We start from the raw sequence: 230467 nt of genomic DNA, 5'->3' as shown, positions 1-230467 counted from the left end.
GTGATCCATTTGCTCAGATTGACCCCAAAGGTCGGGACTTTGAATCTGTAGGAAAATATGAAACTGCAAACTTCTCAATAAAGGCTGCTTCTCCCATGTTGGGCAAGAGAATTAGGTTAAAGGGTCTGACACCTCTGAAGCTGTCGCTAGGAGGTGGGAGGAAAGGACAGCGGCTGAATTTGCCCTCCTTTTACCGAGGATGGGCACGCATACCTTCTAGAGTATGCTGGAAACGTATGTCCTGAGCCAGATGTGGCATCTTGTAGGTAGCCGGCCAGTCAACAAGTAAAGATTCCTAACTTTGAGGAATCGATGGACCTTAAAGAAACTGGCTAAAACAGCAGCAAGGGCTTAGTCTGAGACCTGAACTTAGTCCCTAGTTTAGTCTCTTACTAGAGTAGGAACTGGAGAGGAAAGATAAAAATTTAATGACTCTCACTGATTTTTTTGAGGCCAAAATATACCCATAAACTATAGGCAAAAGTGTGGGAGGAAACTTTGCAATCTTGGGGAGAGATGAAGAATCAGACTAAGTTGATGTATTTGGGAAAGACTACAGCAAAAAATGATTATTTACCACATCTTACATTGTTTTCAGAGTACTTTCAAGAAATCATATTTAATCATGCATGAGAACTGAGTGTTCAGCATTTTCTATGATAGCTGATCTTCCTTATCTAGTAAAACTGAAAATTTCTCGAGTCATTTTTTCATAATCATTTCATACTCAAATGTAAATTGAAAGAATTTTAAGCCTTCAATCCCCTTATTTTTGTAAATGAAATTGGGGCCCTGAGTGGTAAAATAACTTGCCTAATGTGACAAGTCTGTGGCACGGGAATTTGTGCCAGTTTGTGGATGCATATATAGTGAGAGACACTGGTTCATCTTTATTTAATATACCTGCAATTATTTCTGAAATCATTCTTCTACCTTCCCTTGGCATCACCTAATAAAGCAGAACTCCCCAAACCTGGGAACTGTATTGAGATCTAATTTTGTGGCTTTCGGTCTTATGTGCTGACATCACAGAAGTGTGAGGAAACTTAAATGAGATTGGAAAGTTAGTAACCTCATTAGTATATTAAGTTATTGTACTCCCCCTTCTCTTTATCCTCCTCCCTCATCCACTCAAAAATAAGACAACCTGAATCCCATGACATGACCCTTTCTTTCCAGATTTTCATTATTTGTCCAGACCACTTCCTCCAAACTTCAAAAATTTTTATTTTGAAAGAATGAGAGAAATAAGACAGAGAGGTATCAATCAACAAGAACAATGATATCGAAGAAAATACAATAATTTGTACTCCCCCCACACACAACACTCCCACCCCTTTTCCCATCCCTGGCACAATAATATTAAAACCATCAAAGCACATCTAACAAGGAGAAGCAGCAGTACGTAATGAAGAAAGCAAATTTTCATACTGCTCAATCCAACTAGCCTATATCAAATGTCCTTCCCCCAGCTAAACTCCACTCACTGGAATGATAAAGAGGTGTAGAGGAGACAGCTGTGGGGGTAACTTGGATCTCTGCTTACACTAGCAAAGCTCAATGAAAATTCAATAGGAATAGTGAATCTGTTTGGCAGCAAAACACTGGATACGGCTCCTCTGTCAAATTTCAGATGATTTAAAAGAACAGCTAGTTTGAGATTCACAGACTTCTAACGGGACTAATCCTCGCTCCCTCAACCGCAACAGTGGAGCAGCTGCCAAATCCTGGTTAGCTGCTGAGAATAGTGGAAGTGAGGCAGCTTTTGGCTTAAGAAAATCCAAAAAAGATGTCCGATATAAAGTTTACTGTTTCAGTTTCCAAGTGTGAGTAAAGGAGCTTAGTAGGTTGGGCTCCGACAAAGGCAAGGTGAAACTTCCAATTTTATCACTTGAAGAATTAGATTATCTATTGACTGCACATTTCCCTTATTTTAATTAAACTCAGTATGGAGTATTTACAATGTAAACAACTGTTAAAGTAGAAGTTAATTCATTTTACGTGTAACTCAGTGTCTCAAATTGAAGGAAATTTTTCCTAAAGTGGTAGGTTTAAGTTTTCAGCTTAATCTAGTGAGGGATTCCCCCATCCCGTGGGAATACATAGTTTGTTTTATACCAAGAAGTAAGTAGGATTCTCTTTATAGGAGATTTATTTTATTCTGCCTTCACCAGAATCAGTCTATGAAGGGAAGGATATCTATGCAGGATTAGTTCAAGATCAGAGCCTTCTCCTTCGCACGTGTGTGCAAACACGCAAACACACACACACAGTAAGATTTTCCCACACTTAATCTCACAGTCACATGCTTGCTGGAGTCCATCTCACAAATACACTTCAATAGTTAGCCATATACATGTACATGCAGCAAGATGTGAGAGTTGCCCCAGAGTGATTAAAGGTGGTGCACATACATCTATGTGGGGAGGTCATTTTAGGGTATAGGTGTACACAAGCCAATAGGGCCATTAACTTGCAGGTTATATTTGTCCCTTTTCCCCCAAGATAAATAAATCAAATGAAAAACACACACTGACATCTTCCTGGGTGTCATGGAGGCAACTGCCTGGAAGGTCCACTTTCTTGCACTTCCGCTTTCCTACGACAATTTCATTTTGCCCTGAGGGGCCTTCTCATATAAGGACGGCTGCTCCTCGGTATTTCCCGCATTGCCGGTACTCCCCGCATTCCCTGGCAGCGAGGATTTCTTCTCAGAGGACCGGTCTTCGGGCTTTCGGGCAATCAGTAGGCGGCAGGTAAGCAGGATGCCGAACACCAGGGCATGGGCGTAGCGTTTGAGAGGATCACCGACTAGCTGGTGGAAGAAGAGCACAGCCAACACCAGCAAGAGTAGGAAGAAGTTGGCCACATCTTTGGGACGCCCAGGCACAAGGGTCATGACAATGCCACAGGCCACCTCAAGAGCACCAATGCTTTTGCGGAGGAGAATGGAATTGATCCCCATTTTCTTCAGCAGAGGGAGGGCTCGGACATAGCTCTTGTAAGCACGTTTCTAGAGTGGAATACCATAAGGAAATCGCTGCATTAACCATGATTTTAACAGAATGAAGAAAACACAAGCAAGGTCCTTCTTCCCCACCATTCCCTTTCCACACCAGACAAGGGTGTCATATTCTTTTTTACTGTGCCCCCTAAATAAAAGCCTTGTAATTAAGGAAAAAAGCAAGCAATCTGCTGAGATCCCTGTGATTTAAACCTTAGTAACAGCACCAAAGGTAAGAGAATTTGGCTTTATAGTTTAAAAAAAAAATTTGGGGGGGGGGGTGGGCACGCCATGTGGGTGGGATGCGGGATCTTAGTTCCCCCCGATCAGGGATCAAACCCATGGCCCCTGCAGTGGAAGCACCTTTTATTAAAAAATTTTTTTTCTGATTATAAATCATAAACAACATTAAGAATTTAAAAGAAAATTCACTGGGCCCATAAAAACTCGTACTGATTAGCCATATCCACATTTTCTAGTGCCTACATTGTCCAAACCCAGATGCATATGAATACCAACAAAAATGAGACAAGGCGGTAAAGCCTCACTAATTTGGACTTCCCTAATTTGGAATCTGTGTTAATTCAAAAAAGAGCTGAGTTGGAGTTTACATTTGTGGTATCTGTAAAAATAAAAAAAGTGTGTGCTAAGCAAACAGAAAAATTTAAATGTATGCAAATGTTAGCCCCTTATATATCTTTAAAATATAGTAAGACAAAAATCGTTCTTATGGTCACTGAGATAAATCCCTAGGATTTTACAAGACACTACTTTGATTAGCCTAGTTCAGGTTCATTAATTTTAATTCAATAAACATTTACTGAATACCTATTATGGATTATGTGATGGAGATATAGAGATGAATATGATAGGATCAAGAAGCTCTCAGTGTAGTGGGGGGAAACAGATGCATAAACAACATTATAAAGCAGCATGGTTAGTGGTATATAAGAGAGTACTGTATAAGATCTAATTGTAGCCCAAAGGCAGATATCATGGAACAGAGAAGGGAGGCAGTGGATATACTACAAAGTAATAGAATTATACTGACCTTAGAGTAATAGATAATCATATTTTTCACTATTTAGATTGACCCAATCCTCCTTTTGTAGTAAAGTGATGAGATTTTATCAAGTGTCTTTCTGGTTTTGCCCACTACTTTGTTTTCATGAAGTATCCATTAATTCATTCAATATTTATTAAGTGCCTCCTGTGCTAGGCATTGTACTCAGTACTCCAGATACAGACATCAATCATTCAAAAGCCCTGCCTTCCTGAAGTTTGAGTTTATGAGAAGAAAAGTTATGGAAGTACATAAGTGCAATAAAGTGTTATGGGTGCTGAAATAAACTATGTAGTAGGTACAGTGGAGGCACACCAGAGTGGTCAAATCTCCCTAGATGGGGACTGAGAAAAGCTAGAGTAGAATCTTAAAAGAAGAGCAGATGTTTGCAAGATCAATAAGGGAAGGGCATCGAGGGCAGAGGAAGCTGGATGAGCAAAGGCCCTGAAGCACAAAATAGACTGGCGTGTTTCGAACACTGCCCCAGCTCGGCATAGGCTGGGGGAGGAAGGGGGAAAGGGTGAGACATGAGACAGAGAAGACAGATATGAATCAGATCATGGAGTGTTACGTTGTGGAGCTGGACTTTATCCTATAAGCCAGGGGAGCAACATAATCTGCTTTTAAGGAAGGTCCCTCTGGAAGTAGCATGGAGGATGGATTGGAAGGGGTATGCCTGGAAGCGAGGAGATCAGGTGAGAGAACTGGGCTAGAGTAATGACAGTAAGGATAGAGGGAAGGGGAGAGACTCAAGGATACTTTGAATGCACAATCAACAGGAATTGATGTCTCGTTGGATGTGGACACTGAGGGAAATGGAGAAGTCAAGAATGCATCCAGGAGAAGAGGGGGATGGGGCAGGAAGGAATGAGGAACTCAATTTGGAGTTTTTTAGTTGAAGTATCTCTAAGACACCTAAGTGGAGATGTCTGGTAGGCAGCTCAATAATAGAGGTCTGGGGTAAAGATACAGAATTGACAGTTATCAGTATGCCCAGGTAGAATGTATACAGTGGGAAAATGTGTGACAGACATTTAAAAAATGGGAGGAGGAAGAGAATCCACAAAATAGACAGAAGCAAGTGTGGTCAGAAAAGTAGGAGGAAAACCAGGAGAGATGGGGTCATAGGGGCCAACAATTTTAAGAAGAGAATAGTCAAAAGCACCAGATGCAAGACAAGTATTACAAGAATCAGGCAGAAAGCCAACTTGACCTGTCAGGAGCATCTGGTGCTTAGAATAGTGTTCACACACTCTAGTTTGGAACAAATGTTAAGTCATTTCTCTAGTGAATGCACCTTTATTTCATGGATTAATTATCATGAGTAGCACAAGATAGTCCTTTATGAGTACTGTTTCAAGACCACTGGTTTAGTAAAAACAAACAAACAAACAAAAAAAAGAATGGATTTGGATTCAAACAGGATTGGCTTCAAATCCCATCTCTGTCATTTTCTAGTTGGTGTCCCTGGGCAAATTATTTGCCCTCTCTGAGCCTCATTTTCCTGAGCAGGGCTGGGACTAAGATGAAGTAAGCCTATGTCCCCTGAGTGCAAAATTTAAGAAGGCACCAAAACACTCATTGATTAAGGTAAATAATATCCACAACAAATAAAATATCACAACTTTAAATAGAGGCAGGATCTGATTCTGCACTTGCACAACACTGCCTCACACCTCTTCCTAATCCTAGCCCTGTCAGATCCTGTCTTTATTTACCTTTATTCACCTCTAGTCCCTAATCTGTTCCTGAGCATATAGTGAAACACAAAGTATCAGTCGTTCTTCCTCCCTCTTCCCATTTTAGGTTAAATCAGGGATTTTCAGAGAAAAATTAGGAGAGAGGTTGACCAGTAGGCAGAGTAAAACCCTGGGCTGAACTGAGCTAGACCCATGTGGAGCAGAGCTGAGCCGAGGATTAGGGCATCTGGTAGTTTCCTCTCACTATTAACCTAGATGCCACCTGCCCACTCTCTCTCCCTCAACACTCTGGTGATGGTAGCAGGGGGACATAAGGGAAAGAAATCTAGACCCAAGAGTTTTCCTTAACACTTTCAAGCTAGGACCTTTTTAAATTAGCAACACAAAGCTCCCCAAGAGGCAGTTCCTAAATCCTAAGTGTAACCTTCTGACATAATGAACACAGGAAGCAGGATGAGTTCCTTACAGTCAGTGCAGAGCCAAGATTTCCAGATGCTGACTGAATGCCTTCTGGAAACATTCCTTTTTTGCCTAGGGCTAACCACCCATCATTTAGGAATAGATTTTTATCTATACTATAGTGAAATCTGTAGGCCAAATTCCAGGGCTTTAAATCAAGTTCCTATGACTTCAGTGATCATTGTTCTCTCCATTTGCTCTAACTCCATATTACTTTTTCAGTTGTTTATCTAACCTCTTAAACTGCAGCTGTAGATATTTTTATGCAGCAGTTGCTTCTTTCTTTCCTTCTTTTCTCAAGAGGAAACTGCATGTGGATAAGCCATTTCATCAAATCTTTAGTTCAAAGCTGAGTAGGTACAGATAGCATCTATTCTCCACGGACTCCTGATAGGGAAGTCATGTTTAACTTAGAGATGGGACTAAGCTTGGATGTGGTTTTGACAGTCTAGGAAGCCCTTTATTCTTTCTCCTGTGGAGTAGGATAGAGACATCAAAAGTATTCTGCTATTGCCAGCAGCAACAATACTTGGTCTGGGCCACCTCAATTCCAACAATAGAAGGGCCACCTGTCTTAAGTCTATAGTAATTAGATCTCTAACGACTTTAATTGTTCTGACAGTAAGAATAAAAGGAGTTGACTGAGTCACTCTCCCAAAAGGCTCTGGAAGTTCACTTTGTTATGTCTGTTTCTTTTTCATTGCCATGACCCAGACCCTGAAACCATAGTTTCCTTATAGGGGAAGGAAGCAGGAGACAGAAGGGTTTAGTCAAATGTTTCAAATCCCTTTAATCAAAGGCAGTCATCTAGCAATACCCTTGGGCTAAGATAAGCTAAATTCCAATTTTAGTTTTGCCCCTAAATTGCTTGCAGAAAATTACTAAGTATTTTATTACCTCAGTTTCCCCTTTTGTAAATTAAATGAGCATTTTGGAGATTTGGTCAAAGAATCATAACGTCATAGCATCAACCAAGGGCCACACACACATATTTTATCATTAATGAACCACACAATTAGAAATACATATGTTTGCAAGCCACAGTAATTATTTAAATGATAATAGCAATGATTCAAGCAGGTCCGTTTTTATCGTATGAGACGATATGATTCAGACATGAGTCAAAATCATATGGAGCCTTTCTTTAGTTATACCTTTTTTCTTTTTATCATTTATTCTTCACAACACCCCAGGGGCCATGATCTCATATTAATTACATTAAACTTGAGCAGCTCACAACTGGTTTACTTTAGTTCACTTAGGCTAGTTAGGTAAAAGAAAAAAATTTTTGGCTAATATACTGTATAATTCCATTTATATAAAGTTCAAAAACAGATGAAACTAACTTATATTGTTGGAGTTGGGATTTACCCTTGGAGAGGTAGTAATCAGAAGGGGCCAGGAGGGAGGTGTCTAGGATGCTGGTCATGTTCTGCTTCTTGATATGGGTGCTGGTTACGCAGGGGGATTCTGAAAATTCCTCAAGCTGTATACACTTAGGCGCACATTTCAGTATGTATGTTATACTTCAATACAATTTACAGGGAAAAAACTATATGAAAGCAAAAGAGGGCACTGACAAAAATATATTTTGGCTAAAAATCTCAGCCTGGTTGATATCTTAGATCATAAAGGCTACATAAGTGCTGCAAAAGTTACTGTTTCAAGTATGATTTTCCTGAATCTCTGTAGGAAAAATAGCCATATGTGAATCATAGATCATTTCTTAAATGCAATAATAAACCATCACATGTTTAATTGCCAAATATCCATGTGAATGAAAAACACCTTTTAAGCAGTTCTACCTTCCACTGTCATAAAATGCCCACCTAAAAAGGAAGCTGGCAAACCTGGTCCTACTAACCAAAGTGGATCCCTCCCAGATTGCATCTAAGGGGAGAAGGGTCTGACTTCCACTGTCAGTCAAAAGTCGCTCTGAAACAAGCACAGCTGTTGGCCATTGAGAGGCTATAAGCTCCCTGGCATAAATTTCAATGTAGTTTAGCTTAGGATGGCTAGCTGTGTGAACTAAGCAAAGTCATTTCACATCTCAGGGTCAGTTGCCTCTCTGAAGGAATAAACGTACTGTACCACCTCAGAGAACAGTCTAAGCACCAGTAAATTACTATCTTATTATTATTATCTTAGTATTATTACCTTATCATTCCAACTATTATGTAGTTGGAAAGCAATTAATAGTGTGATTGGAAGTATAAAAGATCACCTATGGACATTAAATAAACTGCCCAAACCTATCTGGAGTATTTTCCTAGGGCTACACAAACCCTGGGGAAATACTGGAGGGCATTTCACTATAAATAAGCAAATCATCCAAATCAACAACAAACCTTCCCTATAAGGGGATGCAAAGAAGTGGCAGAGACCTGCCCTGTCAGAGACTTTGCCCTCTCTTCCTCAGGGTCAAAATCCTTTGGCTTCAATGTGACAGGATTTGTGGTGTTTTCTTACTATTCCATTTGTGGCCCTTTGTGCTTATAGGATAGAACCACTGTTACAAAGAGCTGAACACCAAATTTAGAGCAAGTCAACCATTCATATGTTAAACTGCTTAGCAGCATTTGTAAGTGCTGTCTCACAATTTCAAGTGAATTAATGAAGGCATTTAGTCAGGGGAGTGGTCAGTCGTGTTGAATTCACGTGGGATTTAGAGTACTCTATAATGACACTTGCTAAATTGGGAGGAGGTATGGAGTGACACATACCAAACAGGCTATTCAAGAGAGGCATCCGGAAATTCTGCATGGGATCCACTGTGTATTACCCAGCAGCAAGTGTGGAGTTTTCTATATTAGCTGACTGCATAGAGGTCTGTTCACCACGGCATAAGGAAATAGCATCTTGCTCTTTTACATGCCTGATTTCAATCCCTTAAACTGGCCAAATTAGTCAGGAAACCATTGCATAAAATAGAATCAATTATCATCACCTCAACCCAGAGCATTTCTTGAACACCTACCATATTCATACACTGTACTAGATGCTTCCATATGTAATCTCAGTTAATATTTACAACAACTTCCTGTGGTAGGTTGTTATCCTCATTTTACAGATGAGGAAACTGAGACAGACACTAAGAGTGTCAGGTCTTGAACCCAAACCTACATGACTCAAAGTCTGTACTCCTTCCACTAACCTTTCCTGGCTTCCCCAGGAGAGACAGGAAAGAAGTTCATAGTCATTTGTCTGTCTGGTTTTTAGCAGTGATTTTCCACGGAGGGGATAACACCTAAGCATAACACTAATGGCTTTAGAACAAGAAAAAATAGTTGACAGAAAAGCAAAAAAAAAAAAAAAAAAAAAAAACTCTAAATTTGAAAAATTGGTTTCGAAGTAAAATGAAACCCCAAAATATGGGATTGGGGCAGTTAAACTGGTACCAAAAAAGGAGAAAAAATGTGCCAGATATTTTCAAGAATCGGTTGTAAGTTCTGACATCCAAAAAAGCAGTTGTAACCATTAATGACTCCTCTACTGGGAATATTGAGTCACAGACTTGGTTTCTAATCTCTGCTCCAACAGCAGCTTACCCTAGGATCTTGGATAAGTCATTAAATTTGCTCTGTTTCAGTTTATCCATCAGTAAAATAAGCATAACTTTAAAAAATGAATCTACCTCACAGAGATGTTTTAAAGAACAAATAAACAACAAGAGCAACAACAACACCTTGAGATTTTATACAAAAAGCCACTGCAGTCAATACATGACTAACTCCATCAATGCAGAGGAATCACTCCTAAATGCAAAACAGAAAATCCCAGATAATCATCCCAGCTGATCTCTGGTTGGGCAAGAAATGGCTTCTGAGCTGCATCATCAAGAGCCAACCAGAGAAATCTGAAGGGTGGTGACAAGCTAAGACAATGCTACAATGACTCATTCATTCACCCAGCCACTCAACAAATATAAACTGAGCAACTTCTTTGTACTAGAACTGAATTGTCCCCACTCCCTATGGATTCAACAATAAAGTTGGGCCGGCCCAGGCACTATGCAGTGGGCCCTATGCCAGAAAGCCATCTCTAGCCTGGGGTCCAATTCTCAATGCAGGAGGGGACCCTGGAAAACGGCGGTCTGAAAATCCTCCTCAAGCTTCATGCTACTGTGAAGTTTACCTCCCAGCTAGATATAGTTCTTCCATTGCCTCCAGATGCCCCTGAGCACAGAAGCACGGAACTGTGCGTACACGTACACACACACACACACACACACACACACACACACACACACACACACACACACACACAATGGTTCTGTACTGCTGTATTAGATTATACCTATTTAAATATGTTCCTTTGTATGATATGGAATCTTCATATATTTCTTCTGCCTTTCATTAAACTGTAATAGCTCCACACCCTAGGAAGAAACCTACTGCAAACCCATTTGTGGCTGGTCCTCCTCATGAGCTCCTGCCAAGCTGATAGGAAGCTTCCCGGTGACTCCATCTTAGTTGGATTGCCTGCAAAACCTAACACTGTACTTAGGGTGCAGCTTGGGCGGCCTCTAAAGCAGCTGAGCAGGATATAGGGAGACAGGGAGTATACTGAAGAAGGGTACTATGTCCCTAAGGCAAGGGAAAGCTTAAATATACCCAAGGCACACACACACAAACATATAAATGTATGCATATATGAAAAGGAAAGAAAAGCAAGAGCATATGCATTTATTTATAATCTAACGCCAAACTACTGCTGCCAAGAAAAAAATATAGTGGCAATTCCCCTCCACCCTTTCCCTCTGCCTTTGGTGGCTTCTGCTACCCCACTTCCCCTCCCCTCCCCAATGCAGGCTGCCTTGGATACTCATTTTGACCTGATTTCAATTCCATCTGGTCAAATGTTCTGGGAGGAGGGAAAGGGGGAAGGAGAAACACATTAGGATTTGCAACTGGGGCTAGACCTTGGCCCCTGAGTCCCAGCCACCCTCCCCGACCCCAAGGTGATCCTGTGGTGAGAGAGACATGGGACACACCAGCTCAAACCCTGAGACAGAAGCCAGAGCTGCCTGCAAACATTTCTGAGCATCTACAATTTGCCAGACTCCATCCACTTGCAGCTCACGTTGAGGGGCTCTGGAAGGCTCTGCAGTGAGCTCCAGGAGAGCTATTTATTCCTGTCAACTGTCAACGTGTGGGGGCTATTCCTCCTTGCCTTAGCCCTAATGGGGAATCCCTCTTGCCTTTCTTCTCTCTCCCTCCTTTTCCTCCCCTAAGCTCTTTTCCTTCTTGACCTTGAGAACCCATTAATGGGCTCCCTCCCATTACTGGCAGCCTGGCAAAAGCAGAGAGAAGCAGGTTCTCTTCAGCTGGGGCGGGGAAATGAAGAGGCAAAGTGACAGGGGGAGAAGCGAGAGCGGAAGTGCTGGAAACATCCCCTGCCATCACCTCGTACTCCACAGCAATAGGAACAAGTCCTCTTCACACCCAACTGTGGAGAGCAGCCCAGCCCCCAGGTTGCAGAGGAGATGTTTTGGCCATTCACCTTCAGGTGATTCTAACTCTGCGGAGGGGAAAACCTGCAGAGGGCCTGGCCCTGGGCATCCACAGGAGACAAGGTGGGGATTAAGGACTATTTTGCAGGAGAGGAAAAGCAGACTTTGCAGATTTTGCAGATTAGCCCATATGCAAAACAAAATAAAACAAAACATCCAGCTCTCCCTTGAGAGAAGGGGAAGAAGCAGGCTCTCCGTGACCTTTATTTGGGCCAAGACGGCTTTGTCTCGAGGATATAGACACACGCCCAGGCGGCTAGGGGAACACCATCGGCTCTCCGCCAGGGATGAGGAATACCTTCCCCGCCCCTAAAAACTGCTTGTTTCAGTAGCCCATTCGCCCTCAGCTATTTCCTCCTTGCCTTTTGTTCTTCCCCAAGATAAATAAACTCTCCAGCTTGCTAAACTCTTAGCTCCAAGGGAAGGAATCAGACTTGCAGACTGGCTGCCGGGACTTTGGGTGTGCTGGAAGGAGGGAAGGGCTCCTGCCAATGACAGGTGTTACGCAGGTCTCAGCCCTCCGGTTTACTTGGGGGTGGGGGTACTCACTGGGCAACCCCTCCCCCAACTGGCATTCAGTGGCTCCAAAACAGTTGCTCCCGGCATAGCCCGCAAATGAAATCGCTCTCGTCCAGCTGCTCCTTCCCAGCTGCAAAGTTGTTGGGGAGAAGGGAGGGTCCGGGGTGGGGGTAGGGGTGAAAGGGCTGGGACCGTGGACCGGGAAGGAAAGAAGGGGAGAGGTACTCGCCATCCCTTGGGGGTGCGCTCCTCATCACCCGTTTGCTTCACTTACCATCTCACTGTAGGCATCCTTGCTGAGCCTGGGGGTCAACTTGATAGTCCCCATGAAAACAAAGAAGAGTCCCAGGGCCACTGAGAGTGCCACGACGGTTACGGTTCTAGGGGATGCCATGGGGTCACCAAGGCAGGTCCCGACTAATACTGCTGCTCTGCGCACCCTGTCTAAGGCGCAGGCACTTAGCACAGAGAGAGCTAGAGGGACGCTGCGGAGGCAGCAGGCAGCTAGAATGACAAAGGGAGAGGAGGGAGCTCGAGGGAAAAATTGAGAGACCGAGATTCAACCTCTCTCACTACAACAATCGCTGGGTCCTAATGCCCTACGCTCTCTCCGCACTGGCCAAAAGCACAGTCTCGATGTTAAAGGAAGTCCTAAACTGAGGTGGAAACTTCAAGTCTTAAATGGGGGAAAAGGTAGGTTATGCTTCGAGTTCAGTCCCTGGGCTGCCTCTGCAATGAGGAATTAAGGAAGACCGTTCTATCACTTCGCACCAGGAGTGCTTTTTATCTGTATAGTCCTTTAATTATTCACTCCCCTTTTCCAACCTCTCCCCTTCTCTCCCCTTTTCCTTTCCCTCAGTCAAAACATTAGTCCTCAGAGTTGGTGGTTTCTGCAGTTGGTAACACTTGAGGATAAATCTGCAAAGTTGTCCAGCTTGATTGCTGCCAAAGAAGGCTTTATCTTTCTCTTCCTCCAAAACCTTTCATGGCTCCCATTGCCCAGTGTTTAACTCCAGAATTTTAAATTTGGCATTTAAGGGCCTCCACATTTTGACCTCTGCCTCTCTTTGGAGGTTTATCTTCCAGTAATTCCCACTGCCACCCCTCATCTCCTGTCCACTCATGGTCCCATCCAACCTGAGATTTCCTACCTCCCCTACATTCCCTTTCCCTGCTCTATCACTCTTCATTAGCATTCAGCCTTTTCTTCAATGTCACCTCCTTTGCCTTCCCTGATCCACTGCCAGCTGGATATGATTTCTCCCTCCTCTGATTTCCTGTGATAGTAACCAATATTTATTGACCATTTACTAAGTGCTAGACACTGCCCTTGACTTGTGTTAACTAAATTCATCTTAACAGCAACACTGTGAGCTAGATATGAGTTCCTATTTTATGGATGGGACACTGAGGCACAGGGAAGTTAAGTAACTTGTCCAAGAGTATATGCTAGTATATGGAGAGACAGAATTCAAACCTGGGCAGTCATTTCCAGAGCCCAGGTTCTTATCCATTGCTCTACTGCCTCTCTGTATAATATTTTGTATCGTAAATATGACACTTACCTGATACTGCTGAGCATTGTAATTACACAGTGCTCACAATTACACAGTGTGCGCGTGCACGTGCATGCACACACACACACACACACACACACACACCTTTTTGAGAGGCAGTGTTCATTAAGAGAGAGAGAACAGTCTGGCGTCAGACCCTGAAGGTCCAGGGTTTCAATCCCAGCTCTACCACTAACTCTGTGAACTTGGATAAGTCATTTATCTGAGCCTCCATTTCCACATTTATAAAATGTGAATGAAAATTCTGCCTCAAAGGTTTGTTGTAAGAATTCCATGTTAGTAAATTGCCTAGCATAGTGTCTAACACAATGATACCTCAATGGATGTGGTTCTCTTTTTGCTTCTTCTGCCTTCCTAATCCACTCCACTAGTTTAGATTATAAGCATTTAAAAGGGAGGAACAACTTCTGTATATCCCCTACAGTACCTAGAACAACCCCTGTTGTGCACCAGATCCTAATATATCTTGACTGGGAAAAATTTGATGAATTAAATGCAAATATCCTGGGGAGTGGTAACACTTTAAGATTTAGCAATCATTTATATCTTATAGTGGAAGCATTTCAGACTCTTTTCTTATTATGATTCGACCTATAAATTAGTGAGTGACTACAACGTGCATACAAGTGAATTAGGCACTGTAGGAATACACAGATAAATGAGGCATAGACCCTGCTCCCAACGGGCTTGTTGCATAGTAGAGAGTAGGATTTGTTAGAGAGGAGAAAATTTCTTCATACATAAAAGAAAGACTGGAAAGAATAAACCAAAATGAAATGTTTGTCTTTATAATTTGTTTTCCAGATGTCCTACATTGAATATGTCAGTAAAATGAGTACTTAGGGAAGCGCATTCACATACTTAAGCAAATGATCAGAATATATATATGCTATTTTCCTTTCAAATTACATGATAATGGGAATAACACTATTAATTATAAAAATGTATAAAATACTGAATAATAAATATTACAAGGAAAAAATAACTCATGATCCCAGTGTGCAGAGATAAACATTCTTAATATTTTGATGGGTTAATATTTTAATTGACCTTTTTCTTAAATACCTATGTACAAAATATATATAAATTATTTTTCGAAATTTAATCCTACTATAGAGTCAGTTTTATGCCCTGCTTTTTTTTCAGTTGTTAGCAATTTTTCTGTATCATTAGACTGTCTTCAAAAACACAATCTTTTAAAAATGATTGTATAATGCTCCAGCATCATCTGAATATACTATAATTCATTTAACTATTCTCCTATTGCTAGATATTGATGTTGTTTCCATGGTTTTTCCTTCTGCATATCCTTGTATATCAGCCTTTTCTGAATTCCTGAATTTTTCCTTAAGATAAATTCCTAGAAGGTGAATAGGTCAAAATTATGAATTTTTCATATATACGTATGCATATGTATACAAATTTAATAACAGCTAACATTTACTCATCACTTAGAGGATGCCAGGTACTATGCTAAGTGACTTGCATGTATTGTGAGATTAGTACTATTAATTCTCTCCATTTCGTGAATGAGGAAACTGAGCCAGCAGGGAGGCAGCTCCCCAAGTCCAGAGCAGGGCTGCCACCTGTTGGGGTACTCAACTTAAACCTGCGTTGTTCCTCAGTTTCCTGCTTCTGCTCCTTTAATTCATTTAGAAGATATGAATATTTAAAAGGCTCGATACGTATTACTAAAGAGCTTTCCAGGAAAAAAAATTTACCCTCTGATCAGCAGCAGAGAAATATATATGCATCACCACATCAGATCTGCATTGAGAGTATCAGTGCGTTTTTCATCTTCACTAATTTCATTATTTAGAATTTTGTATTTTGTGGATTATTTGTGTGTTAGAACATTTTTTCATATATTTATTAGTCGTATGTATATCTTCTGTTTATGTCCTTTGCCATTTCTGAGTGTTAGTGGTTTTTGATTGATTCGTAAGAGATCTGTATGACATCGATCATGTTTTAAATATTTTTCCAGTTTGTGTTTGTCAATAAATTTGATGGAGTCAAATCTAACAATACTTTTATGATTTTTTTCATTGCTTTTATGCTTAGAAAATTCTTCCCAATCTGAAGATTAAACATTTGCCTATATTTTCTTAAAGCAGTTCTATTCTTTCATCTTTTTTTACATTTAATATTGTTGACTAACTCTATCCTCATTGGTCTGTGATGCTTCTTTTATTGTATATCAGGTTCTTGTCTTTTTCTAGGTGAGTCTCAAGGCTTTCTGTTCAGTCCTACTGATTTGTTTGTTGATTCTTGTGACAGTACTACGTTTTAAATATTATAACTTATGTATACATGTTAATATCTTATAAGCCAAGTCTCCCATCACTGTTATTCTTTTTCTAAAATTTCTTTGCCATTCTCCCCTATTTATTGTTTTAGGCGAACTTTAGAATCACTTTATCAAGGTAAAATAACTTCGAATTTTGACTGGATTGAATTAAACATGTAATTAATTTAAAAAGTTGATATCTTACAAAATTTAGCCTTCCCATCCAGAAATATGGCATCAGTTTCCATTTATTCAAATCCCAGTTGCTGAGAGATGTACAAATATCCTTGTTTTCTTTGTGTAGAGCCTATACATTTTTTTAAAAGTTATTCCTATGGATTTTATGCTATTTTTTTGTCATCATGAATGGATTTTTTTTCTCCATTGTATCTTCTAACTGGTTGTTGCTGACTTACAGGAAAACTATTGATTGGTATTCAACCACTCTGCTGAACTCTTTTCTGAACTCTCTTGTTAAATCTATGAGTGTTTCAATTGATTCCCTTGGGTGTTCTCTGGATAGACAACTGGATCAGCTGCAAATGATGATGATTGTTGTCTCCCTTCCAATACTTATGCCTCCTTTCTTTTTCACATCTTACTGTGTTAGCTACAGGCCAGCTTCTAACATTTGCCTGGCCCGGGGCAAGAGTACAAATGGAGGCCCACTTACCACATGTCAAGGAACCATAATTTGGAGCACAAAAAGAAACATGAAAGCCAATGCTTGTTACTACTGGGAAACAATCATTGTTATGAAAGAATCTATTGCTATTGAGAGAGGAAGGACTTGACAAGTTAATTTGTCTTTTCTCTTACTAAGCACTTCTGCTGCTCAAATTTTCCCTGTACACCAAAGCAGTGTCTGACATCAGCGGCAGCGTAACTCACATCATGGCATTTGGTTGTATTTGCCTTTTGTTTCAAGTTAGTAGAGAGCTATCATTTACTGAGGGCTTACCACATGTCAAATGACATTCTAGGTGTTTTACATACATAATCTCATTCATTCCTTATAGCAACCCTAAAAAGTAGGAACTATCATTGTTAGGCTTCGATTGAGTAACTTACTCAAAGTCACATGCCTGTATGTCCCTGGGCTGGCATTTAAAACCCAGGTAGGAGGACTTCCCTGGTGGTCCAGTGGTTAAGACTCTGCTTTCCTAATGCAGGGGGTGCAGGTTCGATCTCTGGTTGTGAGCTAAGATCCCACATGCCTCGCAGCCAAAATATCAAAAGATAAAACAGAAGCGGTACTGTAACAAATTCAATAAAGACTTTAAATATGGTCCACTTAAAAAAAAATCTTTAAAAGAATAAAATAAAACCCAGGTAGGTCTGAAACCAACCTTTGGTTTCATTTTGTTAACAACTACATTATACTAACTTCTATTTTATCATTTATCATGATGTTGGCTATTGGTTGACATGGATATTCTTTATCTGGCTCTGGAGGCTAAATAGAATACTAGATTTTTCAACTTGAACTTGAAACTGAGCTGAGACCCTATACCTGGTTCCTACAAAGAGGTAGCCCTCTTTGTTGTCTCTTAGGGCCTGAGGAATTCTGTTCTTGATCCATCTCATTCCTTACATCCTACCACTTAAATATCTGTAGGTTTTTGCTTCAACTGTAGAGGTCTCTGGATGGTGACTGCCCAAGGGTTCACAAACTCACATGCCTGCAGAGAGTGAAGAGTTAACATAAATGTGTAAATTAGTGAGACACTAGGCAACAGAACTGGGGTGTTTTTTTTGTACTGTGACCCCTGAATGCTCTGGAAATTCTGGGGTAACTGCTAATGAGGTGACCAGTTATAGCACAGATCGTCCCGCATTCTTTTGGTGGTTCTCGAAGTATGGTCTGAGAACCCCAAGTGGTCTATTATTCCCTTGAAGTATTTTGTGGGCTGCTCTCTTAGACTATTAATGTTACTTTGTTTCTGGTTTGCATTTACTTGTGTCTTATTCAAATAAGCATCATTTCCTCAGTTTGTTATGGGAGAGGTTTGCTGTGATGTACAGTAGATGTTCTGCAGAGTCATTTGCCTTGTAATAGCAGTCCTGATTGAAAGACTGTGAGATCCACCCAGGAGTGGGTACAACACCCACATCTCCCATAGGGTCACAATCTGAGGACTTGCTCTGTAGACTGAAGTGGGATGTCTTAATTTTATTACTGGCTACCATCTAGAGAGAGATCGCTCTGTGCTAGGCACTGTATCATTATAGTGCATTACATACACCAGCCCATTTAATCCTCCAGACAGCCCTATGAAACAAGTCCAATGGGTTCAATTATTATGCAAGTTTTTACAGACAGAAGAAATCGAGGCTCAGAGAGGTTAGGCCATCTTTTCCTAAGTGGCAGAGCTAGAAATGGAGCCTGCCCCATAGCAGAGCCTATATTTTTGGATCATTATTGGTCCTTAAACTTGGCTAGCATTAGAATCACCTGGAAATGTGTTTTTAATGCAAATTAGTGGGGCCCATCTGCAGAGACTCTGATTTAATTGGTCTGGGGTGGGGTCCCCAGCACTGGTATTTTTACAAAGCTGTCCAAGCGATTCTAGTGTGCAGCTACACTAATGAACACCTCACTCTGCTGCCTTGAAACTCAGCGGCCTCAGCTGTATCTCAGGAAACTACAAGGCACATGGTGGAAAAAGTGAAAAGAGAAATAATGTTATGGTGGGGTAAGTGTTATGTTCAACATGTGCCTCTCTCTGCCTACTGTAGGCAACATGTGTTCTTCATAAGGTAGGTGTGAACAACCAGCTCTGAGGAGAGTTTGCAAGGTAATGGCTCTTTCCTCAGCTTCACAAGTGGTGCTAATCGAGCCCCTCCGCAGCCTCAGACTGAATGTGTGAGTTATATCAAAATCCCAACTGACAGGTAGCTATACTCAGCAAATACTGAGCTTCAATTTTAACACTTCAGGTTACTTCCAAAGGAGAACCAAGATCACATGGTACATGCAGCAGGTTTTTATAGCTGTCAGGACTAAGTTAGAAACTGAGCCTAACTCAGGATATGTCCAGCTCTTTCCAGAAATATTGTATTCTATGAAGGCAGCCTATGCACTGTGTACTCCCCCAGGGTGGAGTCTCTAGTCAGTTGTCTGGTCTTCCTGGAGAGGCAGAGGTAGTGACTGAAACCTGCAGATCAGGACATCCCCAGGATCCCTGAGCACTGAGCCATGAGGAGAGCACAAGCCCCCTGTGCTTCATTTCAGCTGTAGGCTCTTCTGCTCTTGACCGGAGGCAGTAGAGTACAGAGTGCAGGTCCTATGCTCCAGCAGCATCAGCATCAGCATCACTTGGGCACTTGTTAGAAATGCAAATTATCAGGCCCTGCCCCAGACCTACTGAATCAGAACCTCTGGAGATGGGACCCAGCAATCTGTGTTTTAAGGAGCCCTCCAGGGAATTTTGATGCATGCTGGCATCAAAATTTGAGAACCACTGGCCGAAAGTTAAAAGATTAAGAGTGGAGATGTGGCACCAGATAGTTTAAGTTCTGGTTCCATCACTTACTGTGTGACCTAGGTCAAGTTATTGATCCTTCTCTAAGTCTCAGTCATCGCATCTATAAAATACAGCTGCCAATTTTCTTATCTGTAAAATAGGTACTTACATGGAATAATGCACATAGAACACGGAGCACAGTGGGAGGCACAAAGTAAGGATTCAATAAATGTTGGATACTCATTATCTTTTTAAATTAATTAATTAATTAACTTTTGGTTGCGTTGGGTCTTCGTTGCTGCGAGCGGGCTTTCTCTAGTTGTGGCGAGTGGGGGCTACTCTTCGTTGCGGTGCGCAGGCTTCTCATTGCGGTGGCTTCTCTTATTGCGGAGCATGGGCTCTAGGCGCATGGACTTCAGTAGTTGTGACACGTGGGCTCAGTAGTTGTGGCTCGCGGGCTCTAGGGCGCAGGCTCAGTAGTTGTGGCGTGCGGGCTTAGTTGCTCTGAGGCATGTGGGATCTCCCCGGATCAGGGCTCGAACCCGTGTTCCCTGCATTGGCAGGCGGATTCTTAACCACTGCACCACCAGGGAAGCCCTGGATACTCATTATTATTATTATATTGGCTGTTCTGGATAATCAACTTTCATTTCCAATGTGATTGGGTTCCTCTGGAAAAGATCCTAATTATAAGATCAGAAACCAAATAGTGTATCTTAAACAACTCAATGGGAATGGGGCAGAAAGTATTTCATCTACCAGTTTCTTCACAGAATCATGGAACATAAAAGTGGGGGCATGCCTAAAAGCAGTCTAGTTCTACCATTCCATTCAGCCTAATAATGGCTCTTAAAAGAAATCCAGGTGCATAGCATCAGGAAAGAAAGTAGAGATGAGTCTCTTTATTATTGAGTATTTGCTGAGGATGGTGATTTGGAAAGGACTGAAATTTTAGCCTCTAAGTAATTTGTAGAATTTGTGCCCTCGGTGCTGAGTCCCAAGCATGAAGCCAAGGTTCATGTACTGATGGCATTACAGTGTAGAGCAGGACATGGGATAGGTGTCCCCATGTTATTTCTCTACATCTAGATCTAAGGGATGACTGTCAGTGCTGGGATGCTACTGACATTGAATTGCAAATTTCAACACTATGAAAAGCAAAGGGTTGAGACCTTATTAAGTCAGAAAATGAACATTAGCACCAGCCATGTAAATGTGAGGTAGTAAATATCTGCGTTACCCTAGAAACCAGAACATAAAGGTAGCTAGGTAGTTTGGTGACAGTTTCCAGGGTAATTCCTCCCACCTCCAACATAAGAGCTTTCCTATTATGTTAACTCTTTCTCTACATGGCCACTGGACCTTCACTCGATGTTGCACTATCATCTCCCTCTCCCAAAAGATTCCCTGATTTCCCTAAGTAAGTGCCAGTGCCCTTCTCCTAAGTACTATTGTCAAAAACCCTTAACGTTTAATCAGGGAACTGAAGGGCCCCAAAAGTAATGTGTATCTCCAAACCTAAGAGGTAGAGTGTAGAAAAAATTAGACACATAAATCAGAAAATGATAGACTCTTCAATTGAAAATTTAAAAAAAAATAAAAGCTCACAGTGGATGAATCTAGCCATCTGTGACTCTTCCCCGAAGTGGCTTCTTGTAAATATAATTTGTAGATATACTGCAGATGAGATTAAGATGCTTCCCAATATCTCACCTGGGAGCTACCAACCTGGAATGTAATTCATGTAAGACGAGCTGTTACCTTGGCAACTGTGACATGTAATGAGGCTAGGAGGCAGTTAATATTGTAATGACAGAAGATTCTGGCAACTAGTTAGAGATGGTGGAAAAAGAACATTGGAGCGTCAGTGTTTATCCAGCATTGTTCAAGTAACAGGAACACTGATCTGGTAAAATGTGTTACAAATAACCCAGCCAAAGAGCTCCCTCAAAACCATTCAGCTCCATATATTCAAATTACAAATGATCGTTAGTTTGGTTTCTCAGGTACATTAATAGTTGGTAGGTATAACCTTTTACAGGAGATAAGAATATGTCAGTCACTAGATACTGTATTCCTCACTGGCATTTGGCTTGTAAGCCAGTCTCCTATTAATCTGCTTAGTGTAAGGTAGTCCCTCAGAGTCTAAATCACTTCCACGGGAACTGATGAAATCTAGTTCTCAGTTCCACATACTGGACTATGGGAGCTTCACCAAGATTCATCAAGTCACTTTTTTTCTCTGATATTTTAGGTGTTTTTCTCTCCCCCCTAATTTTCAATGTAATGACTGTCTATTGTATAAAAAATTAGAAAGTACAGAAATGGAAAAAAAATTTTGCAAATGATCACCCCAAGCCCACTCTGTAGAAACAACCACTGTAAACAGCTGGCATATTGCCTTCCAATGCATTTTTTCCTTTACAAATTTAAAATCATACTGAATGCACAATTCTTTATCCTGCCCTTTTCACTTAAGGTTGCCTTCTACACATATTTCTATGTCATTATAAACTTTTCAAAGACACAATTTTAAGTTAAAAAAATTTTTTAATTAATTAATTATTTTTTAAATTTTTGGCTGCGTTGTATCTTTGTTGCTGCGCGCAGGCTTTTCTTTAGTTGCAGTGAGCGGGGGCTACTCTTAGTTGCAGTGCGTGGGCTTCTCATTGGGTGGCTTCTCTTGTTGCAGAGCACAGGCTCTAGGTGCGTGGGCTTCAGTAGCTGTGGCACTCGGGCTCAGTAGTTGTGGCTTGCGGGCTCTAGAGTGCAGGCTCAGTAGTTGCGGAGCACGGGCTTAGTTGCTCTGCTGCATGTGGGATCTTCTGGAGCAGGGCTTGAACTCGTGTCCCCTGCATTGGCAGGCGGATTCTTAACCACTGCGCCACCAGGGAAGCCCTAAGCTAAATTTTTTATTGAAGTATAACACATACAGAAAAGCACACATATGAAGAGTATAACAATGAATTTTCACAAAGTGAATGCATCTTTATAACCAGCACCCAGATGAAGAAATAGAATACTACCAGCACCTCAGAAGCCTCCTCATACCCCCTGCCAGCCACTCCCTGCACCAGAAAGGTAATGCCATCCTGACTTCTAACACCATACTATGAGCATAATTTTTAGTGTCTCTCTAGTAGTCTATGGACAGACCATATTTTACATAACCATTCCCTATTTTTCTAATGTTGGACCTTGACGATGGTTTCTTATTTTTAACTTTGAGAGCCTCTGGGCATATATCTTTGTTCACATCTCTATTTCTTTAGAATAGATGCCTAGAGGTGGAATTTCTGGGGCAAATAGTATAAAATTTTTAAAGGCTCTGGATTCTAATTGCTTTCCAGGAAGTTTGTATCAATTTACAATCCCACCAGCAATGCATGAGAGCATCTGCCTCACTGTCCATGGTCTACTTTGAGGAATATCAGTTCTTTTTTAAATCTTCATCAATTTTATAGATAAAATAGTATTATCTACTTGGTATATAGTTTGCATGTTCTGTCATTATTAGTGAGGTAGAACAAAGCATTTTTTGACCAGTTATATTTCTTTTCCTGTGAATTACCTCTCCATGCCTTTGCCAAGGTCTCTATTGTGGCCATCGGGTTTTTCTTATCAGTTTATATAGCTCTTTATACAATAAAGAAAATGACCTTTTGCCATAGTCGTACATATTTTTCTGTTTGTTTATGATTGAATTTAATTATATTTTTATCATATAGAAGTTTTTCAGATTTATGTAGTAAAATCTACGTATGTGGTGGTTTTTTCCCACTGCTAAAGTTCTCCTGCCTCCAAATTTCAGATGTATAATCATCTATATTTTATTTTAGGGCTTTTATGATTTGATTTTTTTTTGACCTTCAACTAATTCATCTGGAATTTGAGTTGATGCCTGGTAGTAGGGCTCAAATTTTCACAGGCATCACTGGGGTGCTTGTTAAAAACCCAGATATTCTTGGTCCCTACCCCCCTCGGATTTTGATTCTGTAAGTGTGGGGTGGGGCTCAGGAACCTGCATGTGTTACAATCACCCCAGATGATTACGTTGCACACGGGCCCCTGTGCACATTTTGAGAAACTCTTGCAAAGTGCAGTGTAGCCTGCCTTAGTACAGAGACTCAGCACCTCCCATCTGGATGACTATAGCAGTCTCCCTCAGCTTCCAAGTCACTACACCCTAAAATCCATCCTACACACAGCTGCTAAAGTTCACTTCCAGAAACATTTCATGAAAAACTCTTCACTAGCTGCCTGTTGTTAAGGGAACTAGATCAAACCCCTCATCCCAGCACTACAACTCCAGGCCCTTCTTTTTTTTTTTTCTATTTAATAAAAATGTTTAATGCTGCCAAAAAGTATAAAAATACAGTAGGAATGACTCCAGGCCCTTTATCTTCCTGGACCTATTGATCTCCACTCACTTCGGCACCACAGTCCCTTCCAGCCGGACCTGCCTCCTCCTGGGCCTCGGACATATATTTTGCTCATTCCTCTTTTCATGCTGCAGCCCCCACCTCCTCTCAGGTGATTAAAATTCTATGCATTAATTCAATTCTCATTCTCTTCCTTCCTTGACTACCAAGAAGATCCTCTGCTTTTCTAGAATTACCAAAGCCCATGGTTATGTATTCTGACTTTGTGAGCCTTGTCTTTCCATCAGGTCACATACTCTCGAGGGCGCGGGCTATGTCTATCCCTCATGGCCTCTAACACAGGCCTAAAGGCCTGGGAAGCACACCTGAAGAACATGGCTAATGGAACCAAATCAGCCCTAACTGCCAAGTGATTTTATTTGTTTATTTATTTTTCCAAGTGATTTTAATACATGTTATTTCTGAGAGCTAATGCTGTAGCCTCTCAGAAATCCTTTCTTTGGTCCGAAATGAGAATATTTGACAAATTTCTAGAGATTTCACTTTGTGGTGATTTGGTTTGCTGGTAACAAAGTTAAGCAAAGGTTATCTTGGTTTTGGCTCTTATTTAATTCAACAATATTTCTTATCACCTATGACATGTTCACTTATTGACTTTCCTGTTGAAGAGTCTAACCTTTTCTATAATATGGGATATTTTTCCCCTCTTACAAATGTAATGATTTCACTTGTAGAGAAGAACATGGTTTATCAGATTAAACATATATAGAAGTGTTAAGCCTAAATAATTACATTATAGCTTCCTTAATCTCTTTTCTCTCGTCACCCCTCAGGGTCTGCCTTCTCAAATGACAGACCTGCTTTAAGTGAGTTCGCTTGGATGCTCAGAGCAGGTGAGGGTGGGGGTGAGAGAAGATATGCCCTTTTCCTTTCAGTAGACAAGGTGGGATTCAATTCAATTCATCAAATATTTATCGAGCTCCTGTTGGGCACCTGGCTCTGGGCTAGGCACAACAAAAGATGCCAAGATGAGAAATGATAAAGGAGCAGAAGGGCATGGGAAGGAGAAGAAAGGGGAAGAGGAGGTGAGGAAAGGAGTAGAGCAGGCTTTCTGAATAAGAGGGGATTAAGAGGAGAGAAAGGGAGAAGAGACCCAAAAGCACACTCTCTGGCCTGGTTTCACTTGCTAGCCCAGTGCAGGCCTAGAAACCTGAAGCAGTGGTTTGCACTCCAATTTTGCTCAAGAGCCATTAGAGCAGTTAGGAAGGCCACAATTTGAGTCAAGCACTTACCTGCTCAAGTCTTTAGAATGGGAAGCAAAGATCTCTCTTCTTTTCTTTTTTTTAGTGGATTAAAAAAATTTTTTTTCATTAGGGTATAGTTGATGTATAATACTCTATTAGTTTCAGGTGTACAACATAGTGATTCAAAACGCTTATAGATTATACTCCATTTAAAGTTATTATAAAATATTGGGTGTATTCCCTGTGTTGTACAATATATCCTTGTAGCTTATTTATTTTACACATGGTATAAAGATCTCTTTTTTAAAAAAAGGTATATATGCACGTGTGTGTATATACACACACAGTATAAACAATTATTTTTGAATGATAATAGCTAACATTTATTGAGTGTGTGCTTACTCTGTTCTAAGCACTTTGCATGCATTAACTTCTTTAATCTTTATCAAAACCCAGTGAGGTAGGTACAATTGTTATGGACATTTTTTCAGATGAGAAAAATGAGGCACTGAGCAATTAAGTAACTGGCCCAAATTCACACAGCTTATAAGTGGCAGATCTGTGCTTTGAACCTTGGTCAGGCTGACAATGTTTGCTGTTATGTGAGTTACTGGTCCTTGTTTAACTTACTGCTGTACTCACTAGGGTTAATGCATTGCCTTGCACATAATAGGCATATTATGCTTTGAATAAATAACTGAAATATTGACTGTAAAGTGCTTTCCATTTAAGCCCAATTACTATTAAGCATACAAATCGAGCGTCATAAAATGTAGATTCACTTTGCTGTAAATTTTATTCTGTTAAAGTAAGTTTTTTACAGCACATACGTGTGCATCTTTCAACACTGCGATTTGAGGAAGCCACCCCGCTCTTCATCTCCCAATCTTCCAATCCATTATGGATCTGATGCCTGCAATTCTACCATTAGAAAACTATTCTTTTTTTTTTTTTTTGTAACATCTTTATTGGAGTATAATTGCTTTACAATGGTGTGTTAGTTTCTGCTTTATAACGAAGTAAATCAGTTATACATATACATATGTTCCCATATCTCTTCCCTCTTGCATCTCCCTCCCTCCCACCCTCCCTATCCCACCCCTCTAGGGTGACCACCCAGAAAACTATTCTTTTGGTTGTAGGCTACCCCTATAGAGGTAGCGCTGTTTACGATACAGTATTGAGAATTTCTAAGTGATTTAGGAGATTTATCCAGATCCACCAATGGGAGGGTGAGGAGAGCAGGCAGGGGGCGGGGTCACGCGGAGGGGTCGCGGGGGTGGGGAAGGCGCCGGGCCTTAGCGCAACGAGTGCTTTGGCTGAAGATTTCTAGAGAAGCGCCCGGACAAAGTCGGGGGAAGGGCTCCCGAGACCAGCTGCCCGGTGTCGGGCCAGCCGGCGCCCGGGGGGAGCCCAGCGTCCCGCCGCGTCTGTCCCGGGAGTAGAGGCGCTGGACGCACCAGTAAGTGACTCTCCCCAGAGGCTGCGATGAGGACCCTTAGCTGATTTTTTCGTTAACCGCCTCCGGTTTGTAAGAAGATTTATAGGTTACGAAGGTAAGAGGGGTACGTGGAGTGTCCGAAAACCCGATTTATCCCCTGCAGTAGAGAAGACTGCTTACTGCGCCAAGCTGCCCCCTGGGCGGGGAGTTGGGAAGGCAGGCGAGGTGGGAGGGGACGATCGGACGCTGGCTGCACGTGGTCGCATCCAGCTCTGCGTCCGCCTGTGTTCTGACCTCCCCCTGCTTCCCCTTGCCGGCTCTTCTGGCCCTGCAGTCCGCCCAAGTTCAGTGGTAGCCTTTCCTAGTGTCTCTTCCTCGTTACCCTTCTTACAGACACGGTGGGCAGAACTTGCACAAAGAAGAGAGGGATGGAAGGGCTGGTGAAGGGGGTCTGGTGGAGGAAGGAAGGACCTGACTGCACGTGGGCTGCAGTCAGGACGCAGCAGTACCCATCTGTCCGTCTGGTTTAGCCAGGAACCATATCTGGGGCCAGGCTAGCTGCAAGAAGGGTAAACGGAGAGTGTAAGCAGGATCCTTTTCCGTGGGTGAACATTTGCTCCAAGGAGATCCTTGGCTCTGTGAGGATTAAACCTACTACATAGTCTCTGCTTTGAACCTCTCTGAGCATTTCAGGCTGGTTAGCTATTCAGCCCTAGAGAGTTAGTATAGCTTCCTCTCTGGCAGCTCTGGACCTTGGGTGTCTTTCTGATCAATTCCTGAGGCAGAAATAGAGCAGTTGTCACATTCTTTTTTTTTTTTAAACCCAAGCATTTATTTAAAACAGGAAACACTATAAAAACAAAATAACTCACTTTGACTGGTATTACTGTACTGCCTTGAAAACTATATTTCACTTGAGAAATTACTAAGTATGATGAGAGGCTCTTTACCAGGAGAGATGTCTGGTTGGCACCCTGAAATAGTAGAGTCCTATTGTAGACTATATCTGCCCATTTGGAGAAACGTAGAAGGACAAGGGGTACAGGGCAAGTGGAGCACAGTCATGGTGGCAGTCACCAGGGAGAGGGCCCACACTCACAAAAAGTCTAAATGTCATGGGATAGAGATAGCTGTCCTCAAACTCCTCAGCTCCCCTGTCCCTCTGCCAACCCCCAGTGGGCCTGCAGTTTCCTTCTTCCTTCCCTGCCAGCTGGAGGGACAGGGCCCCTTTCCTGGAAGAGTACCACTCTCTCCCCCTGTAGTGTGGGCCTCCTCAGTGCCCCTCTCCATACCATTCTTTATTCTTTGTCTCCTGCCCCTTCGCTCACTTCCTTTCTCTGGTTTTGCTTTTCCTTATATCAAATATATACATTTGTCTCACCTTGGAAAAAGGTCTACCACAGGTCACACATTTGGTAGTATTAACAGGTGGTCCTGAGTGGGCCTTAAGTTCACCACACTCCAGCAGGCACTGAGGTTAGGAGAGATTGCGTGTGTGTGTTGTTTGTTTTAAGTTTCCACATAATTGTTCTTACCCTCACAGCACTCGCATGCATTATTATATCTCACCAGGTTTACAGGTTGGACACATTGAGGCGCAAAGAAGTCAAGTGACACACTTCAAATCAGAGCCTGAGGCAGGGCAGTGAAACATGTTGAACAGCTGCTGTGTTAGGCACAGACCTGAGTGCTTCCTGTATATGAGCTCATTTAATTCTTACCACAACCCTGAAAGGTAGGTGTTACCAGTCCTATTTTTATAGATGGTGACACTGAGATTCATAACACTTAGGTAACTTGCCCAGAGTCACAGAGCTAGTGAGAAGAAGAGCTGGGATTAGAACGTGGCCCCAGAGCCCACGTTCTTAATGACTTGTCCCTTCCTGGGAGCTGGGTGGACTGTGTTATTGTTAACACCTGAACTCTGGGCCAGCTTAAATTTATTCTGTTAGAAATTTGAAATCCTCAAAACGCTTCCAAGCTATGACAGTTACTTTCTTTAGTACTTTGTAAACATACAAAATACTGTATGGGCTAAATATTGCAGCACCCATGTCAGCGTCCTCTAAATTAGGTAGTGATCACGCAAACTAATTTCACAGTAATAGAGGGAGCCATGGAAGAATCTTTTTAATTTTTAAATTTTTTTAATTTTTAAAATAAATTTATTTATTTATTTTTGGTTGCATTGAGTCCATGGAAGAATCTTTTTTTTTTAATAAATTTATTTATTTTTATTTTTGGCTGTGTTGGGTCTTCGTTTCTGGGCTAGGGTTTTCTCTAGTTGCGGCGAGCGGGGGCCACTCTTCATTGCGATGCGCGGGCCTCTCACTGTCGTGGCCTCTCTTGTGGAGCACAGGCTCCAGACGCGCAGGCTCAGTAGTTGTGGCTCACGGGCCCAGCCGCTCCTCGGCATGTGGGATCTTCCCAGACCAGGGCTCGAACCAGTGTCCCCTGCACTGGCAGGCAGATTCTCAACCACTGCGCCACCAGGGAATCCCCCATGGAAGAATCTTTGTTAATAAACCTATTCCATACATTGGACTTGAAATGTATTTCATTCTGAATTAAGGTATGACTTAACATTGGGATGAAATCCAAGGTAGAGGGCAAGGGCAAAAAGGTAATTTCATGGCAGATCGGTGAGGTGTCTGGCCAAGTCCATTCATGTGTCCTTGGTACTCAAAATAGTTAAACATCAATGATCAGGCACCATTAGGTAAATAGGCGACAACAGAGAGTCCTGTGTTGGAGGAAGAGGGGTTCCTTCCTCTTTCCAAAGTGAGGCCCTTCACCTGTTCTAACTCTTCCAGCTTTTGACTCATAGTTACTCCCACTATTCCTTCCCCCTGCTCCCTTCCTTTAATATTGCCACCCCCACTCAGTCCCATACTGTCTTTAAACATCATGACAGTTGTAATTAACACGTACTGAGTTTTTCCCAGGCATTGGACACTGCTCAGAGCTTTACAAACATCATGTCTATTTAATCTTCTGCTAAGTGCTTTTTTTTTAACATCTTTATTGGAGTATAATTGCTTCACAATGTTGTGTTAGTTTCTGCTTTATAACAAAGTGAATCAGCTATACATGTACATATATCCCCATTTCTCCTCCCTCTTTCGTCTCCCTCCCACCCTCCCTATCCCACCCCTCTAGGTGGTCACAAAGCACCCAGCTGATCTCCCTGTGCTATGCGGCTGCTTCCCACTAGCTATCTATTTTACCTTTGGTAGTGTATATATGTCCATGCCACTCTCTCACTTTATCGCAGCTTACCCTTCCCCCTCCCCGTATCCTTAAGTCAATTCTCTAGTAGGTCTGCATCTTTATTCCCATCTTGCCCCTAGGTTTTTCTGACCATTTTTTTTTCTTTTTCTTTAGATTCCATATATATGTGTTAGCATACGGTATTTGTTTTTCTCTTTCTGATTTACTTCACTCTGTATGACAGACTCTAACTCCATCCACCTCAGTACAAATAACTCAGTTTCGTTCCTTTTTATGGCTGATTAATATTCCATTGTATATATGTGCCACATCTTCTTTATCCATTCATCTGTTGATGGACACTTAGGTGGCTTCCATATCCTGGCTATTGTAAATAGAGCTGCAATGAACATTTTGGTACATGACTCTTTTTGAATTATGGTTTTCTCAGGGTATATGCCCAGTAGTGGGATTGCTGGGTCATATGGTAGTTCTATTTGTAGTTTTTTAAGGAACCTCCATACTGTTCTCCAGAGTGGCTGTATCAATTTACATTCCCACCAACAGTGCCGGAGGGTTCCCTTTTCTCCACACCCTCTCCAGCATTTATTATTTCTAGATTTTTTGATGATGGCCATTCTGACTGGTGTGAGGTGATACCTCATTGTAGTTTTGATTTGCGTTTCTCTAAGGATTAGTGCTGTTGAGCATTCTTTCATGTGTTTGTTGGCAATCTGTATATCTTCTTTGGAGAAATGTCTGTTTAGGTCTTCTGCCCATTTTTGGATTGGGTTGTTTGTTTTTTTGATATTGAGCTGCATGAGCTGATTGTATATTTTGGAGATTAATCCTCTTGTCAGTTGCTTCGTTTGCAAATATTTTCTCCCATTCTGAGGGTTGTCTTTTCATCTTGTTTATGGTTTCCTTTGCTGTGCAAAAGCTTTGAAGTTTCATTAGGTAGCATTTGTTTATTTTTATTTTTTGTTTTTTATTTCCATTTCTCTAGGAGGTGGGTCAAAAGGGATCTTGCTGTGATTTATGTCATAGAGTGTTCTGCCTATGTTTTCCTCTAAGAGTTTTAGTGTCTGGCCTTACATTTAAGTCTTTAATCCATTTTGAGTTTATTTTTGTGTATGGTGTTAGGGAGTGTTCTAATTTCATTCTTTTACATGTAGCTGTCCAGTTTTCCCAGCACCATGCTAAGTGCTTTTTTATTATTCTTTATTTAACTCTTGCAACCACTCTATAAGGTAGATGCTATTATTATTTGCTCCCCTGGCGTGCCAGAAAGCCTCCAGGTTGGTCACAACTCTTTTTGGGCTCAGCATGTAAGGGAAACTTCACCCACATGATAGCCAAGAAGTGTCAAAGAAGACAGAAAAGTCAGAAGAAACCAAGACATCTTGGACCACTAGATGATTCCTGGCAGGAAAGGTAAGGCCCTGGGTGATATCCCTTCCCCTTAACAAATCTGAATCTCTGGGCCTACTGAAATTCTGTATGCCTGACGTACAATGTGGCATATGCAGGGATTCAGGGGGGCCCCTCAGGTAGGATACCCAGGGCAAACTTAAGACATCTAAGGAATGTTGGTGGAAATGCTTTGTGATTGCAGAAAATGTTCTCCTTGCCTTTATGTGTGTTTTTGGCAGAAAGAGAATATTAAACTGGGACCTTGTGTCTCAAAAGGTCCAGGACAGGTATACTGAAAGCCAGGGACTTAGAGATGAGATGAATTAGAAATGAATAGTCCCACAGCAACCATGCAAACACAAATATACCTCATTTTATGCAACAACTGTATTTTCTAAATCAAATTATATTTTAAAAGTGTTAGGGAGGTGAGCTATTTAAAGGAACCCAACAGTGAAGCCTTTTTGTAATATGATTAATTACCTCCTGATAAATCTGGATTTTTCTTATATTAGGTTTGCCCATCTGTTCGGCTTTGTTAAGTAGACAGCGCCAGAATGGGCTCTTCTCCCAGACTGCATCTCCTCAGGGGCCTGAGAGTTAGGTCTTCTGAATGATAAGTAAAATGCCAGAGCAAATGGTGGCAGGAAGTACTTATGCGTAGTAGGTGCTCAGTACATATTTAGATAATGAATGAGGTGCCTGACTTATTTTATTCAAGGCTGGCTGATGTTGTGACGCCACTCTGGAGGCTGAGCTATGAAGAACAGCTCAAGGTAGGTACCCAGCTTAAGTCTTCACTCCTCCATTCTATCAGGTGGTAGACTTGTAGGAAGCTTGGCTGGACAGGTTTACCCAGATGCCCCAACGTGTCCTTAAACTCAATATGCTAATGACTCTGAAATTTTCACTTTAGGCCAGTTGTGTCTTCCAAACTCTAGAGCCTTATATCCGAATGCCTGTTTCCTTTCTTCCTTGCTTTTTTTTTGGGTTATTCTTATAGCTCTGTGTGTGTGAGTAGCAAGTGCTCTTGCTGCTTCATATATAGCTGCACTTTCCAACACGGTAGCCACTAGCTACATGTGGCTATTTAAATTTAAATACAGCCAATTCTGCTCTAATGCTTGTTTTGAAAATGAAAATTTGTTCCAACAGATTGATGTATTAGGGAACAATTTGAACAAAATGCAGATTTCATATTTGCTTAGGAGTGATTTTGTCCACAAGAAACATGAGATGAAAGGGGATCTGTACCCGGCCGAACTGAGCTGGATAAGAATTTGTAAAATGAACACCCACACACACCTCACACATCTCCCAGCTCCCTCAGATCACTGAGTGTGGTATGAGCCACACCCATTCACATCTGTTGTGAGAACTTTCTGTTCCACCCTCATAACCCTCCTTTCACCACCTCACGATAACTCATAAGTGGACAGCCACTTCCACAAGCAAGTTTCAGGTCTTTGTCGGGGTAATGAGCCATCCTTATTGTAGTGTTTATACATTGCTTAGCCATTTAACATGTGCAAAACTTTGCTATTTTTATTAATTTCCTACCTTTTTTGTGTGTGTTACTGATAAATTTTTGGAATGTGTGTGCCCAACCCCATTGTCCCATGAGCCCTGTGGTTTCTTTTGAGTAATTTTGCATAGTATGGTGTAGGAATGCTTGTGTCACGTGATAGCAGACCTGACTGTTAATTAAAATGAAATAAAATTAAAAATTCGTTTCCTCAGTCACAAGTCACATTTCAAGTGCTCAGTAACCACCTGTAGCTAGTGTAGGCTGCCTTATTACACAGAACATAACACCAATAGAGAACATTTCCATTATCACAGCAAGTTCTACTGGACAGCACTAACATGTAGCTGGAATGTTCAGTCTGAAAGGTCAGATGAAATGGTGAGCTTACATAAGAGCTCACTTGACCTTTTCCAGGTACCTCATTAGGTCTGTTGCTGTTCCATCATTCTGAGTTCCTTATCTGCTGAGACCGTGACCCAAGAATCCGTGGGACAACCTTCTCTTATCCTGTTTGTTTTCTATACTTTGAGGTGATACTGCAGAAGTCTTTTGTTTCACTGCTTATATTCTTTTGCAGGTGAAATTTGAAGCTCAGAAGAAAATTTTACAGAGACTAGAATCTTACCTACAGATGCTCAATGGAGTCAATGTGACAACAGCTGCACCCAGATCTGAGGGGCTCTGTTGTTTCCTCCATCCTATTATACCTTCTGTAAGCCCCTACTTCCCTATCCTTTATCTACCAAGTCTCCTTAATAGCTAATACTATCAGCCAATACTTAACCAGGCACTTGCTGGGGACCAGGCCCTATGCTAAGCGAGTAACATGTGTCATTGTCTTGTTTACTATTTACAGTCACACTGAGGGATAGACAGTGTCATTTTACAGGTGAATACTTGAGGCTCAGAGAGATTAAGTGATTCGACCAAGGACACACATCTAGAAAGTGCCAGAGCTAAGGTTTACACTCAAGTTGATCTGATGCAGAGCCCACTTTCTCAACCAGTACACTACTGCCTCCTTAGAAAGATTCCAGACTTTGGAAAACTTCTAATGAGGCCTCAGAAAGGCAGAATTTAATTTGTGGCAGAGGTTGGCAAACTATGGCCCTGAGGCCACATCTGCTCTGCTGCTCGACTTTGTAAATAAAGTTTTATTGGCACACAGCTGAGCTCACTTGTTTATGGATTGTCTATGGCTACTTTTGCACTACAGTGGCAGAGTTGAATAGTTGTGACAGGGACCGTATGGCCTGCAAAGCCTAAAATGATTTACTGTCTGGCCCTTTATTGAAAAAGTTTTCTGACTCCTGCTTTATGGCAAGATTGGAACTCCTTTCTCCTATGGAGTGTCTATGGAGTGTCTTGATCTTCTCAGTCATGGAATTTCACCTATGCCATACCTTCCAAGCAAGCATCATTTATTTTTTCTCATCCAGAGAACATTCTTTCATTCTTTGTATTGTTGTCCTCCTTGGTTTTATTTGACCTGTTGTCCCTCTCCTATCCTTCTGCCTTCTCCAGCCTGTCATCAATGGCTACCGAAATTAGTCCACCTTCTCTGTGAACCGAGGTCCAGATGGCAATCCAAAGACTGTGGGATACTACCTGGGAACTTGGAGAGGTCAGTTGAAGGCTGTGACTAGTAGAAATAACAAACCAAAAACTGAGAGGAAAGGGGAGGGTGCAGAGAACAGTGTCTGTGGGAGTGGAGAGGAGTGGGAAATATGGTGGCTTTAAAGGAGAAAGTTGAATTGGAAGCCTTTGATGCAGAGCATGATCACAAGGTTAATTGGAGATGTGGTATATATATACACAATGGAATATTACTCAGCTACAAAAAATGAAATAATGCCATTTGCAGCAATGTGGACCTAGGGATTATCATATTAAGTGAGGTAAGCCAGACAGAGAAAAACAAATATCATATCGTTTATATGTGGAATCAAAAAAAATGATACAAATGAACTTACTTGCAAACCAGAAATAGACCCACAGACAAAGAAAACAAACTTATGGTTACCAAAGGGGGAAGTGGGGGAGGGATAAATTAGGAGTTTGGGATTAACGTATACACACTACTATATATAAAATAGATGACCAACAAGGGCCTACTGTATAGCACAGGGAACTATACTCAATATTTTGTAATAACCTATAAAGGAAAAGAATCTAAGAAAGAATATATAGATATAGATATGTATATATGGATATGTATAACTGAATCACTATGCTGTACACCTGAAAGTAACACAACATTGTAAATCAACTATACTTCAATTTAAAAAAAGGCATTAAAAAAATAAGGCTAGTTGGGGATACTTTTTGGTGAGTAGTCATTGTATTATAGGGCTAGGAATCAACCTCCCCGTCCCCCAGCTTTCTTCCTCTAAAAGCCATATGCCTGAGGCCTAGTAAGCACTTCATAAATATTGATGCTGGTGCTGCTGCTCTCTCATTATCATCATTGTTGTCAACATCGTCATCATCGTCGTTATCATTTTATGTTACTTTCTGTACTGGGAGCAGTCTCCTGCTTATTAGAGACATGCCCTTTCTATTTCACATCCCCATATCCCTGAAAATTCAGAGCTTTCTGTGATAAATCTGCCTTAAAAGAACTGGTAGGGGAGGTGAGTGCTGGTGAGAGAAATCACAGTGGCATATTTCTGAGACTTAATTCCAGTATCCATTCCCAGATTCCATTCCTGAACTTACCATTTGCCCATTTTCAATAAATCCACTTGAAACACCATCATTTTATATTAGTCACACTGTTTAATATCCATATGCCTTAAACTACAGTTCATTAGGGTAGGCACTTGGCTTTCTTTTTTTCCCCTGTGTGTTGAATTAAATGAGTATATGACGTCAGTGTTCTGTTATTCACTAACAGAAAAACAAAACCCATTACATTTTACTTCCCTCTTAAAATCTGAACAGAAAGCAGACATTATCATATCGCACATTTGTGGCATGAGAGAAAATATTGCGGACTAGCTCCATTAAGAATAAGCTTTTTAATGGCCAGACCAGGAAACAGGTTTTCTCTGAAAAATGGCCTTGAACATGAATTAGGTACTTTGCTTCTTCATATTTGCCTATGCCTCTTTGGATTAGGGGATTTGAGTTGCTAGACATTTTATTCTAAATAATCTTTTAGGAAGAAAACCATGTAAATCAAATTCTTTTTCTTTCCATAGACAGGAACATGGTCTGTGTGCGGTCTAACCATCTGAAAAATATCCCCAAGAAACACAGTCAAGTGGCACAGGTAATAAGGAACAAAGGCTGGTTGAAGATGACCCTGGGCATTGCAGTCTATAACGGCAGCATGCCTGACATTTTAATAATAGAGCTCTTCTAGTGCTACAGGGGAGGGGGGTTCTGTTCTGAAAGTGTACTTCTTAATGGTGGAGAGAACATTGCTAGTGTTTCATTTCAGAGAGGTTGGAGAGGAGGAGAGAGAACTGCATCCATTATTGCAAATGTCAAGCATCCAAGGAATTTAATACAAGGGAAATTTAGGACAGAGAGATACTGATGAGGGCAGGATAGCAAGTGGCAGGTGTCTGGATTTGGAAGGCTAGTGTTTTCAGCAGAACAAGGTTGAAACATATCATGAGAGATGTGGGAGTGGGCGTAAGGCATCTACATCATTAGATTGGCCTCTGAGACATTTTAGTATCCCTCTATTTCATGCACCCACTATTTATTGGGTACCTACTATGTGTCAGGCACTGGACTAGGTGCTGGGGATCCAGTGGTGACTCAGACAAACATGGTGCCTGCCCTCCTGGAACTTAAAAGAAAAAGGCAAAAGAAACAGGACTTCCAACTGACATACTTTTTCCCTGTTTATACTTACAGCACCCATCCTCCTAATGATTCAGCTTTCTGACACTTGGGTGGTGCCTTCTCATAGGACACATCTTGACCTCAAAGATTTCCTGGCTAGAACACAGCTCCCATCATAGGATCATTCTCCAGAAATCTTCCTACATGACCCTTGTCAGCTTCTTCTCCCGTTGTCTTCAGTGACTATTCTAAACTCTTACCTCTCCTCGAATTTCCTATCCCATCACCTTTACCCTTGCTCTTAACAGATGGCTGTGCCTGGTTCTTCACTGGAAAATTAAGGCCAACAGATGAGAATTCCCTTAGCTGCTTCCCCTACCATCTACCAATTTCGCTGAAATCTTACCCTTCCTTTCCCTCCTATCTCAGTGAAATGCTGTTAGTCTTCTACCTGTCCAAGGCTATTCTTCTTCCTTGAAACACCATCTTGGACTCATCTCCTCTCTCCCCAAGTCCCTTATTCCTTTGTTACATTCCCTCTTTCTCCCGTTTCTTTGCCTATTTTTCTCCACCTCTATTGGCTCTTTCAGTTCATAAACATATTCAATAAAAAAAATCTGATGGTTCTTGCTTCTGCCCCCAACAATCCTAGAAATTAACCTTGCCAAAGTCATCAGTGAGCTCCGTTTTGCCAAATTAAATGGAAACTTTCTGCCCCTAACTTACTCAACTTTTCTCTGCCTTTGGCACCGCTTATTATTCTTATTTTCCTCCTTGGGAACACTGTCTTTGGTTTCTGTGCTACCATTCTCTGATGGTTTTCCTCCTATTTCGCTGGCCACTTCTTAGTCGTTCTCATGGGATCTTTTTCTCCCTTTCTTTCCCACGATAAGTGTTGGTGTCCTACAGGACTCTGTCCTTGGCCTTCTTTTTGAATATATTCATGGGAGATTGCACACCACTATAGCTGATGATTGGAATGAGCACCTGTAAAGTGACAACTCCTAAACTTACATTTGCATACCAGCTCCATCTTGAGCTTCAGGAGGTGGGGTTCCAAAGGCTACTGAACATCCTCACCTAGTTTTCCTGTGGAGCTCTTCAAGTCAGCATTGGCCCAGATCCAGATTTCTCAACCTTCGCACTATGAACATTTTGGGTTGCATGATTATTGATTGTGTGGGGCTATTAGGTGCACTGGAGGATGTTTAGCAGCATCCGTGGCCTCTGCCCCTAGAGGCCATGAGTTGTGACAACCAAAAACGCCCCCAGATATCTCTTGTGGGGCACAGTCGCCTCCGGTTGAGAACCATTGCCCTAAGCTAAATTTACCCTCTTCCCTTTCCAAATGTGCCCTTTTTTTCTCACGTTAGTAAATGGTAGCAACATGTACTAGAAACATATGTCCTCTTAGACTCCTCTGTCTTAATCCTACCACTTCCTCCTCAGCCACATATAATTAATCTCCATGTCCTTTCAAGTTTTCCTTTCTTTTTTTTTGTTTTCTTATTTATTTTGTTTAGTTGTCCTTTCTAAAAATACTTTGACTCTACCCTCTTCTTTCTGTTTCCACCACCATCATCACCACTCCAGTCCAGGCAACTGGTCTCACTGATATTTAGCATCTGTATTGTTATGACTATAGATATTCACTCCTGAGCCAAGTAGATGTACTAAGATTTTGTTTCCTTTATTGTACTGGTTTTTTTCTTTCATTTTATGTTGTGGAAAATTACAAACGTTTAAAAGTATAGAATGGTATAACAAACCCCATGTACCCATTACCCAGCTTCAGTAACTATCAACACATGGCCCATCTTGCTATCACTGTACTCTCACCCACTTTCCACCAGCCCCTTTGGATTTATTTGAGGCAAATTCCAGACATTATATCATATAAGATATAAATACCACAGCATGAGTTTTAACAGAAAGGACTTCATTTTTTAACATAGTTTCATACCATTGTCACACCTGCAAATAAACATTTATCCCATAATATCATCAACTACCTAGTAGATGTTCAGATTTGGCACTGTTTTATCTCATAAAAAGCTTGATTGATATAGTTGGCTTGTTCAAATCAGGATTCAAACAAGGTATATACATTGCATTTGATTAACATGTCTCTTTAGCCTCTTAATTTGTAAGTACCCCTCCCTATTAATTTTTTTGTCCCTGCAATTTACTTTTTGAAGAAACTGGTTTGTTTTCCTCTGGAGAGTCTCCCATTCTGGATTTTGCTGATTGAATCCCCTTGATATCATTAAATGTTCTTCCTCTATCCCCTGTATTTCCTCTAAGCTGGTAGATCTAGAGTGTTGATCAGATTCAGGTTTGATTTTTGGCAAGAATGTTTTTATATGTAGATGTCTAATGGGCTCTCTTTTTTGGTGATGTTAACGTTGAACAGTGGATTCTGGTGTCATCAGTCTGATCCACTCATTGAAAAGCTCCCTCTCAGCTTTTCGCTTAGTGGTTTAGCTGTCATTAGTGGTCAGTGCCTAGATCTCTTATTTCAGAGGAGGGTTGCAATGCAGTTATGTTCTAAATCTATCATTTATTAGCTGGAATTCTTCTAGAAATAACTTTTCCCTATCAACCCTTTGGTTACTCTAAGGTACTCTTACAGGAAAGGCAGGATAAATCCTTGGTTCTTTCACCTTCCTCAAAAGATGATCAGTTAAATGTGTTTGTTTTGGTATCATTAGGAACTCATAGATTTTTAACATACTTGATATGTTTCAATCTACTGCAGATACTAGGGGTTTTTTGGTACTCCAATTGCTCCATTTCTGGCCAGTTGGAACCTCTTTAAGTTGGCTGTGAGACCTAGATGGCCGTGATAGTTCTGGAATGATAAGATATTTCTAGCACATCTAGTCCATTTTATGCCTGGGAGCTGGAATCAGCCGTTTCTTTAAGGAATCCTTGTCTCTTTTAGTGGGAAATGGCAGGGTGCTAGGTGAGTGCTTATTTATACTGAGTTAGTCATATTTCAAGGCCTTTTTAGTGGACAGAGCTAAGAAGTATTTTTAAAAGAAAATATGAGTTCACAGTAATATGTCCAAATCAAATTAAAAATTGGAGCGTTTTTACTTAAATCCTTTGATTTTATATTTTTATCTCTTGTCTCTTACAATGAAAACTTTAGTCCTGACAACATTAGCATACCTACAGTTGACCCTTGAACAAGGCCATGGTTAAGGGCGCCAACCCCCGTGCAGTCGAAAATCCACTTCGTATCTGTGGTTCCACATGTGTGGATTCAATCAGCCATGTGTCGTGTAGTACTGTAGTACACGTTTAGTGAAAAAAATCTTCATATAAGTGGACCTGTGCAGTTCAAACCCGTGTTGTTCAAGGGTCAGCTGTACTTATTTATTCTATCCTACTCTTTACATATAAGTTCAGAACAACAATACTAGTATTATTACTAACAAATGATTACTGAAAAGAGCTCAAGATTTCTGTCCAGTTCTTTTTGTCCAATTATTATGGCTCTGAAGGAATTCATCTCTTTGTAGTTACACCACCAACTTGACATGATACATGGATTCTTTTTTTTTCTTCATTCTTCTTGCTTTCAAATTTTAGGGATTGATTTTTTTCTTTTTCCTTTTGATTAAATTTTTGTTTTATAATTTTGTAAGATATTTACATGGTTTCAAAGTCATATCTACAAAATAAAGGTGTATTTTCTTTTTGTTTTGTTTTTTTGGCCGCGCCGCATGCAGGATCTTAGTTCCCTGACCAGGGATTGAACCCGCCCCCCCTGCAGTGGAAGTGCAGAGTCTTAACCACTGGACCTCCAAGGAAGTCCCATAAAGGTGTATTTAAAGAGGTCTAGCTTTCACTTCTGTCCCCTCTGCCCAGTTCTCTTCCTCCTTCTATGGGTAACATTTTTATTCACTTTTATTTATTTTAAAAAATGGAAACATATTTGTATCTCCCCTTTTCTTAGCTAAAAGGTAGCTTAATATGGACACAGTTCTGTACCTTTTTTTCCACATAATAATGTGCTTCATTTTTTTTTAATATTTACAATTGTTATATCTTCTTCTTGGATTGATCCCTTGATCATTTTTTTAACATCTTTATTGGAGTATAATTGCTTTACAATAGTGTGTTAGTTTCTGCTATATGCTTCATTTTTAATAAAATAACTGCTTAATCCTATGTAATATGATGGATTTTACAACTTTTAGTTTTCATTGGCTTGAATAATTACCTCATTTTCTCATTGGCTTAGTTTTCTATGAACCTATTGCTAATTTTTTTTCTGAGTGCTCTAAGAGCTCTGTCAAACATTCATCAATAGTCTCCATATGGTCAAAAACTTGAGTTTAGTATTTTCCCTGAAGACCTTTTTTCTGGAGTCTCCATCCTAGGCTCCTGAGGCCTTCTGCCTAGCTGTTATCTTGGGACTCCTTTTGCTGTTCTTCTGTCTTTCCCCCTGTTTCTCAGATCCCCTGTCTTCCTTTTTCTGGTTTACATCCTCATTTAGCTGGAATACAACCTCCATTAGCTTCCTGAGGAAGGGTGCCTAGGAGTAAACTTTGAGTCTTTGCATGTCTATAAATGTCGTAGTTCTTTCCTGACATATGACTGAGAGTATTTCTAGATTTCAAATTCTAGGTTTGAATCATTTGCCTTTATAAATTTGAAGACATGGTTTCATTGTCATCTGGCCACTAATATTGTGTAAGTCTGGATGCTACTTTAAGTCCTATTCCTTTGTAGATAATCTCTCCCCTCTTTTTTTCTCTAGAAGCTTTTAGGGAATCTCTGTCCGTGAAATTTCATGACCATGTGGCCCTTCTTTCATTCGTTGTGATGGGCACTTTCTAGTCCTTGTCAAGCTGGAAACTAACACTTTCAGACATGGGAAATTTTCCTGTATTATTATTTTATTTATTTATTTATTTATTTATTTATTTTTGGCTGTGTTGGGTCTTCGTTTCTGTGCGAGGGCTTTCTCTAGTTGTGACAAGCGGGGGCCACTCTTCATCGCGGTGCGCGGGCCTCTCACTATCGCGGCCTCTCTTGTTGCAGAGCACAGGCTCCAGAGGCGCAGGCTCAGTAGTTGTGGCTCACGGGCCTAGTTGCTCCGCGGCATGTGGGATCTTCCCAGACCAGGGCTCGAAGCCGTGTCCCCTGCATTGGCAGGCAGATTCTCAACCACTGCACCACCAGGGAAGCCCTTTATTTTTTATTTTTATATTTTTGGCCATGCCACGTGGCTTGTGGGATCTTAGTTCCCCAACCAGGGACTGAACCCAGACCCCTGCAGTGAAAGCGCCAAGTCCTTACCACTGGACCACCAGGGAATTCCCTATTTTTATTTCTTTTATTGAAGTATAGTTGATTTACAATGTTGTGTTAGTTTCAGGTGTACGACAAACTGATTCAGTTATATATATATATATTCTTTATCAGATTCTTTTCCATTATAGGTTATTATAAGATGTTGAATATACTTCCCAGTGTCATACAGTAGATCCTTGTTGTTTCTCTATTTTATATATAGTAGTGTGTATATGTTAATCCCCAAATCCTAATTTATCCCTCCCCTGCCCCTTCCCCTTTGGTAACCATAAGTTTGTTTCTATATCTGTGAGTCTGTTTCTGTTTTATTTATGTATGTATGTATGGCTGACTGCGTTGGGTCTTCTTTGCTGCGCGCGGGCTCTCTCTAGTTGCGGTGAGTGGGGGCTACTCTTTGTTGTGGTGTGCGGGCTTCTCATTGTCGTGGCTTCTCTTGTTGTGGAGCATGGGCTCTAGGCACGCAGGCTTCAGTAGTTGTGGCACATGGGCTCAGTAATTGTGGTTTGTGGGCTCTAGAGCTCAGGCACAGTAGTTGTGGTGCACGGGCTTAGTTGCTCCGCGGGATGTGGGATCTTCCCAGTCCAGGGCTCGAACCCATGTCCCTTGCATTGGCAGGCAGATTCTTAACCACTGCGCCACCAGGGAAGCCCTCTGTTTTGTAAATAAGTTCATTTGTATCATTTTTTTAGATTCCACATATAAGTGATATCATATGATATTTATCTTTCTCTGTCTGACTTACTTCACTTAGTATGATAATCTCTAGGCCCATCTATGGGTTACTGCAAATGGCATTATTTCATTCTTTTTATGGCTGAGTAATATTTCATTGTATATATGTACCACATCTTCTTTATCCATTCCTCTGTCGATGGACATTTAGGTTGCTTCCATGTCTTGGCTATTGTAAATAGTGCTCCTATGAATATTGGGGTGCATGTATCTTTTCGAATTAAGAGTTTTCTCCAGATATCTGCCCAGGAGTGGGATTGCTGGATCATATGGCAACTCTATTTTTAGTCTTTTAAGGAACCTCCATACTGTTCTCCATAGTGGCTGCACCAATTTACATTCCCACTGACACTGTAGGAGGGTTCCCTTTTCTCCACACCCTCTCTGCCATTTATTATTTGTAGACTTTTTTTAAAATTGGAGTATAGTTGCTTTACAACGTTGTATTAGTTTTTGCTATACAGCAAAGTGATTCAGTTACACATATATATATAGCCACTCTTTTTTAGATTTCCTTCCCGTTTAGGTCACCACAGAGCATTGAGTAAAGTTCCCTGTGCTATACAGTACATTCTCATTAGTTATCTATTTTATATATAGTATTTGTAGACTTTTTGATGATGGCCATTCTGACTGGTGTGATGTATTATTTCTTTAATTACTTCCTCTCATTTTCTATGTTCTCTCTATACCTCCTATTATTTGGATTTTGGACTTCATGAATTGATTCTGTAATCTGCTACTCATTCCTCTTCTATTTTCCATCTCTTTTCCCTTTTGTTCTTCTTTTTATGAAATTTTCTTGAAATAAATGCCAACATTTTTATTGACTTTTTTTCTACCACCTTTTAATTTTCAAAAGCTTTTGCTTGTTCTCTGATTGTTTCTTTTGTACAGCATCTTCTTTTTTTTAGTAATGTAATATATATATATATATATATATACACATATATATATATCTCATATATATATATTTTTAAATCTTGCTTTTGCCTTTTTTTTCCCTGTTTTTTGAATTATCTGCTTCCTTCAGGGATTTTTTTTTTCCTGTTTGTTTTGGGTATTGTCTTTTGCAATGAAGGCTTTAATCAAATAGCTGGTGGTAGTTGCCTGACTGTTCATGTTTAAGCATGAGGCTTTAAATTGATTGGCAATTTAGCTTGAGTGGTTTGTTGATTCTTGGCTTCACTGCTGGTGCTTGTGGGTGGGGGCCCATGTCTCTCTTTTGGGAGGTCATTACTCTGGGACTATTCGGTTTCTTGAGAGAATTTACATTGAATCTTCCTGTTTCCACCCCTCTGCCACCACTCCGCCTGGTATTACCTGGTATTTGTGTGTTCATTTTCTCCTAAGGGGAAAAAAAAATCCCCAACCTCCTGCTACAGAAGGATAGAGGTTTTTTGTAGGATGAGGTTGTTTACCAGTTTTATGTCCAGACTTTCAACCAAACCCTGTTTTTAGCCCTGTACCTTATCCCATCTCTGCCTCCTTGCACTTCAAGTTTGAGCCTTTCCAGGCTTGTGTGGAGCAGATAAGCCTTACCTCTCATCAGATCCCCCTTTGTAGGCAATCCGGATGTAGCTTCCTTCATCTTGCTAAGACAGTTGCCATTCCAGTCTTTTATCTGGTTTACTCTTGTTGTCTTCTCTCCCATTATCTCTGTTCTTTCTTTCATTTCTTCATTCAACAAGTACAATTGAGTACCTACAAGTGCCAGGCACTATTCTAGGTGCTTAGGATACAATAATGAAGAAAATATCCCTTCCCTTGTGGAACTTATATTTTAGTGGGGGGAGACAGATTTTTTAAAAAAACATAATAAAGTAAATTATATAACATGTTAGAAGGTGATAAGTGCAGTGCTGGTCCGAATGTTTCTGTCCCTCCAAATTTCATATGTTGAAATCCTAACCCCCAAGGTAATAGTATTAAGAGGTTGGGGCCTTTGGGCGGTGCTTAGGTCATGAGAGTGGAGCCCTCATGATTAGGATTAGTGCCCTTATAAAAGAGGCCCCAGAGAACTAGCTTGTCCATTCTTTTTATTTATTTGTTTGTTTGTTTTTTTTAATTTTTTTGGCTGTGTTGGGTCGTCGTTGCTGTGCGCGGGCTTTCTGTAGTTGTGGTGAGCAGGGGCTACTCTTCCTTGCAGTGCGTGGGCTTCTCATTGTGGTGGCTTCTCTTGTTGCAGAGCACGGGCTCTAGGCACACAGGCTTCAGTAGTTGTGGCATGTGGGCTCAGTAGTTGTGACTCATGGACTGTTGAGTGCAGGCTCAGTAGTTGTGGCGCACGGGCTTAGTTGCTCCACGGCATGTGGGATCTTCCCGGACTGGGGCTCAAACCCATCTCCCCTGCACTGGCAGGCAGATTCTTAACCACTGCACCACCGGGGAAGCCCCTAGCTTGTCCATTCTGCCGTGTGAGGTTCCAGTGAAAAGACAGCAGCTGTCATTGAGGAAGCTGTCACCAGACACTGAATCTGCCGGAACCTTGATTTTGGATTTCCCAGTCTCCGGAACTGAGGAATTTTTGTTGTTTATAAGTCACCCAGTTTATCGTATTTTTGTTTTCGCAGTGCAAACAGACTAAGACAAATGCCATGGGAAAAATGCAGCAGGATAAGGAGGATGAGAAGTCATAAGTTTGGGGGAAATGCGGGTTGTAATTTTAAATGGGATCAAGTTAGGCTTCATTGAGAAGGTGATATTTGAATAAAGCAGTAGTTCTCAACTGGGATTAGTTTTGCCCCACAGGGGACATTTAGCAATGTTGGAGACATTTTTGGTTGTTACCACTGGGGGATGGTTGGACGGTGCTACTGGTATCTGTCTAGTGAGTAGAGGCCAAGGATGCTGTTAAACATCCTGCAGTGCACAGGACAGCCCCCCACAACACAGAATTGACAATAGTGCCAAGGTTGAGAAACTTTAGAATTAAGACTTAAAGGAAATGAGGCTGTCAGCCATGTGGCGGTCTGAGGGAAGAGCATTCTAGGCAAAGAGAACAGCCATGGCAAAGGCCCTAAGGAAGGAGTATGGCATGCTTTCTGGAGGAACTGAAGGTAGACCCAGAAGAGTAATAGGAGAAGAGGTAGGATAGTTAATGGGGACCAGATCATGTAGTGCCTCAGAGGTCATTGTTGGGACTTTGGCTTTTATTCTGAGCTATTGGAGGTTTTGATTGGGGGGGGCATCTCATGATATGATTTAGGTTTTAAACAGGATCACTCTGGCTATTGTATTGTGTATGGATTGTTGTAGGGAAAGGTAGAAGCAGGGAGAGACTAGTTAGGAGGCTCATGTGATAATCCAGATGTGAGATGATATAGCCCAGTGGGAGCAGCAGTGGAGGTGGATATATCTTGAAGACAGAACCGCAGGATTTCTTGATTGATTGAGTGAAGGTATAAGAGAAAGAGAGGAGTGAAAAATGGCTCTAGGTTTTTGGGAGGAGAAAGTGGAACAATGGAGTTACTAACTACGGAAATGGAAAAAGCTGTGGCAGAGCAGATTTGAGCAGGGGGAGGTTAGTAGCTCAATTTTGGACATGTTGCATTGAGATACCTATTAGGCATCTGAGTGGGTATGTTAAATAGGTAGTTGGATCTATTAGGATGAGGTTCAAGAATTAGAAATCTTGGAGTTGTTAACATGTAGATGTTATTTAAAATCATGAGACTGGAAGAGATGACCAAGGGAGTGAGAGTAGATAGAAAGAGAACAGGAACATGGACTGAGCCCAGGGGCATTCCCATTTTAAGAGGTCTGGGAGGAGAAGAGGAACCAGTAAAGGTGACTGAGAAGGGGCAGCTAGTGAGGTCAGAGGAAACCGGGAGAGTGTGGGATCCTGAAAGCCTAGTGAAGACAGTGAACTGAGGAGGAGGGGCTCATCAGCTGTGCCAGTGCTGCTGGTAGGTCAAGTAAGATGAGGAGTGTGAATTGACCTTTGAACTGCATGACATGGAGGTCGTTGGTGACCATAATGGGAGCTGTTTAGGTGGAGTGGTGGGGACCTGATTTGAGTGGGTGAATAGAAGGAGAGGAATGGGAGGCAGTGAATATAGACAGTTCTTTTGAGGAGCTTTGCTACAAAGAGGAGCGGAGAAATGGAACAGTGGCTGGAGGGGAAAGTGGGTTCGAGAAGGTTACTTTTCTTTTTAAAGGTGGGAGAGTTAGAAGAACATGCTTGTGTATTGATGGGAATGATCCAGTAGTGAGGGAGGAAAATGATGCAAGAGAGAGAGAAGGGAGAATTGGTGGATCGATGAGTTTAAATATGTTTATGTCTTTTTTATTCCTTTATTTCATTTTAGTAGGATTTTTAAGAGGAATAGTCTGTTATTTTAACCAGAAGGCCCTTTTACTCTTTTTAAAAATTTTATTTTATTGAGGTATAATTGACATGCAACATTGTGTAAGTTTAGGGTGTACAGTGTGTTGATTTGATACATTTATACAGTTGACCCTTGAACAACACGGGGGTTGGGGCGCTGACCCTCTGCACAGTTGAAAATGCACCTATAACTCTGTAGCTGGCCCTCCATATCCTTGGTTTTCCCATATCTGCGGTTCCATGTCTCGAGTTCAACCAACCCCAGATTCAACCAACCGCAGATTGTGTAGTAATGTAGTACGTATTTATTGAAAAAAATCCGCATGTAAGTGGACCCACACAGTTCAAACCCATGTTGTTCAAGGGTCAACTTGAGTTTCAGGCTCTATTTTATAAATGAAGAAACCAAAGCCTTGGATCATACAGTGGAGAAGCTGTACTTCATATTTACTTACCCATTATCTTCCAGGTCAGACTCAGTTTTTCAGTTCCTATCCTTCTAGGACCTCAAAGACATTTGAACCTTCTTCCAGAAAACATTCCTTTCCAACCAGCAAGTAAACAACAGTTGAACCAGTCTTTCTTTAAATCACCAACTTCAAAATTTGGAAAAAAAATTTGGAAAAATATGTTCTTTATAGTTAAGCATCTTATGTTGCATTTATATGAAATTATAGCAGAAGTGGTCAAGTGCACCCTTAATTGATTTTTACCCTCTCAAGTGGCACTGTTTTTTGGTGTAACTCTCCCTTCCATGCACTATTTTGGGTTTGTGTGAAAATACAGTGGATCCAGAGCCCATGCATTGTGAAAACAAGAGAACCTAGTAAATCAGATAGTGTGTCCTGTTGTGGCAGCAACTGGCTTGTGTTTGAAGTTTGGCTGTAAGGATTTTTGATATCTCAACACTGAATCAGGATTGCTTTTGACCTGTATTTACCAGGGGAAGATGAAGGATCCAACTAAGCTAGTTGGCACCTGGTTATATGAAGAAATATAGAAACAATGGGCTTACATCAGGAAGTTATAAGTAAGAATGGAATTATAGCAGCTTAGTAGTATAGTAGGAATTGCTGCCAGGAGGAATTCACAGAAATGGATGATTATTGTATTCCACATTGTGTACACAATAAGCTGAGATTCTTCATACAGATACCTTTGCTGTTCTTTCATACCTTCTTTCAATAGTAATTATTGAGCACTGGTTATGTGCTAGACTCAGGATACAACTCTGAGCCTTCATGGAGCATACTTTTTGGGCTATCATGGATAGGATCCCTCAGTAAGGATGCAGGGCAGTGATCATGTTTCTTATATCACTGCATTAGTTTGCTAGGACTGCTATAACAAAATCCCACAGACTGGGTGGCTTAAACAACATAAACTTATTTTCTCACAGTCCCGGAGGCTGGAAGTCCAAGATCAGGGTGTCAGCAGGTTTAGTTTCTTTGGAGGCCTCTCTCCTTGGCTTGCAGATGGCTGCCTTTCTGCTGTGTCCTCATGTGGGCTTTCCTCTGTGCACGTGTGCATCCCTGATGTTTCTGTGTATCCAAATTTCCTCTTCGTATAAGCACAACAGTCAGATTGGATTAGAGCCCACCTTAACTGCCTCATTTTAACTAATCACCTATTTAAAGGCCCTATTTCCAAACACAGTCACATTTTGAGGTACTAGGGGTTAGGACTTCAATATATGAATCCTAGGGGGATGCAGTTCAGCCCATAACACTCTCCTCTGGACCCCCAAAATTCATGTTCTTCTAACATGCAAAATACATTCACCCCCATTCCAACAGCCCAAAATTCTTAACACATTCCAGCATCAACTCTAAGTCCTAAATCTCATCTAAATGAAGTGTGGATGAGAGGTATCAGTCAAGGTATAATTCATCCTAAGACAGAATTAGCTGTGAACCAGTGAAGCTGGACAAATTATCTGCTTCCCAAATACAGTCGTAGGACAGGCATAGGATAGACATTCCCATTCCAAAAGGAACAAATCAGAAAGAAGAAAGGGGTCATGGGTCCCAAGCAAATCTGAAACCTAGCAGGGCAAATTCCACTAAATTTTAAGGCTCGAGAATAATCCTCTATGGGTTGATACTGTCCTCCAGGCCCACTGGTGTGGTGGGCCCACTGGGGTGGCAGCCTGGCCGACTGAAACCACGGCATTCGGACCCACCCTAATGGCCTCATTTTAACTTAAACACATCTTTAAAGACCTCATCTCCGAATCTGGTCACATTCTGAGGTACTGAGGGTTCAACATATGAATTTGTGTGTGGGGGGGGGATACACTTCAGCCCATAACAGTCGCTCAGCATGAATAATGAGCTGTCAAACTTTGTTAGATTTGCATGTGTAATAGTACTGTTTTCTTCCTAGTACTACGAAGTATTCCTTCGACAGTCCCCATTGGAGCCCTGCCTTCTGTTTCCTGAAGGTGGGTACTGGCGTGAGCTCATAGCCCACACCAATAGCCAAGGGCACACAATGGCCATCATCACTTTCCATCCTCAGGAATTAAGGCAGGTGAGACTCAAAGGATGATAAGGAGCAGCTTCTATAGCAACCCTTACTATCAATATGCTGCAGTTGGTATTTGGAGGTTTCAGGGCAGATAGCAGAAGCAACGCATCCATGGAGTGTATGGGTTGGAAAGAAGGGTTGGGGATGATGAGGAGGAGATGGCAAGAATCCTGTTAACCATGCTGCTGGCATAATGAAACCAAAGAGACTGAGGCTAGGTTACCAAGTTAATTATCATGTGAGGACTCCTGAGGATTTTCACAAGAACTTTGCCCACGGAACTTATTAGGTGTTCTGCTGATTCCAGAAGCCAATTTAACAGAGACTAGATTATGGTCAGAATTTCATAATCCACATAATACTTTTACATTTGTAATACACTTAGAGCTTTCAAACATGCCTGTATCAAAATATCCTAATACTCACAGCTGAGCAAATGGAGGCATAGAGGTACCCAAGGTTAAAGAGCTAGTAAATAGCAAAGCTAGGGCTTGAACCCAGGTCATTGATTCCTGGCCTTTTAACTCTATAGCTCCAACATAGTTTATTGTCATATGTCCTTGTGTCAAGCTAATGGACAGGGCTCTCTGTAGTGACGTAAGAATTTTAAAACATTCAGAACTCGAAGAAAGGATTTAGTTACCATGCTCATTCTGTTCCGTGCCCTTTCTTTCCTTTCTCTTAGGACGCGTGTCTTCTGAGGTGGTATTTGGATGGGTGGATGGGATATTTGAAGTAGAGAAGTATGAAAGGAATTGAAAGGTTATTGCTTGTTCGTGATGGAACAAAAGCTTAGTTTAGCTCCTAGGTTACAACAAGAATAACTCTCACACTTTCTTTAGAGAACTATTAAAGAGGCTCAAACCAGAGAAAGTGCCATGTCTATTGTATAGCATTTGTCAAAAGCCAATAAGCAAAGCAGTGCTTCTGCTGAGATGTGAAAATAGCTTTCTTTTTGGTCCTACAGAACATTGCTTTAAGTGTTATCTATAATAGGATTTGAGTAATGTGCCTTCTTGTCTGACTACTGCAGGGCTGATTACCATAGAGCTTGGAGAGAAAATTTGTCAGAGATGGGTTTTTGCTTGACTCCTGATTTTGTGGTCTGGGCAGGAGGAGCTCTGTGTTGAGAAGGAGACTGTAAAGAAGTTTTTCACCAAAGGGTCAGGAGCAGTCTGTGACTTGACATCACTTTACTTCCAGGAAAGGTAAACCTGGGACAGCCCAACAGCAAGCCGGAGTCTGATGGCTTGCCATAGTCTGGGTTGTGGATTACTGAGGCAGCGCTGCTGATGGCCAAGTGTTTGCATGTATCTCCATCCCCTGAGAGGGGAACTCCTCCAGAGCTCTCAGGGCCATGCCATGGAGGCTTTGTCTCCTAGCTGAGATGCTGGGGCCTCCCTCTCCAACCAACCACTAGAGATAGGTTGGCCTGCCATTCCAAGGTGCTTTCTTCTTTTATTCTTTTCTAGCGCTATGACCCGTTGCAGCCATCAGCAGTCCCCCTACCAGCTCCTATTTGGGGAGCGCCACATCTTTGAAGATCTCCTGGGGTTGAAGATCCGCATCTCTCCAGATGCCTTTTTCCAGGTTAACACGGCTGGTGCAGAGATGCTGTATCGGACTGTGGGGGAGCTGAGTGGAGTGAACTCTGACACCATCCTCCTTGACATCTGCTGTGTAACTGGCAAGTGGCAGCCCAGGGCAGAATCAACATGCAGCTTATCTCCCCAACACCATCCACGCAGCACCCAGGGCCCTTGCAGCCGAGGTGGGGAGGTGGTGGTAGTGGTGCAGGCATAACCTCATTGGTAATACCCTAAAATACCCTCCTCTTATTCTCTCCTACTTCCCCAGGTGTGATCGGCCTCTCTCTGGCTCAGTATACCTCCCAGGTCCTTGGGATTGAGTTGATGGAGCAAGCAGTAGAGGATGCCAGGTGGACTGCAGCCTTCAATGGTACACTGCTCACATTCTGGGGAGAAATTAAGAGCTGTAGTTGTCCTGTACTGTGGGAACGGTTCTGTGGGAAAGGACATCTACTGTATCCACGACTGGGGAGGAAGGGAAGGTGTTCTGGAGTGCTCAGAGTTGGATCCTGATGACTTTCTAAAAGAGGTCCCCCCTTTTTTTTTTCTTTTTTTTTAAAAAAAATGAAGTATAGTTGATTTCAACGTTGTGTTAGTTTCAGGTATACAGCAAAGTGATTCAGTTATATGCATATATATATATGTATATGTACTTTTTCAAATTATTTTCCCTGGGCTCCCCTGGTGGCGCAGTGGTTGAGAATCCTCCTGCCAATGCAGGGGTCACGGGTTCAGGCCCTGGTCCAGGAGGATCCCACATGCCGCGGAGCAGCTGGGCCCATGCGCCACAACTGCTGAGCCTGCGCTCTAGAGCCCGCAAGCCACAACTACTGAAGCCTGTGCTCCACAATGGGAGAGGCCACAGCAATGAGAGGCCCGCGCACCGCGGCGAGGAGTGGCCCCCGCTCACCGCAGCTAGAGGGGGCCCGTGCACAGCAACAGGGACCCAACACAGCCAAAGATAAATAAATAAATTCATTAAAAAAATTATTTTCCCTTATAGGTTATTACAAAATATTGAGTAGAGTTCCCTGTGTTATACAGTAGGTCCTTGTTGGTTACCTATTTTATACATAGTAGTGTGTATATGTTAATCCCAAACTCCTAATTTATCCCTCCCTAATCTTTTTTTTTTCTATCTGGAAAAAGCCTAAGGGAAAGAATAAGCCTAGCTGATAGGAAGGGAACTTGGCAAAACTTTGAATAATATAGAAGAGCCTTCTTGACATTAGACTCATGAGGCATCATAACAATACAATAGGTTTCAAACTATTTTTAGCAAAAGGACCTTTTCTTTGAACAAAGTCTAAGGCCAAACTGCAACATAGAAAATAGATTTTCTTTCCTCTCTACCTCACCTCTAGACAGCTCCTGAGGCTCCATGTGAAAGCCTCCAATATAGCAGAAGGAGCACTTGAGTTATAGTCAAGGTTCTCTTCTTGGTATAGGTCCTTATGTGCTGTGTGAGTCACTAAGTTGTAAAATAACACATCTAGTCTCTCAAGCTGAAAGGCCTACAGAGATATTGCAAGGGAAAGCGCATTGGAAAAAATGAAGCAGGTCCAAAAGCATTTCTTTCATTGTTATGCAGAAGTATGTTAGATCCAAAGGGAAGATGGCAGAGCCCTCCCTGCTTTCTGTACGTTTCTATAAAGCTGAAGCTCCCCACCCCCAACTGCTTGGCTTGCATTTTGAGTTATGGCATGTGGGCCTCTCTTTTGCAGGCATCACCAACTGTGAATTCCACACCGGTCGAGCAGAGAAGATTTTGCCACAGCTACTAAAGTCAAAGGAAGATGGGCAGTTAATTGTTGCTGTAGTGAACCCAGCCCGGGCGGGACTGCGTAAGGATGACTAGCTTTCCTGCTACAGAGCTAGTTAGGTATTCCCATGATGTCCACCAGCTTTGGTCTCTCATTTCTACACCATGTTAAGGCTGCTCTCAGTGAGCTGGCTTTGAACCTGCTTCTCTATTCCTAACCAGTCCTATGTGCCAGCCAGTTGCAAGTTTGCGATAACCTGGACCATGATAGTTTAATTATATTAATAGCAATGTGTTTCTTCCTTTAGATTACCAGGTGGTTCAAGCCATTCGAAACTGCGGGGCCATCCGCCTACTAGTTTTTGTTTCCTGCAAGCCCCATGGTGAAACCACAAGGAACATCATTGAGTGAGTCTTGACTTTGTTTTTAAATTATGTTTTCCTGATGGTCAAAGTAATCCTTATTGTTATGCTTATTGTGCAGAATTTGGAAAGTGTACAAAGTGTCAAGAAAGAAAAAAGTCATTATACTGTCATCAAGAGTCAATTATAGGGCCAGGTCTTGGATGAGGCAAATAAAGCAACCCACATCAGGTACAAAATTTAAGAGGATGCCCCAAATCTTAGTAATCAAGATGCATTTTTAATGCAGTATTTTCAAAAATTAAATTGTCCAGAATATCTGTGAACAAAATATTAAGTTTTTTAAAAAAGTGAGATCCACTCCTGTACTTGCTAAGCCACGCCTCGGTCACCTTACTCTAGTCCTGGCCCTAGTTCCAATAAAACTGTATTTATAAAAGCAGGCAAAAAAAATAAAAAAAAATAAAAATAAAAAAAAAGCAGGCAGCCAGCCTGCCAACCATAATTTTGCAATTTGATTTTCCAAATTATTACATCAAGATATCATTTGTCTTGATTACTGAGTTTTTGGCACCCTCTTAAATTGTGCACCCATGGGGAATGCCTTCTGCTTCACTCCCAGTTCTAGCCCTGGTCAATTATTTTGATTTTTGAAATGTTTTCTTCTTGTAATCTCTCTCTGTTTTTTACATAAGTAACACAATTTCTTTGTAATATTCGAACAACATAGGTGGGTATAAAGTACAGATGAGGGAATTCCCTGGCGGTCCAGTGGTTAGGACTCTGCACTTTCACTGCCGAGGGCCTGGGTTCAAGCCCTGGTCCGGGAATTAAGATCCCACAAGCTGCGTGGCACAGCCAAAATAAATAAATTAATAAATAAAGTACAGATGAAATACCTAGATGAAACAAGTGAGAATTAGAAGGAAATAAATTGAGCTTTCAAGTCAGTGAGCTAGAAGAACAATAAAGCTCACGAAAACTGAAGGAAGAAATAAATAACATTTTAAAAATCCAGAAATTAATGAACTACAAAGGCAAGGCAGAAATAGAGACACAGAAATAGAGAACAAACGTATGGACACCAATGGGTGGAAGTGGGTGGGGGGATGAATTGGGAGATTGGGATTGACATATATACACTAATATGTATAAAATAGATAACTAATAAGAACCTGCTGTATAGCACAGGAAACTCCACTTTGCTGTACAGTAGAAACTAACATTGTAAAACAACTACACCCCAATAAAAAAAAAAAAAAAACAAACCAAAAAACCTATAGACTCAACAAATAAACCAGAAGGTGTTATTGGAAGAAGAAAATAAAATAGATAAGTAAACCTAATCAAGAATATAAAGTCTTAAATGAGAAAAAGGAGCATAACTATAGATATGAAGAAATTTTTAAAAATATAAGAAAGTACTTTGTATAACTCCTTCCTAACACGTTTGAAAACCTAGATGAAATGGGAGATTTCCCAGAAGAATGCAAATGGCTAATATTAACTCTAGAAGCTACAGTAAACCTAAACACACCAGTACCCATGGGAAAAAATTGAGAAAGTTGTCAAAGAGCTTCTTCTACCCAAAATAAAATCATGAGGCCCATATATTTTCACACTTACTTCCTTATCGTTTCCTGCATACTCTTCCAGTTGTCCTTTATTTTTATTTTCATTTTACAGTTTAAAAATGTTTTTGTATACATATTATGAAGGTGGCATCTCAAATCAATGGGGAACAAATGAACTATTTAATAGATGGTGGTGGACAACTGGGTAGCTAAGGCAAAAAAAAAAAAAAGGTTGGATCTATATCTCATGCTGCAGACCAGGATAAATTGCAGAAGAGTTAAGAGATTTAAGTGTAAACGGGGGAAATCATAAATGTACCCTAGGAAATCAGAGAATTTTTTTCATGATCTTGGAGTGCAGAAGCCCTTTCTAACTATGAAAATTCAGAAGACATATAATAAAAGGTTGTTAAATTTGGCTACATAAAACAAAACTTCCTTCGTTACACCATACACAGAAATGAATTCAAAATGGATCATAGAAGTAAATGTAAGAGCTTGAAACATGGGAGTAAATCTTTGTGAACTTGGGTTAGGCAAAGCCTTCTTACATATAACATCAAAGACCCAAGGAACAGCTACAAGAAAGTGTGTGTGTGTGTGTGTAATTGAACATCATCAAAGTTAAAAAAAACTTTTTGTGCTGCAAATGATACCATCAAGAAAGTGAAAAGATGAAAAGACAACCCACAGAATGGAAGAAAAGATTTGAAAATCATTTACCTGATAAGGGACTGGTATCCAGAAGCCAGACACAAAAGGCCACTTATTCCGTTTATAGGAAAATGTCCAGACTAGGCAAATCTCTAGAGACAGACAGTAGATTTATGGTTGTCTAGGGCTTAGGGTGGGGGGTTTCGGGAGAAATGGGGAGTGACTGCTAAGGAGTTAATGAAAATATTCCAAAATTGATTGTTGTGATAGATGCATAACCCTGTGAATATACTAAAAACCACTGAACTAAATAAGTGGTTGAGCTGTGTGAATGATATTGCAATAAAACAGTTTTTTTAAATTTATTTTTAATTTATGGCTATGTTGGGTCTTCGTTTCTGTGCGAGGGCTTTCACTAGTTGTGGCAAGTGGGGGCCACTCTTCATCGCGGTGCGCGGGCCTCTCACTATCGCGGCCTCTCTTGTTGCGGAGCACAGGCTCCAGACGCGCAGGCTCAGTAGTTGTGGCTCACGGGCCTAGTTGCTCCGCGGCATGTGGGATCTTCCCAGACCAGGGCTCGAACCCGTGTTCCCTGCATTAGCAGGCAGATTCTCAACCACTGCGCCACCAGGGAAGCCCAATAAAACAGTTTTAAAAATCAATAACTTGCATGATAAAAAGCACCAAAAGCAAAGAGAGGAAACAACGTACAAACTGGAAAAAAATTTGCAGTTCATATTACAAAGACTTTTTTCCTTAATTTATAACGAACTCCTGGAAATCAGTAAGAAAAACAACAACAGCCCAAAAGAAGAATGAATGCGAGATATAAAAAGAAAACATAAATGTGTTTATGAACCATGAAAGGATGCTCAGTCTCTTCCATTATAGTGGAAATGCAGATTAAAAGTACTCTGAGATACCACTTTTTGTATCTCAGATTGGCAAAAGTTCCAAAGTTTGATAATGCACTGTTGGCAATACTATGGGGAAACATGAATTCTAAAAAATTACTGGTCAGAGTGTAAATTGGCACTATCCCATGGAGGGAAATTTAGCAATATAGATTAAGATTATAAATGTATATATACCTTTTGACCCAGTAATTCCATTCCTGAGGCTTTATCCTACAAATATACTGACACACATGTAAAATGACATGCATTGATTGATTGATTGATTGATTGCAATATTGTAACAGCAAATGATGAGATATCCTAAAAGTCCATCAGTGAGGAACTAGTTAAATCAAATATGCTATATCCATACAATGGAATACCATGCTGCTATAAAACAGAATGAAGATGTTCTCTGTTTACTGATATGGAAAGATCTCTAAGGTACGTTATTTTCTGTTAACAACTTTATTGAGATATAACTCACATATCATAAAATTCAACCTTAATTAAAATGTACAATTCAAAGGTTTTTGGTACATTCTCAGACTTGTGCAGCCATCACTACTGTCTAATTGTGAACATTTTCATCACTCCAAAAGAAACCCTGCACCTCTCACCTGTCACTTCCCAGTTTTCCCCAACCCCCTGGCCCTAGGCAACCACTAATCTACTTTATGTCTGTATGGATTTGCCTATTCTGCACAATTCATACAAGTGAATTTCTTTGCAAATGTGGTCCTTCGCATCTGGCTTCTTTCTCTTAGCATGATGTTTGTAAGGTTCATCTGTGTTGTAGCATGTAGCAGTACTTCATTCCTTTTTTATGGCTGAATACTATTCCATTCTATGGATATATACCACATTGTATTCACTCATCAGTTGATGGACACTTAGGTCGTTTCCACCTTTTAGCTATTATGAATAATGTTGCTATGAACATTCATGTGCTAGTTTTTGTGGGGACATATGTTTTCATTTCTCTTGGGTATAGTGGGTTTTCCGTTTATAGGAAAAAAAAAACCCCACTATTCTGCACCATGCTTCTCTTGGGTAGATACCTAGTAGTGTAATTGCTGGGTCGTATGGTACCTATTTTAACCTTTTGATGAACTGCCAGACTATTTCCAAAGCAGCCTCCCATCTTACATTCCCACCAGCGGTATATGAGTGTTCCAATTTCTCTACGTCCTTGTTAACTCTACTGTCTGTCTTTTTTATTATACACATCCCAATGGGTGAGAAGTGGTACCTCCTTGTGGTTTTGATTGCATTTCCCCATGGTTAATGATGTTGAACATTTTTTCATATGTTTATTGGCCATTTATATATATATCTTCTTTGGAGACCTGTCTATTTAGATCTTTTGCCCATTTTTCAGTTGGGTCATCTTTTTATTATTGAGTTTTAAGAATTCTTTTAAAATTCTGGGTATAAGTTCCTTATCAGATATATGATTTGCAAAAATTTTCTGTTCTGTGGGTTGTCTGTTCACTTTCTTGACATTATCCTTTGAAGCACAAGATTATTTAATTGTGATGATGTCCAGTCTGTTTTTTCTTTTGTGGCTTGTGATTTTGGTTCTGAATGGAAATAGCAAGGTATGCAGAATTGTTGATATAATAATAACTATCTTTGTAAAAACGGACAAAAGGTGAAGAGAATATTGATTTGTATTTGCTGTATATGCATACAGAAACTGGTAAGTTTTATAAGAAACTGATTAATAGAAAAAAATTAAGAAAAAAAAAAGGATTTCCCTGGTGGTTCAGTGGTTAAGTCTCCGTGCTTCCACTGCAGAGGGCACCAGTTCTATTCCTGGTCGGGGAACTAAGATCCCACATACTGCGATGTGCAGCCCAAAAAAACAAAAACAAGAACAAAAAACTGATAATAGTAGTTATCTATGGTGGGGGAAAACTGCAGGGATGGGAGTCAGAGGTGTGGAGAAACTTCACTATATAGCTTTATATGTTTCACTTTTGAATAAAATGAAAATATTTATTTTGCAAAACAATAGATTAAAAAATGCAACGATTAAGAGTAAGCCTAGGATTCTGCTAACACTCATACTGAGTAAAACAATAAACATGGCCTCAGAAAGGCAAGAAAAATTTATTTTGAAAAGACAGTATGTGCATATGGTAGAAAAAAAAAAACAGTACATAAGAGTGCATGTGCATGCGGTGAGTAATGAGTCTTCTTCTTATTCCTGGCTCCTAATCCTTCAGATGTCACCACTCTTCCTAGTTTCTTGTGTAGCCTACCAGATATATTCTGTGTGTGTGTGTACATCGCTCTTTCTCTCTTTTTTAAACAGATAGAAACAGACTATAAACACTGTTCTGATGGACCTAGAGATTATCATATTAAGTGAAATAAGTCAGACAAAGACAAAAAAATCATATGATACCACTTATATGTGGAACCTAAAAAAGTGATATATAAACAACTTATTTACAAAACAGAAATAGACTCACAGACATAGAAAACAAACTTATGGTTACCAAAGAGGATAGCGGTGGTGGGGGGGGAGATAAATTAGGAGTTTGGGATTAACGTATACACACTACTGTGTATAAAATAGGTAAACAACAAGGACCTACTGAATAGCACAGGGAACTATACTCAGTATCTTGTAATAACCTATAATGGAAAAGAATTTTAAAAAGAATATATATATATGTATAACTAAATCACTTTGCTGTACACCTGAAACTAACACAACATTGTAAATGAACTATACTTCAATTTAAAAAATTTTTAAAAACCCACTATTCTGCACCATACTTGTCACTTAACAATAGATTTTGGAGATTGTTCTACAATGATGTAGAATCTGCATCAGTACTTAAAGGTCTACTTAATTTTTAAAATAGGCTGTATAGTTTTAACTTACATAAATATATCATTTAACTTGTCCCTTTGAAGGGATATTCATCCTAATGAATTTTGAGGTTGTTTCTACTCTATTGTTACCACAGTGTTGCAGTGAATGTCCTTGTACATATATCTTTGCATATTTGTGCAATGACTATGTATATGTGATGAATAAGTGTGTGTGATAGTATATTTATTAGATAAATCCCTGATGTGGAATTGCTGGGTTAAAGGATATATGCTCTTAATGTTTTCATGTATTTTCTAACAGAGCTCTAGAATCAACTTATCAAAAATATTCTTTTGGGCTTGTGATTGGAATTTATTGATTCCAATTAATTAATTTAAGGAAAATTGAAATCTTTACAGTATTTTTTCTATACAGATATGTGACCTATCTCTTCAATTACTCTAGGCTTATGGAATTCTCTAAAAATAAATATGAATTTTTTTCCCAATACAGGTCTTTTTTCTTAAGATTAATACAAGATATTGTAAAGTTTTTATTGCTTTTATGAAAGGGACCTTTTTCATGATATTTTCTAACTGGTTATTGCTGATTTTGTGTCAAGCTACCTATTCTTTTATTTGTTTTACAGGTTTTCCAGTTGATTCTCTTGCATTTTCTTGGTAGCTGGCCATATGATCACCATATAAAAGCAGTTTTGTCTCTCGCCTTCCAATACTTTTTTTTTTCTTATTACACTGGATAAGAAGATGTTCCAGTGTAGGAGTGATAGTGAATATCTTGTCTTGTTCCTTATTTTAATAAGACAGTGCTATCGAAATGACTGAGTGTTAGCCAGGGAAACAAGAACTCATCTGGTTTGTTGGTTTGAGTGTAAATTAGTAGAACCTTTTTAAACAAGGTTTAAAAAGGTTTAGTCGTACATATCTTAGGGCCTTAAAAGCATACAGGCCCTTCAACTCAGCAGTTCCGCTAAATAACTAAAAATGTAAGCAAAGATATAACTATAAGAATATTCATGAAGGGACTTTTTGAAATAGCAAAAGGTTAGAAACAACTTACATTTCCAATAGCAAGGAATTAGATAAATAAGCTACATTACATTTATTTAATGAGATACCATATAGCCAATAAAAGTGAGGTAACTACATATAGTGGACAGATGCTTATGATGCGTTATTATGTGAAGAAGCTGTTGTAAAACAGTGTGTATAGTATGTACAGTGTGACTCCACTTTAAGAAACCAATTTAAATGTACATATTTGGAAAGATATATCCTGAAAAGTTAGCAGCAGGTATTCTTCTCTGAATGGTGAGTTTATAGGTGAATTTTTGTTCTCATTTTTACTTGACTTCCTGTAATAAGGGAAAAAGTAATTTGCTTAGAAAGTTTTCAATAGAATAATTCAGTAATATATATATTAATTACCTATTGTGTGCAAATCATACAGAAAAGTGTATGACTCAGGCCCCTTGCTCCATTCACCATTGAACCCCTACTCTGTGTCACACACTGAGAACACAGAGATGAATAATAAGCAGTTTTTGCCTCGTTTCTAGCCTCAAAAAGATTATATACTCCCATGAGGAAGATGGTTTAAAAAACTCAGGTAGTTACATTAAATGTGATAAATGCTGTTATAGAGAGAAACACAGGGGGCTGTGGGAACACAGAGGAAGGGCTTAAAGTTTAAGGAATTGTGTTCCTGTAGTTTCTCCTTGGTTTATCAAACTGAATATTTTTTTTTCTTTGAATTTTTGAATTTTATTTTATTTATTTTTTTATACAGCAGGTTCTTATTAGTTATCATTTGCCTTATGTATTGAGGTGCTCCTATGTTGGGTGCATATATATTTATAATTGTTATACCTTCTTCTTGGATTGATCCCTTGATCATTATGTAGTGTCCTTCCTTGTCTCTTGTAACATTCTTTATTTTAAAGTCTATTTTATCTGATATGAGTATTGCTACTCCAGCTTTCTTTTGACTTCCATTTGCATGGAATATCTTTTTTCCATCCCCTCACTTTCAGTCTGTATGTGTCCCTAGGTCTGAAGTGGGTCTCTTGTAGACAGCATATATATGGGTCTTGTTTTTGTATCCATTCAGCCAATCTGTGCCTTTTGGTTGGAGCATTTAATCCATTTACATTTAAGGTAATTATCAATATGTATGTTCCTATGACCATTTTCTTAATTGTTTTGTGTTTGTTTTTGTAGGTCCTTTTCTTCTCTTGTGTTTCCCACCTAGGGCAGTTCCTTTAGCATTTGTTGTAGAGCTGGTTTGGTGGTGCTGAATTCTCTTAGTTTTTGCTTGTCTGTAAAGCTTTTGATTTCTCCATCAAATCTGAATGAGATCCTTGCCGGGTAGAGTAATCTTGGTTGTAGGTTCTTCCCTTTCATCACTTTAAATATGTCATACCACTCCCTTCTGACTTGTAGAGTTTCTGCTGAGAAATCAGCTGTTAACCTTATGGGAGTTCCCTTGTATGTTATTTGTCGTTTTTCCCTTGTTGCTTTCAATAATTTCTTTGTCTTTAATTTTTGCCACTTTGATTACTATGTGTCTCGGCGTGTTTCTCCTTGGGTTTATCCTGTATGGGACTCTCTGCGCTTCCTGGACTTGGGTGGCTATTTCCTTTCCCATGTTAGGGAAGTTTTTGACTATAATCTCTTCCAATATTTTCTCTGGTCCTTTCTCTCTCTCTTCTCCTTCTGGGACCTGTATAGTGCGAATGTTGTTGTGTTTAATGTTGTCCCAGAGGTCTCTTAGGCTGTCTTCATTTCTTTTCATGCTTTATTCTTTATTCTGTTCCACAGCAGTGAATTCCACCATTCTGTCTTCCAGGTCACTTATCCGTTCTTCTGCCTCAGTTATTCTGCTATTGATTCCTTCTAGTGTATTTTTCATTTCAGTTATTGTATTGTTCATCTCTGTTTAGGTGTTTGTTCTTTAATTCTTCTAGGTCTTTGTTAACATTTCTTGCATCTTCTCGATCTTTGCCTTCATTCTTTTTCCGAGGCCCTGGGTCATCTTCACTATCATTATTCTGAATTCTTTTTCTGGAAGGTTGCCTATCTCCACTTCATTTAGTTGTTTTTCTGGGGTTTTATCCTGTTCCTTCATCTGGTCCATAGCCCTCTGCCTTTTCATCTTGTCTATCTTTCTGTGAATGTGGTTTTTGTTCCACAGGCTGCAGGATTGTAGTTCTTCTTGCTTCTGCTGTCTGCCCTCTGGTGGATTAGGCTATCTCAAACTGATATTATGACTTGTTTCTACAGGTTGTGCTGTCCTCCAAACTCTGCTAAGAAGCTCCTTGGCGAGCGTTTCGTCCTAAGGCAAGCTGTGCCTGTGGATCTGTTCCCCCACACCCCACACTGTGAGCTGGTGCTTCTCTTCACTCGATAAGCAGCCTCCTACAAGCCTGCAGTTTCTTTGTTAAGGCTGAAGTGTCAGTAATTTCCAGGTCTGGCATATTGCTACATCGCTGACCCTGAGAGCATTACCAGGGAAACCAATCTTTGGATCCTGAGCAGGAAGAATATAGTGGACCTCCTACCTGAGGTAGATTTATAACCTTAGTTTTCACGTTTGCTGCCTCTCTTTCGTGTTTGCCTGGTTATGACCACTCCTTGGCCCTGGATCCAGACTGTTCCTTCTTTTTGCTGTCAGCCTATCATAGCTCCCTTGATCCTAGTTTACAGTTTGTCTCCTCTGTCTAGCTCTGCCTGTGGTGGGGTGACAACTGAGTTTTTCTCCGCATCTGGTCATAATTTCACATTGACTGGGGTTTCTGTATTTGCCTGGAGATTTTACTAGATGTGTTCTGCATTCATGAGGTAGCCAAGGATTAGAACTAGAAACAAGTCTAGCTTTTTTAAAAAGCAGAGTAAGCTATGAAATGATTGCAGAGTGACTGTGTGATCTCAGTAGAGATTCATTCCTTTGGGTTTTCTAGGCTTTGAGGCTTCCAGAACAGCTTTTAAAAATGTGGTTACCCTTAGGAGCAATACCACGAATTAGCTCTCACCTGTGGAGGGAGACGTGGTTGTAGTAGAGACCCTATGGGAAAGGAGAGCTTCAAAGAAGAAACTGAATACCTATAATTGGGCTGTGTAGTATGGGTATTGAAACTGACATTCTCTAGTCATGATTTCTTCAACTCTGGAATTGTTCTTGGATACGTGCCCAACAATTAAATTATGTTTTGAATCTTAACAGACTAAGGACGTGTAACTTAGTGAGCACTGTCTGATTTACAAACTGGTATCAGGTCAGCTAGTGTTTTTAATTTTTCTCAATCCTAAATACCTCTAGAGAAGCCACTTTCTCAGAAAAATATGGCTCTTAAAGCTACTATATAAATATCCATATAAAAATATTAGAAGGAAATAATCTAAAATGACAAAAAAATGTTGATTAATGGTAGTCAGATAAGTTTTATTCCCATTTCCCTATTTTTTCATTTTATGTAAATAATATTATATATTTGTATATTATATACATTATGTTTCCATTTCCCTATTTTTTATTTTATATAAATAATATTATATTGTTTTTATAACTGAAAAACCTTAATGTAAAGCATAAATGTAAAGCGACTTTTATGTTCTCCTCCTTTGTTGCCTATATCTGTAAATGGCAATCCCATCTATTAGTTATGTAAACCGGAAGCCGGAGTTATCTTTCTCATTCTCATATCCAACTGCCTACAAGGTGGATTCCACCTGGATATCTTCTAGGTACTCTGAACTCAACATATCTAATGTTGCATGCTTCACATCTTTCCCCCAAACCTGTTCTTGCTCCTGTATTTCCAATCTTGATGAATATACCCATCTACTTGGTCACTCAAGCCAGAAGCCTGGGAATTATATCTGAGTCCTTCTTTTCCTATACCGTCTGCCCACATGCAGTGTATCACCAAGTCTCCATCCCTACAGGTTACCATCATCTCTCACCAGATTATTACTGAAAGGGCCATGTTCTTAACTTGTGCTGCTGTCTTCATTCTTGCCCCCATCCATTCTGTTCTCTACAGCCAGAGTGAGTTTTCTAAAATGCCAGTCTCATTGTGTTTCTCTGGTGCTTGAAATCTGTCTGTTACGGGCTCCTTCTTCCTTTTAAAATTAAGTCTCAGATTCTTCATGAAGCCTCAAAGCCCCTTCATTATCTGGGTAGCCTCATTTTTCTATACACATTGAGTTCCTTTCCTTGAAAAAGATATTTTTTTTCCATTCTGGTCCTTTCTACATTCTGTTTCCTCAGCTGGGAATGTGCTTTTTTCTTTTGGCTAACTCAACTCATTTTTCTATCTTTAACTTAGCTATCCCCTAAGGAATATCTAATGAATAAATGTAGGATTAGCTGTAGGTAATCAGCTTCCTGGTAATTCTGTTAGTGTTACACCTTGTAAGTAAGATGATCTTAGAATTATGCTTTCGTCATTTTTATAATGAAAAGTTTTAAGCATACAAGAAAGTTGAAAGAATAATATAATGAACACCAGTATATCCACCGCCAGGATTCAACAAATGTTAACATTTTTCCATATTTGCTTTATCTGTGTGTGTATCTGTTCTTTGATAAACCATTTGAAAGTAAGTGGTAGACACCATGACACTTCACCTTTAAACGTCTCAGCATACATCTTCTAAGTGTAAGGACATTTTTCTACATAACCATAATACCGTAAGCCCAGCTAAAAAAGAAATTACCAGTACCTCACTGATCTTTACTAGTGTTATCCAGTATCTAGTACAGTGCTTCCCAATGTGTGGTCTGCAGACTGCTTGATGGTTCAGAGGGAGATAAGGAGCTTGTACCAGAGTGTGTATCAGTGCACCACATCCTTCATTGAGGAAGTTTTGTTACCAAAAATATGTCAGCCAGATTAAATAGTGTGCTTAATGACCTGGTTCATTTACATCTGTGGGCTGGCTGAGTAGTACTGCTCTATATTCAGATTTCCCCAGCTGTCCCCTGAAGTCTTTTATGGCCAGTTCACATGTTGCATTTGAGTGTGGTCTCTCTTTAGTGTCTTTTAATCTAGAACAGTCTCCCCACTTTTTGTTAATAGCACTGACTTTTAGAGACCAGGTCTGCCCCACTTATGAATCTTTCTGACTGTTGTGTGTGTGCCCAACCGTCCTAGTTTTCCTGGGACTCTCCTGGTTTAACACTGATCCTGCATCCTGGACAGTCCTCAGTCCTGGGCAAACCAGGATGGTTTGTTTTCTTATGATAGTGTTTAGCTTTCCCTTCCAGCACCTGAGTTTCCCGTAAACTGGAATTTGTTGGGTCTAGAGGCTTGATTAGATTCAGTTTTGATAAGAATGCTTCATAAATAATGCTGTGTACTTCATGTAGCATCCCATCCAGTGGTACATAATGGCAGTTGTCCACTCTTAGTAAAGGTGATGGTTAAGGTGGTGGCCCTCAGAACTCTCCATGTAATTTTAATTTCCTCTTCCTAATTAGCAAGAAATCTGGGGTGTTAACTTTGGTACCATGTGACTGTCCTGTTCCCCAATAACCTCTCACCTAAAATTTCAGCATCCATCAGTTCCTGTTTCCTCACTCAGTAATTTGTTTTTCTAATTTTAAAAATATATTTCCTGACTTTGTGATTTACTCAGGGGTTGCAAGATGGTGATTTCCTAATTCTGTCATCCAGTCTATGTTTCTTAGCTGGCATTCTTCCGTAAAGGTGAGCTTTTTCTCATCTATAGGATATGAACCAAAAAGATCATGTAAAGGCCTAATTCTTTCCCCTCGAATACCAATTTTCAAAGCAAGTTGATGTAATAGTTACTTCCAATAGTAGAGAAGTAGTTTTACTTATTGTTTTGAAAGTCACTTAATTCAATGATTTTTTAATGTAAATTCAGTGCTTTACATTCAGTTCAGCATTTTCTTTGTAATGCTCAAATTTTCTCCAGTTTGGCCAGTGGGAGTCCCTTTAGTCCTTTTGACACGCTTCCATGAGTCTTTGAGCACTTCCTTAGATTCTGACAGAAAATTCCTAGGCTCACTATACATTTCTCTGCCCTAGTCCTGGAATAAGCTATTTCCAAGGAGCCCTGGTTCCTTTTAGTGGAGGATGGATTCTGGATGTTAGAAGCAAAATCTAATAGTACTGTATTCCAATCTGTGAGCTGTAAAACATCACCACAGTGACCAACTTTCCCGATTTACTCTGAATCTGGAACTTTCGGTGCTAAAACCAGGAGCGTCCTAAGCAAACCAGGACAACAAGTTGGTCACCCTAAATTGGTCACATTGTTTTTTTAATTATTATTATTATTTTTAATTTTATTGAAGTATAGTTGATTTACAGTTCCCATTGTTAATACATAGTAATGATTAAGGAAGAATAGTGGAAATTGGGATTGGGACATGTGGACTAGTAGTAGCTAAAGTAGCTATAAATTCTTAGGAAATTTAAGGGTTTATACTAAATGATCTCTTCCAGCTGTAAAATATCTAGGTCTAGGGCAGTGGATCACAAGCCTCAGTGCACATTTGTATCACCTTTAAAAATGCTGATCCCTGGGCCTCAGACATTACAATTTAATTGGTTTAGGGAGGGGCTCAGACATCAGTATTTTTTAAATGCCCACCAGTGATTCTCATGTGCAGCCAAGGCTGAGAACCAGTGGTCCACGGGGGGCTCTGCCTTTCAAAGTGTGGTCCCTGGATGCATTGGCATCACCTAGGAGCTTGTTAGAAATGCAGACTTTCAGGTTCCACCCTAACTGGATCAGAACCTCTGAGGGTGAGGCCCAGCTATGTGTGTTTTATTTAATGTGCCCTCCAGGTGACTTCTGATGCACACTCAAGTTTGAGAACCACTGGTTTCGAGTGACAGTTCTCAGCCTTGGTTGTGTCAACTGAAATAAAAACACATAACGTGAGAGCTGTGAGTTCAGTTTTATTTGGGGACTTAACTGAGGACTAAAGCCCGGGAGACAGCCAATCAGAGAGCTCTGAGGAACTGCTCCAAAGAGGTAAAGGGGGAGGTCAACATGTATGTGATTTTGGCGAAGGGGTATGTGCAACCAAGCACACATCCTGGTAGAAGGTTGCTGCTAGTCACGAGGAACAGACATCTTAGCTAATGATTTTAGTGCTTTTCTATGTATGGGAAGATGCAAGAATCTGGGTTCATAAAAATTTTTCCTGAAAATATGTAACTGAGGGCCTGTTCTGCCTGTTTTCCCAGAGCAGAGTGCTTCATTCTTGATCTTCGCTCTGCATTCCTTTCAGGGTGTACTGTAGGTAGAACTGGATGGTGGGCAACATTCTTTGTTTTACAGTTGCAACATTAGAATCACCTGGGGACCTTTTTTTTTTTTTTTTTTAGCATTTTTAAGCGATTTTTATTTATTTATTTATTTATTTTAACAATTTCTTTTTTTTTTAAATTTTATTTATTTATTTATTTATTTATTTATTTATTTATTTATTTATGGCTGTGTTGGGTCTTCGTTTCTGTGCGAGGGCTTTCTCTAGCTGCGGCAAGTGGGGGCCACTCTTCATCGCGGTGCGCGGGCCTCTCACTATTGTGGCCTCTCTTGTTGCGGAGCACAGGCTCCAGACACGCAGGCTCAGTAATTGTGGCTCACGGGCCTAGTTGCTCTGCGGCATGTGGGATCTTCCCAGACCAGGGCTCGAACCCGTGTCCCCTGCATTGGCAGGCAGATTCTCAACCACTGCACCACCAGGGAAGCCCCACGATTTTTATTTTTAAAAGTATTTTTATTTAAGATATGTATTTTTTTTAATGTTTATTTTATATTGGAGTATAGTTGATTTACAGTGTTGTGTTAGTTTCAGGTGTACAGAAAAGTGACTTAGTTATACATATACATATATCCATTCTTTTTCAGATTCTTTTCCCATATAGGTTATTACAGAATATTGAGTAGAGTACCCTGTGCTATACAGTAGGTCCTTGTTGATTATCTAGTTTATATATAGTGGTGTGTATATGTTAATCCCAACCTCCTAGTTTATCCCTCTCCCTCACCTTTTCACCTGGGGACCTTTTAAAACAGAGATTCCTGGATGTCATCCCCTCAGAGATTCTGATTTAATTCACTTTGGGTGTGGCCCTAGCATCATTATTTTAAAAGCTCCCTAGATGAGTCTAATGTGTAGGTAAGGATGAGAATCATGGTCTAGGGCTTTTTTCCTCCAAGCCCAGAGTTTGGCTTGGTGAGTAAAAATGCACATGAAGTTGCAGGTAAAAACTAACTAGTTGGATAATACGTAGGTCAAATAGCTTGCTTTTCTGCTTCCTCCTTGTCTACATCCATGCAGGGTCTCTGAGCTGTGGTTTGCAGCCCTTTGCAAAGGTTTTCATCCCTTTAAAGTACTTTATTTCCCATTCTTTCTGCAGTTATTTTGGTGGGTGTGGTAGGGAGTGGGGCTTAGATACCATCAGTTACTAGTGATCCTAGACAAGCCTTAAAAGTTGACCCTCATACATGGCAAGAGAAAAGTGAGCTCATTTTAATATTAAAGTAGGACAGTTGTTCTAAGGGTTTGTCCTCAGCCTGCTTCCCACCTGGCTTCTAGAACTGGCTTCTTCACATTAGGCTCATCTTAGAGTTGCTGAACGTCTGAGTGCAAATTTTGCCATTGCCCTTATTGCAGGTGTGGGGTTGCACCTACGGCCGTGCTTCCCAGTCTTGGCTGCACATTGAACTCCTCTAGGAGTTCAAAAAATCCTGGTTTTTTGAAAAATCCTTTTCAAAAAATCCTGGTTCCTGGGACTTGAGCACTACCCCCACATCTTCTAACTTAATTGGTCTGGGATGTGGCCCAAGCATCTGGACTTTTAAAAGATGCCCCGAAGATGATTCTAACGTGCAGCCAGGGTTATGATCCTCCGATTAGGGCTGTGGTTCCCAAACTTGTCTGCACATTAAAATCCCATATGCAGCCAGCCTCGAAAACCACAGGGTTAGGGTATTTGATTGTTTGGAGGCTGGGAGAGAGAATGATTGTCATTTGCTGAGATTTAAGTCTTCCAGCCCGTCACTTTTAAAATCACGTTGCCAGTTTATAGTGTACAGGGTCATCGTCATTTTTCTAAGAAATATATTTCAAAATGGAATGCCATATAGTCATGAACCAGTTGAAGCTCCCTTAGAGCTCACCAATTAATGCAAGTGTGAAAAGACAGTTGAAATGGAATATAATTATTGTGTCCCAGACTTTAAAAATTTCCATCAGCTGATTTGATTTCATCATTATATGTGTCTGCACATTATAGTTCCCATTGTTTCTCATCAAAGGAGACTAAGTGGCGGGGGGTGGGGGGGCAATGCTGACATCTAGCCCAGAGCCACAAAATGGAGGAACATGTCAGTATCCTCAAGTCCATTCCTAACTGTTAGGGATCCTCAGGGTACACAGAGGGGAGAGGACTTTTCTCTGAGGACCTAAAAAAGGAATTTAAATATATAAAGGTGTTGGGATTCGCTGATTGCGTTTACTGATCACCTTTACTTGTAACCAATCCAAGGAATACCTAAGGAGAAGAGAGGGCTGTTACTTAGCTCTTTAATGGTCTCTCTCCTCCAACTAGACTGTAAGATTTGAGGGAATAAGGGCTGTTCAGTGTCGTATCTCTGTCTAGCACCCAGCGCAGTGACTGAAATGTAGCAGGTGCTCAGAGCGGCAATATAGCATACTGTCCAAGACAACCAGCTTTGGAATCAGGCTGACCCAGCCTTGAATTCTGGCTCCATCACTCTGTGCTGTGTGACTTTGGGTGAGTTACTTAACCTCTTAAATCCTCTGTTCCCTGCCCCTCTACCTGTAAAAGAAGGGTAATAATAGTACTTACTTCATGAGATTGTGGTGACCTATTCAACGAGACAGTATTTGTAAAGCACTTTGCAAATTGCCTGGCACATAGTTGGCATGGATTAAGGGGGGAGTTATTCTTGATTATCTGATTATTTGTTGAAGGAATAAATGGATGTTATAGCCTGCTTTCCCTTTCTTCTCAAGATTAACGAGTCAAAATAACCTAATCAATTTGGTTTTTGTAAGATTTCAATACTTAATTTCAGGCAAACAAAACCAAACACACATTGGAAAGAGTACCTTCCCTGTTGGTGTGGGTGTTTCTCAGCATTTATGTTACACTCAAATATTACAGCTTCTAGTAAAAAGTTTCAATACAGTTTGAAGAAAAATGACACATAGGAAACAGATAAGGCCATCCTGCTCATTTTGTCACCCTCATAATATTGGTTGCTAAAATAACCCACTTGTCAAATCCCTTTGTACTACTGTGAGAAGTGCTGATGTAAGACATGTTTTCTGAAAATAACCATGATGAGGTGTTCTGAATTAAGGGCTTTGGTACAGAAGTGATAGAGTTCCCTTATGGGTAGAATAGCTCAGGATCATAAATTGCCCAGACACCTACTGGCTTACCTGTTCCACCTCCTAAAAGGAAACTTGTTTCTAGGGGTGTTTTTTTTTTAACTAAACATTCTATATATAATCACTGCATGGGATCCTGGATTGGATCCTGCACAGAAGAAGGACATCAGTGGAAAAACTGGTGAAATCTGAATGAAGTCTGTAGTTTAGTAAATAGTATTGTGCTAACGTTAATGTCATAGTTTTGATCAATGTACCAGAGTTATATGAGGTGTTAACCTTAGGGGAAGCTGGGTGAAGGGTATATGGGAACTCTTTGTACTATATTTACAACTCTTCTGTAAATCTAAAATTATTTCAAAATACAAAGTTTAAAAAAAAAAACCTACACATAGTCTTTTAAAAACTAAACATACTGATTGGAAGCTAATTCTAGAAAAACCAAGTCTGGGCAGGTGTTGAAGCCAGGACCCCAGAAAGAGAATAGTGCTCACCCAGACACCCAAATATGTGCTAGATGTTTGGCTAACTGTAAGCACTACCAGTGACAAGGTGACAGGGGGTGGGGCTGGGGGAGAGAATTTAGCAATTCTTTTTCAATAAGGAATTTTCTGGCAGCCTATCAAAAAACAGTTCCTTTCTCTCCATATAAGCTAGCTAAGTTCAAAACACAGCAGTCCAACTTCAGAGAGGTCCAAATACATGTTTCCTTAAACTCCCATCTTAGAGTTTGGTGGGCTAGGTGTTTTGAAGGAATTTCTCATTGGAGTGCTAAACCTGAAATGATAACGTGCCCTGATCTTGAGAAGGGGAGTGGGAAGAGGAAGAATCCAGTCATTTTAAAGCATCAGCCCCCTTAGCATTCAGTTCTTCTTTATTCCCTGAATTAAATGATCTGCAGAGCTAACTCCTGTGTCACTTAAAAGGCAGGTGCCTCAGTAACCTAGCATGACCAGCACGACAGTTTTAGAAAAGTGTATTATAATAAAAGGTGTTGTGTGTGTGTGTGGGTGGGTGGAAACTCAAAGGACTGTGGTGCTCTTCATTCTCTTTGGTTCTTTAGGGATGAACTCTTCGATGTGTGTTTTCCGTAGTTCTGATCAGCATGTGTACCTATTTCCTATTTTGCTGTTTTCATGTAACATTATTTCACATTCTGGTTCCCACCTGCACAGTGTGCATAATTGATATCTTTAATGGCCGTATAACATTCCATTGTATCGAATAGCAGGATAGTTCTTAGGGCTGGGCTCATTTTTCTGAGCAGATATAAAAGGCCTGCTGTCTCTTAGCATCAGAGGTCTATTTTAGCTCCTGGAAGTGGCGACTGGCAGGAGCGTGGGATTGCGTGGGATTCTTGAGTCATCATCGAACAGCGCAGTTTGAGCGCTTTGTTAACATCGCTCTGCCCGACACCTGACAGCAGAGCCTCCCGGGCTCCCTGAACCTGAGCCGGGCACTTCAGGGGCACCGAAGTGGAAGTACAAGCCCCCCGACTCCCACGACCCTCAGCTGATACTATCTCCCTGCCAACAGCAGGAAGTTCCTGCTGCTTTCTCTCTTGCCTGGGATAACAACTCCACCTGTGTTTCCCACAGAACTTGATATGGAAGAAAAGGCAAGGAGGAGTGGGAGGATGGATTATTATAGCTAAAGGAATAAGGCACAGGTCAGGGGCGCCATGGCTGCAGTTCTTTTAGGCACACCTGTGAAAATAAAGTGGGATGGGGGGATGGTTTCAAGTTCTGGAAAGCTGGGCGATAGAGCTCCTGTTCTCTACACCCCTTCCTGTCAGAAATCTAAGTTTGGCCCATCCAATAAAGGGTTTACAGGGGTGAGTGACAAAGCAGTGAGTCCAGGCATGAGCCCTACTCCACCCATAGCCAATGGTGTTTTATAGTTAAGGATGCTAATTGGCAAAATTCTCCTGAGTGGTGTTGTGTTTGGTGTATTTGGTTAGGTCTTGCCAGTTGCAACTGCCTTGAAAACAAGTGATTTTTAATAGGATACTGGGAGGGAAGAGTGATATTATAAACACCACTGGGATGGCCCAAACACTCAAATCTCCATGGGATTTGTGACTAGGTTAGCTATTCTTGGTTTCCATCTCCAACCCTAAATTACCACAGTTCTTCCTTAACCCTTATGGTGTACTGAATCTCTGACCCATGTTCTGCAGATCATACTGGATACCAACCTTACTGATTGGGCAATACAGGGCAGGTAGAAACAGTATATGAAGAGTAGTAACAAGATTTCAGGAGTAAAAACCATTCAGAGCAGAGGGACCCCTCTACCTATACATATGGAATTCTCTAGTCCAAAAGCCCAGGCCTGTCTTGCAAGACAAAATGGACAAGTACCCGGAGCCACATGGGGCTTGTTGAATGATGGGCCAGGGTCATATGTTCAAAGTGTCTCTGACAGGAGCTAGACTTTAAAAATCCTGGAGGAGGGAGGCCAAGACCTTGACAATGAGAGAAACTCCAAGGCAACCACTTGCCTGAAAGAAAATTTACCCTCAAGGCTCAAGAAACTCTCGCTGATCTTGGTCCCTGGGCTGCCACGCTAAGACAGATTTGTAAGACCTTTTTGGCAGGTTTAGGATTCTCAAACCTGGGAATCATTGGTTGGCAGTGGCTATACTTACCCTAGCTCCCTATACTATTTGTATTTTAGAATCTAAGACATCTCCCTTTGGGTTGTTCTTTGCAGAAAAGAGGATACTTCTCCCAGAAAGGAGGTATAGCTATCTAATGATCTAAGATCCTCCCCTAATCATAATAATAGTAGCTAACATTTCATGAGCTACTTATTATGTGCCAGGCACTCTGCTAAGCATTTTGCTCTGGATTGTCCCCTTTGATTCTCCCAACAAGCCCGTGAGGTACGTACTCTTATTCCTGTCTTCACTGGGGGAAATTGCTCGGTCACCCAGCTTGATAAGGGGTTTGGAGTATGGTAACACCCTGCAGCAACAAAATTATTCACTCAAAAATAAATAAGAATACACTAATGATGAAAAATCTGAAAGAGAAATTAAAGAAACACTCCCATTTACCATTGCAACAAAAAGAATAAAATACCTAGGAATAGACCTACCTAAGGAGAGAAAAGACCTGTATGCAGAAAACTATAAGACACTGATGAAAGAAATTAAAGATGGTACAAACAGATGGAGAGATATACCATGTTCTTGGATTGGAAGAATCAACATTGGGAAAATGACTATAGATTCAATGCAATCCCTATCAAACCACCAATGGCATTTTTCACAGAACTAGAACAAAAAATTTCACAATTTGTATGGAAACACAGAAGACCCCGAATAGCCAAAGCAATCTTGAGAACGAAAAATGGAGCTGGGGGAATCAGGCTCCCTGACTTCAGACTATATTACAAAGCTTCAGTAATCAAGACAGTTTGGTACTGGCACAAAAACAGAAATATAGATCAACGGAACAGGATAGAAAGCCCAGAGATAAACCCACGCACATATGGTCACCTTATTTTTGATAAAGGAGGCAAGAATATATAGTGGAGAAAAGACAGCCTCTTCAATAAGTGATGCCGGGAAAACTGGACAGCTACAAGTAAAAGAATGAAATTAGAACACTCCCTAACACCATATACAAAAATAAACTCAAAATGGATTAAAGACCTAAATGTAAGGCTAGACACTATAAAACTCTCAGAGGAAAACCTAGGCAGAACACTCTGTGGCATAAATCACAGGAAGATCCTTTTGACCCACCTCCTAGAGAAATGGAAATAAAAACAAAAATAAACAAATGGGACCTAATGAAACTTAAAAGCTTTTGCACAGCAAAGGAAACCATAAACAAGACGAAAAGACAACCCTCAGAATGGGAGAATATATTTACAAATGAAGCAGCTGACAAGGGATTAATCTCCAAAATATATAAATAGCTCATGCAGCTCAATATCAAAAAAAACAACCCAATCCAAAAATGGGCTGAAGACCTAAATAGACATTTCTCCAAAGAAGATAGACAGATTACCAACAAACACATGAAAGGATGCTCAACATCACTAATCATTAGAGAAATGCAAATCAAAACTACAATCAGGTATCGCCTCACACCGGTCCGAATGGCCATCATCAAAAAATCTACAAACAGTAAATGCTGGAGAGGGTGTGGAGAAAGGGGAACCCTCTTGCACTGTTGGTGGGAATGTAAACTGATACAGCCACAATGGAGAACAGTATGGAGTTTCCTTAAAAAACTAAAAATAGAACTACCATATGACCCAGCCATCCCACTACTGGGCATATACCCTGAGAAACCACAATTCAAAAAGAGTCATGTACCACAGTGTTCATGCAGCACTGTTTACAGTAGCCAGGACATGGAAGCAACCTAAGTGTCCATCAACAGATAAATGAATAAAGGAGATGTGGCACATTGTACAGTGGAATATTACTCAGCCATAAAAAGAAACGAAATTGAGTTATTTGTAGTGAGGTGGATGGACCTAGAGTCTGTCATACAGAGTGAAGTAAGTCAGGAAGAGAAAAACAAATACTGTATGCTAACACATATATATGGAATCTAAGGGAAAAAAATGGTTCTGAAGAACCTAGGGGCAGAATAGGAATAAAGACACAGATGTAGAGAATGGACTTGAGGACATGGGAAGGGGGAAGGGTAAGCTGGGACGAAGTGAGAGAATAGCGTTGACATATATTCTCTACCAAATGTAAAATAGATAGCTAGTGGGAAGCAGCCACATAGCACAGGGAGGTCAGCTCGGTGCTTTGTGACCACCTAGAGGGGTGGGATAGGGAGGGTGGGAGGGAGACAGAAGAGGGAGGGGATATGGGGATATATGTATACATATAGCTGATTCACTTTGTTATACAGCAGCAACTAAACATTGTAAAGCAATTATACTTAAGTAAAGATGTTAAATAAGAGTATGCTGGCTGTATTGGGGGATATTCTTTAAATTTTTATTTATTATTCATTCATTTTATTATTTATTCATTTTATTATTATTGATTGATTGATTGATTGCTGCGTTGGGTCTTTGTTGCTCCCTGCGGGCTTTCTTTAGTTATGGCGAGCAGGGGCTACTCTTCGTTGAGGTGTGTGGGCTTCTCATTGCAGTGGCTTGTCTTGTTACAGAGCGTGGGCTGTAGGCGTGTGGGCTTCAGTAGTTGTGGCACGCAGGCTTAGTTGCTCCGCAGCATGTGGGATCTTCCCGGACCAGGGCTGGAACTTGTGTCCCCTACATTGGCAGGCGGATTCTTAACCACTCTGTCACCAGGGAAGCCCTCTTTAAATGTTTTTGGTTGATAGATTTTTATGTAGGAAAATTTGGTTGACACCCAGGAACACATATATTGTACAAAGGGAAGTATGCCGATATACTGAAATTCAGTTTTGTCAGAGGTCGTTGCAACCTAAATTCTCCACCCTGCCCATACTCATAGATAGCATTCTCACACCCTTTTAGCCATACTTTTCCTTCTCTCTTGGCTGAGAAAGTATGCCTGCCTCATAGACATACATGCCATAAAGAGAAATGTGGGTGGTCCAATTTTCTGAAGAACCTTGGTTTGTTGAATTATAGTCTCCTGCCTGATAAAACTGTTCTTCAGTAGAGATATTTGCTGCATCCCTGGGTGAGAATGATTGTCAGTAGAATTCTCCAGTGATATTTATTGGGCAATTTGGAGGAAAGTAGGTGGGTCAAGAGTGGCCAGAGAAGCCCCAGAGAGGGTGTAGTACATTGGGGCAGGGATGATAGCACACTGGCTTGGGCATGCAGGAGATCTGGATTTTAGGAGCATGTCTGTCAGTGATCAGCTCTACAGTCACGGGCAAGTCACTTAACCTTTCTGTACCAAATTCCTAATCTGTATAACAGCTGGGGTTGGACTAGAGGTTCTGTAAGGTTCCTTCCAGCTCCATGACTAATAAGCTGAGCCTTAGTCAGAATCCTGTCAAAGACCCACAAAGTGCCTGGGGTGATCCTCTTGGACATGAGGCCATATGCAATGCATAATAGCAAATGCTGCAGTCTTTGACAGTGTCAGGCCCTCCAGATGGTGTTGTGAGACTGATCCTTATGTGCCAGGTTTCTCTCTCTCAGAAACAATTATAGGCTGGTTGGTTTATACTGCCTGGTGAGATCATATAGGGTAGGAGTTAAGAGCATGAGTTATGGAGTTGGAGCTTAGTTTGAAAACCAGTTCTGCCATTTCCTAATGGGTGCCCTGGGACAAATGATTTGACCTCTCTGAACATCAGTTTCTGCCTCTGTAAGATGATGATAATAGAACCGACCTCATAGGCTTGTGACGATGCAAGGCAGTAATGTATGTAAACCACTTAGCCCAGCGTCCTGCAGAATGGAAGTGCTCATTCACCCGTGTCTGCCACAACCATGGGTGTGCTTATTGCTGTCAATGTAGTTCTCCTGACATGGGCGTGGTGAAGCTTCAGCATTTTTCCTGGGTATAGCTTTCTCTTTCTGGGTAGAGTGTGAGAAAAGCATAAGCAGATCTTTCTGGCCTAAAGTAGCTCTAGAGTCAGATCTGGATTTGGTTCCCTGCTCTGCATCTTACAGGCTGTGGGACCTTGAATAAGTTATTTAACTTCCCTACCCCTTAGTTTCTTCATCTGTAAAATGCAGGCAGGTATACTGCCTACCCCCAAGGTTTTTGTGAATAAGATAATGAACGTGAAGAGCTTAGTGCTGCATCTGACATCCAGAAGGCACTCAGTAAATGGGGGCTGTGGTATTGATGGTGAAAGTAACAGCTGAACTAATGGTGAAGAATGATTACCACCACTACCACTGCCCTCCTTGGGATGGAGAGTTGAATGTGTTTAAGCTCGTATGGTTTTTGCATACCTAACCTAAGTGTTAAGGAGAGACAGCAATTGCTATTCCTGAAGGGACAGCAAAAGAATTGTTGCCAGGCTTCTCAGACAGTGGTAGGGAATTTAAAACTGCGTTGTTTTCAGAGGCGTGATTGAAAATGATTCAGCAGAGCATAATTCTCAGCAGAACAGTTTTATTTATTTATGCCAGTCCCCTTCCACCCAAGAACATAGGGGGAAAATGTAATTCTAAACTGACCCTGTACTTCTAAGGCTCAACTGCAGTTGGTCACCCACAACATGTTGTTCACAAACTTCATCAGGAGCATCTGGGTACAAAGACGTCCAGGCTCTGATCTTCTTTGCCAACGTCGTCTTCACTCTCAAACGGATGCCCCCTAACTGTTCTTGAGCCTTTCGGTGGGGATAAGATTCATTTGATGGCTCGAATGTCGATGTACAGGCACAATGGGAGTTCTCAGGGATATTATGTTAGAGTAGGTGGAGTTGTAGGGGGACTGTAGAGGTACTAACAAACAGAAATTGAAAAACTGAATAATCCTAATGGTTCTGTAGATGAACCCATTTACTAAAGGAGGGATATGAGATGTTTCTTTTGACTTCCCTTCCTTTTCCTCTTCAGCGCTCTGTTAAAAGTCTAAAAAGAGAAAGAAAATAGGTAGTCATTGCAAGCAAAGCTAAGCACCAGACTTCCTGTCCATCCAGGTGAGGAGGGTGTTAGCTACTTTCCAAGGTCCCCGGTGTCTTCTCTCTTTTTTGCCCTTGGTTCTGAGGTTATAGAAATGAAAAATGGATTTCAATTTTGGACAGAGATTTAAGGGTAGATTCTGACATCTAGAAAGACACTTCCTCCGCTCTTCTGCCAGATTCCCTCCACTCACCTCTCATCCTCCTTCCCAGAGCAGTACCTCTCTCCTCCTCAATGTTCCTATCTAGGGCCCTCTGTGTAGGTGTAACAACCCAAGGCTCTGGGGTAGCCTGAAGGGCCAGATCCTTTGGAGAGCAGAAGTGACATTATAATATTAACAGTTTACCATCGTGGAGACTGGGGCCAAGGAACACTGAGATGGAGGAGACATTAACAACAATGGGCCTTTAAGTCCTCACAGGTTTTTTTAGTGCCTTTAGTATATTGGGAGAAATCATATATGACTATTAAAAAAATGTCCAATAATACACAAATCCAAAGAAAGGTACCTCGGCTCTTCTCAAAATCACTTAGAATCTTACCCCTAGAGTAAACCACTGCTTGTGTTTGGTGATTCCCCTCCAGATATTCTATGCATGTATACACATCATGCTATATGTGCTGTGCTCTCAATTGCCATTTTCTCTAACAAAACCTTGGGTTGTGGAAAACTTTCCATGTCAGTAAATATAAGTCAACATTAGCCCTTTTAAGGTCTGCATAGTATTCCATTGTGTGGGTGCACCATAATTCATTTAGCCATCCACTATTGTTAGGCATTTAGCTTGTTTCCAATTTTTAGCTGTTATACACAATGCTATGATTAAGCAACCATGAGCATCCTTTTTGTGTACTTGTGTAATTATCTTTGGCTTCAGTTTAAGACATGAGATGATTGGCTCATAGGGTTTCCACAATTTCAAAGTTCTCGATATATATCTATTGAGAGAGAGAGGGAGAGTAGGAGGGAGACATACAACCAAACTACTCTCCCTAAAGGTTGTACCAATTTGTACTTCCACCACTGGAAATCATAACCTTTAAGATAACCCTATAGACATCCAAACAAAGATCTTGGGGCATCATACTGGATGGCCAGATGGTGATCCCCAAGCACTTCATCTACATTTCTTTCTTCTGACCACCAACCATATTATGAGAAAAGAGTTTTGGACTCAAAATAGGAATACTGTTTTATAAATTGTGAGGAAAGGCCTTTACATCTTTTCTTCTCTGACTAACCACTGATCCAGGATTACCTTCAAAAAGATTTCCTTGGCATATGGAGCTGGGGGCTCTCATTGTAGCAAAGCTCAGTGGTGTTACGAGCTCCATTTCCCCCATAACACTCATGCTCCTCCTCAGGTTCGTCTAAAGCAAATGTTACTGATATGTTCTTTTTAGGTCTTATTCTTACACCTTCTTTCTGTATAGCAGGAAGATGAAGGAAAAAAAAAGTCAGTTGGTGCCCGAGAGCTCAGGGATTGGTCCCTGGGGCAATAACATTTAATGAGCCACTTACCTGTAGGATTGGCTTTAGAGGCTTAGGTTCCATTGAGTGTTGTCCTAGGCACTGTCTTTTTTCTTTGGAGTTTCCCATCCTGGTAGTGAAGCTGGGGAAGATAGAAAGGACAAAGCCATAGTGAAAACAGATGCAAGCTCCTTAATCAAATCCAGCTATCCCCCAGCCCTGCCATATGTCTTTGGAACAATTAAACGGACAACAGAACAAGAGGACATTTAGTCCTTTTATTCCTCAAAACCTTGATCACCCCGTTTTCTTTTTTTTTTTCTTCTTCTTTTCCATATTCCTGTTCCCTCCCATCTTTCCTTATCATTGGGATGATCAGAGAACAGGAAGCGGAGAATGTGGGGCACCTCCAGGGCATTTAGCCATAGAATATTGCCAATAAGCTCCTTAAGGGGCTCGTGCTCCTTTTCTCCTCTCTGTGACAAACCAGGGAATTGAAACCCTCTTTTGGAGACGATCTAATACTGATGACTTAACTCATCCCACTGACGTGACCACTTAAATTGTGCCGAGGGGAGGGTGTACCTAACAATGTTGGTATGTTTGTGGTCACTGCCCTCGCCCCATTTGGGCCAACTGATCTTGAGAGACTTGCTCAGCACCGCACAGAATCCATGCCCCTCCCAGAACTCACTGCTTATGTTGAAGACTGACTTTTGCATCTATTCTTATCAGTACACCTAATAGAGACAGCTCGGTACCTGTCTGGTGAGCGTATTTCCCCAAAGCCTCTGGTGGTGCCCTTGGAGGCTGGGATGCTCGATGGGAGTGGCTGTTGGCGAGCACACAGCTCTTCATATTTATCCCCAATGGCAGATAACAGCCAGCGCAGGCTTCCAATTATAGGCTCAGGGTTCCTTCTTTGGAGGTTTCTGATGGCTGAACAGGGCTCCTGTGACAAAAAGAGAAGAGAAGGCTCCAGCCCAGCAGCCTGGGACCCCTGGGGCTCACAGTCCCAGTCACCCTCAGCCAAAGAGCACACGTGCACATAAGCTCTGCTGTGCCTAGAGAGGCTCTTAAGACTTCCTAGGAGATACTCAGCATTCAGTCCTGAGAAGGTATATGAAAGGTACAAAAGCTAAGATCCTTTAATCAAGTGTAATGTCTTGGCTGTGTGACCTCGGACAAGTCACTCAGAGTCTCTGAGCCTTAACTTTCTTAACCATAAAATGAGGCTATTGAAACTTCCAACTTTAAAGAGCTATTTTGCAGGCCTAATGAGAAAACAGATGTGAAAGTGTTGTAAGAGTGGGATATTTATTATCACTGTTGAGTCAGAAATCGTCACTGTAGTTGTTGCCTGGCAAAGAGAGACTTTGCCTAAGACCCAGCATGGGAGGCTGATTATGGGCCAAGGGAGGCATTGGCCTTGCTTGAGAGGACAAGGGAGGGGAGGGCTGGACACTTACGATTCGGCACGGGGACTGGTTCTTCTTCGTTAGCCTTTCCAGCAGCAGATATTCAGTAATATTACGAAGTAGCAAGGCGTCCTTCTTGTCTTGCTTGTTGGCCAGGCTAAAGCCGGGCATTGGAGAGAGGGAGGGAAGAAGAGAGGAAGAGTAAAACTGAGATAGCGGCCAAGGGAAAGAAAAGAAGGGAAAGAGGGGGACAACCAATTCTGGTACAGCTGCTACATATCCAGGGACTAGCTTTTAAGCCATACCCAGTGAGGTGAGCCCGACATTTTTCTAGCCAACTCTCAGTGGAGGAAAGAATAGCACAAGTAATTTGAATCCGAGATAATCCCCAGGCCTCATTTCTCACTTCCTCTACACTGCACCATCAAACTTTAATTAGAATTGCTAACTGGGATACAAACGAATTTGGCGCTTCTACATCCTCCCCCAAACTCTGTCCACGCTTGAGTTGGGGGTCCTAACGAGGAACAAAAAAGGGTAAAAGGGAGTGGGGGAGGGGTGAGGATTGACAGGCCACCTGAATCATCATCCTGGGGTAAGAGTTAGTTACATAACTCTTGGGCAGTTTTCCAAGGGAGGAGGCCATTGGCGTTGAATATACAAAATAGGGGTTTTCTGCCATCATCTCAGGGTCAAAGACCGAAGCCAGAAAAAAGAAGCAAATTTAGGAAGGCAGTCTTCAGGAAGAGTCGAGGGATGGGTTGGGGCGGGGGGTGCAGTGGAAGATCCAGATATTACTCTCCATTTCCCTCTGATGCTTGCCTTCAAAGTTACCTTTGCACAGTTAGGTAACAGGTTCCCCCATGGCAGCGCCTGGTAGAAAGTGGCTCTTGAAAACAGCCCCCAGAGGACTGGGCCACTCCCCTTCAGCCAAAGAGGAGAGGAGGTCTAACTGGATGTGACACAGGGACCACTTAACCCTTCCGCTGTCTACTTCTCTTCTAAAGGCACAAAATGGGAAGGGGAAATTGGACACAAAGGCAGACTCTTACAATAGGATGGGTTTCCCGGCCACTCTTTCATCAGACAGCAGGCGTGGTAAGATGACCTTCACTTCCTGCATGCGCGTTGAGTCACTGGAATCCAGGACAAAAATAAGTCCATGTGCCTGCGCGTAGTAGTTTGGCCAGATTTCTCGGCCCTTACTGTCTCCATTCAGGTCGTAGATGGAAACTTCATAATCATCCAGCAGGACTGTGGTCAGTTCAGGTTTCATACAACCGCCCATCCTACTGGGGAGTACTATGCATAGGGGAAGAGAGGAGAAGCAACAACAAAACGGGGCTATAGTTAGATGAAAGAATTTGTTAAACGATGATCTGAACTTTGACTAGAGCCTGCCCTGAGGAATCCTACGAATGTATCCTGCCATCCGGCTCATGCTCGCCAATCCATCCTCCTAAACCACACTTTGCTCATGCTACCCTCTCCTGGCTCAGTAACCTTCCGTGAGTACCCACTGCTCCGAAGATAGAATACAGACTCCTTTGCCTCCTAACCTGCCAGATCCATCTCTTCCCTGACTGGTGTCCAGGGTCCCTGGTACCCAGTCTATTCCTCCCTATGCTTCCTGACTCATGTGCCTCTCTACCTGCCACTCCACATGAATGTCATGCTCTTTTTGCCCTGGGCCTTCACAAGATGCTATTCCTGCTGGTTAGAACACTCTTCCACTACTCTCTGCTTGGTTAACACCTATTTTGTTTTTTAAATATCAACTTAGATCTTGTTCCTTCTAGAAAGTCTTCTCTCACACCACCATCCCCCAGTCCGGATAAGGTGCCTTTCTTCTGGGCTTACCACTATCACAGCGCATATTACAGTGTTATAAATTCTATGATTTATTTATCTGGGTTATAAACTGCAACAGGATAGGAACCCCTTCAGTTTTTCTTACCGTTATATACATAATGCCAAGCACAGAGGTTGGCACACAGGTGCTCAACAAATATTTGTTGAATGAATTTGATGAGTGAATCAATGAATGAACTAACAGGATGCTCTTCTCTCGCATCCTTTCTTCAAGGCTCGGCTCAAGTACCACTTACTTTAGGAAGCTTCTCTGACCAGTCCAGCTCTCACTTCTCTCTTGTTGAACACGTGATCTGTTAAACTGGTCCTTCACCTCATTCTGTGTGTGTCCTGTCTCCCCAGCTAAAATCTAAGCTCTGTGAGGGAGGGGCTCTGCATTCCCTTATGCACAGTAGGTGTTCAGTAAACGTTTATGGTGCCTGTTACTGTGGATGAGCGTATGAAGTCCTCTTCCTCCTATCTCCTCCGAGAAACCATGCCAAACTCAGGTACCTTTGCCCTTTCAAGGCTATGGCCAGACCATACAATTCCACAGGGCATTCCACCCCTCACTCAGCCCCCAGAGAAATGTGGTTCAGCGTGACAGTCTGCAGACCCATTCCAGTCTGTTCAACTGACAGTTCTGGCCCAGCTCTCTGCCCATATTAGTAATAAAATGATTTTATAGATTCTCTACACTCACACCTGGGAGTTCTAAGACCAGAATCAGTAGCTTCTTATTTATAGTTTCAAGTCTACCTGGAACATTTTCCATAGGATTGCCAGAATAAGTCGTTTAGCTAAGAAGTTAATAGGATGCTTTCAGATCTTTGGAAATTTATGATTATACACACATTTACATGTATACATGTCTCTCTCTATGTGTGTATATGTACATATTATTACATTTTAATGTCATCTCATAATGTCCTCTTCTGTTTTTGTTAGTCAATGATTTATTTTTAATTATAGCTTTCACAGAACATATAATTTTCAGTCACAGCTTTTTTTTTTTAATTAAATTAATTAATTTATTTAATTTATTTATTTTTGGCTGCGTTGGGTCTTTGTTGCTGCGTGTGGGCTTTCTCTAGTTGCGGCGAGCGAGGGCTACTCTTTGTTGCAGTGCGCAGGCTTCTCATTGCTGTGGCTTCTCTTGTTGCAGAGCACGGGCTCTAGGCGTGCGGACTTCAGTAGTTGTGGCACGTGGGCTCAGTAGTTGTGGCTCACGGCCTCTAGAGCACAGGCTCAGTAGTTGTGGCGCAGGAGCTTAGTTGCTCTGCGGTATGTGGGATCTTCCTGGACCAGGGCTCGAACCCGTGTCCCCTGCATTGGCAGGCGGATTCTTAACCACTGCACCACCAAGGAAGCCCTCAGTCACAGCTTTGATGTGTTATTTGTTATGTCTGTATTAGACTACTTAAAAATAATAAGTGAATAGGTGAAAACTCTAAAGGTAATTTTAAAATCTTGTTTTCTGTATCAGTGCAAGCTTTATGTTATCTTCCCCGTTTTTTTTTTTACTTGAAACCTTACCAATTCTTCAATAATTCAATGTGTTGTTGGCAAACCCTAGATGCCACCAGAAGTTGTCCCCTGAAAATTTACATTTCTCTTATTTCCTCTATTAATTTATAAACACTCTGAGGACAGGTACTGAGATGAATCCATCTCTATATCCCTAGCAGAGTGTTGCATAAAGCATAGTTTGGGGACTGTCTGCTTTAGAGTTACATGTGGGTGATTGTTAAGTCCTACCCTGCACCAAATGAATCAGAATCCCTAGGCTTGGGACCCAAGCATCTGTATGTTTAGCAAACTCCGACATTTAACAAAATCCCCAGGTGATTCTTCTGCACCTTACATTTTGAGACCCACTGCCTTAAAGAGCAGTAAAATTCATGCCTGTTGTGTCTCAGCATCATCTGGTGCGCTTGTTAAGGTTTTGATTCCCTGGGCTTTCTCCAGGCCAAAATATCTGAACCTTCAGGTCCCAGATCAGTTGGTGTGAAAGCTCTTCAGGTGATTCTGATTTTTGGCTCTCAGTACTCACTATGCTCCAGGATCACCTGTGGAGCTTTTAAAACCTATGACATTAGGCCTCACTCTCTGAGAGTTTGATGCCATAGATCTGGGGCGGGGCTCAGGCAGCATTTTCTTTTAAAGCTCCCCAGATGATTGAAATGTATAGCCGGGTTTGAGAGAAACTGCTTTAAACGCCCTCATTTAGGGCACCTGCTTGTGCTCATGCTTGGGTTCCTTGCCCCATATGACCATGCCAGACAAAACAGTTATAGTGAATGATGTTAATGATAATGGCTTATGTCCCAAAAGATTTTATAGCTGGTGCCTTCAGATATTCACACAAGTTACTACTTGTAGATTGGAACTTCCTCCCTAGGCTATTATCTGTTTTCGGCAATCATGAACATTTGCAGGAGCTGGTGGGGGGGGCAAGCTATTGCATTTTGGGTACAGAGGAACCTACTAGATTGACTCTGGCAGTCCTGCACGGACAGAGGTGGCCTGAGATGTTCTTTAGAATGTGACATCAGTGGCACTTTGCTTCTTAGCCATTAAAAACTTCTCCGTGAATGAAGTCACAACCATAAACCTATTGGTTTATGTATCAGCCCCAAGTTATTCACCAACCACAAGGCAGGTTATACAGTAACAAATTAAACAGACTCCAGGCTCTGTCCTCTAGGAATTAAAATGGAAAGCAGATGCTATTCTCCTAGGCAAAATAGCATAGGGCTAATTACAGATGAGTGCTTCTCAAAGCTGACTGGCCAACTGAAAGGCCTGGGGAGTTCTTAAAATATAGATTCCCAGGCCCCACCCAGACTGGATGGGAATCTAGGGGTGGGGCTGAGTTGGGCTCTAAAAATTATCCCCACTTTTATCAGTAATCTTGTGATTTACCCTGGCTCCTTGATTTTCTTGCTGCTGCTTACCTTTTTACCATTTCTGCCAATCAGAGAATTGGGAGAGGCAGAGTCAAGTCTGCTGCCCATAAGGTGGGATACCAGGCTGAACCATTGGCTAAAATGTGCTTGGGGCTACCACTCCGAGGGTGGGGGGAGGGGAAGAGAGGGAAAAGTTGGAATGAGGCAACATGTAGCCTGAGGAGAATGGTGGAATGAGGGAGAACATTCATTCCACAAGTGAATGAGTAGCTACCTGAACGTACTAAAAGTACAGAGACTGAAGATACAGAGCTGAAAAAATCCATTATTTTTCCTCAGGGGCTCGCAGTGTAGGGGATGGACTTGCAGTTGTGCAATGATGTTGTGATAAGTGCATAATCGAGGGAGGCACAGAATAGAGTAGGAGCTGAAGAAGGAGGCGCTGGGCGTTAGGGATGGCTTTCCTGAGGTCAAGCTTAGGCTGTGTCTTGAGGCATCTGATTAAGCAGGTAGATGATGGAGGGGATGAAATACTAGGTAGCAGGAGAGCATGTACAGAAAGTGTGGGCATGTGAACTAGAATGGTATAGTGGCAGATGAATGGCAAGTCATTTGTTTTGGCTCCATCAGGGGGCCTATGTGCAGAGCATGGGAAGTGAAGCTGGAGAAATCAGGGACCAGATTGTGGAGGGCCTTCCTTGTGTGCAGCTGAGAAACTTAAGTTTTATTTTGATGACAACAGGGAGGCATTGAGTGGTTTCATGCAGGGTTGGGTCATGATCAGATGTTTGCATTAAGTCCTTCGGGCAGCTGTGTGGACTGAATACTGGGGAGACAACTACAGACGGCAAGATCAGCCAGCAGGCTGTTGCTGTATTTCAACGAAATTGATGCTGGCTTCAAGTAGGCCAGAGGCAGAGGAGTCAAGTTAGCCCTTTCCTCTACGTTGTAGATTGCTGCCAGCCTACATAAAACAACCACCTCATCATAACCCTTCTTTTATTTAATAAAAATCAGTGGAGGGCATCCTGTGCCAACCACTGTGCTGGGCTCTTTGACTGGCTAGCAGTTAGCTGTGTCTTCACAACCGGAAAAGTAGCTCCCTGAAATTCTGTATAATGGCTTCTTGAAATGTCAAGGTATTAAACTGGAGATTTGGTATTAAACTTGCACGTCTCTGAACTGACACCATTTCTCAAGCTCCAACCCTCTATATGAACTGTCACAAAGAGTTTCACGTTATTGAACTTCTTCATCATCCCCCACTTGTCTCTCTTATCTAGACCAAATTCCACTTTAATTGAGCTCTGAAACTAGACACTTTCAAACATGCTATCCTTCCTAATCGACTGCAGTGCTTTACATAGTCTGAGTTCATTCATACTGACATTATGAGAATACCTTCAATTAGGATATCTTATAAAGGGAGCAGGTGACAGACATTACATAAACAGGCTGATAACACCCGAGGAGAGCAGAGAGAGAGAGAGAGAGAGAGAGAGAGAGTGAGTGAGAGTGTGTGTGTGTGTGTGTGTGTGTGTGTGTGTGTGTGTGTGTGTGTGTGTGTGTGTGTGTGTTAGGAAGTGTTTACCTTCAAAAGAGGAAACTCAAGGGTCATGAAGTAAGGCTAGGAAGGAATGATTGTTTCATTGGTCGCTGGGACCCATGGGAGACCTAAACCAGGATCTAATACTCTCAATTCCTTACGTCTCTGGAACACCTCCACAAGAACAGTTTTGCCTGAGTTGTCCAGTCCAATGATAATGATGGTCACATTCCTAGAAATGGAAAAGGAAAATGAGCCAAAGCCTTAAAAGTACTGTTAGTTCTTAAGTTAAAGAAAGAATTATACTCTTCCTTGGTGTTTGGGGCTCTGCCTGCAGTGGTCCCAATGCAGTCATAAAAGGGACAGCCAGGTGGTAGAAGGTGGTGTGGGGACCCCTCCCCAAAGCCTCCAAGGATGCTTTTCTTCCCTGATTCACTTGCCTTGTAGAATTGGCCATCCTCCCCCAACCCTGTCCCTAATCTTGTAGACACTACTTAGTCACTTCCCCTAATAATATATATCATAAAGATTTGTCCTTTGAGGGATTGTGGGCAGGTACATTGGAGGAAATGGTGGAACAGGTCTAGAGAAATAATTACAGTATTACCTTCGTGTCTCTTCAGTTGCCTTTACGCAAGGCCAGCAGGAGGTCAGTATCTGGAACATGATTCAGCTTAGTTCTTTAATATTAAGGGAAACAAGTAAACAAGAAATCAGCCCCATTATTAACTCTGAACCTAAATCAGCTTATGAGTACACAGGTACTGATAAACAGGAAGCCTGGGACTGTCAGAAGTCCATTACTTCATTCTGTCCAACCTTGTCTATGTCATAGAGGGAGGGACTGGTTATAGTCAACTCTAGTGGCAAAATGGGGTGATTTCTTATTAAAGCAACCCACATAGGCATGATGGCATCAGGTGTGACCTATCCCTTCAGCCATAGTTCATTCCTGTTATGAATATCTTCATGCAACCTTGGGGGTGCGGGTGGGGTGGAGAGATGCCTTGGAGAAGAACCAGCTTAGAGTTCAACTGGAAGACCTGTTCTAATTAACAACTATTCATTGGGCTTGGTTCTCTTACTGCCTCTGCTGCAAAAATGTGGGTGTTGGTGACCCACTATCATAGATTTCATACAATTCCTAATGCTATAAGGGATTTTAGAGATCATCTACTCTAATTGATTTCAAACATCAGTCCAGGTACCCTACTCACAAAGATTCTCAGGGAGCAGCATAAGCTCCCCAGGTGATATCAAAGTACAGCTGTATTTGGAAGTGATTGCCTAAGTAGAAAGGGTAATTTACACAGTCACGTCACAGTTAATCCATGTTGTAGCATGTATTAGTATTTCATTACTTTTTATGGCTGAATAATATTCCATTGTATGGATATACCACCTTTTGTTTATCCATTCATCAGTTGATGGACATTTGGATTGTATTTACTTTTTGACTCTTATGAATAATCCTGCTATATACATGTGTGTACAAGTTTTGTGAGGACATATGTTTTCAGTTCTCTTGGGTATATACCTAGGAGTGTAATTGCTGGGTCATATGATAACTCTATGTTTAACCTTTTTAGGAAGTGTCAGATTGTTTCTACATTTTACATTCCTACCAGCAAGGCAGGATGGTTCGAATTTCTCCACATCCTCGCAAACTCTCATTGCTGTATTTTTTTATAGCCATACTAGTGGATGTGAAGTGGTATCTAATTTGTGGTTTTGATTTATATTTTCCGAATGACTAATTACACTGGGGCCCAGAGCTGGGGGAAGCTCTGGTTGGGTTAACAAAGTACTTAGGCTGATACTCAGATGGGCTTTTCTTAGCTATCTGCTGAGCACAGTGTATGTGCCAGCTTATCAATGAATAACTTAGCAGGGTTCTGCAGAGTCACCCACTGTTTTAGAGAATTGCCATCCCCAAATAGGGACTCACATTTCATAGCATGTCTTAGAGCATAGTTCATTCCCTAGAAAATCATTTGGATTCCCATAAGGACCTCCTGGAGAATAGCTCTGGCTTATGCCAGATGAAAGGGAAACCTTATATGTGGCCTGTGATCAAAACCAGCCTTACTCCAGCTTTGCTCATGAAGCTGATAAGACCTGGAGCCTGAAACACTAGAGTCTGATTGTCTGGGTTCCATGATAGCCATCTCCCTTTGAGACAAGAAGTAGCAGCTTCATGTCTATTTCCTGATAATTAGCAGAGCTTCCTAACTTGATCTCAGGCAGTCTGTATTTGTTAGCACCACTAAAAGAGGTCAAACTGGCATCACACAAATTCTTCATTAAGAACATATCTTAAAGAAGGATCATGTACCACAATGTTCATTGCAGCTCTATTTAGCCAGGACATGGAAGCAACCTAAGTGTCCATCCACAGATGAATGGATAAAGAAGATGTGGCACATATATACAATGCAATATTAGCCATAAAAAGAAACGAAATTGAGTCATATGTAGTGAGGTGGATGGACCTAGAGTCTGTCATACAGAGTGAAGTTAAGTCAGAAAGAGAAAAACAAATACTGTATGCTGACACATATATATGGAATCTAAAAAAAAAAATGGTTCTGAAGAACCTAGGGGCGGGACAGGAATAAAGATGCAGACGTAGAGAATGGACTTGAGGATACGGGGAGGGGGAAGGGTAAGCTGGGACGAAGTGAGAGAGTGGCATGGACATATATACACTACCAAATGTAAAATAGATAGCTAGTGGGAAGCAGCCACATGGCACAGGGAGATCAGCTCGGTGCTTTGTGACCACCTAGAGGGGTGGGATAGGGAGGGTGGGAGGGAGATGCAAGAGGGAGGGGATATGGGGATATATGTATATGTATAGCTGATTCACTTTGTTATAAAGCAGAAACTAACACACCATTGTAAAGCAATTATACTCCAATAAAGATGTGTTTAAAAAAAAAAAAAAGGATAAGTAGGATAACCAAGAAGGAAAATAACTGGACTAGGGATTGCTGGGTCCTTTCATTTCTAGCACCTCTCCTGGGTACTCTGGAATGAAATCACCTAAATTAAACCTACCATTTTCAGATTTCTTATCTACAGAATGGAGATAATGATACATTTTGCATACCTTGGGGTGGTTAATTATGTATCTGATTAGAAGTTGGTTCTTTTTGGGTGAAAGACATAAGATGGGTAGAGTAATAGGAAGGTGTATTGAGCTTTCTAGCCTTCTTGCCAGAGTAACACAGCTTAGTTGCCCCCTTATGAAGAGTAAGTCCATGTCCTAACAGTGGCTGTTAAGGTTCTGGCATATCCATGGTAACCACTGCCTGGTTTATAGCAGCCAAACTCACATCTCCCTACCTTGTCTGATTAAAGCTAATTACTAAATGAACTTTTTTTTTTTTTTTTTTTTGCTGTGTTGGGTCTTCACTGCTGCACACGGGCTTTCTCTAGTTGCGGTGAGCGGGGGCTACTCTTCGTTGCGGTGTGCGGGCTTCTCATTGCGGTGGCTTCTCTTGTTGCAGAGCATGGGTTGTAGGCGTGCGGGCTTCAGTAGTTGTGGCTCACAGGCTCTAGGCACGCAGGCTCAGTAGTTGTGGCTCACGGGCTTAGTTGCTCCGCGGCATGTGGGATCTTCCTGGACCAGGGCTCGAACCCGTGTCACCTGCATTGGCAGGCGGATTCTTAACCTCTGCGCCACCAGGGAAGTCCTGGAGGTGTCTTTTCCAGTAGATGAAATCTCCAGGCTGCGAGGGTGCTTAAGGTCTTTGTCTCCTGAGAGCGCACTGTGAAAACATTGCTCTACTAAAACATGGTTATTTTTAATAGAAGCGATTAGGCCTTTGCAATATTGGAGTATTTCTCGTTTTGTCAGCTGTGGGGCAAAAGAGGTAGGAACCGAGTGCATTGAGTGACCTGTGACTATCTCAGAGGGTGAGCGTTTGAGTTCCAAAAGGGATGGATATAAGATTTAGAAGGATCAATGGCAGTGCTTTTGGCCAACGTATTTAGAGGGCCCACACAAATTTTGCCAATTGAGTTGTTTTTTTTTTAAATTTTTATTTATTTATTTATGGCTGTGTTGGGTCTTCGTTTCTGTGCGAGGGCTTTCTCTAGTTGTGGCAAGCGGGGCCACTCTTCATCGCGGTGCACGGGCCTCTCACTATCGTGGCCTCTCTTGTTGCAGAGCACAGGCTCCAGACGCGCAGGCTCAGTAATTGTGGCTCAGGGGCCCAGCCGCTCCGTGGCATGTGGGATCTTCCCAGACCAGGGCTCAAACCCGTGTTGCCTGCATTGGCAGGCAGATTCTCAACCACTGCGCCACCAGGGAAGCCCCCCAATTGAGTTTTAATAATGCCGTTAGTGCATTTGACTAAACCAGAGGATTGAAGGTGCTAATTGCAGTGAAACTGTTGTAAAACTGGCCAAACAGCACATACGTCAAAATACCTGACCAGTAAAATGGGTCCCCTGATCATTATGAAGTTTGAGAGGATTTCCCCAGGTAGGTATATTTTCCAAAAGGACTTTAGCCACAGAAGAGGCAGTAGCCTCTCTGCAAGGGAAGGCTTCAGTCCAGTGTGAAAACATTCAGGCCATGACCAAAACGTATTTATTTACATCCCTGAGATGGAGGAAGTTGTATGAAATCCAATTGCCAGACCTTGAATGGTCTATAAGGCAGTTTAAAATGCTTGGGAGCAGTAAGAACAGGCTTCCTTGGGTTGTACTTTGGACCAGTGGGACAAGTGAGGTAGGCATTTTTTGCAGCTTTGTTAATGTTTCCCCACGAATATTGATTCATGAAAGTTGTAATTTTGTCAGTAGACCAATGGTTTAATGCATATACAATGATTAGGAGTAGGAATTTTAGAGTCTTCAGTCAGACTGAATTGTTATTTGATCTGAACCAGAGCTTTCGCTTTTTATCAAACCAAGAGTTGTTGAATTTCCAATCTTGTGTTTTCTTTTCTGAGGCCAGTTGTTGGGCTTCTCCAGCCAGTTTTTCTGAGTTATCATTTGGGGAAATATCCCTTTGGACCGTGACAGAAGTTTGACTGCTTTTGGTTCCTTTAAGGGCAGCATTCCCTGTGGAACTGTCAGCAAGGTAATTTCCCTTAGCTTCCAGGGAGTCAAGTTTAGAATGCCCTGGAATTTTAATAATAGCTTAAGTGGCAGGTAAAAGTATTACATTCAATAATTCCTGAACATAGGGGCCATTTTAAATTTTATTTCTACTGGAAGTTAGGAAGCCATGTTGCTTCCACAACATTCCAAAATCATGAGCTTCTCCAAAAGCATGTCTACTATCAGTATAAATATTGGCAGTTTTGTACTTGGCTGAAGTACAGCCCCGTTGGGCTGAAGTAGCCATAGGTAAAGATGCTGTCTCAACAACATCAAAAGGAGTTCCAATAGCATACCCAGCACAATATTTACCATGATCACCTTTTAAAAAAGAACCATCAGCAAGCCATGAGAAGTCAACATTACCCAAATGACTTTCCTGCAGATCATCACGAGGCATCAGGAGGTGATCCATCAGTGTTAAGTAGTTGTGAGAGACTTTGCTGATGATGGAGTAGAGAGGAGTCACAGGGTTAAGGTTATTACAACCTAAAAGAGTTATGTGAGGAAGTTAACAAAAGGACTTCTTAGGAGTTGAGGTTGGCTGACTGAGAAATGCTGAGTGTGAGGAGAATTCAGAAGGGCTTCTACTGCATGAGGTACAAAAATGGTTAAAAGGGATCCCACCACGATCTTTTTGATGGCCTTAACCAAAAAGGCAGTGGCAGTAATGGCTCTAAGGCAAGGTGTGGGCTGGGGGTGTCTCTGTGCCACAGGGTCCAGTTGCTGGCTATAATACCCTGTGGATCAATGGTGGTCCCCATGTTTTTGGGTGAGTACCCCAAAGGCATTACCTTCCTTTTCATATATAAAAATGGAAAAGGGAATCTGATCGTTGGATGCCCAAGGGTGTGTGGGTTCATCAAACTCTCCTTTAAGGCCTTAAAGGCTATTTTGTCTGGTTCTTCCCGTAAAATTGTGTTGGGGTTGCTCTTTAGTAAAATATACAGAGATTTGGCTGTAAGAGAGAAATTTGGAATCCAGTTTCAGCAATATCCACCTAGCCCGAGAGAACCTTGTAGTTGGCACTTAGTTTTGGATTTTCAGAAACTTAGGACATCATGAAGCCTTCTGGATCCAGGTATAGCCCTTTTTCTGGTATCAGATGCCCTAAATATCGAACCTGGGTTTGGGAAAACTGCAATTTTTCCTTGGCAACCTTATGTCACTTTAAGGCTAAAAGCTTTAGCAAGTGGATGCTGTTTTCCTGTGAGGAGGCTTGAGAAGGAGGGCAAAGAAGCAAATCATCCACATATTGCAACAAAGTAGAACCCCAAAGGAACTTTATACCATCCAGATCAGCCTTCAGGATTTGTGAGAAATAACGACTCTCAGTAAAACCCTGAGGCATTACTGTGCAGGTGAATTGTTTCTCTTCCCAGATGAAGGCAAAAAGGTATTGGTTAGAATGCGCTGCATAAATCAATCATAGTAAAGAGTTTGCTTCTGTTGGAAACGGATGTTAGTAGCATATGAAAGTTAGGAATAACAGGCTGTCGAAGGATAACAGTCTTGTTTATTGCTCAGAGGTCCTGGACAAACTTCCACCCTCAGCCCTTAGGTTTTCTTGCTGGTAAAATCAGAGGACTACAGGGATTAGTACAAGGGATAATGAGGCCTTGAGCCTTGTTATCTTCTATTAAGGGCTTTTTACCTTGAACGCCTTCTTTACTTACAGGGTGTTGATTAATTCTGGGGAGAAGTTTGGGGGGGGGGGTATTTGGATCTTGATGGGATGTACACTGTGAATTACCAATATCAGTTGGAGATTTTGCCCACAAGGAGGGTAGTAGCTGATCCAATAGGGACAAATGATCAATGTTTGCAGAATCAGCTGTAGTACCATCAGAGACAGAGCAAATAAAAGATGTCAAAGGGTCATTTAATTCACCTGATTGACTGCTTTGATGACTACTGTCAAATTGTAGAATTATTTCTTCCTTTTGGGAGAGAAAAATTCTGGCATGATGCTGTACTTCTCTAAGAAGACTCAGTGAAATAAATGGATAGGGGTGGAGGAACTAAAGAGAAAAGGGTGTGTTATCTCTCAAAGGGCCTAAACAAAAGAGAATAGGTTCAGAGACTGGAAACTCTTGAGGTTCATTAGGGATCCCTACTATTTGAACTGTCTTAGTGCTCCAAGGTAGAGACCATTTTATTGTAGTGGGGTTGAGCACCAAGAGTGTGGCTCTGGTGTCAGGACTGGAAAAGATTTATCCTTAATCTGGAGAAATGTTCTTCAAGATAATTAAGAGGGAGGGATTGGGAATAGCCCTTATAGTTCCTTTGAATCCTGTCATTGAGAATTGGGAGGATGTTGGATAGACAAGTTAGAAGGCTGAAGGCACCTGAAGTGCTTAAATTGGTAACAATCTCTTTTCTGATATCCTGGCTCTTTGCAATAATAGCAGAAACTAGGAGGGTTTTGGTTTTGTTTAGGGGCCTCCACTTGCTGGAGTTGAAGATTAAGAATTTTAGCAGTTTTCCTTTTATGTGACTCATCTAGAGTGTAAGAGAGCTGGTTTGCCAGATTAACTAAATCTGGAGTGGACAAAGTTTCCCATTCCATCCTGGTCCTTTTTACTAGAAGAGAAAAATCCTGGTTCAGCCCACTAATAAAAATAGAGTTGAAAGCTACCCAGGAAGAACAGCATCTGAAGGAAGATTAGAATTTTCCTTAAACACATTCTGAAGTTGATCATAATAGTCATGAACAGGTTCATTAGGTTTTTGTGTGCAAGCCTGAATTTTGTTCCAGTCAACAGGCTTTGGAAAAGCACTATGAATTGCTCTATGAACTCACTTAGCAATTGCCTGAGCTTGATTGGTAAATGGGCTGGTCTCCCAGTTGTAATTCTAGAGACCTTTCAGGATTTCCCCAGTTGGTGATTTTCATCCAAAGCTGGGCCTGGCCTTCACTGACAAGCATATGAACTAGCTGATTTAAGTCAGAGTTGATAAGTCTGAATGACTACATTAAATTCCTCAGCATATCTGTAAGGATTTCAGTTACTTTGGGAAAATCTTTGACTATGGCTTTGCAGTTCCACTTTAGTCCAGGGGATATAAAAAAAATTTAAGAGTTTAGTCTCTGGATCCTCACAAGGCTTAATTTTAGAGAGACAGGTTCTGGTAAGTTCAGAGGAAATGGCAGTGGGGAGAGTTTCAGAGAAAAGGGAAAGTTTGGTGAGAGAATTAGTATGGGGGAACTGAGGGTTACAGAGGAGGTATAGGTGGCATAAAAGGGAAGAAGGAGGATGGCACTGGAGGCAGAGCCAGGGGAAAGGAATAAGATGACACTGGAGGTGGTATCTGTGATGCAGAAGCCAGGGAAGAGGAACATGAGGCTTTTGCAGCCATTCTATCTTTCTTTGTTTGCCTCAGAGGATCTTAAAATCTTATTCTGCAGAGATGCAATTTTAGGCTCCTGATAATGTTTGGAAGCCTCAAAATAATTGAAATAGGCATTCCATTCAGTTTTGGAAATTTTACAGGTGTGGTTGTCAATTTGGTCTTAAGTAAGTTTGGGATTTCAATAGTTCTCCATAATGACCATTCATGTTCTAAATTGCCTTTGGTTAGGTTGGTCCATTTACTTAGAAATGTACATGAGGAAGGACTGCGGTTTTTAAACATAAAATCAGCCATGGTCCTGGTAGGTAAGGGTGCCCTCAAAGTATTTAGATAATTGGGATCCCATTTCTCAGAGGTTTTTCTTTAGAGTAAAATAGTAATTTTCAAACAGCCTGAACAGCTTAAGCAGGCTCAAACAGCCTGCAGGCCTACTACCAGCCAGTTCTGAGGGAACAGTCTAGTCTCAAAGGAGCCAGGCCAAAGGCTGCTCAGCACAGCTCTAAAGGAGCAACCTAATCCTGAAGGAATCAGGCTGAAGGCTGAATAGCATAGTTCCAATGAAACAGTTCCTGTTCCAAAAGAAATCAAGCTGAAGGCTACCACAGTTCCAGTTGGAACAGCCTGATTTAAAAAAAAAAAAAAAAAAACCAGGCCGAAGTGCCAAAGAAGTACTCACAGACAGAATAAGGCCTTAATCAGAAAGAATAAACCGTTAAAATAGATCCCAAATTAAACCTGGAGAGCTTCAAAACACAAAGAGGGCAGAAGCTTGGATTCAGGAGAAAAACTTACCCTTAAACCTCAGGGTCAGCAATAAAAAAACATTCAGTGGGATTTTTAGTTACCATACCTGTCTGCGCACCAGCCTCAGAGTCGTTGGAGGTCTCCTCTGGATCCCTGTATGGGCCCGCAAAATGTTGACCTTAAACAAACAGACTGCCAGTTACTTCTGAGGTAAAAGCGGACTTACTCAGAATCAGCAGAGAATTGTTAATTCCGGGTCTGCAACGGTGGCGAGCCTCGGGCAACTCCCTCCGCCTCAACTGGCGAGCCTCGGGCAACTCCCTCCGCCTCAACGTGACGAGAACGCTTAGCGAGAGTTCAAAGAGGAAGCCGGGAAGGCTAGTAAGCAGAGAGCCCATTGGAGGAATTGAGAGTTCGAAGTATAGTGGCTTTTCATTGGCTGAGTTGTGGCAGTCTCTCATTGGCTGAGCTCTTGCCAGGCAAAAAGAGGAGGTTTTTCTTTTTCTTGTTGGGGGCTGCTGTTGTCGTAGGTTGTGAGAGCTCCCCCTTCTGGCTCCTTGACTCTACTTTATTTGAGATTTCTGTTTGTTAATTTTTATAATACCTCACACTAGTATTTGTTAAAATTAAAGAACCAGTATTGATACATTATTATTAACTAAAGTACATACCTCATTCACATTTCCTTAGTGCAGTCTCTTTTGCCTTTAGTGTTACAGACTCCACTTATTTCCAAAGTCAGTTGCGTCACCACACTTACCCTGCCTCCTTCAATGAAGTTGTTTCATACATTTGTAATACACATACTGTAATAAGTTAATTTTGTGTGTCAACTTGACTGGGCCATGGGGTGCCCAGATATTTGGCCAGACATTATTCTGAGTGTTTCTGTGAGGGTGTTTATGGGTGAGATTAACATTTAAATAGACTGAGTAAAGCAAATTGCTCTCCCTAATTTGACCTCATTCAATCAGTTGGAGGCAGGACTAAGAACAAAAAGGCTGGGGCTTCCCTGGTGGCGCAGTGGTTGAGAATCTGCCTGCCAATGCAGGCAACACGGGTTCGAGCCCTGATCTGGGAAGATCCCACATGCCGCGGAGCAACTAGGCCCGTGAGCCACGATTACTGAGCCTGCGCGTCTGGAGCCTGTGCTCCGCAACAAGAGAGGCCGCGTTAGTGAGAGGCCCGTGCACCGCGATGAAGAGTGGCCCCCACTTGCTGCAACTAGAGAAAGCCCTCGCACAGAAACGAAGACCCAACACAGCCATTAATTAATTAATTGATTTTAAAAAAAGCTTTGTTCTTAAAAAAAAAAAAGAACAAAAAGGCTGACCCTCCCCCAAGTAAGAGAGGAAGGAGTCAGACAGAAGTCTGACTGCCTTTGAGTTGGGACATTGACTTCTTTCCTGCCTTCAGACTCAAAGTGAAACAACGGCTCTTCCTGGGTCTTGAGTCCCCTGGCCTTTGGACTGGAACTACAACCATCCACTCTTCTGGTTTTCAGGCCTTAGGACTCGTACTGGAACTAAACAATCGGCTCTCCTGAATCTCTAGCTTGCCAGTTCACCCTGCAGATCTTGGGACTTGCCAGACTATATAAATGCATGGGCCAGTACCTTATAATAAATCTACACACACACACACACACACCTCCTATTGCTGGGATGGATGTGAACAGCTACTTGTTCTTGCATCAGGACCTCCTTCTATCCTACCCCTTCTCTCCTGCCTCCAGTTCTCTGCCTCAAATACTCTCCTCCCACCCTTCACTTTCATGGTTCGTTCTCATCTCTCAATTCTCTCATCTTCCTGTCATCTCCTCAAAAGAAGCCTTCCCTGACCCAGGTTATTTCCATTTCCCCTTTCATCCCTGTTATTTTTATTTTAAACAACTTTTTAGTTAAAATAAAGATACAGAAAACTACACAAAACAAAACTTAGCTTAAAGAGTTACTATAAAGTGAACACCCTAGTAACCATCATCTTATTTAATCTACATGTTTATTCTCTATTCCTTTCTCTTCTCTTTTCAACATTATCATACCTTAAAGTAGACTTTAAAAACCCACATCTATACACTTTTAAGACACATAGATTCATGTATCCACCACCACAATCTATATACAGAACAGTTCCATGACCCCAAAAAGCTCTCTGTTGCTGTCCCTTTATAGTTTCACCTCTTCCCCAACCTCCCCCACCCCACTAACCTCTGGCAACTAATAATCTGTTCTCTATTATCATAGTTTTGTCATTTCGAGAATGTTATATATATGGAATCATACATTTATGATTAAAACTGTTTTTTTTACATCAGCCTCATGCCATTGAAATTCATCCAAATAGTTGTGTCTATAAATAGTCGGTTTCTCTTTATTGCTAAATAGTATTCCATTGTGTGGATGTACCACAGTGTATTCTATCTTCTGAGGAACATTTGGATTATTTCCAATTTTTGGCAGTTGTGAATGGAGCTAGAATAAACATTCATGTTCAGGATTGTTTTTAACAAGATGAATGTTTATATTTTTTTAATTGAGGTATAGTTGATTTACAATATATCAATTTCAGGTGTACAAGATAATGATTCAGAATTTTTCTAGATTATACTCCATTTATAGTTATTATAAAATATTGACTATTTTCCCTGTGCTGTACAATATATCCTTGTAGCTTATTTATTTTATACATAGTAGTTTGTACCTCTTAATCCCCTACCCATATCTTGCCCTTCCCCCTTCCCTGTCCCCACTGGTAACCACTAGTTTGTTCTCTATATCTGTGAGTCTGTTTCTTTTTTGTTATATTCACTAGTTTTATTTTTCAGATTCCACATGTAAGTGATAATATAGTATTTGTTTTTCTCTGTCTGATTTATTTCACTAAGCATAATGCCCTCCAGGTCCATCCATGTTGTTGCAAATGGCAAATTTTCATTTTTTTATGGCTGAGTAATATCCCATTGTGTGTGTGTGTGTGTGTGTGTGTATAACTTCTTTATCTATTTGTCTGTTGATGGTATATTCAGGATTTTTACTTTTTATTTTGAAATGACTACAGATTCACAGTACAAGGAGGTCCTATGTACATTTCACCTGGCTTCCCCTATTATTAACGATAATAGCTTGTATAACTATAGTACAATATTAGAACTATGAAACTGACACTGATAAAAATGCATAAACCTTACTCAGATTTCACCAGTTTTATATGCACTCATTTATGTGTGTGTATAGTTCTATGCATTTTAAAAAATAACAGCTTTATTGAGACATAATTCACAAACCATACAATTCTTCCATTTAAAATGTGCAATTCAGTGGTTTTTAGTATATTCAAAGAGTTGTGCATCTATCACTGCAATCAATATTGGAACATTTTTGCTGTATTCTGTAAGTTTTCATATGTTGTATTTACATTTTTATTTGTCTCAAGATATTTTTTGATTTCTCTTTTGATTTCTTCTTTGACTCATTGGTTGTTCAGTAGCATTTTGCTTAACCTCCACCTATTTGTGAATTTTCTGGTTTTCTTCTTGTAATTGATTTCTAATTTCATACCATTGTGTTTAGAAAAGATGTTTGATATGATTTCAGTCTTCTTAAATTTATTAAGACTTATGGCCTAACATATGATCTATCCTGGAGAATGTTCCATGTGTGCTTGAGGAGAATGTTTATTCTGTTGCTTTTGGATGGAATGTACTATACATGTCTGTTAAACCCATCTGGTCTAATGTGTTGTTTAAGGCCAATGTTTTCTTATTGATTTTCTGTCTGGATAATCTAACCATTGGTGAAACTGCATTATTAAAGTCCCCTACAATTGTTGTATTATTGTCTGTTTCTCACTTTAGGTCTGTTAATATTTGCTTATCTGCTTAGATGCTCTTATGTTGGGTGCATAAATAGTTACAAATGTTATATCCTCTTGTTGGATTGACCCTTTTATCATTATGTAATGACTTTCGTTTTCTCTTATTACAGTCTTTATCTTAAAGTCTATATTGTCTGATGTAAGTATAGCTGTCCCAGCTTTCTTTTGGTTTTCATTTGCATGGAATATATTTTTCCATCCCTTCATTTTCAGAATGTTGTAGGCAGCATATATATGGGTCTTAGCTTTTTTTTTTTAATACATTCAGCTACATTATGTCTTTTGATTGGAGACTTTAGTGCACTTACATTTAAAGTAATTTTTGATAGGTGTGTACTTATTGCAATTTTGTTCATTGTTTTTTGGCTGATTTGTAGTTCCTCTGTTTCTTCTTCTCTTGCTCTCTTCCTTTGTGATTTGATGATTTTCTGTAGTCCTTTATCTTTTGTGTATAAGGTTCTGCTTTGTGGTTACCATGAGGCTTACATATAACAACTTATGACAGTCTGTTTAATGTGACAACAATTTAAGTTTGAATGCATTCCAGATCTCTGTATTTTTACTCCCCTCCCCATGATTTATGTTTTTGATGTCACAATTTACAACTTTTTATCTTGTGTATCTATTAACAAATTATTGTGGTTATAGTTATTTTTACTACTTTTGTTTTTAACCTTCATACTAGCTTTATAAGTGATTAATCCAGCACCTTTACAACATTAGATTTTCTGAATTTTACTATATATTTACCTTTACCAGTGAGATTTTACTTTCATATATTTTCCTGTTACTAATTAGCACCCTTTTGTTTTGGCTTAAAGAAGTCCCTTTAACATTTCCTATAAGGCTGATCTAGTGCTGATGAGCTCCTTTATCTTTTGCTTGTGTGGAAAGTTTTACATCTCTCCTTCAATTCTGAATGATAACTTTGCTGTGTAGGGTATTCCTTGTTGGAAGTAACTCACCTTTTCTTCCCACCCCCAGCCTTAGGCAACCAGTAATTTATTTTCTGTCTCTATTGATTGCCTATTATGTACCTTTCATGTAAATGGAATGATACAATATGTAATCCTTTGTAACAGATTTCTTTCACTTAGCATAATAGTTTAAAGATTCATCCATGTTGTAGCATGTATCAGTACTTTATTTCTTTTTATTGCTAAATAATATTCGGTTGTATTGTATTGGATATACCACATTTTGTTTATCCATTCATCAGTTGATGCACATTTTGGGTTGTTTTTATTTTCTGGCTCTTAGGAATAATGCTGTGATGGCATTGTGTACAAAATTTTGTATGGGCATATCTTTTCATTTCTCTTGATGATATGTCTAGGAGTGGAATTGCTAAGTCATATGGGAACAACTTTTTGAGGAAGTGCCAGACTGTTTTTGAAAGGAGCTGCACCATTTTACAATTCCAGCATCAGTGTGAAGGTTCCAATTTTTCCACATCTTTGACAATACTTTTTATTATCTGTCCTTCTGATTATAACCATCCTGGTGTGTGTCATGGTATCTCATTGTGGTTTTGATTTACATTTTTCTGATGTCTCATGATGTTGGGCATCTTTTCATGTGCTTACTGGCCATTTGTATATCTTCTTTGGAGAAATATCTATTCAAATCTTTTGTCCATTTAAAAAGTTTGGTTGTTTGTCTTTTTATTGTTGAGTGGTAAGAGTTATGTATATAGTCTGGATTCAAGAACTTTATCAGATATATGATTTTCAAAATTTTCTCCCATCATGTGGGTCGTGTTTTTACTTTCTTGATGGTGTCCTTTGCGGCAAAATTTTTTAAATTTGATGAAGTCCTATTTATCTGTTATTCCTTTTATTATTTGTGCTTTTGGTATCATATCTAAGAAACCACTGCCTAATCCAAGTTCATGGAGATTTATGGCTGTTTTCTTCTAAGAGTTGTATAATTTTACGCTTTACACTAATGTTTTTCATCCATTTAAAGTTAATTTTTATAAATGGTATGAAGAAGTGGTCCAACTTCATTCTTTTGCAGGTGGATATCCAGTTGTCCTGAAATTCTGGGCAATTTTAACACATGAATAGATTTTTATAACCACCACCATAATAAAAATACAGAACTGTTCCTTAACCACAAAGATCCTTCTTGCTGCTCCTTTATAGTCACAATCATCTTTCCTTCCATGCCTCTGAGTCTTGGAAACCACTTACCTGTTCTTCATCTCTATAATTTCATTATTGAGAATGTTATATAAATGGAATCATACAGTATGTAACCTTTTGAGATTAGATTTTTCACTCAACATAATTCCGTTTGGATCCGTCCAGTTTGTTGTGTGTAGTATCAGTAGTGTGTGTGTGTGTGTGTGTGTGTGTGTGTACGTATGTGTGTGTGAATTTCTACAAAGACAATCATGTCATCCATAAATGGGTGGTTTTATTTCTTCCTTTCTAATCTTTTTTCCTTTAATTTCATTTTTCTTGCCTTATAGTGCTGATTACAATATCTAGTACTATGTTGAATAGCAGTGGTGAGAGCAGACATTCTTGCCTTGTTTCCGAAAGCATTCAGTCTTTCAGCCTTAAGGAAAATGCTAGCTCTGGTTTTTTGTGGTTGTTCCTTACTAGGTTAATGAAGTTATTTTGTATTCCTTATTTGCTGAGAGCTATTGTCATGAATGGGTGTTGAATTTAGTCAAACACTTTTTCTACATCATTTGACATGACCAATATGGTTTTCCTTTTTTAGCCTGTTGATAGTTGGATTACACTGATTTTCAAATATTGAGCCAGCCTTGTATCCCTGGAATAAACCTCACGTAGTTGTGGTACATAATTATTTTTATATGCTGCTGAGTTCTATTTGTTCATATTTTGTTGAGGATTTTTGAATCTTTGTTTATGAGTGATAATGGACTGTAGTTTTCTTTTTTTCTACTGGCATTATCTGATTTTTATCTCAAGATAATATTGGCCTCATAAGTGACTTGGAATTCCCTCCTCTTTTCTGAAAGAGATTGTGTAGAATTAATGTTAATTCTTTAAGTGGTTTGATAGGATTCTCTAGTAAAATCATTTGGGCTTGGAGATCTCTCTTTCAGCAGCTTTTGAACTATGAGTTTAATTTTCTTAATAGTTATGGAACTACTCAAATTATTTATTTCATATTGGGTGAGTTGTGGTAATTTATGCTTTTGAAGGAATTGATCCATTTCATCTAAACTGTCAGATCTATTTGTGTAAAGTTGTTCATAGTATTCCCTTATCCTGTTGATGTATACAAGTTCTGTGGCAATATTTCATCTTTTATTCCTGATATTGGTAAATTGCATCTTATTTTTTTGGTCAGTCTTTCTAGAAGTTTATTAGTTTTGTTGATTTTTTTCAAAGAACCAGCTTTTTGTTTCATTCATTTTCTGTGTGGTTTTTCTGTTATCAATTTTATTGATTGCTGTTCTTATCATTATGATTTCCTTCCTTCTTTGCTTTGAGTTTATTTTACTGTTGTTTTTATAGTTTCTTAAAGTAGAATGGGAGCTTAGATTTTTTTTTGAGAGTTTTCCTCTTTTCTAATGTAGGGATTTAGTGCTATAAATTTCCTTCTTGGCACTGCTTTTGGCTGCATCCTGCAAATTTTGATACTATATTGTATTTTCATTTTTATTCAGTTCAGTGTATTTTTAAAATTTCCCTTGAGATTTCTTCTTTGATCCATGATATGTTTATATGTGAGTTGCTTAATTTCCAAACGTTTGGAGATTTTCCTGTTGTTTTTCTGTTATTGATTTCTAGTTTGGTTTCACAGTGGTCAGAGAACACTTTTTTAAAGTTTTGGTTTTTTTAAGTTTGTTCAAATTTATTTTATGGTCTAGGAGATGGTCTGTCTTGGTGAATGTTACATGGGCTCTTGAGAAGAATGTGTTCTTCTGTTGGGTTGAATGTTTTGCAAATGTCGGCTGATGGTGTTGTTTAGTTCTTCTATATCCTTGCTGATTTTCTAATAGTTCTATCAATTGTTGAGAGAGGGATATTGAACTTTCTAAGTGTATTTGTCTTTTCATTTCTATTAGTTTTTGCCTTATGTATTTTGCATCTCTGTTGTTTGGTACATCCACACTTAGATCTGCTACGTCTTCTTGTGGAATTTACCCTTTTATCATTATGTAATATCCTTCTCTGTCTCTTGTAATTTTCTTTGTTCCAAAGTCTATTTTATCTTTTGACACTATGCATGGTATATCTTTTTACATCCTTTTCTTTTCAAGCTACCTATGTCATTATGTTTGAATTGGATTTCTTGTAGACAGCATGTTTGGGTCATGTTTTTTTAAGCCACTCTACCAAACTCATTTTTTAATTGGTTTATTTAGGCCATTTACATTTAATGTAATTGTTGATATGTTAAGGCTTATGTTTGCTGCTTTATTTTTGTTTCTTGTTTGTTCCCTCTGTTTTTTGTTCCTCTTCTCAATTTTTTCTGCCTTGCTGTGTGTTACTTGAACTTTTTTTTTAATTTTTAATTTTTCTAGAAAGATATTTATTTATTTATTTATTTATTTATTTATGGCTGCATTGGGTCTTCGTTGCTGCACATGGGCTTTCTCTAGTTGCGTTGAGCGGGGGCTACTCTTCATTGCGGTGTGCGGGCTTCTCATTGCGGTGGCTTCTCTTGTTGCGGAGCACGGGCTCTAGGCACGCGGGCTTCAGTAGTTGTGGCGCACGGGCTCTAGAGTGCAAGCTCGGTAGTTGTGGCGCACGGGCTTAGTTGCTCCACAGCATGTGGGATCTTCCCAGACCAGGGCTCGAACCCGTGTCCCCTGCATTGGCAGACGGTTTCTTAACCACTGTGCCACAAGGGAAGTCCCTTGAACCTTTTTAAAGAATTCCATTTTGGTTTATCTCTACACGTTTTGAACATATTTTTAAATAGATTTTTTAGTGGTTACTCTAATTATTACATTATACATAAGAAACTTATCACAGTCTACTAATATCCACATTTTCATCTTTGGGAAGCTTTCAGCCAGTTATTTCTTCAAATACTTTTTCAGCCCTATAGTCTTTTTTCTCTTTTTCTGAGACTCCAATGATATAAATTCTGTCCTTTTTTCATTTTCCCACAGCCCCCCTGAGGCTCTTTACTTCCTGAAGGGTGTGGAAGTTCAGCTCCCTCCTAGATCCCCTCAACACCAGATGGAAAAATGGGGAATGGAGGGTTGACTCTCACTACCTCACTGCTGCCAGGTGGGGATGGCCCCACTAACATTACTCCAGTGGGCAAATGGAGTGCCAGCTAGCACCACCTTGCATTGCCTTGTTCCACTTCTTTGCTACCAGGGAGGTGGGGTGGAAGTTCTGTTCTCTGTTTGGTCCCACTGATATCACACTTGTGGGGGAAACAGAGGGCCAACTCTCCCTGTCTAACTGCTGCCATGTGGGGCCAGACATGGGTGGCTCTATTTGGCACCACTGACACCACAGGGAAGGGGCAGTTTTTCCTTTGATGTTTGGTTAGAGTAGGTTGGGTATTATCAAAAATATTTTCTGTTCTGCTAGGCAGCCATTTCCCTGATTATTTAACTAAAGGGAACGATCTTCTCTTGGGGCTTTTCTTGGTCTGGGCCTTTTGGCAATTTCAGGTTGTAGTCTTCTCCGGTGCCTTATCTGCAATATATGGGAAGCAAAAAGAAATCCCAGGCAACTCACCACTGTAGTGTTCCTCACATCCTAAAGTCTCCAGGCAGTCCACTTTCTTCTTTCCACTTTTCAGAATCTTCCTACACTTGATTGTTATTTTGTCCAGGTTTTTTTTGTTGTTGTAAGAAGGAAGACTAGAGAGAAATGGGCCATTAATTTTGAAAAAATATTTAATTATTTCTTTCTTTGGGTATATTTTATTGTTATTTATGTGTATTCTTGAGTTGACTTTAATTCATTTTTTGTCAGTGAAAATCATGTATTATCAGTTGAAATATATTTGAATATATTGGAATAAATAAATGAATTTAATACTACAACTTTCTTATGAGTACCACTTTAGCAGCATATCATGGGTTTTGATTTCCTTGCTGATCATTTCTAAAAAGTTTGTAATTTCTGTTTTGATTCTCTATTTAACCCAAGGGTTACTTAGAAGAGTGTTTTAAAAATGCCAAGTGGATAGATGAGAACAGAGCTGTCCTTTGTGCCTGCATATTTCTATGTAAGGCCAGGCAGTTCTTCAGAGAGCCTTTTTCTGAGAAGCTGTCATAGAAAAATGAGATTAAAAATTTGAATCCTGCTATTCTTTCCCTATTCTTCATTCTTTAGGTGTTTATCATGTACATATATTCGGTAAGTCTCAAGATGCTTGGTCTTGACAAGGAGAAAAAAATAAAGTTAAGACATAGTTCCTGCCTTCAAGAAGTATACTATTTAGTTGGGGCGATGGTATATATACCCCAAACTAGTTAAATAACAATACCTGACACTAGTGACTAAATTACTGGCAATGAGGGTCCAGAGAAAAGGGAAATCACTGTAGGCTAAAATAGCTGGGGGAAGACCTTTTGAAGGAAGGAGAAGTGTTTGAGTTAGAACTTAAAGGTAGGTAGGTAAGATTTAAATATACAAGGAGGAAAGGGAAGAATGTTTCAGGCTGAGAGACTAACATATCAAAGGCCACCTTTGATGGAAATGGGAAAGTTGAGTTATGGTGATAGAGGAAGATGATTTCAGTTGTAGCTGTGTTGAGTTTTGGATGATTATGGGACATCTGATGGGGAGATACCCTGGAAGTTATTGATCCTCATTTGGTGATAAACTAGTTGAGTTTAGCTTTGTCTAAAATAGTAGTCTGTTCTCTTTTGGCTTGGTCAGAATAGTGTTCTGTTTTGGATAGAATTTTGGTTAAGTATATGTGTCATGGATGATGTACCAGATATCTTTTGCTTACCCTTCCTGATCCACCCTCTGCCCTTTTATACCCTGCTCTGTGCCCCAGGAGGCTAACCTATATGGATTACATCAGTGAGTTCTCTTTCCTTCTTGGCCTCTGGTAGGGTTTGGGCAGTGGAGATCCCTGGCAGGACATCAAAGGGAGAAAAGAAACTGAGGTCAGGTTGTTTATTCCTGGCTTCCTTCTTATAGGATTGCCTCTGGTTGGCTGCTATCCCTTAACTAAAGGTCATAGCACCTTTCAAGGGGACCCTCTCTACACCACATTCTCCTTTTTCTGGTATCTGTTCCCTCCCCTCATACTTTTGGCTGTAGGGGTGGTAACAGCACCAAGTTACTGCACTATCTATCCCTCTTTGTTTTCCTATACTCTGCTCACACTTTTGTGGATAGTCCTTTTCGTAAACTTTCCACTAATTATGCTAATGCAAGTGCACCATCTGTTCCCTGCTGGGACCCTGACTGAAACAGATGAAGTCTCAATTTTCAAAGACTTAGAATACAATAAAGTAAGCCTAACATAAAATATGACTAAATATGATTCAACATAAAATATGACTAAATATGATTCAATCTGTCTCTCTCTGATTAATCTAGGCTCTTGCAGTGCTTCCAGATAATCATTCTGAAGCACAGTCTTCAGAGTATCATAATGTGTAGGAGTGCCAGTTCGTGGAATATTAACAATAGCTGGCATTTATCAATTACTTACTCTTTCCATGCACTGGGCTATACATATTTTATATGCATTATTTTACTTAACCTTCACAGCAAACCTATGAAGTAGGTAATTTTTATCTTTTTATAGGCGAGGAAACTAAGGCTCAGAGAGATTAAATAGCTTACCAGAGATTTCACAGCTAAGAAAGCAGAGCTGGGATTTAAACTCAGGTCTGTCTGACTCCATAGCTCATGTTGTAAGCACACAGTGTGGTCCTGGATCAGCCGCATCCAGGAGCTTGTTAGAAGCACAGAATCTCAGGTGTCACCTCATATTTCCTGAATCAGAATCTGCATTGTAACAGATCTCCAGGGGATTCACACATACACGAAGGTTTGAGATGCAGTGATCTAAACCATGTTACTTTACAGTCTATTACCGAATACCATAGAAAGTTCTGTTTGATTGGTACTAGGTAAAAAGAACACTTTTTTTTAAGAAAAAAGGTAACTATGTGAGGTGATAGATATGTTAATTAGCTTGATTGTAGTAATCATTTCACAATGTATAAATGTATCAAAACATCATGTTGTACACCTTAAATATTTACAATTTTATTTTGTCAATCATACTTCAGTAAAGCTGGAAGGGAAGAATATTTACCATTCTGTGCTCTTTAACATTGGTATCATGTGGCCTTGTAAGTGGAATCCACAAAGCCAGAGCTGTCATTTTTTGAGATGAGGGCGTTGAGAGCCCGTTCGGAACTCGACTTGGTGAAAGGTGCCAGGAAGCAGCGAGAGCTGCTGCTGTTGTGGAAAAGAGAACTTGGCCTTTGGTCGCTGCCAGATTTTTATGATTTACTTCAAACATGTTTAACATACACTTTTACATGCACCTTTATAGCACCTTTAGCTGCTGAATTTAAGAGACTCCCAAATCTGTGTACACTTGGCTAGCCCTCAGAAAAACTGGTCTGCTTAGAAAGTGTGATTTAATGCCCTTAGGCTCCCCTTTCTACAGTGTTATCATCCCACCCCCATCCCTTAGTCACTACCTCCCCGCCATATCCTTCCTCTCACCTCTTTCTCGTTCTTGTCTGTATCTCCTTTAAGAAAGCATATCAGATGATAAACCTATGAAATGTGCTCCATCTCACTAGTCATCATGGGAATTAAACTTAAACCACAATGAGATCCCACTACACATCCATCAGAGTGGTTAAAATGAAAAAAGACCTACAATACCATGTACTGATGAAAATGTGGGTCAGTTGGAACTTTCTTCCACTATTGGTGGTAGTGTAAATTGGTACAACTACTTTGGAAAAGTATTTGCCAGTGTCTGCTAAAGCTGAACTTATGCATACCCTATGACCAAGTAATTCCACTCATGGATTTTTTTAAATTGTACATTTTATTTATTTATTTATTGCTTGATTGATTGATTGATTGACTGAAGTATAGTTGATTTACAATGTCGTGTTAGTTTCAGGTGTACAGCACTCATGGATTTTTAATCAAGAGAAACTCTCCCACATGTGAATAAGGATACATATGCATGTACAGATGTCCACTGAAGGATTTAGTTTGTGATAGTCATTTAGGTTGTTTTCCATTTTTTACTATCAACAGAATGAATACATAAATTATAGTATGGTGAATTCGTCTGATGATATTCCATAAAGCAGTTGAAATGAGTTATAACTACATGTAGCAACATAGAACTAGAGCAAAATGTAACAAAACCATACTGTTGAGAAAAAACCTTGCATAAAATTCTGTATAATTACGCTTATGTACAATATAAGAACACAAAACAATACCCTATAATATTTATGGTACATGAATGGATAGTAAAAGGAAAAAAGTTCTCACTAAATATTTGTACACACACACACACACACACACACACACACATGCATAGCCAGTTAGTGGCAGAGCTAGGAAGAGAAGCCAGTATTCCTTATTTTTCTTTTTTTATTAAGACTTTATTGCTTTAATTAATTTTATTGACGTATAGTTGATTTACAATGTTGTGTTAATTTCTGCTGTACAGCAAAGTGACTCAGTTATACATATATACATTCTTTTTTTTAAAAAAATTAATTAATTATTTACTTATTTATTTATGGCTGTGTTGGGTCTTCGTTTCTGTGCGAGGGCTTTCTCTACTTGCGGCAAGTGGGGGCCACTCTTCATCGCGGTGCGTGGGCCTCTCATTATCGCGGCCTCTCTTGTCGCGGAGCACAGGCTCCAGACGCGCAGGCTCAGTAATTGTGGCTCACGGGCCTAGTTGCTCTGGGGCATGTGGGATCTTCCCAGACCAGGGCTCGAACCCGTGTCCCCTGCATTGGCAGGCAGATTCTCAACCACTGCACCACCAGGGAAGCCCAATATATACATTCTTTTTCATATTCTTTTCCATTATGGTTTATCAAGGATATTGAATATAGTTCCCTGTGCTATACAGTAGGACCTTGTTGTTTATCCATCCTCTGTATACTAGTTTGCATCTGCTAATCCCAAACTCCCAATCCATCCCTCCCCCCAGACCTTGGCAACCACAGAGACTTTTTTAGAGCAGTTTAATGTTCACAGCAAAATTGAGGGGAAGGTACAGAGATTTTCCATACTCCTTATTCTTTTTTAACCTAAGTAATGGAGGCTTCAAACCCTAAAGGGTCTGCACAGTCATTAACGTAGCTCCCTGTCTCGAGTAACTATGCCTTATGTAGCTCAGAACACATTATGGGAGCCTGGTGAGTTCAGGGGATCAACAGGTTGTCTCTTTTACATGAAGTCAGGGCTCAGAGTTGCTATAAACTTTTTTTTCCTATATCCTCACGCTCGATGTACTGGCCACGAATGCTTAAGTTTGACCTGCTTAAGGGTATCAGTAAACAGGGTAATGTGAAACACTAGTAAGCAGGTGACTGTTCCAACCTAAAGCCAGACTCCTCCAGCATTTCTGTCATGTTTGACTAGCTCTAGTAGTAGCTGCTGGACACAAAGTCTAGCCCAGAGAACAGAAAAGCTATAAACAGTCTCCAGTGTAATTAAAATGGACTATTGGCAGAGTGCTTCAGTCGAAATTCCAAGTCCTGAACAACACAAGTTTTAATGTTAAGGGCCTACAGGGTATTTAGGAAAAAACAGAATTCCTGAAAATGAAAGGCAATATATGGTCCCTGCTCTCCCTGACCTACTATGGTTACTTTTTCTCAAGTACTTATTAATTGGGTTTAAATTCCCCAGGCTGGTAAGACCTTGAAAATCTATCAGAGGGCTATGTGAGATAGAATAAAAGAGAGTTTTAGAAGGGCAGGGAAGAAAAAGGGAGAAAAGAAAAGAAGAGATTCCCTTCGATGGGTTGTTTCCTTTCTTTGATGTTGTCATTGATGGTCTGCCTTGCCTATTTTAGGCATTTGATCTAGTAATGACCCTTGAGAAAAACCTTAAGAGAGGTTTAGGTTTCTAGTCCCAGCACCACCACTTATTAGCTCTGTGACCTTGAGCAAATCAATTAACCTCTTTGACCTTTAGATGCCTCATCTATAAAACGGTGATAATAATAGTATTTACCTAATATGGTTGATGAGGTATGTAAAATGCTTAGCACAGTGCCTGGCACACAGTAAGAGCTCAGTATATTAATGGTGATCATTCTTGCTGTTACAGCGTCATGGAAGCAAAGGAGGAGAGCATTTTGAGTAGACAAGGGAAATCTGCTCTACATAATGCCACATACAGCCGAGGGGTCAAGGAGGATGAGAGCTGAGAAAAGGCAAGGGTTTTGAGACTTGATTAGAAATGCTGAGTGATATTTACATTCGAAACTTATCTTCTGAGCTCCTTATTTTTACTGGAAGTAGGAATCAGAGTTTAAAAAGAAAATCCATCACTATTTTGTGGTCAGGATACATAGTTACTTAACTTCACAGCAAGCAATGTTTATAGGGAGTGTATATAAGAAGGTAGCTGTGGCTGTGACAGCCATAGCAGACTCCTGCCGCGCTGTCCATTAGAACTTTCTGTGACGTGGAAATGGTCTCTCTCTGTGCTGACCAATACACATGTGGCTGTTAAGCACTTGAAATGTGGCTACTGTGACTGAGGAATGGAAATTTTAATTTTATTTAATCTTAATTAGCTTAAATTTAAATAGCCACATGTGGGTAGTGGCAGCCATCAATCTAATTGGGGAAGCAAGGCATATACTCTTGAAACCAGTTAAATACCAAAAGGATTGAGGTCAGAAAGTAGAGACTTAATTGTTCAACCCTTCTGGTCTGGAGAGTTTAAGGATTTTAAGTCTTGTAGAGCAGGTGAAACTTGGGCTTCACCTTGAAGGATGTATAGTGTTTGGATAGGAGGCAAGAAGGCAGGAGGTCATTCCAGATGGGTAGGAGGGTGTGGGCAAAGGTTTAGAGTTAGAAACGCTTCCTATATGAGACGTTAGAGGACAATGGCCTTTCTAGAAGAGAGTATTCATATCAGGAGTTAGATGGGTTGGGGCCAGGTCATGGACAGCCTTGAATGCTAGAACAAAGCGTTTGGGCTTTGTCCACATAGGCCAGTGTTTTGCAAAGCTTGTTTAAAACACAGATTCCCAGGCCCCACCCTAACCTACTAAATCAACTTTTCTGGGTCACAGCTTAGGAAATCAGTATTATAAGTAAGCTCCACAGGTGTGTATGATGCACATTCAAGTTTGAGATCTATCAGATAGGCAGAAAGGAGCCCTTGGAAGCTTTTTGATCAAAGGAGTGACATGTTGATAGAGGAATCATAGGAAGCTTGATAAGGACAGAAGGTGTAGGATATAGAAACTAGCTAAGGAAACCATTTAGGTGACTGTTCAGATATGGACTTCACAAATCCTGATCTTTCTGGCTGGTGTCCTTGGAATTGTTCAGTCGATTCCTAATATTTCCCTGCAGGCCCGATTTGAATTTTCCACACAATTTGTTCGTTGTTTTAAATGACTAGGGCCCAGGCACCACCGCCTGACTGCCTAGGCTCAAATCCCAGCCGTACTATCTAAGCTGTTTTAGCTCAGACAAGCCACTTAACTTTTCTGTGCTTCAGTGTCCTTACCTGTCAGCTGGAAATGATCATAGCCCCATCCCATAAGGGCACTGTGAGTATTAAATGATATCATAAATGACTTACAACAGTACCTGCCACATAATAAGCACTCAATTAATGCTGGTATTAATATTATTTAAACTAAAGAGCTCTTGGGACTTCCCTGGTGGTCCAGTGGTAAAGAATCCGCCTTCCAATGCAGGGGACGTGGGTTCGATCCCTGGTTGGGGAACTAAGATCCCACATGCCGCGGGGCAACTAAGCCCGTATGCCACAACAACTGAGCTCGTATGCCTCAACGAGAGAGCCCACGTGCCACAAATTACAGAGCCCATGCACTCTGGAGCCCGTGCACCACAACTAGAGAGAGAAAACCCGCACACCACAACTAGAGAGAAGCCCGCGCACCGCAACAAAGGATCCCACGCACCGCAACAAAAGATCCCACATGCCGCAACTAAGACCCGACGCAGCCAAAAAAAAATAATAAAGAAAATTAATAATAATAAAAGAAAACTAAAGAGCTGTTTCATTTATTCCAAGTTATATAATAGTTAAAGCTAATCTTCACCAACAAAGTGTTAAATTTGCCCATCCAGAATATTAAACCCAAGCCCTAGACTTTTTTTTTTTTAATTTATTTATGTATTTATTTATTTTTGGCTGTGTTGGGTCTTCGTTTCTGTGCGAGGGCTTTCTCCAGTTGCGGCGAGCGGGAGCCACTCTTCATCGCGGTGCACGGGCCTCTCACTGTCGCGGAGCACAGGCTCCAGACACGCAGGCTCAGTAATTGTGGCTCACGGGCCTAGTTGCTCCGCGGCATGTGGGATCTTCCCAGACCAGGGCTCGAACCCGTGTCCCCTGCATTGGCAGGCAGATTCTCAACCACTGCGCCACCAGGGAAGCCCTAGACTTTTTGCTTAATGAGTTGTATTTCAAAGCATAATTCTTCACTAAATTTAACATATGATTATCCTTCATAAAATAAGTCTAAATAGAGGACAAATTGTTCTTCCCACTGAATGTTTTAATCTATGGTTAGTTCTTGGCTATGAGTTATATATCTTTTAAAACTTTGTACTTTTTATGTTGCTACTAGCTTTCAGTGAATGCTCTTTATGATATTCATTTCAGAAAAAAAGAATGAACTCTTTTTTGTCCTTGTAGGGGACTGATAATGGACTGATAATGCAAAGATATATATCTCGTCTGGTGTCAGTGAGCTCACGATGTACTGTGGGTGCAGTGACAGCTTTTTCAAGGAATGAGAAATTCTCTTTAGATGCCTACTTGGTAGTTTGTGAACTTTTGGCTTCTGCTTCACTTTTCTTCCAGGCCTCACCCGAATAGAAGCTTCTCCTAGTCTCTCCAGTTTCTTTGACAGTCAGCTGCCTGAAGCAACTCTCAAGATGCACCTTCACAGGTCTTGAAGGCAGAGAGGGAAGGAAACAGCTGAAGACCCATCATAGCTACCTACACACTTCTGAGACAGGCTGAGCCAAGAAATTGCCTTAGACTCTTCTTTCTGCTTTCAGAAACAAAGTCTCTCCCAACTTTGTTCACTTACATTCTGCTAGATGGTTGAAAAAGATGGGTTTGTGACATGGCTGGTTAAGGTTCTTTTTTTATGTTTTGAACAGATGAATATCTATTTCCCCTACTACCATCTCCCTCATTGTCCATTTCCCTTCGCTGAAGTCAGTCACTGTTACCAGTTTCTTGTGTATCCTTCCTGAGATATTCTATGCATATTTGTATATGTACACCCCTAATTTTTATACAATTGTAGCATACCATAAATGCTATTCTGCACCCTACTTTCTTTCACTTTTTACATAGAAGGCTGTTTCATATCAGTACATAAAGAGCTTCTTTATGGCTACATGGCTGCACAGTGTTCCATAATTATTATAGATATACCAGAATTTATTTAAGCAGTTCTTTGTTGGTGGACATTTAGGTAGTGTCCAACCTTTGGCTATTATAAACATGTTTATACATATTATATTTCACATGTGAGAGTATATCTCTAGGAGAAATTGATTAGGACACTTGGGTCATTGGCTTGTTCAGTTGCTTGGTGGCGATAAAACCACGGTACTGCGTGTGGAATCAAAAGATTCTAGGAGGCCTAGCCATGCCTAACTACACAGATGTCATGGGATGTTAAGCTAGACAGAATCTTGGAGATCCCAGAGAGAACCAAGATCACACAAAGATTTAGAAGCAGATCCAGGATTAAAACCCATAGTGTTTTACTCCAGTCTATAATGTAGCTCTTTTTACTACACCACACTGCTGTGGGTCAGAGAGATTTGGCGTGGCCTGATTTCTGTCCTGCCAGGCAGGACTGTGCATTATCTGGCCCACTGTGATCTCACTACCCTGTCTTCACATGATTTCTCTTCCCGGGATCTGACTTTGCCAACCTAATTTATCCTACTTTTCCCTGCTGCTTTGACTTCTCCCACTAATAATAACTCCATCTTTTTTAAAAGTTAGAACTGAAGTCCTTGACAATTGGGGGACCCTTTAGTACTAAAGCCAAGTAGGAGAGGCAGGAGTACTGGGAAGGATGTCTGGTAATGGCGTAAGATTTATGATCTTACACAAGCTTTCTTCTCTTAGTTCATCCATTGAGTCATCGTATAGTCTAGGGGGAGTCCCTTTCTCCTCTTGGCACGGCTGGAATATCTCCTTTCCTTGGCCATAAGGTCGAACACCTTAAGGTCCAACAAGCATATAATGTGCCCAATAGGAAAGAATATGAAAGTGTGTGCGGATAGTTTAATTCTTACTGAATTGTGCTAGGAAGCAAACTACAGGTGATATTCTTCGTGGGCAGCCCAAGGAAATCAAGGACCCATGTGTGGACTGACTCTTAAGTCTATCTTCACTTTGGCTCAGGCCACAGAGGGGTCAACTGCTGCCAGTATTTATGAAATGCGCACTATGATGATGGATAAAATTGTTTTAGGAACAGATTCTAGAGCTATCCCTGGGACAGTTTTTCTCAAGTTATGATCCTCTGAGCACTTGCATTACTCGAAGGATGGGGCCCTGGTATCTGCAAGTAGTCTTCTTTCCCAAATAATTCTTATGTGAATGTAACTATGAGAACTACTTCCTAAGGAATGGTAAATTGAGAAGATGGTTGTGAGCCTTTGAATTTGGGGTGGCCTGTAAAATTAGTGAGAAGAGCTGACCAGCAATTCCAGGTAGCATATGGATATTTCATTTGAGAGGATATAAAGACTGGGTTAGGTGCCTCCTATGTGCTTCCACAGATTCTGTGCTTCTATCATAACCCTTGTCACACTGTATTGTAGTTGAATGTTTTTGTCCCTTCCCCTGTAATCCAGATGGTTCTTAGTTGTGAGCAACAGAAATTGATTGGCTAATTTAAGCAGAAAATGCTTGTCTTAAAAGCATATTGAATAGCTCCCAGAATCACAAGTTGGACTGGAGAACCAGACTCAGGGCTACACAGCCAACATCACAGCTGTCACCATTACTACCACCATGCTAGCACCATTAGTGGGTTGGCTTAGGTCCTCAGAGATGCAGAAACCAAGCTGGGATTAGACATGCAGGAGATTTATTGGGGAAAATGTCAGTGAGAGAACATAGGGAGGGAGCCAGAGGAAGCTGGGAGAGGTGTTAAACTGCAGTGTAAATCTGCCCTTTATGGATGAGAGAAGGAAAGAAGGTTAGGTAGGAAGTGTCGTAGACTGAAGTGCAGTGCTAGTAAAGTTCGACCAGGCTGACGGGGAGTTCTGTTGCCAAAGTCACAGGCCACATAGTCCTGTGTCTCCCAGAAATGGGCATGACTTAGTATCCCTGCTGTGCTCAGTCACTGGCTGGGAGCAGTGTGGCTTCAGAACAAAGCAGCAAATATTGGGGTGAATTTAAAGCACAGCAGCTGGGGCAAAGGTCAATGACACTTCCCACACTGGAAGAACCAAGGGGCACATTTTCATGACTGTCTGAATTGGAGAAGATTGTCCACTTCTTTGGGTCACTGGCTCCCAATTCAAGGGATGGATCCTTGGATTGAGGGAGCCTAAGTCACATGCCTGTGCCCCAGCTACAAGGGGGCCCTGCTTCTTAGCAAGAGTCCTGTGTCCTCTCCCCCAGATAAAGGGGTTCAAATGCTGTACAGCAACACCCCTAAAGGGACAAATGTCTATTATACCATTACACTCTGTGAACCTCTTGAGAGCAGAGATCTTTGTCTTACTGCTATTACAAATAAATGTTTATTGAAATAACTGAATGATTGTGGCCAGCTAGTGTTCAAACGACCTTGTACACACACACACACACACACACACACACACACACACACACAAAATCAATTAATTTAGCCATCAGGGAAATGCAAATCAAAAGCCACTAGGATGGTTATAATGAAAAAAGATAAGTGCTGTTGAGGATGGGGAGAAACACAGTGCTGATAGAAATGTAAAATGGTGCAGCCACTTTGGAAAATGGATGGTGAGAGAGTGGCTTGGAAAAGGATAATCAAAAGTCTTTGTCCTTAGGGAGCTTAGAGCAAAAAGAGAAGGCCCAGAGGATACCTGACTGATTTTGCATTACATATCTTTTAAGGATTCTAACAGTCCAAACCGAGCATTCTACAGATGGAAGCCATTCTTCCATCCTTACTACTGATTCTCCAGGCCTTGTCCATCACCTCTCACCAGACAGTTCTGTGACTGGACTATCAGCCACTTGCAGCACATCTCTCTCCTTCCTCTCCTTTTCCCTCGTGGATGCCAGCTACCTCTTATGAATCAGCTCTGGCTGCAGGGGCTTTGTAAGCTCAAACCTATCTCCGAACCTTATGTAGTTCAGAGGGGTTCTGAAAGCTGATAAATACGCCAAGAGCTTTTCGATCAAACTGCTTTTAGACCCCGTTCTCTGTTCCTGCTGAGTCGGGGGCTGGAGGTAGGGGGAGTGGGGAGTCAAATCTTGGGTCTCCCTTTCTTGCAGAACCAAACCCCTGAACACGGCCTAGCATTCACGGGGAAGCACGGGGTTATCACCTCAGATGAGCAGTCCTTGGGAGAACAGTGCTCTTAATGGGGAAGGGGTTCCCAGGTCCTCAGCAGTCTCATGAGTATCAACATTTCCAGGTCTGTAGTCTTAAGAAGAGTAAAGGGCTGGAGTCTAGAGATTGTCTAAAAGAGGAAGGAGAGTTGGACAGAAACAGGGCAAATTCTCAGTCAGTTTCTCCCAGCAGGGCAAAAGGAGCAAGGAAATAAGAGACCAGAGGATTTAGTGACCTAAAGCGCCAGAGAGTCCTAGGGCTGAAAACAGAGAAGCTAGTGGGTGAGGGGGATCAAGTGGCAGGAGATTTACGCGTATATACCAACCTTGGGGAAATCCAAAAAAAATGTAACAGTAGGGTCTCTGCCTTCAAGGAGCTTATGGTAATTTAGTGGTGAAATAAAAATTAATATACTTGAAATAAGTTGTAATTTGGTGCTAAACTGTGGGATTGACCCAAAAAAGTGCTGTAGGAGCTCTGAGAAGGGAGAGATCATGTGGGCTGACATCCTCTGTGAGCTGAATGGCTTCCTGAGGCAGTAGGTGCCCCACAGGACTTTATGCTCCAGCTACAGTGGCTACAGCTTTTAGAGATGAGTGTGCCTGAGTCTTGTATGTTTTCCTGGAGGAAACACAGGGGAGGAAGCTTCATCATCATCACTATTTGTTAATCACTATCATCAACAAGAACCACAACAAACATTAACTGAGCATCCCTCCCTGAGTCTACACTTCTGTTTAGGAGGCAGGGCAAACACAGAAAGAGTTGAAGGACTAGATCAAGACAGTACATGCCAGTAGCACAAAGACAGAGGGAAAAGTGAGAGCTGGGGAGGTGAGGGAAGGCTTCCTGGAGGAGGTAATACTTGAACTGACCCTTGAAAGAAGATTAGGCTTTGGGCTAATGGAGAAAAGAGTGAAGGGGGTTGTAAACGGCCTCAACAAGGCACTGAGAGAGCAAGGCAAGTGTGATTAAGTGAGAAAACCTGCTGGACTGGAGCAAAGGGTGTGGCAGGGTAGCGTGGGCGATGAAGTTGGAGAGGAAAATAGTCTGATGATTATAGAGAGCCGTAAATGTCAGACAGAAGGAGTCATATTGGAACAAAGTAGGAAGGCAGTGTAGATTTGTGTATTTGGGGAATGACAAGGGCACAAGGAAGAACAAGGAAAGGCTAAAAGAAAGACATGGAGATTCTACAGTCTTCCTAGCTTCAGTCTCCCATGTCAGGGTGGCCAACTCATCCCAACTCAGCAAACAGATGAGTTTCTCACCCTACTTGTGATCCATCTTGGGAATAGGTCCTGAAGAAGCCCACAAGAAGTTCTGCACCGTATACTGTTGGCAGAGAACTTTGTGCCTTTTGGAAAGGCCCAAGCCATCAATACTATGTATGAAGTGTTCTCAGATAGCATTGCCCCGCCTTGTGAAACAGAAAGGAGGAAGGGTCAGCCTCCTAACCCAGCTGCTAACACAGGTACAGACCAAGATGGGACATCTGCTTCAAAAGCAACAACCTTTTGAAGCTGATCTGTTCTTGAATCAGCCCCGGGGAAAGGAGACAGCAATTGCAGGAATCTTAAAAACCAATACAACAGCAAGACTAAGCCTTTCTTGAAGCCATCATTTTGGTGGCTGCTACTTGGCTGCTCCTCACATAGATCCTTTTTACTGACTTCCTGCAGCAAAAGGAGATTGGCACAGGCTCGGCTACATTTATATTATTACCAGGAGGCAGATGTTTTCTCTTTTCCCCCCGGGGTTTAGAATTATGCAGATGAAGGCACAAAAACAAAAGCTCAGCGAGGTGGGGGAAGATGGCTCTTAAGAATCTAGGCAAATTTCAGAGCTCTTTAAGACACCCCTCTCAATTTTTACTAACAGCTCTCCTGGCTCCTCTCCACTCTATTTAGAATTTGGCACCTCTTCAGAACCTTACAGCCAAAGACCTGAAAGTTCATTCTAAAGTTCCCATCCTGGCCTCATTTTGCAAGTGGAGAAATCAAGGCATATAATATGGGTCTGTGGGCTGACCTTGAGTCTTTTTTTTTTTTTCAGGGGTGTAAAACACTAAAGGTTTATTTCTTGCTCATCCTAGATATGACCTTGAGTCTTTCTTTGACATTCCCTCTTTCTCTTTCTTCCTTCTGCTACATACACTCTCGCTTGGAAAGGAAACTCTACGGCCCAATTGCCCCCCAGGTCTCTCCCCAACCCCACCGTGATAAAATCTGTAGGGCAATAGGACCTAGGGAAATTCAACCCTGAGGTCGAGAGAGACACTCCTGCTTAACCGCCTGGCTTGAGCGAGTGTGGGAGCGAGCTAGTTAGGGAGGGCGGGGTAGAACTGGGGGTCTGCTGCTGTTGGCTAAGAGGAAAGCTGTGGCTCCCTCCAGGGTCCGGGGGTCGTGATGAGAAGTGCTTCTGAAGGCTGGCCCAAGCCCCTTTGTGTCGCGCCTCTATGCACCGAGTACCCTTCATCTGGCCGCCCTGGAACTCGCAGGCTGGTTTTGTTTGGCCCCAGCTGTCTCTCCCATTTCGTGCAGCCCCGCCATCGGTGCCTTCGTTCCTGAAGCCACCGACCTCTCACAGCTGGAACTGCGAGCCAGGCAGGGACCCCGGCAGCAGACGGCGCCCGAGAGTTTGCCGACATCCGTCGGGCCGGGTTGGCGCCCCGCACGTCGTGTTTTTCGCTAGCAAAGTTTCTCTGTGGAAAAGAAGCCCCTCCAGCTTTCTCTTGATCCTGTAGCGGGCGCGCGCTCTGCTTCTCTCCCCGGTGACTGCGCTCGGGGCCGGGGTTGTGGCTTTGCTCCTGCCCCTGGCCTGGCTGCCTTGGGGGCGGAGCTTGGGGAATTGGAGGAGCCGCCGTGAGAACGCTTGACTAAGCGCGGGTGCGGAGAGACCGCCGGCGAGCAGGCGAGCTAATAGCCGCAGCCTAGCATTAGCTAGGGTACCTGGGCAGTGAACTGGATCCCCGAAGGGACGCTCAGGCTGCGCCCACTCTTCTGCCCTGGCTCAGTTCTCGGCTGATTTGAGAGAGCACACTGGTCAGGGCTCCTCAAGAGGAGCTGCTGAGTGTCGGTGCCCCAGAGAGAGTGGCTACCCGCCCTGCCTGGGGGGCTGCGAAAGGCGGAGCCGCCACGGAAACAGCTGTTCCCATGGCTCTTGACGCGCCTGGAACTGGACTCCGGACTGGGCGCTAAGATGCTTGCGTTTTGCCTTGTCCAACTTCCACAGCACGTAGTTGACGATTGGAATCCTGGGCCAATCAAGAGTCTAGTTTCAAAGTGGTACTCCTGGCCTCTTCATCCCAGACTCCAGCAAGTCTAGTTTGAGACGAGAAGAGAGCGGTCTCCTGCTCTAATTAGTAGATCTCCGTTCTGGAATTGGACTTGACAGCTCTCCTCACCAATACTTGCACTGCAGTGGCTACAGGGTTCTCTTGGGAGGTGGGGATGGGAGTGCTCTGAAGACCAGACCACAACACTCAGAACCTCAACAATGGACCGAGTTTTTGAAATTCCTGAGGAGCCAAACGTGGAGCCGATATCCTCTCTGGAGGAAGATGTCATCCGTGGGACCAACCCCCGATTTACCTTTCCATTTGGCATCCTCTTCTCCACGTTTTTGTACTGTGGGGAGGCAGCAGCTGCCTTGTACATGGTTACAATCTATCGGAAGAATAGTGAAACCTACTGGATGACATACACCTTTTCCTTCTTTATGTTTTCATCCATTATGGTCCAGTTGACCCTCATTTTTGTCCACAGAGATCTGGCCAAAGACAAGCCACTATCACTGTTTATGCATCTAATCCTCTTGGGACCTGTTATCAGGTGAGCAACTTTTAAATCTTTTCCCTCCTCCCCTGCCCCCCAACTGTGCAGAGAAAGATGAATTTAATATTTTTAGGACTGTTACTGTGCCTCGAATCGAATCGATTCTCCCATTCCCTCCCACTCTTGGTTTCCCTGCCTGCCATCCAAAAAGTCTTATCTGCAGTCTTAAGTGCCACCACAATGAACATATGGCATGTACCTGTGTTCCGAAACCATGTATGGTACCATTAACAAGACTTCATTTGACAATGTTTGCTATCTGGATTTGGGTTGTGAAAACTGGTATGAGACCAATTGATGTGGTCACCTTGTAAACACAGGCTGTAGCTTCAGAGTGTGTTATTTTGACTCTGCCTTTTAGATGCTCTTTAAATTGGATGGAAGTTCCTTACCCCCTCCATCCCATCTCACATTCAGTTTCTTTACCCTGAGTTGCTTGGGCTGCTGCCACTGATATTTTCAAATTTTCTGGAGTTATTTGACATCTGGAAAGTATTTTAAGCCATTTGTGCTCATCTGGTACCCGAACCCATAGTAGTTTATTTTTCTCTGTCAGTTTATTGGTCTCCTATTTATCTCTGTATCTTTCTGCAATAAAGGTACACGGTTAGAAGGGGGCAAAGGAAGATAGCCTATCTCTCCATCTGGATGCTGTAGCACAATGTAATAGTATTGAGTCTTTCCATTCAGATTGCTTTGAAGGGACAAGAATGTGCCTTCAGGGAGATCAGCTCGGTGCTTTGTGACCACCTAGAGAAGTGGGATAGGGAGGGTGGAAGGGAGACGCAAGAGGGAGGAGATATGGGGATATATGTATATGTATAGCTGATTCACTTTGTTATAAAGCAGAAACTAACACACCATTGTAAAGCAACTATACTCCAATAAAGATGTTTAAAAAAACAAAGAAAGAATGTGCCTTATCCTAGGGATACAGGCATCTGTGTCAGAAGTCTCATCTGGATGCTATGTGATTTTCAAGGTAGAGAGATGTTGCAAAACTTCTGAGGTCAGTAGGAAAGAATGGACCAAGTTTATCTTGATTGCAAGAGAGGCGGAAACTTGCAGTCAGCTGAGGAATATGGGTCAGAGTGTTGATGTTGTAATTGCAATGGGAAGATATTTCATCCTTAGAAATAAACACAGTCTGAAACTGACTAAGGATGGAACTGCCCCCTTTAAAAAATTTTTTTATCAATATGTTTAGATGGGGAGGAATTGATTACACTCCATCAGCGAAAATATGAGACATCGACAGAAACAGTGGCCTGGAATTCAGGAGACCTGGAATCTAGTTTGCCCTCTGTCATTGACTAGTTACATGGCCTTGGTGAAATCCCTGAAGATGCCTTGAGCCTCAGTTCCTTCATCTGTAAAATAAATGGGTTGGGCTAGATCATGGGTCTCAAACTCAAACACTTACAGGGGCCAGCCAGGCAGGTATCATAAATGACTGAAGCAAGCCAAGGATGAGAAAAAACAGTAGTTTCATGTGTGATGATAAGTAAAAATGAAGTCTCGGTGTCAGAGAAATGATGGAGCGTTAGTGAGTACTGTGGCGGTCTGGAGTCCGCAAGATCTGCCTAAAGGAGGCCAGCCGCTCTACAGAACAGCTCCAGCCCATTGTTTCCCTGTTGGAATTCAGACCCAGTATCGCCAAGGCCCCAACTTTTCAGGACAAGCTCCCAAGACAGGATTTTATGTGAAATAGAATGATTGAACATGTTGACAGCTGATTTTGGTAATTAAATAAAAGCACTGTCCGGGCCAAACACACCACAGCTGTTCGTCAGATGTGACTCAGCTGGCCTAGGCAACCTCTGGACTAGGTAATCTAAAGGGCCTTTCCAGTTCTAAATCTTTGAAGTTAAGCTGTGAAAGGAAGACCTCATCTCGAACTTGGAACCAAGATGTCATTTAGAGATGTCATTAGAGCAAGGAAACCATTCTTCTTGCCCTTTTCAAATGCAATATATTGAGTTAACGGATCAATCCCTCTGAAGATGCAAATTTCAGTAGGTTCTGCCCCAGCTCCCCGTTTCAACTTCTCTCTTTGCTTTGTGGCCTCCCAAGCCATCTTTGATTTGGACCGTCCATATGGAGTGTTGAGTACTATGTTTCATTTTTGTCATTTAGCTCCCACTAGAAATGATCGGAAAGCATTTATAATCTCAGTCAGCTACCCCACAGCAGGGAAAAAAAATAATTAAAAGCTCATAAATCATATCCTTGATAATGCTTATTTTCAAGGCAAATTACTTTTTAGGTAGGCAGCAACTTGATGAATGCTATTAGGCACATGGAGGTGTTTGGAGGGCCTGGCTCCCTTGTATGAAACGCAAAGATACTTCTGGAAATGAAAATGTACTCTCATTTGCTGCCGCTTATAAGCAAGGCAAACACGCTTACTTAAACCAGTAAATGGCCTTAAGAATAGAAGCATAAACAGAATTCTTCATGCCACCACCTCCCCCAGTGTTTTATTCAGCAATAACATTGATGGGCTTGGGTTAAAATCTAAACTCTCTTGTTGGAAATGCACTTATGCATTTTTCCTGAATAAGAAGAGAAAGTTGCTTTTTTTTTCCTTTTCTGTTCTCTCCTTCCATCTTTTGCTCTCCTGGATTTTAGAGTTTTCCCTACAACATGGATGTTTCAAACTACATGCTTTAGGCTGGTACACACGCACCAATCTCAAAGGGATCCTGTGGGAAAATGATACAAATGAACTTATTTACAAAACAGACTCAAAGACTGAGAAAACAAACTTATGGTTACCAAAGGGGAAAGGTGGTGGGGGGAGGGATAAATTGGGAGTTTGGGATTGACATATACACACTACTATGTTTAAAATAGATAACCAACAAGGACCTACTGTGTAGCACAGGGAACTCTGCTCAGTATTATGTAACAACTTAAATGGGAAAAGAATTTGAAAAAGAATAGATATATGTATATGTATAACTGAATCACTTTGCTGTACACCTGAAGCTAACACAACATTGTAAATCAACTATAGTCCAATATAAAATAATTTTTTTTAAAAAAGGGGTCCTGTGGAGAATGGCAGCCAGCACTGTTCCAAGCTTTTCTATTGGGAGCCAAAGGCCTAGAGAGCATATAAATCTGAGCTCGTCTTTGGTCTGTTTTTTTTGTTGTTGTTAAATTACATTGCCATTATTAATTATTATCTTCTCCTTCCATCACTTCTCACCCTGTATTCTTTTTTTCCTTCTTACTCTTTCATTTACTCAGCAAATGTTTATCAAATGCCCACTATGTGATAAGAGCAGTGGGTAAGATAAATGCAACCCGTGCCCTCAGCCTGTCAGGAAAGACTGCTTAATTTTTGACACAACTGTTCTTACTTAGAAGAAATAGTCCACAGTTTCCATTTATTTCAGTGTGAGTGGGGGAAGTGGTAACTCAGGTGTTCCAAAACAATATGTTCTAGTTGCTTCTCTTTTCACCACATCAGAACTGCTAAAGACTTCTGATTTATATGGGGGATATGGGACAGGTACAGCAGGAAATGTGGTCTTAATATTATTTCAAGGATGATAGGATCTCATAAGGATGTTTTACTCTTTGTAGAGAAAGAATGAAGTTTAAAAGGCTATTGTTCCCAAACAGGTCAAGAGGCACCCAGAACAACCTTTAAAGAGATCTTTTGAGGTTCCCTAGGTATATAGTACACTCGGTTCTGAGTTGTCAAGCCTTTTAAGTACCTTTGTTGCTAAATGGCTTTCCTGTGTATTTGAGAGGTTTTTCCAGATCCCCTCCAAGACTTTTTGGCTGCGACAGTTATAGTTGTGGGCTTTGTCTTGAAAAAGCAGAGCTCAAAAGCTCTGATTATGGAGCTGAAAGCTTTGAGTAAGGAATGCTTTACCTCAGGAACCTGAGGTGTTATGAAAACCAGAGCCTTTTGGAACCTTCATCATTTTCTCTCAACACATTTTTTTTTCCTCAACACATTTTTAATGTCTTTGTGTTCAAGCCATTTTTCTGTCACAGGCTTATTCTTAAGTCCTCAAACACTTCTGAATTGGTGTTCTTAGGTTGGTCGATTGCCAACCCAACACAAAGGATTTAGACTGAGGTGACACGTGGAAGGCATGACCAACTCCTTGCCTCATGAGAAATGAGTAGAACAGGAGAGAAGGAATGGCAAAAAGTAGCACAGCCCTCCTGAGTTATTGTTCCCCCCTCACTACAACTTTCCTTCCTAGGACAGCTTTAGTTAAGTACTCATGATGCTTTACTTCTGCAGATGTTTGGAAGCCATGATTAAGTACCTCACACTGTGGAAGAAAGGAGGGCAGGAGGAGCCCTATGTCAACCTCACCCGAAAGAAGATGCTAATAAATGGCGAGGAGGTGCTGATAGAATGGGAGGTGGGCCACTCCATCCGGACCCTGGCTATGCACCGCAGTGCCTACAAACGTATGTCACAGATCCAAGCCTTCCTGGGCTCAGTGCCCCAGCTGACCTGTCAGCTCTATGTGACCCTGATCTCTGCAGAGGTCCCCCTGGATAGAGGTGAGTGGGGTCAGGAGAGGGGAGGGCTCCACTGAAATCAAGGGTCTTAGAAATCTACACCTGAGCTGTCCAATATACTGGCCACCAGCTTCATGTGGCTATTTAAATTAAAATGAAAAATTTATTTCCTCAGTCATACTAGCCACATTTCAAGTGCTCAGTAGCTACGTGTGCCTAGTGATTACTCTATTGGTATTATAGAACTAGTTCTATTGGACAGCACCAAGAGTCAACTTGGGGAGCCAGACATCTCAGGCCTGCCAGATTTCTTAAACTGGGGTAAGGTATTTAGACTAAAAATGCCACAGATAAACCCTCTCTGGACCCAGAAGAAGTGAGTAATACCAGCAGCCAGTAGGACATTTTCCCTACCCACAGAGTTTAAATTGTACTGAGTGTGTTTGGTTGGTTGGTTGGTTGGTTGGTTGGTTGGTTTAGGGATGGCTGCCTTTAAGTAAGAGGTTCCCAAATATTACGGATCATGAGAAAACATAATTACTGGATGAAAGCTTCCTTTAAAACTTACATCCCATACTCAGACCTGAATCAATCTGAGTGTGGGAGACCAAGAATCTGCATTTTTTTTAACGTACCCCAGTTGATTCTGATCAGCCACTTTTGGGAACCACTGATTTAATCACTCCTTCCAACTCCAGTGGGGAGAAAGAAAAAGGGGTGTGGAATGAATACTGATGCGAGTCAGGCCTGGTCCCAGTCCTGACCTTCTCTGTAATCTTTAGAGGAAGTTACCAAAGAGGTCACTGTCTTAATTTCCCACTTGTAAAAGAGGGATCCCGAGATGAGTAAGCCTCTAGCTTGGGCTGGAGCTGGTACAGCTGTGGGTACAGCTTTGGACCATTTCCTTATTATTAGGTGCTGACCCTGCTTGGCAAAGCCGTATGTTTCAAATAAAGGAGGAAATGTGCCCTCTTTTTTTCTCTACTAAGAATTGTTCATGCAGTTCTACTGGTCTTGAAGCTTTTTACCTACCTAGAATTGACAGTAGTATGGGGAGAAAAATCTGGAAATGATGATGCTCTTCCTCCTGGGAATTTTGAGGGTAATTAAATCATCTAATTAAAATATGTATGCATCATAAAAGTAATACATGCACAAACTGGATGGCCTGCAGGTAATTGTACATGCACAGACTATTTCTAGAAAGATATGCAAGGAACCATTTACCTCTAGCGAGTGAAAATGAGAAGTCAGCTGACTTTTATTAGCTTTTACTTTATACCCTTTTATATGGTTTGGATTTCTTTTTACCATGATCATGTATTACTATTTTTGGTCCTTATTTTTTTTAAATATAAAAATCAGACATGGTTATGGTAAAGATTCAAAGCTGTACAGAACATATATATAAAATAGGAGATGTAATCTGACTTCCCAAAGGTAATCTGTTTACCATTTAGTGTATATCCTTCCAGACTCTTTCCTTCCTCCCTCCCTCCCTCCCTCCCTCTCTCTCTCTTTCTCTCTTTCTCTTTCTTTCTTTCTTTCTCTCTCTCTCTCTCTCTCTCTCTTTCTTTCTTTCCTGTGCTATACAGCAGGTTCTCATTAGTTATCTATTTTATACACAGTAGTGCAGACTTCTTTTTATTATGTAAATATAAACATACATACAACATATATATGTGTATATATATATATATTTGCCAAAAAAGGCAAATTAAACATTCTATTCAGCAGCATGTTTTTTTCAAAAGTATGCCAATATTTCTTCAACAGTTATTTATATATATAATAATAATAATGATAAATATACTATATATTTCCTTTATATGAATTGGACCATTCTTTCTTATTTCCCTAATCTTCTGTTGGTAGGATTAAAGTTTGTTTATAATTTTTCCATCCATGCAAAAAAGTTTTTCTCTGATTACAGACTATGCTCCTGTGAACATCTTTATAAGCATCTGTGTACTGGAATGAGACTTTGTAGAATAACTTCTTAGCAGTAGAATTGCTGGGAGAAAAGATATGCATATTTAGAATTTTAGCAGTACTGCCAAAAGGTTGTATGAATTTGTATTCCCACCAGCAGTGTATGAAGATGCCTGTTTCTTTATATCTTAAACTAAATATTTATATAATTATAAAATAACTGTTTTAATAGTTTACTTTCTTTATGAGTGAAGCTGAGCATCATTTGGTCATTCTGTTCTTTAAATATCTTATTTATATGTTACTCACTTTTTCTAGTGGGTTGTTTATCGTTTCCTTATTAATTTGGAGGATCTATTTACTTATTCTGGCTATTAATCCTTTCTCTGCTGTGGATAAGTGTGTATGTATACATTTGTATAATGTTCTGTATGTGTGTACACACACACATTTTAAATGTGCATATACATGTCATACATGCAACAGATGTGCAACACACTATATGTAAGAGACAATATACTTGTAGTCTTTTCTGGCATTTTGAAGTATTAAATTTTTATGTATTCAAATTCTTTATGGCTTTTAGGTCTTGTGCCTTTCAAAGGCCTTTCACAGCTCATATCTAGTAGAGCAATTTAGCCTGATCTTCCAAACAGAATGAATTTTCACAATCAATTTGTCAATTCCCCCACCAGAAAACAAAACAAAGCAAAACAATAACAACAAAAGAAAAAACATTTTATTGAGACTGTGATTGGGATTGCATTCAGTTGTTTAGGTTATTTTAGAGGGAGTTTACATCTTTACAGGATCAATCAATTTCATATTAGAAGATAATTTAACTCTCCATTTCGTTAAATATTTAAAAATCACTTCATCAAGGTACAATTGACAAACAAAAACCTCTACCTATTTAATGTGTACAACTTGATGAGTTTGGAGATAAATATACATCGGTGCAGCATCGCTACACTCTGTGCCATAAATATGTAAGACCCGTAGCAAGAAAACTATAGTTGACCCTGGGTATCTGCAGGGGATTGTTTCCAGGACCCCCTGCGGATACCAAACTCCGTAGATTTTCAAATCCCTTATATAAAATGGTGTAGTATTTGTGTATAACCTGTGTACCTCCTCCCGTATAGTTTACATCATCTCTAGGTTACTTATAATACCTAATACAATGTAAATGCTATGTAAATAGTTATGAATATGATGTAAATGCTAAGTAAATAGTTGCCAGTGCATGGCAAATTCAAGTTTTGCTTTTTGGAACTTACTGGAATTTTTTCCCGAGTATTTTCTATCCATGGTTTTGGTTGTATCTGTGGATGCAGAGGGCCAACTATATACAAGTTTACCGAAGTACATGTCATTAAATATTTTTAAATATACTTCAGTGAAATGGTATCATTTTCTTATTATAGGTTTTTCACATTTTTGTAAGGCTTATGTCTATCTATCAGTTTTGAAATCACCTGATTTCCTAAGTGTCAGGGTAGCACCTAAGCAAAGTAAATGCATCTCCTGCACTTTTGGAAATAGAGAATGGTGATGATGATGATGATGATGATAGGAGCTAACAGATAGCATTTACTATGTTCCAGGCATTTCTCTATTTCATTTAAATCTTCACAACAACACTATGAGATACTTGTTATTATCCACATTTTACAAATGAGAAAACAGAGGCACCAAGCAGTTAAGCGAATTCCCCCACAAGGTTCCATAAGTAATAGATGGCAAAGAGGTTTGGAATGCAGGACATCTACCTTTAGGATCCGTGTTTCTAACTATAGGTCACTCTACAAAGGATGTAAGGGAAACTTTCTACAAGGCCTTGTTTTCAATTCTTCAGTGATTTCTCCTATTAAAAACTTTCTGACAACACCCTCTCTTTTAAGGTTTTGTGAACTACTTCTTGGTTTTAGTTTTCCTCATTTTCACCCACCCTCCTGTCTTCTCTTTGCTACCCCTTTTCTTACTCCTTTTTCTCTGGAAGGCCATCCAGATCAGCATAGATGAGCAAATTTCACTAGTAGCATTATGACCTCTTATGGCATGTGTCTTTTTGTAGGGAGACAGATGGAAGGTGTTTTTACATTTATTGGAAGCATCAGGCTTTCTGCTTTTTATTACACTACTATCAATAAACAAGTTCTAAATTTAAGGGAAAGCATCACCACACTTGGCTGGCTGTACATATGCCCTGATGTTCCAAACTCCACAAGGAGCATCAACTCTTGAGGATGGGACTGAGAGTGGTTTATAAAGCTAAGAGTATATCAAATCATTACGCTGTACACCTTAAACTAATACAATGTTATATGTTGATTATATCTCAATAAAGCTGGAAAAAAATAATAAGGAATAAAAATAAAGGTAAGAGTAGACACTTTAAGAGAGTCTTCCAGTCTTAGAGACTGCAACCCTCTACTTAGAGCTGGAAAAGATCTCGGAAACAACGCTGTGCTTCTTTTTGGGTTTCTATCAGAAGGTCTTTACTTTGCTTGCAGATTAAATTGACATTTCAGTGGCTCTAGTTCCCTGGATCCAGTGTTTTTATGGGAACAGAAAGCTCCAGCTTTTCTTTTGGATGAGTACACTCTGGCGTCTCACTCTCCTTGAGAGCACTAGATTTTTCTTAGTGATTGGTATCCTCTGATATAAAGAAAGGAAGAAAAGGAAAGAGCCACTGTGTGACCTATAGTTGAGACTTAGGATAGCAGGATTAGAGGGCATCCTGATCCTTCAGGGCCCCTACTCTAACGCACAATGGTATGGATGTTATGGGCTAGGAAATGGGATTTTTAAATTTTTAAACCACTCTGCCAGAAGTTTGGGGATTCCTAAAGTATACCAAAGCATTGGGAAATTGGTATTGCTGATGAGTAATACAAGCAACTCTAGAGTATCTCAGTGTAGGTCACCTAGGGGACCGAGGCACATGGATATTCAGTGAGTCGCACAAGCTCTCACACTGCTGAACCAAGCACTTCTAATCGTAGGTATGTTATGGTGCCTCTCTAAACTCAGAATTCTTCATTAATTCCACAAACATTTGTTGAGCACCTACTATGCTCCAGGCAGTGTGCTAGGCTCTGGTGATACAGCAGTGAACAAAATAGACATGGTCCCTTCTGCCCTCATGGGATTTCCAGTATATATTTTATGTTCCAGAAGCATACACAAGCAAGATTAGTTCCTTGAAGAAGATGTTCATCAAAGCAGGGACTTCTATAACCAAAGGCATTCTCTCTGAGTCTCCTAAGACTGGATTTTTTTTCAGATCAAGTTCTCTCTGCCTCCAGCACTGTTTTCTCAGAAGCTTGTTTCATCAGGTAGATGCTGCCCATCCCTTTATATGTACTCTTCTTGTGTTAGTGACCTCTCAATGCTAGTGACCTCTCAATGATGGTTCTGAGGCCCACTGTTTTTTTAGTTTATTTTGTATGTTTACATGATTATTAAAATATTACCAGTATATGTTCATTTCTTATTTCATGGGAAATTTAGAAACTAGAGAAATGTAGAAAAAATTAAAAACTGCCCCAATCCCTGTCATGCAAAAAAATTTAGTTTATTTCCATTTTCTTTCTGTGTATGCTGTTTGTTTACATAGCTCTGTTCATTCGTAGGTTTGCTCTTAACTTGGGCCCTTGAGTCTCACCTATCATCTCTCTGGACCTCTGGGTCAGAGTACAAACTTCACCAACATTGACTGATTATCTATTTTCTTCTGTTTCTTTTTTTTTCTTACAGCTGTGCTAATAGTCTTTTCCCTGATATCTGTCACCTATGGGGCTACCCTCTGCAATATGTTGGCTATTCAGATCAAGTACGATGAATACAAGATTCGCCTTGGGCCACTAGAAGTCCTGTGCATCACCATTTGGCGGACATTGGAGATCACCTCCCGCCTCATGATTCTCGTGCTCTTTTCAGCCACCTTGAAATTGAAGGCTGTGCCCTTCTTATTGCTGAACTTCCTGATCATCCTCTTTGAGCCTTGGGTTAAGTTCTGGAGGAGTGGTGCCCATATGCCCAGTAACATAGAGAAAAATTTCAGCCGGCTTGGCACCTTAGTGGTGTTGATTTCCGTTACCGTCCTCTATGCTGGCATCAACTTCTCTTGCTGGTCAGCTTTGCAGTTGAAGTTAGCAGACAGCGACCTTGTTGAGAAAGGTCAGAACTGGGGACACATGGGCCTGCACTATAGTGTGAGATTGTTAGAGAATGTGATCATGGTCTTGGTTTTTAAGTTCCTTGGAGTGAAAGTGTTGCTGAATTACTGTCATTCCTTGATTGCCTTGCAGCTCATTATTGCTTATCTGATTTCCATTGGCTTCATGCTCCTTTTCTTCCAGTACTTGCACCCGTTGCGCTCACTCTTCACCCACAATGTAGTGGACTATCTCCACTGTGTCTGCTGCTACCAGCACCCTCGGGGCAGGGTTGAGGACTCAGAGCCATCCGTTGATGCTGAAGCAGGGCAAAGCATTGTCTGATTCTGTCTTTTGGGTATTTTGGGATGGGTTGGGGTTGCCAAGAGCAACCGTGAAATTGAAGGAGACGATGAGGCTCATGGGTGAGTACCCACCAGGACATTGTTTTGAGTTTTCTGTAAGCCTATCAGAAGAAAGAGCAGCCCCCAAATAGATTTTATTTCCTTAAGATTGACTGCTATGTTTGGACACCAAGGTAACCACTGTGTACCTGGGAGGGTCAGAGATATCATTCACATTCCTCCCACCCAGGTCAGCTGTCTGGCTGCCCTATGAGATAACTTACCTCCATGCACCTAAGGCTCTCTGTAGCTCTGCTCATTGGCTTGAGCGTTACTGAGGTTTCTGTGGGCTGGACTGAATGGCCCAGAATCCCACCAGAATATATCCTGACTGATCAGAGGATGTGCCTGCTTATCAGCTATGGGTACCTCCCAGGAAACAGTCTGACTTATGTGAAACCTGTAACTGTGAACGTGGCTGGGGTCTTTTCATTCCAGTGAGAAACACTGATTAAGAGGAAAACCCCCACTATTAAAAGAGCTGCTCCTTAAATGAGTTAGCTCTCCATTAGGACTTTACTAGTGATCATTCATCAAGGATCTTTCTTTTCAGTGGCCCTTCAAAGGCACGCTCTGAGGAGGGAGTACAGAGTGGGTTTCCTTCAAGGCATAAAGCAGAATGACTATCTCAGGGACCTGCATGGGCCTCCACAGTGCTGAGTGGAGTGGTTGAATCAAAGCTCTCACTTCATGCCTCCTTATCAGGGATTCCCTCCAACCTGGCTTTTCTGTGCTCTTTGACCAACATTGATGTAGATCTCAGAGAAGCTGAACTGTAATTGAAAATGTTTCTAATGTGTGGAAGAAATGAAGATTGCTTTGTGTTTCCTACTATCCTGAGTATTTTGTTGATTTGTTTTTTAGGGGGGAGAGAGAGGTAATGATAGCTAGGACATCGCCTTTATGTTGTTTGGGGTTGGGAGAGTGGCTAACACTCCAAGGTAGAGTGAAGGCAGAGGAGGGAAACGAGATCACGTTAAATCATCATCGGTACTGCTTCCTGCCCACAGGATTTTATTTTCTAATAAGGAGCATATGCTTATCAACCATCTGCTCGCTCACACACCCCCAGTGGATGAAGGCAGTTCTCCCTTCCTTATGTTTCTTAATGTTTATATCTTTTATGAGTTGGGTATTTTGATGAGAAAGTCAGCTGGATGCCTCTAAAGTCACCAAGGAATTGAAGTTACTGTGGCCACTGCCTATTGGGATCGAGTATCCCAGCATTTACCTAACTAATGCTTGCCCCTCACAGACCAGGAAAGTGAGAAGAGCTCCTAGTAGCGTGTACAGTTGTGCCCACCACAATGCTGTGAAGAACTGTGAACAATCTAACCTAAGGCTTTCCATTCTCATCCAGTTTTACTCTTGGGATCATGTTAAGAATTTATCTTGAGCCATTTCCCCTCCTCTTATACAGTGTCAGGACATTATGTTGGAAGAGCTCCCTCTTCTAAGTAGCAGGGCTATGAGCCAGAATTGTCCTATTTGCTGATATGTCTAGTGTGGTTTTCCCATCTTCAACCACTGTTTGGGGCTAAAAGGATTGGATACTTAATTTGGGGGAGAGTGAAGTGACTTGCTTTGGAGCAGTGGAGATTTCCTTTTTCAACCTAACTCCCGCGTTCCTCATCCTCATCTTTCATGATAGAGATGAAGGTTGTTGTCATAAAAAGCACACACTGCTGTCCTCTGACTGTTATTCAAGGTGCATTTGAAAGAAATAATCTACCAAACCTCCAGAAGAACACACTGCCTCTTTGGAATTCAAGCAAGAATTTCTCCCTAATGGTTAATATGCCTTCCTTTAAGAGCAAGAGCAGTGTGGAACTATAATTTGGTCCATAAAAGCCGTGTGACTCGGCTACTTAAGGGTCAGATGCTATGAGAACACAGAGACACACAGTGAGCAAGGCAAACCAATTAGAGCTGGAGTGGAGATACACAGGGCAGAAAAATGTGCCTCATGCCGGACCAGGCATATTTTCCCCCACGTATCCTCTCCAGCCTCAGTGACTTAATATCCCAGGAATGCAGCGAGTTTAGGGTAAGGAGTGTGGAGCAAGTTCCACCTGAAAAACCTGTTGCCCTTACCTACAGAGGAGAGACACTAGTGATACATTATACAAATGAACCTTCAGAACCTCCTGTAGGTGGTGGCCTTTCTGTTCCACAGCAATCTCTTAAATACACAGGAGATGAAGAAATTGTGGAATACGGGGGGTAGAGCAGAGGAAAGTGCTCCCTTCCATCCGCAAACAGTTCTTTAATTGACAACTCTCTTTTTATCCTCAAATCTTAAAGTAACACAGGGTACTTTTGTAGGGGCAAGTCTAATGGAGTGGGAGAGGAGGCAGAGATGGGGCCAGCAAATAGGTCTTGGAAAAGGAGTGCAGAATCACAAAGTTTGGGTGTAAATGCTAGGCCACTGTAACAACAACTATCCTCGTGTCATTGGAAAGTCAGTAGGCTAAGTATGGGGAAATGAACATATTAAGGAAACGTATTAAATAAACTAATGGTCATCAATTTCATTTGCTCCACGAATGCCTTAAAGACTATGGGCATAGAACCATGAGGCACTGTCGGATAATTAAAGACTAGCTAATATTTATGAGCACTTATGATATGTCTGGCATGGTCCTTTATATGCATTATTTCATTCAATCCTCAAAACAACTCTTATGAGGGTAGGTACTGTTATTCCACGTTTTACAGATGAGGATTCTAAGGCATAGAAAAGTGAAGTGACCTGCCTAAGGTCACAGAGAGTGTCAGAGCCAGATTCAGTCTTGGGCACTCAGGCTCCAGACCTTATACTCTTGATCATGACGTAAACCTCTAAGTTCTCTTAGGTCTTTTGTGAAATTATTTTAATATGTTAGTGGTTTCAAGAATATTTTATGGGCTATGGCTGGGTTCGTATCAAGCATGCTTTCTCACAAACACTCCTTATCAAGGGGCACCACTCAGTTCACTCTAGAGAAGGGTCAAGTCCTAAAAAGCTTAGGATAAAAACCGAGCATGTGTTCACATGCACTTATAGGCTGGGGACTGGGAGAGTTAGGAAGTGGGGGGTGAAGGGAATCATTTCCTTTCTAGTTTCAGGATTTTGTCTCCTGTATATTCTTAGACACATACCTTCTAGACCCTGGTTGTGGGGATAAAACTGGAGGGAGCAATTCCCAGTCAGGTTTGTATGAGTACTTCCTCCAGAAATAACCAATCAGAGCAGGGTAGTGCTGAAGCTCATTCTCTTATACTTTCTCTTGCCAACACTGCTCTTACTCCTGCTGAGAAGCTGACTCCCAGAGCAGGCCAGAGGATGGGGATGGTACAGAATAATGCCCCACTGGGAGCTGTCAGTCCTGAGAGACTAGGTCAACCTTGAGTGCTCTTTCAGCTAGCCCCCTCATCCCTGCACCTCACAAGGTCATAGTCCTTAGCATTACAGAATTGATTGCTACTTCCTGGGATAGGCGAGGTGGGCGGCTGTAGGGTTGGGTACTCCCCAGGATATTTCCATCTAAATCCATGAGACTCTGTCTCTGAGAAATCTTTTAGTACAAAATCAGTTGACTCTGGACCCTCCAAAATATTTATCTAAGAATGGAGATCCTCCTTCTCTGAAGCTTTTGCTATTGGGCTTTATTACTGTTGGGAGGCGGGGATATTGAGTAATATCCTCTGAACTGAGAAGGAATTTTAGGACCGAAAAGTGAAGCAGGCAACTCCATAAAGTACAATTATGAAGTTTGTTGGGGGTAACTTACATACAGGCAGGATCGGGTGGACAATGATCCAGAGGTATTCACAGCTGCACTCTGTGCCCCCGAAAGGGGTATGGGGGAGCTTAAAGGGGCCAAAGCTACAAATAGAATCTGGCTACCAAGGGAGAAGCACGGCTGCACCTATGGGAACCAGGCTTTTTTCCTCCCCCACCCCAGGGGTGTCATTACCATTACCCATCTATGTCAGCAGAAGGTATTCTTCTAGTTTTCATATCAGATGAAGGCAAGGGTAAAAGTTGATAGGGAACTTATCTGGCTTGGGTGCATTCCTAGTGAGTAAGCTAAAGCTCAGTCATGCAGAGAGGGGAGGGGGTAGGACCACGGGCCTAAGATGGAGCTGACAAAATGGAGTCAGTGTGGTTCAGCCACACAATTACTATCTTCAGGGGACACGTATGCCCATAATCTTATCATGCCTTTCCTCCTGAAAGACGGGCACCATCATCAGTCACACACTTTAGACCTTAGAGCCTGTGGAGTGCACAGTGAAAGTATGTTATGGGCCTTGGCAACAAAGCATATACCATGTGAACCTGGGAAGCAGCAAGGCCAATCTGTGTGAGATATGAGAACTACCTGTGAAAACACATTTCCATGTATAGAAATAACTAACATCTGAATAGCACTTTATAATATTCAAGACACACTTACACATATTGCTCTCTTACCAATGTGTCATTGTTAGGACAAGCCCTCTGAGTTGTACACATGAATTTGCATTGTTCTAATGACCGGGATAAATTAGGAGGATGGGATTAACATATACACACTGCTATGTATAAAATAGATGAACAAGAAGGTCTTACTGTATAGCACAGGGAACTATAATCAATATATTATAATAACCTATATTGGAAAAGAAACTGAAAAAGAAACTGAATCACTTTGCTGTACACTTGAAGCTAGCACAATGTTGTAAATCAACTATACTTCAATTAAAAAAGAAGAAGCATGGCAAGAAGGCTGATGTAATAAGGATAAATAAATTTAGCCGTGAGTGTATTAAATAAATAAATAAATACAATAGCTAACTTTCAATTCAATTCATCAAACAATTATTAAACTCTTATTTTGTGCCTGTAAAACCTATACAGATATCTCAAAGTGCTACATAGATGCTGAAAGACAAGTGAATCCAAAATATCAAGTGTACAGCAGAGGGAGGAACACTCCCAAACTCATTCTACGAGGCCACCATCACCCTGATACCAAAACCAGACAAAAATGTCACAAAGGCAGAAAACTACAGGCCAGTATCACTGATGAACATAGATGCAAAAATCCTCAACAAAATATTAGCAAACAGAATCCAACAGCATATTAAAAGGATCATACACCATGATCAAGTGGGGTTTATCCCAGGAATGCAAGGATTCCTCAATATACACAAATCAATCAATGTGATACACCATATTAACAAACTGAAGAAGAAAAACCATATGATCATCTCAATAGATGCAGAGAAAGCTTTCGACAAAATTCAACACCAATTTATGATAAAAACCCTCCAGAAAGTAGGCATAGAGGGAACTTACCTAAACATAATAAAGGCCATGTATGACAAACCCACAGCCAATATCATCCTCAATGGTGAAAAACTGAAATCATTTCCACTAAGATCAGGAGCAAGACAAGGTTGCCCACTCTCACCACTATTATTCAACATTGTTTTGGAAGTTTTAGCCACAGCAATCAGAGAAGGAAAAGAAATAAAAGGAATCCAAATCGGAAAAGAAGTAAAGCTGTTACTGTTGCAGATGACATGATGCTATACATAGAGAATCCTAAAGATGCTACCAGAAAACTACCAGTGCTAATCAATGAATTTGGTAAAGTAGCAGGATACAAAATTGGTGCACAGAAATCTCTTGCATTCTTATACACTAATGATGAAAAATCTGAAAGAGAAATTAAGAAAACACTCCCATTTACCCTGCAACAAAGAGAATAAAATACCTAGGAATAAACCTACCTAGGGAGACAAAAGACCTGTATGCAGAAAACTATAAGACACTGATGAAAGAAATTAAAGATGATACAAACAGATGGAGACATATACCATGTTCTTGGATTGGAAGAATCAACACTGTGAAAATGACTATACTACCCAAAGCAATCTACAGATTCAATGCAATCCCTATCAAACTCCCACTGGCATTTTTCACAGAACTAGAGCAAAAAGTTTCACAATTTGTGTGGAGGCACAGAAGACCCCGAACAGCCAAAGCAATCTTGAGAAAGAAAAACGGAGCTGGAGGAATCAGGCTCCCTGACTTCAGACTATACTACAAAGCTCCAGTAATCGAGACAGTATGGTACTGGCACAAAAACAGAAATATAGATCAATGGAACAGGGTAGAAAGCCCAGAGATAAACCCACGCACATATGGTCACCTTATTTTTGATAAAGGAGGCAAGAATATATAGTGGAGAAAAGACAGCCTCTTCAATAAGTGATGCCGGGAAAACTGGACAGCTACAAGTAAAAGAATGAAATTAGAACACTCCCTAACACTGCACACAAAAATAAACTCAAAATGGATTAAAGACTTAAATGTAAGGCCAGACACTAAAACTCTTAGAGGAAAATATAGGCAGAACACTATGACATAAATCACAGCAAGATCATCCTTGACCCACCTCCTAGAGAAATGGAAGCAAAAACAAAAATAAACAAATGGGACCTGATGAAACTTAAAAGCTTTTGCACAGCAAAGGAAACCATAAACAAGACAGAAAGACAACCCTCAGAATGAGAGAAAATATTTGCAAATGAAGCAACTGACAAAGGATTAATCTCCAAAATTTACAAGCAGCACATGCAGTTCAATATCAAAAAAACAAACAACCCAATCCAGGAATGGGCAGAAGACCTAAACAAACATTTCTCCAAAGAAGATATACAGATTGCCAACAAACACATGAAAGAATGCTCAACATCACTTATCATTAGAGAAATGCCAATCAAGGCTACAGTGAGATATCACCTCACACCAGTCAGAATGGCTATCCTCAAAAAATCTACAAACAACAAATGCTGGAGAGGGTGTGGAGAAAAGGGAACCCTCTTGCACTGTTGGTGGGAATGTAAATTGATACAGCCACTATGGAGAACAGTATGGAGGCTCCTTAAAAAACTAAAAATAGAACTACCATATGACCCAGCAATCCCAGTACTGGGCATATACCCTGAGAAAACCATAATTCAAAAAGAGTCATGTACCACAATGTTCATTGCAGCTCTATTTACAATAGCCAGGACATGGAAGCAACCTAAGTGTCCATCGACAGATGAATGGATAAAGAAGATGTGGCACATATATACAATGGAATATTACTCAGCCATTAAAAAAAATGAAATTGAGTTATTTGTAGTGAGGTGGATGGACCTAGAGTCTGTCATGCAGAGTGAAGCAAGTCAGAAAGAGAAAAACAAATACCGTATGCTGACACATATATATGGAATCTAAAAAAAATAAAATAAAATGGTCATGAAAAACCTAGGTGTAGGACTGGAATAAAGACGCAGACCTACTAGGGAATGGACTTGAGGACACGAGGAGGGGGAAGGGTAAGCTGGGACGAAGTGAGAGAGTGGCATGGACATATATACACTACCAAATGTAAAATCGGTAGCTAGTGGGAGGCAGCTGCATAGCACAGGGAGATCAGCTTGGTGCTTTGTGACCACCTAGACGGGTTCGATAGGGAGGGTGGGAGGGAGGCAGATGCAAGAGGGAAGGGATATGGGGATATATGTATGTGTATAGCTGATTCACTTTGTTATAAAGCAGAAAGTAACACACCATTGTAAAGCAGTTATACTCCAATAAAGATGTTAAAAAAATATATCAAGTGTAAGTGATGTTGGAGGTAAATAGGCACTTTCATATATTACTAGTATGAGAGTAAAATATTCACACAAATTTTCGGAAGGCAGCTTGTCAGTGTTAGTCAAAATTAAATGGGCATACTTTTTGTCTCAGAATTTTAACCTCTAGGAATTTTTCCTATGGAAACATAGCCACAATTGTGCAGAGAGATATGTACAAGAATGTTCTTTGAGGCACTGTTCATAACCATGAAAAACTGGTAACTTAAATTTCCATCTACAGGGAAATGACTAAATTCTGGCAATTCCATAACTGGAATACTGTCCAGTCATTAAGAAGAATTGGGGGGGGTGTGCTTCCCTGGTGGTGCAGTGGTTAAGAATCTGCCTGACAATGCAGGGGACACGGGTTTGAGCCCTTGTCCAGGAAGATCCCACATACCACGGAGCAACTAAGCCCGTGCACCGCAACTACTGAGCCTGCGCTCTAGAGCCCGCAAGCCACAACTACTGAGCCCATGTGCCACAACTACTGAAGCCCACATGCCCAGAGCCTGTGCTCCGCACCAAGAGAAGCCACTGCAATGAGAAGCCCACACACCGTGACGAAGTGTAGCCCCCACTCTCCGCAGCTAGAGAAAGCCCACGTGCAGCAACGGAGACACAACGCAGCCAAAAGTAAATAAATAAATAAATTTATTTTAAAAAAAGAAGAAGAAGAATGGGGTAGGTGTATACAGCATGTGCTGAGTGAAAAGATAGGTGAAAAGCAAGTTGGAGAGCAAAATATATAGCATAAGTTTATGAAGAATTACTCAAAATTTGGAGACAGGGGTGTGATAGGAAGAATGATACCCACTCCCTCCCACTCTGCCCCAAAGATCTCCCTTGTCCTAATTCTCAGAACCTGTGAATATGTCATGTTACATGGCAAGGGAGAATTAAAGAGGAATTGAGGTTGCTAATCAGTTGGCCTTGAAATAGGAAGTTACCCTGGATTATCCGGGTGTGCTAGATGTAATCATAAAGGTCCTTATAAGAGAGAAGGTGATGTGAAGATGGAGGCAGAGATATTTGAAGATGTTACACTGTTGGCTTTAAGATGGAGGAAGGGGCCACAAAATTAGAAATGCAGCTCTAGGACCTGTAAAAAGCAAGGAAGTAGATTCTCCCATAGAGCCTCCAGAAGGAGCAGGGCCCTGCTGACGCTTTGATTTCGGCCCCATGAAACTGGTTTTGGATTTCTGACTGTCAGAACTCTAAGGAAATGTTCTTTTTTTTTTTTTTTTTTAAATGAAAGTACCTAGTTTGTGGTACTTTATTAAAGTGGCACTAGGAAACTAATACAAAGGGAAAAGATGATTACTTGATGCTTTAATGTCACGTTGAGAGCATTTTCTAACAGGCTTGTTTAAGTGTCATCTGACTCTCTAGGTCTAAGAGAAGTGTAATTTAGCACAACTGATTAGGGTTTAGTCATTTTACAATTCTGTAAAACTGATGCAGTGACATTTTCTGTCCACCTAAAGAAGACACCATGATTATGGCTCTTATTGCCCTGTTGGACATTTATCAGTTTTGAGTCTAACTTAGCAATATTATTTTAACATTCCTTTGTTTTTTAACTGACTATATATAAAATACCAGTTCTCACATCCTCTTTTGAGTTAACTTTGCCATCCTGCTGGTTTCCTCCTTCATGAGTTAAATAAACTTTGACACATGCTCACAATCTTTGTATAAAACTTTTTTTGAACATTTTGAAAATCATACTTTAACAATGATCCCATTTTTGTAAAAACAAAACAAAAACAACAATATGGTGGTGGGAGGAGCTGGAAGAAAATGCTCCAAACTCTTCACAGCAGTTCTCTGGTTGGGGAAGTGGGGGACATGATTGGGGATTTCTTTTGTGTTAAGTAGTTTGTAATATTTGAATTTTGTATAATTTTACATGATGTTTGTAATTTGAAAAATATATTACTTTAAAAAGTAAATATATGTAAAAAAATCATTCACACACAGTGTCTGCCCCCAACAAGTTTAAGATCTGGTTGAAGAGGGAGAGATGTACTGCATACAACTAACTAGAAATATAAGACAAATTAAGATAGGTGCCCATGAAGGATGTGGGCTATCATCTGTTGAGTGCTTATTAGATACCAAGGTTCATGTCGGATCGTTTACATAATTTTATTTCATCACAACACTCCTCTGAGGTAGATGCTATCTATCTACATTTTTCAGACAAAGAAGCTGAAGCTGACAGTGACTTGCCTAAGGTCACACTACTCAGGGAAAGAGGCAGAATTTGAATCCTGTTCTTTTTTATTCCAAAGCTCATATCTTTCCCATTCTACTACACTGCCTCCCATAGATATTTGGTCCAATGGTCTGGACTGGGTAGGACTGAAGTCAGTGGGTATCTTATATTCAGCTTTGACTTTTTAAATGGGGCAGGTACATTCACAGAAGGGAACAAAGGATGCTTATCTCTGATATATACCCAAACTAACCTATGGCTTAGCCTGCTCTATATAGTTTCCTGACCTCCATGCGCTCATATTCTTGGCTTTGGACTCCAGTCCCTTCTTGCTTTCCGGACCCATTTTACCCTACTTCTCTGGTTTACCAACCTCTGCCTGCCTCACTTGACTCTTCAATTTGCTCTTTCCCATTGGATTGGCTCACTGCAATCAGGACACAAAACAATTTCAATACCCAAAAGAATTTCCTTATACTACCCCTTTACAGTCACACCCTCCCCACACCCCAAACCCCTGGCAACCACTGATCTGTTCTCTTTCCCTATAGTTTTGTCTTTTTGAGAATGTCATACATATGGAATTATACAGTACACAGCCTCTTGCATTGAGGGTTTTTGAGCAGAGGAGTGATGTAGTTAGGGCTATTTCAAGAAGATCACTTTTGTGGTGTGTGAAGGATGGATTACACGAGGGTAAAACTAGATGTCGAGAGACCAGCTGCAAGAATTTAAACTAGAGATGACCATATGTGGTACATATTCATTAAAGGGCCGATTGTAATTAATCAGAGCTGTAGGGGAAAAAAAGAAACTAAACTAGGTCATGTTTACATATCTATAATGTTTTGATATATTTTAGTTTCCATTGATTACTCAAAGGGTATAATAGTACACACTATAGACAAAACAAAACAAAACAAACAAACAAAAAAAAACAAGCCACAAAAGGACACATACAGAATAGTCCAAATCTTATATTTTTTTAAAAAGACATGTATATATAGATAGTAAAATGTCTGGAAGGTATATAAATATACACCAAGATCTTTTTTTTTTAATATTTATTTGTTTATTTGGTTGTGCCGGGTCTTAATTGTGGCATGCATGTGGGATCTAGTTCCCTGACCAGGGATCGAACCCAGGCCCCCTGCATTAGGGAGCGCAGTCTTATCCACTGCGCCACCAGGGAAGTCCCCTACACCAAGATCTTAATGTGTTATTTCTGCATGATGGAATTAGAAGTGATAGTTTTCTTCTCTATAATAGTTTACATTTCCAAAAGCCACATTTCCTCTCCTCCCACTTCCCCACCCGAACCCGGATGCCTGGAGAATAGGTAGGAGAATAGGTAGTATATATACAGTTCTTTGTTCCTTTGTACTACTTGGCATAATTCTAGGCACACATTAGACGGTAAATTTTATCATTATTTTATCAGTTATAATTTCTAAGTTACTAAGGAAAGAGTTAAGGTACTGTAATGAAGTGGCTTGGCCAGGATCACACAACTAATTAAGGATAAATCAGAATGGAATCTAGGGCTCATACCCCTAGTCTATACTTCTTTTTTTTAAAAAACTTTTTATTATAAAAGTGTTCAAACATACATAAAAGAGAGAATATAATATACTTTCATGTACCACCAACCAGCTTCAACAATTATCATTTTGCCATTCTTATTTCATCAAGCTTCCAATCGTTGTTTCTTTTCATCTGGCTGGAGGATTTTTTTAAAAAATTTACAATAATTAATTTGGTGTGCAATCTATAACTGTTAAAGACATTAAGAAATACACGTAGCACTATGCCATCATCACATCCAACAAAATTAACAATAATTCCTTAATTTCAGTCCATATTCAAATTTTCTCAATTGTTTTCAAGATGTCTTTGTACTGTTGGTTTGTTCAGATCAGGATCCAAACAAGATCTACACATTGCACTTGGGTAATAGGTCTCAAGTTTCTCTTATTTTGTAGTAGTCCATACTCCCTTTTTTATGTCACTGATTTGTTGAAGAAACAGGATCATTTTTTCTGTAGACTGTCATGCACTCTGGATTTGGGCAATTGCTTCCTTATGATATTGTTTAACTTGCTCTCCCATCACCTATATTTCCTATGAACTGTTAGATCTAGAGATTTGATTAGATTCAGCATCAATTTTTCGGCAAGGATACCTGATAGATGGTGCTAGGTGCTTCCTACCACATCAGCTTGTGAGGTGCATTATGTCTGCATATCTCATTTTGATTGATGCTAAGATCAGTCAGTGAGTTTAGATGATGCCAGCTTATCTCCCCTATTATAAAGCTCTCCGTCAACCTTTGCCTAGATTATTATGGAATTGCAAGATGGTGATTTTCTAGTGCTAACATTTCTTCGGCATTTATTAGCTGGAATTCTATAAATAATAACTTTCCCTCATCAGCTATCTGCTTACTCTGAGAAACCATTTATACAAGGAAAGGCAGAATAAATGCTTCATTTCTTTTCTGTTTATTGGTTTTCTGAGTAATCAGTTGTTGCCTTAGCAATCTCCAATGGTGCTCAACAAAGGTTTTTTGCTTTTAGCATCATTATGAATTTATGTATTTTTATATGTTTGATGTGCTTCAATCCAATGCAGTCATTATTCTTTGTTTAATAAACTTTTTATTTTAAACTAGTTTTAGATTTATAGAAAAGTTGCAAAGATAATACAGAGAGTTCTCATATATCCCTCACACAGTTTCCCCTATTCTTAATATCTTACATTACTATGGTACATTTGTCACAACTAAGAAACCGTTATTGATACATTGTTATTAACTAAGCTCCATTGTTTACTCAGATTTTACTAGTTTTTCCCTAGGGCCCCTTTTCTGTCCCAGGATCCCACCCAGGATACAACATGACACTTAACTGTCATGTCTCTTTAGCCTCATCTGGTCTGTGACAGTTTCCCAGACTATCCTTATTTTTGATGACCTAGACAGTTCTGAAAAGTACTGGTCAGGTAATTCGTAGAATTTGCATATATTTTTCTCATGATTAGACTGGAGTTATGAGTTCTTGGGAGGAAGACCACAGAGATAAAGTGTTGTCATCATATCAAGGATACATGCTAGCAACATGACTTATCACTAATGATGTTAAACTTGATCACCTGGCTGAGGTAGTGTTTGCCAGGTTTCTCTGCTGTAATAGTATCCCCACCACTCACTCCATACTCTAGTCTTTGGAAGCAAGTCACTAAGAACAGCCCACACTCTAGGGGTGAGGAGTTAAGTTCCATCTCCTTGAGGAGGCATTATCTACATAAATTATTTGGAATTCATCTGTATGGGAGATTTGTCTATTCTCCCCAATTTATTTATTTGTTCAATCATTTATTTGCATCATGGATATTTATTTTATTCTTTGGGCTATAATCCAACCCTTCCTTCCTTCCTTCCTTCCTTCCTTCCTCCCTCCTTTTCTCTCTTTCTCTCTTTCTCTCTCATTCATTCATGGTGCCTTGCTACAATCTGGTGATGGTGGAAGTCTAGGTTTCCGCTCAGCCTTTGCTGGCATGGATGGGGTGGGACCACATTTTTTTCTGTGATGTTTGGCTGGAATAGAGCAGTCGTTGTCTAAAAGTTTTCTGTCTTACTAGGCTGCCCCTTGCCTAGTCCACTGGCTAAAGACAGCAGACTTTTGTTGGAGTTTTTTTGTTTTGTTTTATTTTGGTCTACACTCATTGGCATTTCCAACTTGCTGGCTTCTTCAGATCCAAGTCTATGATATGTGATGCAAAAAAGAAAACCCAGAGAACTCACCGCCATGTACTACCTTGGGTTCTGAGGTCTCTAGCCTGTCTGACTTCTTATCTCCATCTTTCAGAGGCTTCTTATGTTTGCTTATGTCCAGATTTTTAGTTGTACTTAGTGAGAGTAACAGGAAAAAGTACGTCTACTTCAACTTCCCAGAAACAGAATTCCAGCAATGAACTTTTGGACATTGACCTTATATCTTGCTATCTCACTAAAGTCACTTATTAGTCCCTGGAGTTTTTTGTAAATTCTTTGGGGTTTTCTACATAGTTTTGTTTCCTCCATTCCAACTAGCATGCTTTTAGAAAATTTTAAAAATCTTTATATCTTCTAATTCTTTAAATGCCATATCATTGCAAGTTTCTTTTTTTGGTTTTATATCAAATTCCTTTTTTATTGAAGTATATTTGATTTGCAATATTACATTAATTTCAGTGATTCAGTATTTTTACAGATTATACTCCATTAAAAATTATTACAGGATAATGGCTATAATTCCCTGTGCTGTACAATATAGCATTGCTGCTTATCTATTTTACATATAGTAATTTGTATCTCTTAATGCCATACCCCTAACGTATCCCTCCCCTCTTCCCCTCCTCACTGGTAACCATTAGTTTGTTTTCTATATCTGTGAGTCTGTTTTTGTTTTGCTATAAACAACAAAAATAAAAACAAATTTAAAAAATGAAAGCAATTTAAGAGAGCTCTAGGATAACATTAAGCATATCAACATTCACATTATAGGGGTTCCAGAAGGAGAAGAGAGAGAGAAAGTGATCGAAAATCTATTTGACGAAATTATGGCTGGAAACTTCCCAAACTTGAAGAAGGAAACAGATATTGAGGTACAGGAAGCAAGATGGTCCCAAGCAACATGAACCCAAACAGACCCACACAACACATATCATAATTAAAATGGCAAAAGTTAAAGATAAAGAGAGAATTCTAAAGGCAGCAAGAGAAAAACAAAGAGTCATGTACAAGGGAACCCTGATAAGGCTATCAGCTGATTTCTCTACAGAATCTTTGCAGGCCAAAAGGGAGTGGCATGATATATTTAAAGCACTGAAAGGGAAAAACCTGCAACCTAAGATACTCTACCCAGCAAGATTATCCTTTAGAATAGAAGGAGAGATAAAGGACTTCTCAGACCAGCAAAAACTAAAAGATAGTTCATCAACACTAAACCCACTCTAAAAGAAAAGTTGAAGGATCTTCTCTAAGTGGAAAAGAAGCAAAAATCTATAGGAAAGGGAAAATGCCACTAGGAAAAACAAATAAAAGTAAAGACTAAAGATCAACCACTTAAATAATCCAGTATGAAGATTAAAAGAAAAAAATTGTAAAAGCAACTATAACTAGAATAAACAGTTAAAAGATGACCATGAAGATGTAAAATATGACATGAAAAAACACAGAATGTGTGGGATGGGAGTAAAAATGTAGATATTTTAGAATGTGTTTGAACTTAAATGACTACCAGTTTAAAACAAGCAGATATAGTTATAGGTCAACGTATATGAAACCTGTGGTAACCACAAATCAAAAACCTGCAATATGGTAGTTCTATTTTTAGTTTTTTAAGGAACCTCCATACTGGTAAGGGAAAAAAAAAAAAAAGGTCATGAAGAACCTAGTGGCAGGACGGGAATAAAGACACAGACCTACTAGAGAATGGACTTGAGGATATGGGGAGGGGGAAGGGTAAGATGTGACAAAGTGAGAGAGTGGCATGGACATATATACACTACCAAACGTAAAATAGATAGCTAGTGGGAAGCAACTGCATAGCACAGGGAGATCAGCTCGGTGCTTTGTGACCACCTAGAGGGGTGGGATAGGGAGGGTGGGAGGGAGGGAGATGCAAGAGGGAAGAGATATGGGAACATATGTATATGTATAACTGATTCACTTTGTTATAAAGCAGAAACTAACACACCATTGTAAAGCAATTATACTCCAATAAAGATGTTAAAAAAAAACCCTGCAATATATACACGAAAACTAAAAAGAAAAGAACATAGGCAGTTTCTTCCCTTTCATTTATTTGTCCTTTTAATTTTGCCTAAGATGTCCTTTGCTATAGGTAAAATGTTGAATTTTTTCTTTTACTGCTAAACTTTATTTTTAGAGCAGCTTTAGGTTCACAGCAAAATTGAGTGAAAGGTACAGAGTTCCCATATACCCCTGTCCCAACACATGTACAACATCTTGCACCATTATCAACATCTTGCCCCAGAATGGTACATTTGTTACAATCTATGAACCTACTTTGACACATCTTTATCACCCAAAGTCCACAGTTTGCATTAGGGTTCACCCTTGGTATTGAACCTTCTGTGGGTTTTGACAAATGTATAATGACATGTGTCCACCATTGTAGTATCATAAAGAATAATTTTACTGCCTTAAAAATCTTCTGGGGCTTCCCTGGTGGCGCAACGGTTGAGAATCTGCCTGCCAATGCAGGGGACACGGGTTCGAGCCCTGGTCTGGGAAGATCCCACATGCCACGGAGCAACTAGGCCCGTGAGCCACAGTTACTGAGCCTGCGCGTCTGGAGCCTGTGCTCCGCAACAAGAGAGGCCGCGATAGTGAGAGGCCTGTGCACCGCGATGAAGAGTGGCCCCCACTTGCCGCAACTGGAGAAAGCCCTCGCACAGAAACGAAAGACCCAACACAGCCAAAAATAAATAAATAAATAAATAAAATTAAAAAAAAAATCTTCTGTGCTCTGCCTATTCATCCCTCTCTCCCCTTTAACCCCTGGCAACCACTAATATTTTTAATGTTTTCATAGTTTTGCCTTGCTCAGAATGCCATATAGTTGGAATCATACAGTATGTAGCCTTTTCAAATTGTATTCCTTCACTTAGTAACATGTTCTTAATTTTCCTACGTGTTTTTCCATGGCTTGATAGTTCATTTCTTTTTATCTATCTATCTATCTAGTGAATAATATTCTGGGTCGGTCCATCAAAAAGATATAACAATTGTAAATATTTACATGCCCAACATCACAGTACCTAAATATATAGAGCAAAAACTAACAGAGCTAAAAGGAGAAATAAAAAGTAATATAATGATAGTTGGGGACTTTAATACTCCACTCTCAACAATGGATAGATCATCCAGACAAACAATAAGGAAGCAGCAGATTTGACAGGTCAAAATACACATTCACAGTTCTTTGAGGATAAGGTCTCTATCGTTGTTTCCTCTGGCACAACAACCTGCACCAGGAGTATAGGTTGTTATCTTCACAGCTGCTGCCAATCTGGAGTGAGGGATGGCAAGTACACAATTTAAAATGCCACAGTCCTCTCACTGTAATGCAGCATCTTCTTCATTAAGCTTTCCCTTGGCTGGTATGAGTTTTTTACTAGATTCCAGAGATCCCAAAAAGTTGATTCTGAAAGTTTGATAGCTTATTAGTTGCTTCTGTGGAGGGACAGAACCCTGGAATTACCTACTCCACCATTTTCGGTGACCTCCATTTAAAAAAAAAAAAAATTTGTAAGGATGGAAATTCCACTTCCAAGCTCTTAATATGCCTGAGCTAAAACCAGATGTCCATTCATTACCTTTAATGCACAAATTGTCTCATCATTGGCCAGTGGAATCCCCTTCAAAGTGGCTTGTTGTCCTTTTGACAGACTCCCAGTAATTTTTGATAGCTTCCTCGCTTTTTGCTACAAGATATCTCAGGCTCATCTTGTACACTTACTGACTCAGACCTGGATATTTGTTGCTATTGAGTTGTCATTGCTTCTAGGCTTTTCACTGGATAGAGCTAGGAAAAACATACAGAGTGAAGTAAGTCAGAAAGAGAAAAACAACTACCGTATGCTAACACATATATATGGAATCTGAAAAAAAAAATGGTTTTGAAGAACCTACGGGCAGGACAGGAATAAAGACACAGACATAGAGAATGGACTTGAGGACATGGGGAGGGGGAAGGGTAAGCTGGGACGAAGTGAGAGAGTGGCATGGACATATATACACTACCAAATGTAAAATAGCTAGTGGGAAGCAGCCGCATAGCACAGGGAGATCAGCTGGGTGCTTTGTGACCACCTAGAGGGGTAGGATAAGGAGGGTGGGAGGGACACGCAAGAGGGAGGAGATATGGGGACATATGTATATATATAGCTGATTCACTTTGTTATACAGCAGACACTAACACACCATTGTAAAGCAATTACACCCCAATAAAGATGTTTAAAAAAACAAAAAATATGAGTTTGTAATGATATTTCCAATTCAAATTTAATAGTACAGGGTTTTACCTAATTTCTTTATTTTGTACTTATATCTTTTTTCTCTTACCCTGGTAATCTTGGTTTATAACTACATTAACATCATACTTATTTACTTTATTCTAAATAAGCCAATAATAATTTAAAATAACAATGCCAATATTATGATTAACAATAAGACTACTGAAAGCACTTTAAGATATCTCTTTCTTTTTTTTTTTTTTTTTTTTTTGCCACACCATGTGGCTTGTGGGATCTTAGCTCCCCACCAGAGATCGAACCCGTGCCTCCTGCAGTGGGAGCTGGAGAATTTCCATCTTTGTGGTTCATTTTGTTCTTAGACCATATATAGCTAGGGATGTACAGCCAAAATACTGTCTTTTAAAGTCACTTGACGTTATTCTCTTCTTTGTGTGATTATGCCACCAACTTGATAGACAGTGAGGTTCATTTGTTTCAGTTTGTTTTCAGTTTTTAAGGATTGATTTTTATTTTCCTTTTGATTTAATTTTATTTTTAATTATGCTTCCAACATCAAAACTAGATAACAAGGTACATTCAGAGAAGTTTAGCTTCTATTCCTGTCACTGCACTCTTCCCTCCTTCTCCCAGGTTGGTTTATACTATTGATGTTTCTTGTTGAAAAATATAAGCAGATATGTATAGGTATTTCTACCCTTTTTGTACATAAAAGATGACATACTATAGAAACTATTCTCTACCTTGCTTTTTACCACTTAGTATGTTCTGGAGATCATTCTATGTCAATACATGAAGATTATCTTCATCCCTTTTTGTAACTGTATATTATTCCATTTCGTGGAGGTACTGGGTTTCTTTCAGTCTTTTGATATTACAAATAATGTCACAATGAATACATTGGACATATGCTATTTTTGAATTTTTTTCCAATATGCCTTTGGAATAGTTTCTGGAAAGTGAGATTGCTTTATGTATGCACGTCTAATTTTACTAGATTGAGACAAATTCCTCTCCGTAGGGGCTATACCATTTTTCATTCCCATCACCAATGTGTGAGAGTTCAGGCCTCTTTATATCTCTCCACAGGGCCAGTGTGGATCAAATTGGTAACTCTGGCCTTCATGGCACAGGAGAGGCTTCACCTTCCTCACCACTCATCCCACAGATACATAAGAGAGCTTGCATCCTATTATTTTCTCTATTACATACTCTGTGCTAAAAACAAATGGGTTGCCTGACAGTAATGAGGAACAAAGTAACGTGGCAAGCCTTGGCTTTTTTTGCGCCAGGTCACAAGCTGCCTGAGGCTGAAGTAGGTTCCGAAACATGTTAAACAGCCCTGACAGCCTGATTGCAAATAGTCCTCATTGTCCGCCGTCTATACCAATCATATGATCTTGCCTATGACCCTGTGACTGAAGGGCATAGACCAGTATGCACAAGGCAGAATGGGACATTAGATGTGCATCTTTATACTTCCCTGAAGTACTTGTTTTCTGTTCACTATTGTCAACTTTGAAATAAACCCATTGGAGGCATCCAAAAGACAAACACATTGTTGTTATTGTTATTGATATTTCTTTCATCTGAGGCACTTGGCTTCACTTCCATTCACTGCTTCTCCAAGTGTCTCCTTGGAGCTCTTGCCATCTTATGGCAGGTCAGCAGGCTTAAGAACTGAAATATTGACTTTTCAGAAGTGTGAAGAAAGTGTTTTCTAAACTATAACAGGCTGAGGCTCCACCCCCCACCAGCTTTGGCAACATTGTGAGGTAGAAAATGTTCATTACCAATGTTCCAAGGTTTTCTTTTCTAGACCTCCCCTTATTCTTGTGTTCCCAGCCCTTCTTCAAGGTGCCCTCTCTCTGACCTCAAATACTCGGAGCCCTGGTGGTCTCTGCACCTATCAATAGCCTCTTGTGACCATATGTCATCACATTCCTCTCCTGGAGAGTTTGTCCTCTGTCTGTGAAAAGAAAGGCTCTGTCTTTGGCTAAAAGGAGTTCAGGCTCCAGGGAGGGTGGCAATGGCAGAATGAAGGGAGGATACAAACTTGAGAGTGAGACCTTTTCCTGAAATCATGTCATGCAAACATCGTCTATTCAGCTGCTGCAGGGACCCTGAATTAGCAAGCTGAGAGAGGAACAGAAAGCACTTTCTGATATAATGGCAAATTTTCACAGTATCCTATCAGTTATTTCTATCCATGGTACATGCTGGGTACTGCAGCTCATTAAAGCTTTTCCCCAGAGCTGACTTGATGTTTCAGTGGTAGTCTAAATGTTGTGATCCGAAGGGTTCTGGGAAGACTCCGGGGCCAAAAAGATGTTTTCCACTAGACTTTTACTCTTCCGGAAATTTTCACTTGTATGTGAAAATATGTACTGTAAATTATAAAAGCAAAACATGGTTCCACTTAAATATGGCAGATTGAACATGTGAATTTGGTTTTGCTCCTTCACCAAGCCCCATTTAAATGACAGTGAAAGAAAACCTCCAAGACTTGCAAAATAATAACAAAAGGATTAGTATCCAGAATATGTGTGTTTAATATGTAAAAAAATGACAATGAAGGGATTTTTTAAAAAGGCATAACCCACAAGACTGAAGGGAATAGGAAAGAAGATAGCATAGAGAGTATTTTGAAAGCTGGAAAGCAATGGTGAAGTGGGTAATTTACTCAGCAGATCTGACAAAGCTGAACCTTATAACAATAGCAAGAAAAAAAACAATTTGCACTGCCCCCCAAAAGGGATCAGGAATTGACAGAACCTTCAAAAGTGGGAATGAAGATGGGGCTAAAAACAGGGGGATTGGTTGAAAGCAAATCCCCGGAATCCTTCCTTCATTCCATGCGTAGAGCAACTGTCCTTCTTTTTCCTGACAAAGGATTGAAGATTTATTTTCTGGAAGATGTAAAACAGAGAATGTCTGGACAGGAGGGTTACTAGATACAATTGAGGACAAAGGTATCCAACCAGAAACAGAGAGATTAAGTGAATGTTTACATACTGAACGCTGATACTTTAGCCCTCTTCCCCACTCAGTTTCCAGAAAGCTGGTGGCCAGTTATGTATCCTCCAGATAGGAGACTGGAAGACTCTTCTCTGGAGAATCAGAAGAGCCCAAGAATAAAGACCTAAATATATTGATGCCAAATGTTCCCCAATGAAATGGCCTAACTACATTGTCCTACAGTGAGTGTCACAATTGACAAACACCAACTACAGGCTTTGAACTTCCAATTCGCTTTTTAGCTTCCCATTGTTAATTATAATCAGATGGCCAAAGGTCAGTACACATCTGAACAAAGTCTCTAATATGAAAGATAGTAGCCCACGTAAACATAGCAAAAGTGGATAATGTAAAGTTTTTCAGTCTGTTTCCTCTACCCCAAAGCAGAGCTTGAGGTAAAGGCTTGCCTGCAGGTGATTTATTTTGGGAAGTAATCCCAGGAAACAAGAATGAGAGACCTGGGATAGTAAAAAAAGGGAAGGAAGGAAAGGATGCATTATCAAGTAGTCACTGCTGTTGGCAACTGGGGTTCTATCTTGCTAGTACCTTCTGAGGAGCTATGTTGAACCTATCTCAGAATTATCCTCCTGAGTTATGAAAAGGGAGAGCATTAATCCACTGGCTCCCATCCTTCACTGGTCAAGGATGTCAACTACCGTGCACTTCTGGGTTATGTAGGCTGCAGTGCAGAGCTGATTTCCCCAAGCATAACTTTGTAGGTCAGAAGAGCTCTAGGGCGTGAAGCAATTCTTGGTGCAGCTAAAGTGAGGCACTGTCAGATTACTCCTGCAAAAGACTGGTTGCCACAGCAATGGCTGGGCTAAACTGTGGGCTGAAAGAATGTGAAGCAATGTACACCAGGCGTCTGCTACATAGGGAGAAGAAAAGATTAAAAAAAAAAAAAAGAACTATTGTTAGTATCCCTAGAGTTAAGAGAAACCATTAGTAAGAATGGGTTGGGTTTCCCTGGTGGCGCAGTGGTTGAGAATCTGCCTGCCAATGCAGGGGACACAGGTTCGAGCCCTGGTCTGGGAGGATCCCACATGCCGCGGAGCAACTGGGTCCGTGAGCCACAGTTACTGAGCCTGTGCATCTGGAGCCTGTGCTCCGCAACAAGAGAGGCCGAGATAGTGAGAGGCCCACGCACCGCGATGAAGAGTGGCCCCCACTCGCCACAACTAAAGAAAGCCCTCGCACAGAAACGAAGACTCAACACAGCCAAAAATAAATAAATAAATAAATAATAAAATTAAAAAAGAAAAAGAATGGGTTGCACCTTTTTAAAAGGAAAAATCAGAATAACAAAGAGCTCTTTGGAAATAAAAATATGACAATAGGAAAAAATTCAATAGGAAAGTTGAAGATAAAGTTGAAGGAATCTCCCAGAAAGGAGAGCAAAAAGACAAAGATTGAAATAGGAGAAAGAATATTTGAAAATTAGAGGACCTGTCCAGCAGGTCCAGTATCGGAAGAGGAGGCATTCTATTTAGAGAGAAGAGAAAATGAAGGGAATAAAATGTTTAATATAGTCAAGAAATTTCCCCCAAACTGAAGGTCATGAGTTTCCAGGTTGAAATATCCTTGACTGATGAAAATGGACCCACACCAAAACACAGCTTCATAAAATTTCTCAACATTGGGTTAAAAAGAAGACTTTACAAGCTCCCAGAGATAAAAACAGGTCACATATAATGGATCAGGAATCACAATGGCTTTGGATTTTTCAATATCAACATTGGAAACTAGGAGATGAGCAAAAATGCCTTCAAAATTCTGAAGGATAGTTATTTTTAACCTAGAGTTCTGTACCCAGCCAAGCTGTCAATCAAGTGTGAGGATAGAACAAATACAATTTCAGATAAGCAAGGTCTCAAAAATTTACCCCTCATACACCTCTTGAAACCAAGAAAGAAATCTCTTTAAACCTCTTTCTTTAAAAATTTTTTTTTATTGAAGTAGAGTTGATTTACAATGTTGTGCCAATCTCTGCTGTACAGTAAAGTGACTCAGTTATACACATGTATACATTTTTTATATTCTTTTCCATTATGGTTTATCACAGGATATTCAGTATAGTTCCCTGTTTGAAACCTCTTTAAACCAAGAAAGCAGAAGGACTTGGGTTTGTGGGGAGATGATCCAGCATAAGAAAGAGGCAAAAGGGAAGCTCCAGAAGAGGGTGAAGGTAGGTTCCAGGATGACAGCTGCACACAAAGAAGGAATAGAGGTCAACTAGCTCATACAGGTCAGGAGACTTCAGGAGAGATATCTTCAAGATACCTGATACACCAAAACACATGGAGAGGAGCTGGAGGTAACTGATCAAGAGTTTAAAGTTGAATTCTTGCTAAGTACATAGAAAATTATTTAAAGAAAAAACAAAATAATTATCAGCTCCAGGAAACACAAAAAGTTGTGCAAGTAAGGAAAAGTATTTGTGACTTCATGGCTGTGAATAAAGTTTCCTTGGTCACCATACTGTAAACATTGAATAGTGGTCTAACCAAAATTATGATATGCCTATATTGGAAGAATGTAGGGATAAAAAGGGTCTTTGGGTGAATTGGGAGGGCAGGGTGAGTGTAGGTAATGCCAATAGACAATGTCAAAAACTTAAAATTCAAGAAGTAGCAATAAAATAATGTTATTTAGAGAACCAAGGTAAATACCAAAAGAATCAGCTAAAAGAGTTGAAAACTCTTGCCTCTGGGGAGAGGGAAATTATGGGGAAGGGCAAAGGGCACTGTTTTTCATAACAAAACTTGTAGAACTTTTAAACTCTGTAAACTATGATAATGCATAACTTTGATAAAAATTTTAAAAATTAAAATATAAAAGCAATGATGCACATTATAAAAATGTAGAAAATTCAGAAAATCAAAAAAAAATCATAAAGAAACTCATTACTTATCAATTGCCACCTTTAATATTTTGCTATATTTCCTTTCAGGCCTTTTACATGCCAAATTATACATTGTTGTGATTATTCTGATATCTTGGTTTTTCTCTCCATTAACTTCAAATCATACACATTTTCCTGTTTCATTCTTTTAAATAGTTGTGTAGTGTTCCACTGTGTAGATATGCTATAATTGATTTGACTATTCTCTGTTATTGAGCATTTAGATTATTTCCTTTTTGTTGACCACTACAGATAATGCTGCAATGAACATCTTTTTTCATAATTTTTTTCCGTACTTCAAATTATGTCCCTAATATATTTTGAAGAATGGTAATCTTGTGGACTAAATTGTGTGTCCCCAAAATTCATATGTTGAAGCCCTAACCCCTAATGAAACTGTATTGGAGATAAGGCATATAAGTAGGTGATAAAGGTTGAGGTTATAAGGAAGGGGCCTTAATCTGATAAGGCTGGTGTCCCGGTCTCCCTGTCTCCCTCCCATTCTCCTTCTCTTCGTCTCTCCCTCTTTCCCTCTCTCCATGTACACAGAGGAAATGCCATGTGAGGACACAGCGAGAAGATAGTTATCTACAAGCCAGGAAGAGAGCTCTCAGCAGAAACCAACCTGATGGTGACCTTGATCTTGGACTTCCAGCCTCCAGGACTGTGAGAAAATAAATTTCTGTTGTTTAAGCCAACTGCTCTGTGCTATTTTGTTAAGGCAGCATGAACAAACTAATACACATACTTACTCTGTATTTTAAAGCACCCATATGAAAATATCAATGTCCCTAGGGAAGGCTCACACAAGGGGCTGTTGTCAGTCATTCCCACCCTTGTGCTAGTCATTCGTGCTGCTTTCTCCTTTACAATGAAGTGAAATACTGGCACCTGGAGGTGGGACTTAGCTGCAGCTAATGAAAGATTGGCAGAGCTTCAGAAAGTCAAAGAGATTCAGTAGTACTGACTTAATGAATGTCAAAACAAGAGTGAAGAATTATTTAGATTTGTAGCAATGTTTTCTTTTTGCTTAATGAGTTGTATACATTGTTTATCAATATGAACGAACATTACTGGTCTTCTTCCTCTTCAAAGTATTTACTAAATCCACACTTTCTTCCTACCTCCACTGCTCCAACCTTAGACCAAGCCTCTCTGGTCACATCCACCTCTCCCCTGATCTGTTCTTTGCACAACTACCAGCGTATACGTATAAAAAATGAAAACCAGATCACATCTCTTCCCTGCTCAAAATAGCTTTCTATCACATTTAAAATAAAATCCAAACTCCTCGCCATGTTATATTGTATGTGTGCAATGTTTTATATTGCCTATAATTTACTTCAAAACACTTCAGTATCAGCTGTGTAATATACCTTGTTTATTCTAAGATGCATATTTTTCCCACTTTTCATCACCTCTGAAATTGGGATGAATTTTACCATTAATGGTACAGCATAGTTTAATTAAGAGCAATTTTTCTTTCTTGGTGCGTAAGAGAATGATGGGTCTTACAACCTATGGACATCTTGGATTCATAGAATCAATGATTTAATGAAACGGTGTATTGGTCTAAAAAATAATCTTTTGAAACATTGGTCTAGGGTGGGGGCAGTGGAGGTAGGAAGAAGGGGTGGGTTTAGTATATATTTTGAAGTGGAGAAAGAACAGGCAATGATTATTCACATTGATAAACAATTTATTCAACTCACTGTAAATTAGCTTTAATCCACACTCTGGGGGTGGTTAGTTAACATTTGAATTATCCTAATCAGGAATATAGACTCAGGAGTGGTTAGTTAGCATTTGAAAGATCCTACTCAGGTGTCCTTACCCCAAAGATAGTTACATGCCCCTCCCCCCCACACCATGTTCACATTTTCCTATCTGAACCTGTGCTAAAGCAGGAGTTCTTAAACTTTCTTTGTGCCATGGGCCCCTTTGGCCAACTGTTGAACCCGATTCAGAGTCATGTTTTTAATGCACAACAAGATAAAACACATAAGATTACAATTAAAACCAATTGTGTTGAAACGCAATTATCAAAATATTAAAGATACAGGGTAGGGGGGTGGGAGGAATTGGGAGACTGGGATTGACACATATACATTACTGATACTATGTATAAAATAGACAACTGATGGGAACATACTGTATAGCACAGGGAGCTCTACCTAATGCCCTGCCCTATGGTAACCTAAATGCGAGGGAAGTCCAAAAGGGAGGGGATATCCGTACGAGTATGGCTGATTCATTTTGTTGTGCAGTGGAGGCTAACACAACATTGTAAAGCAACCATACTCCAATGAAAATTAATAATAATAAAAAAAGAAATAGGAAAAAAATATTAAAGATACAATTTTGACATATTAATATATATATTTCTTTATTAGCCCAGCAAATACCAAGATCTAGCAGCAGATCTAATAATCACCATAATTTTGAAATAGTAATGAATTTAATGATCTTTTAAGATATTGGCAATAGCTATAATGTGATATGAAATTATCTTTGATATGTGCTGGTGACAAAGTCACAGGTACTACTAATAAGAAAGACTGTGGTTTGTTGACTACATTCAGCAAGAAAAAAAAATAAAGGCATAATTTTTTCCCATCAAGGTCCCAGAACCCCCTGGATTCTATCCCCAGGACCCAAGGTTAGGAAACCTTGCACCACAGACTCCACTTATCAGCATAAAAGATGTAAGAGGGGCTTCCCTGGTGGCGCAGTGGTTGAGAATCTGCCTGCCAATGCAGAGGAGACGGGTTCAAGCCCTGGTCTGGGAAGATCCCACATGCCGCGGAGCAACTGGGCCCGTGAGCCACAACTACTGAGCCTGCGCATCTGGAGCCTGTGCTTCGCAACAAGAGAGGCCGCGATAGTGAGAGGCCCGCGCACCGCGATGAAGAGTGACCCCCGCTTGCTGCAACTAGAGAAAGCCCTCGCACAGAAACGAAGACCCAGCAGAGCCATAAATAAGTAAATAAATAAATATTTAAATTTAAAAAAAAAAAAGATGTAAGAAATATATTTCATTGGTGAAATGGATTGCTTTCAAAATATGTGAAGTGGCTAGAAATATTGTCCAGGTGCTTCCATCCTTGCATGATCAGAATATAAAAATCTGGCAAGCAAACCCAACAGCTCAGTACTCTTTGGAGTGGCATTCTAGGCCTCAGACTCTGTGTGGTCCTCTATCTCACTACATGATAGCCAGCCTGCCAGATGGTCCCCAGTGATTCTTTCCTTGTGTAGTTACTCCCTTCCCACACTGAATAGGGAAGAATGTAACCACTGTAATGTAACCAGTAGACTATTATGGAAATGACCAAATGTGACTCCCAAGGCTGGGTCAGAAAAGACATTGCAGCTTCTCTCTTGCTGTGTCTTGGATCATTGCTCTGAGCTTGCATGTTATGAGAAATGGAGGGCCATGTGTTGAGGAACTGAGATCTGCCAACAACTAACACTAACTTGCTAGGCATATGAGTGAACCACCTTGGAAGAAGATCCCCGGGCCCATTCAAGCCTTTAGATGACTGCAGCCCTAGCCAACATCTTGACTGCAACCTCCCGAGAGACTCTCAGCCAGAAGCAGCCAACAAAGCTGATCCTGGATTCCTGACACACAGAAACTATGTGATATAATCAATGTTTGTTGTTAAGGCACTAAATTTGGGGGTAATTTGTAGCACAGCAATAGATAACTAATATATATCACTTAATGGAAGATTTTCCTGCTCCACCCAGAAGATAGGTTGATCCTGTTACCAGATTATTAGACCATCTGTTTCAGGTAAATCTTTCATGCAAGCAACTTGCTGGAGTTCCTAAAGGTCAGACAGAGAGTATGTATTGATACTTCAGCCAATTTACAAGAAGAGGCTATGTGACTGTTTTGACCCCTGATTGCTAATAACTGCATGTGTCATAGAATTTAGTCTGACAGTTACCTTCTCTGTAATGTTCTACCTAGTAAGGAGGTTGTGGGAGAGGCGACCTATAGCCCTCATTTACCTCTAATCTTTAGAGGCTCCCTAAGTCTACCAAAAACAATGGGTTTAGGTCTATTTGCATCACATTTGCAAAGGCCTGCAAGACCCTAGATAATCTGACTTTTACCTACCTCTCTGAACTCATTTCTTACCCCATTCTCTCACTTGCCTCCAGCAACACTGGCTGTATTCATTTGTTAGGGCTGCCATAACAAAGTACCTCACACTGAGTGGCTTCAACAGAAAGAAGTTTGTTGTCTCACACTTCTGGAGGCTAGAAGTCCCAGTTCAAGATGTTGGCAGGGATTTTTCCTTCTCAGAGCTGTGAAGAAGAATCTGTTCCATGCCTGTCCCCTAGCTTCTGATGGTTTGCCGGCAATCTTGGGTATTCCTTGGCTTATAGAACTATCACCCTGATCTCTGCTTTCATCTTCACATGGTGTTCTCCCTGTGTGCATGTCTGTGTTCAAATTTCCTCCCTTTATAATGACACTAGTCATATTAAAAGCCCACCCTACTCCAGTATGACTTCATCTTAATGAATTACATCCAAATAAGGTTGCTTTCTAGGGTACTGGGGGTTCTGCATACAAATTTTTCTTTTTTGGCCATGCCACAGGGCTTGCGGGATCTTAGTTCCCTGACCAGGGATTGAACCTGGGCCCTCGGCAGTGAAAGCGCTGAGTCCTAACCACTGGACCGCCAGGGAATTCCCCTGCATATGAATTTTAGAGGAGACACAATTCAAGCCATAACACTGGCCTTCTTGCTGTTCCTCTAGCACACCAAGCTCATTTCCACCTCAGGTCCTTTATATGTACTAGCTCTCCCTCTAGAACGCCAAAGAAGCATGACTGTTCCCTTCTCAGCACACAAGTGTCATATGTCAACTCCTCAAAGAAGTCTTCCCTGATCATCCTATCTAAAATAGCCCCTCCACCACACACATCATTGTCTATTCCCTTCCCTGTTTCAATTTTCTTCATAGCACTCCTCATTACCTGAAGTATATTTCTTTTTATTTGTTTTTAATCTGTCTCTCCCACCAAAATATAAGTTCCATAAGGACAGGGAGCTTGTATATCTTATTTACTGCTGTATCATCAGCTCCTAACACAGTGCCTGTTAGAGAGTAAGTATTTAATAAATGTTTGTTGAGTGAACATTGAATGAGCAAATGCTCACTTTGTTGATTCTCTGATTTAGTCTTCGGAAAGCCCGGTAGAATCAAGTTTTCCCTGAGAAAATGGAACTTACCCCAAACTCCTCAAGGTATTCATTTTCCGCCTTGGAAATGAACTAATTTATAATCCAATTATAAAACAGTAAAATAATATTCCTCGTCTCCCCCAAAATTACCTGTTTTTCCTCTCTTTATACTACCAGGAAGCCACCTGAGGGTAGCAAAAAATCAGAGTGAAGAGAGGTCAGTTCCAAGGCAGAGGCACATTTTCAATCTTTCCTCAAAGATTGTCTGCCACCTGCTCTGTCTCCAGCCTGGCTAGTTTTTTTCCCTTCTAATAGGCACACATTAACGGGCCTAGCTGGACTACCTATTAGGAAAAATAGGGGATCCCTTTTCATTGAATCAGCTTGCTCAGAAAAGGCCAAGGAACTAAGCTGAGTTCCAACTGAGATTTCTAAATGTAAGAGCCTTAAGTTGGAGCAATGACTATATTTTGTTCCTTTTTTTTTTTTTAAGAGCAGTCCACTTTGAGATCTGACCTGCCACCTACCTCCCAGCTCTCAGCTGTATGACCTCTGACAGGTGCTAAGATAAAGTGGTATCTAAACAAAGTCTCTAGGGGTTTTTTGATTATCGTTTGTTTTCATTTCCTTAACAATCAAAAGAAGGGCTCCAACCCCGGAATCTTGATGTTTATTTCACCTAAACTGAGGCTTTTCCTGTAATAAAAAAAAGGGAGATTGTGTGTGGTTTGCAATCCGGGAAGATTCAAGCAAGGGGGGAAGGAAGTTTAGTTTCTAAACCATTTCTTAAAGGACAAATCTTTGTTAAATAAAGGAATCTAATTAAACCATTTTGTGAGATCAATTCCCAACTTTTTTTCCATTTAATCTTTTTCCCAACCTGCTTAAGTGTTTGAGCCCTTGTGAGTTGCAGACTCTGTAAGAGCAACACTTCTCAAATTTAATGTGCACATGAATCACCTGGCTATCCTGTTAAAATGAAAATTCTGATTCAGTAGGTATGGAGAGGGCATTATAGGTGGATCAAGGGGTTCTTCAGGCATTCACTTTGGCTTCAGTCCACCTCCAAACACCCAATGCACCCCTGTTTTCCAAAGTCCTCTGCTGCAGTACCCCATTCTAACTTCTCCTTACTGCCAGATGCCCCAGGAATCTGTCATAGGTCCCCTTCTCTCTGGATCCTGCCTTCTGTGAAAATATGAGTTACAGGTGATAGTGGGTTGATTCGTTATTTCCCTCTCTCTCCTTAGATCAGAGGCCTCATCCCCCACCCCCCACCCCTCCATCAATACAAGATAACAATGGAATTTAATCATAGCCTCTGGGAGCACAGCTTTTTAATTCCAATGGTAAGAATTTCCTACCCTATGACAGACTAATGAAAAGGCTATTTTTTAGTGGGATGGGGAAGAGGAATGTCATTTTGAATTTCTCAAAAAATTATACAACATAGGAGACTGCCTGCCTGACTTGCTTATACTTTCTCCTCTACCTCTCATCTGCTTTGGTCTCATTAAAGGCAACATTTTTTTATTTTAGAAGTGGAACCATGAATCTGTCATATTACCATCCATTTCATATTTATGTACAAAGAGTTGCAATTCCATAGCAAGACAAGCAACAGAGATCTGAGTGAAGGTTTCCCTGTTGATGACAGTACATTATTTGGTGCTTACAGAAGGTAAAAGGATCCTGATACTATTTGACCAATATTTCACCCAATAATTTTTCTATAATTTCCTCATTTAGGTAGAATTGAAACTAGTTAGCTAAAACTACTTATTTAAGCTTTCAACCCACAGCACAAAATACTTTATAGGGCAGCCTATTCTCACGCTCATTTTTTTTTAACGTCTTTATTGGAGTATAATTGCTTTACAACAGTGGGTTAGTTTCTGCTTTATAACAAAGTGAATCAGTTATACATATACATATGTTGCCTCCTCCCATGGGCACACCAAAATTACAATTATTTACAGAGAAACTATTGATTCGAAAAACAAAAGACTAGCAGAAAAGATCTTCTACAATGAAAGATATAGAGAAGGAACCATAATGAGACAGGACAAAAGATGAAACATCAAGAAAAAGAAAGAGAAGAAAAAAAGAAAGAAACAAGTTCATACTATCACCTTTCCAAGAGGGGCTGAAGCCAGGTTGAACTTCTGATTTCCAAAACTTAGTCTTTTGGTGTAAGGTGGCCAAACAAGGATGCAGAGCCAAGCACTGTGAAACCTACAGACACATTGAAGAGCTCAGGGAATACGACGTCTTTCCCACCATGTCAAAACTCCTGAAACCAATCTCCACATCCTCTGTAACCACACAATAAAGACTTGGGAAATCACACCAGAAAGAAAGGAAAAAGAAAGGAAGGAAGGAAGGCCAGAAACTAGACTAGACACTTCTCAAAGAAGAAAACTCACTCAAATGGCCAACAGTTGAATTAAAAGATGCTCAACTGGGAGTTCCCTGGTTGCCTAGTGGTTAGGATTCCAGGCTTTCAATGCCATGGCCCGGGTTCAATCCCTGCTCTGGGAACTGAGATCCCGCAAGCTGTGGGAACTACACGTGCCAACATGTATGAATCTCAGAGACACAATGTTGAGTGAAAGAAGCAAATCACAGGAGCATATATACATACAAACAGATTCCATTTTTTTAGAGGTTCAAAAACAGGAAAAACTAAACAATATGTTGTTTAGGAATGCATTTAGTTAGTAAAACTGTAGAGAAAAACAGGGCAACGATTACTCCAAATTTCAGGATAGTAGTTACATCTGATGGGGGAGAGACTGGGGAAGAAGGGAAATCGTGATCACAGAGGGACACACAGAGGACTTTAAGATACTGGAAGTAAATATTTAATTTTTTTAAACCTGGGTACGGAGTACATAGATATTCATTCCTTAAAATTATTTTTAAAATTACATATATATGTTTTATACATTCTTCTGTGTATATTTCACCATTTTAGAAAAGGAAAAATATCAGTGCCCAGAACTGAACACACAACTCTAGCTAATCCATCATACTAGAAGACAATCACCTCTCTCGTTTGGAATACTTTGCCTCTGTTTTTTTTTGAACCGAGGTGTTCATTTGTACCTGCTAAATTTTCTTTTATTCTATGTGGCCATTCTTTTCACTTGTCCTTCCAACCAGTCAAGCGCTCCCCAGAGCCAGATTATCTTCCAGGAGAACTGGTAAACAAAGTTTCTGAGCTAGCCAGGCTGAGGTCCAAATTGCAGCAGGCAGCTGCAGCAGCTCTTCTGAAAGCCCACCTTAAAGCAGCTTCCTTAACCTGCGTGCCTTCTGCCCTGCTTTTCCTGAGATCATCTGTTTATAGCCTCAGCCTAAAATCTTCCTTATGAGAAACCTTAGCGAATGTCTTATCAAGGAAGACAATGCCTCACATTAAATCATGTTGATAAGTTGATGGGAGAGAACATTCTCACCCAAGAAGATTGTCATTTCCTGAAGGGATAAAACCTCACCAGGGAAAACACCCGTGGTACTTATAGGTAGGGCTGGTCTACCAAAGCTGATAACATAGTTCTGACCAGAGGAGGAAGGCAGAGTGCATGTATTCATTCCTGAAAGCTTTGTGGGTAGGTGTGCATCTTTCACATCGTAGAGATTCACAGCCCCTGAGCTGGACAGAGGTGCCAACCCTGAAGAATCTCTCCAGAATCCAAGTTGCTGAATCTTCCCTGCTGCCTACAGAGGCTCCAAACCACCACTTGACAATGGGAAACTGGGTGGTTAACCATTGGTTCTCAGTTTTGTTTCTGGTAAGTGATGTTTCACTTTCTAATAATTACTCTTAGAGTAAGGAGACGTTATGTTTGTTAATATTTGTGAAGTTACTTGAAAGGGAAAGATTCCATGCCAATATTGAGCTCATCAAGGCCAGTTATCAGCTGAAAGGTCCAACTCTAGGATTACATATATATGTTTTATATACTTTTCTGTGTATGATATATTTCAGCATTTTAGAAAAGGAAAAAAAGTCCAACTCCAGAAATTGATTGGTAAAGAGACAAAAATATAAACCACAAATATTTGGAATTTCAATCTGTTTTCATTTTTTGTGTTCTCTTTTTCTCTTCCATTTCACTTCTAACTAGTGCCATGGAGCATTCATTTCTCTCCATTCTTATATTGCTCACATCAAGAAATAATAAAATTGAATATTTGAGATAGAAGTGATCTTAGAGATTATGATCCAGTGCTGTCCACTAGAAATATAATGTAATGTCACATATGTAATTTTAAAATTGTCTAATACCTAGACAATTGAAAAAGGTAATAGGTGAAATTAATGTCCAGTAATATATCTTGTTTAACCCAATATATCAAAAAGTTATCCTTTCAACCTGTAATCAATATGAAAATATTAATGAGATAATTTATATTCTTTTATTTTTACTGTCTTTGAAATCTGATGTGTATTTTATACTTACAGCACATCTCAATTAAAACTGGGCATATTTCATGTGCTTAGTAGCCGCATGTGCTTAGTGGCTACAGCTTTGTGTAGTGCAAAACCAAACCAACTCTTTGATTTTATAAGGGAAAATAAGACCTAGACGTCACACAGTGAATTGATTGCAGAGCCATCACTCAAATCTAGCTCCCCAGGGTTCAAGCCAGAATGCCTTTACCACACCACATATGCACAATCCCCTTCTAATGCACTCTCTAACTGAACTCTAGTTTCAGTTCTGCTATTAATTGAGTGACCTTGTTCAAATTATTTATCCTCTCTAGCCTTCAGGTCACCTGTGTGTGTATGTGTGTGTGTGTGGGGGATTAATGAAAACTAGATTAGATATAAGTGTGTTTCTAGCTCTAAAATCCTCTGCATTTTTTAAATAGATTTCCTAAGCACTAATTTATTTATTTATTTATTTTATGGCTGTGTTGGGTCTTCGTTTCTGTGCGAGGGCTTTCTCTAGTTGCGGCAAGCGGGGGCCACTCTTCACCGCGGTGCGCGGGCCTCTCACTATCGCAGCCTCTCTTGTTGCGGAGCACAGGCTCCAGACGCGCATGCTCATTACTTGTGGCTCACGGGCCCAGTTGCTCCGCGGCATGTGGGATCCTCCCAGGCCAGGGCTCGAACCCGTGTTCCCTGCATTGGCAGGCAGATTCTCAACCACTGCGCCACCAGGGAAGCACCCCTTCTGCATTTTTTATTCCTCTCTTAGGTTTTGCTTGGAGAGTTCATCACCCCTGGTGGTGATGATGATGTAACTAGCTTTGATTTCCCACCTTGCACCAATGCCACTGGCAGGCTCAGACTTCTTGTTATCTCTGACATACACTCCTTTGAACTATTTTTTTTAATGAAAAATAAATTACCCCCAAAATATTTTTACTCTTCCTGCCAGGTCTTCTACTCTTTCTTTTCCATTCATAGTGGAGGAAATTATAGTCAAGGTGGGGAATGGAATTCCTTACTCTCAGATGTCACTGTATTTCATCATTCATCTTACCTACAGTTGATGATGGGCCGACACGGAGGTCTTTGCCTCTGTGTCCCTCTCAGATTCTGAAATATTTCTGCTCCCTCTAAATAAGCTTCTCTCCTTTGTCTTCTGAACTCTTTTTTTTTTAAATAAATAAATTTATTTATTTATTTATTTATTTATGGCTGTGTTGGGTCTTCGTTTCTGTGCAAGGGCTTTCTCCAGCTGTGGCGAGCGGGGGCCACTCTTCATCGCGGTGCGCGGGCCTCTGACTGTCGCGGCCTCTCCTGTTGCGGAGCACAGGCTCCAGACACGCAGGCTCAGTAATTGTGGCTCACGGGCCTAGTTGCTCTGCGGCATGTGGGATCTTCCCAGACCAGGGCTTGAACCCGTGTCCCCTGCATTGGCAGGCAGATTCTTAACCACTGCGCCACCAGGGAAGCCCTGTCTTCTGAACTCTTGAAGTATCTGTGGCTTTCACCTCTCTTTTTCCATTAAGGTCAAATGATCTCTGGAAGACACACAACTCTGGAAAGGGTGTGTGGGCAAAGAATGCAGGAAGAAATTGATTGGTAAAGCCAGTCTGGTGATGACACAGGCAGAATTTATTGAGCTTCTACTATGCACCAAGCATTGTATTAATCACTTCACATACATTATTTCATGTAAGCCTCACAGCATTGCTGTGGGGTAGATATAGTTATTGTCCTCATTTTATAGGTGAAGAAATGGAAGTCCAGAAAAGTTAAATCACAGATCTAAGGTTACAGAGCTAGAAAGTGGTGGAGCTAGAATTTGAGCCCAAGGAGTTTGACTCCAATATCACACTTCGAATCACTATGTTATGATGCCAGAGGTGTGTGAGTGGTCCAGACCTAGGGAATCTGAATGGGCCATGTTCTAGGCTAAAGGCCCTCTACCTGTGGGGCTGAGATGGTTCTGGACCATCCTGGGGCCATGGATATATATCAGAGGCATCCCAGTGCCCTAGAGTCCTGATCAATTACAGACTAGCACCTTCAAGCTTGGGCTAAAGCCCACCTGGTTGTTCTCCAAGGCAATGGGCGGTAGGTTCCAAATTTCCCCCTTTGCCAATGTAGAGACAGATCTTGGGACAGACAAAAGAAGTCTTAAGAGCTCAAATGAGTCCAAAGCAATGATAAGTTAGTTTGAAAAAAGAATCACCATCTAAAAACAGGAAAGTGTATGTCAGGAAAGTGTATTAAAGAGGCAGGCCCATCTGGAATGGTTTAGTCCCTTCAGATGGGTATTGACACAGATGTTAAATTTATTTTCTATTTCTTTAGAAATCCATTTATTCACGTATTGCCATCTTTTAGGTGCAATAGTTTGAACGCTCCAATCCATAAGTTGGCAAATGTTTTCTGTAAAGGGCTAGGTAGTACATATTTTAGGCTTTGCAGTCCATATGTTCTCTGTCACAATTACTCAACACTTCCATTGAATCACAAAAGCAGTTATAAACAATACAGAAATAAGTAGGTGTGGCTAAGTTCCAATACCACTGTATTTATAGATACTGAAATTTGAATTTCATATAATTTTCACATGTCATGCAATATATTCTTCTTTTGATTTTTCCCAACCATTTAAAAATGTGAAAACAACAAAATATAAAAACCATTCTTAGCTTGTAGGCTGTACAAAACAGGTGGTAAGATAGATTTGGTCTATGAGCCTTGATTTGCTGACCCTGGTCATTAGCATCTAATGCATGTCTTGAAGTCCTAACTGACTCTGAGAGTAAGTTGACTCATTTAAAATGAAAACAGATATGGGAATTCCCTGGCGGTCCAGTGGTTAGGACTCTGCACTTCCACTGCAGGGGACATGGGTTCTATCCCTGGTCAGGGAACTAAGATCCCACATGCTGCGTGGCACACCCACCGCCCCCAAAATGAAAACAGATAAACACAAGATAGCCAAATGGTAACACTATTTTCTACCCCTTATCTACTCTTTCCCGTACCCAAATTTCACTTTATCCCTTGCTTAATTTTTCTTCCTCTAGGCTGCTTGGTTGGGGCTGAATGTTTTCCTGTTTGTGCATGCCTTCCTGTCATTTGAGAAGGCAACAAGTACTACTACACAAGACAAATCCTGGGGGTGGGTATCACAGTTGTGATGTGGGAAATCTCTGTTTTTTCTTATCTCTGACACTGGCTTCTTTGAGACCCAATGCACTCATTTCGCCTAGAGTTAGGGTTGCCAGAAAAAAAATACAGGATGCCCAGGTAAATTTGAATTCCAGAAAAATAACAAATATTTTTTTGGGGGGGTATAAGTTATTCCACATATTGCATGAGACAGGGGCATATTAGAAAATTATTCATTTTTTAAAAATCTGAAGTTCAAATTTAGCTGGGCATCTGTATTTTTGTTCATTAAATCTGACAGCCCTATCCAGGGCACACTCCCCGGATCCAATAATGAAAATACACAGTAAAGAAATATTGAGCAATTTTCAAACTGGTTTCCACAGAAATTCAGGTATCCCTACAGGGTGTGAGGGGAAGGCTAACTGGGCAGTGTCTCTACTTCAACCAAAGCAGCCTTTATCTGTCTTATGGATTCCTGCTTATGATTTTAAGAAAGAGTTTGGTTGAAAACAAATAAACGAACAAGTTGAAAACCACCGCTGTGGACTGATCTCACAGAAGAATACCTATCAAACAAGAGGGATACTTGGGGTGGGGGGTTTTGTGAAGTGGGTGGTGTTGCCAAATTCAAAGCCTGTAGAAAGTTGGGGTCAGGTCAGAGTAACAGGATGGAGAAGGCTGGGGAAGGAGCAGATCAAGGACAGAAGAGGAAGGGTGGGGGTGGGTATGGCACGTTGGTGTATGGCGGTTCCTAAAAAACTAAAAATAGAACTACCATACGACCCAGCAATCCCACTACTGGGCATATACCCTGAGAAAACCATAATTCAAAAAGACTCATGTACCACAATGTTCACTGCAGCTCTATTTACAATAGCCAGGACATGTAAGCAACCCAAGTGTCCATCGACAGATGAATGGATAAAGAAGATGTGGCACATATATACAATGGAATAGTACTCGGCCATAAGAAGAAACGAATTTGAGTTATTTGTAGTGAGGTGGATGGACCTAGAGTCTGTCATACAGAGTGAAGTAAGTCAGAAAGAGAAAAACAAATACCTTATGCTAACACATATATATGGAATCTAAAAAAAAAAGGGTTCTGAAGAACCTAGGGGCAAGGACAGGAATAACGACGCAGATGTAGAGAATTGACTTGAGGACATGGGGAGGGGGAAGGGTAAGCTGGGACAAAGTGAGAGAGTGGCATGGACATATATACACTACCAAAGGTAAAATAGATAGCTAGTGGGAAGCAGCCACATAGCACAGGGAGATCAGCTCGGTGCTTTGTGACCACCTAGAGGGGTGGGATAGGGAGGGTGGGAGGGAGACGCAAGAGGGAGGGGATATGGGGATATATGTATACGTATAGCTGATTCACTTTGTTATAAAGCAGAAACTGACACAATATTGTAAAGCAATTATATTCCAATAAAGATGTGTTAAAAAAAAAAAAGGGCTTCCCTGGTGGCGCAGTGGTTGAGAATCTGCCTGCCAATGCAGGGGACAGGGGTTCGAGCCCTGGTCTGGGAAGATCCCACATGCCGCGGAGCAACTAGGCCCGTGAGCCACAACTACTGAGCCTTCGCGTCTGGAGCCTGTGCTCCGCAACAAGAGAGGCCGCGATAGTGAGAGGCCCATGCACCACGATGAAGAGTGGCCCCTGCTTGCTGCAACTAGAGAAAGCCCTCGCACAGAAACGAAGACCCAACACAGACACAAATAAATAAATTAATTAATTAATTAATTTAAAAAAAAAGAATTCATCCCATACAGATAGCCTCCACAGAATATGGAACTGTGAAATTGTAGTCCTATGTTCTTCAATTCACTTGTCAATTTTAGCTTTAAGGAACCTCTGTGACTCAAATAAGCAAGCAGTGGGAACCAATGTGGAAATGCAGGATCTTTGAGATGAGCAGAGAAAATTTACTCAGAAATAGAACCGGGCGTCTCTACCAAAAACAGTTGGAGTGTGACTCAGCAGAGGGAGAAAACACAGGTCATGTGGAAGAGTCAGAAGTGGAAAACAGTAGGGTAGCTCATGTTCATTGCACTGCCTGACACTGTAAGCTATTATGGATGGTAGGCAGATCTTGACCTGGCTTATTAAACCAATGTCACGTTGTCCCGGGTTTAGGTTGTATGGAAAAACAGTTTTTGTGCCGAAAAGATAAAGAAAAGGCCGAGAAATTGTTAACTCTATCTCATATTCTTTTAGCAAGTCATTGACAGGCACACATGTAAGGCTGACCAGTCAGCTGAAGTGAACAAAAATTGCCTGGTTGCTGCCACCACTTTCACTGCTGCTGTGAAACTGTCACACTCCATTGTCTGCAATCCCAAGGAGCTGACTCAGAGACCAGTTGTACAGCTGAGGAGAGAAGTCAGAATTAGCTACCACAGAGCTGAACATATTCTGTCTAGCCTATACCTAATCAAGCCTATTTCTGGGCTCAATACTTCTTTGAAGCACTGATTCCTTGTCTCCTTTTCTAGCAGCTTCTACTGTTGGATCAGATTGATCTTGATGTATGCTGCCTGGCCACCCAAGGAAATCAGGTTGGAATTTTGTTCTTAGAAGTTCTCCCTTCTCAAATCTCTACCTAAGTTTAAAATTTTTGCTCTGAGGGGTTCATTCATTTTGCCAGTTTTATTCAATTATTAAAGAGATCTTAAATATAAATGGTTAATTTTTTATTGTTTTTATTACATGATTATTACATGCTTATAATTGCAACATTAGAAAATATAGAAAAGAGGAAAAATAGTTACCGTCTGTAATTATAACTCAAAATATCTAAGCTTTATTTAAAGTGCAAATAAAATATATATGATCTTCAAGATTGTTTTACAAGTGACAAACTAAAATCATAATTGAGTGTATTAAGCAAAAATCCTCGTAAAGTATTACATTCATAGAATTGATTTGTTAACATTAAATCTTGTTCTCTTTCATATTGATAAATATATAGTCAAACATTTCCAAACCACTGTCATGAGGATTTCTCAATTCAATGTTAAGTTCAGCAAATTTTCTGTCATTTGTAAACAGAGATTTTGGACTGATTGTCCAGGTCTCAGGCAAGGGGACTGGGCCCATGCTCACCTGCAAGATGAGGAGATGAAGCAGCTAATGGTTTCTTCTCTCCTCTGTTCTAGTCGGCATTGGCCTGGGCCCGAGCCTCTGCTCGCAACTTGCATTTTAACAGCATGCAGCAAGATCCTGCTTCCCGTGTGTCGAAATTTGCTGTCCTTCCTGAGAGGCACCTGCTCACTGAGTCCCAGCCACTTGTAGGTCAACTTTCACATTAAAGACAAGAGACTCTTGACGTCTCAGTAGGACAGCTCAACACCAAGCCCCTAGGAATGGAAGCCAGGGGTCTCCTTTGGTAACCAAGGGGGTGAGCAAGAGTGGGTGTGTATTGGCATACTCTATGTAAGACATGTTGGTTATGGGTTAGCAAATTTCATAAAGCTGCCTGGATACACCTCATCTTGATCATTTTACATTTGTCGTTTTGTAGGCGCACCCCGGGAAAGCAACTGGATCACAACCTCACCTTCCACAAGCTGGTAGCATATATAATCTGCCTACACACAGGTAACTGGGCAAACGATGAAACTGCAGGCTCCCGGACATTCAGAATCTAGTTTCATTCATCCACGCATATAAACATTCAAAATATATTTATTGAACACCTGGCACTATTTGCCAGGCACTATTCTAAACCTGCTTTCATGGAATTTACATTCTATTCCTTTGGGGACAGAGTGAGTATAAAAAAGATCTTGATTCTCTCTGTAATCATTATTGGGCACCTTCTGTGTACTCACCATTCTGCTTGGCACTGTATATAGGATCCTCCTCTTCTAGTGGGGCATGCCTGCCATGATGTTTCTGAGACAACTCTCACATTCCTTTCCATCTTTTCATTTAGCTATTCACATCACCACACACCTGTTTAACTTTGAACGATATAGCAGAAGCCGACAGGCCACAGATGGATCCCTTGCTTCCATTCTCTCCAACCTATCTCATCAGGAGAAAGATTCTTGGCTAAATCCCATCCAGTCCTCAAACACGGTGAGTTGACTCAAGGGCAAAGCACCTGGAATCTGGTCATGAGCAGGAAAGGCATGGTGTCCCTGGTGGAAATTGTGTCAGGCTGAAATTTCTCCTTTCATAGACAATGGAGTATGTGACATTCACCTACACTGCTGGTGTCACTGGAGTGATCATCACAATAGCTCTGGTTCTCATGGTGACTTTAGCTATGGAATTTATCCGGAGGAGTTATTCTGAGGTCTTCTGGTATACACACCATATTTTTATCATGTACTTCATTGGCTTAGGGATTCATGGCCTTGGGTAAGGTCCTCAAACTCCCATTTTCATGCCCCAATTCCTGACCTTGCGTAATTCTTTGCCACATATTGTCTTTTTGTCTGTCTCAGTGGACTTGTCCGGGATCAAACAGAAAAGAACATGGATGAGAATCATCCTCACAGGTGTGCAGAGTTTCTTGAGAAGTGGAGCGATCCTGACTCCCACTGCAAGCCTCCCCAATTTGAAAGGCTCCCCGCTGAGGTAAGACCAGGACAAGGATAGTAGATTCCTGTTAGGAGCTCTTATTGTTATTGTTATTATTACTCTTCTTATTATAACCATTATTAGCTCAGCCTGGTGCTGGCTCCTATGGAGGACATATGCTATACGTTATTCATCTTCTGACTGAAGGCTTGTACCCTTTGACCAGCATCTCCCCATTTCCCCCACCTTCCAGCTCCTTACTACTTTCTGTTTCCGAGTTCAACTTTTTTTCTTTTTTTTAAATTGAAGTATAATTGACTTACAATATTATAGTAGTTTCAAGTGTACAACAGAGTGATTTGGTATTTTTATACATTACAAAATGATCACCATAATCTGTCACCATACAAAGTTATTAAAATATTACTGACTATATTCCCCATGCTGTACATTACATCCCTTTGACTTATAACTGAAAGTTTGTACCTTTTAATCTCTCTCACCTATTTCACTCATTGCCCCCCTCCATCTCCCCTCTGGCACCACCAGTCTCTTCTCTGTATCTACGAGTCTCTTTCTGTTTTGTTATGTTTGTTCATTTGTTTTGTTTTTTAGATTCCACGTGTAAGTGAAATCGTAAGGTATTTGTCTTTCTCTGACTTATTGCACTTTGCATAATACCCTCAGGATCTGTCCATGTTGTTGCAAATGGCAAGATTTCATTCTATTTTATGGCTGAGTAATATTCTATTATGTGTGTACATATATATAATATTCCATTATATATATATATGTCACATTTTCTTTATCCATTCATCTATCAATGGACACTTGGTTGCTTCCGTATCTTGGTTATTGTAAATAATGATGCAATGGACATAGGGATGCATATATCTTTTCAAATTAGTGTTTTTGTTTACTTTGGAAAAATACAGTTGACCCTTGAACAACCCAGGGGTTAGGAGTGACAATCCTGGAAAGACAAAAGTCTGTGTATAACTTTACAGCTGGCCTTTATCCACGTTTTGGCATCAGCAGACTCAATGAACCACAGATCTTGTAGTACTATAGTATGTATTTATTGAAAAAAATCTGCATATAAATGAACATGTGCAGTTCAAACTCGTGTTGTTCAAGGGTCAACTGTACCCAGAAGTGGAATTGCTAGCTCCTATGATAGTTCTATTTTTAATTTTTTGAGGAACTGCCATACTGTTTTACATAATGGCTGCACCAATTTACACTCCCTCCAACAGTGCACAAGGATTCCCTTTTCTCCACATTCTCACCAACACTTATTTGTTGTCTTTTTTATAATAGCCATTTTGAAAACTGTAAGGTGATATCTCATTTTGGTTTTGATTTGCATTTCTCTGATGATTTAGTGATATTGTGCATCATTTCATGTGTCTGTTGGCCATCTGTATGTCTTTTTTTTTTTTTTTTTTTTTAGAAATTCACGTTCTTTTATTTATTTATTTATGACTGTGTTGAGTCTTCGTTTCTGTGCGAGGGCTTTCTCTAGTTGCGGCAAGCGGGGACCACTCTTCATCGCGGTGCGCAGGCCTCTCACCATCGCGGCCTCTCTTGTTGTGGAGCACAGGCTCCAGACGCGCAGGCTCAGCAATTGTGGCTCACGGGCCCAGTTGCTCCGTGGCATGTGGGATCTTCCCAGACCAGGGCTCGAACCCGTGTCCCCTGCATTGGCAGGCAGATTCTCAACCACTGCGCCACCAGGGAAGCCCTGTATGTCTTTTTTTGAAAAATGTCTATTCAGGTCCTCTGCCCATTTTTTAATCGGGTTGTTTGTTTGATGTTGAGTTATATGAGTTCTTTGTATATTTTGGATATTAACCCTTTATTGGATATATCATTTGCAAATATCTTCTCCCATTCAGTAGGCTGTCTTTTCGTTTTGTTGATAGTTCCCTTCACTGTGCAAAAGCTTCTTATTTGATATAGTCCTATTAGTTTATTTTTGCTTTTGTTTCCCTTGCCTGAGGAGACGTATCAAAAAAATATTGCTAAGACTGATGTCAAAGAACATACTGCCTGTTTTCTTCTAGGAATTTTACAGTTTCAGGTCTTACATTGAAGTCTTTAATTCATTTCGAGTTTATTTTTATTTATAGTGTAAGAGAGTAGTCCAATTTGATTCTTTTCCCTGTAGCTGTCCAGTTTTCCCAACACCATTTATTGGAGAGGCTATCTTTTCCCCATTGTATGATCTGGCCTCCTCTGTCATAGATTAATTGACCATCTAAGTGTGGGTTTATTTCTGGGCTCTCTATTCTGCTCCATTGACCTATGTGTCTGTTTTCATGCCAGTATCATACTTTTTTGATTACTGTAGCTTTATAGTGTAGTTTGAAACCTGGGAGCTCTAGCTTTGTTCTTCTTTCTCAAGACTATTTTGGTTATCCAGGGTCTTTTGTGTTTCCATACATATTTTAGAATTATTGTTCTAGTTCTGCAAAAAATGCCATTAGTATTTTGGTAGGGATTGCATTGAATCTGTAGATTGCCTTGGGTAGTATGGTCTTTTTAGCAATAATAATTCTTCCAATCCATGAGCACGGTATATCTTCCCATGTATCGTGTCCTCTTGAATTTCTTTCATCAATGTCTTATAGTTTTCTGAGTATAGGTTTTTTATACCTCTTTGTTTAGATTTATTCCTAGGTGTTTTATTCTTTTTGATGCCATTGTAAATGGGATTGTTTCTTCATTTCTGTCTCTGATAGTTCATTTTTAGTGTATGGAAACACAACAGATTTCTGTATATTAATTTCATACCCTGAAACTTTACTCAATTAATTTATTAGTTCTAATAGTTTTTTAGTGGGGTCTTTAGAGTTTTCTATATATATTATTATGTCATCTACAAACAGTGACAGCTTTACTTCTTTCTTTCCAATTTGGATACCTTTTATTTATTTCTCTTGTCTGCTGTGGCTAACAATTCCAATACTATGTTGAATGAAAGTGGCGAGAGTGGGCATCCTCATCTTGTTCCCGATCTTAGAGAAAATACTTTAAGGCTTTCACCAGTGAGTATGATGCTGGCTATAGATTTGTCATATATGGCATTTATTTTGTTGAGGCATGTTCCCTCTATACACATTTTGTTAAGAGTTTTTATCATAAATGGATGTTGAATTTTATCAAAAGCTTTTTTGCATCTATTGAGATAATCATATAATTTTTATTCTTCAATTTGTTAATGTGGTGTATCACATTGATTGATTTGTGGATATTGAACCATTCTTGCATCCCTGGGATGAGTCCCACTTGACCATGGTGTATGATCCTTTTAATGTGTTGTTGGATTCTGTTTGCTAGTATTTTGTTGAAGATTTTTGCATCTACGTTTATCAGTGATATTGGCCTGTAACTTTCTTTTTTTTGTGGTGCCTGGTTTTGGTATTAGGGTGATGCTGGCCTTACAGAATGCATTCAGAATTGTTCCTTCTTCTGTGATTTTTTGGCATAATTTGAGAAGGGTAGGTGCTAACTCTTCTTCAGGTGTTTAGTAGAATTCACCTATGAAGCCATCTGGTCCTAGACTTTTGTTTGTTTGGAGGTTTTTTTTTTTTTTTACTACTGATTCAGTTTCATTACTGGTAATCAGTCTGTTCATATTTTCTATTTCTTCCTGATTCAGTCCTGGGAGATTGTATGTTTCTAGGAATTTATCCATTTCTTCTAGATTGTCCATTTTATTAGCATATAATAATTTTTTTATAGTAATCTCCTATGATCTTTTATATTTCTATGGTATCAGTTGTAAATTTTCTTCTTTCATTTCTGATTTCATTTACTTAGGCCCACTCTTTTTTTCTTGATGAGTGTGGTTAAAGGTTTATCAGTTTTGTTTATCTGTTCAAAGAACCAGCTCTCAGTTTCATTGATTATTCTTCAGTCTCTATTTCATTTGTTTCCACTCTGATCTTTACTGGTGCTAAGCTCGTTTAGCTTTTGCCTGACTGTAAAACTCTTTATCTGTTCTTCAAATCTGAATGATAGCCTTGTCAGGTAGAGTATTCTTGGTTGTAGGTTTTTTCTTTTCATCACTTTGAATATACAGTGCCACTTCTTCTGGCCTGCAAAGTTTTTGCTGAAAAGTTAGGTGCTAGTCTTATGGAAGTTCCCTTGTACATAACTAGTTCCTTTTCTCTTGCTGCTTTTAAGATTCTCTCTTTATCTTTAATTTTGCCATGTTAATTATAATGTGTCTTGGTGTGGACGTCTTTGAATTCATCTTGTTTGGGACTCTCTGTGCCTCCTGGACCTGGATGTCTGCTTCCTTCCCCAGGTTAGGGAAGTTTTCAGCTATTATTTCTTCAGATAAGTTCTCTGCCCCTTCCTCTCTCTCTACTTCTCTGAGACCTGTATATTGCAAATGTTAGCATGCTTGATGTGGTCCCAGAAGTCTCTTAAGCTCTCCTCATTTTTTTATTCTTATAGGCTTTTTAATATACATACATATTCAGACATATGTATCTAGTTTTTTGTGGTTTTTAATAATGGAACAATTCTGTAGTACTTGTTTGATTCCTGATTTTCAAGAAAACCATATATCTTGAGCATCTTTTCAGGTCAATATAGCCCTATATCATTTTTTTCTCCTCATTTTTTAAAATTCTTTTTTCTGTTTAGCTTCAGTGATTTCCATTACTCTGTCTTCCAGTGTACTGATCTGTTCCTCTGTATCATCTAATCTACTGTTGATTCCTTCTGGTGTATTTTTTATTTCAGTTATTTTATTTCAGCTCTATTTGGTTCTACTTTATATTTTCTAACTCTTTGTTAAAACTTCTCAGTGTTCATTTTTTATTTTCCTGAGTGTGTTGAGCATCTTTGTGATCATTACCTTGAATTCTTTATCAGGTAGATTACTTATCTCCACTTTGCCTAGTTCTTCTGGGGTTTTGTCTTGTTCATTTGTCTGGAAGATATTCCTCTGTCTCCCCATTTTGCCTAATTGTTTATTTCTGTGTATTAGATAGGTCAGTTACATTTCCCGATCTTGGAGAAGTGGCCTTATGTAGGAGACATCCTATGGGGCCCAGTAGCACACTCCCCTCTGATCACCAGAGCTATATGCTGTTATGGGTGCCACCTATGTGAGCTGCATGGGCTCTTCTGTTGTGATGAGGCTGACTACTGTGGGCATACTGGTAAGCATGACTGGCCTCTGGCCACATTGGCTGCCAGGCCCTGCCTCTTGTAGTGGCTGCCAACCTGCTGGGTGGCTGGGTCCCTGTGTGGCTGCCTTCATAGTCTGGGGGTCCTAGGGCTGGTGCCAGATTGCTGTTGGGTGGGACCATGTCCCAGTGTGACTGTCTTTGCAGCTGGGGGAGCTCCAATGCCGGCCCACTGGTGGGTGGGTAAGCTCCCAGCACTAATAGGCTAGAGGGAGGACTCCAAAATGGCACTTGCCAACACCAGTGTTCTAGTGGTAGAACGAGCTCCCCCAAATGGTTGCCACCAGTATCTATATCCCAGTGGTTGGGCTCCAATGACCTCCTGCCTCTCCAGGAGGCTCTCCAAGATCAGCAGGTGGTCTGACCCAGGCTCCTTTCAAACAGCTGTTTCTGCCCTGGGTCCTAGAGCATGTGAGATTTTGTATACACCCTTTAAGAGTGGAGACTCTATTTCTCACAGCCCTCTGGGCCTCCCAAAAAGTAAGCCCCAGTGGCCTCCAAAGCCAAAATTTCAGGGGCTCGTGCAAAACCGCAGTCTGGGGAGCCCAGTGTGGGCCTCAGACCCCTCCCTCCTTGAGGAGAACCTCTGCAATTGTAATCATCCTCCCGTTTGTGGGTCACCCACCTGGGGGTATGGGTCTTGACTATAACACAACTCCACCCCTCCTAGCCATCTCGTTTTGGTTATTTCTTTATATTTTTAGTTGTGGAAAATCTTTTCTGCTGGTCTTCAGGTCATTCTCATAGATAGTTGCTCTGTAAATATTTGTAATGTTCGTGTGCGTGTGGGAGGAGGCAAGCTCAGGGTTTTCCTACTCCACCATCTTGGCCACAGCCCGCTGCCTTGTGATTTTATAAAATACCAACAAGAACCCTCTGAAGGAAGGTCCTCTCCTCAACTCCTGGATGGGGAACCTGAGGCTCGGGGAGCTTAGTGCCCTATTTTGCCATATGTCATTGGCAGAGGTCACACGGGAAGCCCCCTCAATTTATTTTTAAAACCATTCTTGAAGTTGGCTTTCTTTGGTATTGTAAGAACATGCCTGGAAATTATTGTTAGATAATGGATGATCAATAAACTGGATTCCAGGGAACTTAAGGTGTGCCTCAAGGTAATTGCCATGGATATTACGCTTTACCTTTGCTTGTTCATAAAATATGTTAGACTGAGGAAGAAATGGAAGGGAAAGGTTGATTTGTGGTGTCTTAAAGTGCTCTGAGGATGATTAAAGTCTTTAAATCATATGCAGAATTAAGAGCAATAGCTCTGTCCTCATGTAGAAAGAGAAAAATGTTTTTTGAAAACCCCCTGTGACTTCCTTGGTGGTGCAGTGGTTAAGAATCCGCCTGCCAATGCAGGGGACACGGGTTCAAGCCCTGGTCCGGGAAGATCCCACATGCCGCAGAGCAACTGAGCCCATGCACCACAACTACTGAGCCCGCGTGCCACAACTACTGATGCCCACGTGCCTAGAGCCTGTGTTCTGCAACTAGAGAAGCCACCACAATGGGAAGCCCACGCACCACAACTAAGAGTAGCCCCCGCTTGCTGCAACTAGAGAAAGCCCACTCACAGCAATGAAGACCCAACACAGCCAAAAATTAATTAATTTAAAAAAAAAGAAAGAAAGAAAGAAAGAAAATCCCCTAAAGTTGACATTGCAAATCAGTTGGGAAAAAAGATACATTATTCAATACTTTTCTTTACAATAATAGGATAGACATCTAGGAAAAAAAGCTGTCTCTTTATTCCACACTTTACAGTAAAATATGGTTAAGGATGCATGGATCAAGGGTTTAAATGTTGAAAAAAAAGAAAGAAATCATAAAAGCACCCTAAGACCACATGCGAATCTTTTCCTAATACTGGAGTGTTAGTATAAATACTCTAAATAATATTTTTAGAAAGCTCGAAGCCAGAAAAGGAAAGAAAATATATATTTTTATTCAAATTTATTTATTCTCTCCCTCTCTCTCTCCATCCATACATACATATATATTTTTTTATGGCAAAAAAAAAAACCATCATAAATAAAGACAGGTAACAAATTACTGAGTAGGAAAAGTATTTACAGTTCACAGACCGTGAATTAATTTCCTAATATACAAATATAGAGGTCAATAAGAAAAAGTCTAACAACCTGATTTAAAAAAAAGATGTAGAAGATATGAACAGAGTGATCACAGTAATAAACCTAACAGATTAGCAAAGATCAAAGAGTTTGCTCATGTGCTGTGTTGGTAATGCTCTCAAGCATTGCTGGTGAGCATCTAAAATATGCTTGCAAATGTGTTAAATTACATGTATTAGGTTATTCATTGAAGCATTGCTTGATAGAACAAAAGATTGGAAATAAGTGCCCATCAATAGGGGACTAGTTAAATTACAGGACTTTCCTACAATGGCATACTCTGTAACCATTGAAAATAAAAAGGTAGCTTTCTAGATGTGAATATGGACCAGTCTCTAAGATGTTAAATGAAAAAAAGTCAGGGCAGTATGTATGCTCTGCTACCATTTGTACTTAATGTAATATTATCATTTAAATGCATATTCTCCAAAAGGATTCACAAAATAATAATACTGACTGCCTTGGGGAGCTGAGGGGAGCAGTGGAAGGGAGATTTACTTTTTATTGTATACCCTTTTGTACTTTGAAATTTTGTGACATATACGTGTATTACCTGTTATAAAAATAATTTTAAAAGGACATACCTGATATATGTTAATAGCACATTTCATTTCTAAAGTCAGTGGAACTTGTAGGCTATGACCAGACACCTTTTATATTATTTGACCAGTAAGAGGTCCTTAAAGACAAGAAGCTATAACGCTTGACTAGTCCCTTACTAGCTAAGGCAATTAATCCCCTGTCTTACCTTGCACATCAGCTTCTATCCCTTTCCCATCTATTACCTGAGATAAAGGTATAGTTGGCCTATTTGGAGGTATACTTAGAACTCAGGGGTTGCTTTGAATAGTCATGTAATACCACAAGGGAGAGAATACCGGTTTTGCCATCTGTTTGAATGTATTGGTTTGTTTCTTCCATAAACACAAAATACACAAAAATACTCTCTCCACATTCTCCCCATTTAAAAATTATAAAAATAATACATGCTTATTGTAGAAAGTTTGGAAAACACAGAAAAATGTTTAGAAGAAAATTAAAATTTCACAGAAAAGTAATAACTTTTTTCCTTTAGTCTATATCATGGATCCTTTCCTATATTGTCAAGCATTCTACTGAAACTTTTTTTTTTTTTTTTGCTGCACCACACAGCATGAGGGATCTTCAGTCCCGACCAGGGATTGAATCCATGCCCCCTGCATTGGGAGTGTGGAGTCCTAACCACTGGACCACCAGGGAAATCCCTGAAGAATTTGTTTTAAAAATGCCATATGTTATACCATTTTTGTCATTTTTTTCTACATGATCATTTTTAATGACCTTGAGGGTATTATGCTAAGTGAAATAAGTCAGACAGAAAAAGACAAATACTGTATGATCTCACTTATATATGGACTCTAAAAAAAAAGGCTCATAGATACAGAGAACAGATTGGTGGTTACCAGAAGCAGGGATTGGGGTGTAGGCGAAATGGGTGAAGGTAGTGAAAAGGTACAAACTTCCAGTTATAAAATGTCCTGAGGATCTAATGTACAGCATGGTGACTATAATTAATAATACTCTACTGCATATTTGAAAGGTGCCAAGAAAGTAGATCTTAAAATTTCTCATCACAAGAAAAAAAATTTTTTTGTAACCATGCATGGTGAGAAAGGTTAACTGGAATTATTGTGGTGATCATTTTGCAATATATACAAATATTGAATCATTATGTTGTGCACATGAAACTAATATATGTCAGTTATATCTCTATACAAAAAAATAAATAAAAATTAAGAAAAGACAGTTTGGTATTAGCCAAAAAAATCTGTATGATATGCCACTTTTTTTAAAAAATAAATTTATTTATTTCTTTATGGCTGCGTTGGGTCTTTGTTGCTGCACGCGGGCTTTCTCTAGTGGCGGTGAGCAACAGCTACTTTTCGTTGTGGTGCGCAGCCTTCTCACTGCTGTGGCTTCTCTTGCTGCAGAGCACGGGCTCTAGGCACGTGGGCTTCAGTAATTGTGGCACACGGGGTCAGTAGTTGTGGGTCGCGGGCTCTAGAGCGCAGGCTCAGTAGTTGTGGCGCACGGGCTTAGTTGCTCCACGACATGTGGGATCCTCCCAGACCAGGGCTTGAACCCGTGTCCCCTGCATTGGCAGGTGGATTCTTAGCCACTGTGCCACCAGAGGAGTCCGATATGCCATTTTTGTCATTTTTTTCTTAGTAAATAAGGGGTCATGACTATACTTATATACTTTGTGCACACCTTAATTATTCTTTTATGCTCCATTTCCTAGAAGTAAAATTCCTGTGTCAAAGAGAAGGAAGGCTTTCAAGGCTGTTGAGATGTTTTGCCAAATTGCTCTCTGGGAAGATGCTACTTATTTGTACTTCCCCCAGGTGCACATGTGAATGTGTCTATTTCCCTGCATCCCACTTAATGGTGGGCATTATTGTTTGAAACTGCTTTCCAATTTGAGATGCTAAAATGCTATTTTGTTTTAATATTCATTTTCTCTGATTACTTTCAAAGCTAACATTTTTTTCCCACATTGGTGATTAGCCACTTTTTAAAAAAATTTATTTTTGGCCACACCCCACAGCATGCAGAACTTCCCCGACCAGGGATCAAACCCGTGCCCCCTGCACTGGAAGCACGGAGTCCAAACCACTGGACCACCAAGGAGGTCCTAGCCACTTCTTAAATATATTTCTTTCATGTCTTCTGAATTCAGCTGGGGATTTTTTCCAAATAAGAAGTAGCATCAAATTGTATTATACCCACTCTCCGATTTACTGGCCCCGTCTCTGCCCCTTTCCTCCCCAGAGATACCCAAGAAAGTATCTTGCCTGAAACAGCATAAGAAACCTCATTCCACACAGTTCCAATGTATTGTGATTGAGCAGTTGGGCAAAAAAGAACATGACTTAGCACTGCTAGGAAATACATTTTTAGTAGCTCCTGTGCATATAGAAGCAAACTGCTGCCTTTGAGAAGATCTCAGGGATAGAGAGGCTGCTTTAAAAAAAAAAGTATACAAGATAAAAAGTGTTTTACTATGTTAGATGTTTTGAGCACCTGAAAAAAGAGGTGATGGATAAATACCAAGTTTTATATATTACTGTTACCAATAGTGTCAGCCACACACTTTCCCTTTTTTGTTTGTTTTGTTTTTAATCATCTGCTGCTATTTCACATCTACCTTCTCTGGTGGTTTTTCAGATTGGACAAGTTGTCCTGGAAGATAGTCTTAGATTCTTAAAATTAAACTTTAAATATAATTTAAGAATATATATAATTACCATGTATTTTATTTCTGTGCTTTTCTCTTGCTTCCTGGTGAGACCTGTAAGATTTCAGGAAATGATCTGCTTTATGAGTAACAGATTAGCAAACAAAACCATTGTGGATTACTCCTTTCCATTTCCGGCTTCAAGCTTTGGTGAAATTAGCCGCTTAATAATGATACACATCAGAGAACTCAGTAAGTATTTATTGAATGAAGGAACGAACTGCTACACAAACAAATCCTAGAGAAGAGATTAATGTGTAACCTCACTTTTTTTTTTAAATTGGGAGGGTTTGTTTTTGTTTTTGTTTTTTAACTTTTGGGTTTTATTTATTTATTTATTTATGGCTGTGTTGGGTCTTCGTTTCTGTGCGAGGGCTTTCTCTAGTTGCGGCGAGCGGGGGCCACCCTTCATCACGGTGTGCGGGCCTCTCACTATCGCGGCCTCTCTTGTTGCGGAGCACAGGCTCCAGACGCGCAGGCTCAGTAGTTGTGGCTCACGGGCCCAGTTGCTCCGCGGCATGTGGGATCTTCCCAGACCAGGGCTCGAACCCATGTCCCCTGCATTGGCAGGCAGACTCTCAACCACTGCGCCACCAGGGAAGCCCTAACCTCACTTTTTATTGTCTCTGTGTGCAGTCTTGGAAGTGGATCCTTACACCAGTCATTATTTACATCTTTGAAAGGATCCTCCGATTTTATCGCTCCCAGCAGAAGGTTGTGATTACCAAGGTAAAGAATATGCACTTTCTTCTTGCTCTGCTAAGAGTTGTGTTCTTCCTGATTATAGAAATAAATTGCCACGTTGTCACCTTGACGGGAATAAAAAAGAATTTGAGGGCAATATATTTGAGTTCCTCCAGAGCTGGACAGAGCTGGAAAGAGAGGTTTGGCAGAAGTCATCAGCATGGGTCTATGTCAGAAGCTGCAAACAGGCAGTCTGCGCCATATCTAGCCCACAGACATATTTTGTTTGGCACACACCCTGATTGTTTAGAAAGTCAAATTGGTTGCTAACATTTAGAAATCTGGATGGAGGCTTTCACATTTAAAAAATGGCATTTCTTGTTGCTTTTCCAGCCTACCCAGTTACAGCACAGGGAATTATATTCAATATCTTGCAATAACCTATAATGGAATATAATCTGAAAATAATAACTGAATCACTATGCTGTACACCTGAAACTAACACAATATTGTAAATCAACCATGCTTCAATTTTTAAAAGTGGCATTTCTGGCTTCTCTTGAAGAATCAGGCAACCTGATAGTGCTGAGTCTTGGCTCCGTAGTGCGACCATTGTCTGGACTTGGTAACTGCTGCCCCCTTTAGAAAAGACTTGTGTTCGCAATTTACGGCCATCACCAGCTCTCCAGCTTTACTTATTTACTTTATCTGCCTGCCCCTGTCGCCATTTGAATTTGCCTCCTTTGGCCTCTGTGCTTTATTCATAGGATGAGTCATGCACCCATCCAAAGTTTTGGAATTGCAGATGCACAAGCATGGCTTCAGCATGGAAGTGGGACAGTATATTTTTGTTAATTGCCCCTCAGTCTCTTACCTGGAGTGGCATCCTTTTACCCTGACCTCTGCTCCAGAGGAAGACTTCTTTTCCATTCATATCTGAACAGTGGGGGACTGGACAGAAAATCTCATAAGGGCTTTTGAACAACAGAATTCACCAGTTCCCAGGTAGGTCCTTAAGAGCAGCAGAGACCCAGACCAGAACGCAGACAAGCAGAGAAGAGAAAGCAATTCCGCATTGAAACTTAAGTCTGGTACAATGGAGTATGATTAAAATAAACAGGTAGCAATCAGCTGTGGAACAGCTCTGCCTCTGGGAGGATTTTTGAGGTTGTGGGTGGAGGTGAGACTTCACTTGCCCTTTGTTTTTTGCCTTCTGCCAGGATCAAGGTGAATGGTCCCTTTGGCACTGTCAGTGAGGATGTCTTCCAGTATGAAGTGGCTGTGTTGGTCAGAGCAGGAATTGGGGTCACCCCCTTTGCTTCCATCTTGAAATCCATCTGGTACAAATTCCAGAATGCAGATCACAACCTCAAAACACAAACGGTATGCTCCCGAACACCACTTATCATCTGGTCTGGGCCTGATAGGTCCATTGCTTTCATGGGCTAAGCTCTTTACAACTGGTAAGAGAGTAACCCCTCCCTGGAGTTATGAGAGTGAGTGATCACTTCTCCCTGCCAAGGCATCCGCTTCTACAGACTTACCATAAGAACTGGGTCTTCATTTTCAACTGGAGTTTAAAATCACCTTGAACTAAAGCTGATGTTGGAGTTCTCTTTCCATAAGGGGAGTTGTTAGGACTCTGGACATTAATGCCGCCTGAGGTCTGCTGTACTGTAGAGGTGATTTTTCCAGGTCACTCTTAGACTGGATCAACAAATATAGTGTATACGTACATAATCATGTCACCATAGTGCACATTGTAAAGGGCACTTAATAAGGCTATATTCTCTCTTGTTGATTCCAGATCTATTTCTACTGGATCTACAGGGAGACAGGTGCGTTTGCTTGGTTCAGTGACCTATTGGTTTCCCTGGAACAGGAGATGGAGGAATTAGGCAAAGTGGGTTTCCTAAACTACCATCTCTTCCTCACCGGATGGGACTGCAACTTTGTGAGTTCAAACAACAGACTAATTCCCAAGATGCAAGATGAATGTCACACGAAACATAATGCATGCTGATTAGAAATAATCATTTCTTATGATTTCCTACCTGTTCTCACCTTCACACCCAAGTTTAAAAGTGGCTGAAGGAAGAGGCAGCTATCAGGACCTGCTTTTTCTAACTTCCTATTTCTCTGACTCCAGGCTGGTCATGCGGCATTAAGCTTTGACAAGGCCACTGATATCCTTACAGGTCTGAAACAGAAAACCTCCTTTGGGAGACCTATATGGGACAATGAGTTTTCTACAATAGCTACCGCCCACCCCAAGTAAGTGTATTCTCCTCTAGTTACAGAATTGATTTTGCAGCACTGATTGATTTTGCAGATTTAGGTTTAGGAAATGTATTACAGCATGTTGAACACTCTTGGGAAAGGTCTCTGGGGCCAAAACTATTTGCACCAATCTTAGATTCTTGCTTAAAAGTGAGGAAATTTCCTGTGGCGTTTCAGCGAAATAAGGGTCTTGATCTTGTAATTGATGAGAAGGCATTTGTTGTCCCCACATTCATTCAAACAGTGAGGCAAAGAGACTCAGTTCTGGTTGTATTACCAAACAAAATAGAGAACGGGAACAATTCAAATGCACTGTTTTGGGCCAAAGCAATTCTGAGGAAAAAGAACAAAGCTGGAGGCATAACCCTCCCAGACTTTAGATAATACTACAAAGCTGCGGTAATCAAAACAGCTTGGTACTGGCACAAAAGCAGATATATAGATCAATGGAACAGAATAGAGAGCCCAAATCTTTAACCGTGGTCATTTTTAAGTCTTTTGTCATTTACAGACAGTTCTGGGTGTACTCTGATGATTTTGCAAATATGTTCCTATAAAAGGGTTTCATCTTCAAGAAATACATGGAAAAGACTCTGACAAGTACAGGTTTCTGGTAACGGACTGTACTGCTGAACTGAATGAATAAGCATTTTCAGAACTCTAATGAAAAACTGATGAACTCATAAAAGTGCTAACAAAAGATCAAGATGAAAAAAAAAATTAATTACATGGGACTGAGTGAACTGATGAGGATGAGTATAATTTTTGTGACTTTCTGTCTGAATTTAAAAAAAAAAAAAATTCCACAAGGACTCAGAGGCAAAGAATATACAAATCAATTTTCACTGCAAAGTAAAGGAGCTGTTACAGTGGAGGATTACTGGACTGAATGTCAATACTATGACATAGTATGAGTGTGTTTCATGTTTGGTAATTGCAATCATTGTTGCTTTTGTTGTGGTCATCCATGTACAATGCTTGGTGTCAGTCGATTTATCTCTTGTAAAAATAAAATACAGTGTGTGTGTGTGAAAAAAAAAAAAAAAGGAAAAAAAAAAAAAAGAATAGAGAGCCCAGAAATAAACCCACACACTTACGGCCAATTAATCTTCAACAAAGTAGGCAAGAATATACAATGGAGATAAGACAGTCTTTTCAGCAAGTGGTGTTGGGAAAGCTGGACAGCCTCATGTAAATCAATAAAGTTAGAACACTCCCTCACACTATACACAAAAATAAACTCAAAATGGCTTAAAGACTTAAATATAAGACATGACACCATAAAACTAGAAGAGAACCTAGGCAAAACATTCTCAGACATAAACTGTAGTAATATTTTCTTAGATCAGTCTCCCAAGGCAAAAGAAATAAAAGCAAAAATAAACAAATGGGACCTAATCAAACTTAAAAGCTTTTGCACAGTAAAGGAAACCATAAACAAAATGAAAAGACAACCTACAGACTGGGAGAAAATATTTGCAAGCAATGCAGCTGATGAGGGCTTACTTTTCAAAATATACAGACAGCTCATACCAGTCAATATCAAAAAAACAAAACAAAACAACCCTATCAAAAAATGGGCAGAAGACCTAAACAGACATTTCTCCAGAGAAGACATACAGATGGCCACCAGGCACATGAAAAGATGCTCAACATCGCTAATTGTTAGAGAAATGCATATCAAAACTACAATGAAGTTTCACCTCACACCAGTCAGAATGGCCATCATCAAAAAGTCTACAAGTAGTACATGCTGGAGAGGGTGTGGAGAAAAGGGAACCCTCCTACAGTGTTGGTGGGAATGTAAATTGGTGCAGCCCCTGTGGAAAACAGTATGGAGGTTTCTTTAAGAAACTAAAAATAGAGTTACCATATGATCCAGCAATCCCACTCCTGGGCATATATCCAGAGAAAACTCTAATGTGAAAAGATGCATGCACCCCAATGTTCATAGCAGCACTATTTACATGGAAGCAACCTAAATGTCCTTTGACAGATGAATACATAAAGAGGATGTGATACACACACACACACACACACACACACACACACACACACACACAATGGAATACTACTCAGGGACTTCCCTGGTGGTCCAGTGGTTAGGAATCCACCTTCCAATGCAGGGGACGTGGGTTCAATCCCTGGTTGGGGAACTGGGATCCCACATGCCACGGGGCAACTAAGCCCGTGTGCTGCAACTACTGAGCACGCGGGCCACAACTAGAGAGAAGCCTGAGCACCGCAATGAGGAGCCCCCATGCGCCGCAGTGGAGGATCCCACAAGCAGCAACGAAGATCCCGCATGCCGCAACCAAGACCAGACACAGCCAAAAAATAAATAATAAAATAAATAATTAAAAAATAATAAATTTCTTTCAAAAAAAAAGGAATACTACTCAGATAATGCCATTTGCAGCAACATGGATGGACCTAGAGATTATCGTACTAAGTGAAGTAAGTCAGACAAAGACAAATATTATATAATATCACTTATATGTGGAATCTAAAAAAATGGTACAAATGAACTTATTTACAAAACAGAAACGGAGTCACAGACATAGAAAACAAACTTATGGTTACCAAAGGGGAAAGGGGAGGGGGAGGGATAAATTGGGAGTACTGAATTAACAGATACACACCACTATATATAAAACAGATAACAAGGATTTACCATATACCACAGGGAAGTAATAACCTATAATGGAAAAGAATCTGAAGCTGTACACCTGAAACTAACACAATATTGTAAAAGTCAACTACAATTAAATTTTTTTTTTAGACTATCACAGAAGCCATGGTTTGTATGAAGATCCAATTATTTTTGAATTGTGTAGACTATTAGTAAGAAGGAATCCTTTTTTTTTTTTTTTTAAACAACAGCTCCTGTTTTTTTTTTAAATTTTTTTATTTATGTATTTATTTATGGCTGTGTTGGGTCTTCGTTTCTGTGCGAGGGCTTTCTCCAGTTGCGGCAAGCGGGGGCCACTCTTCATCGCGATGCGCGGGCCTCTCACTATCGCGGCCTCTCTTGTTGCGGAGCACAGGCTCCAGACGCGCAGGCTCAGTAATTGTGGCTCACGGGCCTAGTTGCTCCGCGGCATGTGGGATCTTCCCAGACCAGGGCTCAAACCCGTGTCCCCTGCATTGGCAGGCAGATTCTCAACCACTGCGCCACCAGGGAAGCCCCAATTAAATTTTTAAAAATGCATTGTTTTGGGCCTTAACGACCTCTACTTAAAGTAACAAGGGTTTGGAGTGTATTAACTAGTTAACTGATGACCTGACCTCAGTTTTCTGAGGGGTTCTGAGACATGCTAGAGCATGAAAATCAGCCATAAAATCAGCCATTCCAATGGGAAGATTAAGCTGATCGTATTAGGTAAATCCCTGGAACAAGTTGGCAGGTGAAGATCAATTCTACAAACATTATTGGTTACCTTCTATAGGGTGCAGCACACACTATTCTAAAAGATTTGGAGGTTGAAAGAAAAATAGGATATGGTTCTTGCCTTCAAGGAGCACACATTTTAACAAGAGATGCATATAATCAACTCAAGCAGAATAATGCACTCCATGAAGCAGGTACATGGACACGGAGGAAAAGTCTATGCCCATATGGGGTGATCAGGAAAGGCTTCAGGAAGGCAGTGGAGAGAACACTTACTGACTTGGATTCAGATGATCCTGGGTCCTACTGCTAGTTCTGACACTTTCTAGTTCTGGGACCTTGAGCTACAAAGCCCTCTCATCTTCAGATTCCTCATACGTAAAATGGGGGTTTATATTAGCAAGCGCCTGCTCTACTCACTTGCAGGATTGTCGTGAATAATAAGCAAGACAATACATAAAAAATGTTCTGTAAACTGTAAAACAGCATGTAAACAAAAGAGATTAATTATTGTGTCGGGTTGATCATAGTTGAAGTTGTATTAAGGAATGCATACATTATGTGGGAAGGGAGAAAGATGAGCCAGGGAAGAAGTAGGAGAATGTGTAGAAGCAGTATCACAGAAGCCAAGGGAGGAAATATTAGAGGAGCATTGTCAACAGGGTTGGAGGAGTGGCAGGGTCCAGGAAATGCTTACGTAGTTTAAGGATGATCTAAGCATATTTATGGACAGATCAGGAGCCAGTAGATAGGAATAAAATAAACATACAAAAGGGGAGAGAGGGCTAGGATGGCCATAATAAAAGGGCAATAACAAGAGTTGGCGAGGAAATGGGGAAATTGTAGGCAAGTTCCTCCCACGTTGCTTATGGGAATGTGAAACAGTGCAGCACTTTAGGAAAACTCTGGCATTTCCTCAAAATGTTAAACATAGAGTCATCACATGACCCAGCAATTTCACTCCTAAGTACATACCCAAGAGAAATGATATGTCCACACAAAAACTTGTATGTGAATGTATGTAAAATAGCCAAAAAGTGGTAACAACCCGTGTCCATCAACAGATGAATGGATAAACAAAACGTGGTATATTCACACAAAGGAATATTATTCAGCTGTAAAAAGGAATGAAGTATATTACATGCTACAACATGGAGGAACCTTGAAAACAGTATGCTAAGTGCAAGAAACCAGACACAAAAGGCCACATATTGTATGATTCCATTTATATGAAATGTTCAGAATAGGCAAATCTAGAGACAGAAAGTATACTTGATTGTCTAGGGCAGGGAGTGGGGGCGGTTGGGAGGAAATGGGGAGTGACTGCTAATGTGTATGGGCTTTCATTTTGGGAAGATGGAAATGTTCTTGGATTAGATCGTGGTGATGGTTGCACAACTTTGTGGTTATACTAAAAAGCACTACCTGCACACTCTAAAAGGGTGACTGTTAAGTCATGTGAATTATGTCTCAAGTAAAAAAGAGGGGAGAGGAAGGTATGAGGGAAGGAAGGACAGGGTGAGACCCAGAGCCTAGTTAGAAAGATTATCCTTGGCAATAAGAACCACCACCTCTTCAGTGTGAGAAAACACTGGATGGATTTAATGGCAGCTAACATATGCACTTGCTATGTGTCAGGCATTTTTCTAATTGCTTTACATATATTATTTTTGTTTAAACCTTCAAACAACCCTGTGAGGTGGATACTATTTTTATCCCATTTTACAGGGGGGAATATTGAAACACAGAGAGGTTAAGAAACTTGCCTAAAGTCACACAGCTGGGACAAATGTCAGAACAGGGATTGGAACCTAGACAGCCTGGTTCCAGAGTCTAGTACTTCATCAGTGCACTGCACTCCATCTCCTGAGTGTCTGTGCTCAATAGAATAGGCAAGGCTGAGTGCTGAGAGGGTTAAGGGTTGGGAGCATATTTGGGGCTTGCAAGCGGAAAAGGTGAGAAGACGAACATGAAGAACATGAAAAAGTCAATAACTGAATTTTTATGTAAGGTTGTTGGGAGTAGTGGAGGCCTAGCAGAGGCGGAAACCATTCCCACAAACATTGTCAGCAGCCTTTGCTGCATTCTAACTCTGGCTACCATTCTATTCTTGCAGGTCGGCGGTGGGAGTCTTCCTATGTGGTCCTCAGACTTTGGCAAAGAGCCTGCGCAAATGCTGTCATCAGTACTCCAGCCTGGATCCTAGGAAGGTTCAATTCTACTTCAACAATGAAAATTTCTGAATTATAAGAATAAGGATGGTAATCTGCATTTAGCCTCTGTATCTTCAACAATTTACTCGGTCTGGTCAGGTTTGGGCAACCACTTAAGGACAGTAACATGTTTCTTTCAAGCCTTGACTCCCTGGTATTCTTTTTTGATTGGGCTCAACTTCTGTCATCACTGAGCTTCATGGACCTAAGAACTTCAGAAGTCACAATAACTGCAAAGCCCATGGATCCTTTCTTGGGAAAACAACTGTAAATCCTTCTGGAATGCCATGATTGAAGCAAGGCTTGATAGGAGACGTGGTTGACAGTTACACAATTTAACCCCAGGTGATTTTGTTGATTCCAAGTGTTACTGTCTCCTGGACTCTGGGTCACATTCTCCTCTCCCTCCCACCCGCAAAGAAGATTTCTAAGTAGGGTGATTTTTTAAAATAAAAATTTATTAAAGAATTAACGACAAAACATAATAATAAGCATAAATAGTAAAACAACGAACATAGAATTACCAAGAACCCAATCCCTATATAACACTATGTACATTCTTACTGCTAAACATGGTCTTATCCAGTGTGAACAGCAATTTATGCTTTACTTATTTTTGCTTGTCAAAAAATGAAGGATTTTCTTCTTTGCTTAATGAATAAATCTTTTGTTACTTTACCTAGGCTCTCCATTTGGGGAAGAAAATCTTGAAAGTATGCTAATCGTAACTGAAATTGTATTATAATTGAAAGTCAGTTATGTTGTCATTAGCTTGCATTGTTCTGTTGGAAATAATTGTGAAAACCTGAACTCCATCTTAGGATGATTATTTAGTCAACAAGGACTCTTTATTGCCATTTTTATCAAGGGGGTTTGTTAATGTCTAGTCTTCAAAAAAGATAATTTAAAATTTTGACAACACATTTTTTTGGCTCGTACGTACCTATTCATTAAGGAATCATTCACCTAATGACATCAGCAAAATGCCTTTTCTTTCTCCTATCGAAATGCTTTTTATTTCTTCCATCCACCTGGCTCTGGGATGTCAGTAGTCACAGTGAAACAGTAGAAGGAAAGAAGATCGGGGTCCTTACAAGAGGAAAAATAATCCACATTTTGTTGTGCCCAAAGACAATTCAAATCACTGGATTTACAAGAATGTTTTTACTGAATCAACATTATAGCACCTATTTCTCTACCATTAAGTGAGCAAAAATGAATAAATGACTGTTTCTAATTATCCAGAAACCTACATGACTTGAAAGATTAGTAAAACCAATTTTTTCAGTCACTAGTTTGAACAAAATAAAGGTAGGTCATGGACTCATGGTAGCTAATTGTGTTTCATTTATTAACTGGACATCAGGAAAAAATACTAATGGATGTTTCCATGGGAATAGATTGGGATACCCCTGCTGTTACCAATTTCCCGGATTTCAGCTAATTTAAATTTAATAAGGCTTTAGGAACATGCACAATGGAACCTTGATGATATGGTTCCTACTAGACAACTGCTGACCAAATTATAGTTTGATCTTCAGTGAGTCTGATTTGGAATCTTAGTGTTCTTGAAACTTATAATGAGTTCCTAAGGAGAAAGGCTGTACTCTTAGTCTTAATGTCTAAATATATTGACACTTCAAGATATGACTGCTGCTAAAATCAACAACATATCAAGGCCTAGAATATTCATGGAAGTAGGCAGAAAAGGTAATGATAATAAATCCTACACATAATCAACATCTAAGCCTGAACTGGGGATGAGCAAGATACCCAGAAAGCTCCTCAGCTGTTTTGAGCAAGTTTTTCTTCCTAGGTTGTAATATCAAGTATCTTATTCAGCAAATTTTTGTTGCAGTAAATGTTTATATATCAGAGTAGAAAATCCCTCAATTTTAATGTCTCTCATAAAGTTGATTATCTTTGCATTCTTTTGCTTCACAGGTAAGCAATATGCTATTACATTCTCTAAGCCTATGGCAGGCTTTTAATTCACTTGACCATAATCCTAACCCAGAGGCTAGGACTCTGAGAACATAAATAGGCTCAGGAGTAGTTCCAGTGGAACTTTACTAATTATTAAGGCACCTCTTAACCTCTTGAGGTTGGCCTGATGGAGAGAAATCATGTTTCTCCTTAATGCCACTATGAGAGAGAGAATACTAGGCTGGAAGAGCAATAGGTTAGAGCCAGTGGCACTGATTATGTTCACACCTATTTGAAAGGAAGCAGGCAGGGGCAGGCCTAATGGGCAATCTGACAGCTTATGCTCTACATTTGGTCCTCTTAAAATAAATGAGAAAAATGTAAAAGTTTTAGAGTTTCTATGTTTTAGTTTCCTAGAATAAATTTGGTTACTGGGTAGGGCTGTAGGTTAGTAATTATTTAGAAGGCAGGATGAAATGTATTTTGTTTGATTTCTGTTCAGTGTTTATTTCACCTTGAACATGTGAAAAATTAGTGGCTTTCTTAACTTTTAAGGTTGACTACCCAGACTGAAGAGTTTTAAAACAGACAAGAAAATGTCAACAGTCTCTTGTGTTGTTGACACACTCAAACCAGTGATCATACATCATCTTTGTCTTAACTCTGAACTATGCGTGTGAATAGACTTGGTACTGACCAAAAAATACATTTTGATACTTGGATTTTTCTAAACTAAATACACTGCTCTCCTAGGTAGGCTCTTTGCATTGTTGGCCTTCTGACCATTTTACAGCTCTAAGCACATGCTATTGTCTCCCAGTAGACTCAGAAGTTCTAGCACGCTCTCAAAGGGCAAATATTATTCCTGTTGGAAGCAAACTAAGCAAAAACTAAGTTCCAGAAAACACTGTTTCTGAGAAATTCTCAAATATCATCAAGAAGAATAAATGGTTAACTTAAAAGGAAAAACAGAGCTATGGCAACATAATATTAAAGTACAATACTGCAGTAAGGGTAGAAAACACATGTTAAGGTTTCACCCTTTTAAAAGCAAAAAGGTCAGGTATATCAATTTGCAGTATACTAAAATTGTGTTCAAAGTTTATTTCAAGTCACAGAAAACATACAAACTAAGACAACAGAATGAACCGATTTTGTTCTGAGAGAAGGTGATGGGAGTCCTCCACCTGGCACCAATTTGAGTCATTCAAGGGTTAGGATGAAGTATCCATCTTTTTGCAACATTTCAACAAAGGTATGAAATTAATTTCCAGATTTGTCGCCAGGTAGTTTTGAAAACCTGTAAGGAAAAGTTGGGAGAAAGCCATCAGAAGTGGAGACAAAGTTCTCTTCCCCAAACATCAGGAAAAAAAAATTTAAAGGTGGGGGAGGGAGGCTACACATATGAGCAAATCACCAGGGACAGATCCCTAAGGTGTCTGCCTCTTGCTTCCCCAAAGTAATCATCCCTTACAGCGGAGTTTCTCAACCTCAACACTACTGACATTTAGGGCCAGAGAACTCTTTGTTATTGGGGGATGTCCTGTGCATTACAGGATGTTTAGCAGTATCTCAGGTCTCCACCCACTGAAAGCCAGTAGCACACCATACCCCCTAAAGCTGTGATAACCAAAAATGTCTCCAGACATTTCCAAATGTCGTGTAGGGGGCAAAACTGCCTCTGGTTGAGAACCACTGACCTGATGGTAATGGTACATAAGCCTGTCAGTGACAGCAGAGCTGGATCACAATGAGCAAGGTATAGGACGGAGGGAGAGCCAACATCTCGGCTACAGTATGCACAAATACCAGCAAATACACATTAAAACCTTCCCTGCATAGAACTACACACACAGAACTGCACAGAACTACGTGTGCGTACACACACACACACATACACACACACACACACATATTAATGCAGGTTTAGTAAAAATGGTAAAAGGTGAATAAGGTCTGTAGTCTAGTTAACGGTAAGGTACCAAAGTCAATTTCTTCCTTTTGCACTATAAACCAAAAAGGTATGTGTACAACAGCTTCCCAAGATGTTATCATTGCGGGAAGCTAGGGGAAGGGTACACGAGGTTCTTTGTAGTACTTTCCCAACTTCCTGTGAATTTTTAATTATCTCAAAATAAAAGATAAAACAAAAAACCTTGCCCTGTGGTTTATGTGCAAGGCTTTAAAATGAGATATCTTATAAGCAAGAATACACAATGAAAGAACTTTCAGAAACATTTTTACCTCTACTATCCCAAAACATAATTTCCTCACATTGTAGGGAATGCCTTCTCTGGCATAAATACATTAGGAAAAGTAAAAGAGAGGAATAGTTGTTTTTTTTTATATATCTATTCCTCTGAATATAACAGGTCTATACTTTTATAGGTCTATAATGGTCTATACTTTTACTGAAGAAAATTGAATGCCTTGGGTATCTGGACTAAAAGTGCTGGTCATACTGAAAGTCTACTCCATCCATCTACAACAGCTTCCCATTAAAGTTCAGTCATTTAAAGTCTAGATACAGATATAATGCACATTTCCAGTTTGGATGTTTTAACAACATTACAAATATGGATTAAAATACAATATATTTAGTAAAGACTGCTAGTTAGTGTAAATGAGTTCACTGTCATATCATATGATAATACATGGATGGGAATTATAATAAAGATGGAATAAAAAGCAGAAATTCAAAATGTGATATTCCAACTGATATTGGGACAATGTACATTTTAAACTGTTCTTAGAAAGCAGAATTGTTTATGAAATACAAGATGTTGGGGAAAAATTTTTTAAAAAGAAACGCCAATACATGTAATCAATTTAGGTCACATGACTATGTTCCTTTTTACCTGACGGATGAGCAAGAAAAATAAGGGCAGCAGTGTACAGCAACCTCTAAAATGTACAGGGACTGATGGCGATGGTGGACATTCACTACCTTAAATTATGTGCTATAATAGTTTAACCTCAAAGTATTCAATGTAAAATAAATACTGGAAACTGAATGCTTATACGTTTTATTGAAATGGTTTGTATTTTCTTCATTTTGATGGGGAAATATTTTATTTATTTTATTTATGTTATTTTATTTTGGAATAAAATAACAACTGATTCTGGAGGAATATACGATCAAACTATATTTAGGGGTTATGTCTAGGGAATGAGATTGAGAGGGCAGAGCTTTTACCCTGAACTTTCTACATTTCTGTATTTGATTAATTTGGTTAAATTGATCATACGTCACTTTTGTCATTAGGAAAGAAAGGTTAAATTAGATTACAATCCATTCAATAACTGAACAAATGCCTATTGCCTTCCCCTGTCATGATAGGGACTGAGCTACTGAAGGGTGAAGGGTCTAGCCAAGAGGAGTGCAGGCCTTGGAGAGTCCTGTTGGTTAAGCTTGAAAGTATATATCCCAAATGCACGAGGAGCTTGTCTGACTCAGGCAGGGTAAGTCTGCTCACCTTTTAAGGCGCTCCAGTAGATTTCTGTATTTGTTCCTTTAAGATCAGGATACTCTGCCTCTGCTCAGGAGGCAGCATGGCGATCTGGTCTGCAGTTAGTTGAAGAACCTGCATGATCAAAGCAGCCTGTGCAGAGGAAAAAAAGGTAGTGAGTTTTAATGATGGCAGCTAAAAAAACACCACCAGCTTCTGTCCAAAAAGGAAGGATAGAGGAAGGATAGTTCACACACAAAAAACAGCAGGCCAAAAAAAAAAAAAAATCAAACCAAACCAAAGAAAAAACCAAAACCAGCTGGTGAGAAAAGGCACGATGAAAAACACAAGTACAATGCCTAAGATCAGAAGACTCAAAACAGACACCCTCATGAACCCCAAATTCTTACAGACTAAGGTGACACCTGTGAGCCCTGGGAAGTCTACAGTTTTTAATCCTGCTTTAAAAGTTTCTCCTGGGACTTCCCTGGTGGCACAGTGGTTAAGAATCCGCCTGCCAGTGCAGGGGCCATGGGTTCGAGCCCCGGACCGGGAAGATCCCACATGCCATGGAGCAACTAAGCCCATACTCCACAACTACTGAGCCTGTGCTCTAGAGCCCACAAGCCACAACTACTGAGCCTGCATGCCACAACTACTGAAGCCCACGTGCCTAGAGCCCGTGCTCTGCAACAAGAGAAGCCACCGCTATGAGAAGCCCGCGCACCACAACGAAGAGTAGCCCTCGCTCGCGCAACTAGAGAAAGCCCGCGCACAGCAACGAAGTCCCAATGCAGCCAAAAATAAAATAAATTAAAAAAAAAAAGTTTCTCCTTTTCACAAGTTTTAGCTTTTCCATCAGATATGAGCTCCCTACAATGGTCAAATATAGAAACAGAAAGATATGCTCATGGGGAATCTGCTATTGTTTTTAGGGATAAGGTAAAAAAGGGAGGAAGAAAGGGATTTGGATTTCCAGGTCAATCAGGCCTGCACACAAAAAATCTACTGGCAGATGAGTCGAAATGTAAGATAAGCTGCCATTCACATACATCCATTTAAGAATTTTAGGACCAAGCCCACAGATTTTCAGGTGACAAGATCATAAAGAGTTCTAAGAGTAAAAACATCATTTCCAAAGGGACTCTGAAGACCCAGGACCTCCACATGGTGACTGTGAAAAGAGGACTCCAAAAGACTTGTGCATATGGAGGCAGCTGGACAGCATTACTTACCTTCTCATGGTCCTGCGGAGTGACTTGGTTCTGGCCAGGACTAAAGCCACCAGGCTGGCCTCCACCCTGAATGCTCGCTCCTTGCATGCCCGCTCCCTGCATGACTGGGACCTATGTGCACAGAGAGAGATGAAGAGAGATTTTCGGTACTTCTCATTTAGGTAACCAGAAGCCAGTAATAACAGCAATGTGAAAAAATACCTGATTGTGGATATGAGTTAAAAAAGCAAATTAATGACTCTGAAGATCATTTCCTACTGTTAGCATCAGCAGAAGGCAGGGTTTAGCCAGAGATCAACTAGCAAGTTGACAAATTTCTTACAATAGCTCCAGCATCATCAACAAGTATCACACGGCACAAGTGGATACCATCGAATCAAGCAAAATTCAGCCACATAAGCACAGCGGAAACTGAGAGCATTCTAGAAACTAGCACACAGTGGAAACAGAAACGAAAGCCGACAGAGTCTAGAATAATGTATGCTGGTCCACTGGGGAAGCTACATTCACAGGGATACCGCCTACCTCTAGTTCAATCAGACACAGGCCCTATGCCACAAGTAAGGCAGAGATGATCATAAGGGCAGAGGCAGAGAGGAGATGCGAAGGCCTCCAGGGAAAGGACTACTATTAGCCCAACATTTGCTTTTTATAACTTTCCTCAGAGAATATGCAGCAGTTGCTTTCTGTTACATACAGACCAAGAAACACGACTGACCTGAGTTAACAAAGTGCAGTTATATCATGCTTACTGGTACTTAAGATCTTCGACGGGTTCAATGTTTTGGAAGACAACCAGAACCCAAGGAAAAGGCCTCAGAGCACCTAGAATAACTGTTAAAAGGTCCCTATGCTGGATTTATGTTCACATTCAGGCATTCACCCAGAGCTTAGGTGGTACTCTTATTAAATACAAATTGTTAACAAACATGTTACCTGCTTCCCCAGCAGATGAGAAGCAGCAAAGCATGAAAGAAATGTGGATAAACCATTAGGAGCAGATATCATGACAGCAATGTGAAGAGCCAGGTGACAAACTGACAGTGAAGGATACCAGAAACCAAAACAGGAGATGCTATGCTTTCTATCATAGCCTATACAATAATGGGTACATTTAATGATGACCCTGAGTAATCAAAAATGATCAAAATAATTTTTTGTATCCTGTTTAAGAAGAGAAGGAGTATAGTACACTTTATAAATGATTTTTCATTACAATAGTTTAAAAACTTGGTTGAATAATTCTATTATCTGGAACATTCATTTGGATGCATTAACTAATTTCCCAAAGACACCAGAGACATGAAGCATTAGTACAGCTTTGTACAGATTGCTAGAATATTATCACTTTCTGTTCTTTATCAATACTGAATCCGGAGACCAGTCTGAACCTTAATGAGCTGTTACAGACCTGAAAAATGGATGAGAATAACCTTTTTGAAGCTTCAGTCAATACTAATTTGAGGTACTGTAATGTGATCTAACCATTTAATAATGGCCATTTAAAGTTTCCAGATGAGCCTGTTCTAGGCTCTCAAGTAATAATACAGCTGACCACATATCCAGGTTTGCTAAGACAGTCCCAGTTTAAGCTTCTGCCCCACAGTAATTACTAACAGCACTCTCAAATGTGTCCCTGTTTGGATAGTAAGTTATATAATCACCCTAGTAATAATAAGCCTTTTACCAACAAGTCTCCAACAAGGTGGACTGAAGTTAATTTCAAAATTTGATTTAAAATTATGAGTTAAGGACATAGGTTAAAAAACAAGGTGCAGAACAGTAAAAGGAGGAAAAAGTAAGAATACATGTATATTCATATTTGCAAAAATAAGAATATATATTCTTATTTGCTAGAAAGATACATTATAATAAAAGTGATTATAGGAGATGGGGGTCACAAGGGAGACAGGTATGAGGAGGAAGTGAGGTTCTTACTGTGTATCTTTTGTACATGAGTGAATGTATTTTATATATTTATTTATAAGTAAACATATTAAACAACTTTTAAAAAGTTTGAAGATAAAATTATTTTCTCTACCTCAGATCTAATTGGCTTTGTAGAATCTACTAATGAAAACTATAATAAACGTAATATTAGAGTAATGAGTTCGAGTACTAGCAGATAAAGGAGCAAGAAATTATTGATACATGGTCTTCCAACCATTATTTTCGACATCTTTCTCCAAAGAATTATTGACAGAACTATATAAGGACATCATGTAGTTATTTGTTATTTATCTCCCCACTAGAATATAAGCTCCATGGGGGCAGGACTTCGTTTTGTTCACACTGCTATATCCCCAGTATCTATAGCTCTGTCTGGTACATAGTAGGTGCTCAATAAATATGTGTTGAACGACTGACTGAAAGCATAAAACCCATTTTTATTATGAGGCTACTGACCATAGAGGGTATGATAAAAATCAAAGCCCACAAACACATTTTTTTTAAAGTGAAACTTGAAAAATAGAAAACAGTTTTTTCCTACACATACCAGAAAACAACATATTCATATTTCATATTAGAGAGGAGGGATAGACACACATATACAACGTGCAGATAACAAGACAGAGTAGCATAGCGGAAAAAATAGTGGGTTCTATTCCTTGCTCTGCCACTTTTTAGTTGTGTGAATTTGGATAAGTCACCTGAATTCTTGGGTCTCAGTTTCCAAACCTATAAAGTGAGAGAACTGGGTGACTGACATGTTCCATTCCAGCTCTGACAATACAGTTCTCTCTCTTGTGCATACACACACACACACACACACAAGGGGAAGTAAGGCACAGAAGCATATGGAAGAGAGAAGAGATAAAGAAGTACATAGAGGAAGGAGGAAGTCACATCGAGGAAAAATGAAGGTGGAAGGGTTAGAGTGAAACGAAGGTGTTAGCGGAAAAACAAAACAAAACAAACCAAACTCAGAGGGAAGATACACATGTACTACCTCCCCACAACCAACTGGAGGGTAAAAAGGATGGAGATGAGAACACATAGACAATCATAGACCACCATTACACGTAGCTGGAGAAAGCCAAATAAAGAGAAAGAAGAGATAAGAATTTAGTTGCACAGCTTTTAAGACAAGCATTAGTAAATTGCCTTTCAACTCCACTGTTCACTTTAGGCTATGTGATGAAAGTAAATTAAAATAGATTTCTGCAAACCTAAGATCAGCTAAATGACCACTAATAGCTCTTCATATGCTCTAATGCAGTGGTTCTTAGGGTTATACATTTGAATCATTTGGGGGAGATTTTTCAAATTATCCATGCCTAGATTCTACTGATGTGCTCTCTATCCCCTAAAATCAGGGATTCTGCTCTGAATGGAATTTGAAATTGTGGGACAAGGTTACACTTTCGGACTATAATCCTGGTAGTCAGAAAACCACCACCCTAAGGAACAGAGAAACTAAAGGAAGGGAGATCCTAATCTTCCCCAAAGAGCTGAGAAAATAACCCAAATCAGAAAGCAGTAATAATCAGCCTCAATAATCAATTCCTGAATAGATCAAGATTTCACACAGAAGTGAGAAGTGAGTGTTACATATACCTGTCTGGATCCCTGGGGGCCAACTGTCCCCATGTTAATTGGACTGGGACCCTGGATTCCACTAGGTATAGGGCCTCTAGGGCCTGGGACTGGGCCCCTTGTATCCATGTTTCTGGCCTCCATCCCTCTGACGTCCATTGCACGGGCCTCCATTGCACGGGCCTCCATTGCACGAGCCTCCATCGCACGGGCCTCCATCGCACGGGCTTCCAATCCTCTAGCATCTAATCCTCTTGCCTCCATCCCTCGTGCATCTATGCCTCGGGGATCTCTTCCACCTATAAAAACAGTTGCAAGAAAACCACTGGGTAGCTACCCACCTTTACTGCAAGAATAACCAACAATCAAATAAAGCATTCTGTATCCCAGATTGGAGCCTAAGACAGCACGTTCATCATGAGCCCACAACTACCAGTCAGTCTTGTGACGTGGTTTCCCCTTACCTCTGCCATCCAATGGTGGACCCCTCTGATCTAGCATGGGTCCTCTTGGCTCTGCCATTAGAGGTCTGGGCTCAGCTAATGGCCCTCCCCGCATCTCATGTGGGGGTGGGCCACGGCTGTCATGGCCAGGGACATGGTGCATGGGCGGACCCTGATGAGGTGGTCCCAGGTAACCTCTAGAGACGGAGAAAAAAATGTTGTATTTCAAAACAGAACAAAACAATAAGAAAAAAGTGTCAACCAGAAGATCAGTACAATTAGATAAAGAGCTGATGCAAACATCAGTCTACAAATGCTAAGAGAATAACACAAAACAGGTCAAAGAAAAGCTATTGAGATGTAAATCCATGTATTCTAGAATTTCGTATTTGGTCAGGGCACTCAAATTAAGGAGGAATGAATGGATATCCATTATATATAATGAATACACAGTAGGGTGCTTAAGAACATGGGTTATTGTATGGGTTCAAATCTAGGCTCTATCATTTATTAGCTGTGTGATCTTGGGCACATTTGCTTAACTTCTCTAAGTCTCAGTTTCTTCATCTGTAACATGGGACTGATATCAGTATCAATCTCACAGGGCTGTTGTGTGGATTTAGTGAGATGATCTCAGTAAAGTACTCAGAGCAGATTGAGAGGCATAATCCCCACTAATATCAATTATTATTATTATTGCTATTACTAGTATTACTACTAACAATAAGCAATATAAGTTTTTCCTGTTTAGACGTGTGTGCTAGAATTTCCAATTTCTGAGGATGGAGTAGCAATGGTTAGTTCAAAATGACATACTCAACTACATAGTTCTGCCCAGGAAGTGCTTCATCTTGGACAGTGGCCATGAATATTTATTTATCTTTTGAAGTAAGCAAACAGGCACAACTGGTATGAAAAGACTTGGTTCTCAAAGCAAGGGGAAATTCTGATTCCTCCAGTCTTTTCCTTCTGTGTCAGTGCTTACCTAGGCTCTACCTCTCCAGTTACAGAAAGTAAAGTGCCTCCGCGTGGGTCATTTGGAGCGTCTCCCAACAGACCTCGAGGAGTTGGGACGTTGGCAGGCAAGGGCCCACGCTGCATAGCTGCTCTGGGGTCTTGCATCGGCACTGACAGGGAAACAAACGGGGAGGTACTGCTGTGAAGGACATGTAAGGCAAGAAGAAATGACTCTATATACCACTGACAACATAGTTCAGACCCCTTAGAGTGGGTGAAACCTCACCACAACAGACTTCTCTTGCAGCTCAAGAACAGAAGCAGGGTGTAGGCAGAATCTGTTCCATGTCAGAGGTATGGATGGAATTATGTAAAGAATAAACTGGGGAGCAACCTGCCAAGGCCTAGCACTGCAACCTGAAGAAACTTAGGCTTCTGGCTTTGCTTATAATCAATCTTACTTCAAGGACCAGAGTCACAAAAGAGAGGTAGGGTCTTGGCATATGTGAACACTGCCATGGCTCTGCAAGAACCTGCTGTCTCCTGACAGACTGCTATTCCATCCAAGCCTCCTGACACCAGTAGGGAGGGAGTACAGCCTCAGACAGATGCCCATATCATCCATGTTCTCTGCCCTGTGTGAAGAGGTCAATCTTAGGCTTGTGGCCCCAAAAGGAAAAAATGAAAAAACAAAAAACCCAAAACACTACCCTTTTGGGTTCCGAACGTGAGGATGACTGCCAAGCAGCCCTTGACCTCTCAACGTCCCACCCTGAACACCACAAGCAAAAGGAAACCCGCAGATACAATGGGTACCTTGAACTCGCTCAATTGATGCAGGCCCGGTGGGTCCCACGGGCGAGTGCTGTAGGGTTCCTAGGTGAGCAGTAAGTTCAAAAGGAGAAAGAACAGACACTTAAAATAGCTTGTGCACACATGCAGAGGCACACAGACACTGGAGATTTACACATATAAGTTAAAGAGCCAAGAGTTCATTAGCTTGCCCTGGGCTACAAAATCTTCCTAAACTATATGAGCTTCTTTGGGATCTGAAACTGTTCTGCTTTGATGAGATTGCTTCCTAAGGTAAAACGTGTGGGACACTGATTTTATCTGGGCAGGAATAACCAGCCACTTTCAATTTACACCTCTCCTACTAGGATTCCCCTTAAATCTTATGATACTATGAAAAAGAGAAACAAAATATAAAAAGGATGCTTCTGAAACTCCAGTTAGGCAAAGAAGGTAAACATATTTTCATAAGCAAAAAATGAAAGAAATTACACTGAATCTGGAAGGCAAGATTTATTCTGGAAAAGCCCATTAACAGAAGTGGCACAGTATTATTTTTGTCATAATTTAAAGCACAAAAATTTCTGCTATCAAATGGGGAAATGCAGTGAATGAACTTTAGACAAAGAAAGAGAATATTAACTCCTCAAGAAGTACTCTGCCACTGTAAGTTTTTGATAAACAAACATCATGACATCAGCAAATAAAGACTAATAAGATGACAAGGGCGCCAACACTAAACAAAGGTGGCAGAAGGCAAGAAAAAGTCTCTTCTTAAACATCTCATTGTCTCTTTTCAACATTACAAATGTGTAAAAGAAGCATGGATTGCAGGAAAAGAATGACAAACTGGGTACAAATGAAAGATTCTTGCTTCCTCTGCTGGGTACTAAAGGAAAAGTATAAAAGAAAAGTCTCATTTTGTCTCTTCATGAAGACATCCTTGATATACCTTCAAAACTCAAGTCATTTCCCTTTGTTAACTTTTGCCCAGAAAGGTGAAGATAACTGTATCAAGAAGGAAGATGTCTTTTGGAAGTATGTATTAAACAAAGTTTGATTTATTGATGGCTGGGGGAGAGGTAGAGGTATAACTGAAACTTCTAATTCCTTCTCACTACTGCAAAAATACTTTGGGGCACATACACGATCTACTGATAGCGGCCAAGGTGGGTGGGGCACAACAGCATAAAAGCATGGTCTGCTCAGATGAGATGTCTGGACGAAGAGCTTGTTCCACTGTCAATTGCCTGACAAGATTATTAGCTCTGTCACTTAAGCAGCCAATATCAGTATACAAACCATAGACAAGGAGTATAGTGCATAGGCCTATATCTTAGTATTTTGCTTAAAAAAAGATGGGTTTTGGGGAATTCCCTGGCGGTCCAGTGGTTAGGACTCAGCACTTTCATTGCCGTGGCCCAGGTTCAATCCCTGGTTGGGGAACTAAGATCCTGCAAGCCACATGGAGTGGCCAAAATAAATAAATTTAAAAAAGTTTTTTTAATGGGTTTTACTTATAGACCGTATGCTAATAAGAAGTAACTTAAGCTTCCCTACACTTGTCCAAAGCAGTTCTTTCTCATCACAAGGACACAATGAATAAGAACAGAAGACATTGGAAGGAAACAGAAGCAGTGTGATTGACAGAAAGAGGATAGATTTCAGAGTCAGAGACTTTGGAATCTTAGCTCTGCCACTTATTAGCTGGAAAAGAAGATGAATGCACCAAGCCCAGGCCACGTTACTCAGATACCAGTATTTACTTACCATGTCCCCTTGAGGAAGTAACTCAGAACTCTGAGCTTCCAGCTCTTCACCTGAAAACTGAGGTGCTGCCACCTAACTCACAAGGTTGTTTATGAAAATTAAAGTGCATGGCCTATAAGATGCACTCAGTTTTACTGTTAGTTCCTTCTGTTTTCTCACTCTCTCTCTTCCTGATGTTGGTTTCAACCGAATCACTGCATTTTCTTTTCTTCAAACTCCAGTAACATAGAGAAATAACGTGGACATTTTGGAGCGGCTGCCACTGTGGTATCCAGTGTTACTGCCACAGTATAACATACACTTACCAAGCAGGCTTCACAGATCTTTGACCCCCTCCCAGTTTTCTCTGGGGTTGAAATTTAGTCTTCCACATACCCAGTCACATATTACATGGTCATAATTAAAATTCCTTACTCAGATCTCCATAGAGGGAGTGAGAACATGTAAGTAGAGGCATTAAACTATCAGGAAAAGGCGACATAAATTAAATAGAAACAAAGGATCCATTTGCTTCATCATCAATTCTTGTAGAGCTGGGCTCTGGATCACTAGAAGTCAAGACAGTGCTGCCCAACAGAATTTTCTGCAATGATGGAAGTGTTCTATATCTGCAATATCCAGTATGGTATCCACTAGCCACACGCGGCGACTGAGCACTCAGAATGTGGCTACTGTGAATGAGGAACTGAGTTTTACATTTTACCTAATTTCAATTTAATTCAATTTAATTAATTTAATATTTGAATAGCCACATGTGGTTAGTGGCTGCCATATCTGATAGTGCAGATATAGAACATTTCCAAGTCTAGTCCACATTAATCGGACATTAATATTTATTTACCTTGTCCCCGCTCCATGGACACTGGTCCATTTCCTGGCATTCCAACCTGGGCCTGCATTCCTCCTAGAAGATAAAGGGCAGGAAAGAAAAACAGAAATTAGGACAGTGGGGAAAAAATCTGGACAGTGGCTGAGTTAACAAATTTCCTCTTTCTGCCCCACAAGCAGAAACCTATAAAGGAAGATCATAACTACCACTAAACAATGCAGTTATACAGAAGATGGAGTTTGTTACTGTACTTTAGCCTTTGATGACAGAAAAGTGAGTTAAAGAAGAATTCGCAATCTCACTAGTTACCAAAACCTTGGCAGGGAGTTCTGTAATATAGAACAACGGCACTTACCCACGTACCTCCTCCCACAGGAGGCATTAATGTTTCCAGTGTACTTTGTAAATGGGTGGGTATACTGTTGCAGTTTTGACAAAGATTTGTGGGGGCACGCCTGGCATTTTATGAGAAGCCAACAGGGATACTAGATGTCCTGCAACATATGAGACAGTTCCGCAAAATCAAGGATTACCCTGTCTTGCAAAACTTTCAAACGTCTTGCTAAACATTCACACAAATGGAAACCTTTTTATAGTCATCTGAACTTAAAACTTGTCTGTTTTATTTGTAAACAAAGCGCTTCTTTGCCCAGTTTTTACACACACACACACACACACATTGAATTTTCCAAGAATGCAATTACTGAGTAAATTATGGGTATTGTATCTTGTTTTGTTAAGAACTTTACCAAGAGTTTTCATTTTCACCATTCAGAAAATCACATCATCAATGTCAACAGTCCTTGTGGTATCTGAATTGCCAAAACAACATACCTGGGTCTGTCTTTTAGTTTTATAGTATTGGTGCAAGCATCTGACTGCTATTTATTGTTTTCTAGTGTAGTTTTGCTTGAGTACTTGCGTATTTATAATATTCTTTTACTATAAATTAATTTCCTTTTATTTCTCCTTTATATTATAGTTAGGGTAACTATACTGATTTTTTTTGGAAGCCATGTTAAGTATGCTATGTCACCTGTGCATTTCATTTCAGGATAGTAAAGGGTCACTGCAAGATATGTTACAAAAAGGAGCCACTGGGTCTAATAGTGTTGAGAATGACAGGTCTACTCTAACCAGCAGGGGTATGATTGCTATACAAAGACTAGACATGTACCATAAGTCCTTGTCTGGTCCTTCCCACATAGCAATAATTCTGTTTTCCTCAAAGGAACAATATATGCTGCGAGTGGGGAGAAAAGACAAGCTGAACTGTTTGCAGTTCATTAATACTCACCTAAAATACCCAAGTACAATACATGTCACATTCTCTTATCCCACTTAACATGCCAGGAACCAAAGAGCCATGAATTAAGAACCTGAGTCTCTGCTAGCCCTACCAATGCTACTAAGTAATTGTCGTTTTGAACAACTGATTTGATAAAATTAACATACCCTCAGGCTTCCGCATCTGTAAAGTGAATGAGTTTATCTAAACAGTGTTTTCTCAGAATGTGGTCCGCAGACCAGCAGCGTCAGCATCACCAGAGACCTGTCAGAACTGCAAAGCTCAGGGCCCTACCTCAGACCTGCTGAATTGGAAAGTCTGGGTGTGGAGACCAGCAATCTGTGTTTTAATAAGCCCTTCAGGTGATGCTAATACACACTAACATTTGAGGTCTAAATGATTTCAAAGCTCTCTTCTAGCCATAACATTCTATGATTTATTCAGACCACTCATCAAAACAATACAAAAATTTAGGATCTGAGGAAAGCAATGGCAGAAGGCAACATAGGTAATTTATCATACTATACTATCACATAATGGCACTTTTATCTATATGGACTAGCTTCCCAGAAGTGGAATTGGTGGGTCAAAGTGTATATGAATTTTTAATGTGAGACTACTTTCTTAAAAGGCTGAAAAACTTCACATTTCCACCAGCAATGTATACTACCACTCTCCCCACCAATATTAAGTGTCATCTCTGAAACTTTTGCTAGTATGATGGGTTTAAGTAAAGTGAAATCTCATTATTTAATTTGAAATCCCCTGAATATAAATGAATGTTTTTGTTGCCATTTGGATTTGCTCTTCTATGATGTGCTCTTCTATAAAGTGCCTACTCATTTCCTTTGCCTACTTTTCTACTAGTTTGTTCCCCCTTCTCATCAACTGCCAAAGAGCTTCGTACAGGGTATCTCAAAAATTGTAGTGAAGTTTTAAGTTTCGATAACTTCAGAACTATAAATGCTACAAACGCATAAAAAATATCACTTGAAAATTCAATTATTTAAGTTCCTTTTACACTTACTTTCAACTTTTGTATTTATTAATTCCCTCTTCTTGGTACCTTGGTTTTTTAAAAAAATTATTTTTCTAATACTTTAGAACTAGTAGAGTTCCTTTATTCTTTAATAAGGCACTTAAGGGTATTCATTTTCTTTTAAGTACTTCTTTCACTATTTCCTGCACTTTTTTGTATGAAGTGTACTACTTTTTGTTGTCTTTTAGATAATTTATAAATTTTTTATTTCCTCTTTAATTCAAGGATTACCAAGAATATGTTCCTTAACTTTACAAGTAAAGGTTTTTTCCAGTCACCTTTTAATTATTTATTTCTAACTTTATTGGCTTATAATCAGAGAATGCAGCCTGTAAAATCTCTACATTTTAAAATTTGTTTTTATTTTAGGGCTAAGTACAAGGTCGTTTTTTAATGGGGGGGAGTATATTCTCCAATCAGAAGATATAAGGCTCCCTCTCTATATTAAATCAAGCTTATTGATTCCATTATTTTATTTCTCAACATCCTTACTTATTTTTTGTCTACAGATTTTTTTGTCAAAGTGTGGTCTACAGATGACAATGATCCACACTGTATGTTAACAGTTCGTGACTGTTAACTACAGAAATGGAGAGTAGACACTTTTATAGCAACTTGACATTGCTGTGACATCCAAGTGCATGACGTGTACTTGTCTCACTGAACAGGGTATAGACCAGTTTGGGTGTTTTTCAACTCATGTAATGAGCTGCATATGTCATGGGTTGCACACTTGTCATGTGTAGTAGGACCACATTACAACTTCTGATATTTTAAGGTAAGCTAGGTACCTATAACACAAAAAAATGTATAAAACACAGAATCTATTTCTTTCAATGAAAGATAATTTAAGTTTAATGGTAACTCTATAGGATAAGTGCAAATCGTGAGTTTGCTGAAATTTATTTGAAAATCCCTTCTCCCATTCCCTGTCAACTTAGCTCTTTAGACTGGTTTCTCTATAAACCAGAACAATTTAAGGCCAAATTATTGCCCATTAGTTGTGTTGTAGTCAATCTAACCCAGATTAGATAAATTAACAAGAAGTGAGTTTGTTGTACAAAAAACTTTAAATACTGATACACATCATATGTTCATACTGGTGTTTTATATGAGGAATCACTTATTTCACCCATAACTTTTTAAGTTATGATTGTTAAATGACGAAAAGCTACAAGCATAATATTAATTCCTATATACACAATTTTAGTGAACATATTAGTTTTTAGAATTCTTTGCTCCTTTTGTTGTTTGGTCTAATTATATTTCATGAAATCCAATGTTATGTTTGTTACATATAATAACAAATGTGACCAGGCATTTTGCTTCTGGTTTTTTTCCCGCATGTATTTTTTAACCTAATCTGACAGTCTGGCTTTTAGTGGGAGAATTCAGTCCATTCACATTTAGCAGAATAATGACTATATGAGATTTTATTCCTTCTACCTTAACTCTATGTTTATTATTACTTACTTCACAATGTCATTTCCTTTTCTCTGTATTTGCTGGCTTGGTCTAGTTTCCATTCATTCTATTTTTCCCCTCGTTAACTTGGAATTTTACTGTACTTTTCCAATTTACTGTTCTTTCCTCTGCTCTCATAATCAGACATATAGGATGTGTATATGAGAAATCAACTATTTCTTCCACCTAGGATATATACTGCCTAGCTATACATTAATTTAATATCAAGATCTCATTGCCACATAATAATTTGGCTACACTATGCCATTTGCTATAACAAAACTCTAGCAAAATACCAAAACGGTGAAAATTCTAAATGAAAACGTACCTCCAGGAGCTAAGGAACCAGGCCCAGGTCCTGTTACAGTGGCTGGTATCTGCCCTGGTGCTGCAACTCCAGCCTGCAGAGAAGCTTGCATCAGAGGAGGTGCGCCATTGACATGCATTCCACTCTGACCAAGAGAAAAACCAGAGTATGTATATGCCTCTGTGAAGACTCAACACACAAAGTCTATGACCTTAAAGAACTCTTCAAATTGACACCCCCAAATATTCTACCAAATACCCTTTTCTGACAGCATGACTCATGCAGCATTAGATTTATAACACACTTTGAACAGAAGCTGCAATACATGCAATGAGCCTGGTTACATAGAACACGATTACGACAGACCATATTATAAAAGCAGAGATTGACGAGTCTTATCTGTGTGGTGAGGCCATATATAGCACCTATTTGTTGACTTAGAGACGAGGGCCTGGCATAAAAGTTTTTTTAAAAAATGCCTTGAATGCAAGAAGAAAGAAATGAGGACTTTAAAAAAAAAACCAGAACTGCTGGTAGTCTACATTTTTAAGATGGAAAATTTTCTTTGACCAATCTTTTCTCATCGCTGTCCTCAGAAATAATTCTAGTTGGTAGGGGGATGTAAAATTTTTCTAATGCTACATTAAAGCTCCTGGAGAAAAAGGGAATGTTATGTTTTCATTTGTGCATTCCCAAAAGAACTGAGCAGTCCCTTGGAATAGAAAAATAAAAACTAAGATATATATAAATGTTTTAAAAATCACATATATTCTCAGAGAACACAAACAAAACTCTAGAATAGAAAAGAGGAAACTGTATAGTGAGGTGGTTGAGAGAAAACAGGCTATGATGTCAGACAGAATCAGGTTCAGATACTGGATTTGCCACTTAGATTGTTATTTTTGGAGCAGTTAACCTCTCTGGACCTTAATTTATTTCCTTTCTATTTCTGAAAAAGTATTTATTGAATCAGAGCAGGGGATGGTAAACTATGACCCATGGGCCAAATCTGGCTCACTGCTTGGTTTCATAAATAGTTTCACTGGAACACAATCATGCACATTTGTTTATGTACTGTCTGTGGTTCATTTCACACTCCAATGGCAGAGCTGAGTAGTTAAGACAAATTCCACGACCTGCAAAGCCAAAAATTATTTACTATTTGGCCATTTAGAAGATGTTTGCTGACCCTAACCATAACTTTGTATGAGCCATCCAAGTTGTTTACCTCTGCCAATCTAACAGGTGAAAAATGATAGCTTATTGTACTCATTCACATTTATCTTATTTTGAGGTGGAATACTTTTCATACATTTAATATATATTTGTATTTCCATTCTTATGAACTGTTCATGTCCATTGCATAGTTTTCTACTGGGTTATTGGTAATTTTCTTACTTATTTATAAGAGGTGTTTTTTAATATGAAAAATTTCAGACATATTAAGTTGTATAGAGAATAAAATAACCATACAGCTTAGGAAACAAATCACATGTATAATTGAAATCTCCTGTATGGTCTTCCCCATTGCATCCTGTATCCCCTTCTTAGACAACCACTTAAGAATTCTTATAGATGTTTCGAAATTTTATGTAAACCATTACATACTAAACTTATTCTTTGCAACTCACTCAACATGTTCTTGGGATATGTACAGACACATACATCCTGTATTTTGGAAATATTTCCACATTCACTTATTTTCACTTCTGTATGGCATTATGTTTTTGAGTTACCTGTGTTGATACCATGTATCCTAGTTCATCTTAACTGCTATATGAAACTACATTTTTGAAAGTCATTCATGGTGACACATGTAGTTTATTTAACTGTTGTAGAGTATTTCATTGGATAAATATACCACATTTTCTCCATTCTTTCATTGCTGTACATTTAGGATGTTTCCAATTTTTCACTATTAAAATGTGGCAATAAACATTCTTGAATATGACTAACGGCCCTTAGGTAATCAGCCTGCTGTCCATCACGTGTGTGGCAAATACTTTTTCCCAATTTGTCATTTGTCTTTGGTGTTTATTTCTTTTTTTCTGTACAGAAATTTTTCAGTTTTCAAATATACCAATTTTTCATGGCTTCAGGGTTTTGTGTCACACTTGGAAAATAAGCTTTACTTTCTTCATCAGTAAGAATGGAGATGTGAAGAGTGCCGACCTCATACAACTGCTCTAAGTATTAAATGAGATAATGTATATGGAATAACAAAGTGCCAAACACAGTGCCACACATGCACATACACACAAAATCAGCTTATAAAAAAAGGGCATAAAGGAAGGATCTCTGTTTTACAAACTTGGCACTAAATCTGTATTCATTCAGATGTCATGTACTCTGCAACCCTGTTAACTGCTTTTATGCCTGGAAACTGAAATTATCATCTCTGGCTGCTCACCATTCTTCTTCCAATATATCCTCCTAAAATGAAAATGAAATTTTCAAGGCAGTTAAAAAATGTTAAGGGATAAAGTCCTACCAAAGACTGGGCCTGAGGGGCCTGAGGATTCTGCTGGTTCATCGACACATTGGATCCTGAGCCAGGTCCGGCGCTGTGGACTGTCTGAGGGTTGCCTGCAATCAGTGTTGGGATATTTGTCTGGCGGTGCAGAATTTTCTAAAAAGTGAAATGACAAATCTATGAGCTGTCTGTTTCCACCCCACTCAAGGTTTACCCTAGCATTTCCATAAAAGAACCAGAAGCACTCACCAAGGCAATTTCTGGATCCACAATTCTCATCACTACCTGGGCTTGTAGCAAAGCATAAGCCAGTTGAGGGTTCTGAAGCAACATGTTTCGTGCTTCCTGAGGACTATTCTGGACACAGAGCTGTGAAGATAAACAGATTCATCATCAGGTTCAAAACTTATTACTCAGAAACTGACAGTGATTTAGAGCTATTCCCATCTGAGAAATGTAATATTCAAGAGGCTTTTAAAGCTATTATCAGTTTTTACATAGCACACAAAATCTTGGTCATGGCAGGCAAGAGAAGGAAGAGGCATTTCAAATACCATAATACCACCATTTAGGAAAAAAGCCACATTTTAACATCTACATTTGATATCTATGGGCCACAAAAACCCTGCCAGATTGTGTAGGTGTGTTTGTGTACAAAAAATGGAAAGCTCTTTGTACAAAATATACAATACACTGTGCACATATGGAATACTGAAGGTGCAAGAAATGTTGGTCAACAGGCACACTTTCTATTTGAGCTCAGGAAATCATTTCCATTAACTCAATGTTAATTTCCATTAACATCAATGACTCCTTGAAGAGTTGATATGCTATGATTTTCCATAACCTAATGCCTCCTCTTACCTTCATTTGTTTCATCAGCTCAAACATCTGCTCTGGTGGAAGACTGGCAACTGCTTTGCTAATGGACTCAGGGGCATCCTCAGGACTGATGGTCTCTCCATAAGGTGACTCAATGACAGGGGCACCAGTGCCAAGGCCTGATTGGGAAGAAAGTACAATAACATTAAGGAGGCAAATTAAAGAGCTAAATCATTTCAAGTATCTACTTTCCAGGGTTGCTGTAATGACCTGTTGATAACTTTAAATTTTCTGGAGCTTAGAAATAAGTGACTTCAGGACTTCCCTGGTGGCGCAGTGGTTAAGAATCCGCCTGCCAATGCAGGAGACACGGGTTCAATCCCTGGTCTGGGAAGATCCCACATGCCACAGAGCAGCTAAGCCCGTGTGCCACAACTACTGAAGCCCACGTGCCACAACTACTGAAGCCCACATGCCTAGAGCCTGTGCTCCACAACAAGAGAAGCCACCACAATGAGAAGCCTGTGCACTGCAACGAAGAGTAGCCCCCGCTCAGTGCAACTGGAGAAAGCCCATGCGCAGCAACGAAGACCCAACACGACTAAAAATAAATAAATAAATAAATATTTTTAAAAAAGAAAAGAAAAGAAATAAGTGACTTGCAAGTCTTTTATTTCTGTGGAGGAAAGTGACAAAGTATATTTTCTACTCTCAAAGGAAAGCTGAGACCAGGATTGTATAGGTGAACAATGTTAACATAAATTAGGGACTAGGGATATCCATTTCCTTTCACAAGTCATTTCAGAAGCAAAAGTTTCAAATAGAAAAAAATTCTAATTTCAAAATGGAATTTCTGGATCTATTACCTCATGAAAAAAGCCATGAGAATGCCTCAGTATCCCCATCAGTTACAGATCTGGCAACATAATTACAGGAGTGGCAAACACTAATGACAGACATAGTTAACATAACTAATGGCGTGGTAAACCTGTAACTCATCTTCAACTGGAAATGAACTCCTTGGCAATGGAAGGACTTAAATCAACTTCACCTTATTTCTCAAAGATACACACTTCCCTAATACAGGCACCTCAGGTGGGTCAGGTAAAGAAGCTGTGTGGCTGATAACCATTTCAGCAGATGCTAAAACATATCATTAAGTGGAAAATCTTCATTGTTACATCTTTACTAACTCATGTTGCACACAGCTTGGGTTTATACTCACTCTTCAGCTCTTCTTTGTTCTTTTCGCTGGCAGCATTGTCCACTCGAAGTGCTCTCCCACTGAATTCACGCCCATTTAGGTTTCGCATGGCACTAAGTGCTGTCTCCTGGTCTTGGTATTCACAGAAGCCATAACCTTTTGGCTTTCCTGTCTCCCTATCATATACCAACCTGGAGAGCAGAACCAAGTGTCAGGCACAAATGTTACATACACACAGGGTTCCCACTAACATTGCCATGTTCTAATTTGATCTACCGTAAGACAAATAACCTTATCGCTCTGTCTCACTGAAATATTTTTCACACATCTTTTTAAGTGAAAAATATGTATCTTTTAGTAAAAATGAATGTGAACTGTATGGTATGTGAATTACATCTCAATAAAGCTGTTACAAACAAACAAGAAGAATGCATGTGAAAACTCACCAGTAAAAGCCTTGCCATTATTACTAAGGGCCAAATTTGTGGTGATTTTAAAGAAACTCCCACCAAGTGGTAAAAGGGGATCTCACCTGAAACTAACAACAGGTCCAACCTCAGAAAAGATGTCCTTTAATTGCTCTTCAGTAGCCTCATATGGAATGTTCCCCACTAAGGAAGAAAATAGATAACATATCAAAATTCTGAGTTTGTAACCTAGATCTTTAGTGAGAAAGTATCTACATATATCACTGCAAATTTAACAACTGGTTCAAATACAGTTGTTACAAATACAGCGTTCCTCCAATCCTGGTTCCAGGGTACTCCCTTAGACAAGATTTCAATCCTGTCTGCTGACTTTATTTACAAGAGAAATAAACCACTTAGACTAAACACAAAAGGTGTAGGCACTCCTAAGTGTCAGTTCTCAGACTTAACTGACATGTGTTAGATTTTCCTTAACTATGGTGAAAATAAATACTTAGGCATTAGTATTTACCTGAAGGTGTTTAAGTCTTATCAATAACTACTAAAAATGTCAATATTATAATTTTTAAAGCCGGCTCATATGTCCGTATTTCTACATATACATGCACTCAAAGGAGAATGACCATGAATGTACTGGAGGATGTTTAAAAATTGTTGTAACTCAACTATACTTCCGTAAAAAAAAATTATTCTGAACTGTTTTGTCATGTTCCTTCCAAAAGATGCTTTAAAATCACCACACATACTTTAAAATAAACAACTTATTTTGGTTGAAAAGATTACTCAGAATAGACTCCACCCTCTTTAAAATTTCTTCCATGAGGTCTTAGTCGTTCATTCATTCATTTATTTACAATCCACCTTAAGACGCCGGGTAGTCGCTACCACTAATGACGAACTAAAATGTAACGGGTAAAAAGCAGAGGATGAAAGCCCTCATGAGAGGGCGGGAAGTGGACACAAGGATCTATACCCTCAGCACACAATCTGTATTCTGGGACAGGGGGTGAGAAGTAGTACGGGACAGTTGCCATGAGCCCTCACTTCTGGATAATAATTGAAGCTCATGAAAAGAGAAACGCATATAAGCTGAACGCTGGTTTAACTTCCTCAGCCACATGGTGAAAAGGCTGCGAAACCTCGGGGGAAGGGGAGCATCACTTTGCCCACGAGTCCACCAGGCTGGCCACCCCACGGGATAGGCAGGTCGAGCTGCAAGCCCGACCCATTACCAGCTCCCGCGGAGATTTGTGAGGTGCAGGGGGGCATTGCTCGCCGATCCCTGTCTTTTTCTGTCCCTCCCCGATGCTTGGCTCCACCGAATTCCTCTAATTCCTCTCACCGAACACCGAACGTAGAGAACGATCCACCGCAGGGTCTCTCACAGTCAAACCCGCCATCGCTCTCTCCCAGCGGCTTCCGGTGCGCCAGAGCACACTTCCGTACGGCGCGTGAGCCCAGCGCCGAACACGCTTCCGTACGGCGCGTGAGCCGGAAACTCCTGGGCCAGAGGGACGCAGGGTCCCTCCCCCGGCGTTATCCCGTCAGCAGCCGGCACGCGTTACGTCCACGAGAGCGCTACTCCTCCAGCTTCTCCCGCGCTGGGCTCCCGCCTGAGAATAACTTGGTTCTGAGCTGGAGCTCGGCTGATTTGAAGGCTTTTAGTATGTAGAATTTCTTATTACTCATTTTTTTCTTAGGCTAACGCAAGTAATTGTCGACCACAATAATGAGGCGGCGGCGGCTTTACCATGGTAACAGGGAAGTCATATGATAAACAACCATGGCATTTTCATTTTAGTTCCGCCCTGTTACGGGAGGGAAACGCTTGGCCCCGCCCCAGCGGCGTGCGTTTTATTCTTTTGCGAAAGCTGTGAACCTTCGGGGCGACATGAGGAAAGACAGTCGCGGCAGCCTAGAGAATGAGGGGCCCTCAACGTCAAGGCGCCTACATAGCTGAGGAGATGGGGAGGTAAACGCAGAAGAGACCCCTACCTGCTCTCGTGCAGCCTCGGGGCTCCAAGTGTTTCGTGGTGGTGAGGGGGCGGGGCGGCGGAGGACGTTGGCAGGCAGGGTATCAGAAAACTTCGGAACAGAAAATATCTTTGACCGGTTATACGCAGGAAGCAGCTAAGACATGATTTTAACTCGGGTTGCTTTGGCTCCAGAGGCTGCATGTTTAAGTGCTGTATCTACTGCCTACCAGTATAACTCAGAATTTTTAATGGCGTAACTTTTTTTTTTTTAACCGTTTTTGGAAAAGAACTTAGAGCATAGGGCCTGGTGATGGTGGATCACTGTCTCATAATAATGAACCACCGAAGAATAGGTTGAGGCGCTTAGCCAGGGCTTGTTATGCCATCAGCCATTTGTGGAGAATGGACTGTTGGTTCTATCACTTCATCAACCACCCCTACTGGTTATAAAAGAAGACATGTGTACAAGGGGTATTTCCTAAGCTTTTGGTTTTTTATATTTGTATTTCAGTTATAGACCATGTGCCTGTGACCCCATGTCTCATTGCTGTTGTCCATGAGGGTCTTTCCCCTTAATTGCTACGCTCCCAGAGTGACACATTCCTTTTGCCTCCAGGTTGTAGCAAAATGAAGACAGAAGGTGTTGTCTGATGCTGTTGTAGGTATTATGACTGAACCTCAGTTAACACAAGGAAATAGGTGCTGTATAAAGAGGTAGGGGAAAAACTAGGAAAGATGCATTTCTACACAAATGGGACTAAGTGTTATTTGGGGGCTTTGAGCAGAAGAGAAAGGGTATGTAGTGGAGAATCAAAGAATTTGGGAAACCACAGGCAAGATTTGTGGGGCCTTGGCAGAAAGTTTTGTGGTAAAGTCCTGAATTCTTATCCAGTTTTGTTAATGGCACTAAGAATATTGGATAAGGTACCAGTGAAGCAAGCAAAGACATTCAAGATTGTGAGGGCACAGAGACTTGGGTTATTTCCCCTGGCCATAAAAGGTCATACTTCCAAGGCTGGAGTAAGTGCTGCTTATGTTTGGTCCACATTTAAATTTCCTCAGACAGTCATGGAATGAAATCTCCCTTTGAAAGGCAGAAACCTATGGATAGACAACATTTCACAAAAAAGATTCCAAAGAGAACTGTAGCATTACCCAAGTTAGGAGGAATCCTCAGTGGTGCCTGCAAGACATAAGGTAACTTGGGGCCCTCAAGAGAGCACGTGAATGTTGACACAGATCCTGGTCAGTATCTGGCTATAGGTACCAATTGGCTAGCTTTCCAGAAAGAAGCATCATTCCTAGGTTTTGCACTACTGCATTATCACACTGGTTCTGCACCAATATTTATACTTTCTGAGAATGTTTGAGGGTTCAGCTTTGAGGCTACTCTACAGATAATTGTCTAACCCATCAAAGCTGGTTGTTCTGGTCTTTCAGCTTTAGCACTTTCATTTTTTATTTCTTATGTAACTACTTCTGTTCTCAATTCATGCTCAGTGAATATATTTCCTGTATTCCTTTCCCAGAATCCTGTTCCTTCAAAGGAGGTTCAGGATTGTTTACCTGCTCAAAGGCTGCCTCATTAAATATGTTGCTTGGTAGCAGGCCAGGGAGTTGGGTGGTCAGTTGAATTGGAGGATTTCCTTTGTTCTTGGCAGTGGCATGCTGACCTCTTGCTGCTGAATGAGGACTGTTTCCAAACCAAGCATTGGGGAAAACTGAGTAAGAGGAGGAAGTCTTTTGAATTTTTTCTCTAGGAACCACCAGGCTTGTCTGAAACTTTTGTCTATTTGGGGGCTTGTTCTATTTCAGAACCAGAACTCTGGGAGACCATTGCCTTGGCACGTGGAATTCAGGGCCTAGCAAAATGAAGGTGGATATCACTGGATAGCACTTAAACCCCAACAGTATGCTGCTAGGTGAGCATGGCTCGGTTAAGCATGTGGATAATGGCATCAGGCTGGGGTAAACAGGGTGGTGATTAAAAAGAGCTAATATTTGTGAAGGGCCATATAGATTACAAAGCTTTTTTACATAGATCTCACTTGATTCTCACAAAACCTGGGAGATGGTTTTAGTATGCTATCTTTTTTATTGTGGTAAAATATACATAACAAAATTTACAGTTTTAACCATTTTTAAGTGCATAGTTCGGTGGCATTAAGAATATTCACATTGTGCAACTGTCATCACTATCCATCTCCAGAACTTTCGTATTTTCAAAAACTGAAACTCCATACCCATCAAACACTAATTCCCCATTCTCTCCTCCCCCCCAGCCCCTGGCAACCACCATTCTACTTTGTCTCTATGAATTTGACTATGCTACATACCTCATATAAGTGGAATCGTTAACACTTTTTCTTTTTGTGGTTTGTTTATTTCACTTAGCATAATGTCTTCAAGGTTCATTTATGTTGTAGCATGTATCAGAATTTCCTTCCTTTTTAAGGCTGAATAATATTCCATTGTGTGTACATACCACATTTTGTTTATCCATTCATGCGTTGATGAACACTTGGGTTGCTTCCACCTTTTGACTATTGTGAATAATGCTGCTATGAACATGGGTGTACAAATATCTGTTTGAGTCCCTGCTTTTAATTCTTTTGGATATATACTCAGAAGTGGAATTGCTAGATGGTGTGGTAATTCTATGTTTAATTTTTTGAGAAACCATCATACTGTTTTCCACAGTGGCTGCACCATTTTACATTCCCACCAGGAATGCACAGGGGTTCCCATTTCATCCTCACCAACATTTGTTATTTTCTGGTTTGTTTTTTGTTTTTTTGATAATAACCACCCTAAAAAGTATGAAGTGGTATTACATTGTGATTTTGATTTGCATTTCTGTGCTATACTGGAAAAACCTACTGTTCTCCTCTCCTGTGTGTCTCCTTTACTTTCACATAGAACACTTTACTTTTGACACTTCTGGTCACCAAATGTGTGGTGGGGGATTTTCCCCACAACAAGCAATTCTCTGCGACACCAGCTGGGTGTCGTACAGTTTAACTCAATTCTGACACTATCTACCTGGAGATAGCATCAAATTCACAGGTTAAGGGCTCAGTCCCACAAGACTGCTTTCCACCCCCACTTATGCCAATCGCAAGCCCAGGTTATCACCTGTGTTTTTGACCAAGTGGCTATAAATCAGAGGTTCCAACGACTCCCTCCTTGGGTTCAGTTAATTTGCTAGAGTGGCTCATAGAACTCGGGAGAACAGTTACTTTTATCAGTTTACTAAAGGATATGACAAAGGATACAGTTGAACAGCCATTTGAAGAGATATATAGGGTGAGTTCTTCAAGGGTCCCAAGTGCAGGAGCTTCTGTCTCTGAAGAGTTGGGGGTGCATCATTCTCCTGGTATGTGGATGTGTTCATCCACCTGGAAGCTCTTTGAACCCCCTACTTTGGGGATTTTTATGAAGGCTTTATCACATAGGCATGATCAATTATTACTCCATTTCCAGCTTCTCTCCCCTCTCTGGAGGAGGGGGAGGGGGCAGAGCCAAAAATTCCAAGCTTCTGATCATGGCTTGGTTATTCTGGTGACCAGCGCCCATCCAGGAGCTCACCCAGAGTTGCCTCATTAGAACAAAATATGCTGCTAGTGCTCTTATCATTTAGGAATTTATGAGGCTTTTAGGAGTCCTGTGTAAGGGATGGGGTCCAAGACCAAATATTAGAACAAGAGATGCTCCTAGTGCTCTTAGGAAAAGGTTTTAGGAGCTCTGTGCCAGGAACCAGGGACATAACCAAATATATATATTTTCTGTTATCTAACACCTAAGGATTAATGAGGTTGAATGTCTTTTCATGTGCTTATTGGCCATTTGTAGATCTTCTTTGGAGAAATATCTATTTAAGTCCTTTTCTCATTTTTTAATCTGGTTGTTTGTTTTTTTTGTTGTTGTTGAGTTGTAGGAGTTTTTAAAAATACATTCTGGGGACTTCCCTGGCGGTCCAGTGGTTAAGACTCTGTGCTTCCACTGCAGGGGGCACGGGTTTGATCCCTGGTTAGGGAAGATCCCGCATGCGGCGTGGCCAAAAAAAAAAAAAAAAATGTATATATATATATATATATATATATATATATATATATATTTTGGATCCTAATCCCATATCAGATACATGATTTCCAAATATTTTTCCCATTCTGTGGGTTGTCTTTTTACTCTGTTGGTAGTGTCCTTTGGATACACAAAAGTTTTAAATTTTGATGGAGTTCATCTTATCTATTTTTTTATTTGTTGCCTGTGCATTTGGTATCATTTCCAAGAAATCTTTGCCAAAACCAGTGTCATGAAACTTTTCTCCTATGTTTTCTTCTGAGAATTTTATAGGTTTAGCTCTTACATTTAGATCTTTGGTCCAGTTTGAGTTAATTTTTGTATATGGTTTAAGGTAAAGGTCCAACTTCATCCTTTAGCATGTGGATATCCAGTATTCCCAGCGCCATTTGTTCAAAAGACTGCCCTTTCCCCATTGAATGGTCTTGACACCCTTGTTGAAAATCATTTGACCATTGACCATATATGTGAGCGTTTATTTCTGGACTCCCTATTCTATTCCATTGATCTATATGTCTGTCTTATGCCAGTGCCACACTGTTTTGATTATCGTACAATAGATTTGTAGTAAGTTTTTAAATCAGGAAGTGTGAGACCTCCAACTTTGTTCTTTTTCAAGATTGTTGTAACTTCAAAATCCCTTGGGATTCCATGTGAATTCTAGGATAGATTTTTTTAAAAAATTTCTTCCAAAATGTCATTGGGATTTTAATAGGGATTGCTTTGAATTTGTAGATTGCTTTTGGTGGTATTGACATCATAACAATATTGAATCTTCCAGCTCATGAACATGAATGTCTTTCTATTTATTTGTGTATTCCTTAATTTCTTTCAGTAACCTTTTGTAATTTTCAGCATAAAAGTCTTTCACCTTCTTGGTTAAGTTTAATCCTGAGTATTTTATTGTTTGATATATATATATGTATATATATTTGACATGTAACATTATATTATTTTCAGGTGTACAACATAATGATTCAATATTTGTATATATTGCAAAATGATCACCACAGTAAGTCTAGTTAACAGTCATCACCACACATAATTACAACTTTCTTGTCTTGTGATGAGAACTTTTAATATCTACTCTCTTAGCAACTTTCAGGTACACAATGCAGTATTACTAACTATATTCACCATGCTTTACATTACATCCCAGGTCATATTTATTTTATAACTGGAAGTTTGTATCTTTTGACCACCTTCACCCTCTGGCAACCACCAGTCTGTTCTAACTATGAGGTTTTTTTTTTTTTTAGGACTCCACATGTAAGAGAGCTCATATGGTATTTCTCTGACTTACGTCACTTAGCGTAGTGCCTTCAAGGTCCATCCGTGTTGTCACAAATGGCAAGATTTACTTCTTTTTATGGCTGAATAATATTCCTTTGTATATGTATACTACATTTTCTTTATCCATTCATCCATCCATGGACACTTAGGTTGCTTCCATATCTTGGCTATTGTAAATAATGCTGCAATGAATATTGGGGTGCATATATTTTTTAAAGTTAGTGTTTTTGTTTCCTTAAGATAAATACCCAAAAGTGGAATTGCTAGATCATGTAGTAGTTCTATTTTTAATTTTTTGAGGAAACTCCATACTGTTTTCCATAGTGGCTGTACCAATTTACATTTCCGTCAACAGTGCACAACAGTTCCCTTTTCTCCACACCCTCACCAACACTTGTTATCTCTTGTCTTTTTGATAATAGCCATTCCGACAGATGTGAGGTGATATCTCATTGTGGTTTTTGATTTGCATTTCCCAGAAGACTAGTTGTGTTGAGCACCTTTTCATGCATGTTGACCATGTGTATGTCTTCTTTGGAAGAAAGTCCGTTCAGATCCTCTGCCCATTTTTTAGCCGGATTGTTTGCTTTTTTCCCTTTTGATTGTTATGAGTTCTTTATATATTTTGGATATTAACCCCTTATCAGATATATGATCTGCAAATGTTTTCTCCCATGCGGTAGGTTACCTTTTCATTTTGTTGATGATTTCCTTTGCTGTACAGAAGCTTTTTGGTTTGATGTAGTCCACTTGTTTATTTTTGGTTTTGTTTCTTTACTTACTCTTTTTGATGCTATTATAAATGGAATTGTTTTCTTAATTTCCTATACAGATTGTTCATTCTTAGTGTATAGAAATGCAAGTGGCTTTTGTATGTTATTTTTTTATACCTCAAATATATATATTTTTTAATTAAAAATGTGTAAAAACATTACTACAGTAACATTACCTAAGTTCAGAAATGAACTGAGTTATTATTTGTAAGTGGGTCCTTCAATATGATTTTAATATTTGGGAAAATATGTTTTAGTAATTCTGATGAAATTTAGAATTCCAGTATTTTGGGGTTTTTTTGTTTGTTTTTGTTTTTAATTTTTATTGGGGTATAATTGATTTACAATGTTGTGTTAGTTTCAGGTGTACAGCAAAGTGAATCTGTTATACAAATACATATATCCACGCTTTTTTAGATTCTTTTCCCATATAGGCCATTACAGAGTGTTGAGTAGAGATCCCTGTGCTGTACAGTAGATGCTCATTAGTTACCTTTTATATATATATAGTGTGTATGTGTCAATCCCAATCTTCCAATTTATCTCTTCTCCCCCTTTACCCCCCAGTAGCCATAAGTTTATTTTCTACATATGTAACTCTATTTTGGTCTTGTATATAAGTTCATTTGTAGGCTTTTTTAATTTTAATTTTAATTAATTAATTTTTTAAACATTTTTATTGGAGTATAATTGTGTAGCCTTTTTTTAGATTCCACATATAAGCGATATCATATATTTGTCTCTCTCTGTCTGAGTTACTTCACTCAGTATGAGAATCTCTAGGTCCATCCATGTTGCTGCAAGTGGCATTATTTTGTTCTTTTTTATGGCTGAGTAATATTCCACTGTATATATATATACCATATCTTCTTTATCCATTCCTCTTTTGATGGACATTTAGGTTGCTTCCATGTCCTGGCTATTGTGAGTAGTGCTGCAATGAATATTGCGGTACAAGTAGCTTTTCAAATTATGGTTTTCTCTGGATATATGCCCAGGAGTGGGATTGCTGGGTCATATGGTAGCTTTACTTTTAGTTTTTTAAGGAACCTCCATACTGTTCTCCATAGTGGCTGTATCAGTTTGCATTCCCACCAACAGTGTAGGAGGGTTCCCTTTTCTCCACACCCTCTCCAGCATTTATTGTTTGTAGGTTTTTTGATGATGGCCATTCTGACCGGTGTGAAGTAATACCTCATTTTAGTTTTGATTTGCATTTCTCTGATAATTAGTGATGTTGAGCATCTTTTCATGTGCTTTTTAACCATCTGTATGTCTTCTTTGGGGAAATGTCTGTTTAGATCCTCTGCCCATTTTTTGATTGGATTGTTTGTTTTTTTGATATTGAGCTTCATGAGTTGTTTGTATATTTTGGAGACTAATCCCTTGTCGGTTGCTTCGTTTGCAAATATTTTCTCCCATTCTGAGGGTTTTCTTTTTGTTTTGTTTATGGTTTCATTTGTGTGCAAAAACTTTTAAGTTTAATTAGATCCCATTTGTTTACTTTTGTTATTTTGTACTCTGCAAGTTTGCTGAGTTCATTTATTAGTTCTAATGAGTTTTTTCAGGGGGAGGAATATTTAGGCTGTTCTCCATATGAGATCGTGTCATCCGCAAACAGGTAATTTTAGTTCTTCCTTTCCAATTTGGATGCCTTTTATTTAATTCTCTTGCCTAATTTCTACGGCTAAAACTTCCTTTTCGATGTTGAATATTATTTATCTGAGAGTGTCTTAATTTCTCCCTCATTTCTGAAGGACAGTTTTGCCGGATACAGAATTCTCAGTTGACATTTATTCTTTCAGCCCTATAAATATATTATCTCACTTCTTCTGGTCTCTGAGGTTTCCACTGAGAAATTTGCTGATCATCTTATTGAAGATCCCTTGCACGTAAGAGTAGCTTTTTCATGCTCCTTTCAAGATTCTCACTATAGCTGTTGACAGTTTGATTATAATGTATCTTGGCGTAGGCCTCTTTCAGTTTATCTTACTTAGAGTTCATTGAGATTCTTGGACTTGTGAATCCATGTTTTTCCTCAAATTTGAGAAGTTTTCAGCCATTATTTCTTCAAATAACCTCTCTGCTCTTCTTTTCTTTCTTTCAACCTCTGGGACTCTCATAATGCATATGTTGCTTGATTATGTCCCATTAGTCTTTTAATCTCTGTCCACTTCATTCTTTTTTGCTCCTCAGACTTGATAATTTCAAATGATAACTTCAGCTTCACTGATTGTTTCTTCTTGTCAGTCTATTGTTGAACTCCTCTAGTGAATATTTTAGTTGAATTACTATATTTTCAGCTTTAGAATTTCTTTTTTGTTCCTTTTTATAATTTTTGTTTCTTTGTTGGTATTCTCATTTAAAAAATATATTCCTTTCCTCATTCCTTTGGTTCTTTGTGTTTTCCTTTAGTTCTCTGAGCATATTTAAGATAATTGTTTTAGTCTTTGGTACTTCTGGTGCCTGTGCCTTTTCAGGGACAGTTTCTGCCACTTTATTTTCTTCCTTTGAATGTGGCATATTTTCCTATTTCTTTGTATGCTTTGTGATTTTTTAAATTGAAAATTGGGTATTTGAAAAAACAGCCTTGCAGGTAGGCTGTGTGCTGGGGAAGACATTTTCTAATAATTAGCAAGGCTTGCTCTGGGCCTTGGAATCAGCCTCATGTGAAGGCTTAAAGTCTTCTTGGACCTTTTCTAGGCGTACATCTCGCCTAGGCCATTGTGTGTGCTTTTTCAATTCCCTTAAATACGCATCTGTTTTTAAGTGTCTTAATTTCCAAAAGACTGTCACCACTGCTTCTTCTGGGGGCCATTGATGTTCTGTTGTGTTCTTCCACCTCTAATCTCTTGCCCCAGATGTTGCGAGACTGTAGTCCCTCTGCAGCTTTCTCGAGCGGTGTCCACCATTTCCTGTCTTTTCCTAGCCTGAGATCCGAGCTATACCACTTTTCTCTTTCTGAACTCTAAGAGACCAGTACCTCAGGCAGCCCCTAGACAGATTAGAACATTGCAAAAAAGGTCTGCCTTCCTCTTTCCAGTTTGAGGGAGGGAATTGACAGCTAGGCCACTGCATCTCCCAGACTGTGCTTCCGTGCACTACAGGGTAAGGAGAGGTGGGGTACAAGTAAGTAAAAATACCATGGAATTTCCTTCCATTTCCTATGTGGCTTTTTCTTGATTAAGGTTTCGCTTGGTTGCTATAGGCTGTTTTCCAGATCTCCTGTAAAGTTATTTTTTGCTAATTTCTAGTTGATTTTTTAAAAATGTTAATGTGGGTGGGGGGAAGGGGAACCTGGAGTTTCCTAGTTTACCAACTTGCAGATGTCACTGAAATAAACAGTATTCTATCTGTTTTATAAACAGAGATACCAGTGTTTAGATAGTGACTTATACAAGGTTCACAATTAATGAGGACAAAAGCTGGGCTTTGATTCTATTTCTTTTTCCAGGTTTTGTGATTTTTTTAAAAATAAACTTTGTATTTTAGGATAGTTTTAGATTTACCAGAAAGTTGCAAAAATAGTACAGAGAGTTCCCATATCCACCCACTCCCTGCCCTGCACACAGTTACCCCTTTTATCAACATGTTACATTAGTATGGTACATTTGCTACGATCAGTGAACCCATACTGATGAACTAAAGTCCATACTTTTTTCAGATCGCCTTAGTTTTTACTTAATGTCTTTTTCTGTTCTAGGATCCAATCCAGGACACCACGTTAGATTGTTCTCATGTCTCCTTTGGTTCCTGTTGATTGTGACAGTTTCTCAGAATTTCTTTGTTTTGATGACCTTGACAGTATTGAGGAGTACTATTCAGGTATTTTGTAGACTGTGCCTCAATTGGGATTTGTCTAATTTTTTTCCTCATGATGAGAATGGGGTTATGGGTGTTTGAGAGGAAGACCACAAAGGTAAAATACCATTCTCATCATGTCATAACAAGGCTTTGATGAGCTGACCAGCCTTTGCCAGCTTTTTCCTCCATAAAGTTATTTTCCCCACTTTCTCTACTCTATTCTTTGGAAGTTAGTCACTAAGTCCAGCCCACTTTCAAGAAGGGTTGGGGAAGATTAAGCTCCACTTCCTGGAGGGTGAGAATCTATATAAATTATTTAGCATTCTTCTTCTTTTTTTTTTTTAATTATTTATTTATTTATTTTTATTTTTGGCTGTGTTGGGTCTTCGTTTCTGTGCGAGGGCTTTCTCTAGTTGCGGCAAGTGGGGGCCACTCTTCATCGCGGTGCGCGGGCCTCTCACTATCGTGGCCTCTCTTGTTGCAGAGCACAGGCTCCAGACGCGCAGGCTCAGTAGTTGTGGCTCACGGGCCTAGTTGCTCCATGGCATGTGGGATCTTCCCAGACCAGGGCTCGAACCCGTGTCCCCTGCATTGGCAGGCAGATTCTCAACCACTGCACCACCAGGGAAGCCCCTTAGCATTCTTCTATAAGGAAGAATTATTTATTTTGTTTCTCAAATTGTTCCAGCTTTGTTCATTAGAAACTCTTTCACGTTGGACCCTATATCCCTTTGGCACGTCCCCATTGTTTTGTTCTTTGAGCACTTCCTTACTTTCTGGCACTACAGGTTGCTCATTTTATATATTCCCTGCCACAGCCATGGGAGAACCAGCCATTTCTCCAAGGAGACCTGGTTCCTTTTAGTAAATCAGAATGTCTTCCAGAATATGAAAGATCTAGATGACTGTAATAGAACCAGTGGAAACCCATTTGGAGGGGTATGTGTGTGTAGGAGGTGGTTAACAGGAGCAAAAGAAAAAGGGAAATCTGGAAGGGTCATAATCCAATTCTCTTGAATGATAGTTTACTATCCACTTGGAGGCAATTTAAGAGCACAAACTAAGAGATACCTTGGGTTCAGATGCCAGCTCTGTCACTTTCTAGCTGTGTGTCTGTGAACCTCAGTTTCCTCATCTGTAATGTGGATATAATAACCTCATGAGGTTGTTGGGATGATGATGA

General features: G+C 40.3%; 5 protein-coding genes and 1 long non-coding RNA gene across 8 annotated transcripts; 3 read left to right on the top strand and 3 right to left on the bottom strand.

The window, feature by feature from the left end:
• Positions 1 to 1283: 1283 nt before the first annotated feature.
• Positions 1284 to 22095, bottom strand: TMEM35A (transmembrane protein 35A). The gene is made up of 2 exons (XM_082377589.1): positions 12532 to 22095; positions 1284 to 3013 (listed from the first exon to the last, which is right to left on the bottom strand). The coding sequence occupies exons 1-2, from the start codon at positions 12649 to 12651 to the stop codon at positions 2600 to 2602; spliced, it is 534 nt and encodes a 177-aa protein (XP_082233715.1). The 5' UTR covers positions 12652 to 22095; the 3' UTR covers positions 1284 to 2599.
• Positions 22096 to 22138: 43 nt separating this feature from the next.
• On the top strand, positions 22139 to 133858 carry LOC309620531 (tRNA (uracil-5-)-methyltransferase homolog B-like). Its single transcript, XM_082377124.1, is given in 17 exon segments — positions 22139 to 26773; positions 27052 to 28393; positions 31156 to 31302; positions 32003 to 32057; positions 33387 to 33521; positions 34334 to 34357; positions 34361 to 34433; positions 36013 to 36083; positions 49383 to 49529; positions 50640 to 50734; positions 50999 to 51213; positions 51384 to 51485; positions 52840 to 52959; positions 53186 to 53285; positions 121960 to 122025; positions 126299 to 126567; positions 132220 to 133858. Coding segments are annotated over 16 exon segments (2448 nt in total). The 5' UTR covers positions 22139 to 26773; positions 27052 to 28310; the 3' UTR covers positions 132966 to 133858.
• LOC309620835 lies at positions 53292 to 55378 on the top strand. The gene is made up of 2 exons (XR_014239683.1): positions 53292 to 53683; positions 53724 to 55378. It is a non-coding gene; the product is annotated as an uncharacterized lncRNA (long non-coding RNA).
• On the bottom strand, positions 72998 to 96884 carry ARL13A (ARF like GTPase 13A). Its single transcript, XM_082377654.1, has 7 exons — positions 87987 to 96884; positions 87541 to 87611; positions 82126 to 82375; positions 81125 to 81230; positions 80417 to 80607; positions 79707 to 79797; positions 72998 to 79610 (listed from the first exon to the last, which is right to left on the bottom strand). Exons 1-7 carry the CDS (start codon positions 88043 to 88045, stop codon positions 79446 to 79448), a joined length of 933 nt encoding a protein of 310 aa, XP_082233780.1. The 5' UTR covers positions 88046 to 96884; the 3' UTR covers positions 72998 to 79445.
• A 26032-nt stretch (positions 133859 to 159890) lies between the features above and the next one.
• On the top strand, positions 159891 to 194719 carry NOX1 (NADPH oxidase 1). The gene is given in 17 exon segments (XM_082377652.1): positions 159891 to 165871; positions 169581 to 169641; positions 169644 to 169675; positions 172837 to 172889; positions 172891 to 172968; positions 173202 to 173278; positions 173616 to 173761; positions 173865 to 174046; positions 174133 to 174265; positions 185461 to 185553; positions 186276 to 186278; positions 186281 to 186445; positions 186449 to 186513; positions 186729 to 186891; positions 187316 to 187462; positions 187658 to 187782; positions 193296 to 194719. Coding segments are annotated over 17 exon segments (1860 nt in total). The 5' UTR covers positions 159891 to 165661; the 3' UTR covers positions 193423 to 194719.
• On the bottom strand, positions 193830 to 218855 carry CSTF2 (cleavage stimulation factor subunit 2). 3 transcript variants are annotated; one of them, XM_082377237.1, is made up of 15 exons: positions 218698 to 218855; positions 217460 to 217538; positions 216949 to 217118; positions 215766 to 215902; positions 215151 to 215270; positions 214920 to 215057; positions 212450 to 212573; positions 208343 to 208405; positions 205756 to 205815; positions 204968 to 205109; positions 204004 to 204179; positions 203561 to 203838; positions 200003 to 200113; positions 198795 to 198920; positions 193830 to 196618 (listed from the first exon to the last, which is right to left on the bottom strand). In XM_082377237.1, exons 1-14 carry the CDS (start codon positions 218753 to 218755, stop codon positions 198798 to 198800), a joined length of 1779 nt encoding a protein of 592 aa, XP_082233363.1. In that variant the 5' UTR covers positions 218756 to 218855; the 3' UTR covers positions 193830 to 196618; positions 198795 to 198797. The 3 variants fall into 3 exon arrangements, with proteins under 3 accessions (XP_082233363.1, XP_082233364.1, XP_082233365.1); XM_082377238.1 differs by having other exon boundaries at positions 218588 to 218699; XM_082377239.1 differs by lacking the exon at positions 205756 to 205815.
• Positions 218856 to 230467: the final 11612 nt, after the last annotated feature.

This window comes from Balaenoptera borealis, assembly GCF_965194805.1.
Source record: "Balaenoptera borealis genome assembly, chromosome: X".
Taxonomy (NCBI): Eukaryota; Metazoa; Chordata; class Mammalia; order Artiodactyla; family Balaenopteridae; genus Balaenoptera; species Balaenoptera borealis.
The sequence above is the reverse complement of the archived record's forward strand: the minus strand, read 5'-3'. Positions and strand labels throughout refer to the sequence as shown.

Bases quoted from the DNA above. Each gene is read 5' to 3' on its own strand.
- TMEM35A (XM_082377589.1), bottom strand. From the start codon at position 12,651: ATGGCATCCCCTAGAACCGTAACCGTCGTGGCACTCTCAGTGGCCCTG. The intron at 3,014-12,531 runs GTAAGTGAAGCA...ATTCCACTCTAG, and splicing joins AGGATGCCTACAGTGAGATG to AAACGTGCTTACAAGAGCTA.
- CSTF2 (XM_082377237.1), bottom strand. From the start codon at position 218,755: ATGGCGGGTTTGACTGTGAGAGACCCTGCGGTGGATCGTTCTCTACGT. The intron at 217,119-217,459 runs GTGAGATCCCCT...TCTGCTCTCCAG, and splicing joins GGACCTGTTGTTAGTTTCAG to GTTGGTATATGATAGGGAGA. The intron at 200,114-203,560 runs GTATATGTAACA...CTGTGCACATAG, and splicing joins GCCCCCAGGGATCCAGACAG to GTCCCAGTCATGCAGGGAGC.
- ARL13A (XM_082377654.1), bottom strand. From the start codon at position 88,045: ATGTTCCAGATACTGACCTCCTGCTGGCCTTGCGTAAAGGCAACTGAA. The intron at 81,231-82,125 runs GTAAGAGTCTGC...GCCCGGCTTTAG, and splicing joins GCCGGGAAACCCATCCTATT to CCTGGCCAACAAGCAAGACA. The intron at 79,798-80,416 runs GTACCGAGCTGT...TATCTTCCCCAG, and splicing joins GAAATACGCTCACCAGACAG to CTTCACTACCAGGATGGGAA.